The sequence below is a fragment of the Passer domesticus genome, chromosome 9 (assembly GCF_036417665.1).
Source record: "Passer domesticus isolate bPasDom1 chromosome 9, bPasDom1.hap1, whole genome shotgun sequence".
Taxonomy (NCBI): domain Eukaryota; kingdom Metazoa; phylum Chordata; class Aves; order Passeriformes; family Passeridae; genus Passer; species Passer domesticus.
The window spans coordinates 45,293,304-45,533,489 of NC_087482.1; the positions used below are offsets into that span (position 1 = coordinate 45,293,304).

Below are 240,186 nucleotides of genomic sequence, written 5' to 3' on the forward strand. Positions count from 1 at the left end.
TGCCTTGGCGTTGGAGGCAGCTGGTGAGTCCAGCTCCTGTAGCACTGCCAAAGGTGTTTCTGGAGTGTCTGAGTTGTGTGTTTCAAGGACAGCAGGAATTGAAGGTGTTGTGATGCAGAGGCGTTGGCAGAGGTTCAGGCTGTGCTGCCAGCACAGGGTGAGGAGGGCAGCAGGATGGGCAGGGGCACTGCTGCCCACCAGGGCACAGGGCTGGCCTCTCAGACCCTGCTCCAGCTCTGCAGGGAGCAGTGCTGGGGTGGGAGCCCAGCACAGCATCCCAGCCTGCCTGCTGAGCTCACGGGGTGGGCAGGACACCAGGACAGGCAGGACACCAGGACAGGCAGGACACCAGGACAGGCAGGACACCAGGACAGACAGGACACCAGGACAGACAGGACAGCCAGGACAGGCAGGACACCAGGACAGACAGGACAGCCAGGACAGGCAGGACACCAGGACAGGCAGGACACCAGGACAGACAGGACAGCCAGGACAGCCAGGACAGCCAGGACAGGCAGGACACCAGGACAGGCAGGACACCAGGACAGACAGGACACCAGGACAGACAGGACAGGCAGGACACCAGCACAGACAGGACACCAGCACAGACAGGACACCAGGACAGCCAGGACACCAGCACAGGCAGGACACCAGGACAGACAGGACACCAGGACAGACAGGACAGCCAGGACACCAGCACAGACAGGACACCAGCACAGCCAGGACACCAGGACAGACAGGACAGACAGGACAGACAGGACACCAGGACAGACAGGACAGCCAGGACACCAGGACAGCCAGGACACCAGGACAGACAGGACAGACAGGACACCAGGACAGACAGGACAGCAGCACAGACAGGACAGCAGCACAGACAGGACAGCCAGGACACCAGGACAGCCAGGACACCAGGACAGACAGGACACCAGGACAGACACACCCTGAGTGTAGTGCTGGCTTCTCCTGCTCCAGGCTCGTCCCTGACTCCAGTTTAGCTCCCTGAATGTGACTCTGGCCACTCAGTGATTGCTTCCTGAGCTCCTGAGCCCAGGGGAGGGCCCCAGCCCAGGATTGTGCACAGAATCCATTCCAGAGCTTGCCAGAGAGAATTCCAGGACTGGGAGGAAGTTGCACAACTGTTCTGCCTCGTGTTTTCCTTGTGATTGCCAGGAAGAGTGAAAGGTGGCTGAGAATGAGAGCAGCCCAGACAGGAATTGCAGCCTTCCAGGCAAACACGGTCAGCTTCCCTTGGGAATTGCTTTGGAATTTCTGCTGCCAGGTGATGTGACAGTCATCTCTCCATAGGAATGCTCTTTATCCTCCCAGCAGCTGCCGGTAAAAGACTTTGTGTTCCTTCAGGAGCCAACTTCTCTTCCTCTTTGTCCTAAAACTTGGATACCATTTTACTCTGTAAGGACAGGGCACCTGTTGTGCACTAAAGTGAGAGCTTTTGTACAAGCCACTGGCATCCAAATGGAGCCGATAACAGTGCTGGAATCACTTGCTGAAACAGACTCTTGTATTTCTTGGTATCTTGTGCAATATCAGGTTTTCTGAACTGAAAGTGCCATGTATGCTTAATTGTTATTTATCCATGAAGTATCGAACTGAGAACGGGAAACTTGGAAGAGGACCAAATGTGCTTTCATGAAATGTCCTGAATTTTCAACACTTGGCTTGCCTTTTGCAAATCTCCATTAAAAAATAGTGTGTTTGACTACTTTGATGTGTGTTTGTCCTGCAGGGATCTCCCTGCACCTTCTGTACTCTGGGATTTCATCTGGTTAGAGCTGGGACAATCCCATCTGTCCTTCCTGCAGGAGAATAAACCCACCCCAAAACAACAGGGCTCTTCTCCCTTGTTCCCCTTTCTCTCCATGAGGCTTTGGGGGCAGCTGAGAGCAGGGATTGGTGTGGGATAAGTGAAGTGTGACCTCCCTGCTGGGATTCCCAACCCTTTGTCCAATCAGTCCATGGAAAACCTGGAATTCTGCACCAAGAGCCTTGCTGGGCTCTCTCCAGCCCACGGAGAGCCAGCCTGGGGAACAGCTCGTGCTGGGTTTGAGAACACGAGCTGGAAATGAGCTGTCTGACCATCACTTTGATTTATTGGTTCTCCTTTGCTGCTTTTCCCTCCCGGATTTGTTTTCTGTCTGATTGCCATTATCTCCTGTGCTGATTCCTGCTTTGCAGTCCTGGTGCAGGGGCTGTTGGAGCTGCCAGGACGTTTCTGTGTCTGGATCAAGCTCCACATTCCTGGGAAATGTCTGTTGAACATTGGTGATGGGGATTTTGCAGTGGTTTAAAAGTTCCTCTGGGTTTTTGGATCATGAGATCTTTGCCTTGCTTTACTTTTGCTGCATTCAGACTTCTGAGAGTCAATTCTAAGGTGAGTGTAAAGGAGCTGAAATGCTGATTTTGGGGCAAGCACCCCAGCTCTGATGGCTTTTTCCCTGTGGCTGCACATTTTCCAGTGGAGTCTCTGCCCTGAGCTGCTGTTTGCTGCCATTCCTTAGCTGGTGGTGCTGCCCCATCTGCCCCCAGAGGGTTGAGCAGCTCTGGGTGGGACTGAGTGCTTTGCTTGCAGCTTTTCCAGCCCACATTTAAGAAATTATCTCCAAAAAAGCCACTCTGCCATCGTTGCTTTCCTGGCAGACTGGAGTGGAGCAACACCGCTTGTGATGCAGGATTTAAATCCAAAGATGGGATTGAAAACGGACTTTTCTAGGGTGAAATGCAGGGATGGCTGGGTTGAGAGCAGGCAGAGGTGTGTGGTGCTGTAGCTCCGGTCTGCCTCCAGCAGAGCCCTCCCTTGTGCCGCGGTTCGAGGCTTGGAAACCTCGGTGTCCCCGGGGCTCGGCGCTGGAAAAGCAGATTTCCAGCTTCCCTGGAAAATGCGGGATTAGCGCTGCCCGGGAGCTGCAGGGGACGCGGCACTGCTCGCTCCTGGAGATGTTCACCTTTATCCGGCCTTGCAGCTGCTTTTCGAGAGGGATTTTGTGCCACTGATCACCTCTTGTGTGGTTTATCCACCTGAAAGGCATCAATAAATATTCCCTGGAGCTGCTGTGTGCCTCTTCAGCCTCGCTTGTCCCCGCTCTGATCAGAGGCCGCTGCTTTGGAGCCATTTCACTGAAAAGCACCTTTTTTCCCCCAAAGATTTGTGCTGGCTGGCGTTTTTCAGGGCTGTGGAGGAGGAGAGCTCGGGAGCAGCTCCAGCCTGGCCAGAGGTTGCCGTGCCCAGGGTGGGCTCTGATTCCCAGGGGGAGGCAGCACCGTGTTCTCCCAACAGCAGCCCTGGGAAGTGTGTGTTTGGTTTGTTGTTTTTGTGTGGTTTTTTTGTTTGTTTGTTTGTTTGTTTTTTTTTTTTGTGGTTTTTTTATTATTATTTAGGAAACGCTGGTAAGGAGGAGAAAGGCACCAGCCCTCAGCTGGTGAGGATGCTCTGACCTCCTGCACGAGGCACAGCTGGGAACTGGGAGAACTGGGAGAGCTGGGACAGCCCCAGCCCAGCCTGGTGACCAGGGCTGCATTTACTGGGTCCAGGGAGGAGTTCCAGTCTCCTTGGGGAGCAACTGGTGAGACTGGGAGTGCCCCAGTGCCCCCTGCCCTGGGGAGAGTGGAGATCATGGGGGAACTCCCTGGGACTGGGATATTGGGGGGAACTCCCTGGGACTGGGATATTGTTGGAGAACTCCCTGGGATTGGGATATTGTGGGTGGAACTCCCTGGGATTGGGATAGTCTGGGAGAACTCCCTGGATTTGGGAGATTATGGGTACAACTCTCTTGGTTTTGGAGATTGTGGGGAGCACTCCCTGGAATTTAGAGATTGTGGGGAACGCTCCTTGAAATCTGGAGGGGGGGAGTTCATGGAGAAATATCCCTGGAATTTGGAGATCATGGGGAGAACTCCCTGGGATTGGGATAGTGTGGGGAGATCTCCCTGGAATTTGGAGATCGTGGGAAACACTCCCTGGAATTGAGATTGTGGGGAGAATTCCCTTGGCATTGGAAGATCACAGGGAGAACTCCCTTGGGTTTTCCACACTCGAGGCAGGTGCTCTAAATTACAAAAAAATCCAGACAAATTAAGTGAGGGGGAAAAAAAAGGAATATTTCAGTTTATTAATACTTTTGAATAATTGAAATTACTCGCTGGGTAGGGCCCGGGGGCTTTCCAATAACGGCAATCTGCATATTGTTAATTATTTATAATGTTCATTTGGGCTCAGTCATTGCTGCCATGAGCAGCTCTTGGAAAGCTCCATGAATCACCTCCTCGTGCTGTGGCAGCAGTGGCAGCAGCGTGGCTCTGCCACAGAACTTCGTGTGGAACACAAACCTGTGGCCTGAACAAACACGGCTGTTCCCCCTGCTGCGCCCCAGAGGAGAGGGGGCTTGTACAGCAGCCTTCAGGAGCAAGAATTAACTCTAGAAAGAGTATTTAAACAAGCATTTTTAATAGATCAAATATCCCCGTGCTCGCAGACGCTGCTTAATGAGAAAACAAATGATGTGGGAGCTGCAGGTTCTCTTTTTTAATATTTATGTGCAAATGATTCCCTCTCCTTTCCCTTTGCTTCGCTGGCTGCAGCTGAGTGCAGGGGTGCACCACGGCAGAGCTGGGGAGCTGGAGGAGAGCAGGCAGGACAATTATCCAAAATTTGGTGGCAGAAAATTCAGATTCAACAGAGCTGGGGTTGTTTGGGGTTTTTTTTTCCTTTTTTTTTTCTTTTTCCCTTTGCTTTATTTTCCTTCTTTTTCCTCCCTTCTTTTCTCCCTTCTTTCCCCTTCCTTTTTCCTTCTTTTTTCCCCTTTCTTTATTTTTTCCCCCTTTTTTTCCCCTGGCTGGGAATGTGAGATAAGAAGAGCAGGAGGTGTGATGTCACACCTGGGATTCCCTGGAATTCAGGAATGTTGGGACAATCCCCTGTGCCTCAGCCCTGGTTTATCCACAGCCTCCTCACCCTGGGGATGTGGAGATGGAGCACAGGGCAGAGCAAGGAAGGTTCAGAAAGTACACTTAAAACCTCAGAAATGCCATTTAAAAAGTTTATTTTACCTTTATTCCTGCACTTTGTCAGCTGGAGTGGCCATGAGCATCAAATCCCAAAGCCATGCTCAGCCCACCCTTCCCCTTTCTTTTCCAGCTTTCTCTCCAAATCTGCCCTGGAATGATTTCTCCTCAGTGCACAGGAATGCTTCAGCTCTGTGATTAATTAGTATTGCTATTAATACAAGATGCAATTCCATTGGACTCATCTATCTTATTGGTCAGGCTTTAATTAATTAGGTAATAAAAGCAACCCCAAAAAACCCCTTTGAACGCTGCTTAATGAAACCCATGGATCTGCTTATTAAGAATTAAAACCTTTCTCTCTTTGATACTTCTCTGCTTTATTAAACTCCGCTCCACTGCTTTGTGTGGTTTGTCCCATCAATAACGAGGCTCTTTCTTCTGAATTGCTTGGTGTGAGCCAAGAAATCTCATATTATCTAATTAGGGACAGCTCTGCCTGCAGAAGGAACACAGCAGCAGCAAAAGCCATTTGTTCTGGGCATTTTGTGGGGTTGTTATCATTAAAAATCCCTGGTCTCACCCACCCTGCACCTGTTTCATGTTAAAAATCAACTTTGTAGGGGAAGAACTGCTTCCACCCTGGGGCAGCTCCAGTGGGACTCAAAGGAGCTGGAGGAAAACACCCTCAGAGGGATTTGTTTTCTCTGGATACATCCATCCCTGGCTCTGCATTTTGTGCCCATCACTTTTTTGGTGCCAGCAGGTTGGGAGCAGTGGGTGGGGCAGAGGCTCCTGCTTTGCTTTCTGCTGCTGCCTTTCCTGCCTCCTGCCCAGGAAGGTTTTTGTTTGATTTTTTGTGGGTTTTTTGGTTGGTTTTTTTTTTTGTTTGTTTTGTTTGTTTGCTTGTTTTTTTTTTTTTTTTGTTTTGTTTCTTGGGTTTTTTTTGTTTGTTTTTTTTTCTGTTTGTTTTGGGGTGGTGTTTTTGTTTGTTTTCTTTTTTCCTTCAGTTTATTTTCATTCTTTTCTCTCCCTTCATTTCCCTCCCTTTTCCCCCTTTCTTTTTTATTTTTGCCCTTTTTTTCCAAGCTGGGAATGCATGGTAAGGAGAAGGGAAGGAGGTCAGAGGGGTTTTCCTGGCACTCGCTGTGCTGAAAGTTCAGGGAATTCTCTGCAGGAGCAGCTCTGAGGTTTTGACGTTGGAAGAATCCAGAGTTCCCTTTTTGAGTTTCACCCTCTGTGCTAAAACATTTCTGTCCCAGCATGGAAGGAGCTGCCATTCCCTGGTTTCTGGCTGTGTCCCCAGGGATTCCCTCCAGTGTTTTCCTGCCTGCTCCTGCAGCTTTTCCAGCTGATTTCCATCTGTAAATCCACACTTTGCCAGGGCAGAGGCAAAGCCACGCTCTGCCCGTGAGAACAGATGGCAGCAGGAAGTGCAGGAAAGATTTTTTTTTAAGAAACAACAAATTTCGAGGAAGCCAAAGAGGCACAAAATGATTGTCAAGATGTAATTATTGCAGGGAATGAAAGGCAGGCTGGCTGCTTGAACCTGCCTGCTCGGGGTTATATTAATGTGAAGCATTTAATCATTAGGGAGATGGAATTAGTTCACCCAGACTGATCTCTAAGCTGAACTGGAAAGTTGGCCACGGTAATAATTTCATAAACTTCCTCAGAATAATAATTCTCCTGGACAATTCTGCTGAAGGACATCACCTCTCTTTCCACGTGTGCTTCAGCTGGGAAGAGAGATGGGAAATGGAGCTGCTGGTTTGGAGAGAAAAGATGGGAATGTTTTATTTCCCATGCTGAGGCTCAGGCCTGGGGGAAGGTTCCCTGGATTTGCAATGTTTCTGCTTTGTATTTTTAGACTGAAGGTTTGGCTGGGGAATATTTAAGGCAAGTGTCTTTCTTCTCTCAGTTTTAATTTCCAGGCAGGAACTGTGATTTTAGCAGCTCCTCTTCAGTCTCTAATCCCAAGTGTAGACAGGTTCAGCTGCCAGAATTTGTCTGAAGGATGGAAAAAACTGGGATAATAATTGAAGAAAATGGTTGGGAATGGTTACAATGAAATAATGAGAAGCAGGGGACTGTAATTAACAAGTAATTATCAGAGGGTTTTTGTAGGGGGTCAGGGCCTGCCCTTCCAGCTTATGCTGGCTTTGAGGGACATTGTATAAAGCCTTTTTTGGGGTGAAATGTTGAAAAACATCCCTCCGATACAGGCAGACTTGGCTGGGCTCTGCTTTTCCCCACCGAAATTTGGGACCATTGCTCTGAGCACGGCAGAGCTCCCAGCCTTCCACTGGCCTGGCTCTTTGCAATGCGGGGAGGAGGTGCTGGGAACGCTTTGGGAAGGTGGGCACTGCTCAAAGGCTGCACTGATGGCCTTGGAAGTGTTTTCCCAGCTCGAGAAGTGAAATGAGAAATGCAGAATCCATCAGGCTGAGCTGGAGCCCCCAGTTTGCCAGGGAGCCATGAGGAGCACAGCCTCTGGGTTGGCTGAACTATCAAAGTGGTTTTCAAACTTCTCTAATGGAGAGATGTTCTGTTTGTCCTTGAAGTTTAGTGTAAGAAAAAAAAAAGTCATTTATAACCTAAAAATGACTCCAAGTTTTAAAAAATGAATGCAGGAGAATGCAGAGCAGAGCTGGAAAACGAGGGCTGCTGCTGCTGGGATCCTTAGGAGAGAGCAGCTGTGCAGGCTGCAGCAGCAGCAGCTGGGAGATGGACCCCGGGTGATGCTCTGAGACAGCTCCACTGCCACCATGAGTGAGTTCAGGGGAAAAAAAAGAACGTTTAACAGGCTGGAGAAGCAGCCAGGCACCTGTGGCAGGGGAGGCAGCCCGGAGGGCTCCAGGGGAAGCTCTGGTGTGGAGCTTTCTGCTGCAGACAAAGGGAGCCTGTAGCTGGCTATTGCCAGATGACTCAGAATAATGACAGCGTGAGCAGTAAACAGTTTTAATTTATACAGGTGACATTTAAAATGCAAATCAGACCTTAAGATAATTGCTGGAAAGAAGGGAGCCTCTGTTGGTTTAGGGAATGTTTCCAGTTTCTATGGCAATTGTTTGCGATGCAGAGATGGAGGGAGGAGCTGGGGCTGCTCCTGCCTGGCTCAGGTCTGCCACAGGGGCTGGGGCAGCGAGCTTCTGGGGTAAAAATTCTCAAACCTGTTGAAAAAAGATAATTTTTCTTTCCTCTTGGCACTGAAATGCAGGTGGATCCAAACGAGGAGATGGCACCCAAATGTGTGTGCCTAAAGCTGCTGGGCAGGACAGGGCAGCTCCCCCAGGCAGGGCAGGGTTAGGGCTTTGGGAGGGAGCCCTGAGTGCTTTCTGCTGCTCAGGGGGTTTTGGGAGCTCTGCCCAAAGCAGTCATCTCCTCTTGGTGCCCAGTGAACGCCACCAGGGCAGCTCCTGGGCACCTCAGCACCTTCATCTGCTCCAGAGCAGATTCTGCTCCTTGTTTTCTGCTCTGATCCCATCTTCCTCCCCTGGAGCTGCACCTCCAGCCAGAGCCTTTGGGGATTTTTTGACAGGAATTATCCCAGTGCTTTTTTCCCTGATTAACCTCCCACAAAGCCTTTAATTGCCCTGCTATTAATTAATCCTGCTTTGTGCTCAGCTTCCAGGCCTGCTGTTCCCTGTTCTGCGAGGAGCAATCTCCTCCTTCCCCAGGGTGGGAATGTGGCACAGCAGCTCTGGGGGTGCTCCCACCTTGCACTGGCACATGCAAGAGGTCCTTAATGCGCTTTTCATTTTAATGTCACCTTTTAATTCCTTGGGTCACCTATCCTGGAGCTAGAGCAACAGGCTGTGGTGTGTTCTCTATCTTTAATTGGGCCTTCTTAGAAGGTTTAAAGAGGTTTTCAAACTCAGGTTAATAACTTGCAGTTGCACTTCATTCAAACGTTTTTATTCAGTGATCAATTGCTGGTGCAGGTTTGAGGACTCAGCAAATCCCTGAGTTATTTATAATAAATCCTGCAACCACCTGATAGCTATTACAGACTCTTTAAAACGAATGCCACCCTCATTCGCTGCTGTTTGTGACAGCCCCAGTTCCTTAACACTGATAAATAATGCACAAAAAGCAGTGCAAGGAGCACGGTGGGGTCTTTATCCACCTCTCCAGGGCAGCCTGTGCTGGGGGCTGAGGGCAAAGCTGGGCTCGCTGCCCCTCAGTGCCAGGGGGGCTCCTTGGTGTCCCTGTCCCCCATGTGGGGGCTGCAGAGCCTCCCTGGCAGCCTGGGCACTGGCACAGCTCACAGGGAAGGGTTGGGAGCCTCTAAATGGACTTTTTAACAGTGAGGGAGGTGGTGCCCAGGTCAGCCTGGAGGTCTTGGAGCAGCTGGGGTGGGGAAGGGACTGGGGCACCCTTCTCTCATGGCTGTGTCTGGGCAAAGCTGGGGGAAAAGGGAATTCCCAGGAGGGGAGCACCTGGCTGGGCGTGGTGGGGCTGGCACAGGGAGCTGCAGGTGGCCCTGGCACAGGGGAGCTGAGGTGGCCAGGCTGTGACCAAGAGCCCCAGCAGGAGGTGCCAGGGCAGCCCTCAGGACCAGGGCTCTGACTCCTCCGTTGTCCCTCCCATCTGAGCTCACTCACTGCACGAGTAATTTCATTCAGGCGTGGCAATTAATGAAACAATTATCTCTCGTGTCCTGGGCTGATCCCCGGGTCATCTGAGCATTATCCCTTTTGATCTCATGATGAATTTAAAATGTGTGCTAAATTGGCTCTTAATTCAGTGGGAAAGGCCAGGCTTGCTTTCTGCAGGAGACACGGGGATTTAATGGGCACATCTCAAGGACAAGGGAAACATTTGCTCAGGACTGAGGGAGCGAGCAGCAGCCCCTCCTGGGAGTGCTCTGCAGGACTTGTGCAGCTCCACGACCTCTCCATGGGCCTCTCCTGCCCCAGGACAGGCCCACGAGGTAAAGCCTGGCCCAGGGGGCAGCTGAGGCTTGGCGCCTCATCAGAAGCTCCTCCTTGGTGATCCAGGGTCTGTGGGTTTGTGGGTCTCAGGGCAAGGGAGGAGCTTAATCTGACTCTGTACTTCTTAGAAATATGTTATATATAGAAATTATTATATCATATTATATTATATTATATTATATTACATTACATTACATTACATTACATTACATTACATTACATTACATTATATTATATTATATTATATTATATCATACTATATTATATTATATCATACTATATTATATAATACTATATATTATAAGACTATATTATATTACATATATGATATTATATTACGTTATGCGATATCATATTATCTGGTATTATATAATATTAATTATATTATATTATAATATTATATTAAAAATGGTATACTAAATCTATACTAAAAAGAATAGAGAAAGGAATACATCAGAAGACTAGGAAAGGAATGAATAATAAAAACCTGTGAGACTCAGAGAGTCCAGAACAGCTGGCTGTGATTGGTCATTAAGTAAAAATAATTCACATGAGACCAATCCAAGCTGCACCTGTTGGTGAGCAACCTCCAGACCACGTTCCAAAGCCATCAGTTATTGTTTATATTTCTTTTCTGAAGCTTCTCAGGAGAAGCTTCAGAAAATAAATATAAATAAATATAAATATATTATAAATATAAATATATTTAATAAATAAATAAAAATATAAAAATATAAATATGAATAAAATCCTGGCAAAGGGAGTTTTTCACCAAGATATCCTGGTAACAGTCCAGTGTGGGGGAAGCCTGATTGGCTCCAAGAGAGGATGTGACACTCAGGGAGCCTCAGCACTCCGCTCCCCTGGGGATTCTTGGCAGCCTGCTGGAGACGTGAGTGAGCAGGAGGAGCAGCTCCTTTTGTGGTCACTGCAAGGTCCCAAGAGCCCTGGCAGGGCCAGGAAGGTGCAGCGCACCCAGCTGAGCCTTGCTGACTCCCCCAGTTAAATCCTGCTTTGTGTCGGTTTTCTTTGGTTGGTTTTTTATACATTTACACTGTTGTACAAAAATCCAAGCATCCACTCAAAAAGCTCAGTAGAAGAACAAACACGTGTATAACTTTGCTTTCCTCGCTCAGGTGTGTCACTGCAGCAGGACTGCGGGGCTGGGCAGCACCCATGGCATCCCCGCCTGGCAGTGGCATCTCTGGGAGTGACCCAGCTCAGACAGACTCGGTTCATCACCTGGGGGATGCAGAGCAAGGCTGGGGCTGCCCCCGGATTCCTGGCAGTGTCCAAGGGCAGGCTGGATGGGGCTGGAACAAGCTGGGATGGTGGGAGGTGTCCCTGGAATGGGAGGTCCCTTCCAACCCAAAGCATTCCACAGCTGGTGGAATGTTCAGCCATTGGCCCCTCTGGGTTTGTTCTGGGGCATTTGTGGAGTGTCACCCTGTGGGAAATAGTAAAGGTAAGAGGATTTTCAGAAAGCTGTAAAAGCAGGCTTCAGAAACAGAAAACTCAGAGCTGGCTGCAGCTGCAAATCTAAAAGGAGAAAAAGTTACAATGGTACCATAAGCAAGGACATAAAAAAATAGCTTGAGTTTAGATTTGGTTAAGATAAACCTTAAGAGTGCAGGAAAAGATGTTTAGTAAGAGAGCAGAAGGTTTTAAGCTCAATAATGGTGTATTGTACTGTTAATAGGAAGAAGAGGAGCCTTTTCCACCTGGATTTGCTGACACACAGGATGGAAACCAGCTCATGTCTGGTACCACTCCAATTCTTCGTGCCTAACCCCAGCTTCCCTGCATTGCCCATGCCCGTGTGGCACCTGCCCTGCATTAATTAAAACAATTTGTGCTGCAGTTTGGCAGAGCAGCCTTGATGGGCATCTATTTAGTGAGGAGCTGCAGTGTTTTGTCAACACTAATGAGTGATGGGAGACTCTCTGTGCCCTTCCCACCAAGGTCCTGCTCAGATCAGCCTTAATTACAGCCCGTTAATTGTGCTCCTGCCTGGCAGATGTTTGGGCAGACATTCCAAGGATCGGGAGTGCAGAGGGAGCCAGGGCTGGGAGCTCTGCAGGGCCTGACAGCCAAAGCCAGCACTGATCAGTGACTCCTCATCCCCAGCCCTGCCCTGGGGGGGTGTGAGTCTAGAAAAATACAAATCATAATGATAATTACAACAGCAATGATGATAATGATGGGGAAAAAATATCCCTCACTGTACAGGATGTGTTCTTCACCAGTCCCGTGGCACTGATGGGTCTTTGGGGTTCCTGCCAGTGCACAAAGATCCCCCAGCTGTTTCTTGCTCCTGTCCAGCCACATCACCCCCAGCCCGTTCCTGCAGTGGGGGGTGGCTGTGCAGCACCCACGCCTTTCCCAGGCGTTCCTGTCCCCTTTGGCCTGGCTGGGAGCAGGTGGCATTGAGGGAAATCACAGAACCCCAGGATGGGTTGGGTGGGAGGGACCCTAAATCCCAGCCAGTGCCACCCTGCCATGGCAGGGACACCTCCCACTGCCCCAGCCCCAGTGTCCAGCCTGGCCTGGGCACTGCCAGGGATCCAGGGGCAGCCCCAGCTGCTCTGGGCACCTGTGCCAGGGCTGCCAACCCTCCTAGGAATGGATTTATCCCCAATATCCCACCTAACCTTGCTCTCTGTCAGTTTGAGCCATTCCCTGTGTCCTGGCTCTCCAGGTCCCTCTCCATCATTTTTTGGCTCCTTCAGGAAGATCTCACCTCGAGTTCCCCTGGGCAGGAGCAGACCCTGCTGGGACATCTCTTGCCCTGAGCTCAGTGAGGGTTTGATGGTTCCTGCTGGCTGGGAGCAGAGCTCTGCTGGGTGGGCTCCATCCCTGCTGGGTGGGCTCCCATCCCTGCTGGGTGGGCTCCATCCCTGCTGGGTGGGCTCCATCCCTGCCGGGCTCCATCCCTGCTGGGCCCCCTCCCATCCCTGCTGGGTGTCCCTCCAGTGCCCCACTCCCCCAGCACAGCCCCAGGAGGGCTCCAGGATTGTTTTTGGCTGTTCTGGCAGGAGTGCTCAGCCCCCCAGAGCTCAGCAAACCCGAGGCAGAATGCAGCCCTGCAGTGCAGGGCAGGGAGCTCAGGCTTCCCCACGGCCAATAATTCACATTTACAGCCACTTCCCATCGCTGATTGCAAGCCCCAAGGGGTCTTTACACCGAATTAATTGGCAGAAAGTGGCAGGAGTGTTGCTGCAGGCCCAGGGCTTGCCTTGGAGGGGATTCTCTCCAGGCCCTGGGTGCAGGCAGGCAGGGGGTGGAAGGTGAGGGAGCAATCACAAAAGCTGCTTTTCCTTTCTTCCCCCTGCTCTGGCAAGGAGTCCTCTACATCTTGTAAGTATTCCCAGGGGAGAGGATGAATGCTGCAGCCAGATTAAGTCAGCATGAGCAGAATCACATCTTCTGGGGGGTTTGGGGAGGCTGTAGCTCATTATAATTATCCAGAGGACGCAGCCAAATTGTTTAAACACCCTGTGAGTGTCAGAAAATGAGCTGCAAACTCAAAAAATGAAGACATAAATAGTGATAACAGGCTATCCCAGACTTGTTTTCAGAAATGGATGCCTGGATTTTGGAAAGGAGTTTTATAAGGGCTTTATAAGCCTTATTTAAAGGTGATTTTTGAAAATCCATTTGGATAGTTGCTGAGAATTAACCACTGATAATTATGTCAGTGAAAAATGAGAATCAGGAGAAATCAGGTGGAGTTTTCCCCTGCTCTGGGAAGGGTGTGGGGAGGGGTGGGAGGGATCCTGGAGCGGGGCTGGGCAGGGTCTCATCCTCTGCCTTTCATGAGGAGCACAGAGAGCAGAGCAGGAAGGTCCCAGGCTTCACTAAACCCTAATTATCCCTTGATTAAGCCCACAGCAGGGATGAAGTTTTCAAAAGTGCCGTTTCTGCAGGAATTCCAGAGATTTGGCTCTGTGGTTCCATGTTCTCATCCCAGCCCCAGGCCAGGCTGGGGGCTCCAGAGATGTCTGAAAAACCAGAAGGTTCCCAAAATCTGCCCCCATTCCTGCCAGTCCCAAAATCTGCCCCCATTCCTGCCAGTCCCAAAATCTGCCCCCATTCCTGCCATTCCCAAATCTGCCCCCATTCCTGCCATTCCCAAAATCTGCCCCCATTCCTGCCCCTCCTGGGGCTGGAGGAAAGCTTTTTCACCTCCTTTTCTTCCCTGCCCCAGGCAGGAAACCTGTTCAGCTCAGGCAGTGTCAATAATTCTGTTTATTTAGTCTGGGATGTAAAACTCCTCATGATTTCTACTTCTCCCTTTTTCCCCCTTTTTCTTTTTTCTTTAATCCTCCTTTCTCCAGCACTCAGGAATCTCAGGAGCTGTTTAGAGTAAACTCCAACCTTTCTGCCAGAGGACTGAAGCTCTGAACTCCTGGTTCTTTCTCCAGGTATTTGAATTCTCTGGGAATAAGCACCTGTAAAAGGGATGTGGGATGGGTCTGTTCCAGGTGCCTCAGCTGCCCCAGGAGCTCACAGCAGTGTGGATTTCAGGGGAGATGAGAGATTGGCTGTGCAGGGATGGAATCCCTGAGCTCTCCCTGCTGGGTTTTTGGTTTTGTGGTGCTTATTCCCAGTGCCCAGGCAGGGATGGAATCCCTGAGCTCTCCCTGCTGGATTTATGGTTTCATGGTGCTTATTCCCAGGCAGAAGGCACTGGGACCCATCCTCTGCCATCCCCTTCAGCTCAGGCACACCAAACCTTCTCTCTTTGCATCAGAAAGAGCAGAAAAGGCAAGTGGGTGATCGGATCTGATTTCCCAGCCTGACTCTGAGATAAAAGTGCATCCTCCAGTGCCCACATCCCTGTGCCTGGCTCTGGTAAGCAATACCCCATTAAAATAATGGCATTTGCATGTTTTTCTAGTAGGAATTGCACAGAGTGGAGCTTTGGGCTGGCTCCAGGAGCGTGTTCCCCTTCTCCACTGATGTCTTGCTTTGTTAGGCAGTAATTCCATGGATTCCTGGGGCAGGGATGAGATCGTGCCCAGTCTGGCAGCACCAGCTCCAGCACTGATGGGAGCAGGGCAGGGCTCTTAATGAGCTGGGTTTATTTACAGTCAGGGAAGGTGGAAACAAACTGAAAAACCTCCTGGCACTCTTTTCACAGAGTTAAATAAATAAATTCGCTGCACACTCCAATGCAATAAACACGTACAAATACAGTTAGAACGGAATAAATACAAATTATCTCTGGCCACTGACTCCTCTGATGCCCAGGGAGTGCAGCCAGCTACCCAAGGAACATCAATGCAAATAATACAAGCGTGGTAATTATTAGAGCAAATAATTACAAGGGCAATGAGAGGACAAGGGGGAATGGTCCCAAGCAGACAAAGGGCAGGGTGAGATGGGATGTGGGGAGGAAACTGGGCTGGATGGAGCAGCCAGCAGCAGTGCCAGCTCCTGGGCTGCCTGGAGAGGGAGGCACAGCCTCAGCAACAGCAGAGCCGGCGAGCAGAGCCCGGCCTGCCCCGGATCCCGGGGTTTGTGCTGCTGTGGGCACTGGCCTGGGGCAGTGTGTGCCCTCCCTGCCCTGCCCGCCCAGGGCTCCACACTGCCGGGCTCATCCTGCCCATTCCCCCGTGCAGCTCAGCCAGCTGCAGGGAGTGCAGGGATTGCAGGGATTGCAGGGAGTGCAGGGATTGCAGGGAGTGCAGGGATTGCAGGGAGTGCAGGGATTGCAGGAACTGCAGGGAGTGCAGGGATTGCAGGGAGTGCAGGGATTGCAGGGAGTGCAGGGATTGCAGGAACTGCAGGGAGTGCAGGGATTGCAGGGAGTGCAGGGATTGCAGGGAGTGCAGGGATTGCAGGAACTGCAGGGAGTGCAGGGATTGCAGGGAGTGCAGGGATTGCAGGGAGTGCAGGGATTGCAGGCATTGCAGGCGTTGCAGGCATTGCCAGGATTGCAGGGATTGCCAGGATTGCAGGAACTGCAGGCATTGCAGGAACTGCAGGGATTGCAGGAACTGCAGGGATTGCAGGAACTGCAGGGATTGCAGGAATTGCCCCTTTTCTCCACCAGCCCTGGCCAGTTTGGCCGTTCCAAGGCTGTTCTCCAGAGCTGTGACTGCACAGTAAGATGTTCCTGAGCAAGGAACATCCCCAGCCCAGCTGTGCCTCTCATGCCCACAGCCACAGCCAGAGGAGATGGGGTGGGATGGGATAATGGGATGGGATGGGATGGGATGGGATAATGGGATGGGATGGGATGGGATGGGATGGGATGGGATGGGATGGGATGCTGGGCTGGGCTGGGCTGGGATGGGATGGGATGGGATGGGATGGGATAATGGGATGGGATGGGATTCATGGGCAGCAAGGTCAGGTTTGTGAGGGCAGTTTAATGAAGACAATAATCAGTGCTCCACGTGTGGTCCTGCTGGTCCTTTGGTAACAAAAGGATAAAGCAGAGCTTTTACATGGGGAAGGAGAAGGAGTGGAAAGCGGGTTTGAACAGTAAAGATGGCTTTTGTAAATTTAAAAAAAAAAAGTTGAGATCAAAATATTTTTGCTCAGTAATTAGGAATTTCATTTTTCCTGTAGCTAATGGTGTTTGCAAGGCAGTGCCTTGCTGGGTAATTTTTAATTAGAGCCTAGGACATGGATTCAAGCTCCAAAACTATCTTCTGTTTATGCTCATCCATTTTCTCGACTCTTTCTGGAGATAATGAATCCTGCCTCCCTTCCTCACTGTCAAATTTGAGTTCGACCTTCTTGCTTGTAAATAGATTAGAAAAAATTAATCCCGGGCTGTAATAAGGTCTTTCATTATGCTGTGGGAAGGTTATTTACGCTTTTAAGGCTTGTTCCAACCCAGTAGGTGTGAAAGCAAGAGCACTTGAGCTCTCCAGTGCTGACAGGGATGTCGTGTCTGAGACATGAAAGTCACGGTGGGTTCCTCTCTCTGCTGGGTTTTAAGATGAATATCAGCACCACACGTGTGAAGTGGGAGATAAATCTTGAAAGAGAAGGAAGTGTGGTTTCCACCATTCCAGCTGCAATTCCAGCTGCACGTGGCTGAGGGTGAGGAGAAGTGGGGAGCTGGGAGAGGCCTTTCCTTCCCAGCAGCTGCTGGCAGCTGATGGAAACTGCCTGATGGCTCTCTGCCTCTCGTGCCATTTCCCCCAAAATATGGGAAAGGATCTCTGTAGTGTCAGCTGGTGGGGTGGCTGAGGGGAGAGGTGCTGGTCCTGTGCTGATCCCTGTGCTGGTCCTGTGCTGATCCCAGTGCTGGTCCCAGTGCTGATCCCTGTGCTGGTCCCAGTGCTGATCCCAGTGCTGGTCCCAGTGCTGATCCCAGTGCTGGTCCCAGTGCTGATCCCAGTGCTGGTCCCAGTGCTGATCCCAGTGCTGATCCCAGTGCTGGTCCCAGTGCTGATCCCAGTGCTGGTCCCAGTGCTGATCCCTGTGCTGGTCCCAGTGCTGGTCCCAGTGCTGATCCCTGTGCTGATCCCAGTGCTGATCCCAGTGCTGATCCCAGTGCTGATCCCAGTGCTGGTCCCAGTGCTGATCCCTGTGCTGGTCCCAGTGCTGATCCCTGTGCTGATCCCAGTGCTGGTCCCAGTGCTGATCCCAGTGCTGATCCTGTGCTGGTCCTGTGCTGGTCCCAGTGCTGGTCCTGTGCTGGTCCCAGTGCTGGTCCTGTGCTGGTCCTGTGCTGGTCCCAGTGCTGGTCCTGTGCTGGTCCAGTGCTGGTCCCAGTGCTGGTCCTGTGCTGGTCCAGTGCTGATCCCAGTGCTGGTCCCAGTGCTGGTCCTGTGCTGGTCCAGTGCTGGTCCCAGTGCTGGTCCCAGTGCTGATCCCAGTGCTGGTCCCAGTGCTGGTCCTGTGCTGGTCCTGTGCTGATCCCTGTGCTGGTCCTGTGCTGGTCCCAGTGCTGGTCCCAGTGCTGGTCCCAGTGCTGATCCCAGTGCTGGTCCCAGTGCTGATCCCTGTGCTGGTCCCAGTGCTGGTCCCAGTGCTGATCCCAGTGCTGGTCCCAGTGCTGGTCCTGTGCTGATCCCTGTGCTGGTCCCTGTGCTGGTCCCTGTGCTGGTCCCAGTGCTGGTCCCAGTGCTGGTCCCAGTGCTGGTCCTGTGCTGGTCCTGTGCTGATCCCTGTGCTGGTCCTGTGCTGGTCCCAGTGCTGGTCCCAGTGCTGGTCCCTGTGCTGGTCCCAGTGCTGGTCCCAGTGCTGGTCCCAGTGCTGATCCCGGTGCTGATCCCTGTGCTGATCCCAGTGCTGATCCCAGTGCTGATCCCAGTGCTGATCCCTGTGCTGATCCCAGTTCTGATCCCAGTGCTGGTCCCAGTGCTGGTCCTGTGCTGGTCCCAGTGCTGATCCCAGTGCTGGTCCTGTGCTGATCCCAGTGCTGGTCCTGTGCTGATCCCAGTGCTGGTCCCAGTGCTGGTCCCAGCGCTGATCGCTGTCCTGGTCCCTGTGCTGGTCCCTGTGCTGGTCCCTGTCCTGATCCCTGTCCTGATCCCTGTGCTGGTCCCAGTGCTGGTCCCAGTGCTGATCCCAGTGCTGATCCCAGTGCTGATCCCAGTGCTGATCCCTGTGCTGATCCCAGTTCTGATCCCAGTGCTGGTCCCAGTGCTGATCCCAGTGCTGATCCCAGTGCTGGTCCTGTGCTGGTCCTGTGCTGATCCCAGTGCTGATCCCAGTGCTGATCCCAGTGCTGATCCCAGTGCTGGTCCTGTGCTGGTCCTGTGCTGATCCCAGTGCTGATCCCTGTGCTGATCCCAGTGCTGGTCCCAGTGCTGATCCCAGTTCTGATCCCAGTGCTGGTCCCTGTGCTGATCCCAGTGCTGATCCCAGTGCTGGTCCCTGTGCAGGAGCCAGTGCTGGGATGGGAAGGGACAGGGAAGCAGGGCAAGGTCCCCAAGGGCTGCTGGGCTCTGGCCACCCTGAGCCGGCTGAGATCTGCTTTTTGTGGAGGGGGAGATGGGGAAAAGGGAGTGGGAATCCTGGGGGATCCCGTGCACTGAGAGTGCAGCACCGGCTCTGGCTCTGCGTCCTGCAGCTCAAACCTGGCTGCGGAGCAGAACGGGCTGGGGCTGGCACCTGGGCTGGCACCTGGAGCTGCCACCTGGAACTGGCACCTGGGATTGTCACCTGGAGCTGGCACCTGGAGCTGGCCCTGGAGCTGTCACCTGGAACTGGCACCTGGGATTGTCACCTGGAGCTGGCACCTGGAGCTGGCCCTGGAGCTGTCACCTGGAACTGGCACCTGGGATTGTCACCTGGGGCTGGCACCTGGTTCTGGCCCCTGGCCAAAGCAGTTTGCACAGGCCCACAAACGCAGGTGCTGCCCCGGGGCAGGGGAAGCTGAGAGGAGCGGAGGAATTAGTGACAGATTGAACAAACCCCGGCCCGGCTGAGCCTTGCTTGCTTTGCTCATCGCACCCTCCACCAGGGCTCGGTGTTTCCCTCACAGCTGCTCTTTTAAAGAAGAACATTTGTCCTACTGTCCCCCAGAAGGTGGGGGGAAGGCTCTCGAAGAGTGATCTCATTACAGGTAAGCCCCAAATCCTCAGTGAGAGCCATCAGTGGCCGCTCACCGCCCTTTTAACCCTTTTTGTTGGGATGTCTCTGTGGGGGAAGCAGCAAAATGCCTTTGGAGAGGTGAAACCTCTGCCCACTGGGGCTCCTGGCTGTGTTTGAAATTGGTGTGAGACGGTGCCTGTGCTGCTTTGGGATGAGCCTGGAGTGCTTTGCTGGGCATTAATAATGTCACTGAGTGCTTTGCTGGGCATTAATAACATCACTGAGTGCCCAGGCAGAGGGAAAAACAGGCACTGCTTCATCTGGGGTAAGAAATGTATTTACATCTTAACTGTTGTTGTTTTGGTGCTGCTTAAATTATAATGAGCAAATTGTGGGTGCTTTATTAATATAATTGATGTCACCAACTGGAATTTATAGTTACTGGAGCAGCAATAACAGTAACTTACAATAACCAGATAATACAAGATAATCTTTGAGATTACATTGGCTAGGCTTTAATGTCCCTTCCAACCCAAGGCACTGCATGGTTCTGAAGCCTGTAAATATTTGCTGACATCCGTGGGCATCCCCTCCTCGGGATAACTGAGCTATGGGCACTGCTTGCTCAGGAATCAGCCCTGTGCAGAGCTCTGGGCCAGGCTGGCTGTGGGCACTGGCCCAGCTCACACCACTTTAGGCTCCAGCTGTGCCCGGGTTATTGCTGCTTTGCCATGGAAAATGAGCCCAGGCAGCCTTTACCCCAGGACAAAGCCTCAGGGGTGGCTGAGCCCAGACCTGAGCCCAGCTGGGCTCCACCTAAGTCCAGCCTGTCCTCTGCTCCTGCTCTCCTCACTCCACACTGCATCTGGGCTCTATTTATACCCACACTGCTTGATTCATTACGAAATTTCTTCCCTGGCAGGGCAGGCATCTATCATTAAATCAAAATCTGTCTGGAAACAGAACAGAGACTCCAACTTCAAAGGCTGCCACTGCTTTCCATGGAGCTCTCCTTGCTGCTTGCCTGGGAGGCTTCTTTGAAATGATGCAGGGAGCTGGGAGAGAGGAATGAGGTCCAGAGTCCTCATGATGATGCCCTGGAGTGGGCAAGCCCTGGAAATGCTGGGGGTGCAGAGGCAGCTGCACCCCAGAGAGAGACAAATCCCCCAGAGAGATCAAACCCCCAAAGAGACCAAACCCCAGGGATGCTCCAAATCCCCCCAGAGAGATCAAACCCCAGGGATGCTCCAAATCCCCCCAGAGAGATCAAACCCCAGGGATGCTCCAGATCCCTCCAGAGAGGCCAAACTCCCAGGGATGCTCCAAATCCTCCCAGGAATGCTCCAGATCCCCCCAGAGAGGGGAAACCCCAGGGATGCTCCAAACCCTCTGCAGACACTTCCCACCCTCTCAGTCTGCAGACCCCCCCAGGAGCCCTTGTTTTATTTCCAAACCCTCTCTCTCTGACTGGAGAAGGCTGGGGGTACAAAGATAACAGAACTCTGCCCTTTGCAGCCCTTTGCCAAAACCATCCTTGCTTTGTTACCACAGCCTGCAAGCTCAGCCATGCTGGGCTCAAAAAGTGTTATTGAAAGGCCATTTTGCCCTGGAACATTCTCACTTTTATAGCTGAAGCCGCCAGGTCTGTGTGTCTGGGCTGGTGCAGTCACCACGCAGGGAATGGAAGGGGATCAAGTGTCAGAGTTTTCCGTGTCTGGGAGGATTCAGAGCTGGGCAAACACAGCCCAAACCCGTGGGTCAGCAGGGTTAATTTGGAACAAGTTTGGAGGGCTCATTAATGCAACCAGCGATCCCAAATGTACTTTTTAATGTACACAAGGCTTGGTGTGTGTTGTTAACTGCCTGGTGTAACTGTGCAGGTTTGGTTTGGTTTCCGTGGAGTGTCCTGAGCCCAGAGCAGGGTCACAGGCTCCAAGGAGCAGATCCTTGGTTCTGCTGGGACTTTGTGTGATAAACATCGGGCAGAGAGGTTCCTGCAGCACCCTGGCAAAAATGGAATCAGATTTTGAGAGGCTGATACGCAGTCAGACACGCTGATCTCATTAATGTCTGCTTAATTAGGCTCAAGTGGATGATTTCAGAGCCCGGTGGAGGCAGAGTTGATAAGAGTTGTTTAGAAGATGCAGTGTCCACCTTGCCTGGCTCCATCTCCTCCCGTGGAATCACTCTCCACAGGCAGGGAGCAGGAGAACCTGGCTCCTTCAAATGATCCCTGCTGATTCATGAGCCAGCCTCAGCTAATACCAGACTTATAAGATATTTATTCACTCCTGGCTACTTGGGCTGTCCCCAAAGTTCACCTTGGGGGATTGTGCTCTCACGGAGGGTTTTGATAAAAAATTGAAATGCCCTTTTTGTTGTCCTGCAAGTCATTATGTTCACCTGATAAAAATGATTTCACACCTAACTCCACCCATTAATCAAAAAGGTCAGTACAATAAATAGTTTTTATCTTTCCTGCCAGAAACCTTTCTTCCCCCTGGTCTTAGGAGCTGAGTGCAAGAGAAGATGCAGACAAAAGAACAGGATCTCAAAGACTGGCTGATCAATGCCATGCAGAGACATGAATTATTGTTAAGAACTTGGGGAGAAATGGAGTGCTCTGATGCCAGAGAGAGGCAATATTGCCTGAGTTTTCAACCTCCAGGCACTAAAGGGGAATGAAGGAGCTTCATTCATCTTAATAAATTCCTGTCCAGCATCTGGTTCTGAACGAGATGGATTTTCCTTTTCTGGAGATCTATAGGTGAGAAAATATGGATATAAAATATGTATATATCCCCCCACCACTGCTCTCACAAACCTGCCACTCCTGACTTTTTCCAGTGTGTCTGCTTGCAGAGTTTGGAGATGGAGTTTTTGCTCCTGGGCTTTGCATTGATTATCCTGCCCAGTGCTGAGTGAAATCCCCCCAGCCCCAGAGCTCCTGTGTGCAGCAGCCTTGGCAGGGATGTGTTCTGGCACATCTGGCACAGTGGAGACTGGAATTGCCTTCCCTGGGCACCTGCTCCTCCTCCTCCTCGCTCCCTGGGCTCTGTCCTGTGCTTCATCAGTGTTTTGTCACCTGCAGTGACCCCACCTCCATGCCCTGGAGTTCTTCAGCACTTTGGGCATGCAGAATGCCCAGCCAGGGCTGCCCTGGGGGGACGTGGGGCCGCAGGGAGAGCGAGCTCCTGCAAATGTCACGGGAAGATAAAATCCCTCCGGTGGCATTTACCTTTGTGATTATTGCTCTCATCCCTGGCACGGCGTGCACGTTTCCATTCCAGGATCCTGTGTGACGAGGAGGTTTGCACTGCAAATGGATTTTGCAATGTCCTCACATCCTCCCGGAGCCTCTCCAGGCGCGGCTGTGCCCTCCTGGCAGGGCCAGCAGCACCTGCAGCCTCCCCTCAGCTCAGCTGCCTCCCTGGCATCCCTGCTCTGCACCCCACAGCTGCAGGGATGGCAGGAAAAAGCCACCCATGGTGGGAGGCAGATCCCCCATTCTTCACCCCGCTGTGTTTGCTTCCCTTCAGCCCCCTGTAGCCATGGTATTTTGTGAAAAATCCTTTGCTAGATTTTTTGTCCTGAGGAGCCTCAGGAAAGAAATGCAAACAACAACTCTCTGGTGCTGTGGAATGCAACAGGTGCAGCTGTGATTGGTGCATATTAATTGTTTCTAATTAATGGCCAATCACACTCAGCTGGCCTGGGCTCTTTCATTCCATTCCTGTTCTTTCCAGCCTTCTGATGGATCCTTTTCTCTCTGTTCTTTTAGTATAGCATTTTAATATAATATATATCATAATATAATAAAGCAGCCTTCTGAAACACAGAGCCAAGATTCTCATCTCTCCACTGGTCCTGGGAGCACCTCACACAAAACACCAACCACGTCCCCAGCAGGGTCCCCAGCAGCCAGCCACCCTCAGAGCAGGGAGGTGAGGGGCTGGGCAGGGGCCCTGATGGACACAGAGCTCAGGATGGGCCAGGTCACCTGAGAGCAGCTGGGATGTGAGGAGCAGATGGGGCTTGGCCGTGTGCTGCAGCCCAGAAAACAGATTTGATAGATTTCATTTGGTGCACCGTGCCTGTCTGGTTTTAAACTTGGATTAACAGCATCCGAGGAAGGCAGACTCCACAGAAAGCCCTCAGCCAGCAGAGGTTACAGAGCCCTGAAAATGATCAATTAATTCTCCTTTCATCCAGAGGGGCAGATGGGGATGAATATTTATTTACTCTGACAGCTTTTATTAGAGGGGAAAAAGGTCTTCATTATGTGTTTTGATTTTGCAGCACAATCAAGGAAATTAGTGCAATGTATAAAACAGTAATTAAGGCTGCTAGGTGTCTGAACCCACACTGACAGGGCAGATCTTCCCCCCGTGCAGAGCTCCTGGCCTGCAGTGCCAGTTCTTCTCTGCCAGGATGGATTTTGGGGGTTTGCCCACCCAGGAGCTGCCTGCAGGTGCCCTGGCCCTGCCAGCCTGGGGAAGGGCTCCACGCTGGGCACTGACTGCTGGGTTTGGGGAGCTCTGCCTGCAACACCAAAATAAAGCAATTTACAGGTGTCTGATGTGGGCTCCCAGGGCTGACCCAGCTGGGCGGAGATAAACACAGGGACTGCCCTGCCTTTGCCCCAGTGTTCATTTATTGGGGTTTTTGGGGCTCCCTGGGCTGGTTTCACAGACATGATGTGAGAAATTCCTGTGTGGTTCCACAGGTACTGCTCAGAGGGCCTCATACCCTGCTGAATATGTGGTAAATATATTAAGATAGGCAGTATTTGCTAATTAGCTTATATATATGAATGCATTTATTAATTCATTAGCTTCCTAACAGGAAAAATGGTGTTTTAGCAATAATGCTGGCATCTGGAATCAGACAAAATAGGGAATTAAAAAAGAGAGAGATGAGATCAGGTCCTTTATTCTTCCGGACAGTGTCACTTTGGAAGGCACCATGTGTGGTTTTTGATGTTGCAGGAGAGGAAGAGTGGATTGCCCTCGATTTGGCAAACCCCAGGGCACCAGCACGACCTGTTTGCACAGCTGAGAACCTTCGGCCTGCAAAGTTCCTGCTTAAAGACTTTATCTCGCTGACCAGATGGTGCAATTTGTCTGCCTCGGACATTTGGGAATATCTGCTGAATTTTGCATAAGGACAAGTGTTTTAATCATCCAGTGTCGTGCTGTGCTAATCTCATTTGTCTGCAGTGACCATCCCTCCTCTCATCCCTGCAATCCTGGAGCTCTTCTGGGGGGTTTGTGCAGCCACCTTCCCATCCTGGCTTTGTATTGTCCGTCCCTGGGGAGTTTCTTGGGTTTAACTCCTCCTGCGAGGTGGAATGGGACACTGTGGGAAATGAAGCAGAGGTGTAGGAGCCTGGGGTATTTCAAACCTCTCTGCCAAGTGAATCCTCTCATCAGAACGAATTCTCTTAGAGGTGGAAGCAGCAGAGGAGGAGCTGGGGAGCTCCTGGATGCAGAGGAGGTGGAGCTGCTGCATGAGCAGCCCCCTGCTCAGGAAGGATGCAGAGAATTCCAGCACTGGAAGAAGAATTAAAACCAGGACCGTGAGAGATGAAATCATTGACCTTCCATGCACTGTCTGAAGGAAAAAAACAACTCTTCCTGAGCTCTGGTGCTCTCCCAGCTGTGGGATGGGCTGCAGGAGTGAGGGGCTGGGAGCATCCCCTGCCCTGGGGGGGATGAGCACAGGGACCCCCAGCCCCGTGTCCCAGGGGTAAAGGAGCAGCAGCTCTGTCCCACAGCCCCCTGTGCTGCCTGTGCTGCACCCACCGTGCTTTGGGATGCACACCCAAAGTTCATTTTTTATCTTTAGTTGTATTGAGGAGGTTCAGGATGGGGTTTGAGTTTCATTGCTGGGGTTGCCTGGGACAGCTCCTCTGCATGGATGCAGCACAGCAAAGTGCCGCCCTCAGAGCAAACCTGTTTGCCCAGATTGCAGTGGGGAGGTTCATTATTTAATATTTAATATTCATAATTTAGGATGTATTTGTGGCCGTGCAGGGCAGGGAATGCTCCAGCTCCTCCCACATCCCAGGGCAGCTCCGTGCACACCCCGGGCAGTGCAGCTCCTGTGAGGGACACAAACCTGGGCTGTGCTGGTGCTGGGCTGCCAAAGCAGCTCCTCTGTGCCAAAGCCATGGAGTTTCATGGCTGAGGATGTGTTAAATGTGCTGTTACCACTGGAAACTGTGATGGATTATGTGCAACAGCTCTGGTGCACAACTGAACAAGCAGGCAGTTAATTACTGCAATGATAACATGTTATGAAAAGGAGCTGCACTGGTGGCCATTCATTATGATGATGGATTTCCCCCAGCTCCTCACTGGTCAGCACTTGCATGACAAATGGCAGGTCCCATGCAGAAGGAAATCCCTGCCCTGCCCTTCCCCTCCCACCCAAGGAGGAGGTGTTGCTCATGTGGCAGTGCTGAATTGCTCCAAGTTCAGCATTTATGTCCATTTGTACATGTCACTGCCACCAGAGCGTGCTGGGACACGCTGCAGGGCTGGCTGCTGGAGAGGAATTCATTCTGGCCTTCCTCTGGGTGCTCAAATGCATCCCACTGCTCTGGAGCCCTGGGAGGGCTGGGGAGGGACAGGATCTGGCCTGGAGCAGTGCAGGGGGAGGTGGGAGTGCTGCTTGCTGCAAGGTCCTTGCCTCCTGTTGGGTGATGGATCCACCAGCACTAAACACCACGGGGGTGATGGGTGCAATGATCAGTGAGGCTTTGCAGGCAGAATGTCCCCAAAATTAACTGCAGGGAAGGTGGCCCAGGGCCAGCAGCAGGGCTGGAGCCTCTGGGTGCCCCGGGCTGGATTGCACAGCAGCTGAGTCTGTGCCTGCTCTGAGAGCAGAGGCACCACCAGAGCAGCGCTCAATGGGAAGAAATTGAGCTTTTCCCAATAAGCACCCTGATCGCAGGCACAATACCAGAATGCCTCGTTAATTAGAAGCAGCCTGTAATCAATAGCTCAGCTTCCTGCTGCGTTGAGGTCCTGGTGCTCAAAAAAAAAAAAAAAAAAAAGGCTGCAGTGATGTGATACGAAAACCTAAAGGGATAAATATTTCAGAGAGGATATCGAGCTCTGTGGTTGGAAAAATCAAGGTGAGACCTCCTCAAATGCTTGGCTGACCTCTTGTCCTCCTCATCCTCGGGGCTCCCTGCCCTTGGGGCTCCCTGCCCTCCTCATCCTCGGGGCTCCCTGCCCTCCCATCCTGGGGCTCCCTGCCCCTCTCTCCCTGTGCTGGAGGCTGCCAGGGGCAGTGCCCGGGCTGCCTGCTGGTGCTCCCCGTGTCCTGCAGAGCCCTGCAGGGTGTGCAGCCTCCCCAGCTCATCCCCTCCCTGCAGCCCCTTCTCACAGGCATTCATTTTTGGACATGCAGAAATGCTGAACCCAAGTGATATCAGCTCAAAAACGCCCCCCATGTGAATATTCAGCAATGGAAATTTTTCTCTCTTCTCCTCCGAGCTCGGGAAGGTTGGGAGTCCCTGGATTTTGTCACTCCTGCAGCCAGCCCCGGGTCTGTCCTGCCTCTGAAGGTCGGCACCTGCAGCCCCGAGCAGGTCATTATCCCAGGCATGTTTTATTCATGCTAATGCTGCCAAATGGAAATGATCTTTTTCATGTTAATGAGGAGTAATTGGAGAAATCCGAAAAATCATCATTTCCCCGGGAAAGGTTGGGGGAGTCGCTGACAGGAGAGGGAACAGCAGGTGACACCAGGCTGGGGGAGCTCACCTGGACAGGAGAAGCTCCAGGGAGAGCTCAGAGCCCTGGCAGGGCCCGAGGGGGCTCCAGGAGAGGGGCTGGGGACAAGGACGGAGGGACAGGAGCCAGGGAATGGCTGTAAGCTGAAAAATCACGTTTGGAGTGGTGTCAGGAAGAAATCCTTTACTCAGGGAGTGCCCAGAGGAGCTGGGGCTGCCCTGGATCCCTGGCAGTGCCCAGGCTGGAGCACCTGGGGCAGTGGAGGTGTCCCTGCCGTGGCAGGCTGGCACTGGGGGGATTTAAAATCCTTCCCACCCAAACCACCCTGGGATTGTGTGCTCTCAGAAGTTTTGCTGGTTCCAGATGAATACAGAGTGTTTTCCTGCGTTTTTCAGATTTTTTCAGAAGTCTGACCTTTCAGGATCCATCCAAAGAAATGTTCTGTCTTTGATCTCTCCTTGTCCAGAGCAAGAGGGAATTTCTGCAGCTTTTAATGTGTTTTATTCCTCATGCTTATAACGAAAAAAGAACGAGAAAAGAAAGCCTTTTGAACTCCTTGTTTGATGAGTGAGGTTCATTTAAAAATGACTGAGATTAAAGCAGACACAAAAACATTGTGGGCATGATTTTGAGCTTATTGCAGAGTGGGGGGATTTCAAACCTCTGTGGGTGTGGCACTTGGGGACGTGGCTCAGTGGTGGCCTTGGCAGTGCTGGGTTTGACCTTAAAGGCCTAAATAATTCAGTTCTGGGATTTTGTGATCAGTCAAAAGGAAGAGACTCAGAATCCCAGCAGTCCTGCAGAGCTGTGGGAGATGGGGTTGTGGTGGTGTCCTGGAGCTGCCTGGGGACACGTCCTGGCCATGGGGACAAATCCTGGTTATGGGGACATGTCCTGGCCACAGGGAAACCCCCAGTGTGGTCCTTGTGAGGGCCCCCAGGATGAGGGAAGAGATGAATCTGACTCCATGTTCTCAGAAGGCTGATTTATTAATATAATATAATATAATATAATATAATATAATATAATATAATATAATATAATATAATATAATATAAATTATATTAATATAATATACAAAAATACAATATAATATAATATAGATTATATCAATATAATATACAAAAATACAATGTAATATAATATACATTATATTAATATAATATATAAAATACAATATACTATAATATAACTTATATTAATATAATATATAAGAAATACAATATAATAAAATTATATTAATATAATATACAAAAATACAATATAATATAATGTAAATTATATTAATATAATATATAAAATACAATATAATATAAATTATATTAATATAATACATAAGAAATACAAATTATATTATATTATATTATATTATATTATATTATATTATATTATATTATATTATATTATATTATATTATATTATATTATATTATGTTAATTATATAATGCTATAGTAAACTGTACTAAAGAATACAGCAAGGATTCATCAGAAGGCTTAACAAGAATGAGAATAAAACTCGTGACTGACTCCTCAGAGCCCAGCACAGCTGGCTGTGATTGGTCATTAAGTAAAACCAATTCCCGTGTTGGACAGCAATCTCCAGGCCACATTCCAAAGCAGCAAATCCGGGAGAAGCTGAGGCTCCTCAGCCTCCCAGAGAAACTCCTGGGCAAGGGGACAGTCCAGAAAATGTGACAGGGACACCCCGGCCAGGAGAGCTGGGCTGTTCCTGCCAGGAAAAACTTTCAGCCTATGACAACTGTGCCTCCAGCAGCATCTCCTTCTGCAGGAACTTTGTAATTTCTGGAAGATTTTTGTCCTCCCCAAGTCTCATCTTAGACAATAAACAAAGCCAGCCACACGCTTGTTCAGTCTGCAAAGGCCTGAAAATAAGCAACCTGTACTTGTTAAATTAGGCACCATAAAAATGCTGAGCTTTAAATCATTATCCCAGTAATTATTGTCATCATTGTGGTTATTAGACGACATAAGATTTTATTGCTGATAATTTGGAGGCTTTGATACATTTATTTGAACTGACTGCTCCTTTGGCTAAGAATAATTGCTTAAATTTCTCTCTTGGGTTTATGCTTCTATAAAAGGATTGTTGACCTTGAAGCTTTTGCTTTATTTCAGATTCTTGTTCAAATGCAAATACTGAGAAAATACCTAGAGAAAAAAAAAAAAAAAAAGTGACTTTTTCCAAGCAGAAAGAGGAATTTGGAGAGCTTGGATAGAGAAGTCAGGTTTTGGGTTGTCAGAGACCCCCAGCTTCTCTATTATTATTATTATTCCTTTTTATTATTATTCCTTTTTATTATTATTCCTTTTTATTATTCCTTTTTATTATTATTTTAGGAGCAGAAGGTAAGCTTTGCTTTTCCATAAGCAGCTGTTGATGTGTTTGAGTGCTCTGGCTGCTGCAGGTTTGCCCTGGGGGTGGATGGAGCTGATGGATCTCTTGTGGAGCTGCAGGTCCCATGGCCAGGAACTGCTGGCCCAGGACATGCTGCGTGTGGGGCATGCACCTATTCAGCCGTGGTGAGAACAAAGAAAGGGTTAGCAGATAAATTAAGGAGAGAAAAAGAGCAGGGTAACATCATCTAGCAGTGCTAGGCAGGGTGACAGGCTCTGGAGAGCTCTGAAATGTCATGGTTTCATGCAGTGTGCAAATAAGGATGAAATTGAAAATCAGCTCTTTTAGGAGAGGTAACTCTTAATTTGCATGAAATAATAATCAAATCATTATCAGGCCACCTTAAGCAGCCACACTGAAGGTCACTTGGCTGCTCAGACACCACACATGGAGCTCTGGCTGGCATCGCTTTGGAAGGAGAAGGATAATTACCCCGGGGTCTGTTAATTTCCGTGTCCATTAATCAGCTGTGTGCTCCCAGCTAATAGCTGCCTTCAGGCTGCAAACGCTGACAGGTGTTTGACTCTCAGGTGGCTTTGCAGGGCTCAACAACGCCTTGGCCTGAAGCTGGGGGAAACTGAGGCAAAGCATGGATGGGACACAAAGCTCTTCAGCAATTCTTCATCAGGTGAGTAAGGTTAGAGTCCAATGGCAAGGAGGCTCCTTGTGGATAACAGCCCAGATGAGTCAAAGACCTTCCATCCATAACCTAAAAACACTTTATTTTTTTTTTTTTTTTTGTGGGAAAGGGAAGAGGGCTGCAGAGAGCTGAAGTGTTGAGAACTGAGCAGAGGCTTCCCAGGGCCACTCTCAGCTGTCAGCAGTGGCATTCTCCCTGAGCTCTGCCTCCCTTGCCAGGAAAAGGTTGCAATCTTGGCAGCACAAAGAAATAATCATGTCTGGTCAAGTGTGGCACACAGGAGATGAACTCCAACAAAGGGGAAAGCCACCTGCTTTTGGATGATTTATGGCCCAGGCAGGAGAGGGTCAGGCGCAGCTCCAGAGTCCAAGCTGGAATAAGCACAGAACAAATGTTTTCTGTTTGTTCTCACTGATTCAAACAGCAGAGCCTTTATTAGGCTCAGACAGAAAGGTGGGTGTTAGCCCAGCAATGTGGTCTAAGCTAACATTTGCATTGTTATTCCCCCTATTCATGCCTCAGACGGTTTTTCTATTGGGTTAATGGCAAATTCTCTTAAGTAATGACAGGGGTGCAGGTTAATTATTCAGTGAGCGCTGTTAAAGACAGCAGAGTTTCCTCTCCTGTTACAAAAAGGCTCCATCTCCCACCATGTCATTAAACATCCTCACTTAAGAGGCCTGAGAATGAATCATTGCCTCTGATTTAGGATCATCAAAAAGCACATCCCCGCTGCCTTATTTAATTGCCTTGTGATTTAATGTTGATGGCATCCACGTGTCCCTTCTCTCAGGTGTTAAAATTGAGCTGGTCTGGGGGGTCTCTGGGCTGGTCTGGGGGCATCTCTGGGCTGGTCTGGGGGGTCTCTGGGCTGGTCTGGGGGCATCTCTGGGCTGGGCTGGGGCCTCTCTGAGCTGGGCTGCTCTGGGGGTCTCTGAGCTGCTCTAGGAGATCTCTGGGCTGCTCTAGGGGATCTCTGGGCTGGTCTGGGGTCACTTTGAGCTGGTGTCGGAGCATCTCTGGGCTGCTCTGGGGCATCTCTGGGCTGCTCTGGGGCATCTCTGGGCTGCTCTGGGGGTCTCTGAGCTGCTCTAGGAGATCTCTGGGCTGCTCTGGGGGTCTCTGGGCTGCTCTGGGGGTCTCTGAGCTGCTCTAGGAGATCTCTGGGCTGCTCTGGGGGTCTCTGAGCTGCTCTAGGGGATCTCTGGGCCAGTGGAAGCCAGCTGTGCTCGGTGGGGATGCCCCACGCAGACCCAGGTCCCTGGAGCAGCACAGGGAGGTCGGGGCAGCCCAGGCTGCAGGATAAAGCCCTTCCCTGTGCAGGTGTTAATTAAAGGCCCCATCTGTGCTGGCTGAGCAGCTAAAGGAGGAGCTGCTGTGTTCGGGTGCTCCAAGGGTGGACCTGGTGGCTGAAGTTTGGACAGGATGATCCTGGAGGTGTTTTCCATGACTCCCTGACTCCATGCAATGTGCTTTTCCTGCACAACAGGAATGCAGAGGAAGCTCAGAGCAAGGTGTTCCCCACATCCCAGGGGGAATTGTTCCCCTCAGCCCCAGCAGGGCTGGCCTGGGGGCACCAGGGGCTCTCCTCTGCCTCCCTGTGCCTCTCCTCCCCCTCGTGTCTGCAGGAGTGCCCAGGGATTCTTTCCTTCCACTGCTTAATTACGAGTGACAGCGATAATAGCAATAACAATTATGGTAATAGTAATAATAATAATGGTAATAATAATGATAATAATATTTTAAAATCCTCTCAAGCCACCCATCTTGCACAGCTGAGCTGAGCATTATCCCCCAGGCACTGGGGTTAATGAACTTGCTCTGGGCTGGTGCTGGAGCCTGGAGGGACCCTCTGTCAGGAGCATCCCACAGTCCCATCCCAACATCCCAACAGCAGGACTTGAGCAGCCCCTGCACGGCCAGGGCAGGCACGGGAGCAGCAAATCACAAATTAATGTGCAAAGCAGCAAATGGGGGGAAAGGGGGAAAAGCTCCAAGGAGGAAGGTGGGGTTTTGTGGGGCTGAACTCCCAGCAGAGGCTTTTCCTGCTCCTCTCCCTCAGCCCCATGGTGAGGGTGGCTCTGCTGGGCTCCCCAGCCCCAGTGCAGTGAGGTTTGGTGCAGGAATTGTCCCCATTCCTGCCAGTCCTGGTGAGCAGTGGCACCTCCAGCCCAGCCCAGAGCTCCCCTGGCAGTGTCTGGAGGGGATGGCATTCCACGGGATGATGATTTCTGTTTCCTCCTCTGAGTTATTATCAAAGTGTAACATTTGTTCAGATTAACATCTCAGCCCCCTCTTCTATTCTGGGGGGCCCTGAAAGCCTGGGTGATACATCAATGACCAAATGTAATTGCTTTCTCTAAAATACGGCTTTCTAAAAGGAAATCTGACTGGGATGCATGTAGTGAAGGATTTAATTTATGTCGAAGCAATGGGTCTGAAAAAGGAGGAGGAGGAAAAGTTGTGATAGGGAGGCTGAATTCATCTTCAGTTATGAATAACAGATGATTCACTTGGGAATATTTTTTGGTAGATTTAAATGAAATCTCATCAAAAACATGATAATTGGATGTATTTATAAACCTGCAAAGCCCACTCAAGGGGCTTCTAGAAATACTGACAACACTAGAGGTTAACCATAAAACCAGCCAGAATTTGTTGTTGCAGGGTTGTACCTGTGATGGTGGTCCCTGGAAAGTGAGGGCTTGACAGACTTTCTCACCCTCTGCTTCTGAACTGTCCCCCAGAAATGAGGCAGTGCTCCTTGGCTGAGCAAAGCTGGGAAGATCTGGTGAAGCTGGCCAAGGAATTCAAATGTTGGTCGTGTTTGAAAACCACTGGACAGGGTTAACCACTGATCTGCCAACATCTCCCCTGGGGGGTGGGCAGGGCTGGGGTGGGATCTTCTGAAAAGAAATGTAAAAATAACTATCTGATGGCTCTGGAATGTGGAATGGAGGTTGTTTACCAACGGGTGCATCTGGGATTGGTCCATGGGGATTGTTTCTGCTTAATGTCCAACCATGGTCTGGCTGTGTGGGCTCTGAGCAGTCAGGGGTTTTTGTTGTCCATCCCATCCCATCCCATCCCATCCCATCCCATCCCATCCCATCCCATCCCATCCCATCCCATCCCATCCCATCCCATCCCATCCCATCCCATCCCATCCCATCCCATCCCATCCCATCCCATCCCATTCCTTCTTTTCTAGCTTTCTGGTGGATCCTTTCTCTCTATTCGTTTTAGTATAGTTTTAGTATAGCAATATAATGTAGTATAATATAGTATAATGTAATATAATATATAATATAGTATAATACAATTTAATATAATACGGTATAACGTAATATAATTTAGTATAATATAACATAAGATAATATATAATACATAATAGATAATATATATAATATATAATACAATATCATATAATATATAATATACACTATAATATAATAGATCATATTAATATAATCATTAATATATTTAATATATATTTTATATCACTGTAAATAGTCAATTATTTAATATATACTATAATAATATACATATTAATATATCATATATATTAATATAATATATCAGCTTTCCAAAACACGGAGCCAAGATTCTCATCTCTTCCCTCGTCCTGGCACCCTGGGGCACAGCCACACTGCTCCTGCCAGGGCCAGAGAGCAGAGAACAAAACCCTGCTCTCAGCTTTCAGCCTCAAGCACTGACCCCTGCAGCGTTTCTCTGGGTTTGCTGTGGGGTTCCTTCCCCGAGTCCCGCAGGCTGTCCCACCCCTGCCCCTCTGCATTTTCCAGAAAGGAGGCATGCTTATTTCAGCATGCTCCACGAAACCCTGCTGCTGGTGCTTTGGCCTCATCTGCATGCAGGGAGGCACTCCTCCTTGGGTTGAGGGCTGTAACATTCTCTGCTGATGAAAATACTTTGATAGGTTGTTTTTTTTTTTTTCTTTCCCTTCACAAATTATCAGGTCATTTAAAGAAATGAGCTCATTTTAATCTAATTCTGCATGTGCAACTGTCTGGAGAGTTATTTTCAGCTCCAGTAGTTGCAGCTTGCAATTATTCTGCTTCCTTTAAGAAAAGAAAAGTAACAGCTCTATATTTTATGCAAATTACTGGCAATCTTTCAGAGCAACTTGTGTTTAGCAGAAGTAATAGGAGAAATAAGAAGCCCAATGGATGGTAATGTGGGGTTGAAAAAGCACAGAGGAAGTAGGAAAATATGTAAAGATCATTAAAATATTAACATTTGACCACTTAGGCAGGAATATTTCAATTAAAACCATGTAATTCTTGTTGAAGTGAAAAGAACAGCTCCTAACTAACCGTGGCTTCTGATGGTGAAAAAGCAACTTTTTAATTTCATTTCTTTAATGAATTTCATTTCCTTCATTGCAGTGGTTCAGACGTGCACCCAGACATTCCTGCAGCTCCCACAGAGGTCCCGGAGTTGAAGTGGGGTGCCAAGGGGTGCCCAAGCACCCCTCCATTCCCCCAGGGGTGTGGAGGTGGGGATTGCTGTTTCCCCCTGTTCACACCCACCTCTGGGTCCCTCCTGGGCCCCAGTTTGTGTGTCGTGCTCAGTGCAGGCACGGCTGAAGGTCGTGTCCAGTTCCAATGTGCTGGAAATTTGGTGCTTGTTTTGTGCATTTCCGTGGAACCTGCTCTGGTCTGAACACAGCTCAGCAGCATTTTTGCTGCTGCAAAAATTTATTTTTCCAGTTTGCTTGCTGGAAAAAAAGCTGGTGACTGGAATATCACCTTCCACGTCACGACTATTGCTGTTTGAGGGAATAAATCAGCTTTTCTGTCCCTTGGGGAAGCAAGTTCCTCTGATGATATTTCCCTTGGAGCTTTTCTCAGATCCATGGCTGACCTCTGTGCCAGCTGGTGGCTCTGGCACAGAGCAGCTGGGGCTGCCCCTGGATCCCTGGCAGTGCCCAGGACAGGCTGGATAGGGCTGGGAGCAGCCTGGGACAGTGGGAGGTGTCCATGGGATGGGGTGGGATTGATGGGATGGGGTGGGATGGGATTGGATGGGATGGGATGGGTTGGGGTGGGATGGGATGGATGGGGTAGGGTGGGTTGGGGTGGGATGGGATGGTTGGGGTGGGATGGGATGGATGGGGTGGGATGGGGTGGGATGGGATGGGATGGGGTGGGATGGGATGGATGGGGTGGGGTGGGATGGGATGGGGTGGATGGATGGATGGATGGATGGATGGATGGATGGATGGATGGATGGATGGATGGATGGATGGATGGAATACATGGGATGGGGTGGGATGGGATGGGGTGGGATGGCATTGATGGGATGAGATGGATGGGATGGGATGGGGTGGGGTGGGGTTGGATGGGATGGATGGGATGGGTTGGGGTGGGGTGATCTTTAAGGTCCATTCCCACCCAAACCATTCTGCAATTCCATGGTTCCATGGCAGAAGCATCATCCCCCAGGCAGCAGCGAATCTCCTGCCAGGCACCAACCCTCCAAGGCTGAGGAATGATCCCCCAAAGAAGCCCCACAGCACTGATATTCCAGAGGAACCTCTGGAGCACCTGCCCCAAGCTGCTGGCACCTCCTCCTGCAGGATGGGAACACCAGGAGGGACGAGGCTTGGAAGGAAGGGAACGAGGCTGAGAAGACCTGGGAGGTTTGAGGCAGTAAATACTCCTGGCTGCTCTGATGAGGTTCAAGATTTACCGAGGAGGTTTGTCAAAGTGTTGTCTGTGGCGCTAAGGCAGAGGTTTTTGATAGCAAAGAGGCACTTTTGGGAATTTACTGCCCATTCTCAGCAATCTGTCTGATTTAGCAGAGGGAGGGGGATAACCCAGGGAGGGCAGGACAGGAATGTGGGATGGGAGGACCCAGAGCAGCTCTGGGAAGCAGAGGAGGCAGGAAAGGCTTTTCTGTGGCTTTGCACGGGGTTTGTGGATTTGCTGAGCCTGGGTGAAGCAGGTGCCTGCTCCCCTGGATCCCTCCAGTGCCTGGCTGGGATGTGTGTCCTGAACTTCATTCCTGCTCCTGATTCTGGTGTAAAGCACAGTTCTGCTGTAAAACTCCCCCAAAACTTGGCTGTGCCCTGACAACAGCCCTGCTGTCATCCCAGCCTGAGAATTATCCCCAGCTCAGCAAGAATTCAGTTTATTTTCCTGCACCCAGACCCCCTGAGCAGGGCTGGGAGGGGGCTGCACGCCCCAGCGGTGTCCAGGTGTGATCCTGCAGGCACCCCTCGCTGCAGAGCTCCTCACACACCCCCCGCAAGGCACAGCACAAACGAGCTGATGGGGCCTTAATTAGATTGGAGTGTTCTGTTGTTAATTAATTGCCTGGAATGTTTCAGGATGTTCCCCCTCCCCACATCCCTCTCCCCGAGGAGCAGCCAGCAGCGGTGCCACGTAGCACAAATTAATCTTTACAACTGTCACCTGCCACTTCCCCAGCTGAGGAGCAGAAGCCACCATGGAATATTTGTTCCCTACGAAATACAAAGCGACGGAACATCTTCCTTAACAAATGGATAATTAAGTTTAAATAACGGTGTCAAAATATCCCTTTGAAAAATTTCTCTTTGCTTGGCTAATGGCTGTAGTTTAGTGCTTTAGAATTTGGTTTTCCTGCTGAGGAGGTGGTTTTTGGGAGGTGGTACAAGATCCCAAAGGGCTGCTTTGATTTCTGCAGGCGTGGAAGTTTTCCCCCGTGCCAGGGGTTTGGGATGAGATGTCTTGAAGGTCCCTTCCAACCCAAACCACTCTGGGATCCTGTGATCTAGGAGGGCTTGTCATCTCTCAGTAGTTCCATTAAATGAAATGGAGCCCAAAATCATGAATATCTCCTCATATGATAAAATACAATGTTGGACTGTTCCCAGAAGGAATTTCCCAGACTTTCTGAGGGGGTTTCTGGAAAGGCACCATTCATTGCCCTCATTACTCTGAAAATCAGGGCCAGGCACTCCCATGGAGGAATGGGAAGTGAAATATTTAAAGGCCCTTTCTGCTGTGTAAATCACCTGCTTGAAATGGGAAGGCTTTGAAAAGGTGGTCACTGAAACCCCTGCCCTGTTTGTTTGGTTTAGTGTGCTCTTTCAGGCAGGTGGCAAAATGAGAGAGCTCTCAGGAAACCAACACTCAGAGGAGCAGTAGTTTGTTCTCTTAACCCCTCTGAAATTCCTGTGATAAGGAGAAATCCCCGTGGGTTCTGCCCTGCTCTGGGAGCTGAGCCATGGGCCAGGGGGGATGGATGTGGGGGCAGCTCCAGCTGGGCAGAGGGCACAGCTTCCCTGGGCAGTGCCCAGCCTGGCACAGCTGCCCAGGAGCTGTGGATCCTCCTCACTGGGGAGATCCCAGAGCCCAGGAGCTGTGGATCCTCCTCACTGGGGCATTCCAGAGCCCAGGAGCTGTGGATCCTCCTCACTGGGGCATTCCAGAGCCCAGGAGCTGTGGATCCTCCTCACTGGGGAGATCCCAGAGCCCAGGAGCTGTGGATCCTCCTCACTGGGGCATTCCAGAGCCCAGGAGCTGTGGATCCTCCTCTCTGGGGCATTCCAGAGCCCAGGAGCTGTGGATCCTCCTCACTGGGGCATTCCAGAGCCCAGGAGCTGTGGATCCTCCTCACTGGGGAGATCCCAGAGCCCAGGAGCTGTGGATCCTCCTCACTGGGGCATTCCAGAGCCCAGGAGCTGTGGATCCTCCTCACTGGGGCATTCCAGAGCCCAGGAGCTGTGGATCCTCCTCACTGGGCAGATCCCAGAGCCCAGGAGCTGTGGATCCTCCTCACTGGGGAGGTTCCAGAGCCCCTGCTCACAACCCAGGGCTCTGGGATGGGCAGGGAGGTGGGACTGGGGGACCCCTGGGGTCCCTTCCAACCTGACCCACTCTGGAATTCTGTGACCTTTCCTAAGGTTTTCGGAATTTTGGGATTTCAGTTTCCTGTTTGGCCCTGTGCTCTGCCAGAATTTAAAACACAAGCAGCAGGCTCTGTGGCTACTAAAAAAAAAAAAAACCAAAACCAAAAAAACCCAACAACTCTTTTTTTTCCCCCCTTTTGTGTGTGAAAAATGAGTTGCCCATTGAAAGAAGAGCCTGTTCCACACCACTACATGTGCTTCATGCATATTCACAAAGAAGCAGTTTGAAAAATACACTGCTGTGCTCTGGCTGCTGGAGATGGAGGAGAATATTACAAATTCCATTTTTTCCCTACTGCTTCACTTCTGCTGCTGTGCAAACACCGAGTGTTTGTTGTGCTGTTGGGATTAACTGGTGTTTGTTTAAGGTGGGAGAGGTGCTTTTAGGAAACAGATGGATTTGGACTGTTTGTTTCCCCCAGGAACTGCAGGAATGGAAGCTCATTTAGAATTGCTCTGTGTAATTTTTGCTGCTGGCTCTGAGGAGGTGCTGAGAGTCTGAGAGTTTCCCTCTGTCCTCTCCACCTCCCCTGCCTCAGCTGCACTCTGCCTGTGGGGCTCTGGAGGATGAGAAATGCTCTGGAAATACGCTCACACCTCAGACACATCAGCCAGCTGTGGGGGCACTTTGATCTTTTATTCCAGGAGAACAATATTGCCTCAGCAGGCAGGGTGGGTGTGCAGATCAGTGAGCGAGGGAGCACTGAGATCACACTGCTGGATGCCCCAGGGGAAGGTGCACAGGGAATTCCAGGTTCAGAGCAGGGCCAGGACACGAGGGGAGCTCTGGGGCTGGGCTCTGGGGAAGCAGCAGGACTGGCACCTCTGCTGCCTTGGGTTCTGTGCCAGGTGAGCTGAGCGCCTCAGTGTGCCCAGCACAGCAGTGCCAGGCTGCAGGCCAGGAGGAAAGAGCTCAATTCAAGGTTTAGAGCCCAAACCCCAGCGTTTGACTGAGCAGAGCTGGGGGCAGAGCCTCCAGAGCTCTGCTGCTGATGTGCACCCACTACCCTTGGGAGGCCTGAGGAGCTTTCCAAGGACAATCCACGTGTGACATGACATAAGGAACAAAAAGGTCCTTTGTTAGCTCATTTATAGCATTGAAATATCCATGGTTTAAGGAAAAATCCCTCTCACACGGACCAGGGGGGAAAGGCCCTGCTTGCTGTTAATTTTCATTATCAGGACACTTGGAGGGTGACGTTGGCATTGCCAGTGGCATGAGGAGCCCACCACTGCCAGCCCATCCTCGCCACTGCCAGCACAAACAAGGAAGAAAGCAAAGAAATTAAACCAGGCTTCAGCAGAGAACACTCCAAGTTTCTCCTCTGTTGTACTTAAGTTCTGCTCTGCCAAAGGAAACGGCTCCTCCTCCTGCAGAGAGGGCTGGAGGGGTGCTGAACATCAATTCTGGGGGAAAAAGAGAGAAATCATTAACAGCAGAGCAAGGAAAGTGCCCAGAACTGCGTAACTCTTTCCAAAAAAAGAGAGAGAGCTTCTTGGAGGCTGCTGGGGTTTGGACTGCCCCGGGGATTTGTTTGATGTACGATCTGCCTGGCAGCAGGCAGGTGCTGTAGATTCCGAGGGCAGTGGAGCACAGCCCAATAATTCAGGAGTTTAACCCTAACGGGGGCTGGGGAGTGGCAGGAGGGGCTGGGTGGGATCCCTGGGGGTGATGAGGATTTGTCTGCAGAGTTTGTGCTGCTCAGGCCACCCTCCCTGTGGGGCTGGGGGAGCTCTGAGCTCTGCAGGGCCCTGCTGGCTGTGACCCAGCTCCTGGCAGGCGTGGTGCCCTGCCCTCCCTGTGCCAGGGGCTGGGGAGCTCCTGCTGATGGCCAGAGGAGCAAACCCACGCTTTAATGGATGTGGGATCAGTTATCAGCAATGACCTTTTGGCTTTCCCTGCTGTTCCTGTTTCTGGGAGATTATTGACTGAAAACTGCTTGTCAAAGTCAGCCAAGCTGCATTTGTCCCCTGGGCTGGGACACGAGTGGCACAGCTGGGGACCCTGGAGATGGGGCTGCTCCTCTGCTCCAGGGGGTGGGACAATGGGAAAATGGGATAATAGGATGGGAAAATGGGATGGAATGGGATGGGATGGGAAAATGGGATGGGAAGATGGGATGGGATGGGATAATGGGATGGGATGATGGGATAATGGGATCATGGGATGGGAAAATGGGATGGGATGATGGGATAATGGGATGGGAAAATGGGATGGGATGGGAAAATGGGATGGGATGTTCCCTTCCCTTGGGGGCACTGCTGGCACTGCCCTGGGCTGCTGAAATTGGCGTTTTGAATCCAATATAAACCAGCAAAAGTTCTATGTAAAAAAGAAAGCTTGGGGGGTGTCCCAAAGATTTGAGGGGCTCAGTTTAGCTCAGCTTCCCCTGAGAGTCTGGCCCCACATTTCCAAGGAAACTTCCTGGTACTGGAGTGCCAGTCACCTGCATTTTAGAATTTTGTTTGAGGTATCAGAGCTGGTGAGAAGTTTAGAACATTTGTATTTCTGTCATCCAACAAGAATTATTTTCAGAAGGAGGAGGTGGAAGGGGTTTGTCCCTGTGTGGCTTAGGGACAATGCATTAAACAGATATAATTGTGTTCCTCTCATTTAGACATGACAGCAGTGCTGCTCTCACTGTTCTGCTAAGAGAAACTTTTAAATTTAAATGGAAGACATAAAAGTTTTGTTTTTTTTCCTATATATATTTTTTTTTTCACTTGGAGAAAACAATAATTCTAAATCCATCCTGATATTCAGCCAAGTTTCTCTTCCTTCCCTCCCATTCCAGCAGAGCAGGGGACTACAAAGCTCCCAGGCTGGCACTTCTTTGATCACAAATATGAAGATGGTGCATGAGAGTAATTAAATTTTTCCTCACAACTAATTGAATTTGCTAGCCAAAGAGGGGGAAAGGCTTTGCTGCAAACGGGAAGAGGCAGCTTCTTCCACCTGACTTTACTTGTACTTGACTAACTACTTCATTAGAGCCCGGGCAGTCCGGTGGCAGATCATTAATTTCCAGGCTGGAATCTGGGAAGAGAAGAACTAGGAGGGGGCTGCTCTGCCAAGCCCAGCCTAACTGTGTTAATGCTTATTAAAGCTAAGCCTTGGGTCTGTTCTGGTGCTGCCTCTGCCATGTTATGGATTAATTGAATGTGTTAAGACAGCAAATGCAAAGATGAAAAAGCAAATGCTTTTTTTTTTTTTTTTTTTTGCAGAAAATGCAGATCACTGTGGTTTTATCAGAAGGATTTGGTTTCCTACTGGAGGAGGTGATGGCTGCCAAAAAGTGGGGCCACTGAGGGGGGTCTGGCAAAAGCAATTTCATTTGGTGTCATTTGGCCTCCATGATTTTATGCCTTGCATGGACGTTCCCATCCCTGGAGGGACTCAAAGCCAGGTGGAGGTGGCACTTGGGGACATGGGCTGGGTGATCTGGGTGGGGTTTGGAGCCCACCCTCGGGTCACTGCCTCCCAACAGCTCCTGCAGGATGCGTGGCATTCACTGAGGTGACAGAAACCTGTGTGGGCATGAACAACTGCGCTTCAAACCAAATAAATCCATTTTAGGCTGTACACAGCATTTCTCCTGCCCGGCCATCAGCTCATTAGGGCTCTGCTCGTTTGTTCCACTGCACACCCATTACTGCAAGCTGAGGAGATCGGTGCTGGCACAGCCTTCCTCTGCAGTCACCTCTTGCTAAAACCCTTTTATTTCGGCTGTAACTTTTTTTTCTCTGCCTTTATTGCAGCTGCCAGGATGCACTGCAGCTGCCAATGCCCCGTTGATAGGACTGGGGTTGTTTGCACGGAGAGAACTCTGCCCAAACTCGCTGTAAAACCAGGACAGGGGCATTGTTTTCTGGAGCACACAGACATGAAATTTGATGGCAGCACTTCCAGCTTCATTAAGTTCTTTCCAGGGCCTGATAAAAGCGGCATTCATGGAAAAGGCTTTTGGAGGAGAAGTTGGGTTGTTTGTTTCAGTGGGAGCAGGGGGCACAGCAAGAAGGAAATAACATTTATTTCATGCACAGGCAATGGGTGAAGCTCTCTAACGTGAGGCACAAGAAACGGGAGCATTTTGCAGGATTTTTACATCTCGCAAGCCTTGCCCCGTATTCACTCACTCCAAACCTAAAAATATTCTTGGTGTTCATTCATTTAGGCGAAGTTACGAAGGCCAGGAGAGGGAAAAGTGAATCACTGGGGATCCAGAGAGCTGCCATCATTTCCAGAGTCATGCAAAGCATGGACTCATGGAGAATCTGACAGCTTTCCAGGTCTCTCACCAGGGGGAGGGTGGTTTAAGTGCTTTACAAGATTGCTCTCAAAGTTGTTGGATGATGTGTGATAGAAGCAAATCTGGAGCTCCCAAAGACGGGGGGTAGTAAACATAATTCTGTTTAGTGTTCTGCAGCTCCACAAAAGGATTTGTTGATTCCCACAGTGGTTACATTGATTTTATACCTTTCTGAGCACACAAAATAGCAATTAGTCAATGCTGCACATTGCATTTCTGACAGGTATAAAATTATAGTGCCAATTATTTTGCACAGGTTGATGAACAACAGTAGGGGTTTCTGAACAGTCTCTAAGACAGTGCTGGCAGAGAAATCTGTCACTTCGGTGTTTGAAAGGTGTGACTGTAATTTCCAATACAATTGAATAAAAATCTTGGTGATGTGTGCATGCTGCACAGTTATTATAATGATGGCCTCCTCTTTAACTGACACATAATAACATTTGTTAAATTTTAACCACTGCAGAGTAATTTAGTAGTATCTGAGGTCTCTCTGACTTTATCCTTCCCAGAGGAATAATGTAAGGAGTTCTGAGCTTCCAGTTTGAGGGAAATAAATCTGTATCACCCGACCACAGAAAATCTTTACCTGTTTGTGGCACTTATTTCACTTCCAGGCACCTGAAACAGAACATTTTGCCCCGGGGCAAGTGGAATTCCACACCTCCAAAAAGGTGGGGTTTGCACAGAGGTTCAGTTTAATTATAACCTTTCTTTAACTTGAATTATTTCATCTCTGTCAAATGAGTAAACAATTCCAACAAGCTCTGCTGCCGGCTTGGGGTGCTGAGGGAGCTCTTGAGTTGTGCTCTGTCCTCCAGGGGAATTTTCCAAGCAGGAATTTCCTGCCTGGGAGCTCACACGCTGTCACTGCAAGCCCCAATAGTGTTGGGAATTCCCTGATTCAGAGTTTGCCCTCCCTGTGTGCTGAGCTCTGCAGGGCTGAGAGGGGGAAGAGAAGGAGCTTAAATGAAATAATGTGGATTTGCCACCTTTGCCTCATTCAGTGATGCAGCAGCAAAGAAATGGGGGGAAATTTCACTGTGGAAATGGGCACAAATTCCTGCCTGGCTCTGGCAGAGCCTGGGGCACATCCCAGGTGTTGCCCATTCCCTTGGTGGTCCTCACGGGATGGTCCCTGCCAGGGGAGGGGGCAGAGAGAATTTAAGGCTCCCAATTTCCTCCTCCATCATTTTTTCTGAGCTGAGACTTGGTTTGCTGCTTCCCTCCAGCCAAGGACCTCATCCAGCCTCTTCCAAAGGTAATTTTTTAGGTTTCAGGTTGTGTCAGCCAACCCAAGTGCCAGGGGTGAATTTATTTAACCCAAACTGAACAACAGCATTTAATTTCTGTACCCTTGCAATCCATTTTTATAGCCTGAGGTTTGCCTGCTCTGCCCCCCTGCAAGCAGCTCTGTGGTGTAGACAATTGTCTAGGAAAAAGGGAAAGAGGTCCTAAAACTTTCTCCTTTCCTGATGGCATTTTGACAATTTGATAAAAATTTATTAGGTGTGGATTTGGGCTGGAAATATAGATGTCTTCTGAATGAAAGCTTTTTATAAATGTGTTTAAAAACCTCAACTGCACCCAGCCATTGCCCTTTGGTTAAGGGGAAGGTTTCTCTTGTGCCAATAAAAGGAAATTCTCTTTTTTCCTTTCACCTTTACCCTCCTTAACTTAGGAACTGTATTTAGCAGCTTGCTGGGTCTGTGGAGTTTTATTGTTATTTTATCCTTCCTTTTCCTCTGGGAGAGTTGGAATTTTTGGGATGAAGTCTTTGTGCCTTTGGCCTGGAGTGGCTGAGTGAGGCTGTGCAGTGTCTGGCTGCTTTGGGGGGGTTAAATTTGACCCCATTTGTCCTTTCCCAGCTGAGGACCCTGGAGGTGGGGCGGCTCCTCTGCTCCATGGGGAGGGATGGGATTTTGGGATGGGATGTTCCCTTCCCTTGGGGGCACTGCCCTGGGCTGCTGAGATGGGTATCTTAAATCAAATATAAACCAGCAAAAAGCTGTGTAAAAAATAAATCCCCACGAAGGTGATGGTCATTTAGAGACAAACAATATTCTGGTTTTTGCTGTTGTTTTCCCGCTGTGCTGATGATGTGTAGCTCGGCCCAATGCAAGCCCCAGCTATTGTTTTTCAGGTCAACTGAAAAATGTTTTATTGAATATGAATGTTTATACGAGTGTTATATTGAATATGAACAAGCAATATTGTTTTTCAGGCCAACTTTTGGTTTTAATGAAGTGGAATAAGTGCTTTTGAATTGGTTATCATGCTAAGGAGAGAGAGGCCAGGGAAGTGCTCAGTTGGTTGGACGGGTCAGGTGAGATATTTCCCAAATTAGCAGCACGTTTAGCTCTAAGGAGAGCCCATGAGTGGAATTTCCCTGCTGATGTTATCGGGGGAATTGCAGCAGCAGCACTTGGCAGAAGCTGCAGCCTGGGGTTCCTGCAGGAGCAGGGCAGGAGAGGCAGGTGCAGGAGGAGATTTTGTGAGTGAGGAGTGAGCCTGTGTAGCCATGATGTTTTATGAAAAATCCTCTGCTAGGATTTTTCCCGTCCTGAGGAGCTGAGAGCCTCAGGAAAGAAATGTAAACAATAACTGTGTGCTGCTGTGGAGTGCCACAGGTGCATCTTCCACTGGTCCATGGGGATTGTTTTCAATTAGTGACCAATCACAGCCCCCTGTGCCAAGGCTGTGAGCAGGCACAGGATGTTGTTATGCCTTCTATTCTATTCTATTCTATTCTATTCTATTCTATTCTATTCTATTCTATTCTATTCTATTCTATTCTATTCTATTCTTGTTCTCTGTAGCCTTCTGATCTTCCTCTCTCTCTATTCTTTTAGTATAGTTTTAATGTAGCGTTTTGATATAATATATAAGATAATAAATCAGCCTTCTGAGCAGAATGAAGTCAAGCCTCGTGTCCTCACACGTGGGGAGTTTGCCAAGACAAGAAGCCTGCTCAGCCTGGGAGCTTTCAGCACAGCAGGAAGAGCTCAGAGCTGGGGCTGAGCAGGGCCAGGGGCTGGGGTTCCTCCTGCTCTGCTGGGACAGAAGTGAAGGAATTCGGGACTGGGAAGGGGTTTTAACTCCAGCAGTCTGTAAGTGCAGCCACCTGGGCCTCGTGTGGCTTCTGTGAGAGATCTGAGTGCTTGGTTGGTTTCTACATTCACGGCAAAGAACTTTCTCACTGAACTTTGCTCCCACCGTGTCTTTTGCCAGAACAACGACAAAAAAATTTGGTAGGGAATTGCTCAATGGGGTTCTTCCACCACTGAATGTATTTTCTTTGTGTCTGACAACCATGGCAGCACCTGTGCTTTGTCCCTGTAGCAGCAGAGCAGGAATTGAATAATTCTGTTCCCTGCCAGAAATGCAGAGTGTGGTGGGCACTCCCTGCTCCTCAGCCAGCAGGTTTACCCTGCTCATGGGTGTTCTTCAGCCTCGTTAGTTCTAGAATTCATTTACAAAGCTCTCTTCAGAGCTGCTTTATTGCTGGAAAAGCTTTTTTTAGTTTATTTTTGAAGCATTGTGGCTGTCCTTCTGTGGGGAGTGCAGAGGCTGGGTTTGAAATATTGGGGTTGGTGTCAAGAGCAGAGCCAGGGAAAGGCAGGGGGGTCTCTGACTCCAGCCCAAGGTCCCAGGTGCTCTGTCCCCTGGAGTGGGATTTTGGAGGGGGATGTTTTTGCTGGCTTCCATCAGAGCTCTCTGCTGTTACTGCATCAGGAGGAATTGCTTCCCTTCTGTTTGCTGGGTCTCAGCAGTTAAATGGAAACAGCCTGTTCTTATTTTCTTAACAAAAAACAATCTGAGGCACTTCCCAGAAGGTATGGATCATGAATAATGAAAGATTTTATTTTTAATTTCCAGAACAAAATAAGACTATGAAATGGTTAGGCAAAACACTTGAATCCAATTAGGAAACAACTCGGTGAAGAAGAAAACATTGACACTTATTTTGAGTATTTGATTCCCTACAATATCAATTTAAATGTAAATTGTGCTTTGGAGAAGAATGCTTCCATCAGAGGCCAAAAGCATGTGGTTTATGCTCAGTGTTTTACAACTGGATTATCTCAGACCTGGGTTTATAGTTACTGCCTGTGGGCAGAATTCCACCTTAGCACTTAGAGCACAGGCAGTAATACCCTTGTGCATCTATTTTTTCAGCAGATTGGCGATAGAATTGTGTGATTAAATAAGAAATTTTATGATTTCTTTTCCCGTGGTAGACTGCCATCGGTATATTTAGGTTTGATTTTGGCCATAAAGTTTGTAGCCTGCGAATAAGTGGGATAAGAAGTTGCAGGTTGAATTGTTACTGGCAGAATTGAAGTGCTGAGATCTCAAATACTTAAAGATGAGAGGTCTCAGGGGGAGCCTCGAACTGTGTTTAGTGCCAGGTGGGGAGGTGTGTTCATGGCTGTGTTTGATCATCTCAGAGCTGGGCTCCGTTCAGCTGGACCCTTCCAGAAAATTCCGTGTCCAGTGTTCCCCATGGCAGCTGCCTGAGATCCCTCTCGGGTGCTTCAGGAACCCTGCAACTGCTGCAGCTCCTGCCCGGAGATCAGAGCAGCCCCAGGCTGTTTGAGTTGCGAGAAATGTCAGAATGCCTGCTGGGAGAGGCTGCGAGGAGCCCAAGGAGCACCTGGCGTGGCTGGAGATGGAAGAAATGGCAAATAAAATGATGCTGACTGTTATTCCCAGAATCTAACGAGGTTTTTTTAAAAGTATCTGGAGTGTTTGAATGCATTTCAGACAAGCTGTTAGTGCAGGGCTTGCATCTCTTCAAATGCAGGTTTCTCACCAGGTCTGGCTTTCAGCAGCTCCATCCAAATATTGAAGGTAATAAATGGTCCTGTACAGCTGCACTTGGCAATAATCTCTTAAAGCAGTGAGAATGGGAAGGTTTAGTGGTTCATATTTCACATTTCTGGTGTGAAATACGAGCAGGCAGTGCCATGGCAGGAGAGGGTGGTGACCCCTGCCAGGAGCTGAGGAGCACCAGCCTGGAAACCTCCTCACCGTGGACTCAGGCTTTTCTTCTTTTTGAAAAGCAAATCTAGTTCTTCCTATTTTCTTCATATTTTCTTCCTATTTTAGCACTGCTTTAAGCCTCATTTTTCCCTGTGTTTTCCTTTCCCCGTGGCTGTTGGGTGTGGAGCTGAGCAGGGGCTGGTTCAGAGCTGTTCAATCCAGGGATTGCCTGGCACTGCCCTGCAAACAGGGATTTGTCCCTTCTCATTCCCAACATGTGTTTGTTACACCTTGGATTGATGTGTCAGGGCTTTTTTTTTCCCCTTTCCTTCAGAAACTTTCCTCTGTCTTGGCACTTGGCAACTTCGTACTTCAGCCTTGTTGTTCTGCTCTGTTCATATTTTTAAAATGTGTGCTCTACAGGCAGAAAATAAATCCTGAGGTGGAGGGCACCCGTGTGGAACAGCCCCGTGTCAAAGGCAGATAAAATATCTCCCACTCACTGACAGCATTAGATTTTTGTCACCCCGTTAATGCTGCTTCCATATCACTCAGGAGGAGAAACACTTTGCTTCTTGATTTATGGGCCCTGACAGGGAAGTGTCCAGGATGATTAATTACAGCCCTAAATGACAGTGCCCTCATTCACACCTCCCTGGCCTGGATGATTGAAATTAATAAATATATCTGTAAGGCTGTGGAATTTGCCATTGCCTGTTCAAATATTGATACACTTGACATGCTGGGAAGGGATTTAGCAGAGGCAAAGCCTTGCAGTCAGTACCTGGCTACATTTAATAGCAGTTTGTAGGGAGGGAAAGAAGCAGAAGATTCTGGAACTGATTGGAAGGCTATGAATAATTTTCAGAGAAAATGTTGTGACATTTCTTTGGCAGTTTAAGCCCTTGCTTTCTGCAAGTGTTTTGATGATTTTGTCTTTATATTTGTCATTTATTGTTGAAAATACTGGCTTTGAAAGTCTATAAATTATTTTTGGGGGCTGTGTCTGACACGTTGGGACTCTCACAAAGCTCTGCTTGCCAAGAGGAGAGCACAGCCACTGGAGCATCCAGAATGATCCGTTCCTTGTCTAGACACCTCCTTTTAGCCTTGTTTGGGTGACCCTGATGAGATTCAGTGATTTGGGACGTGAGCAGGTGCAGAAGGAGCAGAATCCCGTCTGGAGGCAGAGCTGGGGGTTTGTGGTGACCCTCAGGGGTTCCAGAGCTGGGCAGAGGTCGAGCTCCTCCAGGTTACTCTTGGAGCAGCTCCTGCCCGATTCCAACTCTGAGAATCCGCAGTTTGCACACAGAATTCTCAGCAATACCCCCGGGGGAGCCAGGTGGTGCCTGTGCCTCCCTGTGACTGCAGCAGGGCTGGGAGGGCTCCAGCAGCAAATTCATTCTGGTGGGGTGCCGGGGTCGGCTGTCACTTGTCTCTGCCCCAGCACGGGAAAAGGTGGTTCTGGGCAGGCTGTGCTTTGAAGGAGTCTGGGCTCTTGCTTTTGGGTTTCAGTTGAGTTTATTGTTCCTTATCTACAAAGTGTTTCTGTCTGCCCAGCCAGGTCTGATCAGCAGACAGCCAAGGGCACTCTCTCCCGTCCATGGGGCGGTTGTCTCTTTTATAGTAAAAACTACGTATAAGATATTTACCTTCTATTTCCAATACTTTCTGCCCTTGTTGGCAAGTGCACCTTCACCATGAACCAATCCACACATGCCAACATCATCCTGAACATGGATGCCAAGGAGAAGAAAGAAGAAGGACAGGGCATGCCCAAATCCCTCCATCTTGGGACTCCTGACCCCCATGTACAGGATTCCAAACCCCCTGTACAACATACAAAACCCCCCTGTACAGTGCTCTCAACTTTTTCCCTTCACCCTGTGATTGCTACTACTGTGCTACTTAAACTTTTGTGGCCTGTAATTCCTTATATAAGGTTGGCAATTTGCTCCATGAATTAAGATTGCATTTCCAGGTGTCTTTGGCTTCCTGCCAGGGTCTCCGAGCCCCTGCCAGGGCTGTGAGCCATCCAGGGCATCCAGAGATGTGCTGGGTTCTGACAGTGGTGGAGAGCAGGGAAGGAGAGTGCTGAGCCCAGCAAGGCAGGGAGCTCAGTGCAGCCTCATTCCCTGGCCTGGACAGTGGTGTTTGCTGCTCTGTCAGCACTGAAACCTTTCCTTCAGATCCCTTTTTTGGGGCTGCCTCACCTCCAGGTCCATCCGTGCATTTTCAGGGGAGGCCCAGTGTGGAACAGCAATGTGGGGCTGGATTGAGTGCTCTGAACCAAACTCTCTTTTCAGGCTCTAACTGGAAATCCAAGCCTTCCGAGGCTAAATGGAAATTTTCTGTGTTCAGGCTGATTTTTCTGCATTCACCTCAAACCTGTGCTTGCCCAGGTCCTCCTGCCGTGCCCTCGTGGAAAGGCAGTGCTGCCTTTTGGAGTTCATTTCAGCTGCAATATTTTTGTGGAGTTTATGGCCAGCTTTCCTTTCAACTTGAACTCTCTGCCTCAGCCCCCTGTGTGCGAAGTGGAGATAATTTTGCTGCCTTACCTTGTCAGTTTAATTAATGTTGTGGAGCATTCAGATAGCGACAAACAGGCGAGAAAAGCCCAAAGGAAATGAAAAATTCTTTCTTGGGAGCAGCGTTTGGACAGTCGGCAGCAGATAAGGCTCAGACACATGCTGAAAAATGAGGCAACCCCGAAATATTAAATCCAGGCTCGTTTGGGAGGCAGGACTGAGCTCGGTGTGCTCAGGGAGCAGACACACGTGGGGAAGGGCTGATGGTGTAATTAAAGACTTGTAAATGAGGGAGATGCACAGGCAGGTGGGGCTGAGAATGGGAAGACAAAGTTATGCCATGTCACTAATTTCTGTAATTATTGAGGGCCTTAAATAAGATGTTCTGGCTGGTTTTGCCCTGAGCTTGTACTAAAATCACTAAAAACACAAACACTTTTATTAAAAAAAAATGAACCACTTAAACTTCAATTAGAAAAAAAATATTTCCCTGTGAAAAATCTATTTTCTTATTATTTCTGGGTGGCTTCTGATAGAAAATGTGTTATGGATTACAGGGACAGATGTTCTACAAGAAAAAAATATATGGTTTATTCTCAATTGAACCTTTAAAGGGAAAAATAAACATAGACAGGCACTAAACCTGGGTTTTTGATTGGGTTTTCTTTTAATTAATATGAGAATATCCCCTGATGTGCCTGAAAACCCACCTGCTTGAGGATGAATTAATCTGGCTGTGATTTTTTGCCGGTGACATCAGGGAAATGCTGCTCAGTGCTCTGAGGCTTGCAGGACTCCAGCAGCTGGGAGGTGATGGGCTGAGTGGCCACCACACGTGTTAACTCTGCCTTTTATTGGCTCTGGGGCTTCCAGAAGCTGCTGACAGCTTCATCTCCGTGAAAGGGAGGGGGATTGCAGCATGGTTAGGTACAGGTCATCTGAGGGCAAAGCTGAACATCCAAATTCGTGTCAGCAGCCCTTGGTGGGGTGGAATCCACAGCCAGAGCAGTTGTGTCCTTCATCTGTCTGCTGAAGGGGCCTCCAATGCACAGGGCTCCTCCTGGAGAGGGAAAAAGCCCTGAGATTAATTGCAAATTCCATTCACATCGTTCCCCAAATGATTTTTAATTTCCTTTGAATGACAAGCAATTATGGCCTTTTTTCAGGGGCTGCATCGGGAGATAAAATGTCTCTCAAATTCTTTCAGGTATGTTGTTAAACTGCGCTCATAATTGAGGGCTACAGGAATTAGTGTGAAGTCTAATTGTGAGTAAAGAATGAAATGAAAGATGCTGCAAAGCATCAGAGCAGTTGTTGAATTGTTCAGGTTTAAACAGGTGTGGCACGTTCCCTCAAGGACTGCGGAAAATAATCTGGGATAAACTGTGGAGGAATGGAGCGAGCTTGTGTGGAGTGATTTACATTTGTCTTATGGGTCTTGGAAAAGACAAAACTTGAAATAAAATCTGCTTCTTCTGAGAGCTTTTCTGCTGCTCTTTCCTGCCCCAGCTTTAACTCCAAGCAGGGGCTGCTTCAGCATTGTTTGTGGGACAGCATAAAGCAATCTGCATCCCCAAAATCCCAAAAGGATTTGGGGCTGGAGGGCCCTGTGGCCATAAAAATTCCTTTTCTAACAGCATAAAAATTCCTTTTCTAACAGCAGCAAACACCTCTGGACCCTGTGGGTCTCACTTCTCGTGGCATCCAGCCCTGAAGGGATAAATGGCAGCAGCCCCAGGTGGGGTGGCTGTCACAGAGAGGGGAGGCTCTGTGTGCAGAACAGATCTGAAACGCCGGGGAAAATCCCCATCAATCTGGACCTGCTCAAATCCAGTGGCAGACGGCAGGGAGGATAATTTAAGTACTGGATGTGTGCATGTCAATGAGCTCATTTGCATGGCGTTCGGAGTAATAAATTGTTACAGCACCTCCAGCCTCGCTGCTTTTGTGCCAGCAGATCTGAGGGAAGGAGCAGCCTCTGCACTGACCGAGGGAATAAAACTGGCTTTTATTGGAATGAGGAGGAAATCGTGCAGGAGGGGCTCACAAGGAGTTAATTGTGGCTCCGTTCTGTGGTGGATTCTTTGGTGAATGGTGCTGGTGCTCACTGAATGGATGTTCATGGCCTGGGATCAGTGAGTTCCACTCCAAAGTGATTTGTGAGCTGTCTGAGGCAGTGGAGATGTTCTCCTCTGCAGAAATACAGCCTGAGGAACCTCCTGAGGCAGAGCCTGCTATTCCTCATTTATCCTCTCGTGGGACCATTGCCTCAGCAGAGGCTGGATTCCAGTGGAAGTTATGGATTCCTCAGGGACTCTGAGCGGGGTCTGTGGGGTGTGCACGGGGTTTCTGCTCCTCACAGTGACCTCCTGCCCCATGAGGAGCATGGACTCCCCAGAATGCTTCACCTTGGCCTGAGCACTGTGGCCAGCAGTGACCCATCCTGGGGAGAGGAGGGGAGAGGGGAGCCTGCAGGGAGCAGCTCCTGCATCTCCTGCAGCCTGCCCAGGTGCTCCAGTGCTTGCATTTCCCTGTTGTATTTACAGGGTTTCCAGACGAAGGAAGGAAATTATGAATTTGACTTCATGTTCTTAGAAGGTTAATTTATTATTTGGTGATTTATATTACATTAAACAATGCTATACTAAAGAATGCAGAAAGGATCCTTACAGAAAGTTAAAAAAGATACTAATGAAAACTTGTGACTCTTTCCAGAGCCTCAACACAGCTTGGCCCTGATTGGTCATTAATTCAAAACAATTCACATGAAACCAACAAAACAATCTCCAACTACATTCCAAAGCAGCAAAACACATGAGAAGCAAATGAGATAAAATTGTTTTCCTTTTTCACTGAAGCTTCTCAGTTTCTCAGGAGAGAAATCCTGGGGGAAGGGGTTTTTCTAGGCAATATGACTGCTGCATTTCCCTGTTCTGGCAGTGGTGTGCCTGCAATGAGCCCCAGGTTGCCCCAAAACCCCCAAACCCTGCTGGGCTGGGCTTTAAGTTCCAACCAAAGCTATTTATGATTCTAAATAGAATTTTTTACCTTCCTTGTCAGTGCTTCCATATGTTTGACAAACAGCTCAGCAGCCTAATTCTTATTTTTACAGTTCACTGCTGTTTCATATTGACAGTGTCCATCTCCCTCCCTTTATAGTGAACCTTTCATTGATTTATTGTGATGGTTCTTTAAATCCCTCGTGGAACAGCAAATAATCTCCTGGCATTTCACACGCCTTTTAATTATAAATAGGTTAAAGAATTGAAAATCGCTCAGAAGCAGAAAACACCTGCAAACAAAACCTGTAGTTATATCTTTTAGAAGAGAAGAAGTAATTGTAAGGAAAGGGCAGAGTCTGTAGGATCATAAAGGAGCTCACTCGGAGTTGTTTATTCCCTCTGTGCCTGGTGTGATGTGTCGGTGGAGCTGAACTTGGCATTTTATGGATCTCTCCCTGGATTGTCTGGGACACGTGTCCATAAAACCCTGCTGGGGTGCAGCAGCCTGAGGAGCATCACTGCTGCTGTTCCAGAGCTCTCTAATTCCCTGATTCTTCCCAAACCAGCCTCACCTGGGCTCTGTGCCCTGCGTGGAGGGGGAATCCAGCCAGGGATCCAGCTGAGCCAAGGGCTGTGGGATAAGGAATATCCTGAGCTGGGAGGCACCTGAAGGAAGGATGGAAGGAGCAGCTGGGGGAGGTCAGGAACAGCAATATCCACAATAAATGCCCCTTTTCAGCTCTGAACTGATATGCAGGGAGCTGGCAAACAAATGCAGTTATAAATTCACTTGGCCATGATTGCAAAGCACAGCTCAATGCTGCTCACGTTGCCCAAATCTGCTTTGCTGCAGGAGAGAGGAGGCTCTCAGCCACTGAGGCAACATTGGAGCCCTTTTAGTTGTCCTTTTAGAAACAGAATTTCTTGTTGCTCCCCACCAGTACTCCCAGTTATCCTGTGCACCTTCCTGACCGGGTTGGAGTTCTCCTGGTTCAGTGGGATGTCTGCTGTTAGATCAGCACCTGCTCTCTCTTCAGGGAAATCACAGGGGATTTATTCTGATTTGGTGTTTTCCTGAAAAATCTGCACGTGAGGAGAGAGAAAAGAGCCCTGCCAAGACTGCTTAACAGATGCCTCACAAAGTAACCCCTAGAACTTTTATTTTCCCCATCAGGAAATTGCTGTCAAGGAAGTTATCAGGGGGGCAAACTGCTCAGGCCCAGGGAAGCAGCAAGAACATCTCGCAGGAATTCTGGCTAAGGGGGCAGAGGGAAGAGGATGTGCTGGGCCTGCAGGAGGAATTACAGCAGAAATGATGGGAATGTGGGGCTGGGGCCTCTGCAGGCAGGGAGTGTGGTGGGAGAGTCTCGGGATCTCCTCTGGTCTGGTCTGGTTGGGAAGATCCCAAGGTGTGTCTCTGTTCAAAGTCTCTTCTCCCCAACCCAGCAGCCAAAGAAAGAGACGAGAAGTCTTCGGTTCATGTTCTCAGGGTTGTTTATTATTTCTTTATCTCAAACATTTTCTGTCTGGCCTGCCAAGGTCTGAGGCACACACCCCACCTCTCGGGCTGGTGCTGTCTTTTATACCAAAAACTACGTATTCTGTGTTTACAATAATGTTCCAATACCATCACCTGTGTTAGACAGTGGCTTTCTACCCTAAACCAATCTGTGAGTGCCAACATCATCCTGAACATGGATGCCAGGGAGAAGAAAGAAGAAGGACAGGGCACGCCCAAATCCCTCCACCTTGGAACCCCTGACCCCCCATACAGAATCCCAAACCCCCCTGTGCAAGGTTCAAAACCCCCCTGTACAGTGCTCCAAAATTTCTCCCTTCACCCCGTGATTGCTGTTACTATGCTACTTAAATTTTGTGACCTGTAATTCTTCATATAAGGTTGGCAATTTGCTCCATGAATTAAGATCGAATTTCCAGGTGTTTTTGGCTTCCTGCCTGGGTCTCTGAGCCCCTGCCAGGGCTTTGAGCCATCCAGAGGGATATCCTGGGCTCTGACAGGAGAGGGAGTGCAGGGATGGGATGAGCAGCACGGGAGGGATCCCTCAGGGGTTTCAGAGGTGTCCCAGTGCTGGATTAGCCCCTGCTCTGGGATGGTGCCCATTTGATGGGGAGTGTGCCCCACTCTGGTGCTGAGGTGATGGATTTCCTGGCCTGGCCTAGCAAAGCAGTGTGGAAGGATGCCAGTGAGAATGCCCCATGCCCTGGAGCTGTGGGATGGATCAGGAGCACCCAGCCAGGATCCCTGCCAGCTGAGCTTTCCCTGCGGGTTGTGGTGCTTTCATTAGGATTTTGGCTGACCTTTAGGCTTTGTTACATCCCTGCCCTTCTGCAGAGGTGAAATGGACCAATAATTCCTGCACAGTTCTGCCGAGGTGTTTGATCTCTGCTGTTCCTGACTGCACAGGGTCACTGTTACACGTGAGATCTCCAGCATTTCCTGTCTGTAAGTTGGAGTCAAACTGAATTTTGGAAACTTGTGTTGTTGCCTTGGATGAGTTTCCCTCTCCTGAACAGCAGGTTTTAATCCCAGCCCTGCAGAGACAGGCACAGTTCTGCTGTGTAAATAAATTCAGGGTAAATCCTGAAAGTCCACAAAGTCCTGTCTGTCTGGAGAGCCCAGATGCTGGCTCACAAATCCCCCTGATCCCTCCCGAGCCTCAGTTTCAGTTTACCTGCCCTGTGGCTGGCAGGTGAAGCTCAGCACTGTTTCCATGTGGTTTGAGACCCATTCCCTGAGATAAATGAGTTCCTACAGAAACAGCCCTGGTAAAATGGCTTATGCCTGGGAGGTCCACAAAAATCTTTATAGACACACCAGGTAATTAATTAGAAATAGTCCATTACTGGGGAATTGGTTTAGGATTCAATTTTTAATTTAGTATTAAATTGCTTAGGGACTATTTTCTTTTACATTTTCTTATGTCCTTAGCTTACTCCATAACATTTGATATTCTGCTGTCCTGCCATTGGAGAGCAGCCCAATCCCTTGGGTTCCCAAAATGGGAACAAATGGGACCCCCAAACCTTACAGCAGTTTGTACATAGCTGTTGTTGGCAGGGCTGGGGTTGACAGAGCAGTTTTACATCCAGATGTTTGATTTAATATCAAAGTTATATCTACACCAGCAGCAAAGGCACAAGCAGAACAATCCAGCATTCCTGAGGAGTCCTGGCTCCAGCAAAGGACTGAAACTTTGGGAGGAGGCAGACCCAGCTCTGTGTGCAGGCAAATTCTCCTCTTCTGCCATGCTGATTATTGCTGATTGTTTGGGGTTGTTGCTGTTTCTGTCTGTTGTTCCATGATCAGTTAACTGACAGAGAATTGCCTGCTCTATCTTTGTATTTTCACAGTTTTAAATGCTTGGATGAAGCCGATTCCAACCCTTTTTAGCAAGGCTTTCCCTTCAGTTCTTGAGAAAGACTAAACCCCAGACACTGCTTCAATCCAGCAACTTCATCCTAAATTGCACTTCTAGATAGAAATAGCAGAAATGGATTATGTTCCTTATGGAAGTTCTGAGGTGCTCCAGGGGGTGATGGAAGGATGGATTATGTTCCTTATGGAAGTTCTGAGGTGCTCCAGGGGTGATGGAAGGATGGATTATGTTCCTTATGGAAGTTCTGAGGTGCCCACAAGGGTCACAGTGAGGCTTGTCCTGTGCTGTGTTTTGGTGTGGCAGTGCCACCTGTGGGAACTGAGAGAGAAGAGGAAGAAATGTCCTCCTCCAGCCTCTCTCTGCCTCCTACCACTTCCAGCTCAGTGGCTGCCAAAGCTGGATCCATGTGGCTTCAGGAATTGTGGAGAAATTCCCCTCTCCTGTGGGGCTGGACCTGCACATCAACCACTGGAGCTCATCCCTTGAACAGGATGGCCACAAACGTTTGGCAAGCCCTTGTTGCAGTGGGCTTGTCCAGCACGCAGATGAGGCTGGGGGTGTCCATTGCCCTCAAATACACTCAGATCTGGGGCTGGGGCTCAGCCTGAACAGCTCCTGCTGCTCCCTGGGAAAGCCCAGCAGCTGCCACAGCCAGCATTCCAGCTGTGCTTTTGGACGGGATCTGGAAATGTGGAGATGTGTTTTGCGTTTCCTAAACTGGTTTAGAACCTGAGACTTTTTTTTTTTTTTTCAATTTGAAATGCCGTTGTTCTCGCCTGGTTTTAGTTATTGCTTCCAGGGAGGAATATTTTAGCAGCCAGGAGCTTTTCCTGGGGGTGCAGTAGCTGTTGGGATTTGGGCTCCAAGGCCACTGCTACACCCCAATAACATAGTTTGCTTTGCTCCTCTCCTGAGTCCTTCAGGCTCAGCCTTCTCCCTGTTGTGTTCCCTCTCCCCAAATCCAGGACACACCTTTCCCCATGCTCCTTATCTCAGAGATGAAATTCCTGTTATTATTTAATGACCCTTCTACTACTCAGACCCATTTTTTGTGAGGTTTAGAGTGTTCAGAGTGGATCAGTGCCATGGGTGGGTGGGAAATGTGGGCTGAAATGCCAAATATCCTTAAAAATCCAACCCTGTGCCAAAGAATTCCTACCAGAATGTTCTGTACAGCCTGCAGCTGCCAGGGGCACTGCAGGGCCCTTCTGGAAGGGCTGGTCAGGGTAGAGCCCAAGTGCATGGAAATGTTTTGGAAAGAGCGCTGCAAATGCAACAATGTGATTTATGAATCAGAGGAAATGGAAGTGATAGGCCATATTTTCACTGAGGAATATCATAACTGTCAGAGAACAAAATTGTCTTTTGATTGTAGCAATATGCATTGAAATCACTGCTGGGGAAGTTCATCTCCTCAAGGTTATGGAATATTTTTTTTGGCTGAGGATACACTTGTAAAAGCTGTGGTTTTGTTGAGTCTTTTTTTCCCCATCTAAATTATTTCAGGGTGAACGGAAAGGAAAGGACAGGTGCCCTGGTGAGGTGTTCGTGCAGGAGAGGGCGCAGGCTGGGTGACAGCCCCTCTGCAAACCTTGGGTCTGGGAGCTGGTTTATACCCTGTGCTCATCCTGGAGCCTCAGGAGAGCAAGGACGAGGTGGCTGGGGCTGAGCAGGCTGAGCCCTGGGCTTCTCCTGCAGGCTCCCCTGGAGGGCTTCAGAAGCCTCATGGATGTGGCACCTGGGGCCATGGGCACTGCTGGGGCTGCATGGAACTGATGGCCTTGGTAACTTCCTGGGGAGTTCATTCATAATAGAAATAATTTATTTATATGCTTAGTTTGTTTATCACTCTGTATTTTGGGAGAATGTTACCCCTGAGCTGCCTCTTAACCAGCTGGACTCCAGGAAATTCGTGTTCCCCTGGCCTTGGAGGGCTTTTCCAGCCTCAGTGATTATCCCATGACCAGGAGCAATCCCCTGCAGGGTTTGGGGAAGTCCTGCAGCATTTTGTTTCACAGGGATTGTTTTTTGGAGGCCGAGGCAGAGCCCAGGATGTCCAAGCCCTCAGGAGAGGCAGCCCCAGGGGATTTGTGCCCTCCCAGCCCCTGCTGCTGCCTGGGGCACGGGGGAAGGTCCAATATTCCATTTTGTGCATCACTGGCCGGGTCAGGACGGGCTGATTGATACTCAACATGGAAATTGGATTTCCAGGCACCTTCAGGAGAGCTGTGAGGAGGCAGCTGGGCTGATGGGGAGATTATTCTGTATATCAGTGCATGATGGAGCTAATGAATTAGATCCAACCACCCACGGTGAAATCTGTTTGCTGTGTACAAAAATGAACAGGAAAATGAGGTTTTTATTAAAAATATCACAACTATTTTTTCCTTCAGCCAGAATGTGTAGTGCATCCATACATCACCCATACAGCTGTAAGGCTAATGCTGTTACACCACAGACATTTCATCTAAATAACAAAGTTAATATTGAAATATTGTTCTTACCAATGGCAGGGTGGTTTTTAACAGCCCATTGACATCAAATCACATGAACAATACCCACTGCAGCTCCATTTTTCACCTCCTCAGGCAGGAGGGGATTCCCTTCAGGTGCCATGTCTCCTCCCAGGCAGGGATGGGCCACCAGGTCCCCTCTGCTGCTGCACCCCCTTTGCGGGGTGCCAGGGGCTCCTGGCAGTGCCACTGAACCCTCACTCTCTGGCTGGGTTTCACGGGGGGAAATTCAGTGTTTTAAAGCAGCTGAGGCCTTTGTGTGCCCCTGGGAGCTGGGATGTTGGAACGCACACGTGGCTGAGGCTGAGGGTGCAGGCAGGGCTGGGATGGGATGGGATGTGTGCAGTAGCCACAGTTCCATTCCTGGAACATCCCTGGGATGAGGGCAGTGATGCAGCAGGCTCTTCATGGCTGGGAACACGGCACAGAGGAGAGCCAGCAGTCCCAAAAGGATTGCAGATGTTGACACCAGAGCTGGAGCTCTCACTCTGGCAGACCAGGAGTGTTTCCTTTGGAATCAGCACTGTTGGAGGAACTGAAGGGTCAGAGAGCAAAGCAAGCAATGGAATTAATTTCTTTATAAGAGGTAGTGCAGCGTGAAAGAATTCTTCTGGTAACAGCAAAATTTAATTTGCTTATAGTATATTTTGCTGGAATAATTACTGTGGATTCCTGCATTTTAGCAGGTATTTTATTTGCCTCAGTGAGACAACAGTGACCCAAAACATCTGGCTGTAAACAATTGTTTTCCTAATTTGTTCTCCTGTGAGCTTTCAAGGTGTGATCAGAGCTAGTTGTGTTGCATTTTAGAAATACAAAACTGTGTGGGACACTTGGTTTCTGTGTTCGGTTGTGCCATGAGGAGAAAAACAACTGTTCTGCTGTCAAGGGCTTATTTCCTGGGCAGATTTTACATGAAATGTAAGTGACAATGCCACCAAACACTGTCAGCTCAGAACTGGCTCCTTTTGGGAATTGTGTTCAAGGGAGATATCGATGGAGATCTGAGTGCGGGTCCCAAAATGTGCTGGGGAGTTTATTTTGAACAGAAATCACTTATTTACCTGCTTATGTTGTTTACAGTGTATTGCAGGAGGCTGTTACCCTTGAGTTCCTCTGAACCAGCTGAACTCGGAGATTCCTGTTCGCCTCCAGCCAGGGGAGAGTTCTCCTGGCTCACACTTGTTCTCTTCAGAAACATCTCCTGACAGCTTTTCCAGCTCTCCCCCTTGGTGGGGCTGCCTGGAGGTGACAATTGGGCTTGGCTGGGGCCAAAGCTCAGCCTGGCCTCCAGCAGGACGTGTCCCTCTGGGGAGGTGTCCTCTCCTCCAAGGGGTTTTCCCATCACTGCCCAGCACAGGGTGCAGGTGAAGAGAGCCTCCAGAGGGTTTTCTGCTGCCCTTCAGCAGTGCAGCTGTCTCCTGGGATGGATGGTTGCTGTTCAGCTGCTGACAGGGGTTTCTCTCTAATTAACCTGGGTTCCAGGTTAATTCATCTGTCCCCAGCCAGGGCTGAGACCCCCAGCTCCTCTCTGCCAGGGAAAGGTGGGGATGCCAAATGGACAAGCCCCAGACTTGTTAAAATTCCAGGAGAGGAGCAAGCTTTTGATCAGATACAATCTGTTCTCAAGCTCAGTCTAATATCCCTGGATGGCAGCTCTTTCTTAAATCTCTTTTTTTTTTTTTTTTCCCTCTTATCAGGCAGTTTTCTCATGAACTTTCTCCTTTCTCCCTGCAGGACCTTAAACGTGGAGATGATTTTTTTGCAGTGATGATCTTAAACAGGGATCAGCTGTGCCAGAGGAGGGATTTTAACCCATCCTGGAGCTCTGCTGCCTCATGGGTGCCCTGGCTATCCTGGTATCCTGGAGATAAAAAACCTTTCCACCTGCTGGAGGTCTCAAACCTTTGCTTTGTCCCTGTGCAGCCTTACCACAACCAGCTGAAGTTCAGGGCCTCAAAAGGAGGGAGTGATTTTGCCCAACGTTTGAATTTGATCCAACATCCCTGCCTGGCGGTGTTCCATCAAACTGCTCCTGGTCCGAGGGTGCTGCTGCCTCCAGAGGGACACGGCTGGCTCCTGGACCAGGCTCTGTGTGGCTGCCATGGAAACGGCCTGAAATTAGGAAATCAATTAAAGCTGGAAAAAGTGCTATCACTTCAGCGCACTAAATGCTTTTCTGTATCTTCTCGGTCTCTGCGGCTTCTCCATTTTGACTTGCAGGTAATTGAAGTTTTAATTTGTTACTGTGTATCAGGTTAATGAAAGGAGTTGGAAATGAAGCTGAATTCCCCGGTGCCCCGGAGTGAGTGCAGGAGAGCTGCAGCTGCCTGGGGAGGAGCAGAGCCTGAATTCCTGCGCAGCACAGCCTGGAGGGCTGGCTTCTGGGATGAACCTGGGAGAAATGCTCATTAGCAGCCGGGGACAGGGGCATCCAGGAGCTCCTAATGGCTCAGTCAGTCTGCGCAGCAATTTGGGCTAAAAAAAAAAAAAGAAAAAAAGGCATTTTCTACATTTTCTATTTCTGCTGGTTTCAGGAAAGGAAGGATGTGCTCAGCAGTGACAGTAATTGGCTGTGAGCAGGCGGTGTGTGCTTTATGAACTGGCTGGGAGTGGGGTGTGGAGCACAGGGAGCAGCTCCCTGCTTTTCCTGCTCAGGTTAATAAACCCCTGGCAGGCACTCCCGTTTCAAAGGGCAGGTTTCAATCCCTGCAGGAGCTGGGATGGTTCAAGGCCCTGCAGGTCCTCAGGGCACAGCCAGGTGGAATTATGGCCTTCAAATCTCAGCCAAAAGTTGCTCCTTGTTGGCTTCTTTGTTTGGCAATCAGAGTGGGACTTCCACCTGCCCAGGGAGATCGAGTCCCACTGAAAATCAGTGGGACTTTGACACTTTAATGGCTGAAGCACCCTCAGAAATCCCTTCTTCAGGCTCTCTCATTCTCTGAAGTCCTCCTGGGCTTTACAGCTCCTCCCTTCCACTGGGCCTGCCTGACTCTGCTCCCTTGAAGGTGAGGATCTGGGAGCTGTGCTGAGGGCACACCTTTGGGAGGTTAAATCCCATTTTTAAAACACTTGACACAAACCTCGACCACAGAGATGAAGCTCTGTGTTATTCCCTCTTTGTCAAGGCCTCAATTCCCTGTTTGATTTCCAGGATCTAAGTAAACCAGCGTGTTTGCCTGCCTTGCTCAATGTCTAATTAAACATGGAGATTGCAGATATGCTTGAACTGAACAATGAATGCTTGATACATTTTCACTGAGATCTGGGGTTTTAATGAAATTATTTGTAACTTCCAAATTAGAAGCATCAGAAGAAGCCACAGTGTTTGTGCTGGCTGCAAACTGCTTGTGGTTGCATCTCATTTTTGGGTGCCAACACCTTCCCTCTTTGGCCAGACTGCCCTGAGAAGATGGCACTGCCCATGTGAGACTTCCCTTTTTGGCTGAAGCTTTTTCAGAGACAGCAATGCCTCAGGGAGTGGCTGAGCTTTAATCTCTCACATTTCTGGTTCCAGTGGCTGAACTCAATCTGAGGCTTGAAATGCCACACTAAAAATAACATTTGGGGCTGCTACAGCTCCTCTTCTGCCTGTAGCTTTAACTCTGGCTGAGTTCCACAAACTTCATTTAACATCACTATCTAGTTTGATGGTTTTTTTCAGGAATATTTTTCAATTGTTTCATAGGTTTAGAGAGTGTGTGGAAGTCAAAAATGAAATTCTTGCTGAGGTGATTATGGTGACATGATAAACTTGGTGGTAAATCCCAACTGACCCTCGTGGCAAGAGATGACCAGGGCAGGGGGTTGGAACCTGAGGCTCTTTAAGTCCCTTCCATCCCAAGCCCTTCTGTGGTTCTGAGAAGAAAAAATACCTCTAAACAGTGATGGGTTGTGTGATTTGCAATATTTACTGAATAGTTGAGAAATGAGATTAAGACCTTCTTAATTTAATTAAAATCCATATAAATGGTGGAATTTATTAGTGAAAATCAGCTCTTCTCATCTTTGCTTTGGGTTTCCCATGATCTGGCATAAAAATAATGTGTAATGTAAATGTTTATACCTTGGTGGATCTCGTTAAGCCATTTAAAGTTAAGTAATGTTTGCCTGTTTCAAAACTTTAATTAGCATTTAACAAGAAAGCAACAGTCTAGCCAATTAGAGATTTAAGCAATAACACACACTCACTTCCATTTTCTAGCAATTAATTGATAAGTAGTTTACTCTGGGCTAATAATTAAAAGAGAAAACATTCTGAGCAAATTGAAAGCATTGATGCAAATGAGTTCTGCTTTCCTTCTTTTCAGACTCACTGACCACGGTATCTAATCTGCTGTGAGCAGAGGAGCTGAATTATCCCAAACTCCTTGGGCTGCCAGAGCAGCATTAAAGGGGCAGCAGGGGGGCTGGGAGTGCTCTGCTGGGGGAGCAGCCTTGGGGGTGGGAGTGGGGATGGAGGGATGGGAGTGGGGATGGGAACGGGCTCCTCTTGATGCCTCGAGTTTCAGCTTTTCTATTTTCACATTCTGTGCTGCTTTAGTGTGGGGTCTGAGCTTCACATTGGGGATGCTGAGCTCTGTGCACAGAGCAGGGAGACAAAACAATTCCTGCTCCAGCTGGGCACCAAGGACAAATGATCCCAATCCCAGCCCAGGAGCACAAACCCCGTGGGCTGCAGAGAGAAAAACAAGCAGGATGGGAGTGCAGGGGCTGCAGCTGGGGTTGGACACTGAACTGCAATGTGCACATGGAGCAGAGCTGAGCCCAGGGAGAGACCCCCGCAGCGCTCGTGCATTTTGGGACCATTTGGGTTCATCTTGGGTTCATTTTGGGACCATTTGGGTTCATCTTGGGTGCATTTTGGGACCATTTGGGTTCATCCTGGGTGCAGCCCTGGCTGGGCTCTGGTGCTGCCCAAGGGGGATCCATGGAGGAGATCCTTTGAATCAATCCCTGCTTTATTCTGTAGCTCTGCCCAGCCTCTGCTCTGGGTCAGCCTTCACCAGGCATCACTCTCCTTGTGCTTGGGCTCAGGCAGGGCAGAAATCCTGGTGCTGCTGCTGGGGCTCTGCACCCACCCATCTCCCCATGGTCATTCCCAAGGGGAAATCTCCCTGTGCCTGGACCCAAGGGTTGTGGTTCCTGTGAGCAGCAGGCCTGGCTCCCTCTGCTCTGCCAACAGCAAGAGCAATGGAATGCTTAACAAAGAAGGATCTGAGTTGGCCAAATCACTTGGTGCATTCTGGAGGTGGAAATTGAAGGCATTTTTCTCCGGAATGCGGCGGTGATCGCTGGGAATGGCTCCTTGCTAACAGGAAATATCCCTGGCTCCTGCACTCCAGGTGCAGCCATCTCCCTGGATGGAGCAAAAGGTCTCATTTTGTCTCGGAGTTCACCCATTTATGAGCTCTTCCTCATCTGGACGGGCCGAGAGGTGAAATTGCCTGAGCTCTGTTAAGCGTTAAACACGAGCCATCCATCCCAAGAAAACACTCCTGAAAGGATTGTGCTTCTCACTTCCCTCCTGCCTGCTCCCAGTCTGCCCCGTCCATGGCAGGGGATGAAGCCAGGCCCTTTCCACTGCACCATGGAGCTCTGCAACGGGGAGGTGACACCAGCAGTTCTGTGGATTTCTCCCTGTGAGATTCCTGCTTGTTTATCCTCTCTAAAATAACAGCTGCTGCTTTTCCAGTGGGAACTCAGTGTATGGGACCTCCTGACAGCACTTGAAATAATTCACGTTAGGAAAGACCTTTGATCTGAGCAGGAATTGCCCCAAACATTCATTTGTTTGAATTCTAATGTACTGTGTTTAACATATTGTGTTTTCCCTCACTAGACTGGAGATGAGAAGTGGGAATGTCAGCTATACTGAATTCCAGGTTTAAGATTTAGCAGATCCTTCTGCCTTCCCTGGGAGGAGCTGAGGAGCAGCCCTGCAGTGCCCGTGGCAGGGTGGTGACCTGGAGCCTCCTGAGAGTGACCATCCCCTGGTCAGGTCCCTGCCCTGCCTGTTTTATTCCCAGAGCATCCCTCTGCTGCTGTTCTCTGGACTGCTGTAAATGCAATTTCTCCAAGGCTGCTGTGGCCATTCCTGGACAAGCTGAGGGATGACCTGTCCCTTCCCAGTTTTTTAATAACCAGCATTTACTGGGATCCCCAGTAAGAGTCTCTGGCTCTCCCTGAAATGCTTTCTGAGCTGAAAACCAGAGAATATTGGGAGTAACTTGGACATTTTGGGATATTTCATGTCAGAGAAATATGGTAGAACTGCACAGTAAGTATTGGTTCCCATTTATCACTGCTTCATAATAGTTTTTTATTAAACTTTATTTAATCCTTGCTTTCCAGCTCATTCCGTTGTCTCTGGCTGTGCCAGGCTTTGATGATTTATTATGTCCTGTTAATAGATATACATTTGGAGCTCCAGGGGGGAGAGCCAGATTAGTTCCTTCAATCTTTTCCAGCGCTCAGAGAGGATTACTTTGGGGAACACTCGCCTGAAAACCCTTCCTAAAGCTCATTTCCAGTTGGAAGTAACTCCAGGGATGGGCTCAGGGCAACTTGAGCCAGGGTTTGAAGAAAAGGTTCCTATTTGGGGGCCTGGATAAGTGGAGATTTTAGAATAATTTGTTTTTTCTTCCTGCAGAATGACACATCCCATAGGATCTGGGGTTATGGGGTTGTTTCACATGGAAATAAGGGCAAGGCAAAGCTCATCCTTCCAGTTCTCCCCTCCTTCCCAGCAGCTGTTGGGAACACAAATATTACCCTGCTGGATATGCACAGCTATAATTTGAAATTATAAATAGTGCCTAATTTTACTGGTATTTACTCCACAGACATAAATAGAGCTCAAACGAACTGGAAAATAAAAATAAAAGAACGCTTCTATCTCGTGGAGATGTCAGTGCTAGGTTGAATTTATTTTGATCTGATTAAGTATCACATATAATTTTTCATCACACTGTATATTTAACAAAATCAGTCTGTGATTTAATATTTAGATGAAAAACAGTGACAAATATAAATGCTATTTATTAAGCAGCAAATAAGCATGGCCAGTCACCAAAAGGGTTGAATTTTATAGTGAGTGTCAAAAATAAATAGTATGGGTATTTCAGGTAAAAATATATTTATTTTTTCTTATGGGCAGATTGAAAATTCTGAAATTTGGCAAGATAATTTTTAGCTATAATGCTCAGGAAACAATTTATTCAAGAAACAGAGCTCCTTATTTGTGGAGTTTTGAGACACTTCTTGCATTTTTTTGCCCGTCACTGATTTATTGAGGTGTCCCTCAGACGTGTCCCCTGTGTGGAGTGGCAGGGTGTGTGCCACGGCCACGTGCAGTGGGGAGCCCCTCCAAAAACCACCTGTGCGGGGTCACTCACTGATGTGACAGCCCCCGAGTGCTTTGTGCTCCTTTCTTTTAAACTTGCTGCTTTCTCCTGGCGACACGACTGAGGTTTGTGATTGTCATCACCAGAGTGCAGCGTTTTCAAACCCAAACCACGTCCTCCAAATCATTTCAGGGAGCAACTGAGACAATTTGTTAATGAGCTGATGTCTGGAGTGCCTCCTCATATTGAGTAGCACCCTAGAGCATGGAAATTTTCTTTATTCCTGGCTGTTAATAAGTTATTATTCCCCCATTATCATCACTATTATTTATTAATGGCTGTTCCAGTGCTTTGGTCATGCTCATCATCCCCTTTTCCAGCAGCAGGTCTGGGATGTTGGTGCTGTCCCTCTTTCCCTGCAAACACAGACAGAGGTTTCTCTGCTGCAAGGCAGGGGAAAATCCTGGCTTGGGTCCTGGTGACTTCTGGGGGTGGAATTTCCTGGGAGGCGCAGTCTGAGCAGTGCTGGGAAGTTGGGAATTGCTCCTTAAATTCCAGCGAGCTGCCGAGAGCCTGGAATGGCCCCGAGCCCCTGGAGCTGTCCCTGGTGCTGGCGGCGCTGCGCTCTTCCAGCTCCTGGACACTGACATGTGCAGGGGACTGTAGTTAGGATATTTTATGAAAAATCTTGTGCTGGGATTTTTCTCCTGAGGAGCCTCAGGAAAGAAATGTGAACAATTAACTCTCTGCTGCTGTGGAATGCAACAGGTGCAGCTGGGATTGGTGCATATTAATTGTTTCTAATTAAAGGCCAATCACACTCAGCTGGCTCGGGCTCTCTGGGAGTCAGGAGTTTTTGTTATTCATTCCATTCCTGTTCTTTCCAGCCTTCTGATGGATCCTTTTCTTTCTATTCTTTTAGTATATAATTTTAATAGAATATATATCATAATGTAATAAAGCATCCTCCTGAAACACGGAGTCGAGATTCTAGTCTCCTCACACAAAGCATCAACCACAGGAGACAAAGCTTTTTTTACACTTTTGCACTGGTTTTCTGGTTTTTATCACTGAGGAGGTGCTTGATCAGCCCCTGCCCCTCTCTGTGTGTTGGTGAAGGTGTGTCCTGCAGCGCTGGGAGCAGGAAGGTGCCAGAGCTTGGCTGCAGCCAGCAGGGCTCGGGGGGCTGCATCCCCCTCCTCGTCTGCAGGATTTCTGCTCTCCTCCAGCAGAGTGCATTGCAGCAGTGCTGTTCAGCTTGCCTCGCTCTGCTCTCCTTGTTTTGCTCAGTGCGCTGCTGCTGATGTTGTTTATTTTCATTTATTTATTCCCAGCGGATTGCTTTCAGGGAGATATTCACCAGACACACAAAGAGCCGTGGGGCTGTCCTGCCCTGAGGATGTGCAAAGCTGCAGTGAGATGGGATGGGCAGGAGCTGCTGCTGCCTCAGACAGGAGCTCTTTCCTTCCACCTGTGGGAGTCGTTTCTCACTGTGCTTTACAAGGCTGTGCCAGCTGGGCACGGGGAAGAGGGATGGGGGAAAAGGGGCAGGATGTGCCAGGAGCCCCTCTGCTTCCAGCAGAGTGCTGATGGACAGCTGGCAAATCAAACATGGTGAGTTCCTATTCACATTTATGAAAATTCCCCACTCTTCTTCCTTCTGCTGGGAATGCACTCAGTAACTCAAAGCATTGGGTGAAACTCTTGAGTTTCCATGTGAACAGAGCTCCAGGGGAGGTGTCCCCTCCTGCCCAGCCCTGGGTGCCAGCACCCTGCCTTTGCAACCAGGAAGATTTGTTTGAATAGTTTGGTTTGTCTCTGCTGACTCACAGCTTAATGGGGTTTTAAATCTGTTTGTCTCAGTGCCTCGTTCCAGTCTCTGGGTGTTCCCTGGGACAAACTCCAGCATCTCCCAGGGCATCCCACCCAGAGGGCAGGGCAGGCTGCAGGGCCGTGGAAGGACCAGCCTGCAGAGGGAACAAGGTGGGAAGAGCACGGGTGGCTCGTGCTCTGCAGGAACCTCTGCAAGGCAGGAGATCTTCTCCTAGTTTTTTTCCACTTGGCTGCACTGGTTTTTTATGGAGGGGAAAAAAACCCAAGTACTTTTTAATGTACTGTGTTGTTTTTAATAGCTCAACGCTCCGTGGATCTGTGCACTGCTCAAGACCTCATGAATTTTTAAAAAAACCCAACTGAAAACACAACCAGAACATGTTTGTACCCGGGAGGATTTTTCACGCCTTTTCTGACTCTTCTCTGCGCTCCTTGGGGTCACAGCTCCTCCTGCAAGGCTGGAGTGCTCCAGGAAATCCTGGGGCTTCTCCTTGGTGCTTGGAGCTGTCACAGGAGTCACAAAGCACCTCTGGCTCTGACCTTGCTGAGGGAAAACCCAGCGTGGAGCACTCGGGATGCCAGCAGAGCTGGGGTTTGCTGAGGGACACCCCAAGGCTGCCACCCACAGGAGCCCAGCACTGCCAAGCAAACAGGAGCAGGGAAAGTTTCTTCCCATTAACCACTCTTGGTTCCAGTAATGATTTTGGTGGTTTCCTTCAAGAAAATTTGGGTTCAGAGGGGCACTGAGCTGCTCCAAGTGTTTCCTGTGAGGTGAGAGCCCAGAGCAGCTGGGCTGCCCTGGATCCCTGGCAGTGCCCAAGGCCAGGCTGGGCACTGGGGCTGGAGCACCTGGGACAGTGGGAGGTGTCCCTGCCATGGCAGGGTGGCACTGGCTGGGATTTAAACTTCTGTCCTATAATTCAAAGTTCTCCAAGGTTGTGCCTGCACCAGGCAGCTCCGAGGCCTCTCCATTCCCTGAAACAGTTCCCAATATTTCTGCCTTATATTATCATTCTTCAGTGAGAACATTTTCTCTTTTCAGCAGTCTTTCCGATATGTTTTTTTTTTCATTCCCTCCTGGTCCATTTTGTGAGAAAATTGAAGCACATTTCAGGACAGGTTGTTTTGACAGAAGGGAAATAACCCTTTTCTTCCCTAGTGGAAGCAGCTCTGTCCAAATTGGTGAGATTCTTTCCCTCCCAGGCATTTCTGCTTTCCTGGAAGGGAAGCTGGGCAGTCATTCTCCTGCCACATGGAAAATGAGAGTTCTGCTGTTGGATTTTCAAGTGAGAACAGGATGCAGATGCCTCCACGTTATGGGAAAACAGTATTGCAAAATCTGCTGCAAACAGCTCATGGGGAAAAACTGCCCATGACAAGGGACAGGCACTTTAAATCTCATTTTCAGAATTTATAGGAGATCTGTCTGCCTTAAGGGGCTTCTTGGAGTTCATTGTCCTGTGCCAGGAGGAGGGACTGAGTGAGAGGTGCTCTGAAATGAAGCATTTCAGCTTCTCTTTGGCTCTCTGGCTCTTTAGAGATGATAATTTTCTCAGCCACATGCCTGAGGTGGGGTTTAGAGGCTCCCCAGGGAACGGGCACAACCCTGAGGCTGCCGGAGCTCCAGGAGCCTTTGGAAAATTGGGATTGTTGGGGGTCTGTGCAGGGCCAGGGGTGGGACTGGATGATCCCTGTGGCTCCCTTCCAGCTCGGGCCATCCTGTGATTCCAACCCTTTCCAGTTCTCCCTCCATGAGTAATTTTCTACAGGAAGGCGCGGAGCACTGTGCTGATTTTTGGTGAGCTGATTGTTTTTCCCTGAATGTCCCCAAATCTCATTCCAGAGTGGGGCAGCAGCAGGTCCTGTCTGCCACGGCGTGTGGCTGTGCCCTGTCCTGTGCCTGTGGCCCAGAAGTGACCTGCACTCCTCACCCTGTGCCTGCACAGCCCTGGAGCCACGTGCCAGCAGCAGCAGCCAGGGCTGGACACTTCTCCTTCTGAAGCAATTTCATCCTCCGGGCTAGAAACTCCTTGGGATAGCAAAATCCAGGAAAAATACAGCTTTTACGGCCTTTAAATCAAAGATTCCTGACAAGCTAATAATGGGCTACTTGCTCTTGGTGACGAGGATTTTGCAGTGGCAGCGTTAGGAATTGCCTTTGTCATTGCTCCTGGCTGGACACGGGCTGGGTTATGGATGGAGCCTTCCCAGGGCAGTGCAGGGCAGGAATGCTGCCTGAATAAATGCAGCTCCACGCTGGGCTGGAGCGAGGAGCCCTGGCCAGGGAAAGCACAGGGCAGAGCACTGCAGGAGTGCAGCTCCGTGCCACCAGGGCTCCATCTCTGCACGGTGAGGTCACTTAGGTTTCCCTCCTTGCCAGCACTCATTGTTGAGGATTTCCATAAACATTTGCTCTGAAGGAAGAGGGTCAGGTCAGCTCTTCAGGGAGATGTTATATTAGGAAGCTGCTTTAATAGGCTGCCTTGCAGTTTTGAGGCTTCATAAGGAAAGGTTGTGGATATTCTAGCCTTGATTTTATAAATTGCTTTTTAGCACTGTTTACAGGGGAATCCTCTGTGTGCTGGGAATCCTCTGTGTGCTGGAAATTCTGTGTGCTGGGTGCTCTGCTGGACTGATTCAATGGGCCCTCAGCAGGGAGAAGGTTCCCCTTTCCCAGCACTTTTTAAGGTTTTTATCAGCTTTCAGAGAGAACCTTGGTGAAAATCTCTTGAATCTTCCCCTGGCTGGGAAACAAACAAGCTTATATTTAGAATACATGTTGAGGGTGGAAGGAGGGGAGGTTCAGAATGTGCATTTTGGCCCAGGCTGTGTGTGGGAAGGGCCATGTGTGCATGGGGAGGAGTGACAGAGTTCCTCAGCCAGCTGTGCTTTCCAGGCCAACTTTGGAAAGTCTCCCAAGCAAACTTGTTTATCCCATGCCATTGTATTTCTCTTTCAATGTGCACTGGAGGTGACGTCAGGTATACATCAAGTAAATGGCTCAGGAGAAGGGAACTGTCAGGCAGCCATAAATTACAGAGAGTTATGGTCGAGTTTATGGTTCTTCAACTCTTAATACACCTTGCAGCTTTAGCATAGCACTTGAGCTCACAGTGAGACAACAGTTGACAGGATTATATTTTATTTTAAGAAGTTTATATTTTAAGAAGCCCATTTGCTGCTTTCTTTTTCTCCTACTTCAGTTTTTGTCTTGGAAACAAATGATTATGGAACTTGGGCTTCCTTGTCACTGTCTGAAGTGCCCCCTCAGGTCAGTTTTTTTTTTTTTTCCTGCACATTTAGGAGCACCTGGTCCAGAAGATGAAGTGGAGTTTGTGGTGCTGGGCCTGGGCTTTGCCTCTCCCTGGTACCTGCAGGGCCAGGATGGGGAAGGAAGGCATGGAACAACTCAGAACTGAGGTGAAATGTGTGTCCTGTGGCATCTCCGGGGATAAATGTAAATACTTAAATGGCCTCATGATCTATTAAAAAATAAATGTCTAGAAATACCTTCAGTTTTTATACATGCACGGATGGAGGGAGGTGGTTCTGCCCCTCTGCTGGCTCCAAGGGCTGCTGCACTTTCCTGGGGAGCAGGACAGCCTTGTTGCAGGTGTCTCCTCTGTGCTGGAGCCTGCAGGTGTGCAGGGCTGCTGGGCAGGGATGGCTCCAGCCCACACTGTCCCCTGGCAGGCAGGCATTTGGCACTCTGCTCTCGTGGCAGGCTCCAGCTTCATTTTCCTGAGCTTTCAGCCACTTCTGACTCACTGGAACATCCTGAGCAGCACAAAACCGACTGGAAAAAGGACAAAGCCCAAGGACTGTGTGGTTATTTAGCCCAGTTTGTGCCAGGGGCCCTGAAGGAATTCAGCTTTCCTTCAGCCAGGCCAGCTCCTTGTCCTGGCACAGGTGAGAGAGGGCAAAGCTGGGCTGGAACTGTGCTGGGCACTGGGTGACCCCTGGGGACACAATTCAGCCACCTGTGGCTCCTGGGAGCATGCTGAGCTGGTGTGAGCAGCTCTGCCCGAGCTTGCTGGTAGATCTGCCAGAGCCAGCAAAGGCTCTTTGCTGCTGCCTTTCTGTTCTGGAGCTCTGCTCCTCGCTGCCAAGGACTGCAGAACTAGTTTTGAGCCATGACAATATCCTGTAGAACAGCAGGCTCTTGGGGGAGAAAACAACATTTAAAATTAAAAAAGAAATGGTATTCAAATAGAACAGTTTATGGTTCTCACATTTATTTTTAACAGAGCAAAAGGAAAACCCCATGAATTCACCTTTCTGCATGCTCCTGCAAATTGGAATGCCCTGTGCCTTGTTTACTTGCAATTCTCCCTGCATTTTTTGCAGGGTAAATCAGCTTGGGTGAAAGCAGAGCCAGCCTCATTCCTGCCAAACCCTCGGGGGCCTGGGGACGAGGAAACCCAGCTGGATCCTGCAGGATGGGCAGAGCCCAGAGGCAGAACCCTGCTCCTGCAGTGCAGCCCAGCCCGGGTGGGTCTGACACTGCTGTGGGCGAGCTCTGGGCTGGGAACAGACCCGAACGTGTCCTCAGGTGAGCTCTGGGCTGGGAACAGACCCGAACGTGCCCTCAGGTGAGCTCTGGGCTGGGAACAGACCCGAACGTGCCCTCAGGTGAGCTCTGGGCTGGGAACAGACCTGAACGTGCCCTCAGGTGAGCTCTGGGCTGGGAACAGACCTGAAGGTGTCCTCAGGTGAGCTCTGGGCTGGGAACAGACCCGAACGTGTCCTCAGGTGAGCCCTGGGCTGGGAACAGACCCAAATGTGTCCTCAGGTGACCCTGGGCTGGGAACAGACCCAAATGTGTCCTCAGGTGACCCTGGGCTGGCCCTTGCACAGTTCCTGTCTTTTGCAGTCCTGCCAGAGGGCTCTGAGCAGGCAGGTGACCCTGGGCTGGCCCTGCCAGAGGGCTCTGAGCAGGCAGGTGACCCTGGGCTGTCCCTGCCAGTCCTGCCAGAGGGCTCTGAGCAGGCAGGTGACCCTGGGCTGGCCTTGCAGGGTCGCTGAGCCTTGCCCCCAGTCCCCTTGCACTCCCTTTGTGCTGTGCAGGACCTGCAGGCAGTTCCCCAGCAATGCAGCTGCTCTGGGTCGCAGGTGGCAGCTGCAGCAGGTCCCTGGTGATCCTGAGCAGGGCTCTGATGAAAGCAGGGGGGGTGCAGGAGCAGAGAGCTCCTGATCGTTGCTGCTGGGTTGCCTGGTGACTTTGGCACCGAGGGATGCTGCCGTTCCCAAACGCAGTGCTCCACAAGGGGATCAGTAGCCTGCAATGAGCAGGGGATGTGTTAGAGGCCTGTCGGTGCAGCTGGGTGCTCTCTGCACTGCCTGATGTGTTAATTACCCCATTTTTATCTGGTCTGGCTAATGCCATTCGAAAAAATGAGATCCTGTGAGGGGAGAAGAGCCTGAGGAGAGCAGAGAGTGAAACATGGCCATTGAATGGCACAGCTCCTCAGAGGAGAATGGTTTTGTTTGGTGCCTGGCCATGGTAACAGTGCTTCCCTGGGTGGGAGAAGCTGCTCCTTTACCCCGTGTTTGCTGCCAGCCCCGAGTCTGAGGGAGGAGCTGAGCCCTTCCCAGCGTTGCTTTGCTGTTGGGTACAAATAAAATCTGAATTAACAGCAGAGCCTTCCCCACCAGCTCCCGTTTGTGAGGCTGCCTTTGGAACCTCCACGGTAAATCAGTAATTGTGTGTTGGGAGGTGGCAGAGACGAGTTCATGTACATTTGTTACGCAGAGAGACCTCTCCAGGTGCTCCTGTGCTCTGCCATTACTGTAATACATGGTTTATTTTACCAGCTTGTGTATCTCACTGAGAAATGGAGCTATCAATTTATGTAGGCATTGTAGTCCTCTTTCCATTCCTGTAATAGCTGCTGTATTTCAGCCATTTATGTACTGCACTAAACTCTTTATTTTTGTTCAGCAAACATTTTTGCCTTAAAACACAAGTTGCAGCTGATACAGTTATAGAAATGCCCCATTCTCCAGGAACTTCTTGGAGTAAAAAGCTCATTTTAGCGTGGGTTTTTGAAGGCATCTCTAAAGGCAATTAAAAAAACCCTAAAATTCTATGGAGCTCTGAGTGCCCGCAGTGGGGGTTAAAGTGATTTTTAGCTGTGCCTGGTTTTATTCTGATCTAGGGGTATAATTGGCTGATTTTCTGTCGGTTCAGGTCGGGTACTGGTGGGTCTGAAGCACCCAAGGCCCTTTGGGATGTTCAGCCCTGGTGCCCCTTAGGTTGATCCCATTTCTCCCCTTGAATTTTTCCATTAAAATTTTTCCAGGCCCACCCCAGCACAATTCTGGGACTTGTGTCATTCCTGAGACAGGCACAGTTGTAGAAAAATCTCCAGAAACTGAGCTAAAGACGTACAAACCTAAGGTCAAAAGGATTTCTGTGGAAGAGCGGGATGTTTGAGTCCTTAAAGAGAGCCCTGAGAAAAGATGGTGTGCCCAAACTTCCTTTGTTGTCTGTCTAGACTTGCAGCCCTCAGGATGTTTTTGTTTCTGCGGCTCTGAATTATGAATGGCCTTCACTTTTTCTACCTTACACTTCAACAAAAGAGCAGGAGGCACAAAGCAGGGGAAGAGTAATCCCGGTGGGAATGGGTAGAACTGTCAGTGTGACAGCCCAGGACATTTCTATTGTCCCTGCTGAGTTATTTCTGAGACAAAGCTCAGCTGCAGGCAGGGAGGGCAGGCTGCCCAGACCCCTCTGGGTGCATCCCTTCCCTCCAGCAGCACCCACTCCGTGTCCTGGGACACCTGGAGAGGGTGTCCCAGTGCCCCTGCCCGGGTCAGTGTGGGGCACATCCCTGCTCACTGCTGCCCTGCACGGGCACCGAGCTCCTGGAGCAGGCAGGAGCTGACCCAGGAGCTGAGCCACGAGCTGAGCCAGGAGCTGACCCAGGTCCAGTCTCCACTCTGGAGACAAGGCTGGCACCTGGGCACTGCCCAGTGCTCTGCACCAGCTGATGCTCCACCAACGCCAGGACTCCCCCAGGTCTGCCAGCTCTGATTAACCTCCTGTCTCCTCCTTTAATCTCCCCTGGACAGATTTGGGATAAAAGATGTGCTTAAGATCAAAGGAAGAGCAGCAGCACACAAAGGCATTAAAGCTCGCAGAGCTCGGCGAGAGCAGTTCTTTAATCCCAGCCAGAGCAATTCCCCGGTGGGAACGTGCCCAACGTGGGACATTTCTGCTCCAGAGCAGCCTGGGGCTCACCCCAGCCCCTCCTGAGGAGCTGGCCAAGCTGGCTGGAGCACCACAGCCTCTCACTTGGGGCAGGCTGGCTTTGGCTGCCGGGGAAATGCAGTGCCAGTGACATGGCAGGAATGAGAAGCAATTCCCAGGGACTCTCCTTGGAGGCTGCAGCTCCATCCCAGCTGAGCAGGGCTGTGCTGGCAGAGCCCTTCCCTCCACGGAGCACTCTGCCTTGCCCTTCTGGAATTCTCTGTCTGCAATTGCTGCTGCTGCTTCCCTTTTGGATGAGCCCAGAGTTTTTGGGGTGCTCTGCTCACCACAGTTGTGGGTTTGGGGTTTTGCCCTTTCCCAGTAAATCCCTGCAGCACAGGGATCCCCTTTGTCCCATCAGCTGTTCAAGAGGGAGGTGTGGTCCTTGGAAATGGGGAATGTGGAGGTGTTGGTGTTGGAACTGGGGCTGGAGATGGATCCCAGTGTCCCCCAGGAGCCAGAGCTGTGTCAGACACAGCTGTCCAAAAATCCCCAGAATTTCAGGAGCTGGGAGAGGTTTGGAACAATCCCCAGGAGCCAGAGCTGTGTCAGACACAGCTGTCCCAAAACCTCTGGAGCCACAGGAGCTGGGAGAGGCTTGGAACAGTCACCGTGGTACCCCCCATGGGCTCAGGATTTACCTGCAGCTGGGGGTGTCACACCCAGGGAAGTGGGGCAGTCTCTTACACCAATATTTCTCTGGAGCAATAGATCCCTTCAGGAATGTGTGTAACTCAGAGCTGCCCAACTTGCAGAGCTGAGGGTTCCAAAAGCTTCAAAATCTGCTTATAAATACTGGGGTTTTCCTGTACATTTAACTGATTTTTTTTTTTCTTTGAAATTAGGGGATGTTCACCAGGCCGTGCACAAAACAAGTGTGAAAATGATGGATATTTCAAATGAAAATTCATGGAGTGTTGCCTCAGGGTGGAAGTGGTGCCCTGAACACTGTTTTGGACAGTTCCTGCTCGCTCTCCATGGAGGATTTTGGCTGCTGTGCTGAAGAGTAAGTGGAGCTGCTTTGCCACTTCATTCCAAGTTTTAATATGGCAATGAAAAAATGTTTTGAATGATCACATTCTCTGATGGGGTCTTTACTTCATTTGTGTTGTTAACCAACATTAAAATCTGCATTTTTATGCCAGCAAAGTCGCCACAGGTAAAACTTTGCCGTACAACATATGGAATGTATATTTTAATAATTCAGTGTAATTGTGATGGAAAAGAAATCATTGGTGCTGGTATTTGAGCCTTAATGAATATTGTGGTGCCTTTAATCACCTTGATCTCATTGGCATTTCAGCAGAGCTGGGTCTAGAAGAGGTGATTATAATATTTTAATATTACCATCAAATATTCATGAAGAAACAGCAGTTGGTTCTCCCATATTACAACTTTGCTGTTGTTTTAGCACTTACTCCATCGTTCTGGAGGTGGTTGGACTCATGATCTTAAAGGTTTTTCCTAATCTGAATAGTTCCATGATTCATTACACCTTCCAAAGCATTGCCCTGGTCCCTTCTCTCAGTTCTAACAGTCCCAGTGACATCTGTGAGTGAAGTTAATTTATATTTGAGTGTGGAGTCAAAGAGCAATCAAGCAGATCCTAAATAGTGAACAATCACTCAAGAAATAGTCATGGTTAAATATAAAAAAATAAGTATCTGATTGTTCTGATCTTATTCTCAGATGGCAAGCAATTGTTCTTTATGGCTCATAAAACAAATGTGGCTCAGAAAACCTCCAGCACTTGGTATAAAAATAAATATATTTTACTGATTAAACAAATTAAATTATAATTTGATTATTTTGGACTTTTTGTGCTGTACTCCAGGTGTAAAACTAGGAGCTCCTTAGTTTACATTCATACCTCTGCCGTCATCTCTTGCCTTCTGAGATGATTTTGTTGTTCAGAATGGCTCCAATCAGTTCCTGATTTTACTGTCAGCCTGAAAAGAGCATATCTGAACTTAAAAAAATAAAAGAGATGAGGGGGGAAAAAGAAGAAATAGGTTCAAAAATAGATTCCTGCAGAGAGTATAATCAGGAGTAATTTTCTCTTTGCAGAAATACTGCAAAACAAACTGTGCTTGTTCTAAAGCAAGGGAAATATTGGAAGATCACTCTCTAGTGGTAGCAGCCAAATAGGTTTTTGAAAGTGCAGTGAGTCCACAGCAATTTTACATCTAATTCTGTGCTCTCCTCATAACAATTGACTGTTTGTTCTGCCCATATTTTCAGTCTGGCTCGCAGGAGGCATTTTCCCTGGCACAGGAGTGGCACTGGGGTGCCTGCAGAGGAGGGGAGAGCTGCAGGGGCAGGTTTGATCCCCAGGGCCAGCCCAGCTCCTGGGGAGCACCTGACACCCTGGGCAGGAGCTCTCTGGGGGGGCAGGCTCACAGAACATCAAGGAGATGCTCTGAGCCTTTCCTTTGAAGCTGTTGCTCTCAGGTTTTGTTATTAATTCATTATATTGCTCGTTAATGACACGACCCAGCACTGATGTGAGGTGGGAGTCCTGAGCAGGCTCTTGTGGTGTGTCTGCTGTCAGCCTGGGGGTCAGCACTCCATCCCCTCTCCAAGCTGGCATTCCTGATTTCAGCCAGCCCAAGCCCAGGAACCTCCAGGCAGGTTGATCTGAGCCACGTTTGCTGTGCCAGGCTGCCTCCTCCAATACACCTCAGGGTTTATTGCTCTGTTTGGCCTGTGAGTTCTGCCTGGGTGGACAATGTTGGTCTCTGGCAGTGAAACTGAGAAAAGATCTTTTCTGACGCTGCCCAGCCCATGCCTAACATTGCTAGTGGAAATTTAAAGGAAATCATCAAGGATTCCCAGTGCAGTGAGAGATCTGCAGGAAACTCTGGCCACAGTCAGGCTGGGATGCCACGAGAGTTGGAGCTGCAAGACAAAACCTGTTTGCTAAGCACAGAAGGATTTTTCCCAGGTATAAATTCTGAATTTAAACTGTAATATTTAAACCAGGTTAGTCCTGGTGAGGAGCAGTTTAGTCTGGGAGGAGATGTAGATTGAGCTAAAAGTTACTGCATTCATCAAACCAGCTCCAGCAGACTTGTTCTTAAAGGCACCCAATATAATTTTCAGAAGTGTTTTTCTAATCATATCAACAGGATAAATGCTTGGGCACTTCTCAAAATACCACTGGGAAATTCAGGAAACATTTCAAGTGTCTGGAGCATGGATAGCTGTGTTTTCATGGCCATTAATACTCAATTTCATACCACAGGAGCTGCTGGCACTGCTAATTTGTCACAATGTCACATTCTTGTTGTATCTGGAATATTTAAGGTTTGTGCCAGTGTCATTGTGGGCACCTCAGTTTGCAACCTCATTTCAGATTCCCTTTGTCCACTGGCTGCCAGTGAAGCATCTGCTGCTCATCTGAAATGATTTAGTCACTTAATCACCCTGGAGCATTGATCTGTCCATAACCTTCTGCAGAATAAAGATTTAATGTCAGTCTTGGAGGCTGCAGCAGATACCTCCAGTCTGGGCTTGCTGCAGTTCAGCTAAGCTGTTAACACATTTTTATCTTTTGAGAGTACTTTTTGAATAAGAAAAGCAAGCAAAGAAATCTTTTACCTCAGTTATCTTAACAAGTGTTTAACTTGCTGTTCAATCCTTCAATAAAAAAGGAGTCAAATATGATGTAGAGGACGCTGGTCTGCTTTTAGGACCTAAAGGTGGGCAAAGGAAGCTGGTGAGGCACCCAGAGCAGACGTGACCCTTTGTGGCCAGCGAGGAGCTGAGGTGGCAGCATTCCCACCTGCCTCCTTCCCTGGAGCTGCTGCAGCTTTGGGGTCAGGACGGGGCCCAGCTCTGGGACAGAAGGGTTTTGTGGAGGGCTGCAGTTCATCCCTGGCACCTGGGGCTCACTCCTGAAGGCTCTGCAGCCACCTGCATTCATCTCTGCCTCTGGATGAGGTTTGGGTGGCAGAATTGCTCTGCTGCCCTGGAATTGAGTTAACGTGGCAGCCAGCTGCATTGTTACTGCCTGAATACCATTCATTTTGATGTGACATATTTCTTGCTAATGGGAACATTCATATTATCAGTGTTTTCAAAAGGCTGCAGGAAGGAAAAAGCTCTGCCACAACACTATCAATATTCCCAGGGCAGGCAGTGCAGGAGGGAGCGCTCTGCCTCCTGGAGCCCTGCCTTTATTGATTGCTAGAGGTCTTAAAAACATTTTCACCTTCTTTCTGCACACTTTTTCCTGTCAGAGGCTGCGAGTGAAGGGGAAAATTAACATAAACAGGTAAAATAAATGGAAAAGCAACATATTTCTGTGAGGAATCCTGAGATACCTGCTCTGTTTGGGCAAAGGGAGCACTGTGATAGGAGCAGCTCAAAAGGGAAGGGGAGTTTAAAGCAGACTAAGGAATGCTGGACACTGAGTTACTTGGATTTGTAATGGGTTGAAATCCTGCTTTTCCTTGATTTTTGTGAGCTGGGAAAAACTGACAGAGGTTTTGGTGTGGGACCAGGTAAGGTGGTCATGGGGATGGGGTGGTTTTTGAGGAATGGGTGCAGCTGCCCCCACATCAGCTGAATCTGATTTCCCAGCTCTGGGTTAGCTCTGTTTAAAATCAGGTAATAACAAAGTAGGAAACAGAGTAAGAAGAGTGATAAAGTAGTAAACAGGCAAAATGAAAGGGGAAGGTGGCTTTGGAGCAGTGTGAGAACAGCTCTTTCTGTGCTTCCTTCAAAGGGAGTGCTGTGTTTGGGAGAACAAAGATTATGAAAAGAAAACAGATTTAGAAAACACCTAGAAATACCAAGAGGCTAGGAGACTGATTTTGAAATTATTTTTATTATTTTTCCCTATTTATAAAATTGGTGGTGACTGATTTCTGGATTCATAATGATATTAGAAAATAAATGAACAGACTTTCTCTGCCCAGTGCATTTTAACTTTGCAGGCACTGCCAAAGTTCCGAATTGAGGCTGAATTGAGACCCAACTTCCCTGAAATAAGCCATGACAAAAAGTTAACAGGATCCAGGCACTCTGATATGAAATACCTCATCTGGGCTGATCTCACACAGCTGAGGGAGGGGGTAATTCAGTCCTGTGGGTGAGTTTGGTCAGAGATCTCGCTGTTATTTCAGCCTGTTATTTCTGCCTCAGCTTTTCACATTTGCAATTACTCTGTGGCAATGGGAGAGGCAGGCTGCTGGAAGGGAGCAGCCCCTGGCTGATGCTGAGCTGCAATCCCAATCTCAGCTCTCCCTGCCCTGGGAATGAAAGGGCCACGTGGAATCTGAGCACTTCGTGTCACGCTGCTGCAGAGGATTGGTGTTTTGTGAAAGGAAAAGCCATTTCTCAGCAGAATTAAAGCTAATGTGTGACTCCAGAAAAGCCCTGTGAAGCTCTGCGTTGTGATTTGCTTTCAGGATGAGATTTTCTAGTAAACACCAGCAGATGTAGAATGAAAAGCCCTTCAGATGGGCACCTCCACAAGTGTCAGGAGCCATCAGGCAGGTCTGGAAATGCTGGAGAAGCCCCCAGGGCTTGCAGTAGATCAGCCCCCACAGGCTGAGGGTGCCCTGGCTGCCTCTGCCTTGAACTGAGCATCTTCAAATGCTTTATCAAAAAACAAAAAAAAATCTCAAATCCTTTATCAAAACTTGCTCCACACAGGAGATACTGTGTGGCTGGAAGTTCCTGTGTCAGAAAAGACAATCCTGGAATGCCCAGGGATGATATTCAGTAGTTCAGCCACAAATGTGTTCAGAATGGCCAGACCCCCCTGCAGCAGGGCCAGCACTTTGCCAACATCACCCGATTATTTCCTGACCTTTGGCAGCCCCTGCACTGCTCTGGTGTGACAACATTTTATAAACTCAGCTTTGCAGGAGGCACTGAGAGGAGAGAGCACTGAGTGGGCTCTGATGGAGCTTACAGACCCATGCAGGATGTGCCAGGTGGGCGCTTTGTGGGATGGGGTGTGGGATGTGGGGCTGCCCTGCCCTCCCCGCTCCTGGGGGTTATCCTGCCTTGCTTTGTGGGATGGGGTTTGGGATGTGGGGCTGCCCTGCCCTCCCTGCTCCTGGGGGTTATCCTGCCTTGCTTTGTGGGATGGGGATTGGGGCTGCCCTTCCCTCCCTGCTCCTGGGGGTTATCCTGCCTTGCTTTGTGGGATGGGGTTTGGGGTGTGGGGCTGCCCTTCCCTCCCTGCTCCTGGGGGTTATCCTGCCTTGCTTTGTGGGATGGGGTTTGGGGTGTGGGGCTGCCCTTCCCTCCCTGCTCCTGGGGGTTATCCTGCCTTGCTTTGTGGGATGGGGTTTGGGGTGTGGGGCTGCCCTGCCCTCCCTGCTCCTCGAGGTTATCCTGCCTTGCTTTGTGGGATGGGATTTGGGGTGTGGGGCTGCCCTGCCCTCCCTGCTCCTGGATTTTATCCTGCCTTGCTTTGTGGGATGGGGTTTGGGGTGTGGGGCTGCCCTTCCTCCCTGCTCCTGGGGGTTATCCTGCCTTGCTTTGTGGGATGGGGTTTGGGGTGTGGGGCTGCCCTTCCTCCCTGCTCCTGGGGGTTATCCTGCCTTGCTTTGTGGGATGGGGTTTGGGGTGTGGGGCTGCCCTTCCTCCCTGCTCCTGGGGGTTATCCTGCCTTGCTTTGTGGGATGGGGTGTGGGATTTGGGGCTGCCCTTCCTCCCTGCTCCTGGGGGTTATCCTGCCTTGCTTTGTGGGATGGGATTTGGGGTGTGGGGCTGCCCTGCCCTCCCTGCTCCTCGAGGTTATCCTGCCTTGCTTTGTGGGATGGGGTTTGGGGTGTGGGGCTGCCCTTCCTCCCTGCTCCTGGGGGTTATCCTGCCTTGCTTTGTGGGATGGGGTGTGGGATGTGGGGCTGCCCTTCCTCCCTGCTCCTGGGGGTTATCCTGCCTTGCTTTGTGGGATGGGGTTTGGGATGTGGGGCTGCCCTGCCCTCCCTGCTCCTGGGGGTTATCCTGCCTTGCTTTGTGGGATGGGGTTTGGGGTGTGGGGCTGCCCTTCCTCCCTTCTCCTGGAGGTTATCCTGCCCTTTAAAGCCTGCTGCTCCCACCCATGGAATGGCAGCACTCCTGGTACCTGTTCCCTGCACATTTGTGTTGTGCAAGCCTTCTAAGGATCAGAATTTACCCTTGGATTTTTAATCCAGTGACAGCTTATCTAACTTTGTTTTCATTAAGTAACATGATGCTGTGAAGTGCCTGGGAATATTATTTTTGAGAGACTGCAGGTTAATTATTGAAAACTTGAAAAAGGAAATATTAAGCCAATTATTAAATTAGAGTTGATTATTAATCCCGGAGAGATAATTACCAAGGCCTGAGGCAATTTGTCTTCTGTTTGAAATAGATTTTTCCTTGATTAAGTTGTATTTGTCACTTAGTCCCATGGTTATTTCTGCAAAGGACTTTATTATCCTGCAAAGTAGAAAACACTTCTCTGAAGTTGACCCCAAATAATTGGGAAACTTTTGAGCTGAATTCTGTGCAAGGGCACACCAGCATTGGGGAATAATCTGTCCTTGCTCCCCTCAAAGGCAAACTGCTTCTGAGTGAGTAGGATTTCTACCACGGCAACAAAAAAGAGCAATTTATAGCTGTAGAAATGCATAAAATGTGAGTTTTGTTTCAGAAACCCACAGGTAATGCTGAGCATTAAATGCACATCTTGTAGTGTAATCAAATGATTGTAGTGAGACTTAAAAACTGCAATAGTGAAAGACAAGATAAGTGATGTTTGCTCTGAGGCACCATTAAAATTCTGTGCTTGAGGAAAGCAGAGGCTGAAGGCATTTTAACCCTTCAGCCAAGAGCTGAGAATCTCAGGCCATCAAATGGATCTGAGTGCATTATTCTGGATTCTGTGTTGGTTACCCTGTGGCACGTTAAATACAAGGGGTCTGGGAACGTTCCAAGTGTTTGTGCTTAAACCCGAGTTTAAATCACTTGTGAAACAGCTTTTCTGGGTATCTGAGTCATAAATCTCAATTTAATTGCTGTGGAGAGGATGGAGGAGCACTTTGGAGTGAAGTGGTTCCAGGAGGGCAGAGCCTGTGGGTTCCTGGCAGATTTTCTGAGCTGTGGCAGCCCCTGGCTTTGGAGGAGGACTACAGAGGACACTGAGGGTGTTTTTTCTTTCATATTTCTCTAGCAAGGTGAAAATGTACCCATGTTTTCCCTAAAGATGAGGCTTTCAGTGCATCCAGCACAGAGAGGATGAATGTTCTCTGCTTTCCTGGAAGAATCAGCTTGACAGAAGAATCCTGATTCTTGTGCTCAGTCACTTTTCATCCTGGAATTCAAAGAGCATTATTCATAACCCCCTTCTGGAAATTCACCACAAAAAGGCCTCATTTTCTCCTCAGCTTAATTTTATTTTGCTCTGTGTACAGGAAGAGTGAGGATGCTCAGTGTCCATTGTGTCCTGTCCCTCCCCAAATCTGGGAGGAGAAATATTCCTGTAACAAATCCAGGCTCCTCTCCATGGACAGCATTTGTGAGGAGGTGCTGCAGTGCAGAAATGGGCTGCCAAGAAGGCTTAGATGGACAAGTTAGAGAAAAAAATGGAAAATATTTTACTAAAGAAGGCAGAATGCTGTTTGTAAGGATTCTGGTCTGACTTTACCTTCCTGTGTTGGCAGGGAGCAGCATTCCTGCCACCAGGAGCAAGAGGAGAACACTCCAGGCTGTGCCAGAGGAGGGTCAGGCTGGACAGCAGCAGGAATTCCTCCATGGAAAGGGTGCTCGGGCCTTGGCACTGCCCAGGAGGTGTCCCAGGAATTCCTGGAGGTGGCACTCAGGGCTCTGGGCTGGGGACAAGGTGGGGATTTGCATAGATTGGGCTCAATGGGCTGGGAGGGCTTTTCCAGCCTCAGTGGCCCTGGAATGCTGGGATTTCTGAATTTAATAAACATCCCAGTACAGAGCTCACCTTCCACTCAAGGACGTTTGGCACTCAGGGCAGGGTGCCCCTGACTCCTCTGTGCTGTGGTCGATTCACCTGTGCTTGCTGTGTGGGATGGCAGCCCCAGACCCCTCTTCCATGATGGAACAGCCATGGATCAGGGACGTTTAGGGGTGTCCATGATGGAACAGTCATGGATTGGGGACTGTTAGGGATGCCCATGATGGGACAGCCATGGATTAAGGATTATTAGGAGTTTCCATGATGGAACAATCATGGATTAGGGATGTCTGTCATGGAACAGTCATAGATCAGGGACTGTTAGGGATGTCCATGATGGAACAGTCATGGATTAGGGGTTTCCACAATGGAACAGTGATGGATTAGGGATTGTTAGGGATGTCCATGATGGAACAGTCGTGGATCAGGGACTGTGAGGGGTTTCCATGGTGGAACAGCCATGGATTGGGGACTGTTAGGGATGTCCATGATGGAACAGCCATGGATTAGGGATGCCCATGATGGGACAGTCATGGATTAAGGATTGTTAGGAGTTTCCATGATGGGACAGTCATGGATTAGGGATGTCCATGATGGAACAGCCATGGATTGGGGACTGTTAGGGGTGTCCATGATGGAACAGTCATGGATCAGGGACTGTTAGGGATGCCCATGATGGAGCAGCCATGGATCAGGGACCTCTCAGAGGTCATTTGGAGCACAGTTTACCCGACCTTTGCATTTGCTGCGGTGCTGCTCCTCCGCTCCAAGGCAATTCCACACTTGGCATTCCCACAGACAGCGAGCAGGCCTGAGCTTATTAAACCTCCCCCCAGCTGTGGGAGGGAGGCAAATATTTATTGTCTCATTTCATGGCTAAGGCAACACGAGCTGAGACAACCTAATGAAAAATGATGAGCAAACCTGCCGTGGTGCCCGGCCAAAATCCGGCCAAGCCAAGAACTGGCAAGGCTCCCACTGAGCCCGGACTGTGCAGAGTCAGAGCTCTGAAAGAGCTTGCTCTCCTCAGGAGATTCTCTTTAGGTGTTTTAAGTCCTCCCTGCATGGGTCCCAAACAAGATTTGTAGAACAAAATAACTATTTTTTTTTGTCATTTACAGGCTTTGAAAACCTGCTGTCAATTTTTTTTTTTCCTTTGCTATTTCATTCTGCTTGAGTAAGGATTTTATATCTTGGCTCTTCCTGAGATGTGAGTACACCTGACAGTCTGAGCCCATCCCTAGAGGAGGGGTTGTGCTGCCCTGTGAGGCTGGGCACGACAGGAGCAGCTTGTGCCACCCGACAGGAGGAGCAGCAGGGCAGTGCGGGTGGGAGCTGGCAGCCTGTCCCCTGGGATGGCACCAGTGCTGCTGTCAATAAAGCTGCAGAGCTGCTCAGAGGGAAGAGCAGAGCTTTGTTCAGCAGCAGTTGTGGCCCCAGGGACACTTGGTGCTTTCCTGGGGAGAGCACAGCGAGCCCAAATTGCTGCTGAGCTCCCGTGGGACGGGGCTGCGGGAATGGGTTGTGCCCCGGCTGCTCCAGCTCCTGAAAAATAACACCACGAGCAGCCAGGCTGGGCAAACAAATAGCATATTAGAGAGTTTATTCCTGTGTGCTGCTTCCACCCCATTTGTCAGCGTTTCATCCCACCTGCTGCTGGAAAGGATTCTGCTGCTCCGAGATGCCTGCGAGGCGTTGTTGGCATCTCGTACTACACGAGAATATCAATATCTGCTTTGAATAACCTCAATGTATTTTAAACAAGACATTTCCAAATGGTTGCTCTGTAGCTGTGCGGGAGCTCTGTGGAGCTCCAATTAAGAGTCTGTCAGCATTTGCAATGTGATCCATTGTGAAAATTTATTCTGGGTAGAAATTTGGCATGTAATAACCCAGACCTGGAATTCTCTTTTCTCCTTCCTTTGCTGTTCCACTGGTTTTCTTCCTCTTCTGTGTTGGAAAACAATATCTGATGCTGTAAGTGATAAATAATGGAGATAAAAATTGCTCTGCATGAGAGGCCAGAGCAAGGCAAAGGAATGGCTGTTCCAGGGGTGATCACAGCTCCCCGACTCCAGCAGTGAGGCAGAATGGGAAGGAGCTGTTTGAGCAGAAAAGGCTTCTTGTGAAGTAACAAATAATGGCTGTTAGCTGAAGGAGGGTAGATTTAGATGGGATTTTGGGAAGAATTTCCTCCCTAGGAGGGTGGGCAGCCCTGGCACAGGTGCCCAGAGCAGCTGGGGCTGCCCCTGGATCCCAAGGCCAGGTTGGAGCAGCCTGGGACAGTGGGAGGTGTCCCTGCCATGGCAGGGGTGGCACTGGGTGGGATTTAGGGTCCCTCCCAACCCAAGGCAGAGAGTGGTTCCATGTTTCTGAGTTAGAACATCACAGTTTGAGGCCTGGAGGCACCTGCAGCTGAAGTGGAGCAGCAGAGGTGCTGCAGGATTTCTCCTGTGATGATCAGATTGTGTGAGTGGGACAGACCTGATGGGAAATTCACTCGGTGACGTGCAGCTGGAGCTGGATCCCCAGCCCTGCCGGGTGCTCTGCCAGGCTGTGCTGCTTCCCCTGGGGGCACTGAGTGCTGGGCATCATCCCAGCTCTGCACTGAGCCATGAACTCTTGTTAAAAACCTAAAAACTGGAGCTGGTCTCACTTGAAGTTGTGAACTTGTCCTTCAGGGTGCCCATGTGCTGCTCCCCTGCGGGTGTCTGGCTGCAGAGGAGGTTGGGTGCCAGTGCCAGCATTTTTGGATGGTTGAGTGGCCTCCAAGCTGCTTTGTGTGAAGACTCTGCCAAGTCCATTATCCACCTTGGATGGCAGTTTGCAAACTGCAGCCACCCGTTATCCCAAGATGTTGCTGCTGGATTTTTCCAGGTTCTCACCACTGGTGAGCACTCAGAGAACATCTGCAAACAGCAGGAGGGGCTGGCACAGTGTGCTCCCCTGGCAGATGGCATCTGGAACCCTGGGACATTGGCACAGGAGAGCTGTGCTGAGCCCCTGGACAGCATCCAGACATGGGAGCTGGGAGAGATCACCTCCAAAATTCAGCCAGAAAGGAAACCCTGAGGAGAGCTGGCCTGCAGCAAGGTAGGATAAACATATTTCAAATAAATGAGGTCTTTTTCTGCAGCAGCAGGGAAATGGAAAGGTGTTGGGGCGAGGGAGGGCAGCTGCACGTGGAGCTGCTGCACTGGGTCTCCTCGTGGCCTCCAGTGCATCTGCAGTAAATGTTTGATCTGAGCTGTCAGAGGAGTGCTGTGAATCTTATTATGCACCTCAGAACCGGGCTCGGCTCCGAAATTTGCAGTGAAGAGTCCCTGATTTCCTCCACATTCCAAAATTAATTTGATTGCACGCTGCGCTTTTAGATGTGGTAGATCTGTGTGGTTGTGGGAATAATTCTGTAGCAGAAAATGGAATGGGCATGAAATGGAAAACTGGTGTTGAAAAAACCCAGTGCACTCCTTTACAGCCCAAATTGTGTTTGCTGCAGCCATGGTGGGGTGTGGAGACCAATGGACACTGACCTTGGTAAACACCAGGGCTGGTGAGGTCTGCTTTTAACTCCTCATAATTTAAATAATAGTTAATGTTTCTTATCAAAATGATAACAGCTGTGGAGGGGTGTCATATTCAGGCTTTTTCAGGTGTTCATTAATATATCTGAAGTCTCTCTTCTTGTCTCAGCCCCTTCCCTTCTGTACTTGGCTGTGTGCTTTGGAGAACACCCTGAGATGTGCGAGGGGTGCCCAGCACCCTGCCTGGGTGCTTTGGAGGGTACCCTGAGATGTGCAAGGGGTGCCCAGCACCCTGCCTGGGTGCTTTGGAGAGCTGTGATTTATGGCTGTTGACAGTGAATGCTTTGCCCCACCAGAGACCTGGGTCAGGCAGGCAGCTCCTCCTTTCTGTGGCTCTCAATCTGAGCTGAGCAAAAGGCTGAGAGAAGCAGCTGTGTGCTGGCTGGGCTGCCAGGCCTGGCTGGTCCCAGCTGGGCTCTGCACAGGGGCTGCTGCTGGTCTCACTTTGCCTTGGGAGCTGGGAAAGAACTCCTTTGTGTTTTTCTTCCCGCCGTCCTTGGTCTGGTGTTTGTTCTGTGAGGTAAATGGATCAGGAGCCTGCTGTCTGCCATGGCTGAAAATCCAGTTTAATTTCTGCTCCCTCAAGGTAACGACACCGATTTTAGAAATATATTTTGTACAAGGGAGCTCTGAATCCTGTGGCTGTTTTCTCTGAGGTCTGTCGTGCTGAAAGCTGCCATGGCACCATATGGTCCGTGTGGGGACAATTGCCATCCTGTGCTTTGGGGGGAGCAGGGCAGGTACAGCGATGGCACAGCTCAGAGCTGAGCTGCTGCAGGGCTGGGCTGATCTTGGGGGGCAATTCCTCCTAGAGCTCTTTTACTCTGCAATTCTACTCTTATGAAACCAAAAATCCTCATAAAATAACTTTTAGTCATTTCTCTGTGGGGAAAATGTACAGCAGCAGGTGGTCACAGAGAACGGAGTTAAATATCATGGATTGTGCAGAGAAGACAATGAGATTTTAATGTTGTTTCCTGGTTATTATTTTTGTGATTTAGATTTCAGATTGGATAAAGGAAAATTGTGGAGGAAGATAAGGATGCAGGCCTCCAAGGATGTGGTAAACATCTAGAAGAATTTATTGTATCTAATGATTTGAAAATTATTTCATGCACTAAAAAGGCAAAGGAAAAACAAGTTAGAGACAAAGCCAATAGAGCATTTGCAACAGAAATCTTTGTGTAATGTATCCACAGGCACAAGTTTCAATGACTTAAAGGAGGAAAAGAATTCACAGGTGAGCTGCACCTGAGCACCTCTGATTAAGTGAAGGCAGAGGATGGAATCCTCTCCAATCCAATCTGCCTTCATGCCAGCTGGAGTATCCCTGGTGACATCCCCTGGGGAAAGCACATCCCAGTGCTGCCTTTGGCACTCACCAGGGTTCAGAGGTGTGCCCTGCAGGGTTCAGAGGTGTGCCCTGCCCAGTTCAGAGGTGTGCCCTGCCCGGTTCAGAGGTGTGCTCTGCCCAGTTCAGAGGTGTGCCCTGCCCGGTTCAGAGGTGTGCCCTGCCCGGTTCAGAGGTGTGCCCTGCCCAGTTCAGAGGTGTGCCCTGCAGGGTTCAGAGGTGTGCCCTGCCCGGTTCAGAGGTGTGCCCTGCCCAGGTCAGAGGTGTGCCCTGCCCAGTTCAGAGGTGTGCCCTGCCCGGTTCAGAGGTGTGCCCTGCCCAGTTCAGAGGTGTGCCCTGCCCGGTTCAGAGGTGTGCCCTGCAGGGTTCGGAGGTGTGCCCTGCAGGGTTCGGAGGTGTGCCCTGCCCGGTTCAGAGGTGTGCCCTGCCCGGTTCAGAGGTGTGCCCTGCCCAGTTCAGAGGTGTGCCCTGCCCGGTTCAGAGGTGTGCCCTGCCCAGTTCAGAGGTGTGCCCTGCAGGGTTCAGAGGTGTGCCCTGCCCAGTTCAGAGGTGTGCCCTGCCCAGTTCAGAGGTGTGCCCTGCCCGGTTCAGAGGTGTGCCCTGCAGGGTTCAGAGGCGTGCCCTGCCCAGTTCAGAGGTGTGCCCTGCCCGGTTCAGAGGTGTGCTCTGCCCAGTTCAGAGGTGTGCCCTGCCCGGTTCAGAGGTGTGCCCTGCAGGGTTCAGAGGTGTGCCCTGCCCAGTTCAGAGGTGTGCCCTGCCCGGTTCAGAGGTGTGCCCTGCAGGGTTCAGAGGTGTGCCCTGCAGGGTTCAGAGGCGTGCCCTGCAGGGTTCAGAGGCGTGCCCTGCCCAGTTCAGAGGCGTGCCCTGCCCAGTTCAGAGGTGTGCCCTGCCCAGTTCAGAGGTGTGCCCTGCAGGGTTCAGAGGTGTGCCCTGCAGGGTTCAGAGGTGTGCCCTGCCCAGTTCAGAGGTGTGCTCTGCCCAGTTCAGAGGTGTGCCCTGCCCGGTTCAGAGGTGTGCCCTGCCCAGTTCAGAGGTGTGCTCTGCAGGGTTCAGAGGTGTGCCCTGCCCGGTTCAGAGGTGTGCCCTGCCCGGTTCAGAGGTGTGCCCTGCCCGGTTCAGAGGTTTTCCCTGCCCAGTTCAGAGGTGTGCCCTGCTGTAGCTCAGCACAGTCTCTGTCCCAGCAGTGTCCGTGGGCAGGGCTGTGTGCCGGGAGGTGATTCCTCCTCCATGTGTTTCCCTGGTCTCTTCCTCAGCAGAGGTGACACCTGTGGTGGTCACTGGAGATGTGAAGGGCCCTTGTCCAACATCCCAACCCAGCACCTTCCAGAAGGACAGGCAGGATGCAGAGGGGTGCTGGGCAGGGAGAAGGGCCAGGCTCCAGCTGGATGCTGAGGGTGTCCAGCAGCTTGGCTCTGCTCAGCCTGCCAGCTTCTGCAGCACTTGAGTTTTCATCAACTTCTGTTAAGTACTCCTAGCTTAGACACTTTCTGGGGAGAAGCCATTTGGACAGCAGCGTTCTGGAAGCAGAAGTTTGCAGTTCTCATCCCTGGAAGATGATGCTGGGAATGCCCAAAGCCAGCTCATTAAATATTCCTGTTACTGATGGGCCCTCAGGGGCCTGTTCTTTATAAGCAGCTGGTGGTTCCCAAAATCAGCTGGAAGGCTTGGCCAAGTTTGATTGCTTGGCTTTGAGGATACTTAGATCAGACTGATGCCCTTTTGTTGCATTCCAGTGTTTCTGATTTCTCTTGGATTCTCATTTATTTCCTCTGATTAATTTGTTTCAGGAGGTGCAGCCAGCATCCCTGCGAGCCTGGGCTGGCACAGGCTCTGTGTGTGTCAGCCCTGCACTGATGGCTGGGTACACTTCACCACAGACAACCCCAGACTGCTTTGGGGGGGAAGGACATGGAGGTTCTATCCCCTCCCACTGTCCCAGGTGCTCCCAGCCCTGTCCTTGGGCACTGCCAGGGATCCAGGGGCAGCCCCGGCTGCTCTGGGCACCTGTGCCAGGCCTGCCCACCCTACAGGGAACAATTCATTTAATGAATCCAATCTGAACTTACTCTTTCCATTTAAAGCCATAAAACCCTTTTTTTTTTTTTTAATTTCTGATGCCATGTTACCAAAGGGTAATCTAAAGCAGCAAAGGCCTTTTTTGTTTGCATTTTGAATATTTGCAGGAGTGCTTGTTTTCCCAGAACACTGGAAGCAGCACAGGTGCCTGAGGAGGGCAGAGAAAGCCACGGTGAGTGCAGTTAGTCCAAGGAGAAGAAGAAACTGTTGCTTCTGCACAATTCCATTATTCACTGCTGAATTATACTTCATTATGAGAGGCTGCCCAGCATCCCTGGGGCTGCAGTGGTATTATCAGCTTCAAGGAACTCCAGCAATAACAGCTTACCTTACATTTACGGAACGCTTTTCATTTGCAAATGCTTTGCAAACAGCAGCTCCTCTCCTCCCGACATCTGGAACGCAGATAAAGGTTATTGGATCTATAAAGCAGCAAAGAAAGAGGGAAATGTTGAGCTTTATTTAATATGAAATACAATGTGCACAATCTCAGATCTGCTGGTATTTCTCAGAGCTATTCATGTCCGAGATCAGGTTTTGTGTCACAGTGGCAGGCTGAGATCAATGGCGATACAACAGCAGAGCCCCAGAAGTGCCAAGTGTCTGTGGAATCACGTGGAATCTCTCCCACCAGTGCACAAATCCCTTTGAAAAAGGAGATGGAACCATTGCAGCAGTTGTTAAAAATGTATGTGCAGCCTTCACAGGAGGCACACTCCATCTGGAATGGCAGAGCAAACTGGTTGCACTGGGCAGGGCAGTGCTTGCACGTGCAGCTGTGAATTCAGCTCGAGCTCAAAACTCCTGGGCCCCTCTTTCCCTCTCGGAGGAGCTGAGTGAGCCCTGGGAAGCTGCTGCCATCCCAAGGAGCAGGTCAGGAGCTCCCTGGTGACTGAAGGGCCGTGCCTCACTCCCTGCCCTGCAGTCCTGTCCCATCCATTTCCCTGAGCAAACTCTCCTGGGGAGGCTGGGCTGGGTCACTGAGCTCTGCAACTGCAGAGCTCTGAGCAGTAAAATAATTGCAACTGCAAAGCTCTGAGCAATAAAATAATTGCAACTGCTCTGCAACTGCAAAGCTCTGAGCAGTAAAATAATTGCAACTGCTCTGCAACTGCAAAGCTCTGAGCAGTAAAATAATTGCAACTGCTCTGCAACTGCAAAGCTGTGAGCAGTAAAATGCCTGAAGCACTTCCTGAGGGGACAGCGGGGCTCAGGGCCGGGGTGCCCATGCCCAGCCACATTTCTGAGCAGCTCCCACAGTGAGGAGAGGAGGTTTTAATCAAGTGAAATTCCAAGATATTGCAAATGAATAATGTTCCTATTTCATGAGCTGGCTTCCAGGCACTTTGGGATTTCTGTATTATGAAAAAGACACTTTTGTGATATTGATGTTTGTGTGTATGGGTGCAGTGTGCCTGTCACAGGTCCTGTAGTGACAGGACAAAGGGGAGTGACCTGGAGCTGATGGAGGCACACATTTAGATTTTGTTGTCTTTTCTGTCTCGCTGGGAGTTGGTGACTTTTCCTTGTTAAAGCACAGAAGAGAGTGGGGCTGGTTGTTGTCTTCCTTTGGGTTCTGTGTGCACTGGATTGAGCTTTATAAAAACCAGGAATATCTCTGGGCTAGCAGCAGGTGTATCTTCTGGGGACACCTTTATCTTCTGCGAGTCTCATTACCCTGACCCTAACTCTGCAATTAGCAGCCTTTAGTAAATATTACATATTATTTATGCTTCCCAGCCCTCCCATGCTGGCAGGATGGAGTTTTCAGGGAAGCAGGGGGAGTGCTCTGTTACCTGTGGGTGGAATGGGGGCTCTGTCCCCAGCAGCCCTGGCTGATGTTTGCCCCTGGCCCCAGCAGGATTTACCAGGAGGAGGGCTGGGACCTGCCTCAGGTCCTGGCAGCTCCAGGGAAACATTCCTGGTGTGGCACAGAGCTCAGGGATGCAGAGCAACTTTTAACTTTAACTTTTTCAATGCCTGTGAACCTTTGTATCTCACACAGTGTTTGTGCAGCTTTGCTTTTTAACCCACTTCCAGTGTCCAGATGTAGCCGTGATATTTTATGAACAATCCTTTGCCAGGATTTTTCCCTCCTGAGGAGCCTCAGGAAAGAAATGTGAACAATAACTGTGTGCTGCTGTGGAATGCAACAGGTGCAGCTGGGATTGGGGCATGTTGGCTGTCTCTAATTAATGGCCAATCACAGATGCAGCTGCATCGGCCTCTGAGAGTCACAAGATTTTGTTATGTATTCTATTCTGGTTCTTTCAAGCCTTCTGATTGATCTTTTCTCTGTATTATTTTAATACAGTTTTAATGTAGTATTTAAATATAATATATATAATAATATAATAAACCAGCCTTCTGACTTTATATATATAATAATACAATAATCAAGCCTCACATCTCCACACATGAAGTGTTTCCAACGTCCCACTCTGTTTCCTTCAGTGGCTAGCCAAAGTTTCCAGGAATTCCCAGTGCCCTGATCATTTGAATTACCTGAATAATCCCAGCAAGGATCTGTTTTGAAAGCCAATATTTAGATACAGAGCTGCTCATTTGCATTTTTCCCCCCTGAGGCCTCGGATGGGTTTGTTTGTCCCAGATGGGTTTGTTTGTCCCAGAGCTCAGCCCAAACCCGTTGTCCTTGTCCTTTGCTGCTGCTAATCCTCAGCCCTGGGAGTAAACAAAGTCAGCCAGTGCAAGCGGTGTTTGCAAGGTGTTCCCCTCTTTATTTACCTTCTGCAGGACATGAAATAAATCTGCAGTTCTTCTCTGTCAGAACCCTGGGTGATTAAAGGTGTGAGGCTGGGACTGCCTGGGAATAGAAGGCTTCAGGGAAACTCTGAATCCCCTCCAGGAATTAAAGAGGGCTTAGAAAAAGGAGGGAGAGCAAATATTTTCACAGGCAGAGAGTGACAGGAAAGGGGGTTGTTTTTAAGGTAAAAGGGGGTGAAAGGGAATGCCAGCATTTGGCCAAAAAAGCACTTGACTCATGAGAAATAAAGAGTGGCAGGAAGGTGTTTGGGAGCTCAAGTTGAAATTGTTATGACTTAAGAGTGAAATTGTTGCTTGTCAGGATTAACTAGTTAATACAATTCCTAAGAAGACTATTACAGATTCCTCTTTCCTAATGTTTTCTCTCTGATAGTTATACATTAATTTTACTGACTATAATGAGAGTATAATGCAGAAGAATAGTTTTTCCAGTGTGATCTGAAGATGTGATGAATATTCGAGGTGCTTTTAATTTTTGTCCATTTGAGGTGAAGTTTTCCATGCATGTTTGCTATGAAGGCAGAACTCCTGTTTAATTTACATTTTACATGTTATTAATTACCAGTGTTTAATGCACTTTACCTAAGCTTCAAAATTTTAATTCAATTTATTTTTGGCACCTCATTAAGTAGATAATCTTGGTATGCTGTGCTACTTCTGGAATACTTTTCCAGTGCCTAAATGCCTAACTTTAGCACTTTTAAAATTCCTACCCAAAAATACATTTCGTTTCTCCACTTTCATAAATAAAACCGTGTATTCAAGACTTCCTTTTTCTCAGCACTTTGTAAACTAAACTTTCAATATTTTCTTTACTTCTTTATGTGGTTTTTTTTTGAGTTGCCTGGCGAGGAGATGCAAATGTGGCACATATAAAAGATCTTCCATTTTAATTTAATTGCTGAACGTTTCTGCACAGTGCAGCCATGATGTGCTTGGCTTTTATTGCCTGCTCCAGCAGCTCCCACCCGTGAGTCAGCGAGGCCCTGGGAGCAGCAGAGCTCTGAGCTCTGTCCCTGCCTGTCCCCTGGCTGTGCTCCTGGCTCCACGCTCGCTGGCCCTGGAGCTGATGGAGAGCTGCAAGCACCACAAAAGGGCACGTTAGAAAAAGGATTTTTAAATATTTGTTTATTATTTTAAAGAAAATATAAAATTCTTCCAGGCATTCTGGGAGTGAGGAGTTTGTCTCTACAGAATGAGAATTCCTCCAGCTTCACTGAGGGCTCCTGGCTGGGGAAGCAGGAGTGAAATGCCCGAATTCTGCACCCAGCTGGGCAGTCCAGGGATTTAAATACCAGACTGAAATATCACAGAATATCCTGAGCTGGAGGGGACCCACAGGGATCATCCAGTTCCCACTCCTGGCCCTGCACAGGACACCCCACGCGCTGGCAGCTGAAATCCACTGATAGCAGCCATGAACAATTGTCTCCATCAGCTGTTTGCTGGGACAGAAATGGGCTCAAAAGTAATGAAATTTCATTTTTTTGAGCAACATTTTGGGCTTGGTCCTGATGCTCTTCCTCTTAAAGCCTCCTCTGCTTCAGTCACAAGGAGAAATTATTTTGCTGAAACATCACAGCAGCTGAGCCTGCTCTTGACAAAGCAGTGCAGAGAGCCCTGCTGTCCTCCTGGTTTTGCCTAATTAATTAATATAAATATTTCTTTTTTCACAGGTACAGAACAGGACAATTTAAATCGAGCAATCCCTCCCCTTTCTTGGCTTGGATTTGGCTGTGTCAGTCCTCACTTTTCAAGGGGGGCAGAAACCCAGCCCGTGCCTTTCTAAACCTTTCTTTGTGTGGTGATTTCACATCAGAGCAGCTCCTGCTTCTGCAGAGGGGTGGGAGCAGGAATTGCTGCTGCACAGGGAAGGTGAGTGAGTACCCAGTGAAACACAGCCCTGTGCTGGGCTGGAGGGAGTTTTTCATAGGTTCCTTGGCAAAGTGTTGCAGTGTGGAGGTAAGTAATGTCTGGCATTACAATATTCTATTTGATATTTAGGATGGGCTTGGAGCAACCTGCTCTGGTGGAAGATGCCCCTGCCCATGGCAGAGGCTGGAATTAGGTGCTCTTTGAAGTCCCTTCTGGCCCAAACCATTCTGAGATTTATTCCATAATTTTCCCATTTGCTGTTTCCTTCCCTTATTAAGGGAGGCCAATATAAACAGTGAATCCCAGTAACAATTCAGAGTCTTGTGGTGGTTTTATTTTCTGCCCTGTCCCCGTGCAGCTGCCAGGCACTTGGCACATCAGTGCTGGCCTGCAGGAGCTGCCCTTGGTGCCAGGTGAGTGCCCAGTGGGGTTTTGGGGCTTGCCCACCTCAGATACACATCCTTTGATCCCATAAGGAAGTCTCTGGGGAATGGAATGGTGTTGCTGGCTGTGGTGTTGGAATCCCCAGCTGGATTTGGGACAGTTTGGAAGGGGTTCCTCCAGACAGCCCAGTTCACCCAGAGTTTCTCTGTGGCTCCAGCAGGTTATGGGAGCTCTTAAATCAGAGCCCAGAGACTCACACAGCCTTGCAAGGCTTCTGTAAATTACAGCAGCACGGGGAGGGAGCTCTGGCTGTGGGCTTTTATCCCTGATTTATGGCCCTCCTCAGGAGAGCACAGGGAGGACAATGACTTCCACATGCTGAGTCAAACAAGAAACAGCCCAAACTTTGAGTTGTTTTGCTCTTTAGCTACTCCAGAAAGCCACAGCACACATTTTGGACCTGTCTGGGGCTCATATATCTTATCTGATAGGTGTTATCTGGTGAGAAATGATGTTCTGGTTCACTAAGGGCTGGGAGTTCTGGGCTGAGCCCACCCTGAGCCCCTGCTCTCTGCAGGGTCATGCTTTGATTTGCTTTATGAACTGAAGCTGCTCCCACTTGTGATGGCCTCTCCTGGCCCCAGCAGCATCCCTGGTCCCCAGGTGCTTCCCCTGACCTTCCAAATATTTTATGGAATATAAAATATGCTTCTGTAACGTAGAGCTGTTTCAGGAGGTTTATTAACATTTTATGTAGTGTACAATGTATGAAAGTAATGGTCCAGTTATTTATGTGACAAGGTGTCCCTGAAAATGTTCCTGTCTGTGCTGTTTTAATAAGGCACTAAAACACCATAACCCCCTGCTGCTGAAGCTTCTCAGCCCTCAATTCTATCCCTGCTGCAGCTCATGCAACATCTGCATTAAATCTGTTTTGTTAAGGTTTTCAGTTAATGCAATTTAACAGGAGCATTAAATCCTGGTGGGGTGTGGTTTTTGCCCTGTCCCAGTGAGAGGAGCAGTGACAGGGACAGGCTGCTGACACTGTGTTTAACACCTCTGACAAGTGCATTTACCCAGGGCAACGAGGGCATGCAGCACGAGCCTCGTGTGGAGCACTGTGTCAGAAACTGGTGGGACACTGGGGGTGTCCCAGGAGGTGGCACTCAGGGCTCTGGGCTGGGGACAAGGTGGGGACTCCAGGGCTTGGAGGTCCTTCCCAGCCTCAGAGATCCTGGGATTGTGTTCAGGCCATTTTCACTAGGAACAGTACCCAAGTCAAAGATGAGCTTTTTGGCCTGCTGGTCACATTACATTACAAAAATATCACATGATTTTTATTTTTTTTTTACTATTTTGTCAAGCACCTTCAGCACTTTGGAAGTTGTGTTATAAAGAACATTTTCCCTCAGGCAGCAATGGGTATGTTTGTTTATTTCATGCACACTTGGATAAGTCCCTTCCACCTGGCCAGAGGAGATAAATGCAGGTGTTTTTGTCTGAAAGTCTGAACAAATTAACCATGAGAAAAGCCACGTGGAAAACGAAGGGAATAATTTTGAGTTTGTCCTTATAAATGCAGGAAAGTGTGAAGGTGCATTTGTTTGGCAGTGAGAGGATGAATAAATAAATGAAATGTAGTGGCTACTGATGGTGGACAATGAAATGCTCTGAGATTCCTTTAAGTTTCAGCATAAAAAATAAAGTGAGGAAAACTTTTTTTTATTGTATTGTGGGGGGGAATAAAAGGAAGAAGCAATAGCTATTAAGTGCTGTCAGATAGCTGGTGGGCTTGTGTTCAGGAATCAGTCTGGATATCCGAGACAAAAATGAGCTCTGAAGTTCTTCTCTTTAATGCTGGCAAAATCTGCAGCAGTTTTGTCCCTGCTAAAGGCAGTGTTCTCAGGACACCCAGGGATGGGGCTGGCAGATGTGGGAGATGGAAGGGCTCTCCCTGCTCACTCCTTATTAGGTTCTGTTTTGTCGGGCCAGGGTTTTATGAGCCTTCAGAAGGGAACCTAACACACCCAAGGATAGCTTAGCTATTACCTTTGGAGGCAAATAATGAGCAGGATGGCTTCTGCGGCAGTGTTAGAAACAAAAAGGTTTAATAAAAGGCAAAATAACAAACAGAAAATCCGAGCCAGGTACAGAGGTCTGCCCCTGGTATAAACACCTTCACAAAAGCAGTTTATTTCTTTTGTCCTCCTCTTTTTCTACCTCATGGGCCAGGCGGGACTTTTTGGCTTCTATCCAATGAGGTGACCCCAAGGTTTTAGTGAAGTCTCTGGGGCCCTATGAGGTGGCTTTTCACCTGATCGTTGGGAGAAACTTCTGGGCTTCTTTCCTTTTTTTGGGGGGACAAAGGCTAGCTTTGCCACTCTGTCATTAGGGAGCGCTCTCCTACATTCCTACAACTCCTGGCTGCCCACGCTCTGAGATGTCCCAGAGCAGGAGGGCAGCACGGATGTGGAAGGGTTCTGCACCATCCCGAGGACATTCCAGTCTGGAAATGGAAGTGGGCAGCACAGTTGTGGAAGGGCTCTCCACCATCCTGAGGACATTCCAGTCTGGAAATGGAAGTGGGCAGCACGGATGTGGAAGGGTTCTGCACCATCCTGAGGACATTCCAGTGTGGAAATGGAAGTGGGCAGCACAGTTGTGGAAGGGCTCTCCACCATCCTGAGGACATTCCAGTCTGGAAATGGAAGTGGGCAGCACAGTTGTGGAAGGGCTCTCCACCATCCTGAGGACATTCCAGTCTGGAAATGGAAGTGGGCAGCACGGATGTGGAAGGGTTCTGCACCATCCTGAGGACATTCCAGTCTGGAAATGGAAGTGGGCAGCACAGTTGTGGAAGGGCTCTCCACCATCCTGAGGACATTCCAGTCTGGAAATGGAAGTGGGCAGCACGGATGTGGAAGGGTTCTGCACCATCCCGAGGACATTTCCATCTGGAAATGGAAGTGGGCAGCACAGATGTGGAAGGGTTCTGCACCATCCTGAGGACATTCCAGTCTGGAAATGGAAGTGGGCAGCACGGATGTGGAAGGGTTCTGCACCATCCCGAGGACATTTCCATCTGGAAATGGAAGTGGGCAGCACGGATGTGGAAGGGTTCTGCACCATCCTGAGGACATTCCAGTCTGGAAATGGAAGTGGGCAGCACGGATGTGGAAGGGTTCTGCACCATCCCGAGGACATTCCAGTGTGGAAATGGAAGTGGGCAGCACGGATGTGGAAGGGCTCTGCACCATCCCGAGGACATTCCAGTCTGGAAATGGAAGTGGGCAGCACGGATGTGGAAGGGTTCTGCACCATCCCGAGGACATTCCAGTGTGGAAATGGAAGTGGGCAGCACGGATGTGGAAGGGTTCTGCACCATCCCGAGGACATTCCAGTGTGGAAATGGAAGTGGGCAGCACGGATGTGGAAGGGTTCTGCGCCATCCCGAGGACATTCCAGTGTGGAAATGGAAGTGGGCAGCACAGATGTGGAAGGGCTCTCCACCATCCTGAGGACATTTCCATCTGGAAATGGAAGTGGGCAGCACGGATGTGGAAGGGCTCTGCACCATCCTGAGGATATTCCAGTCTGGAAATGGAAGTGGCAGCACGGGGGATGCTGATCCCTGCCTGCAGCCTGGCCAGGAGGAGAGGCACAGCCCTGCTGTGGCACTGAGCCTCGTCCTGTCCTGTCCTGTCCTTCCCCCAGCAGTGTCAGTGTCCCAGCCCTGCTGTCAGCGCTGGAAGCGGGCACAGCCCCCCAGGAGTCCCCCCAAACCCATTCAGTGCCTGCCTCAGCACCTCACCCCTCCTTGCTGCACGAGCAGCCTGGAAAAGGCAGGATCCGGGTCCCTCTCCTTCTGTGGCCCTGCAGAAGCCGTGGAATGAGCTGCAGACAGGAGCTGGAGTGTCTGATTCACATCACTTCTTAAATTTAATGAGCTCACAGCTGTGCCACCCATGTGCTTCAGCACTTGTCCCTTCCACGAGTTATTTCTGTCTCAGTCTGCTCAGGGAACAGCTGCAGGAGTGGTGGCTCTGCACTGGAGTACCTGAAAGCTGAATTTTTAGCAATATTTAACTGAGAATATTGCAGAAACTGACCCACACTTCTGAAGGTTTCACTGCTTAGTGAAAATTTTACTAAATTTAGGACTGCACATTAAATATTTTTTTCCTCTGGAGGCTGTTATATGTGGTTATACCACAATTTATTCTGGTTTTTGGGGTGAAAATCTGATCCTGAAGAGTGCTTGTTGTAAACAAATACGTAATTGTATTTATGGTGGTTAATGTGAATGACTGAGGTAAGCCCATAATTCTGGTTATTATGGAAAAGAAGTGCATGTAAGAACTATTTAAATGAGACAGGTAGAAGTAGAAATGCTAAATTTAATCAGTTAAGAAAAAGTAAAGGCAGGAAAGGGGGTTAATATGAAATCCTGGTTGGTCTAAATGCAATAAATCTTATTCTGAGAGGAAAAGCTGATTCTCTGAATGGGGGGCATGGACCAAAGCAGCTGAGTAAGAGCTAAATGAGAACCCATTTCCCTGCTTGTGGATTGAGTAAACTCTGCAGTGCTTTCTCCATGTGGGGCCACAGGAGTGCCTGACACACAGCCACAGGAAATCAGCAGCAGTATCTGTGGCAGCAGACGAGGATTTCTCTGGGACACACGGGATGTGAAGCTAAAATGGATTTTTGTTTGGTGATCCAAGGCACTGCTGCTGTTAGAATATAAAAAGGACAGTCCTGTGAGTTGCCAATTAACCTAAATTTACCCAAGGTGGGGAAAGAAGTTCTAATGCTTTGGGAAGGGTTTTCCTGGCCTTTCCTGTGCTTTAGGAAGGGTTTGCCTGGCTTTCCCTGTGCTTTGGAAAGGGTTTTCCTGGTTTTTCCTGTGATTTGGGAATGGGTTTTGTCTGGCTTTCCCTGTGCTTTGGGAATGAGTTTTTCCTGGCTTTTCTTGTGCTTTGGAAAGGGTTTTCCTGGCTTTTCCTGTGATTTTTGCCTGCCTTTTCCTGTGATTTTTGCCTGCCTTTTCCTGTGATTTTTGCCTGCCTTTTCCTGTGGTTTTTGCCTGTTTTTCCTGTGCTGTGGGAGGGGTTTTCCTGACTTTTCCTGTGCTTTGGGAAGGGTTTTCCTGGCTTTTCCTGCTGAGGGGTGTGCAGTGGGAGCTGGCACTGTGGCAGAGGTGCCCAGCAGGCAGAGGCTGCTGAGACCTGGCTCGGAGCACTGCAGGGACACCTTGGACCAGCCTGGGAGGAGGCTCAGCTGGGCTGGGCTTGTCACCTGCACCTGCAGGTTTTGCCTCTGCCCCCAGCCAAACGCTCTGATTTCTGCAGCTCTCCAGTAAATCAGCACAAATGCACTCTGACAACATCACAGCCACTTACAGACCTGCTGGTTCTGTCATATTGTCTGGCTGCACTGAAGAATAGAATATTTTGAACAGAGTATTTTGACACTGGAATTTGTATCAATGTTTCTTGTAAATTATCATCTACCCGGCTGCTTTACATAGCAGTATATTTATTTATTTATTACTGATTATTGATGGTATTCTTCCCTTTCTTTCAACTCTGACCATAAAGAAGAGCCCAAATCAATGATTTGCAATGACTCTGAAATGCCTGTAGTGTGTTTGTGAGGATGCTTCTGAGACCCTTTTTGTGGGCTTTAATGAGGTGCCCTAACCACTAATGAAGTGTGTTTCTCAGAAGACACCACAGCAATAAAAGCATCTTCTTGTGGTAAATACCATCTCTGGTGAAACACTGGAGAGCTTAACGTGTTTAAAAGCGTGCAGCAATTTAAAATCAAATTACAGGTTAATCAAATAACATCAGCTTTGCCTCATTTCAGTCCTGGAACAAGCACAGAATTGTGGATTTTAAACAAACACAGCACACGGCTGCAGCAGGTCAGGTCCAGCCTGGACGTGGCTCCTTGGCTCCATCAAACTTCCACATTTTCCACCTGGATGTTGTTTTCATTGGAGCTCTCCCAGTTGGAGCTGCTGGCTGCAGAAGGGGGGCTGATTGATTTTTATGCTAATCCTGGGTGAAAAGCAGCCGCTGTAGCCCCGGCTAATCCAGCTCACCGGGGCTGTACACAGGCAGATAAAGGCGGGGGATTTCACTGGGACGTGTTTAATCCCTGCCAGCCGGGCTTTCCCTGCCGCTCACCTGCGCTGGGATCTGCTCCTGTCCCTGCTGGGGACGCAGAAAGGATGGAAGAGCTTTCCCAGCCAGCTGGGCCCAGGAGGAGAATTCCCTGGCGTGGGCACTGCTGCTGGGTTCTGCTTTTGGTGGGCGCCCCTCTTCCCCAGCCAGAGCACAGCCCTGCTCTAACCAGGGAGGGATTTACAGCCCGCCCTAAATTTGATTTGTTCCCGCAAATGTTGTATGAAAAGGAGCTTGTTCTCTTTATTAAATACTCCCAGCCTGAGGGCACGGGTTATGCAGCATCATTACACCTGGTGGGAACGAATCCACCCTGCTCCCTTTGAAATGATTCATGGCAGGGGGTGGATCCAAGAAAATGGGGTTGGGATGTTCGCTCATCCAGCAGCTAATGAGAACTAGTGCATTTTAATGTCATTTATTTATTTCTTATTGGAGGGGTTTCACAGCTGGCTTGCAAGTAAAGCTGAGTTAATAGGAGAAATAAGAATTGGTGATTTTTGAGTGTGTTTATGGTAAAGAAGAAGACAAGGTTGTTAGCATGGAAACAGATTAGAAAAGATACATGAACATTTTTGTGAGCTAGATACGTGTATAAATAGATGTGTATATTATTAAATGTGTTTTATTGGATAACTAACTAATAAGACACATATACTAAATATACTTTATTAGATTTAGTATATTATTAGATGTGTTTTATTAAATTTTTGTAAAACTTTTGTTAATTACATTGATGTTAATTGCTTTGCACCAATGAATATAATAAGCTATTGTGATGTAGTTAGTGACTTAAAATCAGGCTTTATTAAGAGTATATAAGCTGGAGAACACGCAGAATAAAAAACTTTTTCTTCTTAGACCCTGATCATGTGTGTGTATGCCACATCTGACCTAACGGTGACAATTCCTCTCTATATATCTACATATAGATATGTATGCTTGTGTGTATATATATATATCTAATTTTTGTTGTATACTGGATGGGGCTCTGATTAACCTGTTCTAGTGGAACATTTCCTGACCATGGAATGGGGTTGGAGCTAAATGGTCTTTAAGGAGCCTTCCAATCGCAGCCTCTCTGTGATTCCATGATTTCTCAGTACAAGACTCAGGGCTGTGTGCCCCCTCTCCCCTGCACTAATTACCTGTGCATTCACTCAGCACCTCTGAACTGCCACACACAACACTGAACGCAGAATTAACTTCTTCTATAGTGCCTATAACAGAATTAAACCCCAGCTTAAGCAGGGCAGGCTTCAGTTATTAATCCTCCCATGAGCGACTATAATTATTTTTGCCAGCACTAATTTCATTTGCATATGTGTAGTTAAGGGAAGCAAGGGGGGCTGGGGGGTTTTGCTGAATGAAGCAGAGCTGATTTAAAGAAGGGAAAAAGCAGCAATGCCCTGCCAAAACCAGGCAAATGAACCACTCTAAGTGTTTCTGATCTCTGTGTGTGAGGGGATTCCTGGGAGAGTGTTGTTCTACATCTGTCAGGAGTGACTGGATGTGACAGGGAAGGTGACGGGGTGGTGGGGCTGAACAAACACTGCTCAGTTCTGCTTTCAAACCCAGCAAAAAGAATCACAAAGAGCTCCAGCTGAAGATGGGAACTCAGTTTTATTGGGCTTTGTCTCTCATTGGTGTGCTCGGAGTTCTGAGGTGATGCAAACACCTGATTGATTGTTGGACAAAGGACAGGAGCAAAATTCCATTTGGGCCAGTGGATGTGCCACGATTTTTTCCTTCCCAGGTTTTTAGGAAACTTCAATCTGTGTCACTGTGCTTTGTTTTGCAGGTTGTTGTGGCCTTGCCTGTCAGAGTGTGGGGGTTTGCTGGCAATGATTCCTGTTCCAGGCCAAAAAAAGCGCTCACGTAAGTCAGCTCAGATGGTTCCTCCTTTCCCTCCTTTCCCACAACTTATTTTTGGGTGCTGAAGTTGTCACTACCAGTTGGATGGGACAACACAGGCTTTGCGTTTTCCTTGTGCTGTGGCAGGAGAAGCAATTTCCATAAATTTTACTGGGATTTGCTTGGAAATGTATTCAGTGCCAGCTGGTGAAGGAGAGGTTTGGGAGGGACGTGGGTGGGCTGATGTGTGTCCACCTTTGGCCCTGTGGGCTGTGCAGCAAACAACCAGATCTCCCTTCCCCGGAGCCCTGAGAGCCTGGTGTCTCTTCAGTTCTTGCTGATATTTATTTTTGGCAAACAGTCTCAGCACCGAGCTCAGCTCTCTGTGCTCAGGGATGACCTCGAGCAGCTCTGAGGATCAAAAATGTGAGAAAAGAAGCTACAAATGCAACAGAGCTCACCAAACCTCTGCGGGGCACCCCGTGAGCGCCGTGGCACTGAGACACCATAAAAATATTATTAAAAATCTTATAAAAATAGGCATGTTAATAAGGGAGAGAAGTTGCCAAGGACTGGGGAGCAGCAGTATCTCAAAGCCACAGCTGGGAGTTGCACAAAGCTTTTTTCTTGCTCAACAGGCAGAGTGAAATAAATTTATTTTATTAATGGAAATCTGGTTTTCCAATAAGAGAGCTCAGAAGGCAGAGGGCAAGAAAAGGGAATGGTCAACTTAAGTTCTTAATGCATGGCATTTTAAACTCCTTCCTTTTTACAAATGTTTAATTCATCACTGAATATTCCTTCTTTTAGTGCTGCTGAAACTGAGTCAGAAATAAGAAATCCTCCAAGACCTTGGTCCGTGCAGTCACAAATGTTCCACATGATTTGTGTTGAAATCTTCAGTGCTGGACAACTCTGTACATTTAATATTGAACTCCTGATTTTCCAGCTTGTTTCCTAACTGCACAGTGGGTTTATGTGTCAGTCCAGTCTTCCCACACTGGGTCTAAGTTTATCCAGTTAATTTGCTCAAAGCCAAGTGTTGAATGTCTAGATAAGCCTTGTTATTAATTAAATCCCTTCCCTCCATATTGCTGCTCATAAAGTGAATTTAACATTAAAATAAGGACCATCTTATTTTTGTCCCAGGAGCTCTCAGTGGTTTCCAGAGCTTCTGTCTGTGCAGTCTCCTGTCAGTGTGGAGCCAATTAAAGCACAATTAACCCATTTGTCTGAGGGGCTCAAACACAGGCCTGGTGTGGGACCCAAATGCTGGGCTGGAAGCAGCTGGTGATGTGAAGGGAAAAGGGGAGAGGAGTGTTGGGCGAGGGAAAGAAATGGAAATAACATTGTTCAGTAAGATGTGAATGAATTTCAGGTGATGTTTACCATGTTTGCCATGACTGGCTCTGGCTCTGGTTTCCATCTTCCAAGCAAACATCCAACAGTTCTGCTGGCCCATCCCTTGTGGATGCTTGCTGTAGAACTGCTGTCCCAGCTTTAACACCCCAAAGCTCTTTGCTAAGTGGAGAATTGCTCTCAGGCTGAGGAATTAATAGCAAAGTTTCCCTGACAGAAAGAGCCAGGCATTCATCCCACAGCAATTGTTCCCAGAACTGGCAAATACAAATTAAAGCACTTTGCTGCTGCATTTCTTTTTTTCTGTGAAGGTCTTTATTTATTACATTTGCTGTTTAGGTTTGCAGTCTCAGCCCTATATACAGTTACACACAAATTACACATGAAAACAAAATGTGGCTGGAGACAAGAATGAATGCTATCACTGAAAGAAATGATTGCTTTCAGAAATATAGCCAAACCTACCTCGTTCTCTTGTCTAAAAACTGAGTTTTGCTCCTCAGGACCTTTGTCAGACTGAGTAAAAAGATGTTCTGGCATTAACTCTTTTGTGCTGAGGGTTTTCCTGTTTTTCAGGGAAGGAAGAAGCTGCACCTGACCATCCCCAGGGGTGCACACGTGCCAGGGCCAGCACTGGTGTGTGAAGGACCATCCCCAGTGTCTGAAGAGGGCACAGGGACACTCTCACCGTTAATAAAGGGTTCTCTGGAAAGCTCTCCAACACAGCTGGAGTGCCAAAATGACTTCAAGTGCTCACAAACTCCACTTATGGGGCTGCAACTCAGCTGAGAGCAAGAGCTCCTGCTTTCTCCACAGAACGTGGGAGTTGTTCGATCCCACAGCTTTCAATGACTTCAGAGTAAAAGGAAAGGTATTTCAAAGGAAGTCAAACACTTTCACCAGTGACAAACTTCCCCCAAGGTCTGATTGATGGTTGGAGTGAGCTCTGTAGAGCAGAGCTCCTTGAGGTGTGTGCTGGCTGAGGGGAGAGGGGAGCAGCCGAGCTTGGGTCACAAATCTGTCCTTGCTGCTGCCTTCTGTTGAACTTCAGCGTGTGCTGTTGTGTAATGGACAGAGAAAAACACATCTGAAAGCAGCAAACGTGAAAGGGAAGGATGCACTGAAATAACACCAGATGGACACTGTGCAGGAGGAGGAGACCCCTGAGCCAGAGACTGAGTCACTCGAGGGTCAAACTGAGCAACCGCCAGGAGTTCAACACTCTGCATTGCTGTTCTTCAGTGACAGAGGTATTTGTTGCATTTAGTAACAATTAAATGAGCTTTTCTAGTTTTTGTAAGAGTCAGTTTTTCAGGCCGTTTTAATTAATGTGTATTTGTCTAAAAGTGCCAAAGCCTGGGAAGGATCTGGCAGTGCCAAACCACCTTTATTTCCCTAGCTCGAGGTGAGGAGAGCCTGTCTGCCCTGGTTAGGCTGGTCTGCCCAGGAGCCTGAATTTAGCTGACACACAGATGACACCCCCAGCAGCTCTTCCCTTCCCCAGAGTTATTCCCATCTGTTTCTGAGGAGAGGAAAAGCAATTCAGGTGCTGGGTTGGTTTTGTTGCTGTTTTGTTCAGGAGAGAGCAGGCTCTGCTTCCTCCAGGTGCAACCTTCATCCACCAAGCAGATTGATTTTTTATTTTAATGTGGGGCTAGAGGGATTTCATCCCTGTAGGTGTGGGAGCAGGACCTGCACAGGGTTCCATCTTCCCCTGCTGGAAATTCTTCATGGATATCCAGGTTCAGGGCACGTGGATGGTGGCTTGGCCACATCTGGACCTGTCACCTCCACCTGCTCAGGGCTGAGGGGCATCAGGTGGTCATGGGCTTAGCAAAACCACAAAATAGCCCAAAATCAAGGGGTTTCCAGGGGCCCTGCAGCAGGCAGCTCCCCCTGTCCCCTGCACAACCTCAGGGTGAGGATGGGGAGAGGCTTGGGAGCATCTCACTGAAACTCCTCTCTGCTGATGCCCAAATTTGCAGCACAGGGAAAATCACAGCCTTTATGCAGTACTGGAGAAAATAAGCAGAACTTTCCATCCCTAAACTGTAAAAGTGAGAGTTGAAAATCCTGGAAATGCTTCATACACTTAAAAAATCCAGGACTCCATTTCTGTATTTTTCTGATTGTTGCTGCACTTTCAGAAGCTCTCATTTCACACGTGGAAATTGGTGATGAGCAGATTAAGGGATTTCCTACCACCTGTGGACTTATTAGAAAGAGCAGATGCTGGTAATGCTGGACAGAGAATTCTAGCTTGGAATTCAGGCTTCTTTCATTTGCACATTTCTGAGAAATGGAATATATGTGGCTCCTAATGATCTAAGTTATTAGGAAAAGAAAGCTTTAAGGGATCTGGCCCCGAGACTGTGTCCTATTAATTCTAAATATAAAATAATTTCTCTGATGACAATGGAAAACTGCACAGTAATTACAGTGGCCCAAGAGAAGAAATTACTGTGCAGTCTCAAGTTATCAAACAGCTCCAACCTTTTTTAATATCACAGACATACTTAGGCTTCATGCAAGAAAAGCAAAGTACCCCAAGGTAGTCTAATTTCATCTCCCAGCAAACAGAAATCTTTTTTTTCTGTGAATGCAAATCACATTTTTATTACAGCAAAGAGCAACGAGTCCTTTTTTTTTTTTTTTTCCTTTTAGCTCATTGGAAACACAGCTGATGTAATTGGACAATTGATGTAATTGCAAATGCAACTGCAGTAATTGCACATGCAAATAAGGGATTGTTCTCAGGGCTATAAAACTGGTGGGAGCAGGTACAATGTACTCCTGCATTGCCTGGCTCATAATTGGATGGGTGTTTTGCACCAAGCCTTTAATGCAGCTCCTTCCTCCTTATTTATCTGGGAACAGCTCCGTTCCCTAAATATGAAATATCCTTTACACAGCAAGCAATAAAAATAATGGGTTCCCCATAATACTCAGGGCTGGGAACGCATTATTTCTAAACTGTGGTGCCTTTTACTTTATGGAGAGTGAAATAAACACTTACTGGAGATAAAACCTGCTCTGAGCTCCACAGCCACCAGGAGCCCCCGGAGCGTTTGCTGGCTCCATGGCAGGGGGAGGGGAGCGTGGCAGGCAATGGTTTATGGTGGTTTTTTCAAACCTGTTGGTGCTAATGATAACATTTTAAATGTAATAACTTTTCCTCTCACTCCTTATCTTTGCAGTTTCCTTGGCATCAGCAGCTGCTCTGTGCTGAAATCCTCCTCTGTGTGTGAGGAAAGCCAGGAGTTAGTGCAGCCCCAGTGTTGCACAGCTCTGTGCCCAGCAGGGAGCTGGGCACACTCAGCTCATTCCCTGGGCTGGGAAAACACCTCTTCTTGTTTTCCCCTCCTTTTTTACCCCCTGACTGCAGTGCAGGCAGCAGCAGAGTGTTCCAACAGCACCAGGCTTTAAGGGAACTGGTGGAGCCAGATCCAGGTAAAATGAGTTTAATACATTGAATTTATTACTTTTTTTTGTGTTATCCAAAGTAGGACTGCACACAAGCTCCACATCTGCTGTGAAAGAAAACTTTGAGTTTATGAGGCAAGCAAAACCTCAGGCTGGGATATCATTGTTGGTAAATCCAGTGGCACTACAGGGATCAGATAAAGATCCCAGTGATGCCCCCTGACATTTGAGAGGGGCAGGAAACATCCTGTGTGTGTGGCAGGAAGGGAAATGAGGGAGAGCAGGGCCGTGTGGGGATCAGCAGAGATCAATTGCAGTGTACAGGAAATGCTTTTCCCAACAATCCCAGAAACATCTCCTCCAATTCATATTTAGAGCTCGAGGGATCCCCAGGAAGAGCTGTGACATCTTATTTCCCACAGTGTGCTGGGCCAAGAAAGGAGCAGGAAAAATACCTTCCCATTCACTTAATTATGGCCCAAGGAATAAATTATTCAAATTAAGCCACCATTTCTATCCTGGTGTGGCCACTCTGCATCCAGAATAGCTCCAGGACTGACCCAGGGGTGATGTGAGCCCCCTTTTTCCTCTCTGTGGGGCCAGTTCCTGTATTTGTCCACATTCCTGCCTCAAGCTCCACGTTCCTCATCCCTCTCTGAACACTGGAGTGACTCTTGGGACAATGGTAATGAAGAGAGAGTTGGATTCCCAAAGGCTGTGCTTCCTCCTGAATCCCTCCCTGGCAGGGTGGTGCTGTACGGAAAAATTCATGGGTTCTTGCTCTGATGAAGAATTGGTGGCCTGGCACTGCCAGTCTGGGTTGCTCAGACTTTTCCTCAGTGCAGTCTGGCAATTCCTGTTCCAAAGCTGGTTCTCTGCAGGCCCAGAGGTGCCCAGAGCCCTGAGGCTCACCCTGCACAGGAGGGCTGTGGTCTGCAGGGATCAAACCCTGGAAATGACCTGGGTCAGGTGGGCAGCTCCAGCTCTGGCCTCCAGCAGTGCTCTGTGCGTGTCTGGACAAGGGAAGGGCTGTGGCACTGCCTGAATTACATTTGAGAGCAGGGTTATTTGCAGGTTCTTGCTCTGTTTGAGCTCCCTGGGAAGGCCCTGCTGAGCTTTGTTGAACAAACACTTCTGTGAGATGGGAACTTGATCTTCACATGACATTTATAGCTTGATAGGAAGAACCTCTGGCTTAATCTGTTCCACTGAGAGATGGGGATTTCTTTTATTTATCAAACCCAAGTGCTGCTTTGGGGTTAGCTCTTCAGCTGATGTGCTCCAGCGTGGGAGAGTGTCAGATCTGGTGGAGAAATTCCAGTGTAACTAAAGGCTTTATGCTTCCCTCATTTCACCTGCTCTCATTTTCTCTCTCTTAATTCCCGTGGAAAGACAATGTGGTTAACTTTGGATCGTGTTTATTCTCAGAGTGAGAGCTTCCACTGCTCAGCCACGCTGTCCATGGGCTGGGAATGCCACTCCTCTGGGCCAGGGCATCCTCACACTCCTGCTGGGCAGGTGAGCTCGTTTTGCCTCAGTGGCACAATGGCTTGGGTTGGAGGAGACCCTAAAGATGGTTCCAGCCCTGGCATTCCTTCCCTGGAGCAGGTGATGAGGGAATGGTCAGTCCAAGGCTCCTTCCCCTGGAGCAGGGCTGGAATGCTGCAGCTCCAGATGCACGGAGCTGTGTGACACCAGTGGGTGAGACAGGAATGAAATCTGTGCCTTGGGGAGCAGTGGGTGCAGGTTTTTAAAGGGGAAGGTGATGCCAGCCCTCAGTGGGACTGAGCTGTTCCCGTGCCACGATTCCCAGGGCTGTTCCTGTGCTAAGATTCCCAGGGCTGCTCCCCTCCTGGCCCTGAGCTGAGCTGAGGCTCCAGCAAGCTCTATTGCAAAACCCCAAACTGGGCCTTGTATTAAAAGCAATCCCCATATGGTGGCAGCCTTTTGAAGGAGATGGGGAAAACCTCCCTCACTGAGTGTTTGTTTTAATGCAGCCAGAAAGAAAACCAGAGCCTGTGGAATGGCTCTCCTCAGGTCCATGGGGAAAATGGGCATCTCTGGAGCACTTCCACAGAAACCTGGGAGAGGGAGAGGCTTTCCAGTTCCTTGCTAACAGGATTATTTCCATTCTTGGCCTTTCCATCAGGACAGGAGTGGGTTTAATCATTTCCATCACTTCTCAAGTGCTTACACAGTCAAAGTCTTAGATAAATACAATTTTTACCTTTGTGTAATAGTCTTATATTTTCATAGAGTAAAACTATGTTTTAGGCTAAAAAAAGATGTGAAATTTCAAATGGGCAGTGCAAACATGCAGTTTTAGTGTAAGAATGTACTGAGGGCTGTAAGGACACAAACCCATGAGCACATAACCAGAATCAACCCAATGTGTCTGCATGCACAGATATAAAAATACCAGCTTCATTAGCAGGGTGAAGACTTTGTGTGAGTCCCTCTGGAGAGCTGCCAGTATAACAAAATAGATGCAATATCATAAATACAGGACCCAATACAACAAATCCAGGTCCCACTTCTGTTATCTGTGCTGTGCTGAGTGCCTCAGCAGAGGCTGCACGGCGATGTTGGAAGAGTTTGTTCCTCTTCCCTGAGCCCTTTCTGCTGCTGTTCAGCAAATTCCAAAATGAGGAGTTCAGCAGAGTCCTCCTTGTTCCCAGCAGCTTTTGGAGAGCCAGGAGCCCTGTGCTGGCAGCTCCTCTGCTGGGGCAGGAAAGGCAATCCGTGCCCTGAGGGGAGCAGGGATCGTCTCTGCTGGAGATGTAAATCCTGTCAGTCAGGGCATGAACTGGACAGCACGCTGGGAAAGTGGGGTTAATTCCCTTAATTGCCCATTAGGCCTTGCTCCTTCCTCCTCCTCCTCCTCCCATTGCTGAGAAGGGTCCTGGGAAGCTCTGCCAGCCCTGCAGGGTTTGGGGCTCTCCAGAGGGTGTGCTGGGCAGCACTGCTCTGACTGAGGAAAGGCTCCCGTTGACTCAGTGCAAGGAGAAATTTCCTTTTCTCCCTTTTCCCTTGGTTCAGTGAGTGCTGCCCACCAGAATCACTCAGCTCAGGTGGGTTTGGGGCTCGGGGCTCTCCAGAGGGCGTGCTGGGCAGCACTGCTCTGACTGAGGAAAGGCTCCCATTGACTCAGTGCAAGGAAGATTTCATTTTTTCCCCTTTTCCCTTGGTTCAGTGAGTGCTGCCCACCAGAATCGCTCAGCTCAGGTGGGTTTGGGGCTCGGGGCTCTCCAGAGGGCGTGCTGGGCAGCACTGCTGTAATGGAGGAAAGGCTCCCATTGACTCAGTGCAAGGCAGATTTCATTTTTATTCCCCTTTTCCCTTGGTTCAGTGAGTGCTGCCCACCAGAATCACTCAGCTCAGGCGAGCAGGGATGCTGGCAGGCAGCACAGGTCCCAACACCACGGCACAGTGGCAGTGTGTGCCCCTGAGCTGTGGCAGGGAGGAGCAGAGCCAGGAGAGCTTCTGAGGGCAGCTTTGGAGCTCTGGTGCTTGGCAGTGTTTTCTTTCTCGCTGCTGCCCTGAAATGACCTGCTCCTGCAAGCTTTGTCCCCCAGTGGAAATAAAGAAGGAGGGAGAGGGTGATGTGCAGATGTGCAGTGTGGGGAGCTCTGGGTGCCTGCAGTGCCAGCCCCCCCTGGGGTGTTTTTCCCTGTTCAAGAAGCAGCAGCACGGGAACATCCCCTCTTTGGAGTTCTCAGGGTGCTGTGTGCTGGTTAAGGCTTCCAATGATGCCCAAACCCCAATGAAAGCCCCAGTCAGGGATGTTTTCTTTGCTGTGATGAGATCTGTGTACCCCCGAGCCATTCTGGGCATGGGGATGGGTTTGGGGGTTTTATTTGCACCCAGCAGGGGCAGGTTTGACTTTTGGGGTCTGCACCCTCCAGCCCAAGGGGTTTATAAGGATGGAATCCTCCCTGGCAGGGTGGGCAGGGGCTGGGATGGAATTCCCAGAGCAGCTGGGGCTGCCCCTGGATCCCTGGCAGTGCCCAGGGCCAGGCTGGGCACTGGGGCTGGAGCACCTGGGACAGTGGTAGGTGTCCCTGCCATGGCAGGGTGGCACAAATCATCTTGAATGTCCCTTGCACCCCAGAGCAGTGTGAGATTCTATGAACTCTGAGTGGGAAGGGACTCCCAGGGTTCACCAAGCCCAGCTCCTGGCCCTGCACAGCCCAGCAGTGCTGGGCCCCCTTCCCAGGGAAGGATTCTTGTCCTGGAGCCTCTCTGTGCTCAGCCCAAAGCCCCCTCTGTGCCCGGGGGAAGGCACTGGGCTCCTTGGCCTCTCTCCACCCTTGGCTCAGGGAAGTGCAGTGTCTGTGCTGACTGGAGAGTCCCAGCCTGCTTATTGTTTTAGAAATAAAGATATTAGCATGCAAATGACTCTGGGAGGTGTTTCTTCTCATTAGAGGAGGGAGATCGTTTGATGAAGGGTGCAGCGTGCTCCATCTGTAAAAGGGTTCAGCAGATTTGTCTTGTCTCCAGGGCTCTCTCACCACGAGAGCTCGGGGAGTGCAGCAGGGAAGGCTCAGGAGACAAATGGTTTGTGACACTCGGGTTACCTTTGCTGTGCAAGGTGGGCGTGAAATGTTTTATGGGGAGACAAAAAAGATGATGGGCAATTAACTACAAACTCATGCAGCAGGTTTATCATATGCTCAGCTCATCCATCTGTGTCTCAGTCTCCAGCAGACTCATGAGTTTCATCAAGAAAGCCATTTTCAAACTGGCAGAGCAAAACAGATCGCTCCTGCCTGCGAGCTGCACCGAGGCTTGCAGTGCTTTTATCATCTGTTTATGGTTTACAGATGCAAAATACACATGTAGGAGGAGGGAGGGGGGCAGATGCTTCTCCCCTTGCAGGGGGCATGCTTGGAATATTCCTCGCCCAGGGAGCAGTTGTGCAGATGCTCGTGTGCATGGGAGTGGCTTTGCTCAGCTGCAGGCAGAGGAGTCCTGTGGGACGGGGTGCTGAGCACGGGTGGAGCTGCACTGACATCCCAGCCCTGGCCTGTGGGGTGAGAGCGTGGCTCAGGCACTGCAGAGGAGGGATGAGCGGGGATTGGTGACTGGACTGGTGTGGAGCAGGTTGGTGCTGGTTCTCCCTCTGCTGCAGATGGTCTGGGTGAGCCCAGGTCAGTCACTTGGTCTGGCTGTAACTCGGTTTTCGGTCTGTAAACTCACACAATCATGGAATGGTTGGGTTTGAAAGACTTAAATCCCACCCAGTGCCACCCCTGCCATGGCAGGGACACCTCCCACTGTCCCAGGGACACCTCCCACTGTCCCAGGTGCTCCAGCCCCAGTGCCCAGCCTGGCCTTGGCACTGCCAGGGATCCAGGGGCAGCCCCAGCTGTGCCAGGGCCTGCCCACCCTGCCAGGGAACAATTCCTAATTCCCGATATTCCATCTGTCCCTGCCCCTGTCACTGTGAAGCAGTGTCCTGTCACTCCATGCCCTTGTAAAGTCTTTCTCATCTCTTGCTGACTGCCTTCAAGTCAGAATAGTTGTTGTTTTTTTGATCTGTTTGTGCTAAGTCAGTTAATGCTTCACAATTGCCCCCTCAATATTATGCCAATGAATATCTTATTGGAGCCATTTAAGTACTAATCTTCCATAAATAATTTTTTCCTTAACTAATTACTTGTACACAGTCTTTCCAGACTGGTTAAAAAAAGATATTGATTTTCAGAATCAAAGGTAATTATTTTTATCCCTTGAATCTTCAAGGGCCTCTTCTCTTTTCAGCCTCTAAATGCAAGTGCTGCACAAAAAGCACACGGCTCTTCCCTGGGGAGCAGGCAGGGAGGGAATGGAGGGTGTGGGAGCTCAGGACAAACCCGTGCCAGTGCCACAGAGCCTGTCCCTGCGCTGGGCAGGGGCTGAATTCCCCCGGGCACGGGGGAATTCCTCATTCAGCAGCCTGATAAAGGATGGGCTGGTGCAGGTCCTGGCTCTGCCCCGGGAGCACAACCCCCTCCCCACAGCTCCCAGCTGTACTTTTCCATGCCCTGCTCCACTTTCCTTGCAGGAAAACCACTCCAGCAAAGCAGTGCCCTAATTTTGTATTAATTTGCCCAATACATGTACATTTTTATTGCCTTAGAACACTGCTGCAGCTCTGAGGCTCCAGAGAGGGAAATGCTGCCTTTGAATCCCCTCCCTGGCCACTGGCTGGAGGAAGGGAGCTCCTGGAGGAAGATATTGGCCTTGTGGACTTTGCTGACAGTCCATAAATCACAGTTTTGTCAGCCCAAGGAGGTGCCATAAAGAGAGCAGATTAAAGGAGATTAGTTCTGCCAGGTGCCTGCAGGGAGGATTTACAGCTCCCCCTGCCCCCCAGGAGCTGCAGGGGGCTCAGGGAATCCTCCTGTGGCACCTGCAGCTGTCCTGGGGAGGGCAAGCAGGGACCAGGACAGGCTGGGGGTAATTCTTCCATCTCTCTTGGGTTTGGAGGAGGAGAATTCCTGATTTCTGTCACCATGTTTGCAATCTGTAGAACCAAAGGCTGCTGGAATGGAAAGCGTTGGGTTGGGTTGGGAGGGGCCTTAAAGCTGGTCCCATTCCAGCCTGCCCTGGCAGGGACACCTCCCTCTGTGTGAAACATGCCCAGGTGATGGGGACTGATCCCTCAGGACACTCGTGGGACGCCCAGGACAGCAAGGGCAGGCTGTGAAGGCAGAGGAGGAGGAGAGATCCCAACAAGCACCAGTTCAGGTGCCATCATCAGCTGGGTTTGGCTAAAAACATCCCAAAAGCAGAGCTGCTGTTGGCTCTTGTGCTACCCTGCAATCTGGGCACCAAAAAAGTCGTGGAAAATGTGAATTCCCTTTGGGAGTGCCAGTGGGGTGTCATTCATCCCTGGGTTTGTGCTGGCTCAGGAAGGCTTCACAAGCCTGGTTTGCAAGGCTCAGAGCTCCCCTGGACTCAGCCAGGAGTGAAGGGAGGGGTTCAGGGCAGCCCCTGCCAGAAACACCTGGGAAGATGGGATAGGAGAGCCAGGAATGAGGAAGGGAGAGCTTTTCCTGGAGAGTCCCAGAGGAGTGGGGGCTGTCACAGACGGGCTGCACTGAGCATGGTTTGAGATCTGGCAGAGACAGGAGCCTCCATCCCTTGGCTGGGAGCAAGAGCCACTGACTGTGGAGCCACTGCCAGCTCAGGTGAGACAAAACGTGCCTTTGTTCCCTCCCTGCTGCACAGAGAGGCAGGACAACCCTGTCCTCTGATGGAATCCCTGTCCCCTGATGGAATCCCTGTCCCCTGCTGGAATCCCTGTCCCCTGCTGGAATCCCTTTCCTCTGATGGAATCCCTGTCCCCTGATGGAATCCCTGTCCCCTGATGGAATCCTTTTCCTCTGATGGAATCCCTGTCCCCTGATGGAATCCCTGTCCTCTGATGGAATCCCTTTCCTCTGATGGAATCCCTGTCCCCTGATGGAATCCCTGTCCCCTGATGGAATCCCTTTCCTCTGATGGAATCCTTTTCCTCTGATGGAATCCCTGTCCCCTGATGGAATCCCTGTCCTCTGATGGAATCCCTTTCCTCTGATGGAATCCCTGTCCCCTGATGGAATCCCTGTCCCCTGATGGAATCCCTGTCCTCTGATGGAATCCCTTTCCTCTGATGGAATCCCTGTCCCCTGATGGAATCCCTGTCCCCTGATGGAATCTCTGTCCCCTGATGGAATCCCTGTCCCCTGATGGAATCCCTTTCCCCTGATGGAATCCTTTTCCTCTGATGGAATCCCTTTCCCCTGATGGAATCCCTTTCCTCTGATGGAATCCCTGTCCCCTGATGGAATCCCTGTCCCCTGATGGAATCCCTGTCCCCTGATGGAATCTCTGTCCCCTGATGGAATCCCTGTCCCCTGATGGAATCCCTTTCCCCTGATGGAATCCCTTTCCTCTGATGGAATCCCTGTCCCCTGATGGAATCCCTGTCCCCTGATGGAATCCCTTTCCCCTGATGGAATCCTTTTCCTCTGATGGAATCCCTGTCCCCTGATGGAATCCCTTTCCTCTGATGGAATCCCTTTCCCCTGATGGAATCCCTGTCCCCTGATGGAATCCCTTTCCTCTGATGGGCAGGCTTTGATCAAGCCTTGCACGGCGCCCCAGGGGCCTGAGCTGTGTGCCTGCATCCCTAAAGAAATGTTTCTGCTCGAATTTCACCTGAATTTTGCACGGGTAGAATGCCTTCCATCCCGCTTTTTCTGCCTCGTTTTCAACAGCAATTTCCTGTTTTCCAATAGAAATGCAGATGTTTGATAAGTCCTGATAACGGGATGCTGCAAATCTGTCAGTGTAATGATTTCTCTGCAGTCTGGAAGGTGCCACTGTGGTTCTTATTTTGATCACAGGGTGCTACAGAGAGAAAACCTGCTGGAAAAAGGAACTGTGAGCCTGTAGAGAGCACCTTTCCCATTTTCCTGCTTCTCTCTAATGTTTTTGGTAAAGTCTTTGGAAAATCCTCTTTTACATTATTTTTAAAAGGGATACAAGGTGAGGGCATGGGGGTTTAAATGGTTGTTGTTAATAGATAAATATAAAAATCAGAATTTAAATAGAAATATTATTGTGTATCTTATCATTTCAAAAAGCCAGTTTATTTCTACAGTCACTTTGAAATACTTGGAGATAATTTTCCTTTCATATTTTCCATTTCTAGTCTATCATATCCATGAGAATTACTTGATAACCTGAATTTCCCTGTGGTTTATTTATCTGTGGAGGAACTGGTCTGGAGAGCACAAGTCCATCCAGAAGTGTCTGTTTTGCTTGATGGGACATTTGCTCCCTCTCAGAGATGGAATAATCTGTCCCCATCTGACTCACTGAAGGAAATGAAATGCAAAATAAGCAGGGAAAGGGAAGCTGTGATGATAAAATATGAGATATTTGTTAATGTGCATCGTGCACACGTTCAGAGCCTCCAAATGGGGCCCTAAAATTTATCTGAATTCTCCAATGTTCCCTCCTTGCTGGGGAGTAACAGCCCTGCCAAGCCAGCAGCACAACCTGGGGAGCACCAGTGTGGGGAAACTGGGGCTGTTTCAAGGGTTTCAAATTCAAAATAAATAATAATCTATAATCTATAATATTGCATCTATAATATTACATATATAATATATAATAACATATTCAAAATAATAGATAATGTATAATATTATATAATAATATAACATAATGATAGATAACCAAGCCATTCTCAAAGTGGTCAGCTGAATGCATTTTAAAGCAATTAATTCCTGGTTAATTGCCGTGCAGGTTACTATGCTGTGCAATAGAATTCCTGGGCATTTTTGTTGCCACGATGTGAATTTTTGTGCCTGGGCTGACAACCCTGAGGCAGCTGCACAGCTTCTGCCTGGTGTACAAATCTCAAAGAGGTGCTCATCAATTTTTTAAAGCCATGAGCTGGCAGTGATTCGGTGAAACAACCGAACTGAATGAAAATCATGACATTGGGAAGCTTAATTAAAATAACTGCTGATATGAAGGGTTAAGGGATAAGAGCTGTACATGATGATGATAATAATAATAACAATAATAGTAATAATAACAATAACAAAATAATAATAATAATAATAATAATTAATAATAATAATGGAAGTGTGTGCAAGAAGCTTTCCCACCTGCTGGCCACTGGCTGTCCCTGGTCACTGCAGCTCTGGGCTCTGTTTGCCATGCTGGATAACTCTGGAAAAGCCTTCTCCAGGATGGGACAAAGCCCTGGCGTTTGAAACTCCTCCTGGAGCCAGGAACTGCTTCCCAGGGGAACTCTGCTGCCACTGAGGAGCTCCTGGATGGAGAAAAGCATGATGGAGCCCCAGGTGTGAGGCCTGGCTGCAGCACAGGTAAAATGCAGATTTTCCTCTGGGATGCAGCCTTGGCCACGGGAGGAGCTGTGCTCTGCCTGGGGAACATCCAGGAAAGAGAATGCAGACATTTTAAAGCCAGTTCTGGCTGTTTTTCAGACCTGAGCTGTGCTTTTGTACGTACTTGGGTATTTGAAAAGCCTAAATTAGCATTCAGAGAGCTGTTGGCAGTTTGGGGGCCAGACTTTGCTCTTATTTCCCTCTGTACAAAGCAGGAATGTGCAAGGAGAAATTGGCAGCACACCAGGCCAGAGCTGAGCTTGGTGAGAGAAGGTTTCTGGAATTGCTTTGCTCTTCTTGAGGTGCTCCTCTGGGGCAGGGCTGGGTTGGGGCTCCTCTGGGGCTGCCCTGGGCTCTGGGCACGTGCCAGCCCAGCTCCTGGGCACCCCCCTGGTGAAACCCTGGCTGCTCCCGAGTCCAGCCCTGCCCTGCTGCCTGTGATTCATGTTTGATGCTCCCTGGCTGCTGCCAGCGGTGCTCCAGGTGTCCTGTGCCTCCTGCCAGCCTGCCACCCCAGTGCTGAGCAGTGCCAGGCTGGCCAGAGGCTCCCGGAGCTCCTCCTGGGCTGGCATTGTTCATCCTGTGTTTGGGCTGGAAGGCACAGGGAGGTTTGGGAGGCAGAGCTGAATTGCTGCAGCAGAGAGGAAGCGGTGGAGGTTTCCAGCTCCTGCAGTGCCCAAAGCCAGGCTGGGCACAGGGCCTGGAGCCAGCTGGGGCAGTGAAGGTGTCCCTGCCCCTGGTGTGGCACTGCGTGGGCTCTGAGGTCCTTCCAACCCAAATTTGGGATTCTGTGATCCCATAAAATCACAGCTTGCGGTTGTTGAGCTTTGGGCACCTCCTTTGTGTCCTGTCCTTTCCTGTTTGCTGCAGAGGATGGAGGATTTGGGGTGGTGAGGAAAGGAGGGGCTGAGCTTTGGCTCCAGGCTCCAGGAGAGTGGCACTCACAGGCAGCTGCACAGGTTTGGAATTATTCTGGGAAATGTTTGGGCTCTGAGACCCAAACCCAACAGACTGAGAGCCTGTGGGACATGGAAAGACCTTGGAGCCCCGAGCACCCCCACTCTGCCTGCAGGGAGCAGCCAGAAGTGCTTTGTTCCTCAGTTTCCCCAGCAGGAATTAGAAACATTCCTCATTTAGGAGTTAATTTTCACTTTTTCATTTTTAAGGCTGTTATCACGTGAAGCATTTCCCTCAGTGCAGACACAGGGCTCAGGTTTGAGGGCTGGGGGCTCCTGAAGTGAGTCCTAAACAGAGAATTCCTGCAATAAATGGATCATTCTTTGGTTTGATGCTAACAGAGAGTCTGGCTCCGCTGGGTGGTCAGAGGGTGCCATGGTTGGGTCACTTTGCCTTTCCTACCTCTGTAATGAATTCTGGATCAAATGCTGCTGTGTTTGTACCTCTAGCAGCTCCCACTGGGGGAAGGAGGCTGGGGGAATATTATTGTTCAAGCAGTTTAGGACTAAGAAGGCATGAATCACTTTTATGGGAGAAGAAGAATATGTTTAATTTTGAGTTTGCTATTCCTTGGCTTCGTGCAGCCTGCTCTGCTCCTGGGTTTTGTGGCAGAGGGAGACAAGAGCTGCTGCACTGTCGGGGCTGATGAATGCCCTGGAGGAACCTAATGGTTATGGGATTACTGCGTGTTTGAAGGGTCTGACACGGCAGATAATTCCTCCCTGCTCCCCCTGCCCTGGCAGCACAAGATTTAGACTTGCTGATGCTCCTGAGGAGCTGTCCCAGGCCCAGAGATGCTGGGGATAAGGTAAATAACCTCTCTGGCCACGGGCAGCTTATCTAAATGAAACCCAGCTCCAGGCCCTCGGAATCTCTGCCATCGCTCCTGCCAAAGCCCATATTTAAAAAAGAAAATGAAATGTTGCACTTTTCAATTTCAAGTATTTCAGTTAAAAAAAAAAAAAAAAAGTAAAAATTTGATGGTAGATTGTTAAAAAAATAAACACTTCAGTGCCCAAAAATGACAGAGTGCAAAATGCCACATTTTATTCAGAGCAAACAAAACCAATCAAGGCTTTTCACAGGATGTGAATGGAAGGGACCCACCAGGAGCCCTGAGTCTGCTCAGAGCCAGCTCTGGAGTTCCCCCAGTGCCTTTGTGGCAGGAAATGTCAGCCGTGGCACTGAGGGTGCTCATTCCCAGCTCCCCGTTTTCCCTGGATGCTCCCGTTTCCTTTCCCCACGGCAGCAGCAGGGTGCACCAGCTGCCCACAGCTCACCAGGGAAATAATGAACGAATGGATTGTTAACCTGAATCCAACTTCTGCTATTCCCAGGCTTGTCTGGGGCGTAAATTGGAAATCAAACACCCAACAAGTTCCTTCCATCCCTGCTGAAAGGCTCCAGGCTTCGTTTAGTCAAGGCTCAGAATTAATTTTCCTATTAAATGAATGCTTTCTTAAAACGAGGGGGGGAAATGTTTTCACTGATAAGATTGTTCTGTGAACCATTCCTAATGAGCTGCTGTGTCATCCCCTTCTGCCTCCTATTTATCTTGTTTAGATCCCTTCAGTTTGAACTGTTCCAGTCCTTTGCTGCCTGCTAAGAGTTTATTTTATTTTATTATTTTTTTTTATTTTAACTGGGAGCTTCAAATACCTTTTAAAAGCAGTTAGTGAAATATTTTATTTCTTTCTTTATTTTGGTATTTTTTTTCAGGGAAGTGGATTTAACATCTATAGAATATATTTTTTCACTTTTTATCTATTTCTGTAAGTTTTATAATCTAAATTTCCATTTTAATACATGGCCTTGCTTATTTCCCAAGGACATTTTACTTCTTGCCCTGGGAAAGGGCTTGAACTCCCCCCTGGCAGCTGTAGGACCACTGGTGGGGCTGCCTTTAGGGTGATGTTTATATGAAAAGGGTATTTTTGCCCAGCAGAGGCAGATTTTCACTGCCTGTGTGGTGTTGGGTCCCCAGCATCACCAGCCCCCAGCAGCGGGGCTTGGCAGCCCTGCATTCCCTTCACATGGCAAAGCACTCCTGTGGATAAAACAAATACAACTCCTCAGAAAACATCTTTTGAGGTGCCTTTAAAACAGGAGAGATGAACACTGAGGGGGGAAAATCAAGATAAACGGAGTCATTTTCAAACTCTGCAGCCAAACAAGGCTTTGTTGTGTGACTGGCTCGTCCAAGGTGACTCCCAGGCCCAGCCCCTCCAGGCACTGCTGGATTGGGATTTCTTCCACCCAGGGGGATTTTGTGAGTGTTTCTGGGATTCACGGTGGTGTTCACGTTCTGCTGTAGGAGGGGTATTGCTACTGATCCTTCTTGTCCAGCCAGGGCACCCATTTCCCACTCTGTGGGCACAGCTCAGGCTGTGCCCAGGGCTGTCGGTGTTTGTTGGGTACCATGGACTCTCCCTCTATTCAATCCCAATTTCTGGAAGCAGCCGCTGTTGGTGTTTTTTCTCCCTCTGTTTAATCCCAATTTCTGGAAGCAGCAGCTGTTGGTGTTTGTTGGTGTTTTATCTCCCCCTATTCAATCCCAATTTCTGGAAGCAGCAGCTGTTGGTGTTTTATCTCCCTCTGTTTAATCCCAATTTCTGGATGCAGCCGCTGTTGGTGTTTGTTGGATACCATGGAATCTCCCTCTGTTCAATCCCAATTTCTGGAAGCAGCAGCTGTTGGTGTTTGCTGGTGTTTTATCTCCCTCTGTTTAATCCCAATTTCTGGAAGCAGCAGCTGTTCCAGAGGTGCCCGTGGGTGCAGTGGGATCTCCCTGGGGTCCCTGGGCGGTGAAGCCCAGCCTGGCTGGGGGACCACCACCAGCACTGAGACTGCCCTCTGCCTCCAGAAATGTCAGGGAGAGGTGCTCAGCCTCCCAGCGTATTTGAAGGAATTGAAGCAATTAGAGAAACTGTTGAAGCAAGAGCTTCCCTCTGCCTCTGTCAGGTAACGCCGCGCTCGGGATTTATCTCAGCAAAGAAGAACTTCCACAGCCCAGTGATTCCACTCTTTATTCTTTCTACACTGTGAAGTATCATAATATTCTTTAATAGTGTCATACTTATATTTCACGGTCTAATCCCCTTTTCTCCTGCCTTCCATTGTATTTATCCAGCTGGAAGTCAGCGGCGTGCTCACCATCAGCTGCTGCGGCGCCGCGGGCTCAGGCAGCCTCAGCCTTTCATCAGGAACCGCCTCCTTCTCTTAAACTGAAACACTGCAAACTTGGTGCTGTAAAGAATGATAATGTCCTGTGCATAAGGCACATTTTCTTTACCTTTTCCATTATGTGCCTCGCAGCAGAGCGTGTTTGTCACTGGTTTTGTCTCCTCGTGCCTTAATGAGAACCTCGGGTTTGGGAATGCGCTGGTTCTGTCCTTTGTGTCTAATCTGTGCCCTCTATTTCTCTCCCCCTCTTGGAGATAAAAGTGCATTTTGCTGCTGTTGCAGTTCCAGCTGAATTTGATCAAGATAGAGGAACTGACTCATCACCTTTCCCTGAATCCTCAGGAGCTGCTGTGGCACACGTGGCCCGGAGCAGCGCCGGGCAGCGTCTGCTGGGGCTGCTGAGAGGGAACAAGAGGCTCTGCTGTTGTTTTCACCCACATGAAGTCTCCTTTGGATCCTGACGCTCTCGATTTTATCTTCTATAAGTGGAGAGAGAGGGGAAAAAGCTGAGCTGATGGCTGGGAGAAGGACACAAAGCGTAAAGCTTCCTGCGATGTTTTCTGTGCCTAATGGGCTGGGACAGTGGCTGCTCTCCAGGGAATTGTGCTGGGAGCTGTGCTCACTTCTCTGTCCCAGGCAATGCTGGATCCTTCACAGGAGTTGCTGCAGGCACCACTTTTCTTCTGGCGTGATAACAGGGCTCATAACTCCGGCTTCATAATTCCCTCATCACTCAGCCGGGATCAAGGGAAAGCTCCTAAAGGCCCCTGGGCCACTGCAGGGCACTGGGAAACGGAGTTTAAATAGGAATTTAAATGGAAATGTTCACCTGAGGAAGGGCTGCTTAACAAGCAGGGCCTCTTCTTTCCTGCCAAGCCCTCTCTGCCTGCAGGAGGGAGGCAGAGGCCAGCCTGGGCTGCCGGGGAGTTGGGATGGGATTTCTGCAGGGGTTGTTTCTGAGCACAGCCCCCTTTCCAGCCTGTGAACAGCACATCCCCCTATTCCCTGCCTGGCCTTTCCCGGGGCTCCTTGGCCCCTTCCTGGGGCCATTCCAGAGGCTGGGAATGGGGGAGTTTCCTGCGGGAGCTCAGAGTGGTGGAGCTGCTTTGGGCAGCCCCCCCAGAAGGAGCAGGACTGACTCTGCTCCAGGCTTGCAGTGACAATTTCCTTTAGAGCAGAGCTGTGCTTTGGGCACTCTTCAGGGGGACAGAGGGCTGCCAGGAGAGGATTTTAGAGGATTTTCCATTATCTTGCAGCCAAGCATTTCCCCTCCCTTCCCTTCCCTGAGCTCGGGGTCTGTTGGCTGCCCCAGCTGCAGTCCAGGCCAGTGTCAGCACACCAGCTCCCCAAAGATCACTGAGCCATCCACTCCTTTGGGTGGGAAGGGAAAGCTTTGACTTGTTTGGATTCTCATCTTCCCAAGCTAGCTGCTGAGTTTAAATCCATAAAGCTGGAATCTGCCTTTACTGGGTCCATAACTGGATTTTTTTATCCATCCTCACAATGGATATTTTTCCCATACTGCCATGACACTGGGCTTGTGTCTTCTTTTTTTTACTTTACTCCTTTAAGCCTCATCCCTGCTCCTCTAATTTAATAAATTACTGAAATTATTATTTTTTTTTTTCCCCTGTGCTGGGGCTGGAGTTGCTGAGCATGATGAAGTTTTTCTGGGGAGATGCAGAGCCCATGTTTTAATTACTGCCCAGGCCAGGTGAGCTCATCTGGGGTTTTTCCCAGGGAAACAGCCTTGGCTCTGGCAGTGCTCTGCTCCCACCACTGCTATGCAGCACCCTCCACCTCAGATGTTTGCTGATTTTATTTTGGGCAAACTCCTTGAAATCCAAAGATTTTCCTCCGGTTTGTTTTGCTTTGCTGGGTCAGGAGTTCTTGCTGCAATCTCTGCTGTTGCGGGGAAATTTAACTGGGGTTTTTCCCTCCTACTGCGAAAATCCAGGAAAAGAAAGTGTCTGTGTGGAGGGGAACTTGGAAAGGGAAAGGAAAAGCTGTTGTGTTATGCAGAAGAATTTCCTTGCCTCTTTTAACTGCCTCTCGAGATTAAAATTCTCTGCCTTTATTTTTAGCAGCCAGGCTGGTGGCAGGAACAATTCCTTCCCTTGGCTTTGTCAATAGGTAAATACCACATTTATTTCAAGCAAAATCTGGATGCAGAGGAAATGCACCAGTCCTGTGAGGAAAGCATGGAGAGCTGGGAATGCAGGCACAGCTTTCCTGCACTCATAATATTGCCATTACCACTGAATTCCTGCTCCTGGCTTTTATTTAATGGTAACTTTGTGTGTGAACAGATGGGGCTGTGCAATGTAAAGACAATCAATTCTCATACTAAAATGACAAATGAAGAACAGAAAAGCGTGTCATATTTTGAGGGATTTTTAACATATTTATCTGTGTTACAGTGAAAGTTCTAAAGAAAAATTGCTGATTAAAGCAGGTTTTATCACAGGTGAACTCCAATAGGTAGAGGAATGTTGCCTTTTAGTTTTGATTTGTCCTTTTCTAACCCACCAAATCCCACTTGTGATTTGTGCCTTTACTGAAATAGAAAAGGATTAAGTGACATGGTGGAGCTTTAGATGTTGTGCAGCAAATCACACTGTCACAAACTGGGAGAAAAACTCCCAGGAATGTGAATTTACACGGGGTTGGAGAGAGCTCTTTTGGCTTGCAGGGTTTAAATATGATTATGAAAGGGGGTGGAGAGAGGCAGAAAGCAAGCAGAGAATCAGAGGAATGCTGGGATTTAAATTTGGGTTATTTTCTATTTAAATCTGCAGGCAGATTCTCCTGAGGGAAGGAGCCCAGGCAGCTCTGGCTGAGCCCATATGGAAAGGCTCCTTTTCCTCCCCACGGGAATGTGCTCTCCAGCAATTCCCGATATTTCCTGCCAGCACTGAGGGAATCAGCACAGGTTAAACCAGGCCACGGCTCCTCAGGCAGCTCCTGGAGGAGGAGGAGGAGGAGGAGGAATGCACTCTGGGGGGACAGGAGGTGACAGTCTGGGAATGGGGGCAGGCAGAGGTTGGGATCCACCAGAGCAGCTTGGGCTGGGCACAGAGTGTCCTGCTCAAATGTGAAATCTAAACCTCTGCTCTGCTCAATGCCCAGCAGGCAAACAGGGTTAATATTGAATATTGGTGCCTTTTCACAGCTGCAGGAGGGAAAGGTGCTGGGAGGAAATTCCCTGCCGAGGTCACCACAAACAGGAGCCCTGTGTGAGGTGTAAGTGCCTCCAGCATGAGGAGCAGTAAAATTCCAAAATGGAATTGTGCCTTTGGTGCCACGCTCAGCTGGAGCTGGGCAAGGTGTTCCCACTGAAAGGCTGCTGAACCCAAGCTGATCCCAAGATTTCCTATCCATTTTCACTCCCCTTTGCCAAGATATTTATTACCTGGGCAGGCCTGACCTTGCTTTGCACTTAGATCTGAAATGTACAGGTGATACCTGGCTGCAGCCAAATTGTGAGAAAGGGGTTCAGGATTTCAGTGGTGCCATAAAACCCTTCAGCAGGTGTGGAGCCTCCACGGGCAGTGAGATCCAAATCACCCTCCCAGTCCTCATTAACCAAACCATTTCAGCTCCCAGCTCCTTCCTTGGGTTGGTTTTGTGGGGGCTGAGAAGACAGAATTGGAAATGAGACCTAATTCCCCCCGTTTGGTAAAACAAACAAGCAGATGCCGTGGACGTGATGCTGTGTGTCACATCCCGGGTCCCTGCTCCACCTCCTCGGGGCGAGGAGCCTTTGATGTCCTTCCAGATTGTTCCTCTCACACAGCTTTGTCTGGGAGGGGAATTCCTGCCTGACAGCTGCTCGCACTCCCACATAGCCACGCTGTCAAAATATTACATTCTGCCCTAAATTATTTGGTAGCAATGGGAAAAACACCTGCTTGCTGAGAGCACTTCTTCCTTTTCATTATCTGCAGGAATCTGGGGGGAGATGGATTATTTCCAATGGTAATGACAGCCCTGTGCAGGAGCAGGGAATTTTTGATTCTTCTTCTTCCACTCCTTGACATTCAGGTGCGTTGTTCTGCTTCCCTTTTCGTCGTGTGGGAGCAGCCTCCCGAGGTGAAGGAGATATATCCTATTATTTATCCATTACATCCTGTAGCATATGATCTACAGAACCTTTTTGGGCTAACGGTGCAGCAAAGGCTGCTTTTTAATTATAAATACACATCTAATATGCAGGCAGGCAAAATTGACAGGAGCAAGAGGAGAGCAGGAACAGGAGGAATGGCTTGGAAGCACTGTGCTGTGGGAAGTTTAGAAAATTAGTGCTGAAATATTCAGAGGTGTGTTTTAATTTGATTGAGAAATGTGACATTTAGATTGGCAGGCAGTGCCATTCTGAAAAGGCATTTTTCTGTCTGACTGTCTAAACAGTGGCTATGTAATATTTATATTTGTCATGTGTTTTTCTAGATACAGGAGTTCTTTAGATACTTAAATTTATCACATTAAAATCATTTTAAAGTTCTTATATGTAAGTTTTCATAGTATTTGGTGATTTATAGGGTTGGTTGGGGTGTTTTTAGATGGTTTTTTACAATATTAAGGTGTCTGTAAAGTGAAATACACAGTCAGGGGCACTCTCTTGCTTTCCTTGCAGACCTGCTCCAAGGGGAGGAGCTGAGATCCAACCCACGGGGCTTTTTCCAGAGCTCTGTTGGGATGCCAGGCAGAGTTCCTGCCAGGATGGGGCTCCTGGCTGGGAGTGGGGGATGCTGGGGGTGGATTTGGATCCTGAGCATCCCCTGTGCCCTGGGAATGAGCACAGCAGGACAGGGAGGGAATGGGGGATGCTGGGGTGGATCTGGATCCTGTCACCCCCCAGAGCATCCCCTGTGCCCTGAGCACAGCAGGACAGGGAGGGAATGGGGGATGTTCAGGGTGGATCTGGATCCTGTCACCCCCCAGAGCATCCCCTGTGCACTGATCACAGCAGGACAGGGAGGGAATGGGGGATGCTCAGGGTGGATCTGGATCCTGTCACCCCCCAGAGCATCTCCTGTGCCCTGGCAGAGAGCCCAGCAGGACAGGGAGGGAATGGGGGATGCTCAGGGTGGATCTGGATCCTGTCACCCCCCAGAGCATCCCCTATGCCCTGGCACTGAGCCCAGCAGGACAGGGTGGGAAAGGGGGATGTTCAGGGTGGATCTGGATCCTGTCACCCCCCAGAGCATCCCCTGTGCCCTGGCACTGAGCCCAGCAGGACAGGGTGGGAAAGGGGGATGTTCAGGGTGGATCTGGATCCTGTCACCCCCCAGAGCATCCCCTGTGCCCTGAGCACAGCAGGACAGGGAGGGAATGGGGGATGCTCAGTGTGGATCTGGATCCTGTCACCCCCCAGAGCATCCCCTGTGCCCTGGCAGAGAGCCCAGCAGGACAAGGAGCAGGGACACCGTGCCCCTGGGGCTGGGCAGACCCCCCTGGGCTGCAGAGGGACAGGGCAGAGCTGGCAAACCCCAGCAGGGAGGGAGCAGCCCTGTGCCACCCCAGCCCAGCTGTGACAGGTCGGGCTCTCGGGGGGACACCGAGGGTTTGGGGACATTTCCATCCCTTGTTTCTCCCAGGGTTTTTATGGGTTTCTGCTTTTCTTGCTATCAGAATTTAGGCCAGGCAAGAACCAACAAAACCTTTTGCCTACAAACCCCTTGTGATGAGCGGGCCAAAGCTTTTGGGTTTGGAGCAGGAGAGAGCCCTGAGTGCCATCCCCTTCCCTGCAGAGCCTGCAGGGAGGGCTGGCAGCTGCTCCTGCTGGCAAGTGCCAATGGAGATGTTTTTATGACATCTGCCAGCCATAAAATCTCACTCCTTCCAGGGAAAATGGCAGTTCAAAGCTTGTGGAAATGCTAAGTCCTTGTAAGACACACATAAATAAATAAATAAATGGATATGCAGCTTCCATTGACACACCTATGTGTATTTATTGTATTGCACTTTAATGTTCCCCCCATCTATTTCTTCTGATTTATTGCATATTTATTATCTGCAGGTAAAGATGAGCATATTACTAAAAAAAAAATCTATAAAATATTGAAGATGGGGGGAAAGGAATATTTATTTAGCCAGGAGATTTATTCAATGCTAATATGAAATATGTCAGCACAAAGATGACATTATTTGGCCCCTGTTCAACAACCCTTGAGGTCACAGCACCAATTTTCACTTCTTTCAGCCCCAAGGCAGGAGCCAGGCTGCTCCTGAGCCTCTGGGGTTGTTATTCCAGGCGTTCCAAAGCAGGAGAGGATTCTGCTGCAGGCCCTGGAGGGGCTGTGCCAGGGCTGCTTTGCTTTGCTCCTGGCCCCAGGAAATGCAGATTTGCTGTGCCTGCTCTGATGCCTGTAACAGCGCTTTGGAGAATCAGCCGTGGCAATTAAAAACGCTTCTGAGGCTTCAGCAGGCTGAAATGGCTGGAAATTTCGGGCTCATAATCGACTTGAGCTGGGCTGGGCCCAGTGTTCAGCGTGGCTTTCACAAAACACCTACTCCAAACCCAGAAGCTCTGTCATGCTCCTCACAAGGGGTTTGTAGGCAAATGAGATTGTTGGTTCTTGCCTGACCTAAATTATTCTGATAGCAAGAAAAGCAAAAACCCAAGTTAAATTACTCTTTAGCAGGAATTCAGGCAATGGACACTTTTCCATGAATATTTCATGGCAGGCTATAAATAATTCTGTTGGATTTGGAAGAGCAGAAAGTGACTACTCGGATGATGTAGGGCATTTATGTAAGGCTGATTGCCTCGTGCCTGCTGCAAGAGAGAGATCCATTCATGGAATTCAAGGAACGTGTGGCCGAATTGGGCACTTTCCCATGAATTTCTCTTCAGTTGCTCTTTGTTTCAAGTGTGAAGGCTGGAACAGACAAACACAGCCCCGTCATTCACCTCTGATGGTACCTGAGAGCAAAAGGAGGTGTTTTCACAGAGCTTTTCCTTTTAGCAATGTTTTATTCAATATTCTAATGCCAGTGCTGGGTACATTGTGCTGATAAAATAGAAGTTTGGTAAGTTCTGAGGTGCAGATCCTCTGAACCTTCACTCGGGTGTGAAAATCAGCTCCACCTGATGGAATGATATTCCCCAGGAGCTGACTGGGATGGGATTTTTCTCTGGCAGTGGTGCTCTGTCACCATGATCCTTTTATGAAAATGCTTTGCTAGGATTTTTCTCCTATTCTAGCTGAGAAGCCTCAGAAAAGAAAAGTAACCAATAACTATCTAATGGCTGTGGAGTGTGGTCTGGACACTGTTCACCAGCAGGTGCATCTGGGGTTGGTGCATGTGCTTGTTTCTAACTAATGGCCAGTCACAGTCAGCTGGCTGGGGCTCTCTGAGACTCACCAGCTTTTGTTTTCTTTCTATCCTTTTGATCTCCTTTCCTTGATTTCCTTTCTCTCTATTCCTTTTAGCATAGTTTTAGTAATATAATGTAATATAATATAATATAATATAATATAATATAATATAATATAATATAATATAATATAATATAATATAACAATGTTATATGATAATATATAATAATATATATTAATATATATTAATATATAATATATCAGCCTTCTGAAACATGGAGTTTCAGAAGGCTGATATATTATATATTCAAGATTCTCATCTCTTCCCTCATCCTGAGACCCTCAAACACAGCCACAGTGCTCATCTCTCCATATCAGCCAGGGGAAAAAAGAGAATAATTAAATTGTTTCTTCTTGATGTCCATCCAGGACGGATCTTAAGCAGAGAAATCAGAATACCCTGTACCCCAGGATCACTCAGACTGGCCAGGCCCTCTGGGATCACTGAGTCCAGCTGCCCTCCCACCACTGCCCATGTCCCCAAGTGCCACATCCACAGCCTTTGAACCCCTGCAGCCATGGGGACTCCAGCCCTGCCCTGGGCAGCCTGGACAGGCCTTTCAGTGAAGAACCACAGTGAAATCCTCCTGTTCCCCTCCTGGAGATCCTTCTCTTCCCCTCCTGGTTTGTAGGGTTTGTTCCAATCACACCCTGCTCATTTTCCAGGAATCACAATGCTCATCCACTGTCACTACAGGACATGAAACAACACGATGTGAGCACGCTGCTGCTCTCAAGGTAAAAGGGAAGTTTATTTTCTGACTCCTACATTTATAGATTTCTAAAGGTGACAGTGGATTGGAGGGTGACAGTGACAATGCCACTGGACAAATCAACAGTCCATCAAATTTCTCCTCCTCCATAAAATAATGCAAAACAATAAGTTATTTACAGAAAGCGTGTGAGAAAGTTTGCTACAAGAATGTAAACATCAGAAGGCTCAGAAAATCTTAAAAAATCAGGGTGACAATCCACTTTCCTTTCCCTACAACTCCACTTCTTTGTTTGCCCTGGTAAAGCAAGGCTCCTTTTTCCAGCTTCCAAGGTGCATTTCATTCCCCTTTCACCATCTCTAGGATCCCTTTTGTAATGCCAGAAGTGCTGCTCCTCCGTGAGAAATCTGGAGAGCAGCAAAGAACTTTCCTGTCTCTCATGTGCAGCGTGGCAGGCCTGGCACACAGGTTCCATGGAGAGAAACAGGAGACAGGAGCAGCAGCTGGGAAGTCAAGAGGAGGTTTGACATCAAACAGGAACTCAGAGAGCTGGGAAAGCCCCTGGGAGTGCAATAAACCCTTCCAGGAGGTGTCTGCATGGAAGCCCGAGCTCAGGGGGGAAGGACCCATCCCTGGCAGCTCTCCAGGTGAGAGGAGGAGAGCAGGAGCACTGCTGTGCTGGGATCACCATCCCTGCGAGGAAATTCTTCCCCATTCTCTGCTGCTGCCATTCAAGCTCCCCCTCTGCTCCTTTTGCAGCTGCTGTGCGACTGCCTTGCATTGGGGTTTGCCCAAATTCCCCAGAGTTTTTCTGTTTGATTTAGAGCTTTTCCAAGTGCTTCCTTGCAGATGTGGAGTTCTTGGATGCTGGTAATGCTCTTTATCCTCCCTGGGAGATGGTGAGAATTCCATGGTGTGCTGGAACACCAGGCTGAAAGGCAGGAATAACCCTGGAGCAAAGGATGTGTCCAGGATCTTCTGTGGGGAGCACAGAAGGAGTTAAACAAACCAGAGCTGGAAGGACATTCCCAAATCCATAATGCACAAGATTGGCATTCTGTCTGCATACAAATAGCTTGCATTAGCAGGATGTGCCATTGCTTTCCCCACAAAAATATCCACTCTCACATTATTTTAAGACTCTTTCAAAATAGAGCCGAGTTAAAATATTTGTTTTAAACTATCCAGGGATCCTTGCACAATCTTTTTGATGGCTTTTTATAGCCCTTCTCCACCCTGAGTCACTTAGCAGTTCCCTTTCCCAAAATACCAGTGGTAACTCTCCCTCCATCTCTGTGATGGATGTTTGTGAGAATTCATTTCACTCCTCACAGCTCCTTCAGCACTGCCTCTCCAGCCTGGGACAAACGCAGCCTGAATGGGGGGTTTGGATAAAATATTGGGGAAATAAAGTTCCCAGAGCAGCTGGGGCTGCCCCGGATCCCTGGCAATGCCCAGGCCAGGCTGGGCACTGGGGCTGGAGCACCTGGGACAGTGGGAGGTGTCCCTGGGGTGGCACTGGGTGGGATTTAGGGTCCCTCCCCACCCAAACCTTCTGGGGTTCCCTGCTCACTCGCTGTGGAGGTTTTTAATTTACCCCATCTCACGTTGCACACCCTTTCTTTTGGACCCTGACATTTCACTGTTGGTGCAGGAGGGGCTTCACTGAGCTCCCTCCATGTCCCTCCTCATTGTGTTTGGGAGCTGCTCTCTGAGCCTGGCCCTGGTTCCTCTTCTACCTCTCAGAGCCACAGGTAACACCCCAATGTGTTCTTGTCTTGCTTTCATAAATTGAATATTCACTTTTCCCCTGCTTTCCCTCAGGAGCATCTGAGTGAAATTGTTTTCCTGTCCTGAAAAACGCTTCAGAAACTTTCCCTGCCCAAACTGAGGTGAGTGGTTTTTGCTTCTTTATTGCTGCTTTTCCTGCAAGCAATAGGTTCCATTTGCTGGGCATTTCAAGGAGCTTTGATCTTTATCAAGTTTGAGTTTTCACTTTCTTTCTTTATATTTTGGAATGAAAAGAATTTTTCAGCTTTGTGTTCTGCCAGTTCAGGACGTTTTCTCATCAGCCCTTCCCCACAAACAACATTGGTTTGTGCCTGTTGGATTTTTAAATGGAAATATTGGGTTGAAGTTGTCACAGATGGTTTTTATACCTTCCCCCTCCCTGATAGGTGAGGGCTGGAGTATCTCCAGCTGTGGGGATCTTTGCCTTGGATTCTCAAGGATTTCCAGCTAATTTTGACATCTAAAATAGTTCCAAGTGCCCTTTTCACACTCTTATTTTTCCCTTTTATCTGCTCTCCAGTTCTCCTGAATTCCACTTCTGTGCATTTTCTAGATTTCCCTCTGGTCCTGGATTGTTTTCCATCTTTCTGACACACAGAGTTCCAGTCAGAGCTTGGTAAACTCTTTCAACATCTCAAAGAAATTACCCCTTTTCCCCGCTTTCCATCATCTCTTAATTCTTTACCTTTTGAGCAGTGTAGAATTTTCTCCTCCACCTGTCAGGCTGTGTGTAATTAATGCTGTCTTCCCGTTCTCCCAGCTCCCACATCCCTTCCTTCCCATCTCCCCGTGGCTCTGCTTCCTTTGCCACGCTGAAGGCACCAATTGTTCTTCCTGAGAGGCAGAAGAAGTTCAAGCTGGGTCTCGTGTGACAGCAGCAACATCAGCTGAGGTTTTGCTTGAAAAGTGCTGCAGGGTTGCTGAGAAGGGACTGAAACTTCTCCATTCCAGCCCTCTCTGGGAGACAGGAGGGTGCCCATGGGGCTGGAATGAGATGGGATTGAAGGGCCCTTCCAGCCCAAACCTGTCTGGGATTTTAGACCCTGCTCCTCCCTTCCAGCCCAAATCATTCTGGGATTTTAGACCCTGCTGCTCCCTTTGAACCCAAACCACTCTGGGATTTTAGACCCTGCTCTTCCCTTCCAGCCCAAATCATTCTGGGATTTTAGACCCTGCTCCTCCCTTCCAGCCCAAATCATTCTGGGATTTTAGACCCTGCTCCTCCCTTCCAACCCAACCACTCTGGGATTTTAGACCCTGCTGCTCCTTTCCAGCCCAAAACATTCTGGCATTTTAGATCCGGCTCTTCCCTTCCAACCCAAACTCATCTGGGATTTTAGACCCTACTCCTCCCTTTGAACTCAAATAATTCTGGGATTTTAGACCCTGCTGCTCCTTTCCAGCCCAAATCATTCTGGGATTTTAGACCCTGCTCCAGGAGGGGAAGGCAGCCCCAGCCTGGTCCCTGGAGGTGGGGACAGTGCCTTGCTCTGTTCCCTGCAGGACCCAATGGATTTTGGGATTTGGAATAAACTTGCAGGTGCTGAGTGATGAGGGGCAGTAACAAATCTTCTTTTGCAGTATTTATATGAAATTACTGCGATCCAAAGAGCAGGGAGCTGAAGCTGGGAGTTGGTTTCACCAACTGAAAGTGGTTTTATTTTATCTGTTATTTTTAAGAAATCCATAAAAAATGAATGTTTGGTTTTTATTTTTCATCTGATGTTAAAGATTTAGAGCGGGGAAGGTGTTTCTGTCTGGACCCCACAGCCAGGAGCTGCTGTGCAAACCCCAGAGTTCTCTCTCCTCTGCTGAGGGCGGGGGTGTCGCTCTGCAGGGGGATAGAAAAGGAAAATCTCTTGGCAAGAGCAGGCTTTTCCTTATGTTTTCTGCTTTTCCAATATGTTCCCTGAGCGTTTCCAAGTAAAACACTTCCTGACACATCTTCCAGCAGGAAGGGAGTGTGATTTCAGTGCGCACGGGGATCTGGGGGAGACAACAACCCCCAAAACACAGGGAGAGGGGTCCCTCAGGTCAGGAACTCCCATTGCACAGGAGGGAGCTCCACACCTGCCTGGGCTCCAGGAGGGGCTGGACAATGCCTCAGGGGCAGGTGGGGTTGCTGGGTGTTGGGCTCCATCCCTGTGGGTCCCATTCCCTCAGGATATTCCCCAGTTCCACGAAGGCTCCTTGCACCACCTGCACCTCCCTGCTGGGCTGGATCCGCCTGACTCAGCTGCAGGGAGCAGTTGTGCTGGTGCCTCCACTTCCCTGGTTGTCCTGAACATATTGGGAACACTGGGTTACTTCATTTGTTCTATTAATAAGCATCATTCTTGCCTATGCGAGCGAAAATCGGAATAAAAGCCAAAGCAAAGCTGCCTTGCTGCTGCTCCCTTGGCTGGGCTCCACAGGGATCAGCTGTGGGTGCAGCCAAGCCCTGCTCTGTGGCAGCACCCCGGCCTTGGGAAGGGCTGGGAATTCTCCTCCCTGCACATTCCGATGCTCTGGAATGAGATTTGGGGTTCAGGACAGTGGCAGGGGCCTGGGGCGGGCTGGCTGGGCCTCGAAGTCCCTTCCACCCCAAACTATCCTGGAATTCTGTTATAAAACCATATTTTGGGGGGGAAAAAAAAAGGTTACTAATTCCCCTGCTGGAAAGAGGAGGAGAGGAGAGCAGAGCAATCTGCCAAATGTTTTTTATAAATTGTTTTGGCTCTGTTTTCCTGGCCAGCACTGGTTACAGTCCCGAGGCAGGTGCCAGGCCCTGCTGCTGCCAGTGCAGCACGGTGAGGTGGGCAGGGGCTGCAGGCACCAGAGCTGCCCAGAGCAGAGCAAATGCACGGGGAACTTTGGAAGGGCACCGGGGAGTTTTATTTTCTGTAGGGGCAGAAGAACAAAGGCCTTGAGCAGTAAATGCTGGTGAGGGGAGCTCGCAGGGAGGATGTGCTGCCCTGCCCCACACCTCTGCATCCCTGAGGAACTCTGCTGAGCAGCACCCTGAAGGGTCCAGTCCCAGCTCAACGCCCAGCAGAAATAATAAAAACAGAAACAAACATGTTGGAGTTCAGCGAGGAGGAAAAACCTAATTATACAAAGAGCTTTAACTGATAAATGCAACATCAAGGTAGCAGCAGCTCTGCTTCTACCAGAGCAGAGTCTGGTGTCAGCTCTTCTCTCTGAGCCAAGGCTGCCCTTTATGTGCTGGGTTTTGCACCAGTTGTGCTTGAATTGAACATGGAAATAAATCATTAACTGTCTTTTTGAGCTGCCTGTCCTCCTGAAAAGCAAGAGAGAGCAAAAGGCCGTGCAGGCAGAAGGAGCAAGGCCCGGGTGAGTGAGGGCTGTGCTGAGCAGTATTGATCAGCTCAAGGTCACCTGTTCCTGCACAATGCACTCCTCAGGACCCCAGATTCAAAACGGCTGCAGAAAATCAGATTTTCAGAACCAGCTTGCTGCTGCCCTGTCACACAGATCCCCAGGACGGGGTTCACGCTGGAAATAAGGGATGAACCACCAGGAGAGCACATCAGGAATTTCCACAGCAGTGCCACCCTTGGTGCTTCACTGATGGGAGGTTCCAAAGCCCACCAGCAGCTGATCCAAGTGATCCCACATGGTTCTATAACATTTAAACACTGCCACAGACTTTTCCTGAAAGTTCAGTGTATTCCAAATGCTCTTCCACTTTTGTTTTCTGCATCTGTTGCTCAGTTTGCCTTTGGTCAACTTCTGCTCACCTAAACATCCTTAAACCCACCAGGTATAAAATCAAAATCTGTCTGGTATTTCTTTGGAGAGAATAAAAAGTTTTGACAAGACAAAATTGTGGCCTCCAGAGTAATGTGCACAGCTCATCAAGCAGCAAATGGTGTTCTCCAAAAAAAGGGGGAAAGCTCCTTATGTCTAATTCTCCTGAGTGGAGAGTGCCAGGCAGGAGGGTGCCCTGGGGTGCCCAGGGCAGGGCTGAGCCTCTCCCCAAGCTGCTGGGCTGAGAACACAGGCTCAGCCCCGGGGCAGGGAGCAGAGCTGAGGGAGCCTGTCCTGAGCAAACCCGGACTAGCTGGGCTCTGCTCATGCCCCAAATGCAGAGCACTCAGCTCACCCTGGTACTTGAAATGCAGGGAAATGCAAACTCACGTCCCCTGGGTGAATCAGTGCCTGGTTTTAGGGCTGGGCAGGCTCTGTGAGGCTGGGGGTGTCCCTGAGGGGGAACTGGGGCTGCTGGAGGAGAGCCCAGCCCCTGCCGCCTGCAGCTGCTCTGCCTCCTTCCCTGGGGGGCTGGGATGGCATTGGGATGGGGCTGGGATGAGATTGGGCTGGCATTGGGATGGGTTTGGATGGGATTGGAATGGGTTTGGATGAGATTGTGCTGGGATTGGGATGGGATGAGATTGGGCTGGCATTAGGATGGGTTTGGATGGGATTGGAATGAATTTGGATGAGATTGTGCTGGGATTGGGATGGGATGAGATTGGGCTGGCATTGGGATGGGTTTGGGATGGGTTTGGATGGGATTGGAATGGGTTTGGATGAGATTGTGCTGGGATTGGGATGGCGTTGGGATGGCATTGTGCTGGGATGGGTTTGGATGGGGTTGATATGGGATTGGCTGGGTTTGGGATGGGATTGGGATGGGGTTGGGCAGGGATTGGGCTGGGTTTGGGGTGGGTTTGGATGAGATTGTGCTGGGATTGTGCTGGGACTGGGCTCCTGCAGCTCCCTGCCCACGGCCAGCACAGGGGTTAACCTGGCCCAGGCAGCGTCCCCCTGCAGCAGCAGGGAAGTTGCTGTGCCAGCTCTCAGGCTCACTCAGGCGAGGCTTCAGGCTTGGTTCTGAAGCTCCTGGAGCAGGGAAAGGATCCCTTGTTGTACAGAGGCTCCCATGCTGTGATTGCCTCTCATGTCCCCCAGCTCAGCCCTGCCAGAGGCAGCAGGGGACACCAGCCCCAAGGGTCACCTGCAGGCTGCAGCTCTGCTCCCCTGGCAGCGTCTGCCCGCTCCTGCCAGGCTGGGGGGAGCACAGCTGCCACAGGGAGGGGTGCTGAGAGGGGCAATCACACACCAGGCACTTCCTGAGCACATCCTGTTGCTGGGCTCCGATTCCCTGACACATTCGTGTTTTATCTGTTTGTTTGGGAAAGGTGCCAGGCAAAAGAGACACAGGAATTTAAATAAATGCAGGTTATCTAGACGACAGGGTTTCATATTCGCTGCAGGCATATCAAGATGTTCCAGAGCTGAGAAGAGCACGAAGAATGATGTGAGTGTTAGGAGCCCTGATAAATTAGTTGTACACAGCACCGAGCCCGGCTCTTAAGGTGATTTTTTGCTGTAATTCATGTTCTACAAGCACAGGGAGAGCCATGAGAGCTGCTGCTGGAGCCAGGTCTGGGATGGATGGAATCTCCTGGGCCAGGAATCATCTGTTACACTGCCTTTCACCCAGAGCAGCTGAGAGCACAGGATGCAATTCCCCTGCAGGGGCTGCTGAGGGCTGAGTAACCATGCTGGGATTGAGGGGCTGGGATTGAGGGGCTGGGATTGGGATTGAGGGGCTCTGATTGAGGGGCTGGGATTGAGGGGCTGTGCTGTGCTCCTGGTGGCCAGGGCACCAAGGCAGCTGCAGTGCTTTGGGCACAGCAATCACCTCCTTTGTCTCCGTGGGCTTGGCATGGCTGGAGTTAATAAATCACTGCTGGGAGTCTGGAGCTGTGCTCCTGAACACCACCAGGAACAGCCTCACCTGTGCCTGAACAGCCTCACCTGTGCCTGAACAGCCTCACCTGTGCCTGAACAGCCTTACCTGTGCCTGGACAGCTCCATGAACAGCCTCACCTGTACCTGCACAGCCTCACCTGTGCCTGCACACCACCAGGAACAGCCTCACCTGTGCCTGCACAGCCTCACCTGTGCCTGCACACCACCAGGAACAGCCTCACCTGTACCTGCACAGCCTCACCTGTACCTGAACATCCCCATGAACAGCCTCACCTGTGCCTGCACACCATGAACAGCCCCACCTGTGCCTGAACAGCCTCAGCTGTGCCTGCACACCACCAGGAACAGCCTCACCTGTGCCTGAACAGCCTTACCTGTGCCTGCACACCATGAACAGCCCCACCTGTGCCTGAACAGCCTCAGCTGTGCCTGCACACCACCAGGAACAGCCTCACCTGTACCTGAACAGCCCTACCTGTACCTGAACAGCCTCAGCTGTGCCTGCACAGGGCCTCCAGCGAGGGCAGGGTTCTCCCAGTGCCTCCAGGCTGTTCTGGGGACCATCCCAAGCCTTTGCATCCTGGAAAGTGAATTGGCACTCTAAGAACAGGAAAGCTTCAGGGGGATCACAAAGTCCTGGTGATGGACTGCTGGGATATCCCCAGAATTTGGTGTTTCTGGGTTTGAAATCCCAGCTCAGCCCATCTGGGGAGAAAAGGAAAAAATATTAATGGAGCTCCACATTAAGCTCTTGATGTCACAGAACCATGGAATGGGTTGGGAGGGACCCTAAATCCCAGCCTGTCCCAGGTGCTCCAGCCTGGCCTTGGCACTGCCGGGGATCCAGGGCAGCCCCAGCTGCTCTGGGAATCCCAGCCCAGCCAGGGAACAATTCCTAATTCCCATGTCCCACCCATCCCTGCCCTCTGGCACTGGGAAGCCACTGAAGTGATACTGCAGAATACAGCTCCCTTCCACAGAAAAATTCTATTTCAATGCTTGTTTGTTGGACACAGCAAAAATGGGGTTTAAGGTGTTCCATTTTCCCAGGGCTCTCTGCTGTGGATGACTGAATTTTGAAATAAAAATCACTCTCTTGTGTTTTCCTGCCCTCTGCCTCCGTGTCCCTGCTCTCCCCTGTAATTATCCAGTTACTGACTCTGCACATCAGGTGTTCAATGTGGGGGAGGAGGGGGCTGAACAGTTCAATTAATTAAGCCAAGTTGTAGCAGATCATCATCATTTTTCAAGGTGTCAATGGAGAGATCTCGGGGAGTGCTGCAGATGAGCCAGGACCACCTGGGAACTCAGGCTCAGCTCCACCACAGCATTTCCCAGCCTGTGGAAATACCTGTCAGAGCTTCACCTGAACCCCCAGCAGCTACAAAGGAGATGTGCAGGATTGTCCTGAATGTTTTAATTTCCATTCCTATAATGCAGAAAAAACCCCAGAATTTTTCTGCTATTGTGCAGAGAGGATTTCTGTGGGGCTTTGAAAAAGTCAGTTGCAAACAAAAAATTTAGCTGTAATTAAAGCATGGAATGCTGCAGTTGGAGCAGGAAAGGAGGGGAAGCAGTAGAGCAAATATCTCATATGAAGCACAGAGATAAATATGAATTCTTTGGGGCTTTTTATGTGCCCAGGTAAGAGAACTCTCTGGGTTTATGCCCAGCTTGACTAATATGAAGCCACACAAAATTCTGGTTTGCATCTCTGCTTTATCACACCTGGAGCCAGTCTGGAGCTCAGTCGGTATTTGTTGCTTTCACAAAGCAGCAGCAGAGGCACTTCCAGCCTGTGGGACTGGAGAGCTTTACGAGGTGGCTGAGAGCTCACAGGGCTGAGGGACAGCCTGTCCTGCCTGGCACAGCTCGTGTGGGGAGGACTGGGACATCCTTAATTCATCCCACACTCACAGGGAACCTTCCTGAGTTTTAAGGCTCAGCCCTGCTCCCTTTATGAATTTTTTCCATCACGGCTGTATTTTGGCTCTTTTGTAAATAAAATATCCTTCTCTGTGTGCCTTTGAGCAGCAGGGCTGGGCAGCCCTGTCTCTGTGCTGTGCACCTGACACCAGCTGCCTCTGCTGCTTCAGCTCCACTCACTGCAGCTGCTCCTGCCTCAGCACTGATTGTTCTGCACCTGGGGGGCAAATCGGGGCTGCGGGGTGGGGCTGGGGTCTGCTCACCTGGGCAGGGCAGCCCAGGGATGCTCAGCTCAGCTCAGCTCAGCCTGGGCTCTCTCTGCAGTCAGGAGGGCCCTGAGGTCGCAAAAAGACTTTTCTGGGCCTCTGGAGGCTGCTGGAATGAGCAGGAGGTGTGAGCAGAATGAAGATAGCAGGCAGGTAGGTTTATTTGTATGTTTTCAATCTATTTTATCGTAGCAGAATGTGGTTTTTTTCTCTTTGGAGAGCTCTGTTGTGGTGGTTTGCTGTCTTAACAGAAGAGGCAGCACTGTCTTTGATGTCTTTCTATAAAGTTTTATCTGTGTGCCCTGGCTGACTCAGAGTCTCGACGCAGTGATTTTTATTTTAATTAACCCAGTGTAGCTGGATTGGTTGTGAGGCGAGCAGGGCTCCTGGCCAGGGGCTGCTGTAGCAGCATCAGGATTTGTTCAAGTGCACCCCAGGGTGTGAGCATCCCCTGCTCCTGCCTGGGCTCCTGGTCTGACCCTGCCAGGGCTCCTGCCTGCAGGGCTGCGGCTTTTCCACACGTGACACAATTTATCCAAGCCTTTTGAGCAGGTTTTCTCTGAGTTTGGTGTTTCACCTGCCTGGGCTGTGGTTTTGGGTCTGTCTCTGCACCAAACCCCAGGAGCAAACAGGGAATTAAAGGCATTAAAAGGCCATGATAATAATAATAATAATAATAATAATATAATTCTCCAGGGCTGCAGAGAGGCTGTGGGTGCAGCCAGCAGCAGTGAAGCAAGGGGGTGGCAGATGGAGCCTGACCATGGCACCTCTTCACTCCCTTCCTCCTCCCTGGAACTGGAAGTTTACTCCAGAACTCAATTTGTGTCATTGTTAAAACCCCTGATTTGTCCACCTTGCTTGTCAGGCAGCTCGCCTTTTCCTTTGTGCAACTCTGTCTTACAGTAGAATTGTTTCTTCCCTCTTATTTATTTACTGGCACCAAATCCAGCTAATTTCCCAGGCTAAATAAGCAATTTTGTTTTAATCTCAACCTCTGTTCCCACTCCTTGATCATCCATGCAATCCTTGTATACACTGAAATTCATCTGTCTTGAGCAAAGATGTACAGAATTATACACAGGATTGAAAACTGAGCTCTTTGTGTTCCCGCCTGTTGGAAAAATGATGTGTAATGGGATTGAACTTTTTTAATTGCAAATTCCACGTGAAGCACGCTTGGTTTCCTGCTCTTTTACTCCTGAGTTCCTGGCATTTAACAGGAATTGCTGTTGCTGCCTCCAAAGAACAGCAGGCAGGGTCTGTGTCTGCACAGCCAGCAGTGAAATGGAATCACTCTGTGGCTGGGCACTGTGAGGCTGGAATGGGATTCCTGGGGGTGCAGAGGAAAGTTCCCACTGGATTCAGGAGGATCTCCTTGCTGTGGCCTGGGCTGTGGGTTGGTGCACTTGGGGAGGGTCTCCCAGGGGTGCAGAGGAATGTTCCCACTGGATTCAGGAGCATCTCCTTGCTGTGGCCTGGGCTGTGGGTTGGTGCATTTGGGGAGGGTCTCCCAGGGGTGTGTGGGGTCTGAGCAGCTCCTGGGCTGGAATCCTGGCCTTGGTGGGGCTGGAAGAGGGGGATGCAGGAGAGAAGAGCTCTTGCAGTGTCCCAGAGAGCTGTGGAAAGGGAACAACCCAGCACCTCCATCAAAGCCTTCAGAGCAGGCTCTCCTCCTCCTCTGGGTCTGCTGTGCCACCTGGGCCAGACCCAGCTGCAGCCCAAGGACCAGCCGAGCCAGGCTCAGCTCCAGGACTGTCCCCAGGCTGCTCCCAGCTCGTTTTGTGTCTCCTCCCTGCCAGCCCCGAGCTCTCCTGGCTGGCACACATCTCACATTTCTCTTTCTGTTGGCTCAGTCGCCCCTGGGCTCTCAGTGCCACCAGGTCCCGAGGTGGAATCTGTTCATCCTGCATTTCCAAAGGTGCTGCCCCAAAAAGGGATTTGCCCAGGTTATTCTCCATGACAAACCTTTGCAGGAGTCACTCAGCCTGTGACTCAGAGCATCAGCTCTGCTGCAGCCATGCATTTATTTGCTACGTGTTAATGTTTCTCCTTTAATATTCTGTTGTCTAATTGTGGCTCTTAATCGTGCTCATTACCTTAAATCATGCTCTGCCAGCCATCCTTTCTGTCAGTGGCAATAAGGGGTTTTTTCCTCCCTGGAAGGTGGTTGTAGTTGAATATCAGTGTCTCAATAATGGAGATTTATTGGCTCAGGCCACACAGGACTGTGTGGCTCTGTGGGGAAGCCACACACTGGGTTAGAATAAAAGGCAGAAAAAAGTCAAGGCTTGTAAAACACTTCAGTGATGGGATGGCAGTCAGGAGAAGTTTAAATCTCTGCTCAAAACAAGGTGGCTGAAGGAAAGCCATGAAGGGTGTTTGGCACCTCCTCAGGAGCCAAATCTTCCAAGACTTTCCATCCTCAATGAATTTGCATTTAATTTCATTTCATTATTCCATTTCCAATCATCCAGGCCCATCACCACATTTATTAATTGTATCAGTCTGCTCCAAAGGGGTTCCAGACCTGGTTTTACATGTGGAGTGTCTGAGGTGGATCCTTCTGACCAGCACAGGGCTCCTGCAGGGTTTGCAGTCTCAGCAGCACCTCCAGGGGTGGTTTTGTCCTTGTGGTGCCTCTGAGGGCCCAGGTAATTCCCATGAAGTTGCAGATATTTGTGTTCAGAGCAGATACTGAGCTGGCACACCCTGCAGAATGCAGATTTGCAGCTTGGGCTTGGGAAGAAGAGCAGAAATAATTGAGAAGCCACTGCAAACAGAGGCAGGCTGTGATGGGACGAGTTAACAGCAGTGGGACTTGTGAGGAGATGACTGAAATCTCTTTTTGATGATTAAAAGTGAGTGTATGACTGCTGGAGTTGTAATTCCTGTCACTGACGCTCCAGATTGTGGCACAAGTCACAGCTGTCTCTTGCAGATTTGAGAAATGGTTGCGTTTCACTGCAGAATTAACATTTTGTGTCCTGTTTCATGGGGATTTCAGCTCCTTTGGATAAAAGCCACGTCCACTCTGGACCCTGGCTTTCTGCTGAGTGGATCTGTTTGCTCTCCCTGCTCCCAGTTTGTGCTGCCAGGTTTGTTTGCCTGGATGCTGGCTGGCTTTGGGCAGGTGCCCTTGTTCAGGTGCCCTTGTTCAGGTGCCCTTGTTCAGGTGCCCTTGTTCAGGTGTTCAGGTGCCCTTGTTCAGGTGTTCAGGTGCCCATGTTCAGATGTTCAGGTGCCCATGTTCAGATGCCCTTGTTCAGATGTTCAGGTGCCCATGTTCAGGTGCCCTTGTTCAGATGTTCAGGTGCCCATGTTCAGATGCCCTTGTTCAGATGTTCAGGTGCCCATGTTCAGATGTTCAGGTGTTCAGGTGCCCATGTTCAGATGTTCAGGTGCCCATGTTCAGGTGCCCATGTTCAGATGTTCAGATGCCCTTGTTCAGATGTTCAGATGCCCTTGTTCAGATGTTCAGGTGCCCATGTTCAGATGTTCAGGTGCCCATGTTCAGATGCCCTTGTTCAGATGTTCAGATGCCCTTGTTCAGATGTTCAGGTGCCCATGTTCAGGTGTTCAGGTGCCCATGTTCAGGTGCCCATGTTCCGATGTTCAGGTGCCCATGTTCAGGTGCCCATGTTCAGATGTTCAGATGCCCATGTTCAGATGTTCAGGTGCCCATGTTCAGATGCCCTTGTTCAGATGTTCAGGTGCCCATGTTCAGGTGCCCATGTTCAGGTGCCCATGTTCAGGTGTTCAGGTGCCCTTGTTCAGGTGCCCATGTTCAGATTCCTTGTCCAGGTGCCCTTGTTCAGTGCCCGGCTGAGCAGAGCTCTGGAAGGTTCCCCTGCTCTGCCCGGGCTGCCCAGACTGACAGGGGCACTGACATTTGGGCAATTTGGCCCCAGGAGCTCTGATCATTGCTCAGCCTGTGCTCAGTGTGGTTTCTGGGACAGGGAGCTGTGGGGCTGGGAAAGCTGCAGGCTGGAGCTCAGGGCTTTTCCTTCAGACCACTGAGAAGGTGATTTGGGTAGCTCTGAATTCCCAGGATTTATTTAAAAGCTTTTCCCCCTTTCATTTGTTTATTGTTCCAACACTTTCAGCTCTGGATGGAATCTCTTTTGAGGGGAGCTGTCTCTGTGTTCATTATTTTATCCAACTGGAAAACTGCTCCACACTTTCAACCCTTGAAAATCACTAAATCTTGTGATTTAGTTATTAGAATTTTTAGTTATTTAGAATTTCCAGACCAGCCAGTTTTATCTGTTTTCAGTTAATTGCAGAACTTCTGAAAGAAATGTGTTGTTAAGGAAAATACCTAAATATTTATAAGAATAGGAAATGGTGTTGGAAGGAGCAGAGGGATTGTGGAGAGCCTGCCTTGACTTGCTGGAGGGCAGAATATGGCACTAGAATTATAAAAAAAAAATAAATCAAGGCTTTATTTCCTTCTAAAACTAAGAAAAATGAGTTGAGCCCATAGCACATGTGGAGGTTTAAATGAAGTTGAGTCAGGAGACTTCCCCAAAGCAAGATGAGCTTTTATTTTTGGAAGTATCTTGAATTCTGATTGAAGATGGATGTGATTCATGGAATTACATATAATTTGTAATAGTTTTAAACTAATAAGTACAGATTTGAGGCAGAAGTTCAGTGCTGTAGAGGCTGAATATCCTCTGCCATTAGGGAAGGTGCTGAGCTCCCTGAATCCCTGCAGCCACTGCTGCCCTTTGGATCTTCCCCACTCTGGACATTTATCCACCTCGTGCTCCTGCTTTATTAACACTTTGTCAATAACTTTTTTGACTCCGTGCAAAATAAATCTCCTAAATGACGGGGCTGTGGTGGAGCTTTCAATGAGACATTACACAACAGCTAACAGCTCACTCTGGTGCTGCTCTGCATCCTCTCTCCCAATAAATCCTGGGGTCTGGCACGTCCTTGTGCAGACACTCTGCTGCTTCTGAGCAGGAGTGATGTAATGGGGTTACTAAAAAGGGCAACAATATAGATTTTCTGCAGGCAGTGTGTCATCAGAAGGGTGTAAATCTGACCACCTTGAAAAATCCAAATCAATTTATTGTGCATTATGAAAATTCCTTGATATATTATCTGTGTTGCAGAACATTGTTGCTTCCAAGTGCCCTGCTTTGAAAAACAGAGCTGTTACTTGTAAAGGGATTTTCCTAAATCAAAGCTTGCCCATAAAAAGCTGCAGGTGGCAAAGGATATAATTTCCCCCCCAATTTTGGATCAGACATCTTGTATTTTAAGAAAAGGAGACAGTGGAGAAATGTTTCCCCAGTGGTGACACCTGTAAATTCTCCATGAGTTATGTGATACTTGACTAAAATGATAACTTTGGATGCCCACAAAACATCACTGCAAATCTCAGTGCATCCTGTGTTCCGTGGTCAGAGCCCTGTGGTGGATTGTGTAGCCTGCAGAAAATGCCATTTCCCACTTCTCAGGGATGAAATACCCTGTGAGGAGCGTGTGCTCTGCAGGGGTGACGTGGGGACAGCCCTGCAGCCCCCACGGCATCCCTGAATAACTCAGATGGGATTGTTCCCTGTCCCTGGGGTGTTCTGGGCCGGAGCAGCTGGTCCTGCCTCTCCCCTCTGTGCTGCCAGGGCAGCGAGTGGGGCTCACCCAAAACTCAGGAATTCCCTCTCTGCTCTGAGAGGCGTAGTCAGGAGTGTTTGTGGTGTTTGTGGAGCCTGACTGTGGGGTTTTCCTGCCTTGCTGCATTTCCTCTCCCTGCTCTGCAGCTGCTGGGTGTGGTTTCCTGGGGCAGTTGGAGGGACTGAACCGGGGCACAGAGGGTGACTGATTCCCCTGGCATCCTCAGCAGAGGAAGCCAGAGCTGGGGCAGTCAGGGGGACTGAACCGGGGCACAGAGGGTGACTGACTCCCCTGGCATCCTCAGCAGAGAAGCCAAAGCTGAGGCTGGCTGGCAGTGTCTGTCAGAGGAGCTGGGGAGCCCAGGCATGGCCATGGTTTGTAGATCTGGAGCTTCCAATGACCAAGTGACACTGGAAATACCAAAGGACTGAGGCAGGCTGAGGACAGACGTGTGCAGGCTGATCACAAACTGTCTCCTGCTGCAGGCTCCAGCATCCTCTGCGTTTCCTTTTGTCCCAAATTCAAGTTCCAGTCCACTCTCAGGTGTGGCAGGAGACTCCAGCACCCAAACGTGACGTTGTCCTTTACTCAGGACAGAGCTTTTATTCTAGAGCTAGTACAGGAATTCCCAAACAGGCAGAGCTATGAATGCTATTTATAATTTTGCAGCAATAAAAATGGGGTTTTGATGTGTGGAAAGCACTGGCAATAATCCACAGCCTCACCACTGTAGCAGTGATGTTATTGCAGTAATATTGAGGGAGCTGAGAGCCCTGTCCAGCAGTAGCTGGGACTAATGAGCAAAAGCCTGGGTATTTATCCATAAATTCCACGAAAGCATTTCCAGCATTACTTGTCTCGGAGATTGCTGAATGAACATGGGTTTTTATTGCCCAGGAAGGTGCTGGCTGTGGCTCAGTGGGATGAGTTTGGGAATGCCCTGTGGGGCTGGGCTGGGCTGTGTGCAGGGTCTGGCAGCTTGAGGCTTCACAGGATGAATTTACAAATTAAATTACAAATTATCTTCTGGGTGGGGCACTGAGCCCTGATGGGCCAGCTCTGATGGGTTTTCCCTGTGGGATGTTGGGGCTCAGGGATCTCCCCTGCTCCAGGGACAGGAACAGTGCTGGGAGTGTGAGCTGTGATCCTGGGGGGAACGGGCTGAAACAATGACTTTTGGGTGGAAATTGTGGAATGTGAGCTGTGATTCTGGGGGGAACGGGCTGAAACAATGACTTTTGGGTGGGAATTACAAAATGTGAGCTGTGATTCTGGGGGAATGGGCTGAAACAATGACTTTTGGGTGGGAATTGTGGAATGTGAGCTGTGATTCTGGGGGAATGGGCTGAAACAATGACTTTTGGGTGAGAATTGTGGAGTGTGAGCTGTGATCCTGGGGGAATGGGCTGAAACAATGACTTTTGGGTGGGAATTACAAAATGTGAGCTGTGATTCTGGGGGAATGGGCTGAAACAATGACTTTTGGGTGGGAATTGTGGAATGTGAGCTGTGATTCTGGGGGAATGGGCTGAAACAATGACTTTTGGGTGGGAATTGTGGAATGTGAGCTGTGATCCTGGGGGAATGGGCTGAAACAATGACTTTTGGGTGGGAATTACAAAATGTGAGCTGTGATCCTGGGGGAATGGGCTGAAACAATGACTTTTGGGTGGAAATTGTGGAATGTGAGCTGTGATTCTGGGGGAATGGGCTGAAACAATGACTTTTGGGTGGGAATTATCCCTTTTGGGAGTTGTTCTGTACAAAGTGCCCATTCCTGGAGGGATCTGCAAGCGGGGTGGGGTGGCCTTGGCAGTGCTGCATTCATGACTGGATTCCATCTGGATTCCCAGCTCCTAAGATTCCCTGATTCCCTGGAAGCACTGATTTCATAAAGTTCTGCTTCCAGTGGAAACCCTTAGAAATGAGATTTGTGAATCCCAGTTTGGGGGGGCTTACTGCACGCTGGGAAACTGAGGGCTTGGAGGAATAATTGGATTTCACTCCTGGTTTCCCATCACAGAAGCAAAACCATCCAAGAATAGCGTGGTGCTTTCTGGTTGGGTGAGTGCCCATCTCCCAGCTCCTGCTTTGCACTCACAGAGATCTGATTTCCCTTCTGCGCTGTCCTGTGCACTGGAAAAAGTGGGATATAGGCAAAGGAGTTCCCAAGCTGTCTTCTTAAGTGAATTCTGGGAACTTTTTATTTTTAGATTAGCAAAATAGGTTAATTCTAAGAGCTGCTAATTGCTCAGCGGCTTTTATTGATAATTTTTTAATTTCTCAACTGTTTTGACTACCAGGCTTTTCCATTCCTCTGCTGTTTGAAGTGATTTTATAAGATATCTACTTAGGTGATTATTATGAGCTAATAGATATTATGAACTATTCACAATTCAGATTTCAGGACTTGCAGATTGAATTTGAATTAGGTGATGAAAGATTTCCACCATGTAAGGATAATTTCAAGGGGGGGGGAAGAAATAAGCCTAAACCCATCAATGAGATATTAATTGCAAATTATTAACTCAGATTTAATCAAAAAGGATTTTTTTAAATATAGGAATTAGAAAGTATATTAATCTAGTTTTAAAAACTGTTTTATGGAAATGAATACAGAAATATGTTCTCAATGGGAAATTGTAATGTTTCAAGAATACTGCGTTGAGAGAGTAATGAATACATTAGGAAAGAGTAATTGCATATTTGAAAGGAATTATCCAACTAATCATAAAATTCCTGTTGGAAAGAGTGATTAGGAAGTGTTTGGATTTAAGTACAGAAATAGCAAACTGGCAGCAAAGGTCAGAACCCCCTGTAATATTTGGAATATTTGACTGGTGGGTGACCCTTAGGATTCCATAAATAACTTTTGGGAGTTCTGCTGTTTAAAGATGAAAGGGAAGGACGCATTTCCTTCTGTGTGGCACAGCCTGGGAGCTGAACTGGAAAGGTGAGGGAGGGATGAACTGGCAATTTCCTTGGGAAAATGTCAGTGGGCAGCCCAGGCTGTGCCGTGCCCTATTTCCAGTTCAGATCCTGCTTTCCTGTGCAATTACCTCTGAGACGAAGCTAATGTCCAGCCCTGATTGCAGTGAGGGCCTGGCACGGTTCTGCTCCCCTGGCACAGGACCAGGGCTCTCCTGGAGCTCTCAGGGCAGGTGCTCCCAGCCCTTCCATGGAACTGGGCTGGCATTTGGGAAAACTGTGAGATTTTCTGCCCTAATGGCTTAACTGCCTGCTGGTGGGTGCTGTGATGGGCAGGTAGATAACCTGGAATTTTGGTTCAGTGGCTATTTTTAGAACAGGTTCTCTGTGTGTTTCCCTTGTGCATGGCTCATCTGCACGTGCTCCCTAAAACATTTCTGTGTCCTTCCCTGTGCCAAGCTGTGGGACTGGAAATGAGGAGTTTAAACACTGGGGTCAGGCCAGCTGAAAGAAAAGGAGGTGCAAAAAAAGGCAGGGGGAGCAAAGGGGTCCCACCCCACTGAGTAAAAGAGCATTGATTTTTAATTTAATTTTTTTGGTGGCGTTCGGCTGCTTCTCCATGAGCGGATCACTCAGGAGAGGATCAGAAGATGGAACTCAGCAGTGTCCATTACAGTGCTCATAGAACAGATATTCCTTTGCACAGTTTGACCCAGGAGCAAGCTGCAGGTGAAGCTCAGAAGTCCCAGGAGCTGGCTGGGGTCACATTCACCTGGCTCTCCCCTACAGCTCCAATATGGCCCAAACCAACCCATTTTTTTAGCACTTTTAGAACAAGATTCTAATTCAATTTCCTCTTCGAGGAGTCGAGTTGGTGTTCACCAGAACTGCAGCGTGCCTTGCATTAATGCCTGCTAATTGGGGCTGATGAGAGGATTAGTTTGTAATCCAGCGTGGCTCTGTGATGCCAGCCCTGGTGCACGAGGAGCCCTGCCAGCTGACACTGCTGCTCCTGCTGCCAGGCTCTGGGAAACACTGCAGTTCCAGGACCCCAGCCTTGGAGAGCACAACTCAACACCGAGGAGATGTAGCAGAGGGCTAAATGAATGCAGTGCATTAATTGTGGTGGCAGGGTTGTCCTCACCTCCCCCAGGCAGGGCTGCCACTTCTCACACCTGTAGCCATGATATTTTCTGAAAAATCCTTTTGCAGGGTTTTTCTCCTGAGGAGCCGCAGGAAAGGAATTAAACAATAACTGTGTGCTGCTGTGGAATGCAGCAGGTGCATCTTCCATTGCTCCATGTGCACTGTTTTCACTTGATGTCATTTTCACCTGTGCCGAGGCTGTGAGCAGTCACAAGATTTTGTTGTGAATTCTATTCTTGTTCTTTCAAGCCTTCTGATGATATTTTCTCTCTGTTCTTTTAGTACAGTTTTAATGTAGTATTTTAATATAATAGATATCATAAAATAATAAACCAGCCGTCTGAAAATGGAGTCAAGCCTCACGTCTCCTCACATGGGGAGTTCCCAACACACACCAAATTCTGGGCGCAGGGTCCTTGAGGGAATTTCCAGGCCATGAGGTCGTGGAAGGGAATCTTGTCTCCAGCTGGCACTTTGTGTCCCCTAACAGAGTTTTTATTGTCTCTCCTGTGACCTGCAGAGCCCACCCAGGCTGCTTGGTCACCCTGGGCTGGGGGGTGGCTCTGGGGCATCAGCACAGGGATTGTCATGGTCCCTGTCCCCCATGGCTGTTGGATGGAACATCCAAGCTTGTGTGGCTCTCTCAAGCCTTTGTGTTTGCAGGATTTTGTGGGAAGCATCCCTGAACACCTCTCCCCCCTGAGGTCTGATGGAATTTTAGCTTGGCTGGAGCTCTGAGCACCCTGGGGCAGTGCAAGGGGTCCCTGCCATGGCAGGGGTGGCATGGGATGAGGTTTAAGGTCCTTCCAAGCCAACCCATTCCATGATTCTCTCCACCTTGCTGATCCCCAGAACTGGATAAATCCTGTGGCAGCCGAGTTTGCCCACGTAGCATCACGTCATGGCTCTCATTTCATTCCAGGCTGGAAGCTGATCTCCCTGCCTGAAGTGAATTATTCAGCAGTGTCTCCTGGAGCTCAGCAGCGTGTGCTGCTGTGTGCTCAGGGCTCTCATCTGAGAAATGCCTTGGCATTGTGGAATAGGCGAGTCAGGGAGAAGCCCTTTGATCAGACAGCTTTGTTGCTGAGAAAAGAGAGCAGAGTAAAAGAACTTTTTTTTCCCCCCTAAAAATTGGCTATCTTTCCAGATAAATTTAAATAATTCATGGCAGTTTACTGCAGATTTTAATTTAGAACTAATTAGAAGCACTGGTTCATCACATGTGCTCTACCTCAGAACAGTATCACCTTCTTTTTGAGATATTTTTATATGGTTATTTTTGGCCATAATTAATGTGGATTTAAAAAATATTAACTTTGATATTCTCTGGGTAAAGCTTAAAAAAAAGGGGTGTTTTTTCTCCCCAGGGACTGAGTGCTCTGGATCAGAAGCAGCATTCTTTGGTGAAAGGTTAAAGCCTTTAAAGCTGCTCGTGGGAGCCTCTGGGATCCTCTGCACTCCTCAAAGTGTCTATTTCTGTGCTCGCCTCTTGTGGCAGGAATCAGAGCAGGCTGAGCTAATCACCTCCCTGAGCAGCCTCCGTGGCTCAGCAGCACATCCTGACACGTTTTACCAGCCCAAGCCAACTTCAGCCTGCTCTGTTTGCACCTCCTCGTCCTGTTCCAAGCCCTGCCATGGCCTGGTTGTTTCCTGCAGCCCTGGAATCCCTGATCTGACCCCAGAGCTGGGGCTGGAAGGTGCCCAGGGCTGCCCTGGTGGCCCTGGCTGTGTGGGGGTGGTGGAGTCACCATCCCTGGATGTGTTTAAAAAAGGACTGGATGTGGCACTTGGTGCCGTGATCTAGTTGAGGTGTTAGAGCATGGGTTGGACTCGATGATCTTAAAGGTCTCTCCAACCTAGAAATTCTGTGATTCTGTGTCCTGGCTCCTCAGCGCAGCTGGGCTCTGCCCTGAGTCCCAAGGGGAATGGCCTCAAATGTGCCAGGGGAGTTTAGGCTGGACTTGAGGGAACATTTCTTCATGGAAAACGTTGGCAGACACTGGCACAGCTGCCAGGGAGTCCCCTCTGCATGTGGCACTTGGGACAGGGTCGGGGGTGGCCGTGGCAGTGCTGGGCACTGGTTGGAGCTCACTGAGGGCTCCCCCAGCCTCAGCTCCTGGCATCCCAGGGCTCTCTGGGCTTGGGTGCTTCTGGTTTTATTGCTAGGTGCTGTCTGGGAGTCCAGCTTAAATTCTTAACTTTAACTTCTCCTGAATTCTGATCAACCCATGTCATGTATTTATCCATTTCATATTTAGCTTTGCATTCCTCGTGGTACAGGTTGAGCTCTGGTCTCTAGGTCTTTATTGTCCTTATAAAAATCATTTTCACTCAAAGAAAGGAGAATTGTGTTGGGCAGAATTTGCATCTCAAATCAAAGAGCAAGTGATGAAAAGGGAGCCTGTTCTGCCACCCTTTTCCATTCTGTCCCTGTGCAGGAGGAGGCATTTCCCCACTATTTAACAACAATTTGAGTACAAAACTCGGGCTCCATGCTGGATGTGCTGGCTGGGTGCAGGAGCCTTTGGGTTCCTGGATAAAAGCAGAATTCTATCTCAGTGCATTTCCCCCACGTGAGGCTGGAGCACTGAACAACAATAATCCACTTTCATGGCCAGCAGCAGAACAATGGAATTGTTCTATTAAGTTTGTTCAAGCGTAAGAACTCCTGCTGATAAATTAGAAAAGGAAAACCAAAAGGCTCTTGTGGAGGATGTCCAGTGGAACCAAGGCCAGCCTGCCTGAGGTCCTTGTGGTTGGGAACTGTGGGGTTTCAGGGTGAAATTTTTAGTTAAACTGCTGAAGTCTGAACTGAAAATGAAAAAGATTTGAACATCGTCCTGGATTTTTATTGAGAGATGGGTAGAAACCTCCCATAAGCACTAACCACAGGATGGCACTTGCTGTGCTTGGTGGATTAATCCCTTTATCCAGCATTTCCTGGATAAGGAAACATTTCCTACCTGGACATCAAACAGCTGGGTTAAAGGCCTGAGGTGTTTTGCAGTGTTTTGGATTCAGCAAGGTCACACCTGGGGAGATTCTGTGACTCAGCCAGTGCTGCCTTGGTTTGTATCACCTGCCCCTTGATGGCCAACTCACTGTGCAGCTCTAACCTTTGATCAGACAGCCTGACACCTGCTGTGGTGTCTGTCCTTCTGTCTGGCCATCGCACACTAATCCAGGCCCCTCTTAATGTACAGATTCTGTAGGAAGCTACAGAAATGTTAGGAGGAAATGATCTTGCATGAAGAAAAGCAGAATCAGGGAGAATGCAGGGGACACCTGTCCTGTCCCTCAGCTGGTCACTCAGGTAGAAAAGTGTCCATCTGGTCCTGAAATAAAGCAGCCACCTCCAAAGGGGGAGCACTTAATGGATTTGGGGGTTTGTAATTTCCCCCCTTGTTTCCTGTTCTCTTATCTGTACTTGATTGGGAAAAGTGCCCTGAAAAAGTGGAGCTCCATCACTTAGCTTGGATTGGTGTCCTCCAGCAAAGACTGTGCTCTGCAGCTCCCCAGGGGCTGAACAGATAAATGGAGAAGGATTAACACCAGCTTGTGTGGCTACCAAGAAGTTAAAGCATTACTTAAAGCAGTAAAAAGGATGTGAAGATTTAGTGCTGCTGTGCAGGGCCCTAAATAACAGCAAATTAACTCATAAACCATGTCAGGCCGTGGTCCCTCAGCCTCTCCCTGCGTGTGGAGCTGCCCCTGGAGCCAGGCCCTGGGGACGTGGCTGGAGGAGCTGCTCAGAGGGGCACAGTGCTTGTAGGAGCCTTACACAAGGCAGAGATGAGTAACTTGAAAGGACTTCTTCCTTTTTGCTTTTTAGATTTTTTAAATGACCTTTCTGTAAGTGGAAGTGTCTGTTCTCCCAGAGAAATATTCTTACACTGGGACTGGGAGAAGGAGAGAGCAGGAGAACACTTGCTGATGTCAGCCTGGGGTTTGTTCCATAAATCCAGCTGCTGGGGAGCGGTTAAACACCACAGTGATGGCCGTGCCTGCTCCTGCAGGAGCTCTTCAGGGTCTTGGGGAACTTCCACTGTAGAGAGGATTTTCTGAAGTACTTTCAGGCTTTGGGCAGCAGCAGAGCAGCCTGGCTGCTCTCCCCTCCCCTCCCTGCCCTGCTGCAGTCTGGGGGCTGCAGGAAGCACGGCAAGAGTTTTATGGGCAGATTTCTGGGTGTGTTTTCTCACATTTCAGTGGCTCTTTGTGGGACAACAGGGTGCTGTGGGCTTTATCTTGTTTTGTGACCCGCCGTGATGCCCCTCCTTTGGCCCCAGCCCCTGTGCTCACTGTGACCCTGTGCTGTGCCTCCCGGCCCTCACTCAGGAGCTCTGGAGCAGGAGGATCCCACCCTCATCTCCAGCAAGGACTTTCCTGCCAGCTGGAATGTTTGTGGAACCTGCTGGGGCTGTCCTGGATCCCTGGAGGTGTCCCAGGCCAGGCTGGATGGGGCTGGGGCAGTGGGAGGTGTCCCTGCCATGGCAGGGTGGCACTGGCTGGGATTTGGGGTCCCTCCAACCCAAACCATCCTGGGATTCTGTGCTTTTCTCAGTCTCACATCAGGGCTGAGGAGTTTTTATTTCTGTTGTGCTGAGCAGTTTGGCCCCCAGGAGGTGCAGCTGCAGCCACGAGGAGCTTGGCTGGTCCCTGGCAGTGCCAGGCTGCCCCGTGCCAGGCAGCCCTGCAGGGACAGGGCAGGCACTCAGCCTTCCTGAGTCCCAGCTATCCATGAAACCCTGCTCCAGGGGGACAGAAGGGTGGGAATGGTCTGGATGTCATCCCCAAATTGTGAGTGGTTTGGTGTCCACCCCAGCAGAGCCCCGTGCCCTGCTCTGCAGAGCCAGACCAGGGAGGTGTTTGTGCTCCACCTCAGAGAAGCTGATTCACCTGAGTAATGAGATTATTCATTTCCTACCAGCTGGAGGTTATTTTGTCCAGCCAACTGTGGCCACTTGTGTGAGCTCACTCTCCTGTCTGGGAATGCAAACGCTCTCCTGGCGTTAAATAATCCTAAAATATTTTTGGGGTGATAAATTTTATTTAGGGCCAAAGGAAGACTTCGCAGACACTTTGAGTTCATGATTTCCAGTGTTGTGAGTGTATTTGTGGTTGAGCAGAGAAGCTGTGGAAGATCTCTGCTGCATCCTGAGATGGTTTATTTGGTTGGGGCACAGAGGGGATGGCCTGGGTGACCTCCTGGCAGACCTTCCATCTCCTGCATGGGGACAGGTTTGTCCCAGACCACCCCAGCTCAGAGTCCTAAAGATGAAGGCAGTCAGGCTTTCATGGCAGTCTCGAGTTTGCTCAAGGCTCCCTCTTTAAAATTCTGGAGCTTTGCTGTTTTCCTCCATGGGATGTCAGATCCTATTAATGTTGTAGCTGAGCATCTTATTAAGGCAGTAATTCCCTAACGTGTGTGTGGCACCACAGCTGTCCTCACAGCACCCTGCCAGGGCTCTGCTGGGGCAGCTGGCAGCGCAAGGGTTGGTGCCAGAAGGGTTTGGGGGGCATTTGTGCCTCTGTGATGATAAAAATCCACCCAGGAGGTTCCTGCATTTGAACTCCTCCAGCCTCAGAGGTCCTTGCCTGTCTCCAGCTGTGCTTCTCCTGCCTGGGCAGCTCAGGGTGGGCACTGGGGCTCGGCCAGAGGGGCTGGGACACCCCAGGGCCTGCTGAGGGCACGGGGCACTGGGGAGTGTTCCCCTCACCAAGGCCAGGGCTGTGAGCAGGCTCCTGGCTGGCACAGCCCCTGCTCCTGCTGCCCTGGCACAGCCCCTGCTCCTGCTGCCCTGGCAGCAGCAGGCTCAGGGGGTCTGAGGGGTTTCTGCAGTGCCACAGGAATGGCATTCCCAGCAGGAGCGTGCTCCCAGTCCCTTCTGCTCCCTGGGGTTTGAACTGAAAGGAAAGAAGGAGAAATTATTTAAAAATGGAGGAAGTTTATCTATGACATTTAATTAGTGCAGAGGGACTTCTCCTGATCCATGAAATTCCCAGTGCAGCATGAGCATATCCAGGGCTCGTGGATGATGGGCTGATCCATCAGCTCTCAGCCTCTTTCCTATTACCACAAGTTTATCCTCAGATCTGGCAAAGGCCATTCATAAATTCATTTGAGAGGAGTGTTGTTTGGAGCTGCTATTATCCAGTGTAATTCCACAGCTCCAAATCAAGCTGTGATAACAGCTCCCTATCTGACAGGCCAAGCTTTTCAATCACACTTTATCACCAGAGCAGATGTCTGTAAAGGAACAGGTTTTTCTCAGAAACAATAGAGATAAGCAAAGGTGGCTGAGGAGTAATTTAGAGAGGGAAGAGCCTGGGAGACGTTTTCATTTCAGTATCTGGAGTAAGGAAAGGCACACAAACCCCTCAAATTAGCAATGGCTCTCAGTAATTCAGTGAGATGATCTTCAGTCCCTTGGATGTTCGCTCCAAAGTAGGAATAAAGAAATTAAAGCTCTGCCAGTCCCACAGGGCCTTGCAGGAAGGGGAAATCTCATTTTTCCATTCTGGAGAAAGGGATGCTCCAGGGTGTGGCAGTCATATTTTCTGGAAAAATGCCTTTGCCCAGGATTTCTCTCCTGGGAAGCTGAGAAGCCTCAGAGGAAAAGGAAAACAATTTTATCTCATTTGCTTCCACTGTGTTTTGCTGCTTTGGAATGTGTTTGGAGATTGTTTACCCACAGTGATTGTTTCATTGGTTTCATGTGAGTTGTTTTGACTCTTTGGCCAATCATGGCCAAGCTGTGTCAGACTCTGGAGAGTGTCACGAGTTTCATTATTATCTTTTAGCATTCTGTCTGTATCCTTTCTGTATTCTTTAGTAGAGTTTGGTATCATTTTATTATAGCATTCTTTAATATAATATAGTATAATAAAATAATAAATTAGCCTTCTGAGAATGTGGAGTCAGATCCATCATCCCTTCCTTCATCTGGGAACCCCACAAATACGAGACCAGGGAAAGCAAAGCGTGCTCTCCAAAAGCACAGAAAGGTTCCAGGAGCCTGGGCTGAGCCCTTGGGCTGCACTCTGCAGTCTCTGCCCTGCACTGCCCCTCCTGTCCCCGCTGCTCTTGGCTCTGCTTTTCCTTCCCTTTTTCTCCCTGTCCATGGAACTCTGTGGGTGCTGAAGCTGGCAAGGGAAATAATTCCCCCCTTATTTTGTTCTGCTAGAAAAGCAACTTGGAGCAAAGCCAGATCTTTAAACAGGCATCAAACACTTTCCGAGGCCTTTATTTAAAATCTTGAATTAGAGGTTGAGATAAAGCAGGATTTGTTGTTGTTCCAATTCATGCTGTTGGTGGTTGAGCCCTGTGTTTTCAGTGTGAGTTTCAGTCCTCCTGGTGTGCCTGTTCCAGTTAATCTGGAGCTGCATCCTGGGGCTCTTCTCGTGCCCCTGGGGCTCCTCAGTTTGGAGGGGGCTGGGGCTGTGGTGTTCAGGGCTCTGTGCTGGATCATTGTGCAGGAAGAGCCTTCCTTGGCTTTGTGTTTAAATCTGCTCTTGTGGGACCCTGGGCTTGTACTTGGAGTCCAGAGAGCCACTCAGGAAATTGTCTCTGTGGCTGAAAAGTGAACCCAACCCTATTTTTTGGTTGTTTATTGGAGTCTGAGGACCAGTTTAGCTCCAGCTACAGTATCTGAGAATTACAGTGTGGTAGGGTTGTCTTCTCGGAAAGAAAGGGAAAAAATACAACAATTGAAATGTATGAATCTGTTGGGAGAGGAAGCCCTGGATTTTCTGTAATAGAGCACAGAAATTCCCATTCCTGTGTCAGAAAATGAGGGAACAGGACATTGTCCAGGGCTTGGTGGTGGGAGCTCTTGGGGCTGTCCCAGGAATCTGAATTCAGGCCTGGTTCCCAAGGAAAAAGTGGGGAAACTGCCACATTTTGTCAATTGAATGTACACTGCTCAATACTCCAACGTTCTTGGGTCACTGAAATGTCTGTAATGAGAAAGGAAGAGTGGAGCAGCCCCTGGGGGTGAGAGAAATGGGATTTATGCCTCAGAAGGGTGAGGCAGTGGGGCTGAGGTGTGAACACATCCCACTAGTGCCATCACTGCAGAGCTGGGGCTGTGCCTGAGCAAGGACCTGCCAGGCCTTGGATTTGTTAATAAGGAAAGCAAAAAATTATAAATCACATCCTGGGGAGAGGAAAAGCAGAATTGGTTCCAGAGCCTGGATCAGAGCAGCATTGCCAGGTTACCTGTGTAAAAAAAGAGGTGGTTTCATGACAAATGTGTATTTGCACAGAATCACTTCAAAGTGCTTTTCAGGAGAAATTTAACTTCTGTATAATTTAAACAGGCAGCTTTCCTTGGACTTAAATAGGACTTGAATAATGCCACGGGCACTTCTGTATTCATACATGATTTAAGAATTATTAGGATGGATTAACACCTTTACAAATACTGCTAAGAGGTGCCCAAATCACGAGAGCAGTCATCACTGGCACGCAGAGCTCTGTAATTGATTTCTAATTATTGATCAGAGCAGAGCTCCTTTTATACAGTAGAACAAATGTTAGAGGATAATTTCTATTTGGAGGATAATTATTGCCCAAACCAGGTGCTGGTCTGTTTACAAATATAATCTGTTTAAACCCCTTTTGTGCTTTACAGAATGGAGAATATTTTTGAAGTGCTTGAATGTGGTTTTGTCTTGGTCAGAACCAGCAGCTGTTCAGAAAAATACAGAAAAAGGCCCAGGAAAAAAAAAAAAAAAAAAAACAAACCAAAAAAACCCCAAGCTGAACTTTGGGAGGAATTGAAGTCCAGGCCCTGGTTCTGTGCACTGCTGAACCTCCTGCTGCTTTAGTGTGGCTAAACAAAGGTGTTTCCAATGGCTGTTAATTTTGGAGTAGGTGTTGTGCGCTCACCTGACCTTGGAGCAGTCTCAGGGGTTTGGGGTTGGTTTTTGGCTCCCTTCCAGCAGGAATTCCAGCCCGGGAGGGCAGGGTCTCTGCTCTCCCCGCTCCCCAGGCTGTTTTACTTATAGGGAGCAGCCTGGGTCACAAAGCAGGGTGGGCAGAGCCAGCTCCACCAGCTCTACTCCTCCTGCTCTCCCCTTCAGAGACTGGCACAGCAGAATGATGACTCTGGAACGGTTTTTCCCCCAATTTTGTGTTCGCCGTATAAAATCATATATATATATATATAAAATCATATATATATGTGTGTGTGTGTGTATATATATATATAATCATATTGCCTTGCTGTAGGCAGGTTGTGGTGCTGAGGAATGGCAGAAACGTTTGACCCTTTCCATGGAGGGTTCCATCCTTTCCTTTTCTATGAAAGTTCTTCCAGAGCTGGGAGGGGAAGAGCAAAGGGGAAATTCCCATGGTGGGAATCGAGATGAGCTGGGGGAGAACAGGACGGGTCTGGGAGCTGCTGGAGCTCCGAGTGAGCTGAGGGAGGAGGTGTTGGAGGGGCAGAGCCCCTCTGGGAGCGGCTGGGGGCTCCGGGGCATCCCCGGGGGGCTCCCGCACCTCCCACCCGGGAGGAATTCTCCGGGAGCGGGGCTCCAGCTGGCCGGGGGCGGTGCGGCAGCGCCAGCTGCTCCGGGGGTGGGACACGGCACACGGGCCTTTCTCCCTGCTATTTCCAGAAAGGGAGAAGGGGAATTCGTGTGTTTCTGTGTCAGTTTGCAGCTCTCAGCAATCACGGCCGAACCCCGCGGAACAGCCGAAGGAGTTCTGATGCGATGGGAAATAATTATTGCGGTCAATTCTTTCAAAGGCTGCTGTAGCAGTGTTTGCTTTGCTTCCAGAGCAAGGCTCCGTTATGGATAAAGAGTTAACAGTCGATTCCGGGCTCCCATACCGAAAATTTATTATTATTATTATTACTACATTGAATTGGAATTGTTGAGCCACAACATAAAGGGAATGGGGAGCAATCAGTCAGTGTGCTACAGGCAAAGGCAGCCAGGGTGCAGAGAAGGAAGGGGTTCATCCCCCAGGGTGAATGAAGGAAGGGGTTCATCCCCCAGGGTGCAGAGAAGGAAGGGGTTCATCCCCCCAGGGTGAATGAAGGAAGGGGTTCATCCCCCCAGGGTGCAGAGAAGGAAGGGGTTCATCCCCCCAGGGTGCAGAGAAGGAAGGGGTTCATCCCCCAGGGTGAATGAAGGAAGGGGTTCATCCCCCAGGGTGCAGAGAAGGAAGGGGTTCATCCCCCAGGGTGCAGAGAAGGAAGGGGTTCATCCCCCAGGGTGCAGAGAAGGAAGGGGTTCATCCCCCAGGGTGAATGAAGGAAGGGGTTCATCCCCCCAGGGTGCAGAGAAGGAAGGGGTTCATCCCCCAGGGTGAATGAAGGAAGGGGTTCATCCCCCCAGGGTGAATGAAGGAAGGTGTTCATCCCAGGGTGCAGAGAAGGAAGGGGTTCATCCCCCCAGGGCTGGGAAGGGGAGGAGAGGGGGAGCATTCACCAGAACTGCAGAGACAGCACATGGGCGATGGGTTCAAACTGAAACTGGGCAGATTTAGGTTGGGTATTAGGGATCAGTCCCTCCCTGGCAGGGTGGGCAGCCCTGGCACAGGGTGCCCAGAGCAGCTGTGGCTGCCCCTGGATCCCTGGCAGTGCCCAAGGCCAGGCTGGATGGGGCTGGAGCAACCTGGGGCAGTGGGAGGTGTCCCTGCCATGGGAGGGCTGGAACAAATCATCTCTAAGCTCCCTTCTGATCCAAACACATTCTCAGAATTTCTGTCTTTCCTTCCATGGCCACCAGAGCTGATGGTGACCAGCATATTCCATTAACAAACCACATCCTGCTACCTGCTCCTGGTGGTTTGTGGAAATCAGGTCACTGAGGCTGCCCAAAGCTTCATTTGGGTTTGTTTCTCTGCTTGTTTCTGTGTAGGTGGTTTGACACAGCAAAAATGATTTCTGCCTTAGCAAAATTGGTAATATTTGAAATTATTTGTCGTGCTTTTCCTGGTTCAGCAAAACTTTTCTGGAGTAGGGACTAAACCAGCAGGGATTTGTCGTAAGCACAGATTGGTGATGATGAGGTGAATGCAGCTCACTGTTTATTTTCTAATCCCAGCATCATTTGGAGTGCCCAGATAACGGATGGATGCGTTTTCCTGACAGCACAGCTACAACGCTCCACGGTTGTGCTCCCATTCCAAGGTGAATGTTTCCCTGGAATGCCTCCCTCTGTGATGCTGCTCTCCCTGGGGCTGGAGCGAGTGACACCACCGGGGTGTCCCAGTTATTGCTGGGTGACACCACCGGGGTGTCCCTGGTCATTGCTGGCTGACACTACCGGGGTGACCCCAGCTGTCACTGCTCAGTGACACTGCCAGGGTGTCCCCAGTGTCCCGGTCATTTCTCAGTGACACTGCCAGGCTGTCCCGGTCGCTGCTCGGTGACAATGCCAGGCTGTCCCGGTGGCTGGCGTGGCTGCAGCCGCTCTGTCCCCAGCTGTCCCCGCTCTGCCGGATCCCCGCGTTCCCTTCCCAGCCCTGCGGCTCGGGCTCCTGGGCCCTGCCGGGGTTTGGGTCCCTCTGGAAAGGCTGCGGAGCCGCGGGCAGGGCTGGCAGGGCTCTGTGTCGCTCTGGGTGTCAGTAGGTGTCACCCTGCTGTCGCCGCAGCGCTGCTGGCACCGCGCAGCTCCTGCGGGGCGCTGCCGGACCCGCTCGGGGATGAACCGGGTCAGAACCGGGGTCAGAACCGGGGTTAGAACCGGCCGGGAGCTGCGGAGTTAAACCCGGGGTTAGAACCGGGATTAGAACCGGCCGGGACTCCCGGGGTTAGAGCCGGGGTTAGCCAGCCCGGAGCTTCTCGGCAGGCAGGGGGGGATCGATGCCCAGAGCTTCTCTCTGCCCAGGGGTGATGCTGTGCTCGGGGTGATGCTCTGCCCAGGGGGATGCCCTGCCCGGGGCGATGCCCTGCCCGGGGTGATGCCCTGCCCAGGGGGATGCCCTGCCCGGGGTGATGCTCTGCCCAGGTGAGCCCCTGGGCTGGCTTTGCAGGTGCCGGTGCTACCGGTCCCGGAGCGTGGGGCTCTGCTCAGCAGGGTTCATCTCCTGAAATGTCCTTCCCCTCGGAGAGCAGAGCTAACTCCCCCATCAGGTCTGGGCAGAGCTCCCGAGGCCGAGCCTCCCTCTGTAACCACGCTCCAAACCCGGCTTAGCAGCTGCTTGATGGGCTGGGATTAAGGAGGGTGGGGGCTGGAACTGCCTTGCCGGGGATGCTGCAATCCCATTAGGGCACCGAGGAGCCCTCCGGAGGGGATTTGGAGGTGTTCCTGAGCAGACCCTGCCTGGGGAGTGCAGGGCAGGATTATCCCTGTCCTGCTGCTCTGCCCATCATCCGCAGTAAATCCGAGGAAGAGGAGCCCTGAGGAAGGGGCTCTGCGCCACAGAGTCCCTCAGTTCAGTCCCCTTTGAGCAAGGGAGCCCCACAACGAGCCTGGAAATGGCACAGGTGCAGGCTGAGCACTGCTGCAAACCGAAGGGACACAGAGGAGCTCTTCTCTCTAAGTGTGCAGGGTGTGGGGCTTGCCCAGGGCTGCAGGTGCCCCTGCCCTTCAGCCACCCTCTGGCTGTGTCTGACTGCAATGCCCAGCCCTGGGGGAAGCTCCAGCCTGAGCAGGATCCTCACTTTGGTGCAACTGATTCATTTTCCCTGTGTAATGGCTTTGGCAGGAGCAGAGGAGCCTCCAAACCCAGCCACTCTCACACCCACCCTAACACTGCTCCCTCCAGCAGGAGTGGGGGTTTAAGGCAAATCAGGAAGGCTCAGATGTGTTTATACCTCCTATCCCTTCCCTGCTCTCTGTTCCCATCCTGTAACTGCTGACACGAGTTAAACAGCAGGTAATACCTTTTCCACAGACCTGTGGAAATGACACGGGGTTTATAAAACCTGAGGAGGGTTTGCTGCTCTTCCCAGGCTTGCAAACTCAGCAAAAATCCACCTCAGCTGCAAAATGCCCCTGCAAGAGGGATGTGTTGTGTCCAGAGGATGGGGCAGTGCTTGGCCAGGGCTGGTGCTCCTCTGCCTGCTCCTGGCAGTGCCAGGATCTCATGTTGGGCAGCAGGGGCCAGGGCAGTGTCCCCCAGGCTTTAAGGTTTATGCTCCAGTTCAGTCAATGAAGGATGTTTTTGTGTCTTGTTTTAGGAAAAAATCCTTGACTGGGAATCACTTTTATGTCCCTTTATTCCCAGTGATAATGTGGCTTTGCATGCCAAGAAATTGCAGCCTTGAGGGATTATCCCATCCCCTGCCCTGCTGGGGACGCAGCCTCATCCCACCAGCCCAGCCCCACAAAGAATTTGGTGTCATGCAGGTGAGATGTGAGGGCAAGGAGGGTTGTTAGCTGTGCAGCAGAGGTGAGGCAGTGCAGGGATTCTCATTATCATTACTCACTCACAAGATGGGTGAAGATCAAAATAATTACCAAACCATCCTGCTGCAAGAACAGAGCTGGTGCTGGCAACTAATCTGCTTGTAGGCTTTTGTGAAAAATGCAGGATTATCCCCTTCATTTCACCCATTCAGCTCGTTTCTAGCTCATTTTGCTTTGCTGTTTCTCTAAAGAATGCCAGTTGTGGTTCCTGGCTCCATCCCTTCCTGGCTGCCACGTTGATCCTTCCTCAGGAGGCTCCCATGTCTGTTCCTCAGTAGCTCAATATTTATTTTACCCTCCATCTAATGATTTCCTTTAAATGGAGACCTTCTCCTGGTGCATGTTTGGAACTGTGGCACTTGGCTGTGGTGCAGCTTCGCCCAGGGCTGCCTCAGGTGGGCTGGGAACGTTTGCAGGATGAGGTTTGAATGGAATCAGTATTTTTAGGAAGGAACACAATAGAGGTGCATCCTGCTGCATCTGGACTCTCCCACTGAATTCCCTTTCTCAGGCACTCTCAGAGGAGGAGGAAAGTGCCCTGTGAGCTCAGAGATGGGGTGGGGCTGGGGAGGGTGTTTGCCAAATTTAAGAGGCTTTGTGTCCCACTGTGCATGGTGCTCTGAGTGTGCAGCCAGCCTTGGCAATCCCTGGCTGTGCCAGGAGGTGGCTGGGAATGGCAACGTGGTTTTGGTAAAAACCCACCAGTTCTGGCAAAAACCCACCAGTTCTGGCAAACACTTTGTGATTAGGTTGTCTATCGTGCAATAAAACCAAAATAATGTTCAACTGATCATTAAAAAGTGGAGGCTTTGAAAGGAAGTGTGAGTGAGGGTTTAGATTCTGCATTTTTTCAGAATTCATGCATTTTTTTGGGAATTACACCTGAATCAAACAAGTGCTCTGCTTGTGGGGTTTTTTTCCCTTTCTTCCTGTGTTTTCACACAGTGAGAGGTGGGAACTGTGCTGGGTTCTCCCCTTGCTGGTGATGCCCCCTGGGCTCACCCTCCCTGCAGGGATGGATTTCACCTTTGAGGAGGACAATCACTGACCTCCAGCCCCGTAGCAAATGGAAATTAGCCTTGGTTTAAGCACCCTCCCAGAGCTGGGAGGAGCTGCTGTGTGTTCCCTTCTGCAGAACCCGAGTTGCTCAGGTTCCTCAGCAGCTCTTCTGCTACTCCTCAAGCCCATCAGTTCTGTGAAATGCTGCAAAATCAAAAGAAAACTGAGCCGGAGCTCTTGTGCTATTCCCTCTTCTCCTCCTCTTCTCCTCCCTCCTTCAGTGTTTTGGTTGTGGTGCCTTCTGTGCTTTCCTGGCCTTGCACAAGTGCTGGTGCTGCCCGGGGTCGGTGCTTCTGCATTGTTATTTCATCCTGAGCTCCTCCTCTCCACCAGCAATTGGCTGGCACGTGCTGGTTTGCTTTTCCTGGCACCCCACTTACATTTCACTTCTCTTATCTGCTGATTTACTGCCTCTAGACAGAAGATGAATAGTTTGCACTTTGTACTCTTAAATCAAAGCAGAATGGGAAAGACTGCTTTAATCATATTTTATTCCAACCCCACTTATCTGAATCACCTATTGCTTAGCCCTGTCAGCAGTGATATGTCTGCAATTTCCTATCTTTGCTGTGGCTCAGCACAGCACCAAGGCTTTGCTTATTCATGACTCCAGCATTGTTTAATCCCAAAACTGGGAGAGGCTCCGAGCAGCTCCACGCGACTCCATGGCTCAAACAGCGAGGCAGAGCCCATGGGTTTATCTTGCCATTGTTTAATTTTATTTTTATTATTTTATTATGCTTTGTTCTGCCATTGAAACCAGGTTTGGAGCAGGGCATGTGAGCTGGGGCCTCACGTGAGGTTCATTCCAGCCCTTCCAGGCTGTGCTGCACCCAGAGCAGGAGCAGCCAGCGCAGGGCAAGGAGTGAAGTGCAGGGAGCAGTGGCCTAATGGTCATTTCACCAGGGCTTTATGTGACTTGTGGCAGCTGGGGCTGCGTGCATGAAGGGCTTTTCATTGCTGCTTTGAGACTGATTTATTGTAAAAGTCAGCAATTGAAGCAAATTGGTTAAAATATTTTATATGTATATATATATATATATATATGAGATTGATTTATTATAAAAGTTAAAAATTGAAGCAAATTGGTTAAAATATTTTATATGTATACATATATGAGATTGATTTTTATAGAAATTAAAAATTGAAGCAAATTGGTTAAAATATGTTATATGTATATATATATGAGATTGATTTTATAGAAATTAAAAATTGAAACAAATTGGTTAAAATATTTTTTATATATATGAGGTTGATTTATTATAGAAGTTAAAAATTAAAGCAAATTTGTTAAAATATTATATATATAAATATATATGTCACATACATTTCATGCAACTTTTTTTTTTGGGTGATGTAGCATTTTGATGTTAAAAAGAAAATGCTGGGACTGTTTTTTCAATGGACTGTGAATGTCATGGTTCAAGCTTTGTGGATACACCTCCCTGGTGCCTGGATAATGCATGTGGAAACAAGCAATCCACGCCCTCCATGGTCAGAATAAATCATTGAAAGGATTCGGTGCAGCCTGGCAATGCAAAATGGCTTAAATCTCAAAGTACTGCGGGGTGGAAAAATGAGAATTGAAAACTCAGTAATGGATGAGCTTCTCTCCACTCCTCCTGTGTGTGCACATGGAGTGTTCAGTGAGTGCCCACCCAGAGGGAATCCAGAGGGCCGGGGGGTTTTGCTGCTTTTCTCTTGAGCTGGATGGGAGCTGACGGGGTGTGAGGAGCTGCTGACCTTTCCACGGGCTGCTTCTCCACCTGAAGGTTCCTGCTGGGCTGTGCTGAGCTCTGCTGTTAGCCACAAAGCAATTAAAGATATCCTTCAGTTGATAACGGGGTGTAATTTGTATTTTCCTTCTTGCCTGGTGCCAGAATCTGGAATGATTTATGTGGCTGGAGCAGAACTGCGTGTGCTGTGAGCAGTTTATTCACAATTTCCCATTGCTTCCACCAGAGTGTGGCTGCATAAATGATACTTTGTGGTTGGAACTTGTTTGCTACTTTATTGGATGGGAATCAAGCCATGGAACAGCTTTTGCCTTCAACTTCCAGGGCTTGGGCTCAGGACCAGGGGCTGGGTCACCATTCAGGCTGAGCCCCTGGCAGGGGACAAAGCTCAGTTGAATTAAGTCTTCTACCAGGATAAAGCTCAAACCAAGTCCTGGCTGAAAAGGCTTCTCCAAGTTGTGCAGTTCACTGGTTTATTTTTTTAAAAAATCGTTTAATAGTATTTTTGCAGCTTTTCCCACAACCCAGCTAAAAATCCCCTTTCTATTCCAGGTTATTATGTACAAATTCCTTTTCATTCCATTTCAAATTCCTTTATGCACAAATTCCTGCCCAAAGGAAACGATTCTGGCCCAGTGATTATAAACAACCACAGTGCATTGTTGAGATAAACCCAGCCTTCAGCTCAGGGGGGCCAGGGGAGCCCCCTCAGCCTGGAGATGCAGGAGGAGCTGGGAGCACGCACAGGTCCTGGCAGCGGGGGCATGCACAGGTCCTGGCAGCTGGGAGGATGCACAGGTCCTGGCAGCTGGGAGCACACACAGGTCCTGGCAGCTGAGGCACGCACAGGTCCTGGCAGCTGGGAGGATGCACAGGTCCTGGCAGCTGGGGCATGCACAGATCCTGGCAGCTGGGGCACGCACAGGTCCTGGCAGCTGGGGCACGCACAGGTCCTGGCAGCTGGGAGGATGCACAGGTCCTGGCAGCTGGGAGGATGCACAGGTCCTGGCAGCTGGGGCACGCACAGGTCCTGGCAGCTGTCTCTGACCTGAACCACGTGCACAAGTGTGTTTGCACACAAACAGGCCTTGGCATGCCCAATCAGTAACAGCCTTTGCCTTGTTTTTTAACACCCCTGAGCTGTTAAAGAACATCTGGATAAAAATCTCGGCCTGGATTTGTGTTTGGGGCCATGGGGCTGCCGAGGCTGTGGTTGCTCCACTGCTCGGTGCCCTGCTGGGTCTCTCAGCCAGCCAGGGGTGCTCCCCTCTCCCAGAGCAGCCCAGAGGCTCTGAAGCACCCCAGGGATGAGCAGAGGGCAGGGCTGAGCAGCCCAGGCACTGTTGACAGGGAGGGAGGGCAGGGCTTGGGCCAGCCAGAGCTCTGGTCTGCTCAGGGCGTGCTCCTGGCAGGAGGAGCCGGGGCTGAGGGGCTGTTTGTGCACCCCAGGGCTGATCCTATAACGTGGGGGAGCACCAGGGTCCCTTTGGGAGCACCAGGGTCCCTTGGGAAGTACCAGGGTCCCTTGGGGAGCACACCAGGAGCTGGGGCTGAGGGGGGCAGGGGCTGCTTGTGCACCCCATGGCCAGTCCCTATAACATGGGGGAGCACCAGGGTCCCTTTGGGAGCACCAAGATCCTTTGGGGAGCACCAGGATCCCTTGGGGAGCACCAGCACACCAGGAGCTGGGGCTGCTGGAACAAGACAAGACTCAGGACATCAACAGGCATCTCCTGTGTCCTTCACCCTCCCCGTGGAACTGAGCTGCTGCTCCTCCCTGCAGGTTTTTCTTGCTGCTCCTCCCTGCAGGTTTTTCTTGCTGCATTTGTTATTTTGAAGGTTGATGTGGCGCCATGTCTTACCTGGCTGTATCACTGAGATCTTACAGAGTGCTTAAAAAAGGGGCTCGTGCCTTTGGGCTGAGCTTGGTTGATAAATGAGGGAAATGTGCTCTGGTGGGGCTTTCTTTCTCTGGAATATCAGGTTGAAGATGCTCCAGCAGCTGTGACTAAGGTGGAAAACATCCTCCCTGCTCCAGGGCCACAGCTGGGAGCTGGGAAGGGTGGAAATCTGGAAATCGCAGGTGGCCCTGGGAGTTTTTCAGCTCAGGGAAGAAACTTCCCTAATTTGCATCAATTCCAGTCCTTCTGGCTTTCTTCTTTATCAGGAAAGCAACAGTAGCTGCAGGATCCATGGCTGGTGTGTGCGTGCTGTCTCTGGAATAATAGAGGACTTATGGAAATCTCAGTTGGGAAAGTGGCAGTTTTGAAGCGAATCCCTTCGGTTCAGTTTCTTGCAGAACACATTTAAGGAACTCTCAGTAATCATTTTCATGCTAAAGCTCAAATTGTCTTGTTAGATTGTTGCTTTTGAGTGAAGAAATGGATTGACATTGATTTTTTCCCCCTTTTTACGCTGATATTCAAGTTTTTTGTGTCAGTCTGATTTGACAGAAACTGAGATCTGTCTTTATTATTTTTAGGCTGCTGACAGCTCAGTGTTTTTGACAGATAGAAGGATATTTTACACCCTTCTGATAGGGATTACCCTGCTTAACGTCCTCTCTTGAACTCCTTACAAAGTTGCCCAGCTGGATCCTGGTTAAGACATGCACTTAATAAATTTATTTATTTATTAATTATCCCCCTGTGATTTCTGGGGTTCAGTCACCACACCCTGACCTTGACCAGTGGAGAACCCCACGGCCCCATCAATGCCCCAAGCCCTCGGAGCTGCCAGGACCATGGGCAGCAGAATTCCTGTGGAGAACATGGACAGCAGAATTCCTGTCAGGACCATGGACAGCAGAATTCCTGTGGGGACCATGGACAGCAGAATTCCTGTGGGGACCATGGACAGCAGAATTCCTGTGGGACCATGGACAGCAGAATTCCTGTGGGGACCACGGACAGCAGAATTCCTGTGGGGACCATGGGCAGCAGAATTCCTGTGGGGACCATGGACAGCAGAATTCCTGTGGGGACCATGGGCAGCAGAATTCCTGTCAGGACCATGGACAGCAGAATTCCTGTGGGGACCATGGGCAGCAGAATTCCTGTGGGGACCACGGACAGCAGAATTCCTGTCAGGACCACGGACAGCAGAATTCCTGTCAGGGCCATGGGCAGCAGAATTCCTGTGGGGACCATGGACAGCAGAATTCCTGTGGGGACCATGGGCAGCAGAATTCCTGTGGGGACCATGGGCAGCAGAATTCCTGTGGGGACCATGGACAGCAGAATTCCTGTCGGGACCATGGGCAGCAGAATTCCTGTGGGAACCATGGGCAGCAGAATTCCTGTGGGAACCATGGGCAGCAGAATTCCTGTGGAGAACATGGACAGCAGAATTCCTGTGGGAACCATGGGCAGCAGAATTCCTGTGGGAACCATGGGCAGCAGAATTCCTGTCAGGACCATGGACAGCAGAATTCCTGTCAGGACCATGGACAGCAGAATCCCTGTGGAGAACATGGACAGCAGAATTCCTGTCAGGACCATGGACAGCAGAATTCCTGTCGGGACCATGGACAGCAGAATTCCTGTGGAGAACATGGACAGGAGAATTCCTGCAGGGTCTGGTGCTGTTTCTTTTTTTTTTTTTTTTAATCAGAAACTGAAGGCAACGATCCCAGGCCCCCAGCACAGATGCATCTCCTGCAGTAAATGTGTCCCAAAGGGGGTGAGAGCTTTGCTGGAAGGTTTTAATTTTCTCTGCAGGTAAAAGCCATTTCTGTGCTGCTTTGGAATGAAACCAAAAAGAAATCGTGCCTGAATGAGCTTTCTGTGTCAGAGCACAGCTCTGGCTGACAGAAACCTGAGGGACTGGAGGGAGCTGAAGTTACACAGCTTTTTTTTTTTTTTTTTTTTTTTTAGGGGGGCATTTAAATTTTTTTATTATTATTATTCTTTTTCTTCAGAGTTATTGAGATTATATTGTGAACTTGCTGTGGTCTCCTAGGCTGACCCAGCTGTGTCTCTGATGTATTCATGTTCCGTGAGTCAGCAGAGGCTGAAGCAGCCACAGCTGTGCCTGGGTTTGGCAGGGTTGGGATGTCCCCTGTCCCACAGCTGAGGACATGTCCATGGCAGTGCCTTCTGATGGATGTGACTGTCCAGCAGTGTGAAAGTGGCACCCTGTGCTCCTCTGAGTGAGTATTTATGGTTAAAGGAGATGTGCACTCAGTGTGTTACAGCACTCAGGGCAGTTCCCGTTTAATTCAAATATCTTGTCACTGGCCCTGCTGCATCTCCGGTGGGGTTGCTCTGTAAAGCTCGGGTGATTTACTGGCACTGCTTTTGCCATCTGTATCCCTCTCTTTTCACCATTATTAAGGCTCTGTTACCTCTAATATTTAAGCCTGCCATCACCTGTCTGCCTCTCTTGAAGGTGAAGTTACCACAGGCTATTTCAGGTTCCTCAGTGTGAGTTTGGAAGTACAGGGGAAGTGTAAATGGGATCTAAACTGCATTCCTGTGATGTTCATTGGAGATTGGGATGGCGATTTTTCTCTTACCCCACAACAAGCAAACAAAATCTTTCAGTTGAATTTTATTCCTGTGACAGTTTGATTTTGGCTCTCATTTTGTTCGGTGCTGGGCAGACACTGAAGTTTCCATTGAAAACTCCAGGCTTTGGAGCCACTCCATGCACCCAGGTTTGTGTGTGTATTTAGTTCTGGGAACGTTAGTTAGAGAGGTTTGGATATTGGGGATAAATCCCACCCTGGTAGGGTGGGCAGGGCTGGCACAGGGTGCCCCTGGATCCCTGGCAGTGCCCAAGGCCAGGTTGGACACTGGGGCTGGAGCACCTGGGACAGTGGGAGGTGTCCCTGCCATGGCAGGGGTAGCTCTGGGTGGGATTTAAGGTCCCTTCCAACCCCAAAATCCTGGGATTCCTAATTTGCTTTTTGTAGGAGCCCTTTAAAGCCCTGAACCCTTGTGTCCATCCAGTTCTCCCATTCCTCATGGACAAATTTGCCAAAAAAAAATGGGCAATGTCCTCTCTGACCGAATTTTTAGTGCTTTTCCTTGGCTTTTATGCCATGTCTTGGGCAGGGAGACAGATGAGTCTGTTTGCAGGGAGGGGCAGACCTGGGGCATTAATCACAGAAGGCTGTGGCTGCAGAGCCTGGGCTTTCCCTGCCTCCAGCCACGGCAGCTCTGGGATTTCCCAGCCCTTCGTCCTCTCTTTGAGTTCTCCTCTTGGCTCAGAACAGCCGGGGTCACTGCCCCTGCTCCTGCACCTTGGTCCTGGCCCAGAAAGACAGTTTCTGGAAATGGCAGGGGTCCTGAGCTCTGGCAGCTGGCAGCAGGGCAGGCCTGGCAGGGCTCAGCCCCTGCAGGGCAGGCTCAGGGTCTGAGGGCACGGCTGGCACGGGAGCCAGCAGTGGGTCACGGAGCCATTTCTGCTCTTGGCTCTTCCAGCAGGGCCGTGCCTCGGGAAGCACAGTGGGAATTTGTGCTTTTCCTCCCTTTGGTCACAGAATAACCTCGGTATGAATCCTGCCCAGCCTTTTAGGGACTGCTTGGACCTCTGGGACTGCTGCTGATCCCTGTCATCAAATGTCTGTGCAGGGAGGTGTTCCCTTGTCTGATGGTGCAGCTCTGCCTTGTCTGATCCCAGGCACAACCAAAACCTGCCAGTGTCAGCTCTTCTTTTATGCAAAAGTGCCCTCTTTCCTTTCCCTGCCTTATTTTTTTTTTCTTTTTCCCCTTTCTAGACCAGACTGAGAGGTGTATTTGATCACCAGAAGTTAATTATTGAAGAAGGAAGGGAAGATTCTTTCCAAAATGTTCTCAATGCTCCTGGCAAACTGGCAGGGTGAGTTTTCCTCAGTCCCACTGGACCTTTATCCATGTAAAGCTGAATAACAAATGAAAGGAAGAATGGAAAGGAAATGACCTGGACTATTTTATTTTCTGAGATGATGATATACCTCTGCTTTGCCATGCACTTGAGGAAGTTTTGGGATCCCTTTCTGGGTCTGTGCCCTTCACTCATTTCCAAACCCTGTTGCATCTGCTCATCAAATTAAAGCCATTTCCACAGGGAATAAAGTAAATTAGTACAATAAAGAGCAGCATTTACCAAACCCAGGGATTCTGTGCAAGACAATATATTTAAGTCAGTAAACACAGGTGAAATATCCCTTGAAAGAACAGAGTGATCTAATGGTTCTTTGCTTCTGGAAACTGTTTAGTGTAGGGGGAAATAAATAATCTGAACTAAATGTGCCACTTACTGTGCCTGTGCTGGGAGGCTTTGATAGGCTTTGGATAAAACTCCCAATTCACTGCACTCCAGATGAGTTTTGAGTCTTTCAGAGCTTTCACTTAAAAGATTCATTAAGAAATATCCATTCCAGGCAGAGCTCCAACCAGCTGCAGCGCTGGCTACCAGCCCCTGCAGAAACAGGATTTAAAGGCCTTTCATGTGTTTGCACACCAACAGCTCCAGCTCTGGGGCCTTCCCTTCCCTCCTCCTCCCATCCCACCTTAGGCATAAAATACCAGATATTTAACCCTAAAAACACGGCTGCATTTTGAATTCTTGCTCCAAAGCCCTTCCCTGGGCAGGCAGCCTCAGGAGTGAATGCCCCCAGTCCTGGTGCAGTTCATGGTGGCACCTGCAGCAAGGTCCAGCCTGGGCTGAATTCCACCCAGGCACTGCACTCCAGGAATAAATACAATTAGCACCTTGGTAAACACTCATCTGGAGTGAACCTCATGTTTATAGACATATAGGATGTTTAAATGTTAAGTGGAATTAATTAAAGTCTCCAAGTGTTTCTGTCATAGGCAGAGCTATGATAAATAAGTGATGGGGTCTGCTTTCAGTATTGTAATTACCTCTCTTCCTTTTTTAGATTTTGGGGAGTTTCCCCAAGGAAAATGGTGCCAAAGCCATGCCAGCTCTGCACAAACAAATATCTCCACCTGATGATGACATCCATGGACCCAAAGATGCATTAGTGAGTATGGAATACCTTATTAAGTTACAGAATTTAAGGGATGTTATTAATGTGGAAGTTTTCTGCATGTGAACTTCAGCTCAGGTCCTGTGTGTGGATTAAATTGTGGTTTTTTGTGGCTGTTTTGCAGGGCAGCAGAGGCTGCACAGAGGATTCCTGTCCCCCACCCCTTTGTCTGTCCCCGTTTGTCACTGCGGGTTTGCCTCTGAGCATCTGGAGAGGAGCTGCTTGGGGAGTGTGATCCCAAGAGCTCCATCCCAGCCCCAGATATTTAACCCTAGAAAGGATCTGAGCATCTGGAGAGGATCTACTTGGGGAGTGTGATCCCAAAAGCTCCATCCCAGCCCCAGCAAGGTTTAATTCATATTTAACAGCACAGAGACAGAGGTGCTGCTCACCCAGCCAGCTCAGGAGGCTGCAGCCCCTGCCAGCCCTGTCCTGCCCTGTGCCAGGCAGCTCTGGGAAGGAGCAGGGCAGAGGAAACCTTTTCCTGTTTGTTTTTCCTACCTTTTAGCCCACAGAGGGTTTTTATTCCATTTCTGCCAGCCCCCGATGGGTGTTGTTCCCTCCAGGAGTGCTTTGGAACCTCTGTGCCCCAATCCCTTCCTTGTTTTAAACATTTTTATTTCACTGGGGTCGTGGGCACAGCTCCAGGTGCTGGGGGACAGCCCTGCGGGGCAGGAGCTCTGCTGCAGCCCCTGAAATCTGGGGATTTTCCCTGTGAATCTCTCCTTTCCAGCCTGCAGGGGATGTGGGGAGCCCCTGCTCCCCTGGCTCCTGCACTGACAGCAGGAGCTGCTCTCACAGAGAACCCTGCCCCTCTCACAGAGAACTCCTCCTTCAGAGCCTCTGCTGCACCTTTAGAGCTGCACCTTGCACTAATTTGCAAGAAATATTATAGCTCTCTTCTAGGAATTAATTTTTTTAAGCCAAAAATTGGGAATGTCTGCTCAGAGTTATCGATAAAATTGCTGCTGATTGATCCCACAGATGCTCCCAATGGCTGCACAAGGAGTGGCTGGGTTTGGGGTGATTTATTCTGCTCAATAAAAGCTTTACAAGTAGCTTTAAGGATCAAGCAGCTTTAAAGATCATGTTAGCTGATAACTGTTGTGTTATTGTGTCAGAATTAGGACATAAAATCATTTAATTGCCCTATTCTGGTGTTCAGCTCCTCAGGATGTTTTCCCTCTCCACCTCAGGAAATCAGCAGCTCCCCAGGCAGATTGGAAGGTCTAAAATATAAAATATCCCTGTCAGAGGTGAGGGGCCTCAGGGGCAGGGGAGGATTCGGGGTGGGAGGGGGAAAGGAAAACCCACAGTAGAATTTGCTTTTTCTCTTTCTTTGAATTTGTTTTCTTCAAAGCCAATTAATTTATCAGGCCGAACCTTTGTGCAGACAGGTAATGAAGAATATTCATGGAAAGTGAATTTTAAATTCAAACATGAATACAAATGTTGGAGAGTTGAATAAATGAGGGGTTGGTGGTTGGTTTTTGTTATTTTGGGGGTTTTGCTAACTAAGATATACAAACATTGTACTGCAGCTTAATGATGACTCTGTGCAGCAGAACTGAACCCAGCAGTGAGATAGGATAACAAATATTTGCATTTTAACTGCTCATAAACCATGGCTGCCATTTGGTAATGGTAGTTAAATCCACAGACTGCCTAGTAAATCATACTTTTAATCATTTTTACATGAGGCAGGGAACTGGAGGAGGGAAAAGGATTGCTCCTACACTACTGGTAATCAAATTCATTATTATTATTATTTCACTCAAATAAGAACCAGTTTTTTTTCTGTCCCACACAACTTCTGTGGCTGTCCATATTTATTCCAGCTGTCTGTGCTAACAAAAAGAACTGTTTTAATCCAGTGCAAATGATTTGGGGCTTATTTGGTAGCTTTTTTCAAACTGTTCCCAGCCAGGATCCCTGTTCCCAGCCAGGATCCCTGTTCCAGCAGAGCCAGGATCCCTGTTCCAGCTGCTTTCCTTCCAGAGCCTTCTCCAGATACTGCTCTGGCTCCTAGTAAGGTGGGTGGTTCATTTTTATGGATAACCTAAACTTTGGTTTGTTTTCATGGATAACCTAAACTTTGGTTTGTTTTCATGGATAACCTAAACTTTGGTTTGTTTTTATGGATAACCTAAACTTTGGTTTGTTTTATGGGTAACCTAAACTTTGGTTTGTTTTTATGGATAACCTAAACTTTGGTTTGTTTTGTGGATAACCTAAACTTTGGTTTGTTTTATGGGTAACCTAAACTTTGGTTTGTTTTATGGGTAACCTAAACTTTGGTTTGTTTTCATGGATAACCTAAACTTTGGTTTGTTTTCATGGATAACCTAAACTTTGGTTTGTTTTCATGGATAACCTAAACTTTGGTTTGTTTTCATGGATAACCTAAACTTTGGTTTGTTTTCATGGATAACCTAAACTTTGGTTTGTTTTTATGGATAACCTAAACTTTGGTTTGTTTTGTGGATAACCTAAACTTTGGTTTGTTTTGTGGATAACCTAAACTTTGGGTTTTTTTGTGGATAACCTAAACTTTGGTTTGTTTTGTGGGTAACCTAAACTTTGGTTTGTTTTGTGGGTAACCTAAACTTTGGTTTGTTTTGTGGGTAACCTAAACTTTGGTTTGTTTTGTGGGTAACCTAAACTTTGGTTTGTTTTGTGGGTAACCTAAACTTTGGTTTGTTTTGTGGGTAACCTAAACATTGGTTTGTTTTGTGGGTAACCTAAACTTTGGTTTGTTTTGTGGATAACCTAAACTTTGGTTTGTTTTGTGGATAACCTAAACTTTGGTTTGTTTTCATGGATAGCCTAAACTTTGGTTTGTTTTATGGATAACCTAAACTTTGGTTTGTTTTATGGATAACCTAAACTTTGGTTTGTTTTGTGGATAACCTAAACTTTGGTTTGTTTTGTGGGTAACCTAAACTTTGGGCAGCCTTGTTCCTTTAGCAATAAAGAGCTGCCCCCGTGCTCTGTGCTCTGGGGAGGGCTGGCATTCCCGAGCTCCTCAGGGACCATCCAAGGGTTTCAGTGGTTCTTGGGGAACTGGGGGTGCCTGGGGATTTTCACCACCTACAGCAGAACGTCCTCACGTTTCCTCAGCCCATCTCTGCACTGTGCTCCTGCAGGAATTCCCAGGAGAGCACCCAGGATATTCTGGGAGTAGGGAATGCCCAGCCCACGTGAGTTGTGGGGATGCAGCCACGATTTAGCACCGGGCTGTTCCCCCACAGTGCTCTGGCAGTACCAATCCATATTGCACCGGGCAGACATCCCAGCCCAGGCTGGCTGCAAGGAGAACGAGCCTTTCCTGCAGCTCTGGGTGTTCCTGGCTTTGAACAGCTCGGGGACACTCAAAAACATTGAGGTGCCCAAGAGTCCAGGTGTGTGGGGGTGTGCAGGGCCCCAGGTGTGTGTGCAGGACCCCAGGTGTGTGTGCAGGGCTCCCCAGGTGTGTGTGCAGGGCCCCAGGTGTGTGCAGGGCTCCCCAGGTGTGTGTGCAGGGCCCCAGGTGTGTGTGCAGGGCTCCCCAGGTGTGTGTGCAGGGCCCCAGGTGTGTGCAGGGCTCCCCAGGTGTGTGTGCAGGGCCCCAGGTGTGTGCAGGGCTCCCCAGGTGTGTGTGCAGGGCCCCAGGTGTGTGTGCAGGATCCCCAGGTGTGTGTGCAGGGCCCCAGGTGTGTGCAGGGCCCCCCAGGTGTGTGTGCAGGGCCCCCCAGGTGTGTGTGCAGGGCCCCCCAGGTGTGTGTGCAGGGCCCCCCAGGTGTGTGTGCAGGGCCCCCCAGGTGTGTGTGCAGGACCCCAGGTGTGTGCAGGATCCCCAGGTGTGTGTGCAGGGCTCCCCAAATGTGTGTGCAGGGCCCCCCAGGTGTGTGTGCAGGACCCCAGGTGTGTGTGCAGGACCCCCAGGTGTGTGTGCAGGGCCCCCCAGGTGTGTGTGCAGGACCCCCCAGGTGTGTGTGCAGGACCCCCCAGGTGTGTGTGCAGGACCCCAGGTGTGTGTGCAGGACCCCAGGTGTGTGCAGGACCCCAGGTGTGTGTGCAGGACCCCAGGTGTGTGCAGGACCCCAGGTGTGTGCAGGACCCCAGGTGTGTGGGGGTGTGCAGGGCCCCAGGTGTGTGTGCAGGGCCCCAGGTGTGTGTGCAGGACCCCCCAGGTGTGTGTGCAGGGCCCCCCAGGTGTGTGTGCAGGGCCCCAGGTGTGTGTGCAGGGCTCCCCAGGTGTGTGTGCAGGGCCCCCCAGGTGTGTGTGCAGGATCCCCAGGTGTGTGCAGGGCCCCCCAGGTGTGTGTGCAGGACCCCAGGTGTGTGTGCAGGGCCCCCCAGGTGTGTGTACAGGGCCCCCCAGGTGTGTGTACAGGGCCCCCCAGGTGTGTGTGCAGGGCCCCCCAGGTGTGTGTGCAGGACCCCAGGTGTGTGTGCAGGGCCCCCCAGGTGTGTGTGCAGGGCCCCCCAGGTGTGTGTGCAGGGCCCCCCAGGTGTGTGCAGGACCCCAGGTGTGTGTGCAGGATCCCCAGGTGCGTGTGCCCTTGCACACCTGAGATGTCTGGGGTGCACCCTGCTCCTCCCCAGACTGCCTCCTGCCCATCCCATGGCAATTCTGGAGCTGCTCTGACCCTCCAGGCCACACACAGCCCATGGCCAGGTGCATTTCTACCTTGGAAATCCATTTTTGTTCCGTGGAGCTGGCAATGGTGGCTCACCTGAGTGCCTGATAGAAAACTCCCAGCAGCAGCAGCAAAGTGATTTTATAGCACAGATTGGCTTGCTGGGACTGAGGGAGCGCTTGGATTTTCTCAGTGGAATAGATTGATGTGACACCTGAAATGACAGTCAGGAATAGATTCCGAACTGCCACCTTCATCTTTAATTAGTACAAGTAATTCTTTTGAACAAAATATGGTTATCATCGGGTTCATCCTGTCCCAGTGAGATTAAAGAGTGCTTGAAATTCCCTTTTTTTTTGTCCCAGGGGTGGGATAATCCCTGTAATTACCTCATATTATCCACTGATGTTCATGTATCATCTCTAGTGATACTGGGATCTTCTGCAGATCACTTTGAATATTCAAACAAGTCTTGCTGAGACACTTCTCATTCAACAGCTGGAGATTCCTCTGCTGGAAATGGTTACTTTGATGTAAAACTCCCCTCATTGCTTGTTAAATACATGAAAAGGTTGTTAAATGTTGAGTTTTAGACTCACTGTATTTAAATTAATTTAAATATTTCACTGTGTATACAAATTTTACCTATTTGTTGCTCCCATTTTGAATTTAGTGGTGCACACTAAGAAGTCTTTTCACAGCGGGCTTTAATCAGAGGGAAAAGAGAAGAGAATGAAGAGATTTTCATTACTTCAGGAAGAGCAGGGAAAGGCTGCTTTGTTTTGTGTACGGCCAGGAGATTTTCACCTTCGCAGAGAGAAAAACCAGAAAATGTCACATATGCTATGAACGTCACCAATATTTCTGTCTGCAAGCGTGGTGTTCTCCCAGCTGGTGCATCCCTCAGGAGGGGCTGGGATGTGCAGCCCATTCCTGTGGGATGTCAGCGCGCTCCAGCTCAGCCCAAGGTCTGCAGCCCGGGCTGGAGCCCGGGGGCAGGAGGAGCTGCCCCAGGGTCGGGGCAGGTGTCACAGGTCCCTGTCCCCAGCACGGACAGGTGTCACAGGTCCCTGTCCCCAGCACGGACAGGTGTCACAGGTTCCTGTCCCCATCACAGACAGGTGTCACAGGTCACTGTCCCCAGGATGGACAGGTGTCACAGGTCCCTGTCCCCAGCACACACAGGTGTCACAGGTCCCTGTCCCCAGCACGGACAGGTGTCACAGGTCCCTGTCCCCATCATGGACAGGTGTCACAGGTCACTATCCCCAGGATGGACAGGTGTCACAGGTCACTGTCCCCATCACGGACAGGTGTCACAGGTCACTGTCCCCAGGACGGACAGGTGTCACAGGTCACTGACCCCATCACGGACAGGTGTCACAGGTCACTGTCCCCATCACGGACAGGTGTCACAGGTCCCTGTCCCCATCATGGACAGCTGTCACAGGTCCCTGTCCCCAGCACGGACAGGTGTCACAGGTCCCTGTCCCCAGCACACACAGGTGTCACAGGTCCCTGTCCCCAGCACGGACAGCTGTCACAGGTCCCTGTCCCCAGCACACACAGGTGTCACAGGTCCCTGTCCCCAGCACGGACAGCTGTCACAGGTCCCTGTCCCCAGCACGGACAGCTGTCACAGGTCCCTGTCCCCATCCCAGGCAGGTGTCACAGGTCACTGTCCCCAGCACGGACAGGTGTCACAGGTCCCTGTCCCCAGGATGGACAGGTGTCACAGGTCTCTGTCCCCATCACGGACAGGTGTCACAGGTCCCTGTCCCCATCACGGACAGGTGTCACAGGTCCCTGTCCCCAGCACGGACAGGTGTCACAGGTCACTGTCCCCAGGATGGACAGGTGTCACAGGTCACTGTCCCCAGGATGGACAGGTGTCACAGGTCCCTGTCCCCAGCTCAGGCAGGTGTCACAGGTCCCTGTCCCCAGCACAGACAGGTGTCACAGGTCCCTGTCCCCATCACAGGCAGGTGTCACAGGTCCCTGTCCCCAGCACGGACAGGTGTCACAGGTCACTGTCCCCATCATGGACAGGTGTCACAGGTCCCTGTCCCCAGCTCAGGCAGGTGTCACAGGTCCCTGTCCCCAGCACGGACAGGTGTCACAGGTCCCTGTCCCCAGCACACACAGGTGTCACAGGTCCCTGTCCCCAGCACGGACAGGTGTCACAGGTCCCTGTCCCCAGCACACACAGGTGTCACAGGTCCCTGTCCCCAGCACGGACAGGTGTCACAGGTCACTGTCCCCAGCACACACAGGTGTCACAGGTCCCTGTCCCCAGCACGGACAGGTGTCACAGGTTCCTGTCCCCATCACAGACAGGTGTCACAGGTCACTGTCCCCAGGATGGACAGGTGTCACAGGTCCCTGTCCCCAGCACACACAGGTGTCACAGGTCCCTGTCCCCATCATGGACAGGTGTCACAGGTCACTATCCCCAGGATGGACAGGTGTCACAGGTCACTGTCCCCATCACGGACAGGTGTCACAGGTCACTGTCCCCAGCACGGACAGGTGTCACAGGTCCCTGTCCCCATCATGGACAGCTGTCACAGGTCCCTGTCCCCAGCACGGACAGGTGTCACAGGTCCCTGTCCCCAGCACACACAGGTGTCACAGGTCCCTGTCCCCAGCACGGACAGCTGTCACAGGTCCCTGTCCCCAGCACACACAGGTGTCACAGGTCCCTGTCCCCAGCACGGACAGCTGTCACAGGTCCCTGTCCCCATCCCAGGCAGGTGTCACAGGTCCCTGTCCCCATCACGGACAGGTGTCACAGGTCCCTGTCCCCATCATGGACAGCTGTCACAGGTCCCTGTCCCCAGCACGGACAGGTGTCACAGGTCCCTGTCCCCAGCACACACAGGTGTCACAGGTCCCTGTCCCCAGCACGGACAGCTGTCACAGGTCCCTGTCCCCAGCACACACAGGTGTCACAGGTCCCTGTCCCCATCACGGACAGGTGTCACAGGTCCCTGTCCCCATCACGGACAGGTGTCACAGGTCCCTGTCCCCAGCACGGACAGGTGTCACAGGTCACTGTCCCCAGGATGGACAGGTGTCACAGGTCCCTGTCCCCAGGATGGACAGGTGTCACAGGTCCCTGTCCCCAGCTCAGGCAGGTGTCACAGGTCCCTGTCCCCAGCACAGACAGGTGTCACAGGTCCCTGTCCCCATCACAGGCAGGTGTCACAGGTCCCTGTCCCCAGCACGGACAGGTGTCACAGGTCCCTGTCCCCAGCACACACAGGTGTCACAGGTCCCTGTCCCCAGCACGGACAGGTGTCACAGGTCCCTGTCCCCATCACAGGCAGGTGTCACAGGTCCCTGTCCCCAGCACGGACAGGTGTCACAGGTCCCTGTCCCCAGGATGGACAGGTGTCACAGGTCCCTGTCCCCAGGACGGACAGCTGTCACAGGTCACTGTCCCCATGATGGACAGGTGTCACAGGTCCCTGTCCCCATCACGGACAGGTGTCACAGGTCCCTGTCCCCAGGATGGACAGGTGTCACAGGTCAGTGTCCCCATCACGGACAGGTGTCACAGGTTCCTGTCCCCATCATGGACAGGTGTCACAGGTCCCTGTCCCCAGGATGGACAGGTGTCACAGGTCACTGTCCCCAGCTCAGGCAGGTGTCACAGGTCCCTGTCCCCATCACGGACAGGTGTCACAGGTCCCTGTCCCCATCACAGACAGCTGTCACAGGTCCCTGTCCCCAGGAAATGCTGAAATAAGTCCTTGTCCCCGGCCTGGCCCTTTGACAGGTGCTCAGATCAGAGTGCAGCTCACGGCCACTCCTCACACCCCGCCACAGCCGCGGAGTTCAAAGAGCTCTGCCAAAAATGGGATGCCCAAAATGATGACCTACCTTTCCTTCCTTTCTCATTTCCAGGGAGCTGTTAAAAATTAAAGATGCCTTTAAGGAGCTTCCCAGAAATCTGGGGAATGTAGGACGTGGTGTACCAGCAGGTTACAAAATGAAGCAACTTCTCTGCAATATATTGTGCTGCAAAGCAATTTGCTTCCAAGTGGCTCAAGTATTTCAATTAAGAAAAACAATGATCAAGGACAAACAATGTTTTAGTAGGAGGGGATTGGATTATTTCTATGGTTACAGTGCTGGAGCTGCTACTGGAATCAAAGTTTTAAGATCAAGGTTATGTTTATGTTTGTTAAAATATTGGTGTTAATAGCTATTTGTTACATACACAGAAAACTTTGGGCTTGGTTTATTGAGGTTTTTAATAGGCAGGATAGTGGACAGCTCGAGCTATGAATTAACTTCATTGGGTTACAGTTTGTGTCACTGCCTTAACATCAAACAAAGTGAAGGGTTTTGATTATTCCACTCTTTCTACTTAACACATTTAAATTGTGCTCATACATTATTGTGTTTTGTTTTGGTTTGTTTTTGAAGTGAAACTCCAGAGAGCACAGAGAGATAAAAGCTCCATTTATCCCCCTGCTGACCTCCTGCACGAGGGCTCTGAGGGCTGTTGGGGAAGGATGTTTGTGCCTTTTCCCCCCCTCCCGAGCATCGCTGCTGCAGGAAGGACAGACAGACAGACAGACAGAGCCCTGCCCTCCTGCAGCAGAGGCAGAGCCCAGCCAGGGAAGCCAAAGCTGCTGCCTTGGGCCCCTTCCAACAGAGGAGCCGGAGCTGCCCTGAGAGCAGAGCATGGGCTGGAGCAGGCCGGGTGAAGTGGGCTGGGAATAAAACATTTGTGGGCTCCTGCAGCCGCCCAGACTGCCAGGAAATGGCTTTTCAGAGCCTGGGCTGCTCTTCCCACGTGTTTTCCCAGAGAAACCACAGATAACAGAGGGGCACTGCCAGGAAATGCTGCTGCTTTTTACGGGGTGGAGTGGACGTGGCTGCAACAGCTCTGCTGGAAAATATCTGTAAAGGTTCTTTAAAATATGGGAAAAGAGTAGGAAACAGGTAAAATTCTTGCAGACTGTAGGGAGGGAATTTCAGCAGCATCCTTGCCTGTAGGATTTGCAGCAGGAACTGCCTGGGTGTGAGACTGGAATAATCAGAGCTCTGAAGATCTCTCTGAGCAGAGGAAATGGCCTGGCTGGGGGGGCTCTGGTGCCGAGGATGCAGAGGGACCAGCAGGAGCTGGGTGTGCTCCCGGGGTGAGCTGGGCTCAGCCTGGCCTCACCCCCTGCCTGGTGCTCAGGGCACTGCTGGAGGCTGCACCTCAGCCTGCAGGAGCAGCCTGTGCCCGCCACAAAGGCAGGAGAGACACAGAACAAAAATAAAATAAAAAAAATAGAAAAAAGGAAAAGTAAGGATAAAAGAAGAGGGAAGAACAGAGAAGCCCAGATCTTTCCCTCAGGCACTTGTCAGCTCTCAGAAAGGTGGTGACACAAGGACAGCAAAGTCCACTTTCTTCTCCTGCTCTATTAAAAGTTGGAGGGATTGCATTTGTGTTCAGGTTTTTTTTAGGAGAGGTGTTGAAGTTTGGTGTTGGTGGCACCAGCGTTGCCTTGAAGTTTGGGTGACTCTGCTTGGGCTTGGTAATGATTTGCTGAGTTTTTCTGTCTCCTCAAACCCAAGGAGGTCTCAGTATCCCGTTGCTCTTGCCCCACTGTAGCCCAGCCCAGCAGGAAAGCACCAGGAGCAGTTTCTGCCCTGATGGAATTTCATATTCAAATTAACTCCATTAGAATAGTGTGCTGGAAATCCTCCTTTATTTCTACCCCTCCTCCACAACTGAGAATGAAAAGCATTTTCTTGCCGTGCTGATGTGCAGCTCCACGTGCAGCCTCAGGTGGCCAGGAGCCTCGAGGCAGGCTGGGCTCCCCTGCTCTGGGGCTCCAGCTCCTGGCTGAATTTGGTTTTCCCCAAGCACAAAACCCCTGGGGCAGCAGCTCCAGAGGGAAATGGGAAGGGAGCAGGAAGGCAGCCTGGAGTGGCAGGGTGGCACAGGGAGGTGGGGACAGTTCTGTCACCTCCAGGGCTCGGGGATTTGGGACTGAGGAGGGTGAGCCCTTTGCTCTGATGGGGAACTGTGGTACCAGGGTGTGGGACTGGCTCTGCAGGATTTCCCACAGGAATTTTTCCCCAGGGGGACTGGAAGAAGCTGGTTCTCTCCAAACTGGCGAGCTCTGCTGGTATTTTGACAGTTTGTTTATTGTGGATGCTCAGATTGTCAGAGAGACTCGGGAAATGTTTCTTCTCTCTTGTCTGGCTATGAAAATTATCCCAGTAAGATATTTAGAAGTTTGTGGTTTTTTTGGTTTTTATTCAGTATTCTAGTCAAACTGAAATAAATTTAAAAATTGAAATGATAACAAACTAGGGGATTATAAGATGTTTTTGGAAGGTTTAGATAAGAAGAGGCAATTTCTGCCTTGCTGCAGTAGCTGCACTTTCCCCAGCACACTTTGCCTGCCCTGGGAACACAGAAATGCTGTCATCATCCCTGCACAGTTCTATTACTGAATTGTCAGAGCAGAGTCAGATTTCTGGCAGCAATGGTCCAAGTCCATTTTCACTTCCCCATGGCCCAGGGTCACCTTGGCACTCTTGTGCTCTGTGCAGCTGCCTCGGTGGGCACAGGTGCCAGCCTGGGGGAGAGAAGGCTTTCATTGTTTCTTGGGCTTGTGCAAACAGCCCCTAATGTCTCAGGATTGTTTAAAGGGTCTGCACCTCGGGAGTGACCCCTTCCTTCCCAAGACAAAGCCAGGTGTTGTGTCAGTGACCGTGGGTGACTTTATAGCTAATTATTGCTAATTTATTTCCCCCCCTGGTGCATGTGCAGAATGAGGGCTGGCTCAGGAAGCCCTGGCAGCCCCAGGAGCAGCAGGAGCTCTCAGTGCCTCGGGGATGCTCTGAAGCCTTTTCTGGAGGATGGGATTCCCTGGAGCAGACAGCCACCAACAGCTCCCTCCCCGCGCCGTGCCCTGGAAGTGTCTCCCCATTTCCCATCAGAGGAAGCTGCACAGCCCGGGCAGGCCCGTGGGTTAATTGAGGTGTGCTCGGGGCTTTGGGCTCGGCAGGATTCCCTGGCAGCAGCTGCAGCCTGGCCGTGCTCGTGGCCAGAGCTGAGCCCAGTCACTGCGATGTTCCTTCCCCTCCCAGCCACCAGTTATGCAAAGTGAAGTTTTACCTGGGCAGGGATTAAGATTTTCCATGTTTAGCTCAAAGCATTTAATGGAAAGTGATCTATCTGGGGAGAAAGGAGGGGGAAAAAAAGCAAAATCAAAACCGCCTCAAACACAAGCATCTTATTTTAGCACTGTGTCTTTCATAAATCCTAAAGGTTGTTTTGTTTCTGCCAACAGTGTTTTGTTTAAAATCAGCTTATGTTTAGAATACAAGAAGGAGGAGGAAGAGGAACCAGATTCAATAATTTCCTTCTGCTTCTGGTAGTTGTTCCTTACTTGATTACTTGCCAAAGTGCCAGAACTGACAAATTATCCAATAACACAGGAGTGAAGGCAGCGCTGCGCCGTGTAAAGCTGGATTAGTTTATAAAGTGTCCCTGTTGTGTTCAGAAAATGAATAACGAATACTCGGCAAACCTGTTGCAGGTCCTTTCCCCTTCCTTTCTCTTCCTTCCTTTTCTTTTGGGCACTAAAAGGAGCGGAAAGTTACACATTTATTTACTTGTCAGCAGAGGGGAAATCCTTCAAAAAGAAAAATGAAGTGCTACCAAAGCCATTCCAGGATGGGGAAGGGAATCCGTTGGATTTCCAGCCTGCCTGGTGCTGAGGGGCAGAGGTTTGGAGGCTGGGGATGCAGAACAGGCTTTGTTCTCCAGAGGACAGCACGCAGATTCACCCAGCGAGTTACTGCCAGTGCTCCTGGCTGCTTTTATTGGGATTTTCTCTGCTGTGCCCTGCAGGCCTGGGCTGCTGTGTGCTGGTGGGCAGGTGGGCAGGTGTGCTGTGCCCTCCTGGGCAGGTTTGGTGTGTGCAGGTGTGCAGTGCCCTCCTGGGCAGGTGTGCTGTGTGCAGGTGTGCTGTGCCCTCCTGGGCAGGTTTGGTGTGCACAGGTGTGCTGTGCCCTTCTGTCTCGGGATCTCCTCTGGTCTGGTCTGGTTGGGAAGATCCCCAGGTGTGTCTCTGTTCAAAGTCTCTTCTCCCCAACCCAGCAGCCAAAGAAGGAGACGAGAAGTCTTCGGTTCACGTTCTCAAGGTTGTTTATTATTTCTTTATCTCAAACATTTCCTGTCTGGCCTGCCAAGGTCTGTTCAGCAGGTCAGTCCGAGGCACACTCCCCACCTCTCGGGCTGGTGCTGTCTTTTATACCAAAAACTACGTATTCTGTGTTTACAATAATGTTCCAAAACCCATCACCTGTGTTAGACAGTGGCTTTCTACTCTAAACCAATCTGTGAGTGCCAACATCATCCTGAACATGGATGCCAGGGAGAAGAAAGAAGAAGGACAGGGCACGCCCAAATCCCTCCATCTTAGAACCCCTGACCCCCCATACAGAATCCCAAACCCCCCTGTACAAGGTTCAAAACCCCCCTGTACAGTGCTCCAAAATTTTTCCCTTCACCCTGTGATTGCTGTTACTATGCTACTTAAATTTTGTGACCTGTAATTCTTCATATAAGGTTGGTAATTTGCTCCATGGGTTGAGATAGAAATCCCAGGTGTCTTTGTCTTCCTGCCAGGGCTTTGAGCCATCCAGGGCATCCAGAGGGATGTCCTGGCTTCCGACCCTTCTGGGGCTTCCAGGCTCTGTCCATCTGTCTGTCCCCTTCGTTAGCAGCACAGAGGCTGTAATCAGGAGAGGTGGGGCTCTGTTTCGCCTCCTGGACCAAGAAACAGGTAAGATAAAACTGAACAGAAAATCTCCAGGGTCTCTGGCACTGGCAGGGGAGGGGAAAGCACCGATTTTGGGAGTTTTGGGGTGTGGTGCATTTCCAGCACTGGTGGGGCTGTCCCAGAGCAGAGCATCAGGCAGGGGAGAGCATTTTGGGGCTGTGAGAGCCATCACGCTGCCAGGGCTCTGGAGGAAATCAAGGAGGTGCTGGCTGATGACAGCTCGGCAAGTGAGCAGGAATTTGGAAAAGTTCCCTTTTAAATCTGGAGCTGCCCCTCAAAGCAGCCCTGACCCACGAGGAAATCTCCCATTTTCTCCTCACTGTGTAATTTCCCAGCAGGCTGATTGCTCCTCCAGCATTTTCATCACGCTGGACAAGAAAGGAGAAAATTACTGACAATTAGCTGAACTCTTCAGGCTTCACTCAAGCACAATCCCATTGCCTGCTCTGGGAACACTTCCCAGGCCTGGATTCCAACTTTCCCCCATTATCATTTAGGAAAGGGCTGAAGAGAACCCCTGCAGGGCCCAGCACTGGAAGAAAAGATCTTTTTACTCTTGTTCTTGGAGGCAGTGAGAAATGTTCCTGGGGGATGTGGAGTTCTGATGAGGGAGAAAACCTGTGAACAGGTCTGATTAAAGCAGGGTTTGCCCTCAGCAGTGATCTGCAGAGGCAGCTGGGGGAGCAGCACCCTGGGAGTGATTGGGAGATCATTTCACTGAAGGTTTTCACTTTTCTAGTATTTTTTTTTTGTGGAGTATCTTTCAACGCACAAAGCAAGCACTGAATGGAGCAGCACTGCTTAATTCAGCTAAGATAGTTGTGAAGTGAAGGAGCAAACAGACACACCTGGACAAAAGGATGGGGTCTGCTCTGTTCCTGTGCAGTCAGACCCAAGTGCTTGGAGAGAACCTGCCTGTGAAGCACTTGGGAAGCACTCATCCAATAAATCTGAGTGGCAGCTTCCCACATCCTGATGCCTGATTTGGGATTTCTTGTCCACAGGGATTTCTGCAGCTTAAATAAATCCTCTGTGATAACTTCTGAAGAGGGAAGTACCTCAACTCCACAAGAAGCAACCAGCTGACCCCGGGCAGGGATGTAATAACAATTCCTGAAATATCTGGAGTCCTGCTGTGCCCTGAGCTGGGCGAGGCCCTGGGCAGCGAGCACATCCTCCAGACAGTGCCCAGCCCTGCCCAGCCCTGCCCAGGGCTGCTCTCCAGGTGCCAGGGCAGCTGCACTCCCCATTTAAGCTCCTCTCAGTGGGAGCAGAGTGTTTGGCAGTAAAAGGCTGGCACTGAGCACCCCAGAGCCTGCTCTGATTTGTCTTTCTGCCACGGGAGGTGCTGCCTCACCCCTGCCACTTAGAGCATATCTGTCTTTTCGTTAATTTGAACTCACAGGAAGAGAAATCTTCTTGCTAAGCAAAGAGGAATTTGCAGTCATGGGCATTTCCAGAACAGCTCCTCTTGCCTGCTCCAGAGCTCTGTGCTTTTTTCCTTCCTTTGTTTTCCAGTAAAAATGACAGGAAGGTCGACGTGACCGTGGCTTAAAAACTGGGACCATGAATTTGACAAATGCTGCAGCCTCACATGGTTTTGCTTCCATGAGTAATTTCTTTCTTGCACCAGGAGGAGGAGGAGGAGGCTGACCCCGGAGCCTTTCAAGGCACTCTGATAACTCCTGCTTTCTCCCTTCTGCAGGGCCATTTGTCTGGCTGCTTGACATTTGTCCTGTGTCCTGGTGCCACCTACCACAGCTGCCTCTGAAGGAATCACTGCTGCTCTTCTGATTTCTCTGTTCCTTGACTTTTGTCCGTGAACTGAAAACACTTCCACTCTTGTTTGCTATTGATCAGATAACTCACAGGTCTGAGCTGTCCTGACGTGGCCAGCGCTGCAAGTTCATGTGCTGGAAAAGAAATACATAGAAGGAGAAGGAGCAGGTGACACCCTGACCCTGTTCTTACAGCGTGTTTTAATACTTGCAGCACCTTTTGGATGTGTTGCAATTGGCAGTATTCCATCACGATGCATTTATTGTGTTTCCAGGAGGGCAGTTGTACCTGGGAAAGCAAAACAACTCGGAATTCTTCTGAAATTACTCAGCTCTGTTTTTTTGGGTTTTTTTTTGTTTGTTTTTTTTTTTTTTTTTTTTTTGTTTGTTTGTTTTTTTTTTTTTAATTTTTAGAAAAAATAAGAGAAAACCCTGTCACAGATGAAATAATTGCAACTGGTGCTTGCCTGAAAATTCACCAAAACTTGGGAGGGTTTGGTCCTGCCCTGCTCAGCAGGGAGTGCCCAGGAGCTGCTCCCACACCCCTGATGTCCCTGGAGCCGAGGGACTGGGAGCAGTGGGATTGGGAGCAGTGGGATATTGGGAACAATGGGATTGGGATCAGTGGGATTGGGAGCAGGGGGATTGGGGAGCACTGGGACTCAGAATCAGTGGGATTTGGAGCAGTGGGGTCTGTGGTAAGGGCACAGCAGCTGCATTTCCTTGACCTTGGCATTTGGGCTGTCAGTTCAGCCAGGTGTCCAGGCAAAGCAGCCTGAGTTATTTCCCTGAGAGGCCCCAGATAACAGATCATTCATAACCTGTCCCACATTTTCACGCACCTCCAACCAGCACACAAACATTTCCTTTTGCCTCCACCATTATCCCCACCCAGAGGGCTGCAGGGATGCAGAATTACACAACTATTTGCTTCTCCAGCCGTGCTGTGTTTTTACAGCCTGATTTATGGAGCTGTGACCGGGAGACCTTTCCCTAATAACGGATTTTTCCCAATGAATTTGCATCGTTTTCATAGGTCACGCTCCTCACTTCAGTTCCTTTGCCTGCCATTTGCTCTGGCTGTTAAACAGCTTTAAAATTCAAGTGTGATTATTCAGAAATCACTCCATAAAGCATGATAGGCCAGGAGGCAGCGGGCTCTCCCTCTGCCTCACTCGAGGAAGGAGAAGCTGCCGAGTTTGGATGAGCACTGGAAAGTTCATTAGGGATAATTGTTGATTAGATGGGGAAGTGAGTTATAGAAATGAGAGCAGAAACGTGTCATTGTCTCCACGGTGGGCAGAGGGAGGGATGGGAGCTGGGGGGGCTCGGGGAGCAGGGAGGATCTGCTCTGGTGCAGCCTGACAAGCCCTGGACGCCTCCCTGCTGCCCGAGCCATCCCCTGGGCCCAGGGACAGACACGAGCCAGAGGGAAACTGGGATGGGACAGGCAGGGAGCGGGGTGAGGCTGCAGGGGCCCTCTGAGGAGCAGCAGAGGGGGAATTGGGCTGTCACAGAACCCCAGAAGGGACCTTCAGGATCACCTCATCCCCCCTGCCATGCAGGGACACCTCCCACTGCCCCAGGGACACCTCCCACTGCCCCAGGGACACCTCCCACTGTCCCAGGGACACCCCCACTGTCCCAGGTGCTCCAGCCCCAGTGTCCAGCCTGGCCTTGGGCACTGCCAGGGATCCAGGGGCAGCCCCAGCTGCTCTGGGCACCTGTGCCAGCCCTGCCCACCCTGCCAGGGAGGATTTATCCCTCATACTCAATCCAAGCCTGCTCTCCCCCCATCTCAATCCATTCCCTGGCACTCCATGCCCTTTCAGAGTGCCCCTGCCTGGACAAAGAGTTGGAAATAACTCCTGTGCCATCTCCTGCTCCAGGCTGCTGTGACACTGCTGGTGTGAGGCTGAGCCCAGGTGAGGCACAGGGGCAGATCCCCCACACATCCCAGACAGGGCTGGCTGGTGGGAAGTGCTTTTATGGACCAGGAAATTGGAGTTGCCAGTGTCTGTTTTCCTTAGAATAATGAAACGCTAAAATAACACCGCCAGTCCTGGCTCCCAGCATCACTGTTATTTGTTTTGCTTTGAGCACAAATACTGGAGCACAAGATGGCATTTTCTTATCTGAGGGGAGTCCAGGAGTGCAAAAGGGATCTGGGAAGGGATTTTTTTTTAATTTGGGCTTGGATGGTAATGGATGGGAGAAAAAAGAAGGAGTTAAAACCAAAACTTGCAGGTAGGGGAGAAAGAAAAAACATTTCTGCGCCTTTATGTAACTGAGCTGCTGAAATGAAGCATTCAGTGAGAAATGATGAGGGATAGTGGGAGCTGCAAAAGAGACCAGGTGCTCCAGAGCATGGAAATGGGGAAAGGCCAGCCAGCAAAAGAGAGGAAATGTGGAAACCTGAGGTGTCTGTGGGGCTGCAGAGCTAACCCTGGGGAGGGAACGTCCTGCTGGAGCTCTGGGCAAGGTCAAACCTGGCCGTGTTTCCCTCCCCTCAAAGTCTGCTTTTTCCAAGGCTCATTAAGCGTTTTGCTGAACATTACAATCATTTCTCTTCTGCCAGGTTAGATCACATTTTTCAACCTTTTAGGTACAAGACCTTAGAATTATTGATCCAATGAATCATTCTGGCTTAGGTGCTGGCTGCTGCTGCGAGCTCCTGGAGAAACCAGGAGCTAAATACTGAGCAGAATTCTCTGAAATTCTTTCACTTGGGGGTGTTTTTCCTCGTGCAAGAAGCAGCAGCACGGGAACATCCCCTCTTTGGAGTTCTCAGGGTGCTGTGTGCTGGTTAAGGCTTCCAGTGATGCCCAAACCCAAATGAAAACCCCAGTCAGGGATGTTTTCTTTGCTGTGATGAGATCTGTGTGCCCCCGAGCCATTCTGGGCATGGGAATGGGTTTGGGTGTTTTATTTGCACCCAGCAGGAGCAGGTTTGACTTTTGGGGTCTGCACCCTCCAGCCCAAGGGGTTTATAAGGATGGAATCCTCCCTGGCAGGGTGGGCAGGGGCTGGGATGGAATTCCCAGAGCAGCTGGGGCTGCCCCTGGATCCCTGGCAGTGCCCAAGGCCAGGCTGGGCACTGGGGCTGGAGCCTGGGGCAGTGGGAGGTGTCCCTGCCATGGCAGGGTGGCACTGGGTGGGATTTAAATTCCCTCCAACCCAAATCTTTCTGGATTCTAAGAATTTCTTCCCTTAGTTTCAGGAATTGCAGCTCTTGGGGAGGGCAGGGGGGCAGGCAGGGGCTGTTCCCTGCCCTGCTGGGCTGGAAATGCCCCAGGGAGCTCCTGCCAGGGGGAGGAGGAGCACAGCCCCAGCCCCAGGCCTGGACATCAGCTCCTGTCCTCCAGCCCCAGGGCTTGTGCTTGCTTTTCTTTAAAAAGCCCCTTAAAAATGCCAGGAAAATCCCACTGGCATCCCGAGTGCTGCAGCATCAGACAGGATCTGAGCATCCCCCAAACCAGAGATGAAACACAGCCCCTTCCTTAGCTAAAACCTGATGATGGTTTTAAATAATGACGCCAACAGGTATGGATAAAATCCCATCCCTCGTGGTGTTTCCTTTGGTGCTCACAGAAGGAATGCATCGTTCAGGAGCCTCACACCAAAGTGCAAAGCTGCACGTGGATTTGGGGTACCACAAAAACTCCCTGGCAAGGCAGCAGTGCTGGCAGCCCTGAGCTGCCCCCCTAAAGGCTCAGGAGAAATGAGCGGGGAGATTTCATCTGCTGAAAAGGCTTTCCATAGAATTTGATAATCAAAGATGGACTTGGGGATTTTGAGGTCTTTTCCAGCCTTAATGATTCCATCTTATTGAACAGAAATTCCCACTTCTGCTTTGGAGGAATAAGGAGATGGAAATAGTTAATAATTTTGAATAAAATTAACTTTCCTTTAGCAAAACAAGCAGCAGCAAAAAGCTGTGGTAATTCTCTTGCAGCTTTCCAAAGCAATTAGGCTGTAATGAGTGCTGAAGAGATTTTCATGTTGTTTCAAACACTGGTTGGAACAACTGGAAGCTACAAATTTTTTCTCATTGTGACTTTATTATCTGAAAGGAAATGACTAATTTGGAGTTGGTTATTATTGTTTTATAGCCCATGAAATATAAGTATCTAAGTAAACATTTCTATGAATTTATATATTTAATACACAAAATGTGAAATACATAAGCCCTCAGCTTCTGAGCCAGATTTTACTCTATTACTGTTATTATACTTATGCCAGAAAATAAATGCTCTCTTTTCCTGGGCCTGTTTTTCCCAGTCACTTCTTCCCTGAGGTCAAATGTGTGAGGAGAGAGCACGGGAACGTGGAATCAGAGCTTTGGGCTGGGAGGGAGTGAGGGGAGAACTCGGTGGAGAGAAAAGGAGTTTCACTGGATGTGAAGGAGATCTCAGTGGATATTTCAGGAGGTTTCATGGAGTATTTAAGCAGGTTTCATTGGATGTTAAAGGAGGTTTCATTGGATATTTAAGGAGATTTCATTGGATATTTAAGGAGGTTTCATGGAGTATTTAAACAGGTTTCATTGGATGTTAAAGGAGGTTTCATTGGATATTTAAGGAGGTTTCATTTGACATTAGAGGAAGTCACACTGGATATTAAAGGAGATCTTACTGGATATTTAAGGAGATTTCATTGGATATCAAAGGAGATTTCCCTGTATGTTAAAGGAGGTTGCACTGGATGTTAAAGGAGTTTTCAGTGGGTATTAATGGAGCTTTTATTGGGTATTAAAGGAGGTCTCACTGGATATTTAAGGAGATTTCAGTGGATACCAAAGGAGGTTTCACTGGATGTTAAAGGAGGTTTTATTGGGTATTAAAAGAGGTCACACTGGATATTTAAGGAGGTTTCAGTGGATGTTAAAGGAGGTTTCATTGGGTATTTAAGGAGGTTTCAGTGGATACCAAAGAAGTTTTCACTGGATGTTAAAGGAGGTTTCACTGGATGTTAAAGGAGGTTTTATTTGGTATTAAAAGAGGTCACACTGGATATTAAAGGAGGTTTCAGTGGGTATTAAAGGAGGTCTCATTGCAGCTCCCACCTCTGCATCCTGTGGCCAGGAGAGGCAAAGCTCTGCCCGAGGTGAAGCTGCTGGGACAGAAGGCACTGGGCAGGTGCTGTGCAGGTAACCCTTTATAAACCTGGCCCCAGCAGCGCTGGCTCCTCCTGCAAAACACCTCCATGGAGTGCTGAGAAATCCCTGCCATTCATTCCCTGCTGCCCTGTGCTCAGGAATTGCTGAGTGTTGTCTTTCAGTGAGGCGGCTGCCCTGGAGTGGAGATTTTCACCTCAGGTTGGGAGTGAAAACTGAGCTGTGAGAGGGAAGGGAAGGGAGGGGAAGGGAAGGGAAGGGAAGGGAAGGGAAGGGAAGGGAAGGGAAGGGAAGGGAAGGGAAGGGAAGGGAAGGGAAGGGAAGGGAAGGGAAGGGAAGGGAAGGGAAGGGAAGGGAAGGGAAGGGAAGGGAAGGGAAGGGAAGGGAAGAGAAGAGAAGAGAAGAGAAGAGAAGAGAAGAGAAGAGAAGAGAAGAGAAGATGTTGGATACAGCACATCCATTCCTAGGGCAGGACTGAGGAGTGCTCTGTCCTGTGGGGATCCTCTGGCACTACTGAGGTCTGGATTTCCAGAGCAGCCTTTTCCCCCTGGCAATGCCAATACAGCCCTGCTCCTCCCCGTGCCCAGGGCTGGCCCTGCCTGCCCTGGTCAGTCCCCAGAGCCCTGATCCTGCTCCCAGCTCCCAGATCCTGGCATTTTCCCTTCTCCCCCCTCCCTGCTGGTGCTGCTGGCCCCAGCCCTGGTGCAGAGGAGCTTTCCCAGCCTGCCCCCACCCAGAGCAGGAGGAGCACAGCAGCTGTGTCTCTGGAGCAGCCCCCATCCCTGTCCATCCCACGCCCCTTTCCCTGCAGAAGAGAGGAAATTCTCTCCATCCCTGCGCTCCTGCCGTGCCAGTGCTCCCTCAGCCCTGGGAGGGCTCAGCTCCCTCTGTTCCCTGGGCACAGGACAAGGATTCCTGCTGGTTTTGTGCTGTGTTCTGCTCACCTGGGCTCCCCTGGTGCCTGCAGCCCTCCCTGCCCCTGGGAATGCTCCAGCTCCTGCTGCCTCTTCCCCTCTCCTGCCTCCCTCCCTGCTTTTCCCTCTGTCCACCCCATTTTCCCTCTGTCCACCCCATTTTCCCTCTGTCCACCCCATTTTCCCTCTGTCCACCCCATTTTCCCTCTGTCCACCCCATTTTCCCTCTGTCCATCCCATTTTCCCTCTGTCCATCCCAGGTTATTTGCTCTCCACTGTCTCCCCTGCTCTGTCCCAAGAAAAGCAGGATCCTGACTCGGGATTTCCAGGCTGGAGCACAGAGAATCAGGATTATGATCATTGCTGCCATTCTGATTTACTCTTTCACAACGCCTGTTTATAACACCCCAGCTCCGTGGTGTGTAACAATGCAGATAAATTTTGGCCCCTTATTTTTTCGCAGCCCTTTTCCAGCTGTATATCATCAATTTGCCTCTCATTTAGATACTCGCTCCTACTTCAGGAAAAATAAAAAAATCCCAGCAGTGTAGGTAATAAAGCCTGGAAACAAACTCGGAAGTGCATTTTACAATGGGATTTGATTGTGATAATTTTTCATGTGTTAAAAAAGGAGCATGCTGCCTTTCTCTGGGAACTGTTTGGGTTTATGCTTTGTTGGGATTTTTTTCTCCATGCCCAGCTTGTAGTCATGTGGAAGATTTTTTTTTGTTTCAAGGGAACAGAGAAGCATCTCTGCATTTATTAGCTGAGTTCATTGAAAAACTGTATTTTATAATTTAATGAGGCTGGAAGCTGCACAGGTAACAGCTGAAACAAGAACTTCAGGCAGTGTGAATTCACATTTTGGAAGTGTGCAGCTCCCTGCAAGTCTGTTGTAAATATCTAAAAAACACTGCAGGTGAATGGCTTGGCTCTCCCTCCTTTCTGTGCCTCAGAAATTCCCTGGTTCCTTTGGCAGGCTGGGGATCAGCAAAATCACAGAATGGTTTGGGTTGGAAGGACCTTAAAGCTCATCCCATTCCACCTCCCACTGCCCCAGCCCCAGTGTCCAGCCTGGCCCTGGGCACTGCCGGGGATCCAGGGGCAGCCCCAGCTGTGCCAGGGCTGCCCACCCTGCCAGGGAGGAATTCATCCCTAAAACCTGGCCTCAACCTGCTCTCTTCCCATTGCTGAAGCCATTCCCTGTGTCCTGTCATTCCATCTCATGTCAACAGTCCCTCTCATCTTTCTGTGATCCCCTCCAGGCCACCCTGAGCTCAGCCCAAAGCCTCTCCTGAGCTCAGCCCAAAGCCTCTCCTGAGCTCAGCCCAAAGCTCCTCCTGAGCTCAGCCCAAAGCCTCTCCTGAGCTCAGCCCAAAGCCTCTCCTGGGCAGGTGGACAATGCCAGCTGTGCCAGCCTTTGCTCCCAGCAGAGCTGCTCCATCCCCTGCTCCCCTGGAGCCTCCTCTGGGCTCTCTGAGGAGCTCCAGGTCCCCCCTGTGCTGGGGACAGGCCCCCTGTGCTGGGGACAGGCCCCCCTGTGCTGGGGACAGACCCCCTGTGCTGGGGACAGACCCCTCCTGTGCTGGGGACAGGCCCCCTGTGCTGGGGACAGGCCCCCTGTGCTGGGGACAGGCCTGCTGTGCTGGGGACAGACCCTCTGTGCTGGGGACAGACCCCCTGTGCTGGGGACAGACCCCTCCTGTGCTGGGGACAGACCCTCTGTGCTGGGGACAGGCCTGCTGTGCTGGGGACAGACCCTCTGTGCTGGGGACAGACCCCCTGTGCTGGGGACAGGCCCCCCTGTCCCTGTCCTGCTGTCCCTGCTCGGATCACCCCCAGCCACCCTGGGAGCACCCTGCTGCTCCCCCCCTGCCCTGAGCTCTCTTTCCCAGGCACTTTCCATGGGTTTACCAGCAGACCGCTCTGGGTTTGGTGTGCTTGCTGTGGATTATTGATTGATTTGCGTTGCCCGGGGCAGGAAGCTGAGGCACCCTCAGCAGCTGAGGGGCCCGGTGCACGAGAACTGGGGGGTCACACCGAGCCTGTGGAGGGCTGGGGTGCTGCTCCTCAGCTGCAGTCCTTGGCAGCTCAGCACTGTTGTTCCGCTCAAACAAAAGGGCTAATGAAAGTGTTTTAATTAGCTGATCAGCTATTCAGAGGAAGGAAGGGCCCTGCTAGGTGTCCTTGGAGACTGGGAATCACAACATCCACATCTATTGACACTTCCCAGCGAGCTTCTGTGGGATGATGCTGCTGGGGTGTGCTCAGCCCCACAAGTCACTGCCTGCAGCTCCCAGAGCCTTTCCCTGGGCTTTCTGGAGGTGCAGAGGTGCTGCTGCTCCCCCTGTCCCGAGCAGGAGCTCCCTGCGTGGCTCTCAGAGGGAAGATCTGCTGGGAAGTTGTTCCAAAAGTTTATTAGAAGTTTATTGTTTGCTAGCCTGCTCTGCCAGTCTGAAAATCTTTCTGTGGCTGTAGCTTTTTATAAAAGGATTTGTTTGGAGAGCTGCATTTCTGATGGGAATCCAAATTTCAGGCATTTTTTGTAAGAACCTCATGTGCTCAACCCCCAGCAGTTTTCTGCCAGGGCAGACAAAACCAGGACTAAAGCTCCTTTAGGAACTGGGACCCTGGGGCAAATCCCCCTTCCTGCCATGGGGTGAGGATGCCTTGGGTGTGGGAGCCATGGGAAGGGACGTGGGGAGTGGATGTGGTTGCCTGAAGGTAAGGAGAGGCTTGATGCAGCTCTGAGCTGTGAATTCCAGCAGTAATCAGAGTTGTATTAGTTAAGAGCAATTAGCTCATAGCAAAAGTAAGGAAAGAAGGTTGAGGGAGTAAGACAGAATATATTGAATTTCAGTTCCATGTTGTGTTTAGAAAGGTGAAATATTTTCCGCTGCACTTATTTTCTCACCAAAATCATATATTTAAAAAAAATTAAAAATAAATGTACAAACCAATTTCAAGTAAATTCCCCCCATCACCTGCCAGGCTTTGAGGCGGTGCCAGAAGAACTGACAGCAACTTTGGCTGCTGTGATTTCATACACATGTCAAAGTCCAGCAGAGCAGAACTGGACGTTAGGACAAGCTGGGTCTTGTTGAGCACTTCCATTTCTGCCATTCCTCCCCAGTGCCCTCCCTCAGAGCTGCTGAGCTGTGGCACCAAATGGCTGCACAGTGTCGCTTCACCTGAGGAGCAGCAGGGACTTACAGCAAAGAATGTTCTTCCTTTGCTGAAATAGATCCTTAAAAAATATAATCTGAAATAAGAGAAGAGAAAGGGCCCACGGTGCAAGAAAACGTCCATATTGAAGATGTAGATTCTGTTCCTGCTTTGTGCCAGTGAAGCCTGAAGTCCTTGTGCTGCTGTCCGTGGCAAATTATGGATCACCTCTTTTCTGACTCTTGTTATTATTATCTCCTGTTACCTATTCTTCCTTACCCTACTCATCATCTTCCCTCCTCTTCATAGAATGTTCTAAAAGAGAAAATTACCAAGTTGGAGGGTCAGATGAGTAGAAAATTACGAGCTGCTCGTCCGTGTGCTCAGCCTTCGCCTGAGATTGCATCTGCTGCAGGTGAGGCCAATAATTCTGGGAGCCCTGTAATAGCTGCCGGGAGGGAATTAGTTCTGATGGATGGTAAATACTTTGCCAGTCATTTGGACATTATTTCCAAAATTCTGGGTCAATTAATACTTCTTGAATGGATCAGAAAAAGAGCCACAAAACTCCTGGAGTTGTTTATCGTGTATATGTCTCTCTAGATACATGGAATATGGAGAGCTGGGTTTGTTCCTTTTCTTTAACAAGGAGATGAGCTGGGCTCTGTTTCCCCAGTTGGGAGCGGGTCTGGAGCTGCTGCTGGGGCCTGGCTGTGTCTGTGGTTCTCCTCCTCAGGGCTGAATTCCTCAATTCTGAATTCCAGAATTCACTGCAGCCCCCAGCCCCACCGGGGCACAGCTGGGCTGGTCCCCCCGAGCCAGCAGAGCCCTGAGCTCCCCCAGAGGCTGCAGGGGCTGGGGCAGGGTGCTGCTGGAGCATCCCAGAGAACAGAGCCCTGTGCTCCCCCAGAGGCTGCAGGGGCTGGGGCAGGGTGCTGCTGGAGCACCCCAGAGAACAGAGCCCTGAGCTCCCCAGAGGCTGCAGGGGCTGGGGCAGGGTGCTGCTGGAGCACCCCAGAGAACAGAGCCCTGAGCCCCCCCAGAGGCTGCAGGGGCTGGGGCAGGGTGCTGCTGGAGCACCCCAAACAGCACATCCCAGACAGGGAATGCTGGTGCCTGGGTATGGTTGAGTTTGAGGGCCCCAGGACGAGGGAAGAGATGAGGATCTTGACTCCATGTTTCAGGAGGCTGATTTATCATTTTGTGATTATTATATTATATTATATTATATTATATTATATTATATTATATTGCTATACTAAAATGGCACTAAAAGAATAGAGAGAAAGGATCCATCAGAAGGCTGGAAAGGAAAAGAAAGGAATAACAAAATCTTGTGACTGCTCACAGCCCCAACACAGGTGGCTGTCCTTGGTCACCGAGTAAAAACAATTCCACGTGCTGGGTAAACAATTCTCCAAACCACATCCCAAAGCACCAAACATGGAGAAGCTGAAGCCTCCCAGCTTCTCAGGAGAACAGATCCTGGCAAAGGGGTTTTTATAAAATATGTCTGTGACACGTGGGCTGGAAGAGGAGCGAGAGCCCCGGCCCTGGGCCTGGAGGGCTGTGAGAGCAGAGCCAGGAGCTGCTGCCCTGCATGCCCTGCATGCCCTGCATGCCTGCAGCCAGCCAGCACCCAGCACTTGACTCTGAACAGCACAAACAGGCTGTGGCTTTCCTTAGAGCACCAAGGGCTGGAAGGGTTAAGGGTGAATGATGTGCTTTCAAAGGGATGTTCACTTGAGAGCATGTAACTTCATTGAGAATCCCTGGAATATCCTTTAAATAGATGTTGTGCTTGGGAGCAGGCTCGCCTGGATCTCATTACGGGGGAATTGCACAGAGCTCCTGGAGCAGCCATGGAGGTGGCACGGGGATGCTGCTGCTGTGCAGCCTCTGGCACAGCCCAGCCTGAGCCCTCATGTCCCTGTGGGCTCACTCTCCTTCCAGGCCTGGGGCCCCAGAACCTCCCAGGAAGGTTCTTTCCATGGGGAGTGCAGTAAAACCCTCCTGTTTGTGGAGGATCATTGGCTTCTTGTGTGATTTGGGGTGAAGGGACCCTAAATCCCACCCAGTGCCACCGTGCCATGGCAGGGACACCTAAAAACAGAGGCCAGACAGAATTAAAGGGTTAAATTTAAAAAAATGAAGGAAATAAAAAGCAGTTCTATGTTTTTGAAGGACATTCAGGTACATTTAGGTAGCCCCAAAAAGGCACCAAGAGGAGAAGGCAGGAGAACCTTCCCAGGGGTCAGAGCTGGGGAGGGGAGCAGGATCTGCCTCCCCTGCGGTGGGAAGGGTGAGCAGCTGGGGTTGCTGTTCCCTCAGGTGCTTCCAGGAGAGGGGCAGTTTCTCCAGGAGCCCCAGCAGATGGTGCAGGGCTGTTCCCTCGGGGCTCCTGGGCTGTGTGTGCCATTCCTGCTGCTCCCAGATCCTGGAGCTGCTGTGGTGCTGGGAAGGGGCAGAGTGTGCTCCGGCAGGAGGGACCAGCTGGGGCTGTGCTGGAGCTGTGCTGGGAGCAGGGAGAGGGCTCTGCATCCATGAAAGGGTCCATTATTCTGTGCTCTGGGCCTGACTACACCAAACACGGCTGCTCTGGGAGGGACCTGTCCCCATCTGCTCTCCTGGGGACATGGGGGTCTCACCTGGCTGGAGACATCCCAGAACTGCATTTAGAGGGACAAATCACAGAGCCAGGGGATTGCTGATGTTGGACGAGGCCCTAAAGGTCACCAGCTCCAGCCATCCCCCAGCACTGCCAGGGCCACCACTGAGCCCTGGGTGTCACATCCCTCCAGGGATGGGGGCTCCTGCATGGCCCTGGCCAGCTGTGCCAGGCCTGGACAGCCCTTTAGGCACAGAAATTCCCCCAATATCCAAGGTAAACCTCCCCTGGCACAGCTTGAGGCCATTTCCTCGTGTCCTGGTTCCCTGGAAGGAGCGTGGAGCCCTGGCTGCACCCAGGGATCTGTGACAGTGAGGGGTGCCCTGAGCCCCTCTTCTCCAGTTAAACACCCCCTCTCCCCCCAGCTGAGTCTCTTTTGTTCGAATGGGAATCCAAGCAATGCCTCACACACAAATCTGGGGCTTTTCCATATTCCAGGCTCCAGTTCATCACTGCTCGGGCTGAGCACAAAACAAACAGAGAGAAGTGACTTCATTACGTGCGCTCTGGGAGCAACCTGACAGCCATTTAGAAAAATCCTTAACATTCACCAACTTCCCAGCTTGCTGCTGTCCCCCAGGAGCAGGCTGGGGACAGAGCCATCCATCTCCCTCCCTGCAGCAGCCGGAGGCAGCTCTGGAGCCGGGATTGGATTCCTGCAATCAATAATCCCAGGGCTCTCCCTCCCTGCCAGGACGGGCAGCGAGGAGTGCCCAGGGTGAGGCTGGGGGCTGCGTGTGCAGGGAGCTGCCTGCACTTTGTGCTGCCCGCGGAGGCCTCCACAGTGCAACCAGCTGATAAAACCACTGCTATTTTGCATTTTTAAATCTTTGCTTTCAAGTTGACCTTATTCTCAGTGGGAAATCTGGGCTGGTGCTGCGTGAACAGAAGTAGGAGTAGGTTTAAGCTCTGATTTATTTCAGTCTTTTTGCCTCCTTCAGAGAGAAGTTTGTGTTCATTGTTCATTCATTTCCTGGCTGGTGGTTGGTGGAGGGTCTCACACAACCATGGGATTCCTCCAGGGAGCCCCACTCTGTGGCTCTAAAGAATCCCAGGATGGTTTGGGTTGGAAGGACCTTAATGTATTACATATTATAATATTAAATCTACATATTTTGTGCTGGCCTATCCCATTTTACAGCTCTAAGATAACGCTGCAAGATGGTTTTGCACTGTAATTTGAAGTCCTGTTAATTTTAAACACCTTTGCAGCCATGTAGTTCATAGAAGAAAAAAAAATGAAGAGGTTTTTTCTGCCTCACACTCTGTGTGCATGAAAGGTTTGAAAGAGCTCCAGCTCCTGGTGCAGTGCTGCTGCCCAGGCTGGGCTCAGGGCTGCTGGCAGCTGGTGCCCAGGGCTGCTGTCCCTGCCAGCCTTCCTGCAGCCTCTGGGACTCAGGGACGTGTGACAGTTTGAATTCCTTCCTGGAAGCTGCTCCCTTGTGATGCTCTCACAGGCAGCCCGTGGATGCAAGGAGGTCCCTCACATTTCTACTTACACTTGAGGTGGCAGTGGAATAAATCATCTGTGGCTGCTGGCAGTGCCAGGAGTGAGGGATCTGTGCTGGGGATCTGTGGCAGCTGGCAGTGCCAGGAGTGAGGGATCTGTGGCTGCTGGCAGGGACAGCACTGAGGCATCTGTGGCAGCTGGCAGGGACAGCACTGAGGGATCTCTGCTCAGGGATCTGTGGCTGCTGGCAGGGACAGCACTGCGGGATCTGTGCTGGGGATCTGTGGCTGCTGGCAGGGACAGCAGTGAGGGATCTCTGCTCAGGGATCTGTGGCTGCTGGCAGGAACAGCAGTGAGGGATCTGTGGCTGCTGGCAGGGACAGCAGTGAGGGATCTGTGGCTGCTGGCAGGAACAGCAGTGAGGGATCTGTGGCTGCTGGCAGGGACAGCAGTGAGGGATCTGTGGCTGCTGGCAGGGACAGCACTGAGGGATCTGTGCTGGGGATCTGTGGCTGCTGGCAGGGACAGCAGTGAGGGATCTCTGCTCAGGGATCTGTGGCTGCTGGCAGGAACAGCAGTGAGGGATCTGTGCTGGGGATCTGTGGCTGCTGGCAGGGACAGCAGTGAGGGATCTGTGCTGGGGATCTGTGGCTGCTGGCAGGGACAGCACTGCGGGATCTGTGGCTGCTGGCAGGGACAGCACTGAGGGATCTGTGCTGGGGATCTGTGGCTGCTGGCAGGGACAGCACTGAGGGATCTGTGCTGGGGATCTGTGGCTGCTGGCAGGAACAGCAGTGAGGGATCTGTGCTGGGGATCTGTGGCTGCTGGCAGGGACAGCAGTGAGGGATCTGTGCTGGGGATCTGTGGCTGCTGGCAGGGACAGCACTGCGGGATCTGTGGCTGCTGGCAGGGACAGCACTGAGGGATCTGTGCTGGGGATCTGTGGCTGCTGGCAGGGACAGCACTGAGGGATCTCTGCTCAGGAGCCCAGCAGAACCCGTGTGCAGCGAGTCCAGTGAGCTCCCCCTGCTCTGGTGGAGTTCTCCTGCCTGCTGGGGAGCCCAGGATCCCAGAGGTCTTTTCCAACATAAATCACTCTGTGATTCTGTGAATTCTACCCTCAGCTCTGAGAAAAGAGGTGATTTCTCCTCTTGGGCAGCTGAACAAACCAAAGTGTTCAAATGAGACAGCTGGGCTGTGGAAGGGGGCGATGGGCTCTGCATCCATTGGATCTGCATCCGGGGACTGGATCTGCATCCAGAGATGGGCTCTGCATCCACTGGCTCTGCATCCACTGGCTCTGCATCCAGAGATCTCCATCCAGGGACTGGCTCTGCATCCAGAGATGGGCTCTACCCCGTTCCAGGAGCATCCCAGTGCTCCCAGTGCCCTCCCTCCCTCCATGGTGGGGCTGTGCCCTCGCTCCCCCTCTGCCGTGCTGTGAATAGATCAAAAGGAGGGATTGCTCAGATGTTAAAGATGTGTTTCTCTGTAGCCTCTGGCTGGTTTGGTTTTGCATTATTTGGCAGCAAACTCCACAGCATCCCGACCCCATCCTGGGGCAGGGAGGTGTCCAAGGTTTGGTGAGCATTCCTTTATCCGGCAGTAAAATCCTCAGCATCCCCAGCCCATCCTGGCAGCACCAGGGAAGAGGGCAGGAGGTGTCCGAGGTTTGGTGAGCGTTTCTTTATCTGGCAGTAAAATCCTCAGTAAAATCCCTGTCCTGGGGCAGGGCAGCACCAGGGAAGAGGGCAGGAGGTGTCCGGGGTCTCCCCTCTGTTCCACACAGGGCAGGCTGCACTCTGCCTTTCTGCTGCGAGCTCAAACAAAGGTTAATTGCCACGTTTTGATGTTTCCCTTCGTAATTAAGTGTTGAGCCTTCGGTGCTTTTCTCTACAACTCCTGACGATGGAAGTAAATCTTTCTAATCACTGCAGGAGAGAGCAGGAGCTCCAGGACAGATCATGCACAAAACCCAGGGTTTTTCTCCCCTGGGAGTGTGTGTGAAGCCAGGAAAAGCTGCAGCAGTGTATTTGGAGCTGAATGCCTCCTGAAACAGCAGTTTCTGTTTTGCTTTCCGAGCTTTGGTTAAAAGTTCTGGGAAGGAAAGGTGATTCCAGCTGAGCTGTCAGGGGGAAGCAGTGGTTACAGCCCAAGCTGCTCAGAAATTGTGCTGGCAGAGATTTTGTTATTATGGCCTGCTCTGTTTGCTGCTATTCTCTGTTTCACGTCTTTATTGGATTAAGAAATTTCCCTATTTCTCCTTCATGCAGCAAAATCTCAATCAGAGCTCCATCTGTGAAAGAAATGGGGTTTTTTTCAGTCTGCCAGGCAGCCCCTGCTCTGGGGGAGCTGGGTGGGGAAAGCAGCAACTCTTGTGAGAGCTGGGGCCACAGGGGCACAGGGACACCTCAGGAGCTTCACAGTGCCCAGACAGTGAGCAAACAATTGTCATGACTTCAGTGGGGTGTGTCACACTGGCACAGTGAGAACACGCTTTGTTGTGCTAATAAATAACTGTTAAGTTTAAGAAATGAATTCACACGGAAGGATTTATTGTGGTGTACAATTAGAGCAAGAAAAATGACAAATTTGTTCCTTAGAGTGCCTTGAAATAATTTCTATCTCATCTGATTAGGAGAAAAGGCTGCTTTGTCTTCTTAAATTATTTTTTCTCTATTTAAATAAATCTGAACTGCTTGCATGCCTGCAAGAATTACAAACGGCTGCTCAGACCTAAATCAAGTGTTCCGGGGCTGCTGCATGAATCTTCCAAGGCAATAAACTTTGGGTACCTCTGACAAGTTTTATGATCCCAGATAGGTGCACTGTGCTAAGGGCCATATTTCACAGCAACGCCTCTGAATAGATCAGATCCGTTTTTATATGCTAATAATTTGTTTTGGTAGTTTAATACCAAGAGCTATAACTCATATCAATGGCTTGCCTTAGACTGTGGGTAATTTGAGTAACAGTTTGGGGAAAATCACTTTAGGAACTCTTTCAGGATTGCACTTTCCCGTTGAGCAATTAAGGCAAGAATAAACCAGGCTGGAAATTAAAATAAAAATTAAAAACAAAGGAATTGAAGTTCATCAGCTCCAGCTCAGGGTCATTCCCTCTGAAGTTTCCCTCTCCCTCTGTCACTGCATTCTCAGCTGGCTGAGTGTCTGGGCTCTTTTCCATTTCCTCTTGGGCTGGCAAATCAATCTTGTTATTTAGTCACTCTTTCTGCCTAGAACTAAAATCTAATTATTTTTTTTTCCTTAAATTCGCCTCCAGCTCCCACTGACACCGGTGGTGTATTGCAGACTTTACCTGTTCTGGTCCCTGACATGCTTGGGAGCAGCTGAAACTTAATTTTGGTGCTGCAGACCAAGCCAGGCTGGGGGCAGTGGGGATGCTGGGGCAGGGCAGGGGAGGTAAAACCAGCTGGGAACTGTTTGGAGGAGAGCAGGCCCTCCCCAAAGCCAGTGTGAGCTCTGGGGTTTCTCAGAGTTCCTCTCTGCAGACACGAGGTGTGCACATGGAGGGGCTGGAGCCCCCCAGCCCGTCTGGGGCAGCAGGGACCCCCATCCCCCTGGAGCCAGCAGGATTTGTGCACACTCCCCTGCAGCTGCTGCTGCTTTGGGGTCAGTGTTCCAGCCCTGCATTTGAGGCAGGCCGTGGAATGGTGTAAATTTGCCATTATTTGGTTTTCTGCAGCTCGATAATTGAAACTAATAGGAGTAAATAGCTAATATTTTCTGGTGGGGTGACCTTGGGAGCAGGAGAGCAGCTCCTTGTGTCTTCCTCCAGGGAAGAAAGTTAGAGGAATTACTGCCAAATAATAATAATAGCAGCAGCAGCACGGGCTGTAATTCTCCACTCTCCTGCTCCAGCGACACCTGAGCAGCAGCGGGAGGAAAACAAATCATTTATCAGGGATAATTCCTTGGATCTGCCGGGCCTGTGGAGCAGGGCTGCGGAGAAACGGGCAGAGCAATCTGCCTCATCCCAGCCATTAAGGATGTTGGATGCAATTTGCCCATTTTGGCAATTTGTGCTTGCTCAGGCCCAGTGCGGACTCATCTGACTCTGAAGGGAAATGTCCCCGTTTCCTTTTCGGGCTCTGAGGTGTGAGATCTGCTCCACCTCCACTTCCTCCCGAGGGCCCTGACCCCTGGCTCCCCTGCTCCCAGATCACCCCCAGCTCCCACTGCGTGCTGTTCTCCTGGAAATCCAGGCTCCTGAGGTACCCACGGAAGTGCTGAGCGTTCCTCAGCTATTTTGGTCTCTGGAAAATCAAGGAGATTTCACAGGGAAAATCACGGAACTTTGACAGAGGGAGGGAAAGCTGAGAGATGATGAAATCCCAAAACTCTCAGCAAAGCGGGGTTGGTTAAAGGCCAGGGCTGTCCTAAGGAATAGCAGGAGAGAGCCTGGGCATCAGGAGCAGCTTGGCAGCAGCACCTGGCCAGGAAAGCAGCAGGGGGAGAAATCAGGGCACCAGGCACGTCACAGACACAGCAGGGCTGAGGGGAGGGGGGGGGGACTGTGGGGCTTTTGGAAGAACGTGGTTTGCTTTCATTCCATACAGAGTGCTGGAGGAGGGAATGGGCTGAGGAGCTGGGCAGAAACACCTCAGCACAGGAGGAAGGAGCAGGGAGCAGAGGCACCAGGTGAGTTCTGGGTGCTAGGAGACCTTTTCTTGCTAAAAGAAGTCATTCTGCCCCAAGTGAAGTGACCGTGGTGGGTTTCTGTCTAAAAAGGGGGCTCAGAGCCCAATGCCAGGAGGTCCTGCTGCTTTCTGGGGAGGAAAGCAGTGAAATGCTGGGCTGGCTGCCCCTGGAGGGACGTGGGGGATGCAGGTCCAGCTGTGACACCACAGCCTGGGAGGGGGAGAAAGGGTGAGCAGGAGCATCCATCCCTCGGGGACGGGCACTCCAAACCTCCCTGGGCAGCCCCTTCCCATCCCTGGGCACCTTCCCATGGAGGAGCTGCTGCTGCTGTCCCTGCTGAGCCCGTGTGCAGGGCTGAGCCCCTCACCTGGGTGGCCTGAGTGTCCCCAGGGCTCCCTGCTCCCATTACTCATCCCAGGACTTCTGTCCCAGTCCATTTCCCGGGCTGAGCAATCGCAATAAATCATTTAGCAGGAGCTGGGGAGGCAAATCAGGTGGCACTGAGCTGTTTGTCACCTCCCCTCTGCCTCTCCTGAAGAAACACCAGATTCTCACCTTCACCAAGTCCTGTCTATTAAAATCTAGAGCTGATGGTCACATGAAGGAGCCCAGGTCCTACAAGGATGAAATAAATGTCTGGAGAAGCCAGTTGGTGACCTTTCCCTCACAGCTTCCCTGGTGAATCACAGGTTTTATTTTTTGCTAAGCACAAAAGCATTTTCCCTGGCAAACCCTCCTTCACTGAAGGTGAAAATGAACAAAATGAGCCCACAAAGCCCTGAGGGGAGGGCTCGGTCTTTTCACAGCTCTCACTATTTATACCAGCCCAGCTGAGGTGTGCTGAGCTGTCTGGAGGCATGCAGGCATTCCCTGCTCCAGCCCCAGGTCATTCCTGCACTAACCATGCCTTGGTGTAGCTGCAGGAAACTTGGGAGCCTGGCAACTTCACAGCCTGAGAGAGCAACGTGATCCCTCTGAACCACAGCTCTGCTGCTGGAGGGCACCTGGCATTTGACTCTGTTTAAAAATTCATCCAGAATTGATATACTGCATTTTTCATTTCAAAAATTGCAATCAGGTAGCAAAGTCTGAGTATTCAGACGAGAGTAATATCTTTTCAACGTTCATTAATCTGAGTCAGTAATGAACTGCAGGTAGAATGGAGGGATAATTCAGAACAAGTCATTTATTTGGTTATTTTTCTTATCTTCCCTATTATTAAATATCCATGAACAGCTTAATTGACCTTCCTGAATCTTTCATGTCACATTCCAAGATGGTGTTGGTGGATGGCCTGCAGGGTGTTGGGGGTCAGGGTCAGCTCCTGGCTGGGCAGAGTGGGCAGTGGGGGCTCCCTGTGGCCAGAGCAGTGCTGGTCACTCACTCACAGCTCTGCTGGTCACTCACTCACAGCTCTGCTGGTCACTCAGAGCTCTGCTGGTCACTCACTCAGCTCTGCTGGTCACTCACTCAGCTCTGCTGGTCAATCACTCAACTCTGCTGGTCAATCACTCAACTCTGCTGGTCAATCAGTCAGCTCTGCTGGTCACTCAGAGCTCTGCTGGTCACTCAGAGCTCTGCTGGTCACTCACTCAGCTCTGCTGGTCACTCCCAGCTCTGCTGGTCTCTCACTGGGGGACAGCAGCTCATTGTTTTGTCTCTGCTGTTACCTTGACTGTATTTGCAGTTTCTGCTCAGTCTGTGTCTGGTTTAAAGCTCCATTCCCCAGCTTTGCTTCATCCACTGGGGATGTTTTCCAGAGCTCTGACCTCCTCCATGTCCTCTCTGGATTCCCTTCATTTCCCTCACAGCTTCACTAACACAGAGAGTGTAGAGCAGATGACATTTCCCAGCAGGACTGGGTGGGACTGACCCCAGCAGAGGGACAATTCCCCAAATTCTGATGGCCACAATTCCTTTTGAGTGATGGCCTCTCATCCCCAGCTCCCTTCCCCCCCTGGAATGACAGCACTGATTATTTCTGCCCAGGTGTGGGTCTGTTTTGTCTCTTCAATAACAGGTGTTTTTAAAGGTGATTTCTGCAGTGCCAGGACCTTTTTTGGATTTCAATCCCTTGCTCTCGTGTGCTCCAGTCCCTCCCTGTGCAGTGCCAGCAGCAATTTCACCAGCACACCCCTCCTCTGCCATGCAAGTCGTTAATGAAGAAATTAATAATGCTCAGTTCGAGGTAGGTCTCTCAGCAGCTTGATTCCTCTCGTTTTCAGCAGGGCTGTTTCTGGCACAGCCTCTGGTGTCCCAGCAGCTCTGCCAGCACAGGCCAGGGTGGCACACGGCTAAAGCCAAGCTCTGAACCTGCAGGGTCCCGTGGCAGGAGGTGCCCTGGGAGGCTGCAGGGCTGCTGCCCACACCTTGGCTGTCTTTTTGCTTTTATGGAAAGTCTCTTTTTGTGGGAATGGCTGTCTTGTGAGCTGGGATGTAAAGGAATATCCTTTCATCCTTCTGGAGAGAGGCTGCTAGCAAGGGCATGGAGTGCCAGGACAAGGGGGAAGGGCTTCAAAGTGACAGAAGGAGGTTTGGAGCAGAGATTAGGAAGGAATTGTTCCCTGGCAGGGTGGGCAGCCCTGGCACAGGTGCCCAGAGCAGCTGGGGCTGCCCCTGGATCCCAGGGCCAGGCTGGACACTGGGGCTGGAGCACCTGGGGCAGTGGGAGGTGTCCCTGCCATGGCAGGGGAACAAGATGAGCTTTGAGGTCCCTTCCAAGCCCAACCATTTGTGATGCTAAAGCTGTGATTCCTCTTTCCCAGTCTCTCCCTCTCCAGCCTTCCCCAAGAACAGTTAAAACTCTGATCTTGATTCACACAGTCCTTTAAGCACGCAAAGATAAAGTTCATCAGCATAACCAATTTGCAAACATCTAAATTAGCCAGGCACTCTCGCCGTTGCCTTTGTGGGAGATTATAAACTTGCCTCTTTGTTCCAGCATTATTGTGCCGACCATCTGCTCTCAGTTAGCCTTTTCATGAAGATTGAGGCAAGGAAAGCTTATTAAACACTCAGCTTCCTTGGTTAATGGCTTTCCCTCTCCTTTTGCAGTTTCCCTTCATTACTGATGCACTTATGGAATGATCTCCTGTTAATTGCCCCCCGCTTTGTCCCTGACCTCTCTGCCCCGTGGCTGCACAGCTCTGGGGAGGAAATCTTCTCTGGAGGCTGGAAAAGCTGTGCCTGAAATTCCTGCCCAGGAAATCCATGGGGAATCCAGAGCTGGTTTGCAGCCTCCAGTGGCACTGGTGGCTCAGGTCTGCCCTGGCACAGAGCAGGGGTGGCAGGGCCCTGACCCCACTGCCAGCTGGGATCCACAGGTGGGAGAAGGCAAAGGAAAGGAAGGGAAGCTGTGGAGATTTAGAAATTCTTTCAATATGCAATTTGTTCCGATTTAATTAACTTTCTTCCCAGGTTCTCCTCTCCTGACTCACCCTGCTCTTGGTGCATCATCTACATTATTTCTTAGTTCTTTACAGTTCCCTGGGGATTCCCCCTTCCTGATCCCCAGGCCACAAATAATTGTTCTCCCTCCCCGATCCTTTTAAAACAGCTGCTGCAGCAACTTTCACCTTTGGATGTGAGTGACCTCGAAGGCACAAGAAAAATCCTTTCCAATTACACTGGACAGCTTGTAAACAGATTTCCAAACGCTTCCAGCCCTGTGTGCACACCCCAGGGCTTGAGAAACCCAGCAGCCCTGGTCCCCGAGCTGTAGATCAAGAGAGGCTTCTGGGCTGGAGCCGCTCGTGGCACAGCAATTTAGATAATAAGATGGGGAACATAATAACACAACAGTTCAGCCTCGCAACTTCATTTTTTCTGCTCTCCCACCAGGGACTGAGGCAATGAAGAGAGCTCTGATTTGCAAAGCTGAATAAAACAAAAGCACAGAGGAACCTGGCTGGGCGTGCTGACCTTCTTTTCAGTTTTCAAGCAACTCCAAACTGAATCTCACTCAGAGCTGGCCGTGATCCTTGTTTGCTCATGCAGAGCCATTAACCTCTAACTTACTGAAGCAAGCAAACTGTTATTTGCTGGTATAAAATAACACCTCTGGCCTTCCTCATTTTCTCCTGAGACATCTGAAAATGGGTAAGCTTTGGCAGATCCTAGCAGCTCCAACCTGCACAGGTTACTGGGAGAAAACAAAAATGCACACTGGGGGTTGCAGGATGCAAAATGGCTGAAATGCAGCAGAAATCTGGAACCTGTCTAAGTCCTTGGGGGCTGCAAACAGGAGTGCTGCTTGCAGGCTGCTGCCTTTTTGGGGGGTGGTTGTTGGTTCATCCCAGCGCTCAGGTGACAACGTCTGGAGGCAGCTCTGGTCAGTGCTGAGGGGAAAAAACAGGATTGTCATTACTTCCACTAAATTAAAAGGAAATAATTGTCACTTGCAAGCGTTTCCCTGGTGTGAGGCAGTTCCTCAGTGCCTGTGGTGGTGTTTCCATGGAGTGCAGCACCTTCAGGGTGGGGTTTTGGGGCTGCCCTGTGCAGAGCCCGGGTTGGGCTCAGTCCTTGTGGGTCCCTTCTGCAGAGGGCAGGGCTGGAGTCCCCATCCCTGCAGGGCTTTAAAGCCCTCTGGAGGTGGCACAGGGGCCAGTGGTGGCCTGGGCAGGGCTGGGGCAGGGCTGGGCCGATGTCTCTGAGGGTTTTTCCAGCCTGAACCTCCTGTGGTGTCTCGTCCCTGCTCTCCAGAGCCCCATTCCGAGGGAGAACCATCCCAATATCCAGACTGGAGCTGTGCAGGGATGGACAGCAGGAAAGGAGCAGCTGGGCACCAAAGGGAACATTTTTAACTGCAGCTCCCACGAGAGATCTTCCCTTCCAGCTCTGCAGAGCTCCAGCCACTTGTAGCTTTCTCTTTCTTTGTTGCTTTTCGGTGGGGGAGCAGAAATGCAAAGCTGGGTCTGAATCCCTCTTTGTGAGCCAGGTGCAGGCAGAGTGCTGCTGCTCGATGCTGTGGGGATGATTTTGGACATGCCAGGTGCTCCAGAGGGAGAGGTTTAGGTGAGAACTGCAGCCAGTGCACTGCAAACCTCTGCCCAGGGGAGCAGCATTCAGGGGGCTCTGAGAAAGAGGAATCCAGGGAGAAATCAGGTGGTGTTTTTTCAGCAAGTCTTGTTTTTGACAGAGAACTGAAATATTGAGCCAATTAAAGTGCCAAGGACTCTTCAAAACATAGACTTAACAGAGAAAATAGGACTTCAGCAGTAGATGATGTAAGCAAATAAAAAATCCTGCTCGCTGGCATTAACTAAGAGTGGTTATAAACGAGCAGGGTTTTTTTCCCTTCTTATCCATTGCTCCTAGCAGTCACTCAATAAAAACGTAACTTCCAGCTCGGTGCTGAAGGGTTTAAGGTCTGTGTGCTGGTGGAGGGAGCAGCTCGGACGCCCCAGCACCTCCTGGTATTTTCTCCTATATAAACTGCAGAGCCAAAAGACAGATGGTGGTCTAAAGGTCAGCCCAATAAAATAGCAGGATTTACTGATTCCCCTCAGAGTTTATGATCCGAGGAAGATCTCTTGTTTCAATTGATAAGAGTTCCAGAGAGCTGCTCTGATCTTTGGGGAAGAGGAGCACTGTAGGCTCTGGAGATCACCCACCCAAGCCTGGCAGGGCTCTTCTGCCACAACTCAGCCAGCCTCAGGAGGAAAAGGAGGTTTTCTCCTCCCCACGGTGTGTCACTGGGGATATTTGCAGGCAGTGCAGCTTCCCACCTCCAGCCCAGCCTGGTGGAAATGGCACCGTGGGCTGTGCCGAGCCACGTCCTGTGCCAGACGAGTGGTACGGAGCCTCGCAGCAGAAATGCTGCTGGGCTCCCCCGTGCCCTTCTCACCCCGGGAAAATAAACACCTTGGAGTTATTTCAGTTAGCGAATTGGAAACTGTTAAATTGGGCAGAGGCACTGCTTGGAGCAGGAGGGAATAAATGGCTGGGAGAGTGGTTTGCTCAGCAGCCACCACAGCCACCAGCCTCCCAGATGGCTGTTCCTCCTGCAGGTCAATAAAAACCCCCTCACCTTTTTTCCAATTTTTAGTTTAATGTGATATCAGAAAAGCTGAATCATGGTTTAGTTCCAAAAAATCTTATTTAACGTCTTTTGACAAGCCCTTAAGGCCTCCTTCCACCCTGCTGCTGCAGGCCCTGGGCTTTAATCCCATCTCTGCTGCCTCTGGTCGAGCCTTGTTCTCCAGGTGCAGGGCTGCACAGAAAGCACAACGAGGTTTGTTTTCTTGTTTCCCTCGCTGCCAATGTTTTTACAGAGCTGTTGAACTACACTTGCTGGCTTTTACCTTGACACTTTCATTTGGAGGCAATCTAATCTGTTCTGACTGCAGATCTGAAAGTGGAAGTCCCAGTGCACGGCAGAAACAAGGCATAAATTTCATCACTCGTGACCCATTATCAGGTTTTTTTTTTTAATCTGCCACTTCAGAAAGCGTGTGTTGTTCCACTCCAGGTGCTTTAACAGCTCATTTTCCTTTGGCTGACATGCTGTGTCACGGTTCATGTCTTTTCTGACATGAAGCTATCAGGTTCCTCCATTTACTCTTCCATTTTATCCTTGCTTACAAATGAGGTTTAGAGAAGCTAAAACCTCTCTGTGGCTGAGGTCTCTCATTTGAGCAGTGCTGCCCTTTGCATTTTATAATTGCTGCTGTACAGCTTCCCTTGAAGGGCTGAACATCCTGTAAAATACTCAGAAGAATTACTACTTTAGATAAATACTAGAAAGCCAAAGCTGTTTCAGATGCATCAATGGCCCTTTCGTGGGTTTATAAATGCCTGAAAAAGGAAAATATTTCAAAATTTCCCAGTGTTCCTGTTTTCCCCCAGTGCTCTTTGCCAGATTGGCTTCAAAGCTAGGCCAGAATTTGGCCAGCCTGTGGTTTTTTGGGTGCTCCTGGTGTTTCCAGCGTGTCCCCTGCCCTTCCCAGCCTCTGCTGCAGCCAGGGCAGGAGCCAGGTGCCCAAAGGCCAGGCTGGCAGCTCTGCTGGTGCCTTCTGCAGGCAGCACAAGAACTGGAGGTGTCACTGTGTGCATTAATATCCCCTCATCCCTGCGCGCAGTCATCTGGTGTTTTTCACCAAACTCCCAGAGATTTTATTTTAAAATGTGGCAGGAGCATGTTTTTCTCTCCCTGCGCCCATAAATAGAGCGGGGGGGCTGGAGCTGTGCCCCCTCTCTGACTGATGCACCGTGCCACGGGCTGCGGAGGAAATGCAGCACTTTGTCACCTCGGCGGTGGCAGCGTGAGTCACCGGGGGCCAGGCTCCCCTCCACGAGGGAGGTGTTGGGCAGCCCACCCACGGTGACAACTGGGACCACTGGGGAAGGCTGACGTCACTGCAGGCAGGGCCCTGCTCCAGGAAATGTTCCAGCATTGCATTTTTCTGAATGTGGCCCTGCCTGTGCCAGGCGCTGGGGGAAGATGAGAGAGAGTGGTGGCTGGGAATGGTCACCCAGCTGGGCGTGGATGGCAGGGCTGAGCTGGGCCCGGCAGGGCTGAGCTGGGTCCAGCACAGCTGAGCTGGGTCTATCAGGGCTGATTTGTGTCCATCACAGTTGATTTGTGTCCATCACAGCTGAATTGGGTCCAGCCCAGCTAATCTGGGTTTATCAGGACTGATCTGGGGCCATCACAGCTGATCTGGGTCCTGCAGAGCTGAGCTGGGTCCAGCCCAGCTGATCTGGGTTTATCAGAACTGATCTGGGTCCATCACAGATGATCTGGGTCCCATCAAAGCTGATCTGGGTCTATCAGAGCTGATCTGTGTCCATCACAGCTGATTTGTGTTCATGACAGCTGAATTGGGTCCAGCCCAGCTGATCTGGGTTTATCAGGACTGATCTGGGTCTATCAGAGCTGATTTGTGTCCATCACAGCAGATCTGGGTCCGCCAGAGCTGATCTGGGTCCTGCAGAGCTGATTTGGGTTTATCAGGACTGATCTGGGTCTATCAGGACTGATCTGGGTCCAGCCCAGCTGATTTGTGTCCAGCCCAACTAATCTGGGTTTATCAGGACTGATCTGGGTTTATCAGGACTGATCTGGGTGCAGCCCAGCTGATCTGGGTCTATCAGAGTTGATCTGGGTTTATCAGGACTGATCTGGGTGCAGCCCAGCTGATCTGGGTCTATCAGGACTGATCTGGGTCTATCAGAGTTGATCTGGGTCTATCAGGACTGATCTGGGTGCAGCCCAGCTGATCTGGGTTTATCAGGACTGATCTGGGTGCAGCCCAGCTGATCTGGGTCTATCAGAGTTGATCTGGGTCTATCAGGACTGATCTGGGTCCAGCCCAGCTGATCTGGGTCTATCAGAGCTGATCTGGGTCCAGCCCAGCTGATCTGGGTCTATCAGGACTGATCTGGGTCTATCAGGACTGATCTGGGTCCAGCCCAGCTGATCTGGGTCTATCAGAGCTGATCTGGGTCCAGCCCAGCTGATCTGGGTCTATCAGGACTGATCTGGGTCCAGCCCAGCTAATCTGGGTCTATCAGGACTGATCTGGGTCTATCAGAGCTGATCTGGGTCTATCAGGACTGATCTGGGTCCAGCCCAGCTGATCTGGGTCTATCAGAGCTGATCTGGGTCTATCAGGACTGATCTGGGTCTATCAGGACTGCTCTGGGTCTATCAGAGCTGATCTGGGTCCAGCCCAGCTGAGCCGTGCCCAGCAGGAGCTGCACTGGCATGCAGCTGAAGCCATGTTGTTATGAATTATGAATACAATGGCCACTGTCTCTTTCCTGTTTCCTTTCCCTCTCCAGCTCTGTGAACAATCTGTTGCTGGCAGTGTTTGATGGCCCTGGTTGCCTGCAGCTGCCTGTGCTCTCAGTGCTGCTGGGTTTTCCCTGGAATTAGACATCACTGAGATATACAAGTGCTGCCTCTGACAAAGGAACAGCAATGCAATGGAGTTTTTCAGTGTTCTATTAGAACTCTACCATATATTACTTATACAGTACCTACCTGGGGGTAATATATTTATTTTATTCCCTGGCAATTCGAAATTGCCTGGGGGAAAAAGAAAAAAAAAAGCTTTGTTAAAAGCACGAATGATAAAAAATTGTTATTTCATCCAAGAATCAACAAGGTAACCAATTTGACCCCATATTAGATATATCATTTTAGTTGCTAAGTGATTTACTATTTTTTAACATAGCATAACATTCAAAATGAAATATTTGACACGAAGTATTTTGATGAGAAAGAAATGTTAGTTAAGGACTAAAAAATTAAAACAACTTGTGGCAATTGATGGACAGCTGTGCAGGATTTGTCAGCCTGCAGTGGGGTTTTTTTTCCAAAAGCAGAAGTTTTTTAACAAACTTTTCCCCAGCTCAAGGTCAGCCCAGCCACACACATATACCATGCTGAGCGTTCAGTCAGACCTGCAGAGATTTATGGGCTTAAGAGAGGAAATTTATCCTCAGTGCCTGCACTCCCTAAAATGTAGTAAATAGTAACCCCTGAGGGAGAGCTGCTGGGTGAAGCTCCAGAGGTGGAGACGTGATTTCCATCCCACCTCCACCCCCAGCCAGAGCTGCTCTTTATTTCATTTGTCATCAAAACATCGCTGTGTTTGCTTGGGGTTTTTGTGACCACAGAATCCCAGAATAGTTCGGAGCTTTAATCCCACCCAGTGCCACCCTGCCATGGCAGGGACACCTCCCCCTGTCCCAGGTGCTCCAGCCCCAGTGCCCAGCCTGGCCTGGGCACTGCCAGGGATCCAGGGCAGCCCCAGCTGCTCTGGGCTCCTTGGCTCTCTCTCCAGGTAGGTTTGCTCTTTTTCTCTCTTTGCAGCTGAGCCCTGTCCCCACCACGATGCAAACGAACACGTTAGGTGACCTCATCTGTCAGGAGAGCTGCCCCAAATGAAAACAATCCGTTTTTGTGGCTGGGAATGCTCACCCAAGGTGGCAGGAGGGATGTCCAGCCCCTGGATGGGATGTTTTGAGAGAGCCATCGTTAAAACTGCAGCAAGTTGTGTTTCTCTCGCAGCTGGGAGCTGGGACATGGTGACACCTTTAAAAGGAATTATTTTTCAGTGCGTGGGCATCTTAATCCTTTCTTTACATTTCCTTTTAGAACCATGTTTATCATTTAAAGCCCACCTCTGTGTGCCTTAATCTGAGACTCTCGTTTGATTTTATTTTATATCTGTGATATAAATCTTTGATCCTTATTTTAGCTTTGTCTGGAATGCAACCACTAAGGAACATGCTAAAGATGTCTCTGATTTTCCGTCAGGATCAGGATTTTCACAGAATTCGGTGTAAGGTAATGCTTCTTCAGTCTAGTTCTCACATTTTAAGAATAAAAGTCAATGAAATGCCACTACAGATATATTTTTTTTGGTGCTGTACATTGCATTTTGATGAATCTTCACTCCTGAACCAGCCCTCCTTCAGCACTGCCAGCAAGCCTCTCTTGTTGCTTCTAGCGAGAATTGTCATGGTGATGCATTCTGTTGACCACATTTTTGAAACACAGATTGTTTCTAATTTTGCTTCTCCAATTGACTCTGGGTACTGCACCATCTCCGCTGCAGTCCTGGCTCTGTTCTCTGGAGGGATTTTGTCACGACACACGGTGACAATGCACCCAGAGATCTGCCCCGTCCCCTGCCGTGTGCCAGCCTGGGTGCCACGCAGTGGGCAGCACTGAGGGGCTGGCAGGGGGCTCAGCCTGGACAAAAGGGGCTCGGGGGGACCTTGTGGTGGCACAGCTCCTGCCAGGAGGGGACAGCCGGGGGGTCAGGCTGGGGACAGGGACAGGAGCAGAGGACATGGCCTCAAAGTGCACCAGAGTGCTTCAGGTGGGACAGCAGCCAGAATTCCTCTGTGGAAAGGCTGCTCAGGCCTTGGCACTGCCCAGGGAGGTTTGGAGAGCCCATCCCTGCAGGTGTCACCCGGAGGTGGCACTCAGGGCTCTGGGATGGGGACAAGGCGGGCACAGCTGGCACTGCCTGGGCTGGGAGGGCTGTGCCAGCCTCAGGGACCCGGGGATGGCAGAGTCCCTGTGAGCTGCCCTGCAGGAGGGTGACTCTGCAGCCCTCCAGAGGCACTCGAGATGCTGAGCTGCTCTCTGAGCGCAGCAGAAGGGCTCAGAGCAGCAGCGCAGGGCTCCTCGGCCTGCTGTGCCTCATGGCAGGGGCCAGGCCGTGCCCTGAGGAGCTCTCAGCCCTCAGAGAGGCTGGCAAGCCTTAAGTGAGCTGAGAGCTCCACGAAGAAATTAAATTTGGCAGTGAAAGTGCAGTACTTAGGTTCCTCTCAAGTAGTCTTGAGATATAAAAGCGTTTCTGTGGGAGTTCTTGGCTGAGCGTGAGGGCTGCGAGAGGAGTCCAGCAGCCTGTGGAGTGCTGCTGCTTGATTCGTGGCTGCGCCGTGGTGTCCACGGCCCCAAGAGCAAGGGTTGGCCTCAGTTTGGGTGTGGGGATTTCGTGTGCAGCCATGCAAGGGCAGAGGCTCTCCCGAGGGGCTGGGAAGGGAGCCTGGAGCTGCCCACACAGCCCTGGATGCTGAGGCAATGCTGAATCAGCAGCATTCTGGTGCTTCTGCCTTCCTCCTGCACAGCCTGGCTCAGCCCGGAGCTCTGGGGTGGAGCATCCCCCTCCTGCCCTGGGGCTGGCACCGAGGGGCACTGTGCCCTGGGGCTGGCACTGAGGGGCACTGTGCCCTGGGGCTGGCACTGAGGGGCACTGTGCCCTGGGGCTGGCACCGAGGGGCACTGTGCCCTGGGGGCTGGCACTGAGGGGCACTGTGCCCTGGGGGCTGGCACCGAGGGGCACTGTGCCCTGGGGCTGGCACCGAGGGGCACTGTGCCATGGAATCTGGCACCGAGGGGCACTGTGCCCTGGGGCTGGCACTGAGGGGCACTGTGCCCTGGGGCTGGCACCGAGGGGCACTGTGCCCTGGGGCTGGCACTGAGGGGCACTGTGCCCTGCTGGGCTGGGCTGGGCTGGAGGGACCTCAGAGACCAATTCACTGCACCCCTGCCAGGGGCAGGGACAGCACAGCAGCTCTTCAAGGAATGGGGAATCAGATCCTGCAGGAATGGGGAATCAGATCATCCAGGAATGGGGAAATCAGATCCTGCAGGAATGGGGAATCAGATCCTGCAGGAATGAGGAATCAGATCCTGCAGGAATGGGGAAATCAGAACCTGCAGGAATGGGGAATCAGATTATCCAGGAATGGGGAAATCAGATCCCGCAAGAACAGGGAATCAGATCCTGCAGGAATGGGGAACCAGATCATCCAGGAATGGGGAAATCAGATCATCCGGGAATGGATAAATCAGATCCCCCAGGAATGGGGAATCAGATCCTGCAGAATGGGGAATCAGATCCTGCAGGAATGGGGAATCAGATCCAGGCTCCAGGACGGAGCTGCTGCGGTTCCCTGGGAGCGGAGCAGGGATCAAGGTGAAACTTGGGCAGCTCCCCATGGGTCTGAACTGCTTCTCACAGCCACGTGGCTGTGCAGGGATGTGCTGTGTCCAGCCATGGGCAGGGAAACCCCTGGGACAGCATTTGTGGATGTGGCTGAGAAAAACAGCTTTATTTCTGCACAGGGAGTGTTATTTCTGCATAGGGAATGTTATTTCTGCTCTCCCTTATCTCCATAGGCAAAGCTGTCTGAGATTTTCAAATAATAAACCCAAGCATGTTTTGCATATTATATTCCCAAGAATATTACGTTTTCTTCTGTTGTTCAAGGAACAACAAATTGAATTTGAGGAATGCTGTTGGTTTTGGCACAGTTTCAGAGAGAACATTCCAAAGGAAAGGAAATCCTTCAAGGAGAAGTGGAAGAGGATGAAAGCTGCTGGGTCCTTCTCCCCATTTCCACCTCCAGAGTGTCCTTCTCAGGGATCTGCAGGGGACAAACCCCAGGGAGCTGGGAAGGCTGAGCTCCACCTGCACCCCAGGTAACGCCAGGCTGGGTGCAAACATAAATATTTTCTATAGAAACACGACATTCGATGGAAATCTAAGGACATGTGGGAGTAAAGTCTTCAAAGAAGATGTCTCAGTGGAAACTCAGCTCGTCCCAAGGCTGAGGAACAAACAAAGAACATGAGGAGCAAGGTCCCAGGATATGGAGGCAAATGTGTTTGTTTTCAACAAAAAACCTGATTTCTAAGAGGTGGCAATTCCTTATAGTTTATACAAATGTCCCCAATTGGTTTTTTTTTGTTTTTTTTTTTTTAAGCTATGAGGACATTTTGGCATCAGCTTGACAGAAATGTGAATTATTCCATCATTAATGCACAGCCTTGTTTGCCAGCCTAGTCTGGAGGAGCTCCGAGTCCCCTGAACTGCTGGAGTGGTGACACAAAGTTCTGTGATTTTATTGCAGAATGATAAATGGCAGGATTCACCTCGATGGGAATCTGTGGATCCTGTGGCTGCATCCCTGTTTTCTCCATCCCAGGGACTGCTGTGCCTTTATGTCCCTGTTCTAGAGGTGCAATAAAATTTCCCAAAGCTCCAGAGGTGCCAGCAGCGTTGATGCTCTTCTGGATAACTACTACCATTATAATTTCAAGGTACTGCTTGAAAACCTGGTTTGGGAACAATTATTCTGATTAAAATAATTCTGAAGGACATTTTTTATATCTGGCACTGGTCAAGTTGTGGATGTGACAGCTTTTTTGCAAGAATGACTTTTAAATAGAAAATACTGAAATATCTGAGCAGTCGAATTATGGTTGTAGTTTTCCACATCTGGTTTTTGCTCTGATCTCACATTCTGTCCTTAGTAAAGGGCTTAACATATTTTATTTTCTTTTTAAATCTAAGTTTTTTGATGAAGAGAGCATCTTAAATGCATACCAGCAGTGGGGTGTGAGGCCTCTGCTGCTGAACGTGACCACCCACACGCCCAAATCCCCAGCCTGGCTTCAGATCCATCCTTCATGCAGTGCCAGAGTACATTTGGATTTATGTGAGACCCTGGAAAAAATGGGTTTATAGTGAGCACAAACAGAAACTGGCCTGGAATTGATCCTTCATCCAGAGCAGTCAAATGTAGTCCCCCTCTATGCCTGTTTTCACACCTTCCTCAGCTCAGAACAGAGGGAACCAATCTAAGCAAGCCCAGATTGCCTCAGAACAAATGGCTTTTCTTGTCTCGGAGTCCTCCAAACCCCATTTCTGAAGCTGCTTTTTAATTTAGTTTGAAGCTATTTTCCAAAAAGAAGAGATGTTTTAGGAAACTCCTGCAGGTATTGACAAAGGGAGATTTTCACATAGTTGGATTTTACGTCTGCATTGGATTTTATTGGATGGCCGCAGTTTTTCCTAGAAAACATCCCTACCTTCTGCCTGCTCCTTGTTCCCTGTTTGGAGTTGTCACCTGTTGGGGAAGGAGTGGATGAAGAAATGTCAGTATTTAATTGTTAGAAGAGACAAATCTGAGGTTTGTTGGGAGGTATTCAGCACTTGCTGGGATATTTTTCATTTGCTGGGTGTTTCTATTGCTCTGTAAAGAAACTCCTGTTGGAGAGGTAACTCTGCAGAAGTGTGAGGAACTAATTCACACAGTGATAAAATAGTTATGGAAATGAGATGGGGAGGGCTCATTTATCTGAAAGATTGCTCAGGAATAGCATCAATCACCAGCAGTGGATAATGAAACCCTACTGGAAAGGAACGCTGTGGCCCCTCATACCTGAGCACAGAGAGGGGATTTACCAGCTTCCTGGGGGGATTTTATACCTGCCATAAATAGATGGCACCAATATTATTTTGCAGTTAGCTTTGTCTTTGTGCAGCATGGGCAAATGGTTGGGTTTGCTGGCAAAGCTCAGTGCTCTGGAAAGGTCAGGACGACAACAAAAAAAAAACCCAGAAATGTTGCACTTAATTAAAAATAACATAAAGAGAAGTACTATTTTAAGATTGAACATAATATGTGTAATATGCAGGAAGTAAATTAGGAACTGTGAGACACAAATAGAATGCCAGAAGGGTTTGGGTGGGAAGGGACCTTAAGGAGCCTCACGCCGCTGTGCACCTCCACAGCTGGCTGAGCAGCGATTGCAGGGGCAGGGCTGGGTCAGCTTCAGCCCATCCATCTCTGCTGCAAGCCACAGCAAACTGCTGCACTGCCTGCCTGCCAAGGACAGCAGCTGCAGTGGGGCCAGCACGGCTTTCCTTTGGCGTGGGGGAGGCTCCGGTCTGGGGCTGTGCTGCCTCCATCCCTCTGGGCACAGGAACGGGTCCCCCGGAGGGAAGGGCAGCCAGAGCTGGGGGCACAGCAGGATCCTGCTGGGCTGCAGAGCCGGGCACCACAAAACTCTGTGGAGCTCCCCTCCTCCTCCAACATGCTAAAAGCACTCGTGGGGAGAGTTAGATGGATATTGGGAATGAGGAATTGTTCCCTGTAGGGTGGGCAGCCCTGGCACAGGTGCCCAGAGCAGCTGGGGCTGCCCCTGGATGCCTGGCAGTGCCCAAGGCCAGGCTGGACACTGGGGCTGGAGCAGCCTGGGGCAGTGGGAGGTGTCCCAGGGTGGGATTTAGGGCCCCTTCCCACCCAAACCATGCTGGGATTCTGAGAAGTCTTTGTCCACCGGGGAAATAACCACCAAGGGATGGGCAGTGAGACCCAGCAGCCTGTAAAGAATGGTGGGAGGTGCAGGCCAGCCCCAGCTGAGGCACACTTGTGCAGTCAGTCCTTACCCATCTGCCCAGAGCAGCTCTGCAGCACACCCTTGCTCCAGACTCGCACATGAGATTAGCTCAGATTGCCTCTGTCTTTAAGCAAAAAAACCCTTTAAATTCATATTGTTACAGCAAAATAATTGGTTTAATCAGCTAAAGCTTCCCAGCTGTCGAGAGAAGGAGATGTGTGAGCTTTCATTTCCCGCCGTGCTCTCAGGACAGCCTGGGCACTGAGGAGAGGCTCCTCAGACATTGCCCTGTGGTTTTGATGGCCAGCTCTGTGCTCAGGCACCCAGGAGCAGATCCAGAGCTGGGAGCTGTGCTGGCTCTGATCCCCTCTGCCGACGGCGCCGGCTGCAAAACAAGGCAGATGATCTAAATTGGAGGTAATAGGTAGGAATGTGGGATGCAAGAAGATTGCAGATGCACCCTGAACCTGCAAGATTAATGAGTTTGTGCATCTGCAAAATGCTGCCTGGCAGAGCTGCTAGAGCCCCAGGCAGTGACAAGCACAGGCACTCGACCTTTGGCACCCCCTCTGAGGTGGTGGCATGGCCAACACGAGGGTTAAAAAGGTTTATTTGTAGGATGGGGGTATCTTGGCCTGAGATCTGAGAGACTTTTCCTGTGCCAGCCTTTTCCTTTCTGCACTCTGCACAGAATCCTTGCTGGAGCTGTTAAATCATAGGCAGCCATACCTCCTTCCTCAGCCCCTTCTTTTAAAGGCAGGTAAAGTTTAAATATCAAACTTTCATCTTGCAAAATGCAGACTTTTTGGTTTTTTTGTTTGTTTTTTAGGGCAGGGGAATCCCAGAATCCAGAGTGTGGCTGGCCACCGAGCAAACCAAGGCAGTGTCCTGCCTCAATCCCAAATCCCCCACGTGCCCCTGCCCAGCCCTGGCTCCGGTGCCTCCTCTGTGCCTGGGAGGCTCTCCCTGTGCTGTGGGAGGTGGGGATGTCCCTGTCACGTTTCTGCAGGCAGCCCTTATTGCCACCTGGCTGCCTGAGCTCCGTTATTTATGGGCAGCTAAAGGCGGCAGCGCCGGCACGCCGCCCGCCATGGTGTGCACACACAGACGAGCTAAGAACAGCCATAAAAGCTTCTGAGGCCTCTTAATTTCTCCCCTTTGAATCATCTGTCATAAAGCCTCGCCGGAGATGGGATGTGCTCACTCAGAGGTAGAGCTAATGTGCTCTTTGATGCTGTTGTTTGCGAAATCTCTGACTTATTAGCAATAAATCCCGGGGCTGTGCTTGGCCTGGAGGAAAGGAGATTTTTGCCAGCCTCTACATTGCAGGTGGCACTTGATAAATGCAGCCCTCAGCTTTGGGAAATGCAGGAACGCTCTAGAAGGGGTTGGGTGCTGAGCTTGAGGAGAGGAATCCCCAAAAACTCGGATTTTGGGAGACAGAGTCTATCAAAACAAAGTGAGGAACGCGCTGCTGGCGTGCAGCTCCTGCCAAGTGTAAGCTGAAACCAAACTGGCAGAAACACCAGGGACAATATTTTTTTCCCAAAAAAGCTCCACTCTTTGGGTGTAAAAACCTAGAAAACGTGTTTTTCTTGCTGTTTCTGCTGATGGGACCTGCCAGGCTGCTCCTAAATGTGTGACACTCGTGCAGATGTGGGCCAGGTGTGACCCCGAGCTCACCTGGGGCTGTGCAGGGCAAGCAGGGCCACAGGATTTCCCCCCACACAAACCCCCTTGGCCTTTGCTGCTCCTGAGCTTTCCCCAGCAGGATTTAACTGTGCAGCATCCCTGGAACCACAGGGACTGGATGCTAAATGTGGGGGAGTCTTTAGGGGAGGGATGGAAGGGCAAGGAAATGAAGGATTGTCCTCCCTTTGTGCCACCAGGCAGATCCTGGCAGCTCTCAGCATCCCCTCGGAGCAGGGCAGGTGGGAGGGGGTCCTGCCCCAGCAGGGGATGTTTCTCCTTGTGCAAAATCCGGGACAATTGCCATTAGAACATCGTGCCTGACATTAAAGGGACACTCATGCTGCACTAACTGTGTTCCTGGAGGTCTCATCTGGGAATAAAAAGTTTCAATTGGCTGATAAATAGTGATTCATCCTCAAAAAAAACCCCAAACAAATCATACTTTCCTTAATTCAACTCCTGGAACTTTTGGTTAATATCTGACTCCACGGTCTGATCCATCTGCAATTCATCCTGTCTTGTCTAGCTACTTTTAATAACTGCAACACCCTCAGCTGTTGTTCTGTTTAGGTAATAGAGAACAATTCAGCCTGAAGAAAATTAATTTTCTTGTTTCACGTGGTTTTGGGTTTCTTTTTTTTCTTTTTTTTGTTACTTGTAGTTTTTAAAATGAATTCTAGAAAATAGCAATGAAACTATGGGAGAGAAGTCTGAAGTAAACATTGATTTTTACAGTGCAATAATTTATGGTACCAACTTAATAAGTGGTGTGACACGAGCAGCTCACCCCCCATTTATCATGCATTGATAGTTTGATTCCAGAACTTTTAACACCACTGCTCGCCGTGACATAATAAAGGACCTGCCAACATTCCCATTAGAACCATGAGATTTTAGGAGTTCTGTTTCGGCTATAAATATCAGTATTTGGAATCTATGAATTATTTTGCAGAGTAACAACCTCGGAATGACGTGTTCCAGCAACGACGAAGAAATAAGACTTTGACATTTCTGAACTTCAGGAGGACATCTCCCTCTTTCCAGAAGAACAGGCCCAGGGATGCTTTGCATTATGTCCACCAACAGAAGTTTACCAGCTTGGAGACAGCTCCTGAGATTAAATAAATCACTTGAGTTCCCCGGATGGCAAGGAGGGGACAGCAATGTCCATGAAGAGGTTCTGGTGAGGGCTGGCAGGGCTGCAGGAGCTGGCAGGGGCTGTGCCAGGGCAGGGCACACGGAGCAGCTGGTTCCAGCTCTGCCCAGCTCCAGGAACCCCCAGACCATCCTGGCCAGCAGGGCACACAGGATGCCAGTCTGCTGCAGGGGTGCAGCACAGCTCTTTCTGCTTGTCCCATCCCACTCTGGGGCTGCAGGGATGCTGAGGGGCAGGAGGGATGCTGAGGGGCTGCAGGGATGCTGAGGGGCAGGAGGGATGCTGAGGGGCTGCAGGGATGCTGAGGGGCTGCAGGGATGCTGAGGGGGCAGGAGGGATGCTGAGGGGCTGCAGGGATGCTGAGGGGGCAGGAGGGATGCTGAGGGGCTGCAGGGATGCTGAGGGGCAGGAGGGATGCTGAGGGGCTGCAGGGATGCTGAGGGGGCAGGAGGGATGCTGAGGGGGCTGCAGGGATGCTGGGGGGGCTGCAGGGATGCTGAGGGGCTGCAGAGCCCCCCCAGGTGCCCGTGCTGAGCCTGGCAGCCTGGCTGGCACCCACAGCCCTGCTGCCAGGCTCGGGGCCAGGGAAGCACTCCTGCTGTGCCCAGGGAAGCCTCCCCAGTGAGGTGGTGTCAGTTCCAGCCAGGAGCTGGGAATGTGGGGGGCTCCCCCTCTGCAGGGGACACAGAGTCCTGGCAGGTCAGTGCTCAGTCCCAGGGCATCACGGAGTTGCCAAGGCTGGAAAAGCCTCTGAGACCAAGCCCTGATCAATGCTGATCATTGATCAATGGCAGCTGTGGCCTCCCTGGTGCCTGGGGGTTGTGGGGGGAAGTGTGAGGAGGTGGGGGGAAGTTCTCACCAAATGCTTTCCCATTAGAACAGTTTGTTTCCATGGAAATTCCTGTGGCAGAAGATGCACTCGTGCCCCAGGTGCCTCCCAAGGTGAGGCTGTGCTGCTTCCTTGGCTCCTCACAGTGTGGCTGTGCCACAAACACTGCCAGCAGAGAGGGGCCATTCCTGGAAACCCACACTGGTTCACAGGGAGCTCTGGACCTAAAAGGATTTTCAGCTCCTCAGCCTGGAATCCATGGCCTCCCTTCCTTCTGGAAAATGCAGAAACTCCTCTCATGACTGAGGGCTCAAACAGCTCCACCTTCCAGGTTTGTTGGTTCAGGAACTCCTAAAAAGAGATACATGGTAAAGAGAACTTGTGGGTAATGGGATAACAATGAAAAATAAGTGAAAAATAAGTGAAAAATAAGTGAATTGGTCAGCTAAAGCCTATTTATACCCCCAGTGTCTAAAGAACTGTAATAAAAAGGTGTGTTATTATGTTTGTTTTAGCTTGGGTTGTAGGGATTTGATGTACATTCTGTAAGTCATTAAATAATTTTGTTGGGGCATTGGATCTCCACGTTGGTACTTTATTACCACAGATCACTTGGAAACAGGAAAGAGACCTATGGAATTGGAAAACAATTTACAGTTTGTTGTTTTTTCAGTAACAAGCTCATTTTAAACCCCATTTTTAGCAAGAAATAATGACTTGCTTTATTTAGAGACTATTTAAAATGCTCTCGAGGTATCTACTGAATATCTTGACATCACAGATAAATCAGGAGCAGGCTCAAAATTAGCCCTGCACTGTTCTATATTACAATATGTTCTATATTACAGTTACATACCCAGCCTTGTACAGTGCACCTCAGAGAGGGGAGGAGAGACAGGGTCTGTTCTCAGAGGTGTTTCTGGCATCTGAGTGTCCTCGCCCCTGGGAAGCTGCCAGGGTTTGTCCTGACCCAGAGCTGGGGTTTGTGTGGGGAGGGTCTGAGCAGCCCCAGGTGCTGTTTTCTGGGCTGGTGTCCTCAGTGCTTTTGTTTTACATCCAAAAGGGGCCAGCAGAGAGGTGGATGCTCATCTGAAGGGTAAGGAAATTAAACTGACCTAATTCCTGTCCTAAACAATCAGGAGAAAACCTGCACTGTTCCAATGGAAAACTGGGCACCAGGGTCTGGCTGTGGGAGCTGCTCCAGGGGCTGCTCCTGTGACCTGGGGCAAGATTTGCTTTGTGATGCCACAACCACTGAGCTGCTCCCTTAGTTAATTAAAATATGCATCATTAACAGTTAGCTTTGTGCCTTCCCAAACTTGGCAGGTCCTTACTGGGATGGGTGGGACGAACAGGAGCTTCCCATCAAAGCCAGCCTCTGCTTCAGCCATCTCTGGTCTCTTTTCCTGCCCGTGATCCCTCATCTCCTCCAGGCTCTGCTGAGATTCCCCGGCCCAAAGGACCCCCCAGCCTTTGGGGGGACAGGACCTTTCCAGGGTGGGTTTTTTGCCCTCCCCATTAACAGAGGGATGAGCATGCACCAGGCTGTCCCGGGGCAGTGCTTTTCAGAGTTTGCTTTGCAGCTGGAACACAGCAGCTCCAGCCTGGGAGCAGCTCTGCAGGGCTCGTTGCTCCGGGCAGGGATGCTCCAGGGTGAGAACAGCTCTGCAGGGCTCGCTGCTCCGGGCAGGGATGCTCCAGGGTGAGAACAGCTCTGCAGGGCTCGCTGCTCCGGACAGGGATGCTCCAGGGTGAGAACAGCTCTGCAGGGCTCGCTGCCCCGGGCAGGGATGCTCCAGGTTCGGAGCAGCTCTGCAGGGCTCGCTGCTCCGGGCAGGGATGCTCCAGGGTGAGAACAGCTCTGCAGGGCTCGCTGCCCCGGGCAGGGATGCTCCAGGTTCGGAGCAGCTCTGCAGGGCTCGCTGCCCCGGGCAGGGATGCTCCAGGCTGGGAGCAGCTCTGCAGGGCTCGCTGCCCCGGGCAGGGATGCTCCAGGGTGAGAACAGCTCTGCAGGGCTCGCTGCCCCGGGCAGGGATGCTCCAGGTTCGGAGCAGCCCTGCAGGGCTCGCTGCCCCGGGCAGGGATGCTCCAGGGTGAGAACAGCTCTGCAGGGCTCGCTGCCCCGGGCAGGGATGCTCCAGGTTCGGAGCAGCTCTGCAGGGCTCGTTGCTCCGGGCAGGGATGCTCCAGGGTGAGAACAGCTCTGCAGGGCTCGCTGCCCCGGGCAGGGATGCTCCAGGTTCGGAGCAGCCCTGCAGGGCTCGCTGCTCCGGGCAGGGATGCTCCAGGGTGAGAACAGCTCTGCAGGGCTCGCTGCCCCGGGCAGGGATGCTCCAGGTTCGGAGCAGCCCTGCAGGGCTCGCTGCCCCGGGCAGGGATGCTCCAGGGTGAGAACAGCTCTGCAGGGCTCGCTGCTCCGGGCAGGGATGCTCCAGGGTGAGAACAGCTCTGCAGGGCTCGCTGCCCCGGGCAGGGATGCTCCAGGTTCGGAGCAGCTCTGCAGGGCTCGCTGCTCCGGGCAGGGATGCTCCAGGGTGAGAACAGCTCTGCAGAGCTCGCTGCCCCGGGCAGGGATGCTCCAGGGTGAGAACAGCTCTGCAGAGCTCGCTGCCCCGGACAGGGATGCTCCAGGTTCGGAGCAGCTCTGCAGGGCTCGCTGCCCCGGGCAGGGATGCTCCAGGGTGAGAACAGCTCTGCAGGGCTCGCTGCTCCGGGCAGGGATGCTCCAGGGTGAGAACAGCTCTGCAGGGCTCGCTGCCCCGGGCGGGGATGCTCCAGGTTCGGAGCAGCTCTGCAGGGCTCGCTGCCCCGGGCAGGGATGCTCCGGGCCGGGAGCAGCTCTGCAGGGCTCGCTGCTCCGGGCAGGGATGCTCCAGGGTGAGAACAGCTCTGCAGGGCTCGCTGCCCCGGGCGGGGATGCTCCAGGGTGAGAACAGCTCTGCAGGGCTCGCTGCTCCGGGCAGGGATGCTCCAGGTTCGGAGCAGCTCTGCAGGGCTCGCTGCCCCGGGCAGGGATGCTCCAGGGTGAGAACAGCTCTGCAGAGCTCGCTGCCCCGGGCAGGGATGCTCCAGGTTCGGAGCAGCTCTGCAGGGCTCGCTGCTCCGGGCAGGGATGCTCCAGGGTGAGAACAGCTCTGCAGGGCTCGCTGCCCCGGGCGGGGATGCTCCAGGGTGAGAACAGCTCTGCAGGGCTCGCTGCTCCGGGCAGGGATGCTCCAGGTTCGGAGCAGCTCTGCAGGGCTCGCTGCCCCGGGCAGGGATGCTCCAGGTTCGGAGCAGCTCTGCAGGGCTCGCTGCTCCGGGCAGGGATGCTCCAGGTTCGGAGCAGTCCTGCAGGGCTCCCTGCAGCCCAGGCCGGGCAGGGACACACCAGCCCCGCCTGCCGGCACTAACCCAGCTCCAGGAATATTTCCTCCCCTTTGCCCTTGGACCTTGTTGTTCAGGAGAACATATAATAACAATAAAGGAGCATTTGGAGTGATTTCGTTAGAAATCCATCAGACTGTCAGACAGTCTGGTGGCATCAATAATTCCCTATTAAGCCCTCTACACCCATTATGGTTTGTGCTTTTCCTCTTTTTTTTTTTTTTTCTCCAAGTTAGTTTCCAGGCAACCAGTAAGAAGTGAATTGCATTAAGCTATTAATTCAGCCTTGCACGCCAGCTCCAGCTTCTGCAGCCCAGCTCTTCCTCTCCTGTGCCAGGTTTCCTCCTAGAACCCCTTTACTGGTTTGATTTCCAGCAGTGCCCAGCCCAGAGAGCTGGTGGGGAAGTGGCAGGCTCTGGGTTGGGGTTTGGCCTTGTTTGGGTTTCAGTCTGGCTGGTGGGGGTGCTTTTGGGCAGAGTTCTGGGGAAGGTTGGTGTGGGTCACCAGGAAATGCACAGTGATCCCCTGGCGTGTTCTTCATCCCCACGGCAGAGATGGCCTCAGCAAGGCCTGCACTACAAAGATTTTGGGGATTTGAGGGTGGTGGGGTTGGTGATTTGAGGGTGGGCAGCCCTGGCACAGGTGCCCAGAGCAGCTGGGGCTGCCCTGGATCCCTGGCAGTGCCCAGGGCCAGGCTGGAGCAGCCTGGGACAGTGGAAGGTGTCCCTGCCATGGCAGGGTGGGGTGGGATGAGCAGAAGCAGAGTCCCATTACTGTAATTTGTAATTTGCAATTTGAACACAGGCAGATGCTGTGTCAGAGATCCTTTCAGGGGAACACATGGATTGGAGAACGTGACTTATTAATGAATCCTTGGATGGGCAGTGCCTGTGCATCAATAATGGAGCAGAGGAGAAGCAGCAGTAATGAGATGGAACCACCCCGAGCATGGCATGGAAATCTTTGCAGGAGCTAAAAAGGAGTAATTTGGGTGCTGTGCTGCAGAGTTAATGACTGGAGTGCCGGAGGAAGGAGCTGCACTGGCAGCTTGGGAATGCACTTCCCTGCTCGCTGCCTGAAGCAGCCCAGGGAGGCTGAGCCTGCCACTCTTCCTTGCAGGCTCACTCAGAGGAAGCTGGCCAAGGGGGATACAGGTCTGGGCTGGGCTCGCAGTTGTGGCTGATAATCACAGTTCTGAGGGGTGAATCCAGCCTGGCCTGAGCTGTGCTGTGTCTCAGCACTCAGAGAGGTCACTCACCCTTCCCCAGGCTGTGTTAGAACTCACAATTTATTGTATATACACCTCTATACATTATTTTGTTCTATTATAGGGAAAGGTTCTTCCCAGAGGGTGCTGGCACTGCCCAGACCCCCAGGAATGGGCACGGCCCCAGAGCTCCAGGAGCTGCCAGGGATGCCCACGGTGGGATTTGGGGTGTGTGGGCATCCTGGGGGGTCCCTTCCATCCCAAGACATCCCATGATATTCACTAAGTCACATTCAGAGATCTCTTCCATGCAGGCACCTGGGTGAGCTTTGAACTGCAGTCAGTGAGTTGTGGAAGTCACTGGAGAAGCTCTGCTGGGCATTTTTGGTGAGGCTACAATTAGAAAAAAATCTGTCTTAAGTAAAAGAATTTGTCTTTGTCCACTGCCAAAAAACCAACAAAAATTATAATCAAACCAACAAATATTATTATATATAACAATGTATATAATCTTATTATATAAAATTATAATTTATATTAAATTATAATTATATGTAATAAAATTTTATTATTATAAATTTTTATCAGTATTAAAAAAACTAAAGTGAAGCACCAAAATAAAGCCATTTCAGATCAAGCTGCCATGGCTTTTGTAGAATGGTTGACTTGGGATAGAATTTTAAAAACTGATTTTAAAAAGTATTAAAAAATAAACTACAGTTTTGAACTCTTTCCAATTTCTGCCATTAGCGATCTATGACATAAGTCTGAATCACAGAGGTGACAAATCCAGGCCCCAAAAGGAAACCATATCTTCATCAAACTTCATTGGAGAACCAAAATTAATGAAGGTCTGCTGATTATCAGCGGAGCTGATCATAAATGCTCGTCTCTGCAGCAGCCATAGAGCCTGGCTAGTTAATGAGGGTTTCCTGCCACACTGGTTGCTCACGTTTCTTGGGACAGCGATAACCACCAGTGACACCAACGATAACCGCCAGTGACACCAGTGACACCAGTTACAGCCACCAGTTACACCAGTTACCAGTTACCAGTTATAACCACCAGTTACACCAGTTACAACCACCAGTTACACCAGTTACAGCCACCAGTTACACCAGTTACAGCCACCAGTTACACCAGTTACACCAGTTACAGCCACCAGTTACACCAGTTACAGCCACCAGTTACACCAGTTACAGCCACCAGTGACACCAGTTATAACCACCAGTTACACCAGTTACAGCCACCAGTTACACCAGGTACAGCCACCAGTTACACCAGTTACAGCCACCAGTGACACCAGTTACCAGTTACCAGTTATAACCACCAGTTACACCAGTTACAACCACCAGTTACACCAGTTATAACCAACAGTTAAACCAGTTATAACCAACAGTTCTGCCAATTACAGCCACCAGTTACACCAGTTATAGCCACCAGTTACACCAGGTACAGCCACCAGTTTTACCAGTTACAGCCACCAGTTTTACCAGTTACAATCACAGTTTTACCAGTTACAGCCACCAGTTTTATCAATGAAAACCACCAGTTTTACCAGTTACAGCCACCAGTTTTACCAGTTACAACCACCAGTTTTACCAATGAAAACCACCAGTTTTACCAGTTACAACCACCAGTTTTACCAGTGATGAGCTCCCTGACATTTGGCACCGGGACAGGACGTGTTCCATCCTCAGGGGCTGTGGTTCTGTCAGCAGATCCACAAACCCCCGTGGTCAAGATGCTGAATCTAATCACCTTCTCCATTTCTGGGCCATATTTTATTAAACGTTTTCATCACTTTGAGCTGTGCATTCATAGCTCCCCAGATTTATATCTGTAATTAGGGGATCGTTATTTACCAGCTGGTAAAAAGACACCTTTCAGCAACATAATTCAAATGTCAGGAGTTACTGCCAGCTCCAGATTAATAGTACAGTTCTTTCTTTGGCTACAGGTTAGGAGCGTGGCTGCTGTCAGAAACCCTTGGAAACGTTTCAGAAATGCTGGGAAACAACTATTTGTGTTTTTTCCAGCAGAAGAAAATCAGTTGTATGCGAAAGAAAGTGATCCTTCTCCCAGATCTAAGTTCGGTAATGAGTTGTTTTTATTTAACAAAGTCTCTAACAGATGGTGTTGCTAAATTTTGAATATTAGGGCTGGTTTTGCAAGAGGCCTCCACACAGGGGAGGTTTCACATGGCAGCTCCAGCTCGGGGCTGATCCTGTGGTCACTCCTGGGGCTGGAGCCACCCCTGGGTGACCCCCCCATGTCTGCACCCAAAGCACTGCCCCTGGAGGGGACCTGGGTGAGAGTGCTCAAAAAAAAATTTATTTATTGTGTGTGCTCTGCAGGGGGAATCGCAGAATGGGCTGGGTTGGGATGGTCTCTAAAGGCTGCCATGGCAGGGACACCTCCCACTGTCCCAGGTGCTCCAGCCCCAGTGCCAGCCTGGCCTGGGCACTGCCAGGGATCCAGGGCAGCCCCAGCTGCTCTGGGAAATCCCTTCAGGGCCCCTCCACCCCACCGTGGGTGATCTTTGAGGATCTCGGCAATTTCTTGGTTATCTGGGATTATTTTGCAGTTGGTTTCTGGAAAGTCTGTGCTCAACACCACCTGTGTGGTCAATTCTCTCATCCACCCAAAATCCCATTGAACTGGGGGGCTGTGCTTGCCATAAATCCACATTTCCTGGGCAATGAGAAGCAGACAGTGGTGCTGCCAACCAGGTCTCACCAAGAACCTTCTTGTTCCCTAGGCTGAAATCCTGGAACAGCCAAAGTCTCACCGAGTCCAGCAGCACCGGTGTCACTTCACAGATGTCCCCTCTTTGGTCACCTCTTTGGTCACCTGCCTGTGCTCCAGCAGGAAGCTTTGGCTGCTGATGGTGAGGCACTTCCCACACTTCTCCAAACCCAATTCATTCCCTTTTCTCTGGTTGCTGCCACTGCTCAAGCTCTTTGTTGAGCTTCTATAAATGCTCTGCCCCTTTTGAAACGGGGGTCAGACATTTGCTTGGTCTCATTCCTGCAAACCCTCCCCAGTATCACAGGCATCCCTGGCTGTTCATCCCAGGCACTCAGAACTCGCCTGGACAAAACCTTCATCATGGAAATTATTTTCTCCATAAGCAACACGAGATGCTGAGGTTTTTCCAACGTGGGAATGCAGCTGATGGAAATGAAGGCTGACTGTGCACATGTAATTCAAGGGAGTAGCTTTGGGGAAACATCAGCCAGGGGAAGGAGGAAAAGAAATTTGAATTCAATTGGATTTTAGTAACTTCAGCTTAGGTTTGAATCATATTTACGTGCTTCTCTCTCTCTCCTCTGTTTGCAAGTTTTATTGCCATGGCTCTGGTGTCTTGGAGCGATGTGAATTAGTGGGTTTGTTATTGCTGAGAGGGAGGGAAGTGCAGCAGCAAGGAATGAGATCGTTCCCTGGAGTCCTGCACAGGAAAAGTGTGCAAAACCTGGAGCTGAACCCAGCTCCCAGGAGACACCGAGTGGCCCAGAACGGATGCTGTGCCGGGCCACGAGCTGCCAACAGGAAGCTCAAGTCGGATTTAAAACTCAATTAGCATGAGGGATGTGATGGAAATGGGGACATTTAGGGCAAAATCCTCCCTGCCTCGCACGGGGACCCAGGAGCTTTGCAGCTTTGCTGCTCCTGCTTCCAGCAGTGCCCAAATGTGAGAGTTTTGTGCAGTTTCAGAGCGAGGATGAAAGTGAGAAATCATTTAAGAGCCCGAGCTCCAGCGGGAGCACCAGCAGGAGCTGGATTGATGGAAGTGCCCCAAATTGAGGGTGGTTTCAGGGCGATTGTTTTTATTGTTGGTTGCAAGCTTTTGGTGAAAGCTTCTCTAAGGGAGTATTTTGGGACGAGGCAAAGACTTCTCACAGGGTGAACCAAAGATGAAATTACAGGTCTTTAGCAAGAGCTGCGCCTGTAAATGAAAAATACGATGTGGCACAGTAAAAATAAGACCATTGTCCTGAAGTCTTGGGCTATGTCCTTTCAAGTGTACTTTGGGGATTAATCAGCAAATGATTGTGTCACAGCAATTTGGCTCAAGTGGGTTTTTGCTTATATGGCAGCCTTGGATTACACACCCACTGCCAATTAAATAATTTCAAATAATGCAGCTGTAACACTTGCCTGCTGTGGCTCCTGCCTGGCCAGGGTTTGCTTCCTCATGGTCCTGTTCCTCCAGCTCAGCCACGTGCTCGGGAGGCTCTCCTCTGCAGGAGAGGGTGCAGAGTGCTGCTGTCTCTGTCAGCACGTGGAATCCAGCCCGTTTCCACCTTCTCCAGGCTGCAGCCCACACTCCACTGGGGCTGGGCTCTGGAGCTCTCCCAGCACAGCACAAGGAGCAGGAAAAGGCAGTGGCTGAAGGAGACCCAGCGTGCAGCCTTGGCCACAGGGGAGCTGGGATGGGGCTGCCTCCCTCAGGGATGTACTCATTGTCTTTTTTCCTTCTGAATTTTCACACCGTGTCCACAGAATCACAGAATGATCGCAGCTGAAAAAGAACATCAAGTCCAACCTTAAGTGTTCCTTAGTTTTGAACGAATCCACAATTTCACTGGTGTAGAAATGGGAAATTAACTCCAAAGCACTCCAATTGAAAGAATTCCAGCCTAGTTCTGGTGGGGATTAAGCAGCATTTCAAGTAATTCATGGCTGAAATGCCTTCATCACTTTTGCCTCATGAAACCAGAAAAGGACATAAAGTAACAGTAAAAATTCCCGTTTTGGGAGGGAAGACTCTCCTTCCTGGCAGCGAGGATAAGGAAGTTTGCTGTGTTTCAGGAGGATTGTCAGTGGTTACTTTGATTTCAAACGTTAACTCAGCTCATCCCAATCCTGCCCACTCCCCAGCGTGGCTCTGATGGAAGCTGCTGATTTATGGGACTGAATCTGGATTCCTGTTTGGGATTCAGGCCTTGGGTGGAAGCACTAAAAGCTCCTGCACGCTGCTGTGCTCCCAAAGGCAGGGCAGGGCAGGCTGTGCCCTCTGGAAGTGCTGGGCTGCCTCGTGTGACCCCTGCTGCTGGAGGCTCCGGGTGAAAATGGAAAAGTCACGGCGCAAACACCCGAGGCACAGCAGGGCTTTTTCCTCCCTGAGTGCTCTGGGGCTTTGCCTGTCTTTTACTTGTTCCTCTCCTCTCCAAAATGCCTTTTTTTTTTCTCTTTTTTTCCCCCTGAAAGAGCATGAAAAGGAAAATTGCTAATGAGTCAAACCACCAGAAGAATTAGGGGATGTCTTGAGGACGTGGATTTTCCTCCATGGCTGTGGCAGAGCTGGAGCCCACACAGTGCCCAGCCCTGCACTCATCAGCCACCCCTAATTAAATTAACTGTCTGCAATTAACACACAGCCCAGCACCACTCTTTTGATTCATCTTCTGGTTCTCCAAACTGAATTGCTTTTAATAAAAACCTTATAAAAAGCAATTTTATTCTTGTCTGCTCACGCCAACCCTGAGCCACCATTGGTGTGTCTTAAATATTCAGTTTGGTTTAGGCAGAGTTGGACCCTGAGCTAATGGAGCAGCCAGAGAGGGAATGTGAGACACCTTCTAAACTCAGAGAGGATGCAGAGCACCTCCAAGGTGGGTAATTAAAGAGCCAGGAGAGAAACTCTCCAAGTTTAATACAAAAATAAATGATGGGTTTAGCACTGCTGCGTGAACGCTGCATTTCCCAGTAGTAAAAGGCTGCTTGTATCTGGGTCAAGAGGAAAAAAAAAGCTGCTAAAATTAAGAAACACTTCTAAGTTTTGGGTTATTAGAAGAGAGAGAGGTTCATGAGAAATTCTGGATTGTCAGTGGTGCAAATGAGGATTTCCTGATGGGCAGGTGAGTTTGTTTGACTTTTTCCTTAAATATTTGCAAGAAAATTAAAAGCAGTGCTTTGGCTCTGTGAATATTGACACCAGCTTTTCCTCTTTCATTAGCAGGACCAATATTTGCTGAACTGAACCTGTGGCCCCAGGGCCATGGCCAGGATCTGCACTGCCCTGAGGGGTCAGGGGAGAGCAGGAGCCAGCACTGGAACTAAATGGGGAAATTGTTTCATTATGGGCCTTTTCAGGTAAAGCACACCAAAGCTGGCGTGAGAGATGTGCTTTTCACCCGGGGATCTTCTGATTGTGGCTTTCTGGCTGACATGGGGCTTGCTTCTCCTTCTGCCTTTGCTTTGGAGCTCTCAAGGGCTCTGTTGCTGTCCAAGCCTGGTGCTGTTCCTCAGCTTTACATTTGGAATTTGATATCCATGGAAATCTGTGAAAACCCTTGGAGTTTCTGCAAGCCCTTATTTCCATGACAGGTGATGAACTGTCCCCGTGGCAAAGCTCACATCCCCTCCTGAGGTGCTGCCTGTGCCTCTGGGGCACACGGCTCCCCTGCAGCTCCAGAGCCCCGGGGAAGCCCTGCTCCTGCTCTGGGCCTCGGTTTGCTTGGCCTGGGAGCTCTACATTCCCCCTAGCAGCTGCCCATGAGGCACAGGCCCGGCTTTTCCAAGAGATCCCGCGTTTCCCGCCTGCTGGAAAGCAGGGAGAACAATGCAGAGTGATTTCCAAAAGCCCCTGCATGGGCCAGCTCCTGGTCTGGAATGGTTCTCTGTGATTTATAGTCAGAGATTCCATCATATTTGGTGCCATCCCTCACAAATCTCAGCTCCAATTTTTTCCCTTCTCAGAGCTGTCTTGTGAATAACAAACCCCACATTGTTCTTGTGTGTGTTCTTCTGAATTTATTTCATGTCATCTTCCAGGAAAGGAAGAAAAAAGTGCAGCTCCTCTCCCTGAGCCCCTTTGGGACAGCAGCCACAGATGAAGAGCAAGCAATCAACGTGTCAGGATAAAATTAGATTGCCATGGAGTGCAAGGTTTGATCCAATGTCTGTATCAGATCTGGGCTCAGCTCTGCACATCACCATCAAACACTCCCTGCGGAGGGGCTCGGCCCAGAGCAGCTCCTTTCACACCGGGGGGGAGCAGGGAAGGAGCCAGGGCTGTCCCTGTGCCTGGGCCTGGATGTTTAATGGTGCTGAGGGGGCTCTCCCTGCCTGCTGGGGAGCCCTGCCTGCACAAATCCCCCCGATCCCTTCCCATGCCCTGCTGTTCCCTGGGTGGCCTTTTGGGGTGAGGGAAATGGGTTTCTGGTGCTGGCTGGGATGGGAGATGGGGCTGCAGCATCCCCAGCACCATCCCTGGCAGCCAGTCCAGGCAGAGCCAGCCCAAAGCCAAGCCAGGGCTGTGTCCACCTGGGTGCTGGGCCAGGAGCTGCCTCTGCAGCCCAGCCCTGCCTGTGACACAGCCCAGCCCTCAGGGACAGCCCCAGGAGGGCCAGGGGCTGCCTTACAGCTTGCACAGCAAACATTCCTATTTTGACATCATTTTTTTCAACAAAATTCCCTAATAGTATCCAGAAATTATAATATTTGTTTCCATTTAACTAGAAAAAAATAAGGAACATATTTCAAATATTCATTGCAATGGGTTTGGTTTGGGTCAGACAAAGTGCTTTGGTTCTCTTGAAGGACTCGGGAGAAGCCAAGCTGGACAATGTGAGCTCTGTGCAGGCACAGCCCCCTGCCCTGCTGGATTTCATAAAAGCCTTTTCCTAACTCAAAAATTGCCTCCCAAAGGGACTCGTGAGCGTGGCTGAGGTTGGGATGGGATTTTGGGGAGGGCACTGAGGCAGTTCCCCTCCGTAACCCTCAGGCACTGCAATTGGTACCGTGGTGAATCCTGAGCCATGGGAACACCCCGCTGAGGGCAGGCCTGCATTTGGGCTAATTGAGGATAAAATCCATTTTCTCTGGGTGTGCAAACAGTGCTACACACACACAGAGCTGTCTGTAACCCTTGTGCCCCCCTAACCTCCCTGTGAGGGGTTTAACCAGGTTCTGCTCACACCCAGCACCAGGGTCCGTGTGGGAGGCTGCCAGGGTCTGTCCTGAGCTCCTCCATCCTCCAGACCGCCTCCCCCTGCTCTGCCAAAGGGCTTCAAACTCATGCTCCAGTCTTTGAAACTAATGAGTTTTCATCGACCTGGCTGGAACTGGATCAGCTTTGAGGCTGGCAGCCCTCCCTGCCAGTGCCTCACTGAAATGGCTCACCTGCTCCAGGTAGTCAGGCACAATTCCTGCCCTGCAGCTCCTCTGCTCACCCGCTCCACAATTCCTGCCCTGGAGCTCCTCTGCTCCACAATTCCTGCCCTGGAGCTCCTCTGCTCACCCGCTCCACAATTCCTGTCCTGGAGCTCCTCTGCTCCCCTTCTCCAGGCACAATTCCTGTCCTGGAGCTCCTCTGCTCCACAATTCCTGCCCTGGAGCTCCTCTGCTCCACAATTCCTGCCCTGGAGCTCCTCTGCTCACCCGCTCCACAATTCCTGTCCTGGAGCTCCTCTGCTCCCCTTCTCCAGGCACAATTCCTGCCCTGGAGCTCCTCTGCTCCACAATTCCTGCCCTGCAGCTCCTCTGCTCCACAATTCCTGTCCTGGAGCTCCTCTGCTCCACAATTCCTGTCCTGGAGCTCCTCTGCTCCCCTTCTCCAGGCACAATTCCTGTCCTGGAGCTCCTCTGCTCCACAATTCCTGCTCTGGAGCTCCTCTGCTCCACAATTCCTGTCCTGGAGCTCCTCTGCTCCACAATTCCTGCCCTGCAGCTCCTCTGCTCCCCTTCTCCAGGCACAATTCCTGCCCTGCAGCTCCCCTGGAGCTCATTAAGGCTCCACCAGTGCCTGCTGCTCCCAGCAGAGAGGGTAAATACTGACAGGTTTGACTTGTTCTGTGGTAACTGCAGGTTATGTTGAGTTCCCTTCTCCACTGCTGCAGCTCAAGCCACCGGTGCAGAAAGCTCTCACCAGCCCAGGCTTTCCTGAGAGAGGAAGTTCAACACCTGCATTTCCCCAAGCCCTAAACAGGGCCTGAAAAACCTGATTTCATTCATTACAGCAGCGAGGCATCTCCAACCAAACAATGTGATTAGTGTGATTAGAGCAGCTCACAGGTGATGGAGATGTTCCCAGTCCCTGTATTTTTTTGTTTGTTTGGTTGGTTTTTTTGTTTTTTTTTTTTTTTTTTTCTTGTGGAAAACGCAGTGAATCTTGAAGAGGAAGAGTCAAAAATTGCTGGGTAGACCCTGAGCTCAACCCTGTGGTGGCAGACCACATTCCCACCCATGGAAGTACCTTGGAGAGGCTTTTCTACATCCAGCACAGTGTGGCTGGATGGAACAAGACCCACCAGAGACCCAGCAGATGGGTTGGGCT

At 50.1% G+C, this 240,186-nt stretch overlaps 9 long non-coding RNA genes across 15 annotated transcripts; 8 read left to right on the forward strand and 1 right to left on the reverse strand.

Moving 5' to 3' along the window:
- The first annotated feature begins 26,527 nt into the window (after nt 1-26,527).
- LOC135308239 (uncharacterized) lies at nt 26,528-43,127 on the forward strand. Of its 3 annotated transcripts, XR_010368771.1 has the most exons (4): nt 26,528-26,601; nt 30,164-30,249; nt 35,711-35,980; nt 41,405-43,127. It is a non-coding gene; the product is annotated as an uncharacterized LOC135308239 (long non-coding RNA). The 3 variants fall into 3 exon arrangements; XR_010368772.1 differs by lacking the exon at nt 26,528-26,601 and having other exon boundaries at nt 30,128-30,249; nt 35,727-35,980; XR_010368770.1 differs by lacking the exon at nt 26,528-26,601 and having other exon boundaries at nt 30,139-30,249.
- A 554-nt stretch (nt 43,128-43,681) lies between these two features.
- LOC135307408 (uncharacterized) lies at nt 43,682-61,073 on the forward strand. Its single transcript, XR_010368128.1, has 2 exons — nt 43,682-43,750; nt 60,654-61,073. It is a non-coding gene; the product is annotated as an uncharacterized LOC135307408 (long non-coding RNA).
- Nucleotides 61,074-71,027: 9,954 nt separating this feature from the next.
- On the forward strand, nt 71,028-95,829 carry LOC135307409 (uncharacterized). Its single transcript, XR_010368129.1, has 5 exons — nt 71,028-71,366; nt 72,443-72,647; nt 76,193-76,353; nt 87,136-87,351; nt 95,730-95,829. It is a non-coding gene; the product is annotated as an uncharacterized LOC135307409 (long non-coding RNA).
- A 67-nt stretch (nt 95,830-95,896) lies between these two features.
- On the forward strand, nt 95,897-110,044 carry LOC135307410 (uncharacterized). Its single transcript, XR_010368130.1, has 4 exons — nt 95,897-95,928; nt 104,305-104,381; nt 106,293-106,966; nt 108,914-110,044. It is a non-coding gene; the product is annotated as an uncharacterized LOC135307410 (long non-coding RNA).
- Nucleotides 110,045-123,538: 13,494 nt separating this feature from the next.
- On the forward strand, nt 123,539-136,887 carry LOC135308240 (uncharacterized). Of its 2 annotated transcripts, none has more exons than XR_010368773.1 (4): nt 123,539-127,216; nt 131,718-131,917; nt 133,095-133,162; nt 133,822-136,887. It is a non-coding gene; the product is annotated as an uncharacterized LOC135308240 (long non-coding RNA). The 2 variants fall into 2 exon arrangements; XR_010368774.1 differs by having other exon boundaries at nt 135,948-136,887.
- Nucleotides 136,888-141,008: 4,121 nt separating this feature from the next.
- LOC135307411 (uncharacterized) lies at nt 141,009-175,800 on the forward strand. Its single transcript, XR_010368131.1, has 5 exons — nt 141,009-141,127; nt 172,562-172,662; nt 173,708-173,812; nt 174,984-175,074; nt 175,742-175,800. It is a non-coding gene; the product is annotated as an uncharacterized LOC135307411 (long non-coding RNA).
- A 21,313-nt stretch (nt 175,801-197,113) lies between these two features.
- Nucleotides 197,114-227,847, forward strand: LOC135308243 (uncharacterized). Its single transcript, XR_010368780.1, has 7 exons — nt 197,114-198,632; nt 206,916-206,997; nt 209,018-209,185; nt 210,838-211,095; nt 225,297-225,527; nt 226,378-226,442; nt 226,542-227,847. It is a non-coding gene; the product is annotated as an uncharacterized LOC135308243 (long non-coding RNA).
- Nucleotides 222,824-231,996, reverse strand: LOC135308242 (uncharacterized). Its single transcript, XR_010368779.1, has 5 exons — nt 231,856-231,996; nt 231,222-231,296; nt 226,360-226,680; nt 225,306-225,455; nt 222,824-223,037 (listed from the first exon to the last, which is right to left on the reverse strand). It is a non-coding gene; the product is annotated as an uncharacterized LOC135308242 (long non-coding RNA).
- Nucleotides 231,997-232,454: 458 nt separating this feature from the next.
- Nucleotides 232,455-239,176, forward strand: LOC135308241 (uncharacterized). 4 transcript variants are annotated; one of them, XR_010368777.1, is made up of 4 exons: nt 232,455-232,999; nt 233,665-233,793; nt 235,410-237,002; nt 237,684-239,176. It is a non-coding gene; the product is annotated as an uncharacterized LOC135308241 (long non-coding RNA). The 4 variants fall into 4 exon arrangements; XR_010368778.1 differs by having other exon boundaries at nt 236,866-237,002; XR_010368776.1 differs by having other exon boundaries at nt 232,455-232,774; nt 232,864-232,999; nt 233,665-237,002.
- The last annotated feature ends 1,010 nt before the right edge of the window (nt 239,177-240,186 follow it).